The sequence below is a fragment of the Strix aluco genome, chromosome 5 (genome assembly GCF_031877795.1).
Source record: "Strix aluco isolate bStrAlu1 chromosome 5, bStrAlu1.hap1, whole genome shotgun sequence".
Classification (NCBI taxonomy): Eukaryota; Metazoa; Chordata; class Aves; order Strigiformes; family Strigidae; genus Strix; species Strix aluco.
Genome location: NC_133935.1, coordinates 34,355,215 through 34,590,042, shown reverse-complemented (window position 1 = coordinate 34,590,042; position 234,828 = coordinate 34,355,215). Strand labels below are relative to the sequence as shown.

Genomic DNA, 234,828 nt, shown 5'->3' with positions numbered 1-234,828 from the left:
ATTTAATATACACAAGGTAATGTTAACTTGTTTTAGGAAGGAGAATAAGCTATGCCAAAACAATGCACTTTACTGGTAGTGGAATAAGCATATTGTACAAGGCTGTACTAATATAACACTTCAATCTAAGATACAAAAGTAAAGAAAAAAACCATCATGCCAGTAAACTAAATAGTTATGCCAGTGCATTCTGTGATGAACACCTCTCTTTCCTATCAACTGCTGAAATAAGTAAGATTTTCAGGTGGGTATTGGCAAAAGTAGTTATAGCTTGTGTACTGGAGATAACTGATAATTAAACACTCAGGATGGAGCTGCCTGTTTTGAGAGCTAAGGATGCCAGTGCAGGAGAGCTACCGGAGAGCTATAAAGGTGGTGAGTAAAAGCACTCTTCTTGTCTGGTAGCTGAGGTGATGAGGTCCTCTGTGTGGCATGGGGATTACAGCAAAAAGGGAGAGTTACAGTTTCAGTTTTAACAGGCCCAGGGTGTCTGTGGTAGAAAGAGGAGACAGAAGCAATATGGTTTGTGTGAGTTCCTGACACACAAAGATCAAAAAAAGAGAGCCTTTTCAGCAGGGGAGAGATCCCTCTGCTTGAGAATTTGCAGGAAGTTGCTTCTGTCAAAATTACTTACAGCCCTTATGCATGAAAACAGAATTTGCCTGAATTTTGTAAGTGAAGAGAGAAAACGAGGAAAACACTTTTTTTTCTGTGCCTTTGGCTTCTGTTCAAAATGGGGAATGGACCTGGAAAGCCCTAATGATAATAATAACAAAAATCTGTTCAGCAAAGGGACAGCACCGTGCGAGTGCCTGCTGCCATGGGACAGCCGTGCCTGGGCACAGAATGGTGCTGGGCAGGTGGAGGAGGCTTCAGCCACCCTAAGTTGGGCCTGGCGAGACAGCAGCAAGCAGCCTGGGAACGGGGGGACGTGGAAGGAGCCTCCAAATTTTGCAACTTCAGAAACAGATGGCCTTGTTAGCGAAGCCATTCTGTCACACCAGGTCCTCGTGGTTGCAGCCTGTGAGGATGGGGGGGAGAAAAAAAAAAAAAAAAGGAGAAAAAAGGTAAAGAACGGAAGAGGGGAGGTGGCACGGGGGTCCCCTCCTGGAGGATGGGGCTGGCAAGCTGGGGCCATTGACGCCCGCGGGAGAGGGGGACCGGGGCGGCGCAAGGGCCCAGTCCCGCTCAGCCGGCGTGTGAGGGGAAGGGCGCGCTGAGAGAAACCGCCGCCTGCGCTGAATTTAGTGGGAGCCGCATCCAGGCCCGGCCTAAAGGCCGTGACAGCCGCCCCCCGCCAGCCGGCTGCTGGGAGGGCACACCCTGCCCAGACCTTACAGCCAGTAACCGGCCCAGGCTGAGCGGGAGGCAGACGAGGTCGCTCGACCTGGCAGGAGAAAAAGTACCCCAAAGCAACATCAATGAGAAAGAAAAAAAATTAAATCGACCCAAGTACTTTAAACCTGAGCAGGTTTAATGGCCAGCAACAGGTGGCTGCAATTGCAGCAGGTTTACGTCCAGGGACTCCCCGGAGCAGGGCGCCGGGCGGTGGGGCAGCCCTGCCCGGGGAGGAGAGTTGGGGTCCCCGGCCCCGCCCGGGCGGCAGCGCTGGCGGAAGGGGACCGGCCCCGCGGCTCGGGACTGCGCAGCGGCGCCTCCCCCCGTCCGGCGCTGGCCGGCGCCGCCTCCGCCGCCGCCTACTAGTCCCGTCATGCCCAGCGCCGTCGCGGCTGCTGCCGTCGTGCCCCGTGCCCCCCTCCCCGCCATTGCTCCCCGCCCACTGCCCGCGGCGCAAGCGCAGGGGAGGCGGCGACCAGGGCAAGTCTCCCTAATGTAAGATGGTGGCCGGGCTGGCAGCGGAGCGCCCCGAGCTCGGAGATTACTCGTCTCTCGCGTAAAGGTCGTTGGAGCAGCCGCCCAAGCGCTCGGCTGGCTGCCGCCGCAGGTCCCGCCTCAGGAGCGTCGCTGCGGTTTTTCCCCCCCCCCCCCGCTTCTCCTCTCTTTTCTCGCCGCCTCTCTCCTTGTCTCCCCACCCTTCTCCTCCTTCTCCCCTCGCCTCCTTCCCCGCACGCTCACCCACCCACCCGCCTGCCCGCCCGCCCCCACCGGCCCGGCCGCCGCCGCCGCGCCGGGCAGCGTGAGGGAGAGCCGCGCACACGCACCGCGGGCCGGGCAGGGAGGAGGAAGGCGGGTGAGTGCGAGCTGAAGGCTGGGCCGGGGAAGGAAGGAGGGAGGAAAGGAGAGGCGAGGAGGAGCGGGGGGGAGCCGGGCCGCTCTGACTACGAGAGCGCCGAGGCTTCGCTGGGACGGTGCAGGCCTCAGCCCACCCCCCGGTGCCGGCCCCGGCGGCGGGGGGGACGCACCGGGCCGCTGCCGTGCGCGGCGGGCACCGGGCCGTGTGGGGAGGGCGAGGGGGCGAGCGGGTGGCTTCTCCCCGGGGGGCGCCGGGGAAGGGGGCTCCCTCCGTGCTGCTGCACGGGGGAGGCTTTATTTATTTCCTCCTTGCCGCCCCGGCGCGGCGCGGGGGAGCCGTTGGGCCGGGCCGGGCCGCCGGCCGGGGGAGCGGGGGGAGGGTGCCCCCCTCGCCTCTGCTGGGGAAGGCCGGCGCGGCCGGGCGCGGACATCGCGGCGTGATTCACTTAAAATTTGCGTGGAAATTTCCTCTCTCCCCTTCTTCCTCCTCCCCGGAGCCAGGCTCCATTTGTTCTTGTGATCTGCACTTTTTTTTCCTGAGAGAGAGGCAAACAGATGGTAAATGGCAGCCTCTTATTTTTGATGTTATTTTGGACTGTCCGTGTAACTGCCTGAGATTTGTCTGTCAGCAAAATAACCGGTACCTAACTTTCCGTCTCCCACTTGCAAAATACTAGAAGCTCTTTCTATTTTGTGCGTTAGCAGAAGCAAATGACAAGGCTGCGTACGGGCTCTCATCCTACTTCGAGTGACGGTCGCACAGCTCTACCTGCCAGTCTGAAAGTGAGCTGCCGGTGCCTTCATCTGTACAGTAAAAGGGGAGGGAAAATATGCTAGATAATTATCTTAAAATGCTTTGTTAGTGTACCTGAAAGGATTTAATTGTCCATGGCTTATATATTTGTGTCAGTATGGTATTATCAAGTACATAGTTCATAGGAGAAGCAATTCTCTCTACAGCATATGTTAATGTAAGCAGAACCCATCAGCTAGTTAAAGCTGTGGAAACTCTAGGCCTGCAGATGTTAGCTTACTCCTGCCCAAAAGTTTTAGAAGTTAATGCTGGCCTATTGCATGTTTACTGAGCCTGTACGGATTTCTAGCTCACTGTGGTTTAACTGTTTTTTTTGTTCTAGTTTTAAAATGTTTCGGCTCGAGTATCCCATATTCTTCTAAACGTGATGACTGGCACTGACAGAAGAGAAACTCATGCCAAAAGACGAATATATAGAAGAATGAAATTCCTTCTAGACCCTTTCTCCCCCTGCTTTAAAAAAAAAAAAAAAGGAAAGAGGAAAAAGTAAAATACAGGCTAAAATAGCAGTTTGGCTAGAGAGGGTGAATTATGGCCTACAAATACTTAAATATATTTCTAGTTTCTTAACATATCTCTAATAATGAACTAGCGTGTGGTCTAGGATTCAGATGTGTTGTATCTTAGGCTTTTGGGATTCTGTGGTAGTTTCCTTTTCATAAACAAGACGAACACATGCAAGTGTTTAGAAATGCTTGGCAGTTGAACTTGGCTTAATTGCAAACGAAGTTCATTCTAGGAGAAAGGATTGTTTTGGAAAGGGGGGATATAATGATAAAATGATCTCTGCTTTTAACTTGTGTGTTTCTTCAGGTGCCTCTTTATTAGCTTTTAAAATGATGATTCTTGGAGGATCCTAACAGCTTTTCTCTTTACAGGGAAAAGGTGGTGAGTGTCTATCAGGAATAGTGCTCTACTAATTTCTTGGTACCTTTTCTTCAGAAAGTTTAAGAACAGCTATACAGTGCCCACTTAAAAGGCTTGGGTTAAAAAAGCTGGTGAGAGAATATACACAAGTGTGTGGCTTTTTTGTTTAATAATATTAATGATAAACAGATACATACTGTCCTTCATGGCTGTTCAGGAAAGTTAGGAAGTTCTTTGTGAGTGAAATGTTTTGTAATTACTCTGACCAAGGTCTTAAGTATGGGCCCCGAAGGCTTAACTCTGGCAGTGATTTCTCAAAATTTTGCCTACCTCTTTGGAATAAATGAGATTATTTCAAATAGACAATGTTTTGTAAGCACAGGTAGCTGCTAAGTGGCTGATCATAGATTGCATCTTAGACCTTGGACAACTAAGTTCGTTGTTCTGGTAAGATGAGGCTGATCTATAGGCCTTACCACATGTTGGAAGGAAATTACTTGCTCAGCAAGACTGCTAGGATCAAGGGTTTTTAAACTTTCACATGGTGAGTGGTGTCTTAGGTTGTACAAACCACCTTTTGTCCCACTTGTGGTTGTGTAGTATTGCTGAGCTAACTTGAGTAAGTGCGTATGTTAAAGACTGCGTAATTTACCTTACTTTAATGTCCTGAGTGTTTCAGCTCTTTAAAGATGTTGATGTTTCTTTTGCTTTCCAGTGTGTATCTTTCTACCTGCTTTGTCCCATTTTTATTGGATGGAGACAGTGTGAGGAGTCAGAGCTCTATGAACAAATAGAGCCCCCCATCTTTCTGGGCCCCGCCTCATCTGGTTCTTGGAGAATAGTCCAGGAATTTATTCCTTTGAGAAGATTGGTTAACATTTTAACAACTAAACACTTAATAGACTTGGAAAATGAAGTATAGGAGCAAATGGTTTGGCATTACTTGAGTTGCTGCTCAGACCTTCTGGTTCTTCCTGTAGGCAAACTGGGAGGACAATATAAGTATCTAGTAGGAAATATGAATATAACATCTGTAAGCAAAAGCATGTATGCATTTTTACACTGACCTATTTGGATCAGTTAGGTGCATGTTTTCATTAAACTGGGTTTTGTTATGTTTTATCAGAAACTTTGATGGTATGCTTGGTTTTGTCAGATGGCATTTTTCTTCTGTGAGCTTTAAAAAGGAATCCTCATTGTCTTCTTACTTCAAAATTGTATCAAAGATTCTACTAATTTAGTGAACATTCAGAATACATGTTCTTGACTTCTGGCTAGCTGTTATTAGACTGGCTGCAGCAGCTTAAAGGAAAGAATTAGTGTTTAAAATAGTGATTTCCACATAGTACTAAAGATCAGGTAGGTTTTGTGGTGTTTTTGTTTCTTTTTTTCTCCTTTCCTTCCCCTTGGCTGTTCTGGGAACATGACAGCTCCAAGGTATTTCTTATAGGAGTCTATCATTTAAATGGAGCTTACAAGTGTTTTCTAAACATGTATGTACAAAATAATGCATTCATAAACTATCTTAAGCACATGCTTTAACAATTTGAGGAAGCCTGAATCCAAAGCCATCAGGAGAGTACAGGCTGAGAGAATGATGCTCATTATACCCTGAAAGCTACGTACTGTGTTTTTATTCTGGAGCAGAATATGTTAGTGTTAATTTCATTATGATTAATCAATAATTTGTGTATTTTTATTAGGTACTTCATCTGTTGCTGCTTTTCAGACAGGGGAAAGGTGGGTTGGGGTCAGCATAAGGGGAGTTTTTTATCTTTTAGTTGTCAAGTTAAAAATAAAGGAGGATGTAGAGATCAAGCAAACATGCCATTGAACTTGGTAGAAAGGGAGCTTAGTTCTTGGCTGAGGTGTATGCCCTGAGCAGTGCTGTCTGCTTTTGATCAGGTTCTGTTTTCTTGCAAGGGAAGAAAGGAAAACTTCAGCTGTTTGAGTGGCTTTCTAACATACTGTGATCCCAGCATCAGTTTCTTCTATCTTGCTTCTATCTCAAGGAGAATAGATGCCTAATATGAAGTGGGTACCAATTGACTGCAATATCTGATATAAAGTAACTGTACTTCTACATGTCTTGGTTGTGAGATGGAGGGTCCCCTGTTGTAGTGCAAATGCTTGGACTCTTCCCTTCTGGGCTTTGGGGGTTTTACTCATCACAGCTTAGCAGTCCTTGATTGCTGGAAGGTAACCTTGCAATTTCTTCTTTTTGATTGCAAGTATTAATTATTAGCACTAGGAGTTTGGGGTGGTATTTTTGTGGCTTTTTTTTCTTTTTCAAAAGAGATGAAGTGGATAGAGAAAGAAACTGTAAAAATGGCAGCACACTTCCCTTTTTTGACTTTGAGCTTCTTCAAATTATGAGCAGAATCACAGGAGCTTTGTAGGAATGACCCAAAAGAGTGACAGGAGTAAGTGAGAGTGTACTATGGTTTTCAAAGAGTGCTTCGTCCCTGGTTTTACTTTGGCACATTTTTAGACCTTGTTTGTGGTGGACTGCAACCTAATCTTGCGTTTCAAACTATTGAGCTCTAATCTCTTCCTTGCTTAACAGAAGGGGCGTTTACTTTTCCCAGTGTGAGTGTTCTTAAATGGTTTCTTCCATGTAAGATTTGATTCAGTAGTAACTAAAAGGGTAGCAATCTCGCTCGTTGTAGGACAAAATATGCTGCATAGGAAGACTTGCTACCAGTTTCCCAGCTTAATGCAGTGGAGAAGTGAGAAGCTGGGCAATTTTTTTCAGGAACACTGAATTCAACAGATGAGATTTACTTGAAAGCAGGCTACATGTTGTGTTTTGGTTTATAGTTTCTATCACCAGTGCAGATTTAATGTGAATCCCGTTCGAATGGTGTATATTAATTTTAAATTGCAAGATCCATGGACTAAGACACCTACAGTGCGAAATACTGTACTTTCAAGTGGAGTAACTTTATTATTTCCAAACCCATGTCCTATTACATGTTACAGTAACTTACCATCTTAAAAAAATTAACAGAATTTGAGTGCAGGAATAGGAGGAAGTAATTAAAGTATATTTATATGTGCTTTGGAACTGCCTACCTGAGGGAGTTCAAGTAATAGAAGTTTTGATGTAGGTAATGTCCCAGATAGGTGAGCATGTGGTGGTGGTTGTTCAGAGTTTGTTTTGCAACACAGCCTAGAAATTTAGAAAAATGGGCTGGGAAAGAAGTACATAGCAGTAATCACTGTGCATGTGGAGAAAGTGTTCAGCTACCTTTTTTTTCTTTCTCTACTTTCTCTCCAAATATAATGAATGAAGATGGGTATATGTAGCTGTAGCATGCCTGTTAGTTAAAGACCTAAATCTTCTCTATGATCTGTAGAAGTTACCTTAGGCTGTTGGACGTTGAAAAAATAGAAGCTATTCGCTCTCTTTGAATAGCTACTGCTTCATTACATGGGACTTCTTTCGTTTTTTATTGAATGAAATCTAGAATTAGTCTTCAGTATCTCATTCATAAAAAGTATCCTCTGAGAGCTCCTAAAGTAGCATAAAATGAAAGGCCAAAACTTGCTAGATCACAATTAGTGTTTATAGGTCAACCTGCCTGATAGCTAATTTAAATGTATTTCCCCCCAATCAGTGTGAACTGTAGGGACCCCCAAAACTGCTAGAGTTATGTTAAAAGCACTGATCTGAATGAGAGAGGCCCAGTAGCATTAATCCAATTTGTTCAGGACTTAATCTTACTGCCATTTATCATATAACTGCTGTTCCTCTGAAGGAGCCTGCTTGCATGTACTTCTATTGGTTGTTTATGAAGTTGAATCCCTTTTCCTAAGAAGGTAAGCTTTCCTTTTACGATACTTCATCCTAGGTTAAGGGTCAAGGAAGTTCTAACTGAGGAACCATGTTTGAGAAATTATAGCTTCTTTCCATCTTTGAAAGCTGCTTTGCTGATCCTTTCATTTAGTGCAGTATATATTTAACATATTAATGTTGTGGTTTCACAGTTAGTGGCAAACTGGTTCTAGAACATCAGGTGGTAAGCCTGAAACTAGAGGATGATCGCTGATTTTCTTTTACATAACTGTTAGTATACATCAAAAATATGGAAGAACAGCTGGGGAATTTAAGGAAATATCAGTTCTTATACTCATCAAGCTGTCTTCTGCACATGGGTAGTGTCATCTTCTGGCTGCATGACAGCTTCATTTTTGTCTTGAATAGTAGTGATAATTGTAAGCATACTTAAAGGTAGGTCTATTCTCATGTTTTCACCAGTGTAGTGACTTCCTGCTCTAATTGAGCCCTTTGAGCCATTCATTTCTTAATTCTTTTGCTCATAGTCTCATTCTGATTTAACCTTGAGGTTCATGATTCCCTGGGGGTGGGGGAGCGTCATACCTTGTATGAAAACTATTGCTCTGGTTACTACTATGTAAATACATAGCACAGTGAAACTTGGTAAGAACCACCTGTGTTGGGTGACCATAAGTCTCTGACAGTGTTAAGAAAACACTGTATCTCGGGCAGAAACTCCTTAGAATTGGTTCTGTAGACAACCGCCTGTTTTTCTGGGAAACCAGCTAACTGCTTTCAGGTTTGGTGACCAGAAAGAGAAAACCAATACAGCCATCTTTATAAGGAAGCCTGCACTGGCGTGGCTTTTATTTCTTGAGCTTAGTTATATAGAGTATAATTAAAGTGAAGATTCAGAAAGCAGGCACTTAGAAGTAAAATGCTTGTTCTGTCTCTACTGATAGTTAATACTAGTTACCATGAGTCTTTTTAGATTCTTTGCACATACATATATAAACTACTGAGTAGAGGTGAAGCAAAATTTGTTTTGAAACAATTGTAATTTGGTAGGACGAGGTGAGAGAGGCAGGTTCCTTTTGGCAGTTGCAGTTCTGTAGTCATCCATGCTTAATAAATGAGCTACTTGCTGCTTGAGAGGAGCAACCAGCTGCTATTTCTGCTGTATTCAGTGTATGCCAACTCTGGAAGCGTGGTGAAGGTAACTTCCATAGAGGTGCAGTGCAGCATCTTTTGATGGTACCAATTTTTTCTGAGACTTATAATGAACTCAGGAAAGACCTTAGTGTATGTGAGTACAAGAAAGAAGATGGACTCAAGTGTCACACTCCGTGTTTTGTTTTTTTTTTTTTACTAAATATAAAACCAGATATTAGAGAGCATCCCCTCAAACAGAGCTGACATCAGCATAAATGTGTTTGAGGCCTCCTCTTAATTTTGTATTTTTTTCCTTCTGTTTTTTAAAGAAACTTAAATCTCATAGCCAGTTCTTCATTTTCCTAAGGCAGTTATTTGAATTTCATATGGGTTCTGGTTAGTTTGTATCTTACATGGGTTTAGGCTTCTCCAAAGGAATCACATTTGGCAGCTCTTGATCAGTAAAAACTCAGAACTGTCTCTGGTATTAAAAGGTCACAGCATTTAAAGGATATGCTGGGCAAGTGCATTTGCAGTCAACTTGAATTTTTGTGCTTTTTATAGCATATATTTGTCATAGTCTGACATTATTTGTCTGGTATTTAATTCAGTGCTTTGTGCATATCAAATGACTCCTTAACTTCACCTGTTTGAGTTAATGCAGCTCCTTATAGTTGAGGTAGAAGTAGAAGGAATGTATCTAAAACCAGTACTATACATCCTACTTAAGTTTGTGGAAGCTGATGCTCTGCTTCTGGGTATTTTACTAGATTTTTTCTTTAGAATACTAAATTAGTTTTCCCTTTCTCCCCAGCCCATTCTCTTCCCCAGAATACTTCTTAATGCTCTCCCTTTCTTTTTTTCTTTTAAGCCACTTCCTTTTTTTTTTAAGATAATTGCTTTGTATGTGACTGTCTAGAATTTTACTACAGCATACGAGTGATCTTCAAGCAGTTATACATTCTGTTCCCCATTGAGATTAAGGTACGTCCCTGAATGCAGGTCCTGATCTTTCTCAACTTCTAGTAACCAATATGTATTTCCCTGAAAAGTAGAAGCAGATTGTAGCTTGTGTACCAGATATGTGGGAATCGGGATTTATGATGTGAGTAAATATTACATGAAACTACTACCTTTCTGGATTTCTAGCAGATATGTGGAGTGATATAAAGATTCTTCCATCTTCTGAAGTTCTCCTGTGCTTCTAGATTAAACATTTGAACTCTCATTTGCTCTTTGAAATAAAACTCAATTTTTTTCAAATACAAAATAGATGTCTACAGTAATGCTGCAGCTTATTTGGACCTTTTAGACTTGAGTATGTGTAAGTGGTTATATCTTCTTGTTAATTTGTGAATCCTTAAAACTTTCTAGTTTTTATCCCATTGGGGAATGCAGCCTTCACTTGAAGGCAGATTCTTAACTGGAGTCTTTAAACTCCTGTGTTTAGCTATAATAAATATCAACTTTTGAGTAGTTTAATGTCATCCCTAATTTCTGCCCCAAAGGAATGGAGTTTAGTTCCTTGTAATGTAATTTTTACCCTTGGGACAGCCTTGTGATTGTAGTTTCTGCCTTTATCTTAATTTGCATAGATTTTTAGAATTTCTTATCCTTATTTCTGTCTGACAAAAGTGAACCATAATTTGAGAGTTGTTGCCTGAAATACTTAGGCTTGTGGGTCTGAGCTCTGCTTTGTACTGATTTTTATGGTGGCCATCTTGTTGGCTAAAGAATGCTGAATTAAGTGTAATCTTTCACCCTCTTAAAAGTAAATTTTATAAAAAAACCACAATGTATGCTGAAGAAGTAGAAAAGCTGGGAATGGAGTGGCTACTTCCAAAGTGAATTTCACCCTGCAATTCCTAGTAATTCCTAGCAATGTCTTCAGGGTGTGTAAGACTGTAAAGTATAACCCAGAAAAAAGTGAGCATGGGGGAGAGATTGGGGTGGGGTTTTTTGTTCTGTTTTCCAGTTCTATATTTGTGGGCTGATGTTTTCATTTTATGTGTGTGTTTTGTTCTTTTTCCCCACAAAGTAAAATTCTAAGTGTTCTCTTTAGAAGCCAACAATAATCCCAAAGTGTGATTGAGTGTGACTGTGACATGGTAGACAATTTGTACTATTTTCTGTTGACTCAGATGTCAGTGAATCTTTTTTTAAGCAGCATCCTGCTCTTGTCTGTCCCAAGCAGATGATGTCCTAAGCACAGTATTCTTGTTTTTCCATACTTAAACTGAACTCGGAGTTTTTTCTTCAGCCAATAGAACTGATAGATTATTGGGTTTATTTGATATTGCATTTTAATTATGTCCTTTGTGTTTTATCCAACTGTTTTCTAAATTGCTAAAAGAGATACTTTATGGTCTTGAATTATGTGTTAAAAAATTCCAGATTTTAGAGAAGCTTCACCCTTTATCATTTTTAGTGTAAAACAAGAAATAAGCCAGAGGCCTAATTTCCACCTACTTCCTGATAGTGCCACAAGTTTGGACACGGGATGTGTGCTGTATTTGCAATCACCTTTACATCAGGCACATTCTATAATTTCATTATTGTCAGTAGATCTGTTCCACTGGATAAAGTTTACTGCTTTAATGTTTGTAGAATCAAGGCCTTAATTTCTAGTATTTTGGTTTTCTACCTTGAGCACTGCCTAAATGCAGTTAAGTTCTAATGCATTGCTGTGTTGCCTTAGGTTTAAAATGTGAAGTACAGGCAAGTTGATTGAATCACAGAATGGTTTGAGTTGGAAGGGGCCATAAAGATCATCTAGTTCCAACCCCCTGCCATGGGCAGGGACACCTTCCACTAGACCAGGTTGCTCGAAGCCCTTTCCAACCCGGCCTTGAACATTTCCAGGGAGGGGGCAGCTACAGCTCCTCTGGGTAACCTGTTCCAGTGCCTCACCACCCTCACAGTGAAGAATTTCTTCCTAGTTAGCATCTAATCTAAATCTACCTTCTTTCAGTTGAAAGTCATTACCGTTCATTCTATCTCTGCACTCCCTGATAGAGTGTCCCTCTCCACCTTTCCTGTAGGCCCCCTTTAAGTACTGGAAGGCCACTATGAGGTCTTCCCAGAGCCTTCAGGCTGAACAACCCCAGTTCTCTCAGCTTGTCCTCATAAGGGAGGTGCACCAGCCCCCTGATCATCTTCGTGGCCCTCCTCTGGACCCGCTTGAGCAGTTCCATGTCTGTCTTATGCTGGGGGCCCCAGTTAGTTATTCAACAAATATTCTATCTTCAAATTGTTAAGTGTTCATTTGCATGTGGCTTAAACTGACTTGACTGCTCCTCTGTGGTGAGAGACAAGTGTTGTCACTTCTTGCAAAAGTCAAGTTTGCTTTCTTTTGCTTTTGTGTGGCTGTAAAGGTATTAAGAGTATGAATGGCTAAGGGTGAATTTGGGGGTAGTAGCTGTGCTTTTTCCCAAGTTTTAGGATGAGGTTAAAGAGGCTCACCAAATCCTCCTCCTGCTGTGCAATTCTTTGTAGCTTCTCAAGGATTCTGAAAAACCTTTTTAAGCAGGTGCAAGGATTTAATTTATTTGTAAGGATTATTTTTTTTAAACGAGGTTGGATGAGGAGTACAGACCTTTCCTGATATATTTGCTCCCCTTCAACTAGGAATGAAGGAAAGGATATGAGTTTTCCAGAGAGATGTGAAGGTCTGCAGAGAAGATTCCTTTTTTCTGTTAAGGAAGCATCATTACTTCTTTCAGTAACTGTAGCCCCTCCCACCCTGCCACCTTTCTTTTGAGAAAAAAGGGCTGGCACACATCTCAATTACTGATAGGAGGTCTGAAGCAAATATTTGGATAGATCCCTTCTCCTTCACTCCTTCCCCTCCTGTCACTGCGATTCATTCAGTAGTTGCGATGTGGATTTTTCCAGTAGTTAACAATTCCTGATGTTGCTTGCTTTACCGAAGAGTGAGTGTGTCTAAAGAGTTGATGCTGTCCTGAAATATCTTGCCATTAGGCTGATAAGTAACTCTGTAGGACTGGATGGAGGATTGCAAAAACTGATATGGGAACTTTTGCTTGCAATTATCAGTAGAGCACTGTACCTTACCAGAAATTTATTTCAGATGCTGAAGTGCTTCTGGCTTCTTTGTTAATGTCTTTCACTTTTTTTTTGGTAACAACTTAATGGTTTAGACAGCAGCCCTAGTAATGTACTCTTATTCTCCTTCCTGATATATTTCTGATCTACATACTTTGAGGGTAGTTTCCCCCCTGCCTTCAGTTCTGGGCATCTTTGCTTCTTCCTGTGTATCCAAGTCTGTGTATATATGTAAGCCTATAAAACAACTGCTCTACTCAGCAGAACTGTCATTTGACTGTGTGGCTTTTTTTGAGGTTCTTCCATAACTCTTAATTCTAGTTTAGAAACAGAGTTACAGGCTGAACAGGAGATGCTCTCTCTTTAGAGTTGATGTATGTCCTAGACAGGGATTATAGTGAGCCTAGAAAGGCAGTGTACAACACATTCTAGCTTGTACTAGAAAGGATTTTAGTGTGAGGTCTTAGCTCCTGCTGTTGTATCTGGGGAAGTGCAGGGATGAAGATCAAAAGCCACTCTGAATCAAAACTTTACATTGTAATGGAAGACTTTAAGTCTAACAGATGCATATGAGAAGTAAGAGTTTGCTAAAATCTATTTTTTGATAGGGAAATGGGACTTCAGCCTGCAGAAGAGAAGGCTTTGGGAAGCAGGCAGAACTGATAGTAACCTATGAGAATATCAAGTCAGGCTCCTTATAGCTGTGGAAGAAAGGCAGGAGGCAGCAGGCGTGCATTAAAATAACTCCATTTAGGAAGAACTTGTTTCACCATGGAGTGGGACAATCATTGGGGCAGGTGAAAGAGGTTCTGCAGTGTCCACCCTTGGATGTTTTGATGCCCAACTGGATAAAGCCCTGAGTAATCTAGACTGATGTTGCTGACATTGCTTTGAGCATGAGGTTGAGTAAAGAACCCTAGAGATCCTTTCTAACTGGGGTTATTCTATGATTCTGTAGCAAAAAATGTAAAAATCCTGCACTTCGTGAATATAAAGTTGCCCGTGTTAGAGCTTGAAACCAAGTATGAGTAGTGAGCCTATGTTAAAAGCCTTAATGTAGATAGTGTGGCTTCAGTGGAAATGCAAGAAGGTTTTTAAATTTAAAGGTACTCTTTGCTGTAAACATTGAAGCTTGTGGATGTAATACAGAAGATCACTGAATCTCTTGCACTGTCAAAGGGTGTTTGTTTTCTTAAAGTTTGAGCTGGTTGCTTAAAAACTTGGTGATGAAATTCTCAGAAGTAAAAGAACTTTTCCATACACTGTCCATGGTACTGCAGGTGCAGGTGTTGCCCTTACACAGTGGTGGTCAGTCTGAGAATGTGTTGGAACAGAAGTGGTTTAGTATTGAAGTTGGGGTAAATTGTGTGTGATGGGCTTTTTGTGAGTGGTTTTCTTCTCTCTCCTGTAAGGTTTTTCTTTTTGTTTGTCCTTCAGGCTAGATACTTCTGTTCAAAGCCTCAGGAATAGTAACAGCGTTGTATGTGGCTAAGTGCTCATTTCTGTAGTTGTGGCTCTGCAAAAAGCAGGAGAAACAGACTTCACTTCTGTTGGCTAAAAACCATAATTTTATAGTAGATAATCCAGAATAATTCCTACAATTTGTAACTGCAAGTATGGTATAATTTGTCTTACAGCAGAATTTAGTCTCAATTTTCTGCTTAAATTAAGACCTTTAGGTAGCTTCCTATATGAATAGAGTCCTGATTGAAAGGTAAAATTAGGTGTTGAACATCATTAATGGTGGTTCATAGTTTATGCTGCATCTCCTGGGAGAATGCAGGCAGTGAAGGGAATATGGTCCTCGCACCCAAAACTTATTTTCTTCATCTTTGCACTGTACTTACAGAAAGTGTCCTTTACACTAGTTATCTAGATTTTGCAGGTATTCTTTCTCAAGCTTGGGAATTTTGTTTGGGAAATTAGAAAAGTGTTTTTAAACTAACCCTTTGTTATGCTGATACTGCTTTTAGATGAAAGCTGAAGGACACAATTCTTCAGTACCTTAGTGCTTATATTTCCTTTAAAAACAAAACACTAGCCAATAATTCTCACTCTTGACTTTTCTATACTAAGACTTGTGATGGGTGAATGGCACTTGCAAACTGAAACTAATTAGGGATTGATGAACTCATAGGCGTTTGTAAACTATCCAGTATCTTTATAGAATGCTGTAAAGAATAAGAGTCTGTTTGAGAGTGCTTTTTGTGTGTCCAGTAATATTCTTCAGCTCTTTGTCAGTCAAACAAGTTTAGCAGGAGTAATATATTCACAAAAATGTACCTTAATTCTGTCCTGGAAGAATGCAAAGGTAGCTCATTCTTTGGGTTGACCTTTTTCTGGCTTCTCCCCACAACTCGTAACTTAGTGTGGTATGGGCAAACTGGGGTGCTGGAGACCTGGACCCTAGCTGACAGATATAGTAAGTAATTTACATGTTGTGGTCACCACTAACCCTGAACTAAATCAAGGTGTCAGCTAAAAGGTCAGAGTTTGAAAATATTCAGTGACTACTGGAGAAGTAGTGCTCTGCAAACAATACAATTTTGGTGTTCTAATCTAAAAAGAGCAGAGATGATGGACAGGCTCTTCACTTAAATGTATGATTTTTTTTTTCTTTTTCTTGGAAATGTTGAACATAACAGTACCTTTTCTCTTATGGGTTGTTGCAGTTTGCTTCCTATATAATTTATCAGTGAATTATATTGGGTACTTTGACTGTTTCTAGATGTATTAAAAATAAAACTTAGATAACATTGCTGTTCTCCATTTTAAGACTGCAAGTGTAACATTTATCTTTAAGATTTTTTTGAAGGGTAGAGGGGTAAAGCTACATATACTGTATAAGCAATTCTGCATCATAGTCCTTTTATAGATAATTAGTATAAGAGAACCATTCTGAAAGACAGAATCCCTTCTAAAGATTCAAAAAAGTTGAGAAGCAGACCCAGTATATTTTGTGGAGCAGTAAATTCCTAAGCTTTTTTCAGTTTAAGCTTGTGCCAGTTAATATTTTTTTAGTTCTGTGCAAAGTGTGTTGTGATAAATTCTAGCAGTACATGACTGCAGTTTCACCTAAAATACTTGACATTATTTACATACCTGCATGTAATAGATTTTGCCACCTATACCCCACATTTGTGTTGAACTGTGAGAAAAGAGTAAATGCAAGATTTGTAAACATGTTTAAATGTAGTTGGAATGTTCAGCAACCGTGATGCTGCCTATTACAGACACTGTGTGATGGCTGTATAACAGGTACTTGAGGGATTTTTTTCATCCCTTTTAAACTGATGCAAGAAGCTTATTTTACTGCTCAGATACAGTATGCTGAAGGCTCTGTTTTTCTTCCACCTTGTCTGAAAAGACTTTGATATAGTGGGTAACTTAGAACGTGTTTTGTTCTAAGAATTATCATAAAGTCCTCTTCTACCCCTCCCACTGCCCAAGTGTAGCTACTGGTTTTCTCTGGTATGCCATAGCTGACCTTAATCAATTTACTTTCAAAATGACCGTGATTATCTTGCTGTTCACTCAGAATAACAAGGTAAATGACTATTAATTTTATGCACACCCTAAGAAAAATTTTAAAATTAATTTAATAAACTTTTCTTTAATGGAAATTTGGGACATCAGAATTTGGGATTGAGTGCTGAATATGTGAAGGAGCCTATTTATAACTTAGATCAGTCAATAATTACTGAATTTTGGAAGTGTCATGTTTTGTCATCCTGTCCCCTGGTGCAAGGTGGGGCACACAGAAGTAGTATCTTGTTGGAGGCAGAGATAGTATCTTGTGTTAGACCAGTATACCAGTTCATTATATATATTGGTCTAATAAAAGATGCAATCTCAGCCTGCAAACCTTGTGGCTGCTTTGGAGTAGGATGAATGCAGCAGTGTATGAGAGGCACAAGGATGTGGCTCCATCTTTGGCAGCTTCAGGACTCCACAGAGGTGTGCAGTGCTAGAAGGGAGACAAGTTCTTTTTCCCTCCGTACTTGCTCTCATCTTCTCTTGTGGCCATCCTTGATTGGTGTCCTGCTGTTTAAGAAAAGCTGCTGTGGGCATGTGCTGTGGCTTTGGTATTGATACCTGTGTGTTCAGCTGTAACAAAGTGACTTGTGACTTCATGCTGAAAACCTTAATTCTGCGTAGTGATATCTTATGCTATTTAATATGCTGTCTATGGTCTTAATCTAGAGAGAATGTTCTATGTGTTCTAGTATTAGTCTTAGGTATAGCCATGTGTCTTAAGGAATTAAAAAACTCTGGGGCTATAAAAGTTCCCTTAAGGTGTTTAGAACAGTTTTCAGGCTTTCATTGAAGTTATTTTCATGTGAAAGTTGAAAAACTAAACTGGATTTTTTTAATTGAAAGATGATTTCTGGGAAGTAGTACTTTACCTTGGGACTCCTTGCAGGGGAGAAATAATGTGAATTAAGTGCCTGGTCAGTTTGGAGCTCTTGGCTTGCAGAGAAGGCAGCCAACCTGGCAGCTGCTGTAATCTGTAACCCTAAGGAATGGGGCAGTGGGAAGCACGTCCGGGCTGCTGACGTCGCCACACTTTCTTTATCCTGGGAGAGGATGTTACTTTTCTGTTACTCTCTGACTTTGGATTTGTTCTCTGCATTACCTACTCCACCCAATGAGCATTTCCTTCCAGAGGGTCTGGGAATTGAGTTGCTGATGTTCCAGCAGCAGCAAGGATACTTTATCCCTTTTCAAAGGTTTGCTGTTTGTAGGAGAGCTGGGAATTTATCTGACTGATGTTCCAGCGTAAATTTGGGAATGATGATGTAGTTGAGACATACGTACATAACCAAGTGTTAATAAACAGAATGGGGAAAAAAAACAGGGAGGGAGGAAAAACCACCACAAAACTGAAGGTGCCATTTATTCACTCTGATTATTCATTGTTGGCTAACTGTTGCCATGTTAATGCTTTATGGGCTATCTGAACTACATGTGTCTGTGTGCATTATGTTGTCAGCTGAATCTCTTGATAACATCTGATTTACCTATCTGTATGCACAATACTGATCACAAGCCTTTTCTATTGCAGTAGCTAAGGAGAAAACACTAACCTGCTTTTCAGAGACAAATGTACCTTCTTAAGAAGCAGATAAAATCTGTCTGTTATTTTACTGAGTCAGAGGAGCAAAGATACTGTGTGTGGTGGTGTGATCTGTACAGATTATTTTACCCTCTTCATTACTGTATGGATCTGGCCCTTATGCAGATGGGTATTAAAGGAACTTGGAATGTGTAGCCTGTTCCCTGTGAGGTGGCTACAGTGCTTGTCAGGAAGCAGATAACTGGGTGCCATGTCCCTGAATAATATGATACCCCCCTCCCTCTCCAAGTCTCCAGAAAAGATGCTTCTATAATTATGCTGTTTACTAGATAAATGTTGAGAAATATTTTTTTAAAACCCAGGGAATAAGTCTTCGGTGTGGTGACTTAGCATTATTTTGAAAGTGGACATTTCTATTACACTCCACTCTGATGTAGGAATGCTAATAAGGGTTTTCTGGTTGCTCTTTAAAACTCTTATTTACTATTCAGCACCTTGTAGATGAAGACTAAACCACACTGTAAAGTTTCTATTATAGGTTTGTAATCACACGCTAGCCCACACAAAAGTGGCAGTGCAATATGACCCATTGTTTTATTTTCTTATTCCTTCACATACATTTCAAATGGAGCTTCTGTGGTTTTAAGACTAATTTTGGAAGACTTTTTCTCATCAAATTAAGCTTCATGCTTAACTGTTCTAAAGCAAATACAGCATGTAAAGATACCAGCTAGTGCTGTCTGTCCTGTAGTTAATACACACAGTAAGCATAAATGTAAAAAGTACACATTGGTACTTTTTCTGATTCATTATTACTCAGCCTCCTGATGCCAAGACCCTAGAAATTCTGAACACTAAAATAATAGACTGCACAGATTATTTTCTTGTTGAATGCAACTGCTGAGCTTATTTAGGTTTAGTTGCATATTAATATTTCATATATCTTGATTAGTGGGGGTATGTGGCTGTTTATAGTAGCAACGTGTGCTAGCCATTTTCCTTTTTAAAACTGGATTTGCAAATGATTTTTCTCTAAACTAGAAGTGTCAGTTGTTTTTTTGAGAATCAGTTTTAGGATATGTGCGAGTATTGTTGTAGTTATGTCTAAGACTCAAATATCATAAAGCTTACTAAGTAGAATGTCCTAATGAAAAGAGAATGATGTTGTCAGAAGAGTAGTCATAAATGCTTAAGCTCTGAAAACTGAAGGGCAAGAGTCAGTAACAACACAGCTCATACATTACTGTAACAAGGGAAAAGGATGATGTTCTGATGCTTGCTGGATTCTGTTCCCAGGGGTCTTGTACGTGAGTCTGGACATGCTGAACAGCTCTGTCCTGAGGAGCTGCTGTGCTTGTCCTAGGCTGTTAAAAGAATAAGGATAAGTAAGGGTGCAGTGGTTCTGAATTTGGGAATTACTGTTAAGATATGTGTGATAAATTACATGTCTGCTTTTACTGTGAGGCTTGTTTGGACTATATTGCTCATTCAGACTGCTGTTTGGTGCTAGTGACTTTCAGGAGAAAGCACCTGATACTTTTTTTAAAGAAATCCCTGCAGCTTGTAACCTTACTGCTTGATGGCCTGCTTTGATACATTTTTGTATGGGTTCAGCTTCTCTGGAAGGAATACTAGGAAAGCCTCCCTGAGTGTGTAGAGGCTTCTCTTTTATGACCTGTGTGTTGAAAGAGAAAGGAGCATTCTGCTCAGAGGCTTACAATGGATTGCCCTACTGATCAAGAAACTAAGATGTTCTTCCTGCATTTAGTCTTCTAGACCTACTACTTGAGACCTCTCTTGAATCTCTGTTTCTGACTTTTTATCTAGAGAGGACCATGATGCTTCTGGCACTGTTTTGTACAGACGACATTGGTGATTATCGCTGTGCTGGCCATGCAGAGTCTGTCACTGGAACAGATCACAATAAACAGCTTTTTAATTGTCTCTGAGAGTGGAGGAACTTGGAGCCAGTATAAGGGTATACAGTCTGAGAAATTCCTTTCCTAATTTGATCCACTAACATATCTGGCCTCAAACAAAAAGTCCTCACACTGTTACTAGTGGAAAGCAGCTGTATATCTTCTTGTGCTTCTTCCCATAGGGTGAAAAAGGGCAGTGATAATCAAGCCAAGGATTTTCAGAGGGAGCTATAGCCTTTCAGAAAAGTCATGATGGCATACTAGGTTTTTGGTTTGTGGGTGAGTTGGGGTTTTTTCCCCCCCTACCCCCGCTTGCTTTTTTTTGATGCTTCCAATTTGCTTGGATTGTACAAAACCTTAGTGCAGTAAACTACCTTTTGCAAAGGCAAGGATCTCAACTTCTAGGGAAGGCTACAAGGCAAACTCATACAGCTTAATTTGTAGAAAGGTAAGAGATATTTTACAAGTGCATTCAGATTTTACTGAGATGTAAACATTCAACCTCCTAAGTCTATTTGCATCAGTCTCTAATACAATTAAGAAATGAGTTACAGATTTTCCAGGAGTGGAACATATTTGCTAATATATTATGAAAGTGAATGCTGAATGTAAGGACTATGGCATCTGTCATTGGTATGAGATTTCTATTGTAGTTGCAAATATTAATTGCTTCAGTAGCAGCCTAGTCATTAAATGACTATAGAGAATATGTTCTCCTCACAAGCAAATGTTTTTCCTCCTTTGCTCTTGACATCTTGTGTAGCCCTATCTCAAGGAAAACCTGTGGTGTTCTTTTGTGAGGTGGAGTGTTAATGCAGTCATCTCAGCTTTGTGGTTAGCACCAGCCCTCTGAATTCCCATTCTGCAAGACAGGGTCTGTAGATATAATGTATGAGGCCTCCTTTATGTCTAATGCAATGGTTGAGCATGATGGACTTGTTTAGAAGTGACTGATTCTTCTGTAAAACAAACTGTGCAAACAGCCTACAACTCTGGGAAATATGCCTGACTTGCAAGGTTTAATGTTGCTATTTCACAGTATAGGTGCCTTGTGGGAAGGCAAGCAAAAGACCTCACCTTGATGCAAGGTGCCATTTAGCTGGTGGGGCTAACTGGAGCCTCTTGTATGTTAAAACACAATTCTTGTATACTGACTTCCCTTTTTGGAGAAATTCTGTGATACTTCTCTACAGGATTTTCTTGTAAATGAAAAGTTTTGGAATGCCTTGAATTAGTTCTTAGTTGAGGCTCTGGGCTATGATTGGTGGTTTTTCTTCCCAAGGAACTGATTTAGGCTTTTCTCAAATGCCTGTGATATGATCAGATGCTTGTGTGCTGCATGTGTGGATGTCTTCCTAGAGACTTATCTCTAATTTCTGGTTGTTATTGTTGTATGTTTGACCATCATCAGAAGAAGGGAAGAATTTCTTTACGCTTCATTGTGATACTGACCTCTCCGGGATGCTTGCCCTTGCTGAGGAGATACGAACTTTCTCTGAACCAGCTCAGGCTGCATGTGGTGATTGTTTATGCCTACTCATGCTGGTTGGAGGATGTACTCTGTGTTTCTGCCATCCTTCCTATTACAGCAGAACTCCTATGAAGTCTTTTCCATGGCTTTTTGATCCATCGTGGAGTCTTCTACACACATTGGATCCTAAAGATTCAGATAGTCTATCTTAATCCATGGCAGCTTGCTTCCTCTATGTTATACCTATGAGGGCAGAATACAATGAGGACAAGCTTACTCTAACAGTTAACCAGAGAGATCGCTGGGATACAGGCTCTTGTAACTTGACTGTGATTTACTTAATTGTAAGTACAGCTTTACTGTAAATTTAGCCCTAGATTATTGGCAGAATTGGGCTTGAACTCTTAATCTGAACAAATACATGATTAACTAATTTTCTTCCCAGAAACCTTATCCAAGGCAAAGTGAGGATTTGAATTCTTGATTATGTTGTATCCTCTCAGCTAGACAAGCAGAAAATGTTTGAGGTTGAATGTTTGAGGGTGATCTTTCTTTACCTACTGGGAGTTTTGATGTGATAAGGTTTGCTACCAGATGATAAACAGGGGCCCTCCTGGAGACTGCTCAGACTGGGTTTATGTACCCTCTCTTGTTTTTGCCTTCATGTTTCCCATGTAGCATACCTGTAATTCTTTGCAACTCTGAGCTCTATGCATTTTGATGCTACTTTTTTCCAGAATTGATTTCAGTCACTCTTTAGATACAACAGCAGAGAATATACAATTTTAAAACCATCTGTTAATGAGAAGGGACAGCACCAGTGTGAAAAACATTAGGAGAGAGTCCTTCTAATCAGGCAATATGAGGCTATGAAATCTACTGACTCTAGATGTGTTGCTTCTTTTTTCTTGACATGGTTAAGATTTCAGTTGTGGCTGCCACTATAGGTTATGTATGAAGTTGCGATACATTAGGAGGTCTGAGGTGCTTGGATGTGGTTATTCTAGATACTGCTGTGTCAAGAAACAATGTTTTGACTATAATAACAAACAAACAAAAATAGTATGGTTGCAAACAACTTGTTCCAAGTAATACAGGCAGTAGGTAAGTTAGTCTCTTCTGTGAATGCTGAAGCTTTGGAGCTGGGTTACAGCAGTTTTTTGTGTAGTGTTGTTCAGGTAATACTACAGAAATAGCTCTGTACTGCCACTTTACTAGTAGATTAAACCAATTTTGATCTAATTAATGTCTTCCTCAAATTTTTATCGGTTGCAAGGGTCTACAAAAGCCTACTTATGAACAGTATCTCAATGCTATGACTAAGTGCTTCTCCATCATAGTGCCTGGTATTGCTGGACACAGAAATGCTTTTCGCTGTAGGTTTGCTCATGATGCCTTTTAAAGGCTTGTAACTGGAAGCATCACCAGACAGCAGTGAATTCTGGGAACTTCAGGTAGTGTACCTATAGTGTTAAAATAAAAGTGGTGTAGCTGTGATTCTGCTCATGTAGTATATGTGTGGTTACCTGTCAGATACAGAGATTTGTAACATTAAATTTGCTTCTCATAGGTTTTGTGGATCAAAATTGGGGAATATTTCTCAGCAGTTCAACATAATTTCCCAATGTACTTCTGTGAAGAACTGTGAAATTTCACAGTGTGTTTATCTGTTGCCTGGTTAACTGCTGGTAACGAGCTTCAGAACTTCTAATGAAGTTACAGAGGGAGAACTTTTTGTGATTTAAGCTGAGCATGAAAGTCTTTATACTTGTTCTGTCCTTTCTGTATGGTGCATTTATTTCACTTGTGTTTAGTAGATGCTGGGTAAATAACTGCTTATGCTTCTAATTGCTTTGTCAAGTTGTAGTTGTTGTAAAAGCGTGTTTATAAAAATGCTAAAGTCAGCTCTAGGGATAGGAAATAAGAAGTTGTGGAAGGAATCCAGTCTCCAAAACCAGTCAAACAGTGGTATGTATTAATGGTACTTTGCCGTTTTCCTTTATGTTTCTAAAAGTACAGAACTTCATAATAAATTAGACCAATACCATGTGCAAGAACTGCTGTACTGGATCAGAATGAAATTATCTAGCCTTGTATCTTGCTCTGGTTAGTGGCTAGCAGCAGATGCTCTAGGGAAGACTCTAAAATCAGCGTGAACATAGTGATACTTCCTAGGATGCTTTCTGATAGTGGTGCCTAAGTCTGTGGACTTCTCCAGCCCAGGAAGTGTCTAGCCCAGCCACTTCTTGGCAGTATATCTTCTGTTTAATACTGTTTAAGCTACTTGCCTTACCCTGCATCTTCCACCCCTGTCATTTTGTCTGATTATTTTTAAACTATTTAAATTGTCATCTTCAACCTTTGATAGCAAGGAGTTTCATGGTTTAACCAAGCACAATGTTATATTCATATATATATATAAAAAATATGTAACGCATATAAAGGGCAATATATACATATTCTCTGTTTGTCTCTTCCATTCTACTTGTGTACCCACAGTACCCTTTTTCCAGTGGGTCAGTTTTCAACCTTATGATATGTTTGGTAATTCTTGTTATTCCATCTGTACTTGCTAGTTCTTTCTGCGTGTGGGAGAGGAAAGCAGAGTTGTTCTGAGTACAGGATGTAAGGGCACTGTAGATTTCTACAGTGACATTGTTTGGTGCTTTTTTCCTAATAATTCCTTATATTTAGTTTGGCTTTTGACTGTGACTGATTACTGAGCTGATGTTACAGGAGATACTTATGACAGCTCAGACAGCTTGTTCCTTAAAATTACTAGGTAGATTGGTGCATCATTGTGCTCATTTAGAAGCTGTTTTTCCCTGGTTGCATCATTTCACTTTTAGCAACATTATATTTCATACTATTTTATCACTCTGCAATCTCCTGAGATCCTTCAGATTTCTGTGCTGGTCTTAAATGATAAGTCCTTTGTTGAAGTAACTTTTGTCCACTTCCTCCTCACTTTCTTTTTCAAATTGCTAATAAATAGAATGACTTATGTCTGTGATACCAGAGAATTGTGTGGAGCTCCCATGGTAGACTTCCCTTGGTCCTTCTTTTGTTTCCAAGTTTTAAAAATCAATTCTTAATCTATGAGAGGACAGACACTTCTGATGCAGCTTAGTTTCTTTAGAGAGCTCAGCAGGACCCTGTTGAAAGCCTTTTTGAAATTTAAGGAGAAAACAGAATTGTTCTGGTCCACATGATCAAAAAAATTATTTATGGGGGTAACTTGTCGCTCCATGAACAGTTGTGTATTTTTTTCTTTGTTTTGACTTCCTGCTAATTCTAGCTCTAACTAGTGTGATCATTGGACTTGATTACAGACTGAATCTTAAAAGCTGCAGGCTTTGTGATATTTGTTCACACCTGAAGAATCTGATATGTTTCTGTTTATGAATGGATACTTTCTGGGTGGTTAATACCTGGCTGGAAGCTAAAATAATGTGCGGTACCGGAAGTACCATTTTTGCCTCTGATTCTCTAAACCCAAAGGGAGGAGAGGAAATTCCGTCTACTTATTTTCTCTGACTTAGCCTAACACTTTTCTAAGCAAAACATTGCACACTTGTCCTTTTACTAAAAGGAAAAGTCCCTTCTAAAATGTTTTTACTGTCAATTCCTGCTCTTAAAAATCTGCTACTGCAGCTACCTGTTAAAAAGCATCTGTGTAAACTCATTAGCAAAAGTCTTGAAGTACTGGCTCAGCAGGTAGGAACTGTGCTCCTCCCCAGCTGTATGATCAACATGTATGACTGATCAGACTCTGTGAAAGTAAACCTGCAAATAACTTCTAAACTAAAATTGTGGAGACAGACCCAGTCCAACTCTTAAGCAAAATGGCTTTAAAAATAAATGTGGACTAGAATTTATAGCTCTCTTGCATAAAATGTTTGTGAAGAGATTTATCCTTTACCCCACTGAAGTTTGATTCAAAATTGCCTGATCAAGCATTAATTACATTTGATTTTATAAATTTGCACTCTGCATTTGTAGCAAGTAGAGCTTGTGTTAAAACATTATTAGATAAAGACCCAATGTGCAAATATTAAAGGGTGTTTTGCCAATTTTTCAGGCCATGTATATTAACACATTGGGGCTTTCACAATCATATTCTAATAAATGAAGGCAAGAAATCCCAGTTCTAGACTGCTGCTTAATATAGTCGAAATTTTTGTGTTATTTAATAGCTGGGAATGGCAATTCATGTGTCAGCATTCTGTGACTGGTTGCTCTTTCCCAAACTGCGTGTTTTCCTTGAAAATTCAAAATGCAACTTCATTAACTTTGGCTTGATGCTCCTAAAGAGAAAATTCTAGCTTTGTTCTTCCTGTGCTGAGTCAGGAACACTTTGAACCAGGGGATCTGTTTGATTTCCCCTGCCCCCCCAGCCCCATTTCAAGAAATGACTGGATGAAATGTAATGGCTTATTTTCACATCAGACCTGAATTTGGAAATTCATGTTGTCATGTATTGCAGTTGTCTGCATTATGTCTGCTCTGGACAACTGAACTCTAGACCACAGCATATTCAAAAAAATGTGATGTACATGAAAATAAACTACTGCTGAGTTACCTGTTTTGGTTTTTTTTAAATAAAAAGCTATTCATCTTTGGTTTGAGTATATGTAATGAGAGTCATTAAAAGGCTAAGTACTTGAATCAGACTTGGAAATATTTTAAATGGTATAGTGCAAAAACGCTGATAAACAACAAACTGTCAGAAGCTGTTACTACTCCACCAGTTTTCCTTGCACTTTCTCCTGTACAGAGGAATGGCAGCAGCTGTGCTATTGCTCCTACACCATTATCTCTGGGTCCAGCAATATGAAGTGTTTAATAGTTTTAAAATTTAACTTTTACTGTGTCTGTTCTATTTCTGACCTTTTCAAGAATGGCTTGTGTGGTGATAAGCAGTTGGTTTTTGATCATATCATCACTTTTTTACCTTCTTGCTGCTTCTTCAGTTAAAGCTAAGAGGTCTAGTTGGTAGCCACCTGCTGAGGTTCCTGCTCATAGGTCTGACCTCAGTGTGGAAACTTCTGCCTTGAGAAGAGAGAGGTGAAGTGTGGTTCCTGCTAGCTTTCCAGGGGAGCAGTTTCAGCTCTGGATGAGAGGTATCTCTGGAGTTCTCTCCATTGTTTTCTGACTCTTTTTAAAGAATGTAGATTTTCTTATATTCACATTAGGTCTCTTTTCCTTTACTTTTTTTTTCTTTTGAGGTCTATAGAAATTTTCAGGAGTGAGGCATGCTTCCTGCTGATACTGAATCTGTACCATTCAGACTATTCTGTTTATCGCAGTTCTGACAAGTTCTGTGAAGGCTTCATTGCTTCATGGCATCCAGTAGGACACTTTGAATTATCAGCAATAAAACTACAGCCTGGAGAATCAGAGGATGATTTGAGATCTTTGTAAAGTAACCACGTAATTCCAGAGCGAAATGAAGATCAAGAATTACTGTGGTCTATTTTTTTCATAAGTTAAGGTTAGACTTTAAGGTACAAACTATTGCTAGAACTGAGGGGAGGCATTGACAGGTGCTTCACAGTTTCTGACCAGGGGAGTGAAGTAGCTTGTGTTTTACTTGTGTAAGAATAAGCAGACATGTTCAATCTAGTGCTGTATGTGACTGTTGATTTGTTAATCAGTGTGTCATACAGCATACTTCATGCCAGTCCTCTAATCTCTGGCATCAGCTGCCAGTGAGTTTCAGGATAGAGTTGTGGGCACTGAGGAGTGCATGGACTTTGACAAAGAGTTTTTATTCTCTGAGCTCAATGCTTTGCATTATTACTTGATTAGCAGAAGCACTCAAGCTGGAATTACTGCTCATCCAGAACCTATAGATGAGCTGTATAAGGATTTCTCTGTGCAGATTTCTCAGTCTTAGACTTGTTTCGGTGCTTCTCTTGCCTCCAACCCAACTAAAAAGTCTTAGTCTTTCTGGATTATGAAAAAACATGGGAGACCTAATACTGTTTTTGCTAAGAAAACAATAATTAGGCTGATACTATGTTCATGTTTGCTGTTTAAAATTACTTGAAAAGCATGTAATAGGTCTGTCACTGTGTAATACTTAAAGGTCAGGTTATCCTTTTGTTCTCATTTGAGAACGTTGAACAACTGCAGGAGTTGAAGCCTAGAATAAATACACCTTAATTGAGGTGGGAAGAAAACATCAACATTAAGTAGTTGATCATTCATTTTCCAAAGGTTGTTTTAAACAAATTTTAAACACCTACATAAATTTTAAAATGTGTTCTCTCTCAGATTTTATGGTGTCTTAGTTTTTGCTTTCCTGATTTCAAGGATGCTACTGAAGGGAATGAAGGAGATGTTGCTAACACTGGCTGGATCTCCCGTTCCCTAGATCTGAAGTGCATTCAACTGTATTATTAAGCTTCAGAGTGAATAATTGTTAGTTTTACTCATGTCTTGGTAATATGGAAAAAGGGGTACCTAGTACATTCACTAACACCCTTTCTGTTCAAGAAAAGCATCTCAAGCAGTCTGTGGAATTAAGAACAATGTTCAAGGGGGCTCTTGGCTAGGCCAGGCAAGTGGAGTGCTAAATCAATCCCCCCTGCTTATGCATAAACAGAAAATTTACTACTTGCCATGTGTGTTGTGTGAGGGTTTTTAATAATACTAGTATGTGGCTGATACACTTTTCTGGTTTGTTACCACTTAATATTGCTGTGACAACTCAGCAATTCATAAGGGAGAGTTAAGGAATTTGGAAAGTTCTTGAGATACGTAGCAGGTAGAGCCAAGAAGCCATGACCTGTGATCATCTGGTCTTCTATTTTATGCTTAGTTTTCTACAAGTCAATTGGGATTTTTTTATGAGCTAAAGGAATATGTATGTGTCTTTATAATGCATGGCGCTGCAAGTAAGAATGTGTGTACCTTTGGTGTGATCAGCTTTTATCCCCCTTTCCTGTGCTGTTTCTCACCTGCCCTCAGCAGCTCTAACTTTTTGTAGTATTCCCAAGATAATTTCAGAAGTGTGTGTGTTAACTACTGGATACTCTTTCCCTAAGAGCTAAAGATAGTGCTGCATTTTTAACAATTGAAGATCCTTGAATTTTCATAAAATAAGAAATTTCTTTATTTGGATTTTTTTAAGGTGGTACGCCTTAGCACCAATTGCATTTTCCTTAGTTATGCTTTCTGTGGAAGATATGGTTTCTGTAACTGCTGTTTCAGGGGCAGATAACAGATAAGCTATAGAGGAATGTATTTATCTAATAGGTAATAAAAAAGCTATCTGGAGATCTGTTGGCAGGAGGTTTAACTGAGTATTATTTTTTCCTTCATTTGGATAACATAAATATCCAGGAATTAATAAGAAAAGTAGTTACACGGTTTTTGCACTGTGTGGGGTCAACTGTTGTAATTACTGAGTATAGCTGGACAAGCAGGCTAGGAGTTAAAGATGTTGTGGCAGTCTTGTTTGTGCTGCACCATGAAAATGCAAATAAGAGGGTATTTAATGTAAAAACTTAGCTGCTTTTTAATGCAAGCTTAAAAAAAATTGCATATGCTTCTTTCTGAGCATACTGCATTGATGGTGCTCTGTGCTAGGTTGTATTGAAGTGATGGTGTGACTCTTGTTCTTCAGGCATCCTTTCAGATCAGGGGAGTAGTAATATTAAGTGTATGTGAACTAATGCAGATGGAGCAGCAGGTCAAAAATAAGCCCTTCTGGTAAATTATCCAGAAGGTGAGAGCTGCTGGCAGGATGTTGCAAAATGGGTTATATTCAAATACAGTCTTGCAACCTCAAGTGGGGTGATTTTTTTTGTGTTGTGTGAGAATTTCTGGGTCGTCTCCCTTTCAAAGGCTGTGGAGTTCTTCAGAGCTGAGCTTTTCTTTATAATTGGATCTGGGATACTGAGTATTATTATTAAGTATGCAATCTAATACAAGCTAGCACAAGAAGTTTTCATTACAGAATGGCATGTTCTTACCTCTTCTTCAGGGAAGAAACAGTCTGATAAAAACTCCAGTAGCCGGAAGACTGGAGCAATCGCTGGTTTTCTCATCTTTTGGATGAAGGCATTCTAGGAAAATATGAATAGGCTGAATGGTGCTGGGGAGACTGATTAAAAAGTGGGAGATGGTGAGAGGGCTGCCTAGACAGGCTGAGAGCTGAGCTGAGAGGGCAGAGAAGGGCCTGAATTGCTGTGCAAAGGGAAAGGGTAGTGCTGGTGTGGTGACTTACACAGCATGTTGTGTGTTTTGGGTTGTGGGTTTCATTTTTTTAAATTTTAAATTAGTCTGTAGATAATGTCTCTTAAAATAAGTTTGCATAACTCCCCCATCAAAAACAGTTTGACATGTGTTACAATGTAAGTCGTCTTCTTAGTGACCTTTGTCACTTAAATTAGCGTTTTCCCTAGTAGTCAACGTATTCAACATACAATTAATACCCATTGAGTGATACTAGTACTGAGTTCTAGTATTAATTATACTAGTAGAGTTCACTAGCTAAAGAACTGAAATCTGTTTATCTGCTCTACCAACTTTTGTTAAAGGCACAGTCAGGCCATGTCACTTTAATTTACTAGTTCAATGATGTGCTCACTTTCACTGGAGGAATCAGTTCTTTTAAGGTAAAAAAGCTTTTTTCTTTTTACCCTCAGGAAAGGAAAAGAGGATATGCTATACTAGTTCTGAAATCTTGAAGGATTTGGAGACATAACCTACTGTTAACATTACTACTTTTCGATAATCAGTTTCAAGTTTTGTGAACATACTGTCTTGCATTGCAAGCATGTCTAAGTTTGTATGACTTGGACACTGCTAGTTTAAAAATTCCATGTAAATGTTTTTTAAAAGAAGTTAAGTGCACCAATGATACTGGATTAAGAAACAAACTCAAAAATCAGAGCAACATACTAAATACTGAAACAGCAACAACTTAAGTGTGGGTAATGAAGACTTTCTCCTGAGTTAGTTTTTAAAAAAAAGCTTTGTTTAATTGTAGATCAACATATATAGTAGTTACCAAAAACAACTTTGTAGTTGTTTTTGTAGTTGATTTAGAATCAGTTTAAATTGAGGGGAGGGTTAACTTGCAGTTTGTCTTGAAGTTGGTGATTTTAAGTCATAGTGAGCAAAAGGCAGCAGAAGGATAAGAAATTCATAGGTATGTGAGATGCTTCAGTTGCACAAAGTCATGGTTCAGTGTGTTGCAACATTGGATAAGTTGAAGCTTAAAGCTGTTCCAGCCAGTATCCCCAAATTTACACAGGATTGCACCACTGAAACACCTGTGTCTAGGGCTTTTAATCTGCAGACGTAAAAGCACTGGAAAAAATGGATGTGGGAAACTGTGAAACAGATGGAAGAGCAGGTCAGTGAGGTTGATCTGCCATCACCCACCCAGCCTCTGTGCCTTGCTGTAGGGAGTTTGAGTGAGTGAACAGTGTTAGCCTGTTATGCTATACATTACAAAACCCTCAGTCTGCAGGGGTACTCTGCACTGGTGCTGAATATGTTTTATTATGTTTGTGACTACCTTTACAATTAAATATAGTCGTATCACAAATTACTGAATTTGTATGCATTAACAAAGCTTTTAATTTGAGTCTCCTGTCTTTTATAAAACACTTTGTTTTTCCAAAGTACTGTTGCAACTGTCCAGTAGTGCTTCTGTGCTAGAATATGAGTCTTCTGCCATGAAATCAATATGCTAGTCTTCAAACACAGAGAAAACTGGTATACTAGGATGTGGAAAGAATAGTTTTCCAGTGCTAGTAGTGCTTTACTGATTTACAAGAACAGGTGTCTCTCTGTATGTATCACCTTACTAAGGACTGAATAGAACACAGCATTATGAAAAACTTGAACTGTGGTATGTTCATGTATAGGTACCCTGACTGTAGAATGTGTTCTGTGCTAGGGTGCTTGTGAAAAAAATAAAGACTCTCCATTCCCCAAATAGCCTTTTTAATATCTGCCTGTGGTTGCTGCATGATTGGCAAGCTAATATATCTAGATCCTCTTTCTGGTGGTGACTGGTAGCAGATGCTCTGAAGACAAAGTACAAGAAATGGAGTAGCACCCTTTTTTCCCAGTAACAAGAGACTTAGGAAATTCAGGATAGTTCATATAGAACATATTTCATGTGTACCAGGAGCTCATGTATCTATTTTTTGACAGATTTTTTTGCATGATATGTTATGGTCTCTGCAACATTCTTTGACAACAGTTTGTGATGTATAATCTGCTGTATATAAATCTATATAGGTATGGCTATTTTGTTTTACCTTTTGCTTAAGCTTCTCCTGCTTGTGTCCTGAGGAGTTGAGAATAATTGTGCTGGAATATGTATACCAGGATTAGATGATCACTGTCTGTGAAATAGGCTTTTAAAATATTTAAACTAATAATTGTATAGCTCACTTCTAATTCATTATCCAAATGTTTTTGACATCTCATGTCTATGTATAGTGGTGCAATAGGTACAAAAATGAAATGGGGGCATGCAAAAAGAGAAAATAATGAAAACTAGCATTCAAGTTCTAACACGAATGAATGTGGGAAACTAATTTAGACAATTACAGAGCAATATTATGCTTTTAATTTCATTGAATGAGTTGACCTAGATGCTAGGATAGTGTTGTCATCTTGGATGATTGTGTCCAAAGCTCTATGTGCTTGTGGATGAATTTGTCAGTCTTATTTGGCCTATTTTCTTTCTAAATAAAGTTTAACACCTTGATTCTGCTCATGATTTGTAAGAAAGTAATTTGAGTAAATGATCTCTTACTTGGCATTCGTGTGTCACTGATAGTATGTAGCCCTTTATGCATAAAAGTTGAGTGCTATAACAATAAGCTGATAGTGACTAATACTTGGTTCAGTTTAAATGAGAGAAAAGCATCTTTGTGGTATATAACTTTTTTTGACACATAATTGTCTTGAAATAGTTTATGTTCACTCTGGGTTTATAAAGAATGATTAGTTTCCCTTGCATTTAGCAGGTGGCATCTGACTTTTCTGTTTTTGTTATTAGGGTGCCATGAGGGCATTAGGTTGAAACTTATCTAGTGAATTGTTTGGCTGATTTTTTGCGTTGTTGCTGAGTATGCTGCTCAAGCAGCTGCTACGCCTAGGTGCTCATTCCTATAGCTTCACCATGCTGGTGCAAGCTCCCTGCATGGCTGTATGATGAACTGGATGGAGGATTGATTTAGGTAAACTATGACCCAGCAAAAATAGTTATGTTTCAGTCTTGTTGGTTCAAGTGACAGTACAACTGCTTATGCTGGTAGAATTCAAAGTCTGAAACCGTGAGAGTGAACTCCATAAGCACCTGCAGGGAGGCTTAAAGCAGAGGAGTCTCTAGACTTCAGTTTTGTCCTCTTTGAGCTAAACAACTTGGGGATAATCCTAGTTAGTGTAATGCGCGTTTTAGAAATACTGAGATGGCTACCTGATTCCTGGTCATACTTTCTAAACATTTGGGACTTTGTCTACCTCTTAACTCTTCTTGCGTATTTCGTACTGTGATCCAAATACAGCTGCAGACCACAGATAGAATAATAAACATTATTGCAGAGAAGAGATGAGAGAAAATGGACTGTGCAGTTACTGAGCATGATTTTGCAACGAGTAGTACAGTTCGCTTTAAATCTTCAGCATGGTCAGGAAAAAGAAATAGGAAGTGAACTTTCCCTCTGTCTCAAATGAAAATTAACTTGGATGAATTCAAGAGCCTACTTGCTTGCCACTGAGGTGTCTTTGTTCTCAGTCAGTAACAGTGCCACAAAACTTAGAAAAGCACAGCCTGTTTTCAGTGCTCCTGCCGTCTCCTATATCAGTGTTGCTAAACAGGTGACTGTAAAATATCACTATTTTAATGTGAGTGAAGCGCTGGTGAGAGAAAGGGATCACTCTCCTTGTGTAGTGCTCCAAAAAATGACAGGCAAGTAGAGGGTAGTATGTCAAAGAGGTGGCCTGGGGAGGTTCCTCAGATTTCTTCTGAATTGTGCAGGTGACTTAAGACACAAGACTAGATGTTTTGATGACTAGAACATCCATCCATGATTTGGGACATGCATATGTGAACTTCTTCCCATATGAGTTCTCTGTGGGGCCCTGAATGACTTAACTCGCTGGACATCCTGCAGGTCTGCGTGCTCAGAAAAGTAAAAATGGGCTTTTTTCTGCAGCCTGCCTATGAAAGGTTTGATGTAAACCTTCCACTGGTCACTGCAATGCAATGAAGTGATAGTCTTAGGTTCAGAGACTGAAGGAGATCAGGATTGCTTTCCTTTCAGCAGAGTCACTCGCAGGAGGAGGTAGTCCAAAATGTGAGTCTCAGGCCACTGTGCTTCCACCCGCCCTGCCCCCGAACTGGCCTGGAGGAAGGCAGTGTGCTGACAGAACTGCTGCTGCTCCCCTGATTCAAGACAGGAATAAAACCATTCAGCTGCTTGTAGTCTGCTTGCTTTTCTGCCTCCAGCTTGTATGTGGGATCACCACAGAGGTTAAGTGTGGAAAGGGAACTGATCCTTCGTCGGGGGGGGGCGGGGCGGCTGCCTTCCCTGTGGCGTTACACAGGCAGCATCTGCAGCACGTTTTTGAGAATTCTCAGTGCTGATGAGTTTCAAAAGATACAAGGCCATGAAGTTTAAATTGTTTGTAAGTTTAATGAGCCCTTACTAAAGGTTGGGTGTGTAGACTCCGACCTGTTTCACTTCAAGTGTCAGGTATGTTTGAACTTTAAGTGAAACATTAGCTAACACATGTCTGGATTTTTTTCCTTCGAGAGGCCTTAAGTCTCAAAATATTTTCTGGGATGTGAGTCCTTTACTTAGTTTTTTCATGAGTAGATTTTGCAAACTTTTGGCTGTGACACTTCTAGTCTCTTAAAGCAAGTAGCAAGGCTGTATTCAACCCATTGTGTGGGGGATTGCTCCCCTGGAGCTAGCTGCCCTCCTGGGGTTGGACTTAAAGTTTAAGGGACCAGTTTACTTAAATGAACTGCTAGCAAGTGGAGATGTTCTGGTGTCTACTGTGGGGAGGGGGGAATGTGTGTCAAGTCTCAAATTGGCTCACTTGAGCAAAAAGAATGCATAACAAGATTTTTCCCCTGCACCCCCCTTTTTTTAATGACCCCTTCTAAAATTAAATAGGGAAGATAAACTGCTGGAAGCTAAACTTGCTCACCTCAAGTGAAAAAGGGAAAGGCAACATCTTCATCCTAAATGGACTGAAATCACTAGCTGTATTAGAAGTAAAATTGTGTTTAGGTTAGTACCCTCAAATAGTAGGATCTCTTTTTCCGAACTGCAAAATTTGGAGGATTTCATCAAGAGAAACAATTGTACAGTGGAGCTGATTAGACACAGCTGTCAAATCCACTAAGTAAGCACTTTTAAAAATTAATGAAAAATATTTTATTTCATTTTGCATGTGTTTGGAAAAGAAAGGAGCTTATTACTTGGTATGATGGAAGGGATAAGACACACAACTATATCCTTCTATATTTTGGTTATTACCTATTACAAATTCACTAAATCTAAAAGATGCTGCTAGACACTGTCCACCTCTGCTCCATCCCTGCATGCATGAATGTTTTGGCAGAGTCTCCTGTAAACAGGATGTGGAGCTGTCGGAGCCCTGTTTGACTGCAGTTGTCGGTGTTTTGGAAAGTGTATGGACAAATTCTAGCTGCTTGTATTGTGTGTTTACACGTGTGCAACCTTCCTTCTTTTTTCTTGAGGTGCTATTAACTTAATCTCTTTGAATATGATACCAAAGACCAAATACTCTGGGTTAAACACAACATGTAATACTGTCTTTTGTTTTTTGTAATTGCTGTGTTACTTTTCCTGTGATGTTAATCTTGAATTGTTTGGAATAGCCTTAGTGCTGATTAGTTACTCTGTGTTTCTTGGTAGTGCTATATGAACAATTCATTAATGATCCCTTACTATGCATGTTATTCCAGTTTTGAAAAAACAAGCATTGTTCTGATGCAGAGTTGAGATGCAGACCCTGGTATAATAAACCCTCCTGAAATGGAGACACACTTCAGTGGAGAATCTCTAAATGGGATGCTTGAATGGTCTTTTCCCAAGTAAATAAATATTGCTTTTTACTTAGTTTCAAGAAACATGGCACACAGCTGCTCTTTACTCCTTGTTGTAAAATAATGGGCCGTTTGCTGACTGAAGCAAGCTATTGGCATTATTGCTAGCAGCTGCTGAACTCTTAGTGTTAACTTAAACAGCTCATAAATGTTAATCGTGTTGCAGTTTTGTTAGAGCTTGTCTGCATATCCCAGAGGCACTAGCTAATATGTCACACTTTTTTCACATGAACTGATGACAGTTCTTAGCAGAGATTCCAAATAGTAACTTCATAATTCAGTAGTTTTGCTGTGGTGGCTGAAGTTTCTTCAAAATTGCACTTTTAACTACAGCTTCACTCGTAGTAGTATAGCTTTATTTAGACATGTTTCAGTAGGCTCAAAGCTGCTGAGCATGCGGCAGAATGAGTACACAGTCGAAGGGAATATGCTGTCTGCTTACTGACCTGTTGTTTGGAGATCTGTGACAAAGTCAAATCCAAATCTAAACTGAACAAAATCCATTCAGTTTATCCCATGGTTCAGTTTAAAGTTACTTTCATATTGTAATTTTTTTGCTGCTATACAAGTGTGAAAAGTTTGCAGAAAATGTAAGGGTTGATGTAGAAATGTGTGTAAGTTATCTGCATAATAAGCAATTAAATATTGTGTTGTGGCCTTTTAACAGCAGTCCCTCCCACTCTTCAGCCAGTGGGAATGAGTTCTTAAAAAACAAGACAAAGCTCCCAAACAAACTGATCCTTTCCTTCAAGTCAGATTTTGCTAGTGTTCTCTGTAGAAAACACTGGTAAGGTCCCAGAACCTGGTTTTGAGCCTGTCAAAATGATTGTAAATATAGAACTAATGAAAACATAGATAATGAAGTAAAAGCTGCAGTATTACTGTAGGAGGTTAACTTTTTTATTTTAATCATTGTGAAAGTCAGAAAGAGGACAGTGTTGTTGCTTCTGCATGCCATATAGAGAAATTGTGCTACCAGTTCTAAAATCTGTTCTCTTGTCCTTACTTCTGTGTGAGAATACAGTGGAACTTCTCTCTAGGGCAGTGGTGTATGTTTACCAGAACTGCACCTCGTGCCTAGAGGCTATACTCCCTACCAAGCTACTGGAAATTGCATAGTCTAGGCTTCTCGTATCAGCCTGTGAGCACAGGTTAACCTAAGTATAATGTGCTTGTTCCTGTACAAAGCTATATACTCTCTGCTGTGTATCTGGGTGATGCTTTGGTTGTCTGTGTGTCTGTGTATGCTGTTCTTCTTCAGGGTTCTCTCCTGTCTGCTTGCAGAGGAATTTTTGTCCCTGAAGAGATGTACAGGAGAGGGACAGGTATTGCAGACTGATGCTAAATGGATCCTATCGTGTAAGGTGGGAGGTCCCAACTTGAGCTGGAACCTCTCAGGCTTTGCAAGATAGACTTCATGCAAGGAAGTATGGTTTAGAGTGTGGAAGATCATAAAGAGGACTGGCTCTTTGTAGTTGTTACAGTTTCAAACCAAAGATACATAAGGCTAACACTACAATGTACAGAAATTTGTGAGCAAGGGTTTGATCACAAAACATTCAGTCATCTTGTTTCCAGAACAGGAGTAAATGTCACTCTTCTTCGAGTAGGTGGATGTGAGACTTTATTTCTGGACTTCCTCCTAAAAGCCTGGAGAAAGATTGGATAGTACGTGATCTAGTAGTTTTTGGTTAGAAATGAAACAAAACTCTCTGGGAAAGTAGTGGTGACTCCGGATTGTGCGTGTGGTTAAATTATAATTGCATGACTGATGTTTTGGGAAAGGCATAATTGTAAAAAGAATTTGGTAATGTTTGAGAACTTTTGAGCTCAGTTATTTGTAAAGAAGTGGTGTAGTTTATTACAGAAAGTATGACCATCCAACTATCAGTTCTGGTCACATCTTTTTCAGTACTTTTCAGTGGGATTCTAGGTTGTGGTGGGGTGGTTTTTCCTCCAAAAGGTCCACTTAAAAATTCTACTGTTGCCCTTTAATTTTGTCCCATCTACATGCATGTTTCATGCAGCAGATTGAGACAGCTTGCTGAGATTAGATACAACTTCAAATATCTGGAGTGGTACTTAAACAAAGAAAGAAAGAAGAAAAAGCCCTAACTGATTGCTTGTACAGTGATAATTGCATATGCCCTGTTTTGAGTCTGAAAGTAACTTTTTTGTACTGCATTCTTAAATGGGCAGAATTGAAGCATACTCAAATGACTGAGTTCAAGAAATGAGTTAAGAAAATGGTGACCTGAATTTTGGTTCTCTTCAAAATTCTGATCCAGAAATGCCATACTGGGGCTGCAGTGTAAGTTAAAACTTAGGGTTTTTTTGACCACATGTATTTATTTGGACTTTGGTGTGAATTGGATGCTGATGAAAAGCATAAATGACTTGATGAAAGTTGTCCAACACATGTAGAAAACTGTGTACCTGACAAGTCTTAGTTAATGCTATAGTCCTAAGGCTGATCTCGGAGATCAGTCTCTGGACCAAAAAATGTGATGGACAAAGAAATGAATCCTCCTGAGTAAGAAGACTTCCTTGTTTTTGTTTAGTAATTCGGTAACCCTACTGAAAAGTCTGAATGGATGACCTAAATGTTGTTCTAAATCTCTGATTGTTCCAAGTCGCTGAGCAAAGGAATTAATTGATCTTAAACATGAAGTTCTGCATTCAAGGATTTGACTTTGGATTTGTAGATTTCAAGAAAGCAATAGTTAAAGGAACTAACAGCACTTAGAATCAATGTATGGTGTACACTGTTGAGCATTTTTTTGCAGCTGTACAGTTTGAAATCCAAATAGGCTAGTGAACTGCCAAAGAAGTGCTTGCCTATCCACCTAGAGAGGTACATCACCAGTACCATCTTTCATATTACTCGTGTGACTCATAAGTAGGAAGAGACCCCCCAAGTTTATTAGGGAGTAACTTGTGTGTTGCTAGATAACTTGTTGGGGAGAAGGAAAGCGGTGAAGAATGAAAGTATTAAAAGGTGCAAAAGAAAGATTGTCAAAAGTATTAATCACCTTTTTTTCCCCTCTTGCAGACCTTCAAGTGCTGACCTTCTCCTCTGTCTATTAAGTTATTATAAACTTTTGCTGCTCTGCGAACATATAAAGATGTCTCGCAGCCCTGATGCTAAGGAAGACCCTGTGGAATGCCCCCTTTGCATGGAGCCTCTGGAAATTGATGACATCAACTTCTTCCCTTGCACCTGTGGCTACCAAATCTGTCGTTTCTGTTGGCATCGTATCCGCACTGATGAGAATGGACTTTGTCCTGCTTGCAGAAAGGTAAATATCCTGGAACAGCGGCTTGTCTTGCACATATCACAAGGCTCTTGCATTGTGTTGGTACCAAAGACATCCTTTTCCTTCGGGGAAGCATTCTTCTAGTCATGGCCTAGATCAAGGGTGAGGTGTTGGATCTTTCAGATTCAATCTGCATATGTGTCGAAGCTGTTGTGCAGCAACAGCTAGTCTTGGTTTGTTACATTGAGAACTGGATTAATAGGGGAAGCTGTGGATCAGAACCAAGGCATGCTGATGCTGGGAGAACTTCCAAAAAAAAAAAAAAATCCTTTGAGTTGGGGTGCTCATGCATTGACGAACTTTTTTCAGGAAGGACAGTGAGGATTCCAGCATCAGGGGTTTGCTGAGGGCCAAGGTTCGTCTAAACTAGCAGACCTGTCTGAGGCAAGCTTATAAAACACCTGCTTGTTTTGTTTGTGGCACTGGAGCTTTTAATCCATATTTTTCTGGACACTGAACATGTAAAATCTTTGGAAAATAAATCAAATGGTGTTAAATTTTAAAGCATTTCAAAATCTGGTCTATTTGTCTAGTATATTCTGGTCTTGTTGCCAAATGCTTAAAGGTAGTGCTTTGAGAGTCACAATTTCTCCCTGTCTTAATTGATATCTGACTGATACTTTGGCCACAACCATAAACTTCAGCTTCACTAACTTGTCTGCTTTTTCCTTTGAATTATTTCCCTCTTCCTTCTAGTGTTTTACTTAACCTCATTATTTCCTTGTTTAATAAAATTCTTTCTCAATATCTTCTTCTCTTTAATGACTTCCCTTGATTGTAACTTTCTTGCCTGGCCTTCCTTTTTTTGTAATCACAGCTACTTAAGTCCCCTCTTTCTCCTGCAACTTAATTGTGATCCCATCCTCAGTTTATGCCTTTGTTGGCTTCCTGTCTCATATTACAGCTCCCTTTTCAGACCCCAAGTAATCTTAGTTGGTCTCACTATTCACTGCCACAGCTTTCTATAAGCACTTCCAGTCATTATTTTCTTGCTGCTCTTTTGGACTTTGGTTACACCAGACCTATCACTGCTAAACTGTGTTTGGATGCCTCTGCAAGCGTGAAGGCTATTGCACAACAACATGTGTTTGTTAACAAATAGCACAAATTGCTGTAGTATTTGAGCTGTGGAAGATCCACCTGTCATCGACCAAAACAGTCTCCACATGTGATACCTGCTGTAGATGACATATGCTGTATAGTAATTTTCATAGTACAAGCAAATTTCTACTCTTCTGGTACAACATGAGATTGCTGGGTTTTCCTTGTCTAAATTGCTTCATTTGTCTGGATTTATTACACAACTTTTTGCCAACAACTATTTGATTCATCTCTGCCTGTTCGTTATTAGAAGTTTGTGGAATATATCTGAAAAATCACAGAAGCAACATGCTGTTCACTGCCTCTGGGTATCTGAATTCTTTGAAATATGGATGCTGCTACAGCTGAATTTCTTAATGTGGAATAATCTGGCGTATGATTGGATGTGTAAATATTTTGCTGAGTTGGATACAGTTTGCTCAGAAGTTGTTTTGGGAGGAAAGCTAGGATGAGTGCTACAATGGAAGTGAAGCACACCGACCATTCCAGGGGAGGAAGGAGGCCTCTTCTTCAACAATGGATGAGGATTATGCTCTTGGTACTTTCTTCATCCATGGACTGCAAGATGTTCTTGAGTAGAGTTGCAGCTATATCACTGGATTGTAGGAGATTTGCATGGAGGCAGCTGAGGAGTACACTCCTTTCATGGCATAGACAAAGACATTGTGGTGCAGAGGCCACATCACGATCTTGGGAATAAATCACTTCAAGCTATGTTGTTGATGGCAGCATCAAATAAGTCTGAAGAAGCCGTGGTTTGAAGTGTGCTGGACTTTCTGAACCAGGTATGTGTTTTTGTGTGCAGTGTGTCTAAATAGTTCCTGTCTGTGTGTAGTAAGGTTTCTGGGGGAAAGATCTAAGCAGTTTTCAAATTCATATCTACTATGGAGTGTATTGGTTGTGATCACTTAAAATGCTGAAGTACTGAAAATGGTAAAGCAACAAAATTTTTGCAGGAAAGTTTGTGGTAGGTACTATAATTTCAACAGGTACATCATGTTTGTAATATGTATACCAGTGAAAGATACAGCCAAATGGACTGTGAATAAACATATATTAAAGCAAGGCTGAGTATGTTATGCACAATTACATCATAGAAAACTGCTATTTGTGCCGATGGTATTGAATGCAGTGCGAGTTTCAGTGGTTTTATCACTAGTCTGTGTAGAGGAGGAATGAAGAAGTTTCCTATCCAGGGATTTTGGTTGAAGGGGTTGGGGGAGATTTTGGAAAAGTCTGTGATAAAGTAGTTTGGCTGCATAATATAGTGGTGCCTGTGCCATAAGTTTGATAGATCCTAACTGTGCATTGCATATATACCGTTATTTTCCTAAGCTTCTCTAATCTACTTCTAACTGAAAAGATGTTAGCTTGCAGCTTTTTCTACAAAGGAGAAGATGCTTCTACATGCTTAAAATGTTATAAACATTTGCATGTGCAGACTGTGTTCATGTGGTTGAAGTCAATTGAGTTAGTGTCTCAAGTTTCCTCCTGTTAGTAACAGTAGTGGACAAACATTTACTTTGTTTTGATTTGTGAAAGTAAGGTGCTAGTATGAATTTAGCTTGAATGCTGGTTGGAAACTCGTACTTGTTAGTCTTAACACATTAAGAGCTTTCTAAACTTCATCTCAATCTCCTGAAATAGACTCAGAAAAAAACTGTTTAATTCATTAACTATAAAAAGTACTTCCTTAAAAAATAGAACTGACCTGCTTTGAGTTCCTGATGCCCTCCAGAATTGTAGATGTAGTCAATTGTAAGATACTAAGCAAGCCTTCCTGTTTTTTCCAGTTGATTTCTTAACTGTGAATGAAATAGCAGCTAACTTGTCAAATTAAAATGAAAATATGCTGTCCTCAAAAGAGACTTCTGTAGCCAAAAGCTGGTTTACAGGTTGCCAGACTTGCTCCTTGTCAAGACAGTGATTTTTCTTTGCAGTGATTTTTCTTTTTTTCTTTAAAATTCAGCAGCCTAGGTACTGTTTGTCATATGAATAACAAATTCCACTTCTGTTGCTTGTGTTGCTTTAATAGAGCATAGCACCCTCAGACCTTAGTGTCGGTTGGTGCAATTTTTAAATCTAACAAAAAGAAGCCTAGCTCCTTCACATTTCTTAATTGCTTTGCCCTTCCACCAAATACCCTTAACTTGATACACAACTGCTGTTGCAGTGTGGCTTTGCCTTGTTCTTCAGTTCTTTGATTTAGCGAACTTAATTCCTGCTAGCACCTTGTGTTAGAGATGGGGAGAAGTAGTAAACTGCTACATTTGTCACCAGAAAAACTAACGTGTTTTAGGCATGCTTTTGTCCATGTTTCTCCTCCTGCTTCTATGTAAAAGAAACACCTGGTCTTAATGCACAGTTTCCAAATACCAGTTGTTTCTTCTGGTGTTTTTAATCCCAGAACTGAGTAGTTTGGTGCAACAATTGATATTTAGAAATTACTATTTTTTTTTCTTGATGTAAGTAGTATGGTGTATACTATGCATAATAAACATTATTGACTTTCTCTTGTATTTCTCATTTCAGAACCTATTCTGTAGCAAGGCAACAACTGGGAAATGTTGGTACATCCATTGTGTGGAAGGAATGTGACCCATCTGGGAATGACAAAAGCCAAGTGCTTGATAAATCCCAGCTCAGCTTTCAACAATTGGGAAAATGTGGGGAAAAAAGTCAGAAAGAAAACAAAACTTAAATGACAAGACAAACTTAGGAAGACTGAGAATTCTTCAAGGGCCATCTCTGATTAAAGAAATGAGACTACAGAAGAGACATTTGAACTTTTGATGAAGTTTTTAGGACTATCAGCCACTTGCAGTTAGTGTAAACCAAATCTGGTCTTTTTCTGTGTTGGCACATCTTGTTGAGGAGGCTTCCATGCTTTTTGCTGAAGAGGATTTGCATAACTTAAGTGGAGGGTATCAGCTAAACTCAGTGAATCAGTGATGTTGATATCTTTGTCTTGCATCTGAACATACATAAATGCTGATAACACTTGATATAGCTACTTTGCTTGGATCTCAAATCTTCTACCAGCTAAGAATTGGTGACAGTAGGTTAAACAGAGATCTTGCATTTCGGGGGGGTGTGGAGGGTGTGGAAGTGGTCATGTCAATAGCATTGCCACTTTAGGTGTTCCTTCTGGTACGTGTGGTCCTCTCCCTACCCCTATGTTGTAGGGTTAGACAGAGTAAACAGATGAAATGGTACTGTGAGATACCCCAGCAGTCAATCCACCTTGCTTGGCTTTCAGAGCCATGTTCCTCCAGCCTTTCCCGCATGCGTTCTGTCTGTAGTTGAACTATTATCTGAGTTCATGAACTTCAGCGCTGTGGGAAGCAATCACTCTGAAGATGAAATTATTCATTGTCCTATTTGTAGACTGACTTTATGTCCTTATTAGAAATCCTGTTCTTTTCAAATAGTACTGCTTAGAATTAGCTTCTGAAATGTTGGAGTTGTGCTTACTTGCCTTGCTCCCTCCTTAAATGCACAGTATCTCTTACCTGTCATTATGCAACACATATAGGTAGGAAAATCCATCTATCACTTCTTAGGATTGGGTTTCCGATTTATTCTTGGGATTCAGGATGTGCACAGAGATTTATTTACAAGTCCTCCAAGTCAGGATATCCAACTACTCATATTCCGTAGAAGCATAAAACATGTCATAAGTGATAAACATACATATGAAGCATTTTGTATATAATACACCTCTACAGTATCTAGTGAGAACTTTTGGTGATTCTGTTGCTCAAACAAGTGCTGTTATCCATGGTGGCAAACTGCTGCTACTTCTTAATTGTTGAAGTCTTTATTTAGGCAGCCTCATAATTTCTGCTGAGATGAAGACATTTCTCTTCCTTGATTCCTTGATTCTGAAGTTGCTGTTTAGTTGTGTGCCTCCCAGCAGTTCTTGTGCTCTCCTGTACAAATACAAACTACTAGTTTTACTATGGACAAATAAATATTCTGCTCAGGGTTATTCTTGAGCTACCTGGGATGTTTCCTGCCTAATGTTCAGGACCTCCAGTAGCAAGTAGCAATGCAGAGGAGGAACATACTGTCTGACTTGGTTCTCATTTGATGGCTATACTTGGCAAGAAAGAAGCTGATGAACTTTGTCACTGTTTGCTCTAGTATTCTTGGACCTTCAGGAACCTTACTGAACCTAATGAAAACCATGAATTCGTTTCTTGCGCAGTACCGGAGAGCAGCACGGTTGCACGCCTTGTTTTGTGTAGCATGGGATGCGGAGAAGGAATTAATCTGTGAAAGGGTGGATTGTGGGTATAATACCACATAACTTGATGTAGGGCGAGCCATTTTATTTTTGGAACAATATCTACCTTATACTGGTGCACTTATTTTCTTCCCATTCCGACCTGAACTCGACTGTGATAACTGAATTAACTCTCTATTTGTCGAGCAGTATTCCTCTTCCCTGAAACAAAACAATATCTATTCTTTGTTCTACGTGATTGACTACACAGACTTTGAGAAGCTCTTTAAATAAGTGAAATGCCTTGCAGAATTATTCTGCATCTTCGAAGTCTTCATGTGTACATGTGTTAAAACACAAGATAATCATTGTCTATAGTTAATCTCAAATGACTTTACTATCCGGTCATTGCTGTTCATCAAGTACACTGTGAAATCTGTATAAGGTATTCAGTGTTACTTGCGAATAACATAACTTTTTAAGAAATGGTACAGCTTTAACTCTTCTTCAAGGGTAATATGAGTCCTCATTGTGTTTTCATGTTAAGGACTTAGTTGTGTACCTTTGGCTACTGCTAAAGCATCTTACAAGTTTACATTCCTTTGTGATACTAAAAACATGTACTAGAGGACTTGGTGTTAAACCACAAGATGCCGTCTGCTGAAGTCGTCTGCAGCATACTTTCAGAAGATGTCTCAAGTATAGCCTAATGGTGGTGAACTTTAAACTCTTTAAACTGTAAAATGGGCCTTGTTTTGTTTGGGGATGTACTCAGAAGACTATCAGGTCTGAGCACTTGGTGGCTCTTTCAGTAGAATCATGCAAGTATGAGGAATATATGCTTTTAACCTAAACCTTATTTTCACCTGCTGCTGTAGATTTTTCTCATGTCATTTAGTATGACAACTAGTTTTGTATTCTGCCATTAACAGTGGACAGTCAGGGAAAAGTCACATACACTTTTTGTTGGACTTGCACACTGAAACCTTTGGTTATGGTAGCACAAGCAAAGAACTTAGGTCAACATATTGGTGACCTTAGCTTCCTTATCTTAAGTCTTTATCTTAATACACATCTGTACTCTTCTCATTTTCTACTTCATTTCGCTGTTTAGAAACACTTCTTTTTGTTTGAGATACAATTTTACATGTTTCTTTCTGTGCTTATTGTTGCTTTGTATATAAAGTGTGAAATTTAACTTTTAAGTCTGAGAAAACTGGGACAGCTAAGGAATATGGGACTGCTTTGAGGGGTAATCTGGGGCAGAGGACAGTGCACTGTGATCTACAACACCAGGCTAAAATAGTGCCTTTATAGTGAAGCTCTGCATGAATAGAGCAATCTTTCCAGGTAACTCTGAGGACATTTGTACTTCTGCTAGATACTTTCAAGATTAAAATCTACAGTGTTAAGTCTGTGTTTGAGGAGTTATCTGTAGATGATAATCTTGAGGTTAAAAATCCACCATTGTCCAGGGAAGACAAAGCCCAAGTTTCAAAGTGGTACCTAAGCACGGCAAGAATACTCTGAAATCAGTATGCAGTAACTGTATTGAAATCTGTCTCTTTGCTAGGAGAAGTTAACCATGCAAAGATTGAGATGTGTAATGGTGTTACTGGCTTGAACTTGGTGGGGCACTGAAATTACATTTGTATTTTGATTTCTTATCCTGTAGACTTTAATACGCTTAAGTATCCAAATCTGTATCAGACAACTAAATGTAAAGTGAATATGCAGGACACGCTTTCACCCTGCTTACTACGCTACGTTAGTGAAGTCTTAACAGAGTGTGTTGGCTGTCACGTTGCGGCTGCTTGCAGTGTTACCAAACTGAGTAGGCAGCTGGGTTAGAATGTGGTTATTGTCCAAATCAGTATCATGTCTATAAATAGGAGAATTCCATGAAAATATGCAAGATGTTCATCTTTCCCAAAGGACTGAATAAGCTGCTTCTATAATGTGACTGGCCATAACAATCCGAACAGTATAACAGAAGAAATTTGTGTGTTAGAACATCAAAATTAATGATTTTCAAATATGTTGTTTCTTATGGGTTGTTTTAATGGTATTTGTTATATTTAGCCATATCCAGAAGATCCAGCAGTGTACAAACCACTCTCCCAGGAAGAGCTGCAAAGGATAAAAAATGAAAAGAAACAGAAACAAAACGAGAGGAAACAGAAGATATCAGAGAATCGTAAACATTTGGCCAGTGTACGGGTTGTACAGAAGAACCTTGTTTTCGTGGTAGGGCTATCTCAACGCCTAGCAGATCCAGAGGTGAGAGGTTCACACTTACAGATCTTGCTCTTAACTTACTGTCAAGAACCATTAGAATACCCTTGTGCCTGCCCTTGTCTGTTTCCCTGGTGGGTATAAAATGAAGTAGCATTGAAAAGGTTCACTACTGCTGAGGCCCCTTCTTCTTAAGGGAACCTACTCATCTTCCTCCTCCAAAACAGCCTCAATATGTGTTCATGTCTTGGTTTTGGGAATACAGATGCTGTTTTTTTTGTTGAGGAAATTGTTCTCTGTATTTGTTTAAAAATGGCTTGTTAAACTAAAAATAAGCTTAAGGGGGTTTTTTTAGGTACTCATTTTCCTAGGCTGGATCTGCTTGTACTATACAGCTGTGTCGTACACCACCAGTTCTAAAATGGTGGCTTGGTTGGATTAAAGAACAAATATAAAGGGTAGCACAAACCTGTAGGGATAGAAGAAGAAAGCCAATTCTTGAATTGTAACTAGGAAGGAGCATAATGGTGATGTCAGTTGAGGGGGAAAAAAAATTAGTAAGAGGAAGACCCAGGAAAGAGTTGGCTTCCTACTCTGCATCATCAAAAAGAAGCTTTTTCATTTGACAAAACTGATTGCGTTTAAAAGGTTTTATCTGCTTCCATCATCAGTCAGCTGCAGCTGGCTAGTGGTATTAGCTCTAATGAGTAAAAGTACCTTGAATTAAAATATGGAGGGAGTGTAATATGGGTTAAGATGGATGGCTTCAAAGCTATTGTGCCTAGTTAAATTCACCTGATTTGACTAAATTGTCTGAAGAAATCTCAGATAGAAGTGGCTCTTTTTGAGGACTTGCAGAGTATGGGCTACATTTTGGTAGAGTGGGAAAGAACAAATGTAAAAAGCTGCTTTTAGTGGAGAGGGAAAAAAGGAAGGGAAGAGAAAAATCCAAGTTAAACAGATCTGGCATATAACACTTCAGTTCCTACAAGAATATAGTAACAAGTGTTTGCAAGCAACTGTCAGCACTGGCTTGGTGCTATTTATTACCAAAAAATGTATTTGGTTTCTTTGACCAGATAGAGGATTTGTGAGTAAGAGAAATAGTATATACAGCTAAATTTTTTTTTAACCTCAGATAATTCTGTGCTGAGTACTTTGAGTAATTAGAAGTGGATTTGTTGGTGTAGTAAGGGGTGGTAGCAGTGTTGTACTAGGTTTGGTGGTAGCAGTATTCTCACTAACGTACCAGAAGATAATGTGTACTTACTGGATACTGCATATAGCACCAAAATTACTTGATTTTGAAGAAACCTAGCCTGAAAGAGAGAGATGGGCTAAAAAAAATTACTCAATATATTCAATTTAAGTTTTCCACTTAAGCAAGTGAAAAACTGAGCACAAAGATAGATGATTCGGAAGGGGAGATTGGCTGCTATTTCTGGAACTAGATCTGTGGATCATGATGGAGTACAGGTGGATCCACTTCTGGTGACATGCTCTTGCAAAAAATTGTGAAGGCCATGCTGCCATATCTTATCGGGAGTATAGTCTGCAAGACACTTGAAGAAACTCTTCCGCTTTACTCAAGAATGTTAGTCTCCTCTGGAATGATGCAGAAGGGTGGGTGTAGGATCTTTCAGAAGGGTGTAGATCAAGTGAAGAGCAGTCAGAAGAGACCAGTGAGTGACTGGTTGTCTATATACAATGTGTCCTGCAGTTCTACAGGATGTTCCAAATGTGATTTATGCTGATCTTGAAGACCTTGATGCTCCCTTGAGAAGGGAGAGGAGGTGTTTAAGTAAAGAAGTTCTTGGATAAGTACTGTGCTGATGTTAGAGAACACTGTAAGACTGTACAGTGTTAATATGAAGATGAAGCTGGGGAAACAAATCTTCCTTTTTAACCTCTTGGGTTATCGTCTAGAGCTAGAAATACCCTTGGCTTATCTAGCTTCAGTCTGAATAGTCCTTACTTGTGTACCTCCTTCCAGCGCAGAGATAGATAAAGAAAGGCTTTTGGTACCAAAAGCGTCAGATACAGTGCCAATTCTACTGGCACACAGGTAACTGTTATTCAATATAATAATATGCTAGAGATGTTCCTGCTTTGCACAGGATCCCTAAATGGTGTGTTATTACTAACTGATGCAGGGAAGGGCAAGGCAGGAGACTTTATTTTTTCTTCAGGTGTGTGATATTCACTCATTCATTTTAGCATGATGTTGATTCTGAAATGTTTTTTCTTGCCCCAGGGAGGTGTCATGTATTGTTGTCTTGTACTTAGTCTGGTCTTCTGAAAACTTGAGGCTATCTTGAGCTAATTGCTTGACTCTCTTTCTATATGGAGTGGCACAAGTGAGTCAGGATTCAGCATTTTGTTCCTAGCAATTAATATATCTGAACGCAAATTTAAGGTGGTTATTTTAAAACTGAATGAATGTGATTTTTATTTTTTCCTCAAATTATAAAATAGATATATACAGGAATATTTCATGCTGAATGGGATGTATCTTCCCAGGGTAGGATTTGGGTAATCTGAGCGCCAAAAGAAATTTTAAAAAAATACAACACAAAATGTGGAATATCTCTCATTTAAGTTCTTCACTGCAGTGGCAACGTACTCTGTATTGCAAGTAACTATGTTTTACATTGGAAAACAAATCTACATCTACATGCTTTGTAGGAATCTACAAATCTACATCCTCCATTCTTTGTAGGAAGTCTTTTTTATTAGTTTTTTTATTAAAGGCTTTACTTGCACAGTTATACAGAAAAAATAAGTACAGCCCTGTATGTACTAACTTTCCATTGTACGACTTAAACTTTTTTTTCTTGTAGGTTTTGAAACGACCAGAATATTTTGGGAAATTTGGTAAAATACATAAAGTTGTCATTAATAACAGCACATCATATGCAGGCTCACAGGTAAGTCAGAGGCCTCGTGATTTTTTTTATTCCTTTAGAGAAAATACATGTGTGCTGAGTGAATCTGGGGCTCCCTATTTCTGATTAAGCAATAGGTTAAAGTAAAAAGAAGAAAACCAGCAGCATTGCAAAAATCAAATTAGCATTAAGTTACTGAGGCATTATCCAACCAGACTCAACGTTGGTTGCAAGATGCAATGTAGAAAGATTAAAGACTGGAAGACAGGATGAGAACCTTCAAAGAAGCAGCAGTGTGGCATTTATTCACTAATCTGCATTTCAGGGATAAAATACCTCTAAGTATTTTTAGAACTTTCAAGCAACATTTTGATGCATTTCTTCTTTTCCCCATTCTTTATGTATTGCATCTAAATTTTTATGAATTCTACCATTTTTGTCAGTTTTTCTGTTAAAACATCTAGCTGTGAATATACCAGTTTATGAAGTGAGCTGCTTAAAAAGCAGATCTGTGTAGGGGAAGGAAGAAATAAAAAAATATGGTATGTTTTCTTTCTAGGGTCCAAGTGCCAGTGCATATGTAACCTACATCCGGTCAGAAGATGCTCTCAGAGCCATACAGTGCGTCAATAATGTGGTGGTAGACGGCAGAACACTTAAGGTGGTAATATGTATATGTGCTAGGACACGTAATACTAGTGCATAGTATAAACTTTTGTTTGTATGGATATGTTTGTGTTGATGAACAAAAATGTCCAGTTTCTTGGGTATTGGGTTTTGACCTACTTTCCTAGCATTAATCACAACATGGCATTTCAACGAGCTTCCAGCAGGCAATGTTTTAGGGGGTTAGCAGTTAACTTCCTAAAACAAAAGTTTGAGACAAAGAGATGCACCACATCCCCCTTGTCACAGTGGCTTTTTTGCTGTACAGCTTAATAGGACAGTGTGAAAACCTGATTATTTGCTTTTACAGACAATTTCTGTAATCCAAACACCACATCTCTCAAAAGCTTCCTATCAAATGCAGGTTTTTTTCTTTGGTATATGTATAAACTGGTGGCTATAGAAAATCAGCTAGTTAATATTCATTTCCTGACCCTGCTACAAAACAGTAACCTGTTTCATGTAATACAAACTTATAATGACTTATATGGCTTCTCATGATTGTGAATGCAAAAATTTACAGAGGCTATTATTTTGGCGTTTATTTAGATTGGATGAAAATAGATATACATTCTAATTAACTAATCTTCAAGTATATAGATTCCTTACAAATGGAATTCCTAGTCTATCTGCATCAAAAAGTGCACTATGATGGAACTTCAAACCTTGGGAAGGATTTTTTTGCAAATACAGGTTTTTTTTTCCTTATGCTGTAAAAGGCATTCTTAACATCCAGTACTTAAGTATTTGTTTTCTTTTTTTCCTTCAGGCATCATTAGGTACAACAAAATACTGCAGTTATTTTCTAAAAAATATGCAGTGTCCAAAACCAGACTGCATGTATCTACATGAGCTGGGGGATGAAGCAGCCAGTTTCACAAAAGAGGAAATGCAGGTAAGTGTAATGAATGGAAATATATGAAATGTGGCATGTATCTATTGTATATACTTTAGTCTAATGTGTGTATAATGTAGCCTTTTGCTGAATGTTATGGCAGAGATGAATTTTGAAGTCCAAAAGGTGATTAACGAGTTGGATAGTGGAAATGAACAGTTAGTTAAATCTTTTTCATTGCATGCTGCTTTTAAAGGCTGAAAAGTCCCCCTGAGTGTTCATGAGTCAAAAAGATGGAGATAAACTCTTAGCCAAGAATTCAAATAACCTTGAGTTATCTACTTGCTCTTTGTTCACACCAATGCAAGGTAATGTATGTTATTTTAAATCTCTGGAAGAAGTTAGTGCAGATCTGGGTTTTCCTGTAGGTTTTGTGTATGTGGCCAGTTATTGTGGGTTAACTATTGTACTGTGATTTGACTATGCTGTCTGAATTCTGATATCCCTTTTATGAAGGGTGTAGAAACTGTTTGGAAATAAACATTGAAGGTAACTGTAATAGAGCATAAATACTGATGCAGGGACATCTCAATATCAAAATCCTTGTTATCTAGGATAGGGAAGCAAGTAAATGGATACCTTTACTTTCTCAAAGGTGGTGCATTCTGAGGTCTGTCTGGGTCTGTCCCTCTACATGAAGTACAGTAAAGCTTTTAAACACAGTCTCAAGTATGCCAGCCTTGCATCCATACTGTAATTTTTGCACGTGGTCTGTCTGAAGCAGGGTGGTCCCCACCCCTAGTGCTAGCATAAATGTCATACAAGTAAATTTTATTTCATGTGTTAAGCTGCTGTAAGCCAGAGGATAAGGAAGAATGCCCATATCTATTATACATTTTTTTTCCCACAAATTAGCAGTTATTTCTGAGGATTTCAGCTGCATTTTCATAAATTTAAAAAATACCCTGCTGGTTCAGATGAATAGTCCCTATAGTATATATTTTTTCACGGATAAGGGCAATAGGAGGTGAAATTCAAGGAGAACTTGCAAACCAGGCCACCTTTCCTGTTCATTTCCCTGTATTTCTCCCACCACCTAGATCTGTTATATTATACATGTTTGAGGGTATGTTCCTCCTGTCTAGACTTTTTACTTTTTTTATAGAGCTGTCAGCCATGACTCTTTAAAAATTTAAGTGCCCTTCCTAATGATGCCCAGCACATTTTTTTGTTTGGTTGGCAGTGCATAATTAACTAACAGTTTCAGAGATCTGTTGGCAGTAGCCTCAGTATCTCTTCACTGAGCTGTAACAGCCAGTTCACAGATCAGTAGAGCATTAGTATGGTTTTAGGCTACTTTTCCCTTGGTGTGTTACCTGACATGTCTCTGGTGAAACTTATTTGCTACCTTTTTGCCTGTTTGCTGAGTTCTCTGTGGTTCTTTTGGAGTTCCTCATTATCAGCATGGCATTTTACTACCAAAAGAGCTTGGTATTGTCAGCAAAAAAACTTGGTCTTTACTCCTTTCTCATGCATGCTGATGGTGTTGCATAAAATTGATATCAGTCATTAGTCCTCATCACTTGCTTCTACACCCTGAAAGAGTGACCAGTAAGTCTTCGCTTTGCCTTTCTATCTTCATACCAGCTTCAATCCACACAAGAACCTTTCCTCTATCTCAGGTCACTTCTGTAAATAATTTCTGGTCTGAAACATTATCAAACACTTTTTGAAAGTTTTGAGGATCCTCTTTATGCTTATTGACACTATAATAAAATTCCATCATGTTAGTGAAGTAGGATTCCCTTTACAGAAGATGTTCAGATTCATTCTCAGCAGATTGTGTTTATTCATGAACTTCTATTTTTTTCTTTTTTTTCTTTTTTGAGATAGACTTTATAATCTTAGGAGGAATGGAGGTTGAAAACAGTCTGTAGTTCACAGGATCTCTTCTACAGCCATTTCTGTAGGAGACAGTGGCAGTCTGTCAGTCCTCTGGCCTATCTGCCAGTTAAAATTGATAGGTTACAAACCTTGGCCAAGAATCAGTTTCACATAGGAGTTTCTTCAGAAGTCTTGAGTGGCTTATACTTGATCTTGGTGATTTAAATGAATCTTCCTTTTCGGTTCCTTGTTACATTCCTTAAACTTTCTTCTTCATTTCATGCAGAAGTGCATTATGCTTTCAGTGTACCAGCTTTCTGGAGTTTGGGTTAGTGTCAATGAATTTACAGGTCCCTTTCATGAGATTGAATGATCATTGTCACAGACTCTGATGCTCTGTTTTAAAAAAAAAAAAGGTCAATGGATGAACTTACATTCTAGATTCAATAATTGTTAATAGAGGTAAACATTGTAACAAGCCGAAAAGAACTGGTAGAACTCCAGGAAGCCTCTGAAAATGAAGTTGGCAAGTTAGGTAAGGTAGATTGGAGATGCTAAGTTTGGCCTCTGGATTGCTTGTTATAAAGCACATTTACTGCAAGATCCTAATATAGGATTTTAGTCTTGTTTCTTTCTTACGTTTATGTGACAGGTAAGTGAGCTTAGGACTGACTTGGTGTTCCTGGCCATGACATTCAGTCTCTTGCCATTGAAGCCTTAAGCAAGATGAGATATCCAGAGAGGTTTCTTCTTACTCAGCTGCTTAATGTTTCCAGGGCAGATCTGTGTATCTGAGCTAGTTGTTTATATTCTATTCATAGTGGATGGCAAAAGAAGCATTTCCAGGGTGCAGTTTATCTCAAAGTTTGCATTTAGGTGAACCACACTTCTTTCTACGGTAGGTAGTAGCTTGGCTGTAGACACTGACAAAGTTGGGTAAGATGATGCATCCACCAGATGTTTCAGTGTCCTTTTTTGAGGGTTGTGTAGTTGACTGCATAGAGAAAGAAACATTGAGAATCAACCAGTAATGGAGAACTGGAGAAATAAGTAGCAAAAAACTGGAGATATTTACAGTGTTTGACTGACTTGGAGCATTGAAATGGGATAATGCAGGTGTCCTTCTGAGGGAGCCCATAAGGGAATTTAGTTTCTCAGCAGTACTGTTTTCTGAATTTTGTCAAATATTCCTGCTTAATTTTTTTTTTAAAAAAGAAAAACAAGTAAAGAGTTTTCTTTTAGGTTGTAATATTTTTCTAGGAGGATGTCTACATTGCCTGTGCATCAATTCCGTTCCTGTTCCAACAAAACATTTATAAAGAGAATGAATTAAGTAATGTACAAATGTTAATTTTTAGGTGTGCCAGTGGCATGAGAGCTTTTAAATCAATACTGTAGATGTGGTAGATAATAACATGTATGTTCCAGACTTAAGATGCAGAAGGCCTGGCTGTAAATCTTGGTGCTTGCTTGCTTTGCTGAAGGACATCTCTTAGTATCTGGAAACTGTAGATAAAAGCTATTGACAACTTCAGATTCACTGTTCTATTTTTCATCTTGATTCAACTCAACTTACAACACTTAACTTACAAATAGTAATTCTTAGGTTGGAATGGTATAACAACCTACAAAAAATGTGAATGCTTATCTTGGAACTTGTTTCAGATGTTGCTTTAAATGTTGCATGAGGGGTGGATCTTGCTGGTTTTAAGTGTTTAGCCACAGAATGTTATAGATAAGCTAGACTGAAAAATACTTTCTTCTTTCATTCACCAGATGAAATATTCTGGAGTTGGATTGGGCCTCCTCAATTTCTGAAAGCAAGAAATTGTTCTCAATTAATTCAGTTAGTTAAAAGAATTTCATTTTTTCAGTTATTAAAGAATGATTTACTAGTTATTGCTCAGAATATCTTGCTTGTCGCATGATAGTTAACACTCAGACCACCTCAGCTATTTTTATTAAGCCAATATAAAATTACTTCCAATTTGGAACTTTTGGTTTAAAAGAGAGACTCTTTACTCCTTCCCATCTTATGAAAAGCTTAGTATGGTTGACATATCAAATGCAGACTGTCTTGGAGATTTAGCTGTTGGCGATTTAGAAAGTATATTATGAAGCTCTTGATCAGAACTGAACAGCAAGTCTAATAAGGTTGTAACTATCTACCTTCTTTAGAAGTCTCCAAAAAAATTATGAACTGGTAAACACGTGCAAGTGATTTCTAGGCAAGCTTTAGATTTGTCGAGATCATGTCTGTGCTGAGATTGAGAAGCACTGTTTTGAGTTTGTCAGGAGTGACCTATTAAATTGTTAAAGCTCAGTTACTGAGCTTTGGGACATACATATGTACATTTATATATTAAAAATGGTTTATATCTATAAAAATATATATTAAAGCAGTATTTGTTCATTGTGATTTTCTGTTTCCTTAGGCGGGTAAGCACCAGGAATATGAACAGAAACTACTGCAAGAATTATACAAACTAAACCCCAACTTTCTCCAATTATCTACGGGTACAGTTGACAAGAACAAGAACAAAGTGACAGCACTGCAGAGGTATGATGTGTAAGTACTGATGCTGGGACTGCCTGACTATGCTCTCTTTCTGGTTATTCCCAGAGAAAACCTCCTTATTCCTATTGCATCCCTTCAGTTGTCTGCTCTTTTTAGTGGCTATTACATGATAAACTCTGATACTAGTTTTCTCTGTGCAGAGAGACATATGCACCACTTTGTTCTAATACAAAGTGAGTGTGAATCTTACTTAGTAAATAAGTGTTTTTCTGCTGTGTGCATGTGGATCAGAACGAGGTATTCTTAGTCTGAAAGATGACCTTGTATTTTATATTTGCATGAACACATAATATTTATTGAAGACCAGATGTCAGCTTTCTTGATATGATGTCATGATGAATGAAGTCTATTCTCTCACCACTGAGGCACCTTATAGTCTTGATATGTATGTTTTACATAATGATTTATAGTGCAGTCCTTGCATTAGGTGTAAGGACCTTGGAAATTGAAAGTAAAATCAGTTTCTTTTGTATGAGTGAGAATTCACAAGATGTGAATAAAATTTCTTTCTTTCATCTAGTAAACTTAAATGATATGTTTTTCACTATGTTGTCATTTCAGTTATCACTTATTACTGTTTGTTAATATTCTGTTGAAGTAGTTTGTTCAGTAAGTTATGAAAATATTTCTGTCTATATGAGTACATAGTCATACAAAGATAAATGAAAACCTAAGGTCATCAGTCCTTAGGTGAATTAGCCACTCAAATGTCATATTTAAGATAAATAAAAACTGTTAACAACTTCCTCCACTCCTTTTTGTAGGATTTTCATGATGAGATGGGCAGAGTGGAATGTAAAAGTTAAATTGCACTTCGTATGCACCTTGGCCTTGTAATCAGAGTTTGTGTTGTGTGCCAGTTTATCCACTACTGAATTTTTCAGACAATAATTTGCCACTGGCAGCATCACTGCACAACAGTTTAAGCAAGGAAGTGGGTATTGTCTAAAATATTGCCAATGGAGCTTGAATAAGCAGAATACAATTTTGAGAACAGGTATCCCAGGTGGTGTACTGAGATTATTTTCTTTAACTTCTGGAGGAAGTGTTGTCTGCTCTTTGCAAGTGGTCAGGACTCCAGGTGGATCTTTTCTTAAGGACTGTGCCACTTCTTATTTCTTGGGCACTGGTTCAGCATTGACTTAGAAGGTAGAGTGCAGTGAGTAAAGCAAATACACCACTTCCTGCATTTGGGTATTGATTATTTTTATGTTCAAAGTCTTGAGCTAATCTTAATTTGAAACCTAATTAGATCCGTGCAAAACAAACGATACCAGTGAGGAAAGAATGCTCTGTCTGAAACTGCAGCAAACTTTTAAACCTTCAGAAAGCAATTATGAACTGGAGCTTGGCCAATCTGTGGTGCTAACATTTTGGCACTTGTGGAAAAAATGGCTCCAAAGGCAACAAGTGGTCTGGAGTTAACTTCTCTTGTCAGCTGAACAGCATCATCATAACACAGACTCTGTTCTTTGCTAAAGGCTAGGCAACACCTTTTGGGTTGCAAAGTGAGTTTCTTCTTGCAGCTGGGATTTTGAAATGTTTCTTCAAGTCCCATCTCATTAGTACAAAATGTAGCTTGTGAGCCGGTGAATGCATGTTGTTCTCCTTCACAGCTTTCACACCCCAATTGGGTTCTCATTTTTGTCAGATTCATTGATATGATGCTTCTGACAGTCTGTCAGAGCCTCTGACAATTTTGTGGTTGTTCTTGTGTTTTTGGGGTGCAGGATTTCTGTTTCACTCTGGAATTGAACAGAAGTTGTGTTCTAAATAGTAAATGTTTAATTATAAATATCCAGTAGTAGAAAACAGTTTCTTAAACTGTACATAAATGCTTTTTCACAATTGTGTTCTAATTTGAAAGGTCCTATTTGCAGACCTTTTTTCTTGCTGCTAAAGACAAATGTTAAAATAACCCAGTGCCACTTTGTGTATGTGGGTACTCATCTCTTGGTATGTCACTTGATAGTCAATAGTGACTGCATTCTCTTGCAATTAGAGGTATATTCCACATTGAAAACAAGCTTTTTTTTTCCTGCTGACATTTTCCTGAAGAACTGAAATGAATGCTTTCTTATGCTACAAGTGGAAACACTTGTTAAGCACTTGCTGGTCTTGGAGAATAGCCCTTTAGAAGCATGCAGCTTTGAACTTAAACAGAACAAAAAAACCCACATGCACAAAAGCCCACCCCAAACCAAACCAGTTTGTTTCTCTTTACCTTTCTCCTTGGGTGAAAAACTGACTTTTAACTGTGCCATTTTAAAGTTCGTTTTGGCGTAGACTTTGCACTGCAGCAGACATAAATTTTGATATTTAAAATAAATCTGTTAATGGATTGAAAGCCTTGTTATATCTAGATGACAGCTCACTTTTGTAGGACTGAGAATGTTTAATGACTGACATAGTGCTGATGATGTGTCTTCATTCCTTGATGTTCAATATCTGATCAGCTCACTATCTCTTATTTTAAATGTGTACAAAGCAAAGATGAGATCTGTAAATCAGGTCGAGGCTCTCATCTGTGTACATATTCTATAGGTATATGAGAAATGTGGAGGTAGAATAGCAAATCTACAATACTAACTGAGATTTGAGGGTAGCTAATGCCAATTTTATCTGAATAGGAGCAGGAAACACTAGAGGAAACTGCTTGCTATAAGTAGCTATAGGAATTTCCAGATTCTGACTGTGAACTTACTAAATTGACCTAGAGATGTAGAGTAAATGTTGGACCGTGTAATAAGAACATATTAATGAAAGGAGACATCAGGAGGAACTTAAGTACTGAAAAAAATTTTTTAAAAGCTTCTTCCTTATGAAGACAGCACTTGGACAGTAAAAACAGCATCCTAATTAAAGCAAAGGAAAAGCTAAAGTTAATAGAAAAACTGGAGAACACAAAGGCAATTATAGTAGAATTGTAGGGTTAGTGGATGACACTGTATTTGAATGCATTCAGTTACAGATGATACTTCAGCTCGCTTCAAGTTGTATAAAAAGTAACTATTTTCAGCAAAAACTTGGGCTTTGAGTCCTCTCTTGAACTTTCAGATCTAATGTACACTCTGAAATTAAATTTAATGCTACTTTATAAAAAGGAAGTAATTATGGCTTTAAAATAGAAATGAAGGGAGCAGTAACTTGAATGAACAGTGTGTTGACTGGTCTCATGGTCTGTTAGTAAAACTGTGGACTCTGGTGTAGGCGTTAAACACAAACTGCATCTGTTGGGGCCAGTCTTGATAGGGCCTGGAATATAAAACATGTATTTAATAAAAAAAGTTTAGTTCATGATTTACAAAACTTACAAATACTTATGGGATAAAGCAAATAATTCTAAATGAGAATGAGGTTTGTGTAGGTCTGGATAATTGAAGCTTTTTATTTTTTTGGTTTTTTTCTCTCCCCCAAATGGACAAGTTTGGACTTCAGCATTGGCAGAGCAGCTATCTATTCAGTGAAGAAAACAGAATTCCCCTGGTTTTCTCTCCACTCCCTATCCCACTAATTCTTTTTTTAAGTCATCACCATTTAAAATCTGAGAAATAATATCCAGATAAATCTATTCTTATAGATTGTCTGGCACAAGGATTCATTTCCCCAGTGCTTACGATTTTTTAAAACACTTTCTTCATAACTTGAACTCTTCTTTTTTGTTTTGTGTTTTTTTTTTTTTTACTCTTGCCTTTTTCCAGACCCAACAGTAATAACAAAGATGCCTGGCCATCATTACAGAGTTCAAGTAAATCAGCCAACGGTTTAACAATGGAACACAGGAAAACGCCTCCTATATTAGAAAATGGCACAGACCCAGAACATATGACTCCAGATGGTGCAGACTCAGATTTCGGGTAATTGTGCTGCCTTTTATACTTCAGATAGCTTGCTTTCTCTCTCACTATTTGGTGTGGAGGGAATGATTCTCCAGTCTCTCTCTCTGGTTGGAGAGCTGGATTCAAATCCTGACCAGGTCACAAAAAGCTGGACTTAGCCTAGCCCCTGTGAAAAAGACTGAATGGCAGATTGTGCAGCAGAACCCTAACATGAAGGTAGTAAGTGATGCTACAGGTAAGGTCTGAGGGGAGCTGAATAACTAGGGGATCAACAGCTTATATAGCTGCATGGTCCCAGCCAGAGCTGAGCCCTTCATTTCTATACAGAAGCTTCCACAAAAGTAACACGCTAGTTGCTATACATCAGGAGGCTTGTCACTTGGAAAAGCTTCAACAGAGGCAAGCTCAATGTTAGGGCTGAATATTTGTCATCTCTTTACAGTGGTATGTTCCAGAAAAACAACTGCAGAGGTAAGGGTTCCCTGATTATCGCTCAGTAACAGGAACAACAGGGCAGCAGATTCATCTGAGGCTTTTTTGTGCAGAGGAAGTAATTCATCTGCTTGCAATAACTTCCTTATTACTAACCAACATTTTTTCCTCTTGGTGCTCTCCTTGAATAGAATTGGTGTCCTCTTCCATCATAGCATCACTTGCAGTTCTGATTATAGTCTGTAGTCATGCTGATTTGTTTTTCATGGACCCCCTCAGGTAACATTGGTTGGGCTCATTCGGAGGTTGGATGGGGAAATAACAAGGTAAATCCTAATATTTTAAGAAGTGGTGTTGCCAGTTAGGTAGTTGATCTTCATTTTAAATCTATATTGAACCAATGCATTAACATTGTGAGTGCTGTTGAAAGTGGTACCTTCCTGTTAGATTTAATAGCAGTCCTGTTGAGCTGTGATCAGAGATCCTATGGTTGCATTTTTGGTAGTGACATGCAGCTTCCTTCTTATCTTTTCTGAGAAGAATGTACTAAACGTAGGTAAAAATATGGTAGTCAGTAGATAATGACTCTTGTTCATTCTTGTGGGCTGGAAGTCTGTCTTACAATTAAAGACTTCTTAGGTTCAAGTATAATAAACATTTTCAGTATTTAGATTGTCATTAAAAGTTGTCTTACACGTAGCTTTTTAAACTGCATCATTGTGACTTTCTGTCAGCAGCTTTCAGAAAAGAATTTGGCTGTAATATCAGCTCTACAATTAGAATGATTGTGTAGTGAAGAGTCAAAAGCAAACTTTTGTGCTATATGTATTCAGAAATTACTAACCCAAGACACTTTGTTCCAAATGGAAGAACTTTATTCATGCTGTTTGACCACTGAGTAGAAAGTATTTGTAAATCTTAACTGGAGTAATGCTTGTTTGCAAGTACATTCCTCTGATTTTTCCTTTATAGTCATAAATACTTCAGCTTCAGTTATCTGTTTGAGATGCCAACTCAATCAGTGTCCTTTTGCACAGAAATTGTTTTTATTAATGGATTACTCTTACACAGTTTCTTTAGAATGGAGGAGAATTAATTCTGCTGGGTTTTGATCCTAGTTATTCTGGGATGGGGAGAACGAATACAGGGGGAAGCAATCTTATGAATTTTTGACCTTGATATGTGGCTCTATGCAATATTCAAACTTTGCAGTAGCAAGGGGTGTTTGAAAACAATGTGTAGCTAGAATCTGAAGTCTGCACCTAGTTAAAATAATTACTACGTATTTTTGTCTTGTGCTAACATATCATGCCTGTAATTTGACTTGTATCACATTCTGGCCTCTTAACAAGATGAATTTCAGTTCCATTACTTCTGGTCCTTGTTTGTAGGACCTGTGTTTTGGGCTGTGCAGCCTGATGGTTGTGCATCTTCTCTTATGGGTAGATAAAAATGAAAGTACCTTGAAGTTATAAAGCAGAGATTTTAATCTAAACTTGAACTAACACTGTTTCACTGGTGTGGTATTTAGCATAATTAAGGCGACTCAAGTATGTCTGTCAGAATCTTGAATCCTGAGATGTGCCATTTCAGTAAAGTCATGTTAATTCCCAGTGAATAGCTTTGAGGTGGTTTTCTGCTGTATCTTATCTGTTGGCAGTTTTATGCTATGTCTCGTCTTGCATTTTTCCCCTTCTGTCATCTCAAAACTCAGTTTTCTTGGAACTAATTTCAGCTAGTTAAAGCTTGAAGGCTGGTGGGAAGCTTAACTTGCCACCAGGACTAAATAGTTAATTTAATCTTATCTCTCCCCAGATTTATTTAGAACTTGTATGGGAACTGACAATTTAGGTATTTGGAAAACAAATCTGTTCTCATGTTGCTTTCCAGTAGTAGCATAGACTACTATGGAATACTGCCATAGTATAAGAGTCCTGGGGTTTTTTGAATGGTATAGAGTTACTATGAACATGTTTAAAACTTTCCTTTTGATCCTTAACAGGGCGGTCAACAAGTGGAGTGGAGAGTGGTGGGAAGAAGTATTACAGTATATGGCAAAGATTGGGATGCTTATTATTAAAAAAAGTCTCATAAATAATAAGTGGACTTTTTTCCTTCTTAATTCCTCCTAATTAATTTTGCTTTGTCTTTATTTCAAGGCTTTTCTCCCACTACGAAAATAAATGTTGGTTTTCACATTAAATACTTAAGTGTCTTACTGTCTTTTTTTCCCCTCTCAATTTTGCAGCCCTATCGACAAACCTTCAGATTCCCTCAGTATAGGAAATGGTGACAGCTCCCAGCAGGTAAGACACAAAAATAAATGCTGTGAAAGTAAGAATTGAGTTTGAGGGCTTGGTGCAACTTGTAGTTGAAGAAGCAATTACTTTCTGAAGTATATAATAATTCTAAACAAAACTAAAAAATGCTACTGCTAAGATGATTTTTATGTTTGACCTTGTACTGAGCTATATATATATTAACTAACCTAGTTGCGACCAAAAGTTTTGAGGAAATTTTTTGACTGTATTAGTGAAAAATATTTTATATATAAACACTTGTGTCCTAATTGTTTCTCTTCCTGTCTTGCCTGTAGATAACAAACAGTGACACACCTTCACCACCGCCTGGTTTAACAAAACCCAATCCAGTCATACCCATCAGTTCATCTAATCACAGTGCACGGTCTCCTTTTGAAGGGGCTGTAACAGAATCACAGTCGCTCTTCTCTGACAACTTTCGGCACCCTAACCCCATTCCTAGTGGGCTTCCTCCATTCCCCAGCTCTCCACAGACTTCAAATGAGTGGCCCACAGCACCAGAACCACAGAGCCTCTTCACATCAGGTACGTACACAGGTTATGTGGCTGGGTATTGCTTGCTTTTGCAATGGATGTCTAACTGTGTAGAACCAAAAACTCTAGGACTTGCTCCATACTGTTTTTCCCCCTTCACAACTGATTAAAATTTGTTACTTAAGTACAAACAAATTGCACTGACAAAGGGTTTTCTTTTAAAAGAAACTTCACAGAATTTTCCAGCTGCATGGCTAAATTATTAGAGTGCTTATTTTAGTTCTTCTTAGCCATGTGCCTGTCTAAATAATAGGCTGTGACATGTATCATTAATATTTAATGTTACAGGTTTTTGTTGAGAGCGGGAAAATACATGGTGTCAATGTATGTTGGTGTAATAATCTGTTATAATCTGTAATTCTGACATCGGAAGCTGTGCAGTGAAATTCAGAATGTTCTTTAGTATCCTGCATAGTTATCTGAAGGTGCCTAATCTTTCTCTTTCTGAAATGAGATTATGTACATTCAGAAAAGATAAAAATATGGTTAATTGCATCAACTGAAAGATACTTGTATTTTCCAGGTACTTTCTATGAAATACCACTTCATATGAATGAAACATCATTTTAGGTGTATTTATATAGTCTCAGGAATGGTTAACAGTGTTTAAGAGCTCACAAATTATAAATGAGGGAGTTGTTAAAAAATTAAATGAAACTGTCAGTATTAAATAGATTGTAAATGACGCTTCAGGACAAAGTTAATTTACTTAGTGATTAGACTTCTCTCGATGTTTATCTGCCTCCTGGATGTCGTAATCCTGTTTGTAAACAATATTTATTACCAAGGTCATTGCCTGCTGTTTAAGGTACTATACGCACCAATTTTGTAAGGATTAAGTAGCAGTAAGAGCCAATTTCCAGGTAGTAGAGATCTTGTTCCATTTCATGATAGCAACCATACATTTTACATTAATTTAAATAAGACTACAAAGGACAAGTTTTTGTCTGTCTAGCAACTCTTTTTATCTATTGCCATGTATTTTTAGAGTGAAAATAGAAGTGTAGATTTCCTAGAGGATACTGAGCTTAATTTTAACTACTTAAGGCAGTAGACCAGGTTCCCTACCAGCAGAGGGAGTTAACGTTGTGAGTGATACTACCTTGTACTCATCAGCTTGTGCTACCACAGTTATGAGGAAAAATACTGTGAAACTAGACCCAGCATTCCCTGAACCTGAATAAGAAACTTAAAAACAGTGTAATGAAATGTAGTAATTGAAAATGCAGGGAAATTCTGTTAAGCCTTTTTTGCAACACTGCCTCAAAATATTTAACAGTTACCTTGCAATGCAGTTCCTTATTTCCTCTTGTTTTATCAAGGTGTCTACTCAAGAATTTGACTTGTTTTTCTTCATAATGGTAGACAGTGGGGTTTGTTTGGGGGATTTTTTTAACCACTGGTCAGAGGTTCCCTCTTTGAGAGGGATCGTCTCCGCACCTTTCTTGCACAGCGGAGCTGAAGCATAGCATTAATACTGAAAGCAAAATACTGAACTGAATAACAACCTTATTTAAACTCTGCTTGATCACACTTCCATCATGTGATATGGGTATAAAGAAGGTTCTAAGCGGGTGTTTATTGGTCTCTTTCTACTTGCTGCTATTACTGAAAATACTTATTTGATAAGGCTTTTCTGTAGTTCAGGAACAGAGCAATTCTGCAGTAAAAACATGATTTGCTAGTTCTACCACTTCACCTTAAGTAGAAATCTGTGACAGTTTGATCTGAAAATGGCATCCTAAGCTGACATATAAGGTGTCTTTGGGGAATGTATAAAGTAGTATTATATGAAAGATAACTGGCAACATAGATTCAGATACACTGAGGCTGAAATTTTTGTATGGATAAATGGTTACTAATTCTTGTTTTAAATCCTGTTCCTCTCCTCTCTGACAGAAACTATACCAGTATCCTCCTCCACAGACTGGCAAGCGGCTTTTGGGTTTGGTTCCTCCAAACAGCAAGAGGACGACTTAGGATTTGACCCTTTTGACATCACCCGCAAAGCCTTAGCAGACCTGATTGAGAAGGAACTGTCAGTTCAAGACCAACCTTCCCTCTCGCCCACATCTCTTCAGAACCCTACCCCACACACTACAACTGCCAAAGGGCCAGGCTCTGGATTCCTGCATCCTGCTGCACCCACAAATGCCAACTCTCTCAGTAGCACCTTTCCAGTCATGCCACAGAGGTTCCCACAGTTTCAACAGCATCGAGCAGTTTACAACTCCTTCAGTTTTCCAGGCCAAGCAGCTCGCTATCCTTGGATGGCCTTCCCACGCAATAGCATCATGCACTTGAACCACACAGCAAATCCCACCTCAAATAGTAATTTCTTGGACTTGAATCTCCCACCACAACACAGCACAGGTCTGGGAGGGATCCCTATATCAGGTAGGTGAATCGGGACAGCTGTGAATATGATTTAATTCATGCTTTCAGCTTCTCTGAGCCAGGAAAGGAAAGGGGAATAGCCAGCTACAAGTGGTAGAGTGGTATCTCTTGACTGTCATACTAGGTTTATGAACAGAGGGAGGAATATTGTTTTAAATAGGCCCTTTCCATTTAAAAAAAAAAAGGTATCTGGATGTTTAGCCTTGTAATACTGAGCTTTATAAGGAAGGTGGAGTATTCTGTGCCCGCTTAATTTTGTGCCAAAGCAAATTGGTATTTTGGTTCTTCAGTCTTGCCAGACTGGCTTTCCTTAGGAGTAGGCCCTGGAAGTGCATTGCGACTTCCATGTTGACATGCAGGTGCTGACCAGAGTTCTTAAAATTGTGCAGAAAATTGTAATGATGGTAATTTGTGCCAGATGTCTTGGCTGGGTTGTTCCCTCTTGTGCATAACCAAATGGCTGCACAATAAAACATTCAGTGCTGCTCATTTCTGTACTTCAGATGGCCTTAATATTATGCTAATCTTTCACTGAATGGATGCTTGTGATGTGTGTAAGAGGATTCATCCTGATTGTGAGGGTTATGATGTTGGAGGAAAATAAATGTGCAGTCAGGCCAGTTCAGGCTGCCATGAATGGATTGATAGGCTCTTGCAGCAAATGTTAGAACTAAGCAGATGATTGTAACAATTATTGTCTTGATTAAAAATTCACTTTGGAATTTGAAGTTTGAAGGAGTTTGAAGTCCTTACATGCTTCCAATTTAGCTTGGCCCAAACAGGTTCTCTTTTCCTAACAGGGAAAAAGATTGTATTAGGTATATAATGAACTGCAGGTAGAAAGTCTGTAAGCTCTTTGTAGCCTTGAGATGGAGAAAACTGCTTCTTGAGATGTTGCCAGTGTTTTCTTTTCATGGGTTTTGAGAAGTACTAGCTATGCTATAAGAAAGTGAGCTAGAAAAAGTACTGTGTGTTTTTGATGCTCTAGTACAAGAGCTGTTACTTCCCTGTACTTGGTCACCTTTGAAGGCTTGTTGAAGCTACAGTACTGCTGTAGGGTCCTTAAGCTGATTCATAGTATAAACACTTGGTCCAGACTACAAATGCAAGTAGTTCAAAACTCTTTATGCTGACAGTGGCAAAGTTTTTAGTCTAAAAATGACTGATACTGGTTACTCTGAAATGTTAAAAAAACAGAGAGAAATAACAAATTGTTTTTGACATGGAGTCAGAAATGCAGTATCCATGGCACTGCAAATCGTTGCTCGCTTTCCCCAAAACTACACAGAATTTCAAGGAACTTTGCAAGACATTGAGTTTCAACTTTACCAATCAGTTCTAAAAATTGCTAGTTCGAGAGGCTAGTAACAAGACTATCTTGTGGACTAGTGGGACCAGAAAATTCCTTGTGTGTTGTAAAAAATCTGTAGTACAGGTTGATTATAGCTTTGCAAAAGTATTCTTTAAATTGTGTTACTTGAATTGCCTTTGGCAGTTTGAAAGTGGACCTCTTTGTGTTTGTAGAAGACTTCGTAGATCCTTAGTACAACTCCTGAAGAGCCAGTTGTGTGGTATTGGTTGATGCACAGCCCGTGCCCTGTATTTCCCCCATATATTTTAAGGAAACAGAGTTGATATTTAAGTATATTCTTTTTTGTATGCAACTGCTAGAACCAATTAATCTCAAAATTTTTTTGGCAGATACAGTGCTAAAAACAGAAAATAAACATCTGCTGTGGTCTCTACTGAAAGTTCCTTTGAGTTGGTCTTAATCTCTTGTAATAGAAAACATTGTTAGTTGCCTGGCTGACAATTAGATAGCGACAGTTGCTGCAGTGCACATTTCTCAGCTGATCTACATGTCAGCTTTCATGTATCTTGAAAACAGAATCACTTGCACAAACAGTTTACTCCTTTTTCTTTTCCTGTTGTCAGAAATCAGCTGAAGTCCCAGATAGTTCTGGGTTTGTTTGCTGGGTTATGGATTTGTATTATTTGTATGGTATTTAGTGCCTAAGGCTTTCTTTAGTGATCTGTTTCAGAAGTAAAAGTAGCTTGAAAGTCAGGAGGTGCCCTCATAACTCTTTTTCTGTGTGTTTACTTAATAGTTTCCAATTTATTTATTATTGTGTTTTTTCAAATCTGTATCTAGTGTATAGGTGTCTCAACTAATTTCTTTTATGTTCTTCTTGAAAGAATAATTCCTGTTCTTTGTGCTTGCTTTTAATCTATCCGTAGCAGGTATATAATTATATATTTTCCTAGTTTTCTCATTAGATTTACAGCTATAGCTGTCTGGGGTTGGGGGAGGAAAGTGGTATACAAGTACAGAGAAATCATGTTGATGGGACTTCATTACAGTGCTTTATAACACACTCTAGCTGACCTGCTAAAAAAGTGGTGTGTATCATAATAGCCATTTAGCAGTATGGAGAGATTAGTTGTAGTATACATGAAGCTCCTTTTTGTTCATTCTTTTGTTAGTCTGTATTCAGGTGTTTTAGAAAATGTCATCAACTCAGCTGTTTCAGCTGTAACAGCAACGGAAACCTAGTGCAGGTGAAACTTCACATTCTATCTTCTAGCAGAGACCCTCAACTACTGTCGAAGTTGCGTGTGTCCTAAGGTTTTTGATCACAATATTTTACAGGACTATAAATTCCTGAAGCAGATAGTATTGGACCAGTCATTAAAAAAAAAAAAAATCAAAATCAAACAAAAAACCCACCAAAAACCCCCCAAACACACTAAAATTCCTTTATTTTGTGAGTTTGCCTGCCGTATTTAATCAGTGCTTTTCAACTTCTCTATTTCATTTATGTGAAAGCAAGCAGATCTAAAAACTTTTACAACTTCATAGGGAGTTAAAAAGCCTAGAAAATAGTATACTAAATCCAATTTTATTTGATCTCACTAAGCGTATTTGTGGTTTGGAAGCTTGTATGAAGAAAACAGCATCTTTTAAACTGCTGCTGCTTCTGCTTTAGGTATGCATTAGTATCCACATGAATTTCTAATGCTTGTGTGACATGTTAAATGTAATGTTTTGAAGCTACCTTTTTGTTTAGTTGAGAATCAATCTGTGCTGTATTCATAATCCCACAGCTTCAGGTCAGGCTGCTTTGTGATGTGCACCAGATTTAAATGGACACAGGCGCTACCTAAATTATTTTTTTAAGCTCTCATTTAAAAATAATTTCTATATGGAATTTGGTAGCCTATATCTCAGAGAAAGTAGTATTTATTAAACTCATTCTGCGGTTTCTAGAGAAATGACACAATGACACATGATTGACTTCATAATTTTATTATGCATATACTTGAAATGTGTCATATTCATCAGGCATACATCTGTCCCCAACCCATATTTAAATGAACTTTTTGATTGACTGATTCCCAAACTAGCATTTTTTTCTGCCCCCACCATATGATTTTGCAAACTGTAGCAGATGTTACATACTCTCATTATAAGGGACAATTTAGGCTTGTTGCTGTTCTCTGGTGTGGGATGGATTACATGATTTACTGTGCAGTTATAACTGTGTAACTGCTTTGGGAGAAAAGTTCAGCGACTTCTTATTCGTGGACAGTATGATTATTGCTAAAAGCAATCTTACCCTAGATTGTGTGCAAACTATCCTAAGAATATAGGACAGTAGCTATCCTTTATTCTGCAGATAATGCCAAAGAAAGATCTGCTGACAGCAGTATGGGTGGGTGTGTGCCTTTATTTTTATCTTACTTTAGGATAACAGGACGCTCTTTGTAACTTGATAGGTAATACGCTATCATCTTTGCTACCCTGCTGCCTGGTGGTGTGTTCTAAAATAACAGATATAGTATTGAATCATAAAATAGGTCTCAGATTAACAGTGTGTTTTGAGACACATGCTTATAAAATGCATGCATATTAATAATAGGGAAAATAAAAATAGATAGTTTTATTTCTTGAGTTTACTGAGTGGTTGGTAGTCGTTGATTTTATTACATAGAAAAAGTATAAGGACAAATTCATACTGAAAGTACGAGGAAAAGGTTGTAAATGGTTAGTCTGTCTTTCCTGTCAGTTCTGTGCAAGATGAAGTACTTGACATTTTGAAACACTAGCTGTTATTTATTAATTTCATAATTACCCTGAACATAACTCTAAATGAGAAAAAACTTAATTGTGGGAACTTATCCATTCAATAATAATGAGATTGTTTGGAATTTGAACTCTTCCAAGACTAATGCTACAGTGTTGTGTGTATATTCTTCCCACATAAATCACTGAAACCCCTTGAGTTGGAAGGGATCAACGCAGATTGAGTCCAACTCCTGACTCCACACAGGGCAGCCTAAAAATTAAATCATACATCTCGGAGCATTGTCAAAATGCTTCCTGAACCCAGGCATTTTATGTATATCATGCATATATTAGAAATCTAAGACAGAGGAAATGGTTAAGTGGACACAGAGGCAGATAGGAAGCACGAAGAATGAAACCCTGTTTAGGGTAGGGGAAGAAAAAAGTTTTACCCATTGCCCTTGAAGATAACCACTGTAAAATCCATCAAGTTATTTTAGCCATGAAGCATACTGATGTGGAGATTACAGTAGACTTCTGTGAACTGTGTCTGAAACTTCAAAACAGGGGGCTTGAATGCCTTAAGCCTTTGTAGATGAATATAATTGACAAATCAAAATTTTGTTCTCTCAAAACCTTTTGTTTGGATGTTGTGGCTTATCTCTTGAATATGCAGAGCCTAATTGATGGGGTTATGTATATTTAAAGATGAGATTGAGACCAATAGGTAGACAGTTCAAATAAATTTGGGTGCCATCTAGCAGTCTTTGTGGGAGTGGTGTTGTATTCCTTATCAAGACACTGATTAGCGTACACATTTTTTGAGTCTTGCCTGCATTTATTTTTTTGTGAAGCAATAGCTGGTAGGAGGGAGGGCGCAGCAATAAAGGTTATATTAAGAAGGTCCAATTTCTTCCCACTTTGAGTCCTAAGCTCTTCCATATCTGAACAACTTACGGTGTTGTATCTTCTCCCACTTTAAATTTTCTGGCCTCTGTTCCTCCAGCTGTTGAACTTGTCTTGAACATCAAATACTTTCTTCCCTAATGCTACCTTTTGGACAACATTTTAGTAAAACAAGGAAAGATCCCTATATGTTGGCTATGATCATATTGAAGGGTGAGATACTGGAATTGGCTTTGACATACTCTGCCTTTAATACCAAGTTCTTCTCTGACTTGATGTTTTCTCAAAATGTAACCTCATTGCCATTTGGGGCATGCATTTCTTACTTGGCCTTTGTCCTTTTGACTTTGTCTCCTTTCTCTGGGTTGATTCTTAATAGTTGATTCTGTCTCCCAACAAAGAAAAACACAGCTTGTTTTAGACAGTTGTGAAACCAAAAAAATTGAATTTGCAGCATAGCAGCTGACTCTCTTCTGTGGTCTCTGGATAATCATTTGGTATGGAGTTTTGAGGGGGTTCTGCTTCTGCTACTGTACCTTTTTAGAAGAGGGTCTGGTCTGTGTGGTATGGGTCTTGAATTCAGCATGTTGTAAAACTTTAAATTCTCCAAATACTGTGTACAAAACGAATTTAATCCCATACCCTGGCAACAGGCAATATGACTTAACAGTGCTGCCTCACATCTCTTTATGTGGATGCAGTGGTTGGAAGAGCATTTTGCTACACTTTTCCTCTTGATCTCACAGTATCTGAAAGGTTTAATGCCAGTTTTAAGTGTGGATGGCCTTACTCTTAATGGTAAGAGATGCATGAGTCCATTAATTTTCTGTCCTAATTCTTTAAAGAAGACAGCTTGCTCACTTCATGGTTTTCATTGACGTTTGGCTTTCCAACAGCAGCGTGGCAGAAAGCATGGCAGGTGAACATCATCTTTTCTGTGTCACTGGTTAGATCTGTGGCTGTCTATAGCTGAAGCTTTCTCTGATTAGGTATAAATATTAAAAATAAGAAATCTGATAAAAATCCTGGCTGATACAACTTAGTTGTAGGTGCCACATGTGGCACCTCCAAAGGCCTGTATCTTTCCGGAGGGCTTCCTCTCAGAAGTGGATGTGTTACCCTGATATCAAGGTCACTCCTCATTTGAAAATAAAGGCCTGAACACTGCTTTGAAATTGTAAAATGAAAAGTACTGTTTGTAAATGACCTGACCTCAGCTGTTTCCAGCATTGCTTTTACTGACCCTTGCACAAACCCTGCGTGTCCTGTTTTCCTCAGCAAAGATGACTGTTCTTAGTGCAGCCTTCACCACTGAATGTTTTGTTCTTCTCATCAGTCCTTATGCCCACTGCATCCCACTTCTTTCCATGGAGGTTCTCAGGCCTCCACCCTGCTTCTTCAAGAGCTGCTTTGTGTTTATGTGTATCCCCCACCCCCAAAATTAATTCTCCTTTTATTTCCCATCATAACTAATTTTCTGTTTCACTGGTGAAGAGTTTGAAGTGTTTAGCACAATATGAAACAAACTCAATTTGAAAATAAACTTTTGGCTTGCTTGCTTCTGTTGCTCTGGAAGTGTGGGGATTTTTCTAATGCACCCAGGGTGGTGCTGCTAGGTTTAAAATGAAGTAAATAGAAGTGGAATTTTGCTTTAATTTCCAAAGTATTAAATCAGTGTCAAGATTGAAGTCACACTGTTTGAAACTTGCTATTGGATATTCCTTGTCCTACCTCTGGTGTCTTGTCCCTTAACTCCCGTATACTTTCTATGTAGTAATCTTGTCATGATCTCCGAGAACTTCATCCACAGCACCTGTCCTTTAAGTCCTGTTACTTCTCCATCTGTTCCAAAATCTCGTCTTGCACACCCACCCTCCCTTCCCAGTGCTTTTTCAGTACTAATATTGTGTTTTTAAAACCCTATAGAATTTTTTCTTATGATTGTAGGGGAGATACTGTTCCAAGTAAAGCTCAATATATAAATATCTGTGCTCTCATCTCTGGGAGCTTGGTTTTAAACTCTTATGAATTTCTTAATCTTTGATGGTAAGATTATTAGGGATGGCAGTGAAAGACAGACATCCTGCTTTATTGAGTAGCAAGATGCCTATTTTTAAAGGTATAATTTTATTTTGGAAGAAGAAAATGTGACAAAAAATAAAGTGTAAAAAAAAAAAAACCACACCACAAAAAACAAACAACCCACCAAACCCCCAAACAAAAAAGAAAAACCCTGAACAACCTCTAACTTCTCTTGGCTGCAATACATCAGAGGAATGATTACTCACATTAACACTGCCAGATTTGAAATAAATGTGGTATTGGCTGAAATAGGTGGCCTGAGTGGCTGACCCAGTTTGCATCCTGGACCATCAGTCCTCACAGCTTTTTGGGTAACTCTTCCCCAGAAAAAGGGGAAAAACAAGTACATGAGAGGTATTTCACATCAAATTTCCTGACTGTTGGTGTCTGTAGTAGTGTCACCAAATAAGCTTCAGCTGCATTAAATGTTGGGCGTTTGTGTTTTAGAGATGAAAGACTGCACTTATTGCTTATAGAACAAGAACTTTCCCTTCCTCTTTAAGGCTGGTTCACCAAAAATTAGAAAGGCTGTTTCCTTTCATAAGTAACCCGTGAGATCTTGGGATGGCTCTGCAGTAGTGTAAGAAGCAGCTCTGTTGGCTGGTATAGCATGTGTCTCCCTCCTCCAGGAGACAGATGCTAGCCTCAGGATGCTATGTTCTCTTGAATACTTTTCTAAAATACAAACTGCTACTTCAAAGTATAAAGTAAACCACTAGCATGAGTTAAAAGATGTAATTGTCTTAGTGATGTTAAAAACCTGACATTTTCCCTTTAAAGACTGGAAATTAGTAGAATTGGCAGTGCTACCTGTTAGTAGCAGTGTCTAATAAGACTCTTGAGCGTGGACCTGAAACTTTGACTTCTGAGTCAAGTCCATCTCACAAAAATATCAATTATGACTGAATTTTAGCAAAAAGCACAGTTCATAGGCTTTCTATATAAACACATTTTGAAATGCACCAACTTAAACCATTGAGGAAGGGCAAACAATCTTTTTAAAAATTGTATTGGAGGAGGAGTGTAAATAAATATCCTGAAGGACTAACAGCAGTTGAAAGAGCAGCTTTACAAAAAGTGTTTCTCTTTCCCAGGATACCAAATCACAGTTTTGAGGGGTGGGGTGAGGTGGTAAAATCTGATCTTACATCCTTTGCCATGTCTTGGTTCCTTCTACATCACAACCTCACTTGAACTTCAGCTTGTTTCCAAAAGAATTGTATTTAAAAAAAACCCCATGTATTTAAAAAGTGGGTCACCTCTTTTAGAAGACAGCATTAAGTAATCAGAATGAATTTCATGTCATGGAAGGTTTGTTTTTCTTCTCAGCTTTCTTGAAGTTTATCTAATGGTTGAAGTATCTACAAATATACAGTTATCTGTTGTTTGTATACAAATATTAGTTGTTTGTTACGATTTGGAAAAATTAAAAATGAGTTTATCATTTCTCAGAGTATGCATTCACTGTGCTAATGCTGGTCGCACAGCCTTGGTCAGAGGATTGATTGGGTACTCCTGGAATCCAGAACCTTGATAACTAGATAGACTCTTGCTAATTATTGATATAGCTCTGAAGGTCTGATTTTTTGCCAATTCTAGTTATTGCGTTGGCCATAGGGCAAATTCCATATACTTAGCTTTTATTTATGCATGCATCTATGTATGTACACTTCTGCACACATGAGTTTCATTTGAGGTCAAAGGGTTTTTTTATTGACAGATAGGGTCAATCTGGTGAGATTAAACCCTGATGCGGGATCTAAGAGTAAGCAGCAGGTGTGCTTGGGTTAAAATGAACTTTGTTTTCTCAGATGAATGGAATTGCATGTCCTGAGTTTTTTAATCGGTGTGTTCTGTATGTAGGCTTCAGGTATCTATTTCCTTTGTTTCAGTATCTTAAGACTTTGTGTGCTCAGTTTAGGTTTATGTTAATATTTACGATTATCAGTGGTGAGAACTGGTTATTTTCTTATGGGGTCCTTTTTGTTGGATGAAAAGCATCTTGTTATCTCCCATGAAAAAGAGGTTATTTATTGACTAAGGTGGAAGCATTACAGAATATATTGTCTTTTGTATGCAGGACAGTGGGCCTCAACTCGATTTAAGTCCTGCAGTTGACCAGCTACACATTTTTAGCAAGAAATGATTTAAAAGTCAGTAATAAAAAATGGTGGAATACTGTGGAAACATCTGATATGAAGTCAAGCATGTTTTTCAAAGCAAATTAGAATCTCAATTTGAAATCTACTTGCAGCTTAAAATTGGGTGGCTGGCTGCTATAATTACTTATTAGGTTTGGACTCTTGATCCATGGTAAGTATAAATCAATCACAAGAACTCCCCAGAATACTTAAAGTAAAATTTCTTTTGTCAAACCTAATAAAAATCTGACATTGTACATACCAACAAATATGAATCTTCCTACTGAGTATCTGAGATGAACTGTCCCCTCACTGATGTCATAGAAGGGATTTCCCCTGAAAATAAATTTTCAGACTCCTAACACTTTAGTCACAGCAAGCTTAAGTTGTACTGTCAGATCTTCATTAAAAAGGAAAATTGTTGAGAAAAACTTACTTCCCCTTTAAAGTAAACTTTAGAATTAAATATATTCCTCTTCTACTTGATAGTTTGACTTACTAGCATGATAAGTTGCACTTGATTTATCTTAAATTGAAAAATAGTGCTTTTTTGATGTACATGGCTATCTTTTAAATTGGGTACATGTGGAATTAATATAGCCATGGAAATAAATGTGGAATCCAGATAAAAGCTGCCTTACTTGCATTATTTTAAAGCTGAGGGCTGACAGGTGTTTCTTGAGTACTGAAGCCAATTTTGTAGGTGTGTGTATGTACAGATATGTGTGTGTATGTATGTATACTTCTTTTGTTTCCCCAACTTTCATGACCATAAGACTTTCATTTGAAATCTATGCTGTGGATGACACTTAGAATGCTGTTTTTGTGGATTGCCAAGTTGCTTCCTGTGTGTAAAGAATGTCAGTGAGGCTTTTAAATATTCCCTTCAAACAGCTTTATCTTGTAGTGCTCCTGTCATTTGATATCTCCCTAATATGAAGTGGCTACTTGTATTCCTGATGGGCAGTGCTGCTGTTTAAATGTGAAAAGATTCAATCTTTAATCTGCTAGTGATGTTCTCAGGCCTTAGTGAATGGGTGAAACCTCTTTCTTTGGTTTAAGCGTTGTGGGATTCCTAGAAATCATAGATACACAGAATCAATGAGGTGTGAGAGTGAAGTCCTTAGGACTGTAGTGGTTTAAATGCGATTTTACTCATGGTTTTAAATTCCATGAGGAAACAAGCTTATTACTCGTATAAAGTGACACAGGTACAGTTTTATCATAACTGTTTTGTTGATGGTTAAGTGTATAAACTTTGAATGAAAGGCTTTTGAGTTGATCTAATGTGATGGGCATAATTTCATTTTAGGATGTGACAAATCATCCTCTCCTCTTCCCCCCTCAGAGTGAAATATTGGACAACTTTTTGCAAAATAGAAATACTAATAGTGGAAAGTCATTTTGAGGTGAAAACAGAGAAGCCCCAGTCACTTCTTGGAATAGGCTGTTTCATGGGAAGCACAGACTATCTGTGGTATCTGTGAAGATGGTAGCACAAAGTGCAGGCTGGGACTAACAGGGGTGTCACTGCAAAGGGTATGCTTTTCTGGTGGCCTCATTTGTTTCTAATCAAATTGAAAGACTACCAGTGAACTCTTTCTTGTAGTATTTCCTGTTCCTTTTATTTTCTCTTTCTTTTTTTTTCCTCCCTCCTGGGCCCAACTTTGTCATTCTGGTTGTCTTGCCAAGGCTTCAAAACTGTTACTGTACAGTGTCTTTGAAGATTTCACAAAGGCCTTCTTACAAGGAGGTCATTGCAATAGCCATTCTATTACCGAATACCCCTTGATACCCTCTTCACTTCTTTTGTTGCTACTCTGTTCAGTCAGGTATGTGACATTGCTTATAAGTTTATTTTTCTCTCATATGATGATTTTCCTCTGAATTTCTTTTGCTTATTTGAAGCTTTTCTGTAGCACTGTTGTGTGCCTTGGTCACACACATGGCATACTGATGGGTTCTTAAAAAAGAATTAAATAACTGCAGCCTAGATTTGCAGGACTGCTTGCTTTTCAGCAGGACTAGAATATTTAGGACTCTTGGCATAAAGATATTTAATGGTTTTACACAATTAGTATGAAACTGGTCTCTTGTAATAGCTTGGAATGTAATTTTGGCAGAGCAAAGAAATACACTTTCTTTACACTTACTGTGATGGTTGTGTGATCTTTGCTATTAGTTGTATTTATTTAAGCATATACTGTGTGAATTTTGATATGGATTTGACCATAGACTTGTATCAGAATTGGGGCAAGTCTCTGTAGGACATTGATTTTAGTGAGCTTGTGTCCCACCAAGTAAACTGTAAGACATGCTCTCTTATTACCCTCAGTATAAAAGATCAAGTGTGTCAACATCACAAATGTGGTGTGGCCAAGTCTGAAACACTTTTGGGTCTAGATTGTGGTGTCATTTGTCAGAATTTATGAAGTCACGGAACAGCCTGTATCAGTGCAGCTGCTGCTCCTGCAAATGTCTTCTAAAATACTGATGATGTCAACAGAACAATGTTTCTGGCTTGGCCATCATCCTCTTTGCTGTCTCTCCCCCAAATAATACACACTGCTTTGCCTGATTTGAAGGAATAATGTTAAGACATTGCAGGTAGAGGATATTGAAGTAACACTGCCAGACTGTCTGGTAGGACGTCATGATGGGGCAATTATTTTATTTAGAAATTCATTAAACAACTGGCTTTAATACAGATGAATGTTCAGGCTTCTCAATCATATTCTATTTTAAGCTAAATTTAAGTATTTTTTAATTTAAATTGGGTGGATAGCCTAAGTTTGTGATGAAGCTTCTTTTTTCTTCCCTTTGCTTGCTTTCAGACAGTGGTTGACTTTGAAAATTTTGCATACAAGTGCTTTTCTTTCATGTTGGCATACTACCTCAGACACATGAAAAAGTTCAGTGCTAGAACTGTGGGACCTGTTCACCTCTGAAAGCACAAGTTTCCACTAGTCCACATAGGGTTATGAAATGCATATCAGGGGAAGACTGGAGTCCAGAACGTGTGCTTGAGTCTGTTTTTCATGTGAACACTGGTGTTTTCAGTGACGCTTCACCAGGTTATTCTCTCCTCTTGGAGACAAAGACGAAGCATGTGGGGAGGAATCTACAATTTATCTTGGTGTGTAAAATTGTTTTATTGCAGTCAGCTGTGTCATAACATGTTTTCTTCTGTGTTTTCCCACTGTCCGTGGACATACTGTTTTAAATTAGGATGAGGCTAAGGAAGGAGACATGTTTCCACTCCTTGAGAGAGGGGAAACAGTGGTGCATTGGTTCTCATGCCCTGGGGTTACGATGTCCAACTGAGAAGTCTGCTAGCTAGTTAAAAAATTACTCTCTTCTACCAATTAAGTTTAGAAGTATGGAAAGATAACAGACAGGTGCTGTTTCAGTAGATGTGTATTAACTGAGAGCTAACCTTTTCTCATTTTAAACTATGGTACTAGCTTCATGGTGAAGCATAAACTTAATTAACAAAAAGGACAAACTAGCCGAGGGATGAGCAGTAATTTCTTCTGAAGATACTTGACTTTCTTCAGGTGGTGGAAGTAACTCCTGCCTCTGGGGCTGACTTGCATTTTCATTTAGGCTCTTGTTTAAAACTTGTCAGACTCCAGCGAAGACATGCTGGTTTAATTGTTTGGTTTGGGTATTGCTGTATGGTGCTTGGAGATTTCTCATGTACTTGGGTTGCATCAGGAGTTTTTTAACTGGGTGTTTTACTTGTCATAGCCAGTAACTGAGGCCTCAGAGGGCAGTCCAGGGAATGTTGTAGAGCATTCTCTATTGATCCCATCTACTTTAACACCTTAATGCATTTTAATCCCTTACCAGATCCCATATTACAAGATTAATTGCAGTGTTTCTCCTTGGAGGCTGGGAGTCTGACAAGGCTGTGAAACTTTAGTCATGTTTGTTTTGTTGTTTGGGGTTTTTTTCTATTCTGTGCATTTATTAGCCAAGCTGGAAAACCCTTTTACATACACCTGAATAATGTGTTGCTTGCTTTTTCTTTGGTGTCAGAGGGCAATGTTTTTGTCATAGCTTGCCTTTCAGCTCCACAAACCCAGCTATCTGGGAAGGACCATAAATCTTTTGGAATTCTTTGTTTTGTCACTTTTGTACCCAGGAGCACAAGATTTTAATAAATAAACTTCCTTATTGCTAGCAAATAATACAGTTTTAATAGATATTGAATAGTTCTAGGCCTTTCTTTTTTTGACTTCTGTGATTCCAAGTGGATTTTGTACTGACAGTTGAGATAAAGGACAGTCTTCCTTAGTTTCTTATTTTCTTTTGTTCTGTGTTAGAGAGAGCACACACCAATGGTGCACTATGCCTGTGTCAGATTAATTTCTCCTCACCAGACAGCGCCAGCCTTTTCAGTTCCATGAAAATCTTGTGCATCACCTGCTTGCTATCTTTCTGGACTGTTATGTATGCTGTATTATGTCTTTGTTAAATGGAGAATAATTGACAAAAATATGTGTATTTTCTTAGGCCAAGGTGGCCTAATGCCCTACTACATTTATTTTCCTATCCCATTCCTTATGACCTCTTCCTGGCTTTGTCTTCATTAGACTTCCTCAATAACACGTTGCAGATGTGTAGTTCGCTACACGGTTTTTTTGCACATGAACTTTGAAGGCGTGTTGGGGGTTAGTAATGTCCATGATTAAGATCACCATGAGCTTGCAGATCCTCCGATCACAGTTACTGTGCTTAGTATGTTCACTCATGCGTGGTCCTGGTAAGCATCTTGTGTGTGCTTTTTACCTTGTAGTAGAAGATAGTAGTTAAACTGAGCTGTATGTCTTTGCACAAGCTGTTGGAAGCAGCGGTGAGAAGATAAAGTGGAAACTAATGGTGTACCATGCAGAATCCGTTGCACAGTTTTCTGTGATGGTGAGCTGGCTACTTCTGTCCCAAGAAGTGAATTTAGAATTTGTCTCAAATAGGCTTATGGATGTTCAAGACGGTTGTGAGCAAATATCTGTTGCGGATATTTCTAATACTTTTTAAAATTTCTTTTCTTAAGCCCCAGGATCACAGGTTTGAATGAAAAATGTGTTGCACCAAACTCTTTAAAACTGCTTATTGTGTGCATTAGTATTGCAGAGAAAAAAGTGAGAGCTCTAGAGGGAGGAGTAGATTTGATTTACATCAGGAGAAATGAAAGTACAAATGGAAGCCAGTTGTATGCACTATGGCTCATTAAAGAACAAATTGCTGATAGGCCTGGGTGTTTTTTTTTCACCCAAAGTGACTTGTACACCAGGCCCCACAGAGCACAGAGTGTGGGTACAGCCACACTTACATTTGGAGGCTTATTGCATCTGTGTGCTAAGGTGTTACTAAAAAGCTGGTCTTAGGTTACTTGCTTGGGGCAGAGCTGCAGTTCTGTTACTACTATTTTTTTCTCCTGTAGCACTTAAAATTTTAGTCTTTAGATGTAACACGATGCATGTAGTAACAGGCAGGCTTTTGGTTTACTTCCACTACCTAATTTTTGACTTGTCTTTTCTTTGTTTATGGGAATACTTTAGGAGTTGTCTGTCTTCCCCATGGAGGTACCTCACACTGTAACCTCTGAGGAAGAGTGATTTCCGAGCCTCAGCCAGTGAGTGGAGATAACAGCAGTCAACTGTAAACCTTCCAGAGTCTGTGGTCAAACATATTCTGCAAACTTGCCCAGGCACAGAGGATGATTTTCGTAGTACACTCTTTACACCTGTGCTTTTATCCCTGCCCAGGCTCCATACACAGCATCAAGTCTGTCTGGCCATGGACATTCTAGGTTTCTGTCAGCTGCTGTCCTGCTATGTGGGGACACTTATGCATGTGCTAGAACAGCTACATTAGGTGTGCATAGGGTTAGAAATGAATGCATTGCTCGGACAGTTGTCTTAGGCAAAGTTGATATAACAGATTTGCATAGTAATTTGTTTTGAAGTTCAGCTGGTGATGTGGACTGAGGTATGACTTGCCGTGATTTGTGATTGAAGTTGCTTGCTGTAATTCTGTACAGAAGCAGAATCTTATATAAAGTTTATTCTAAAGAACTTGCTTTTTCTAGTTACAACAAGTTAATCACTCGAGACATTAGTGCTTTCTGAGCATTCAGCTTTGCAAAAATTGCCAAGGTAGGTTTTGTTAGCAAGTGAGACTGCTTTCTTTAGTCTCCACAGTACAGAGTTGCAAGTTAGTGATACCCTCTATGTTTCATTGAAGATAAATCTCTTCCATTGTTGATGAAGTAGCAGTATTACATAAGTGTCATCAAGGTCCTTTCTTCAGTTATGACAGGCAGAGATAGTTGGGAAAAAAAAAAGTAAAAAAGCTGTATTCTGTGACAAAAAGTGCATACTGCCATTGTACTACCCAACACTTTCTTTTCAAATATATTTGACCACAAGTTGATGAAGCATGACTTTCTGTATTGGCTGATAAATACTAGGATGATTGTGTCTGGTTGGTTTGGTTTGCTTTGAGATACCTAAAGCAGGAGATAGATTGTAGAACCTGATAGTCTGTTCTAGATAGCATGCTTTAATGTTTGTGTTCAGGGATCATTTGTTGTAGTGCTCATAGCCATGTTATCCTGTTGTCCTTTTCAATACATGCCCTGAAACATTTAGGCAAACAGTTGAGACTTGTCTGTTTTGGTGTCCAGCTGGTTTGCTTCTAACCAAAGTTTTGAGGATGTTGCTGTGTCGGGAATTATTCTGAAAGGTCTCTAAAGAATTTTCGCTACTGTTCTTCAACTGCAAGAGGAAATTGCACTCCCTCCAACTTCATGAAAATCTAGTTACCATTTCCTTCAGAAGAACATCTGTAGGGCTGTGAATGAGCGAGCTGTAACAAACAACTTCTATGATATTCCTCCGCCTCCCTGGTTCATCGTGTTCGGTTTCTATTGCAAAGCCCTACCTAGCCTTTCTTCACTTTAAAATACTTCAAAGAAAACAACCCTTTCGAGCCTGCTGCCCATTAAAGCAGCCAAATTGGGTTATCTAGCTTGCAACAGAGGTATTCTCATAAAGAATCTGGTAGGTTTTCCCCTTTTACTAATAGAGGGAGAGCGCTGTGCCCTTGAATAATCAAGTCTCTGAACTGACAAAAATGGGGAAATATGAATTGGGGAAGGAGTTAAATCTTTCTCCCACTCCCTTACACTTGGTTTAAAACCTGCCAGCCTCTCTGAATAATTCATCAGTCATATAAACTTTGACCCTAGTTTTTGGACAGGGAAAGTATTAAATGCTTAGCTTAAAAAGTAAAAACAAAATCCCATACCCCACCAAAGAAGGACATCTGTTTCTAACTTCAGCTTTTTATTTTTTTATCTTTCATTTTTTTTGTTGGTAAATCTCCCAGACAACAGCAGTTCTGTAGAGAGTTTAAATATGAAGGAATGGCAGGACGGGCTAAGGGCACTTCTACCGAACATTAACATCAACTTTGGTGGACTGCCCAATGCTTCTTCCCCCTCCAACGCCAACCACAGTGTACCAACGTCCAACACTGCCACCACCGACAGCCTGAATTGGGACAGCCCTGGCAGCTGGATGGACCCCGCAATCATCACAGGTAACCGTTTCTCACTCCTTCAGCTCTGCTGGCAAACCATCAAATGGGTATTTGGCACAAACTGATTTACATCTGGAAAAAAAAGAAAAAGTCAGTATGCGGTGGTCTCTTCCAGCTTCCATCCACAAAACCTCAAGGATCCAGGAATTTTTGTGGAACTGCTAGGTATAACAGTGTCGCTTAGGTCTTTGCAATGCATGCCCAGGACCTTTGCAGGCAGTCAGGCTGATCAGCCCTTATCTGTAGGGTCAACGTAGGTGTCCCTTCTGCTGGATGGCATGTCCGGTATGTGCGCCGCTGGTCCTGAGGCACTGAAGGCATTCACTGGACTTTGTTATTTAAAAAGGGACATACTCCACTTGTTTATAAAGCTCTCTTTTATAAGGCTGTCTGGTTGTGTTTCCCTGTTAGAGAGGCTGAAGCGTGATTCAAGTAGGCAGAGTAGGAGGTGAAGCATGTAGTGTACTGGTGGTTTGGTGTTGTAAGGTCACGTCAACAGGGATGCAGTGCTTGTGCAGGATGTTTGATAGAAAAATGTGTGTTTTATGAAGTGCTCTGAGGGGGAACTTTCTCCTATCTGGATTTAATGTTAAATGTTTTGCGGGCAGGGTAATTATAATATAAAATGTGTTCTCTGTTCAAACTAATCCTGTTTTCTCACTGTTGCTTTTTGTTAGGTTAAATTGACCTCCTTCATGCTCAGCTTATTGCTTCTGCTCTGACTTGTCTGTATCCCTGTTTTTTTTTCTTCTCTTCATAGGTATCCCAGCCTCCACAGGAAACAGTTTAGACACCCTTCAAGATGACAATCCTCCACATTGGCTAAAATCTCTTCAGGCCCTCACAGAGGTAGACGGCCCCAGTGCAGCACCATCACAGACGCACCACAGTAACCCCTTCGGCACACAGATCCCTCTGCACAGAGCCAGTTGGAATCCCTACTCTCCTCCTTCAAACCCCACCAGCTTCCATTCCCCACCTCCAGGCTTTCAGACAGCCTTCAGACCCCCCAGTAAAACCCCCACAGATCTACTACAGAGCTCAGCGCTGGATCGTCACTAGGAAAGAAGGAAAAAGAAAAAAAGAAAAATAAAACCCAAAACGTTAGAAGTGCAGGAAGTGTCCCACCCTGACTCCTCCCCATGCCCACCTACTGTTCCCTGTCATATCTTTCTTTCTGAAGAATCCAGTTCCTGATCAAACTTCCCCCCCAAATGCAATGCCATCACAGGGTCATGACCGTATCTTTTCGTTAAGTTTCTGCTGAGCCAGTGTTTGAAATACACTGTTTGAAATATTTTCTAACCATTCTAAGGTTAAAAAAAAAAGAGAGAGAGAAATCAAAATGCAGTCTCAATGCTTAAGGAGAATATTACTGTCTTATGTCTTTTGCACATGAGTATTTCTGCCTAGTGGAAAAGTGTCAATCTGCAGTAGGGGAAAAATGCAATGCAGAATCAAATGCAGAAACATGAAAAAGTTATTTAATTTAAATGAAGTTACTGAACATGTGGGGCAAGCAGTGGCCTAGCATTTATTTTGCATTCAGTGTGGCACTACACAGAGAAATGCTATGTTGGGGTTTTTTTTGAGAAGGAGATTTCATTGTGTCAGTCAGAGTTTGACATGAAGTGTGTTGAAAGACGAAACACTTATAGCTATGAGTAACTGGCATGTTGCTAAAGAGTGGTTTAAAGAGGAGAGAATAAGATTTTTCTTTAATTTTGGCTTTAGATTTAAAGTAAACTTTAATGTTTTAAAAGTATTCACAGATTTAATACCTAGCGTATACATAATATAAGCAGCTGAAACATGAGTGGTATTTACTTCAGTCTTTCTGTCTCCTCTGTCAGTCTCTCTTTCTTTTTTTTAAAAAAACAAAGATTCACCTGATTAGGGCACTCTGGGATAGCACTGCATTGGGGCCACATGATCACCATCAGGAGCAACCTCTGACCTCCTCTGCCTGCAGCTTTTACTTAACCCTGTAGTTTCTGGACGTTTGTGCAGTACTGAAAAGACAGGAAAAAAACAGATAAATAAACATGGTTATAACCTGATGCTAAAACTAAAACCAAGGAAATGTACCTCTTTCTTCAGAATTAAAACTAAAATCTTAAATAAAACAGAAAACTTGATGATGACTTTGTGTTTGCTTTTTGTTTTTTTAAACTTGGATTTTTAATTACCGTGTCTGATAAAACCTTATGTCATTGCATGTGGGATTTTTTTTCTGTTCATCTAAACTGGAGCTACTCTTTCATGGAAATACTACTTTGCATGGTGACTTCTGTATTGAAGGGTGGAAAAAGCATACACACTTTAAATTGTTCAAGGGATTCTGTTGTCTGTACTCATGTCAATAGCTGGAGGCTCTTGTCTCTAACCTTTATAGGTGGTATCCTTTTAAATCTGAAAAACTTGTTTATACTTTCTGAATCAAATGCCATATCACTTGGGACAGATAGCATGCAGTAATGTGTCTGAAGGTGTGGCAGAGAATTCTAATTAAAACTCCCTGTGTCCGTTGGCATCCTTGCTTAAAGGTGTGAAATATTGCTGCACAGCAGGGGATAAAGAGCTCTTATCATACAGAATGCATCCAACAAGCTCTTATACTTGCAGTGAGAGATATTTAAAACCAGCAACCTTGTGATTGGGGTGCTCACGAGGATAGCAGAGAGCCTAAAATCCTAGAGATGCCTGTGCAGAAGGATTTCTTACCTGGTGTGAGTTGTATAGTTCAGGCTGGCTGCCCTGCTAAAATGTTTGCTGCAGGCAGGGGTGAGGGAGGGAATTCCCACTGCTGAACTGTGGGCACCTAATGGGGGTCGGGGGACTGGCCTTTCAAGGTCCAGGGAGTGGGAGCAAGTTCTGAATTGATTGCTGGACAGGGGAACCAGGCATTGAATCTGCATAAAGTGACTCTACATATCTTGCTTTATACAACATCACTTGTTAGCAATTGCCAGCTTTTGCTCTTCTCTCACCTGTGTTGCCGTTTAGCGGTGTATTTATCTGTGTTAAGGAACTGCACGTACTGTTTCTGGACGGGCATCAGTGCTGCAGGTCACTTGTATGCCCTGGTTGCTTGGGAGAATGTGCACATCCTTTGTCAACACTCCCCTGCAAAGCAAACAATGTTTTTGTCACTCAGCCCCTGCACAATCCCCTGCTCTAACTGATGGTGGTGGAAGGAGAAGTAGGCTGGGAATGTCCTCTCCTGTGGCACTGTCTGCTGCTGGCACTGGGGATGCAACCCAGTGGGAACAGTCTGCTGGAGGTGCTGGTGAAGATGCAATGGGCTTTTTTTTTTTCCTCTCTCCTCCCCCAGTTGTTAGACACAAACATTTTTGCCCTTTAGCATTTCTCTTTCAGAAGGGTACCCTTCCTGACCCTGACAATAAGCAAGCTTCACAAAGCAGTTGTAACTGCTTCCTATGTACCACAGCAATTCCTGAAGCTATGGCCTTCTTCAGTTCTTGATTTGTCTTTGTCACAGTTTAGGATGTGCTGAGGTAGATCTGTGCCTGTAGTCTGCTACCACTAGAAAATAGGCTTTGGTGGTTCAGGAGAGCGCTTATTCCCTGCTGCCATACAACAGCTTGTGTGACTGGCCTACTGACAAACAGCCTTCAGCAAAAGGTTTGTAACTAGAATGATTTTTCTCTTTATGGTGCTGCTTCCCCCCGCAAGAAAGACTTCTTCGTGGGTAACATTGGTGTTATTAGCATTAGAATATATTTAGGTTGATGTGTGGGGGTGCTGCTTCTGCCTCTTTTAGCCTAGTTTTATCTACTGTCTGATGCTGATTCCTGCATTCCCTCCAGTTTTTCACTCTGTTCAACCGTGTGGAGCTCAGTTAGTTTCTCCTGAGGTTTTTGTTGTTGATGGACTCTTCCTGTGACAAGAAGTTCTGTACAGGAACCTTTATTGAAAGGAGACCATCCATGTTTCTGCTTGTCCGTGAGATCATCCCAGTGCATGGTCTGTTGTTGTTCTATATATTGTATGGATGCTTGCAACTCTTCCTTGCATTAAGCAAAGAGCAGTGCTTGACCAAAAGGCTGGTGACCCAGGACGAGCAACACATTTGGTAGATGGTGTCTGGTGGAAATGAAATTTGAGAAAGAGGATGGACCGGACTCCTCATCCAAAATGGATGTGAACGTGTGTTGAGGGAAAGAAGAGTTGTTAGCCATGAATGTGTTGGTAGTTGTACTGATTTTTCAAAGAATTCTCAATTCAAGCATAGTAATTTGGGACTCAGCAGTGCTGGACTGATACTAAGGGTTTCTGGCTGCTTGCTTTTTTTTCTTTTTAATAGCTAATAAGGGAACGATGTTTCTCTGAATTAAGCAAGGGAGTATAATGCCACCTTCTAGATAAGGTGAAGAGCCATTGCATAAATTCCTTTTCCTTCCTTTTATAAACTTCCATTCCTGTTTGCAAGTCAAGCGTAAGCAGGTATTTGCCCTTATAAATGCAGCATCTTGACAGGGCTGCTCTAACCATACTTAAAACACCATTGCCTGCTTTCATGACAGTTTTTTAATTACGAGATTGAGTTGCATTCTACTTCCTGAACTCCAAACTTTTGTTTTCCTTCCCCTCTATCATAGACTCTGTTGTCCAAAAGGTTTTTTTCTCCCTGAGATGCTCATTTAATCATAGGCATACAAAATGTTGGATTTTAGGGAAAATGCAGTGTTTGGTTGCTTTTGTGGGGGGTGGTTTGGTTTTGTTTGGGTTTTTTTAGTGTTGGTTTTGGTTTTTTTGGCTTTGTGTTTTTGTTCTGTTTTGCTTTGGGTTTTTTACAGTTCAGTAGAGCTGGCCATGCTGCTCTGGAGAGTTTTGGGTTGAACACCTTTTTTTCTTCTGGGGGGAGAAGGGGTCATGCACCAATTTCCTCCCTCACCCTTGCAAAGGAGCTTAGAAGAATACACTTGAAAAGACTGCAGAACAATTGCCTGGGTGCTTCTTGTTCATCCCTCTCCTTGGGGTACATGGAATTTGCCCTAAGTTGCAAAGGAGCTTAGGTTTGGTGTTGGTCTCCAGCATATGTAAATCCACTGTGTGGCAGGTGCTGTATTGTCTGGGACCAAATCCCTCTGGGGAAAGCTGTAGTGCTAGAATAAAACTTGATGCCCAGAACTGAGGTGTGTTAAGAAATGCTGAGCGGTGGCACAGAGCTTGAAGGGCCAGGGGACTGGAGTTGTCACCAGCCCTAGTCGAAGGGGGTTGTAGGTACTTGTAACTTCTTGAAGGGAATGAACTCTCCAGTCCAGCTGCCAGTGATGTGGATTTTAGCATACACAGAGCAAATAATGTGAAGTGTCATTTGACATGAATCCATACATTAAAAGTAGTTGTTGCTTTAAATATTCCAGCAGTGTGTGACTGTAAGGCTAGCTATAGAAGTGCTTTCCACTTCACTGGTTTATTATCATCTGTTCAAGCTGAATGTGGGTGTAGTAACTGTAAGAACTTGTGCTCCTTCCTCTTCACCCAGCGTATCTTTTTCCCTACTTTGGGACATTACACAGATGAGAAACAGCTCTCAGGTCCTCTTCTGTTTATGGCTGTGACTGTAAACAAAGCTCCTAAGAAGGAATAAAGTGAAGTATCATCATAGCTTTGGGTGACAGTGTAAGAAATGGTGTAGCTTCAATATGCTCTGATCTACATGTGAGAACACTGTATATGACCAAGATCTTCATCTTCCCTTCTTTATGGCGTTTGCCTTTGCCATAGGCTTACTGCTGTTACGTTTGTGGTGAAGTGAAGGCTCCTGAGATGAAAAGGACCAAATGAGGTTCTTGCCATACAGGGAGCTAGAGCAGCTTGTGGGGATGCAGGAGTCTGAACTGCTGCGTTGTGTAGAGGTTTGAGGTGAGTTGGGTGATCCTGGCAGCAACAGATTTGTTACTGGATTTGCTGATGAAAAGCACTGGTTTAGAGTGCTCTGATGCAGTGATAGTAGGTGTGGAAGTCATTTGAGTGGAGGTGGTGTCATTGTGGAGGAAAACAGTATAGAAAAGTCCTTGTTAATCTAAAGTAGTTGGGAAACTGATCTGCCTGACCTGTGGTGGTCACAAGGAGTCCATCTCCTGCAACACAGACAAGGTGGAATCTCAGTGGGATACTGTCATCACAGTTACTGTTGCTTTCTCCTGTGAAATCTTACTAGATTACTATTTCTTTAAGCCCAGCCCTCAGAATTACAAATTTGACAAATACCTCTCCATTTCAGAGATGCTTGAAGAAGAGGATGGGATTTGCTCAGCTGTCTCCTCATTTTACCAGCACAGCAACACTTAAAATGGTAGTCTGGAAAGCTTGTATTGGCAGAGGATGGTCATTCTTTTCAAAATCACAATTAATATCTTTTTGGAGTTTCATGGCTTTAGTATTTGAATGTTACAGGTCCCAGCATTAACTTTGCCCAGATCTTCAGAGAGGGGCTGAAACCTCTTCTGTCAGGGCCAACAGTCGTAGGAGGCTGGTACCCTGAGCTTCACTGAAGAGTAAAGTTGTGACCAAAACTTGTTTAGCTCTTTCTAGATAAGCCCGCAGGCTGAAGTTTCCAGTATGGTGTCTGAAACTTAAAAACCTGTTGTAAAAAAAACTGAGGGTGCTTTCTCCCTTTGTCCAGACACTGAGCAGAAAGCAACTGCTTGTGAGGCTTGCCTGGGACAGAATCAGCAATGAGCTGGCCTTGCAGCTATCTCTGTCCCTCTTCTGATGGTTTCCTCCAGTTCCAGGGCCCACCTTTCTGTACACTATACATTGCATGTGTGTAATTAAAATAAAAAATAAATAGAAATGTGATAGATAATGTTTCACATAATTGGATATTGCATTTGATGTTGCATAAAACATTGCAACTAAACCTCTTGGAGCGTCAGCTTTCCTGTAAGGAGGCCAGGATCTTAGACAGCTGGAAACCCACTTCCCTAGCATGGAGAAAGGTGAAGTCTCTCTGCTGGTCTGCAGGGGGGGGAATAGTGGGGAGGGCAGCAACCTCATGTATTGCTCTGCTGAAGAAATGTTGGATAGATGGTGGCTCCAACAAACCACTGAGTAATGTGTCAATGTGTGGGATTATAGGCTTGTGAGGTTTGTTTCTTCCCATTTACAAACTACTTAAAGCTTCCGCGTAGTTACCTTCCTTCTCCTTCCTCTTTTGGCAAATAAATGCAAATGGTGCTTCTTGTTGCCTTACTGATGCTGCCTTCCTAGGGTGAAGCTGAGTGTGGCTCTTTACAGCTTTAACTGGTCTCTTTGCCAAGCTGGTCCAAGGTGAGAAGGAACTGAGGCAAAGCTAAGGGATTGGGAGGGAAACTTGTGGTAGAGTTGGGCTTCCTGCCCTTAACCCATCTTTCTTCTGTTGGTTTCAGTCCTCTGCAAGCTTGAAGAAGATCTGGCTGTGCTCCTCCAGGCTGGAGGAACTTAGGGCTAAGTCTGCCAAGGTTTTCGGATCAAATTTGTGTGGTGGAAAGCTTAACTTTGCACACAAGTCAGGAAAACGTTACCCCAAGGAAATTTTTCAATTTTGTCAAGTAAATTTTTTTAAATATCAATTGTATAAAATGCTTGTTTCAAGTTGACAGTTTCCTCTCTGTGAAAAACTGTCAGTTTTTTATTGAAAATTCTAACTTTTTGTTATGATGCTTCAAAATCAGCACTTTTCTGGACATGTTTGGCAAGAAGATTATATCTAAAATGTGTGTCATTTCAGTTTGCAGTGAAAGCAGGTGTCAATCTTTAACGTTATGTAGCAAAAAATCCCACTCTTGCTTTTAAAACCTAGCTCAGATCCAAGGAACAGCAAACTGTCTCACAAATGTATTTTTTTTTTTTTTAAATAAGAATATCCTTGGAAAGAGGGGAAGCTGTAGTGAGGCTTTATTTATTTCTTAAAACATGACAAGGGAGAGGAACAAAGAAGGAAACTGATAGGAAAAGCCTCATTCCCATCCTCTTCAGTTTCCCTTCTGTTTTTTTCCTGATTTCATTTCTTAGCAAGACAAATCCTTCTTACATGAACAAGAAATTGGGCAGGGCTGTCCCAGGGCAGATCGAGGTCTGAATTCCTGGCCATGAAGCCTATTTTGGTGAGACAGAAGGGACGCATAGTCCGTGGGTACGGTGTCACCGACTGTACTCATGAGAGCCCAAAACACCCATAGCATTGTATTTGAATTCATGGCTGGTGTGTGCATGCAGAGCACATTTTCCACAAGTAGTCTGGGCAATCTCATGAGCATCCAGGAGGGGACTGAAGAACAATTTACCTTGAAGTAAGATTATTCCCCTTCCCTGTGTTTAGACTTGTCTGGAAAAAGAGGGAGGAGAAAAAGGTAAGGTTAGGACCTGAGCTGAAGGGAAGCACAGAGCAGGTCCTGTTTTTCCTGTCCTTTCTACAGCTTCAGTTGTCTTAGGAGAATTAAAGATTTGTTCCTTCTCATGGTGCAGTTGCTGGTAAATGGTCACTGCAGGCATTGTCATCTTTTGCAAAGGATCTATAAAAGCTTTACCCCCTGCTCCCTCCCCCTTCAAACCCAGACAACCAACCAGACTTCCCATAGCTTGGTTATGTGAAAAGAAGACATAGAAGGTGGAATGGGAACAGATTAATTTTTTATTATTAGGAAAAACAGTGTCCCTATCCCTCTTTCCAGGGAGAAGCAGCAGTGGTTCCCAGATGTCTGATATTAGGTCTTGCCTCATCACAAAATGTGCTACCTTGCATCTTTCCTTGAAATGTGATGCAAATGTTGATAGAAATGAAGTCAGCTGACTAAAACTCCTAGACTTTGTAGCAGGATTGTTTGAATATCACAGTTTGCTTCCTCGAGCACTGGATGGCAGGTGATGCTGGGGGTGCTTGTTGTTATTCTCACCCCCATGCATGCAGCAGCTCTTGGGGCTGCCAGCACCTCTTCTTATGCTGTAATACCTCCTGAGAGAAAACAACTTTTCTGTGCACACACATACTCAACAAGCCCTGTGTGCCCAGGCTGTGTTGGGCAGTCTGTCCTGCAGTGCAAATAGATGCTGAGGTGTCCTGAAGCTGCTTGGCCAGGCTCTGCGTGTGTTGCCTGGAACATGCCCCTGTACTTTCACCCAGGAAATCCTGGACAGAAATAGGGGAGTCATTGCTTTCTGAATGCAAATGATGGCACTTAACCTAGCTCTTGGATGCTGCTGTAGGTCCTGATACTCCTGATGTGAATTTCTAATGTAGGAGAGAAGGGATGGAAAACCCCAAGTGTGTGCTGGATTTTTTTTTTTCAAATGTACTAGGTCCTTTGTGTTAAAGATAAATTCATGTTTTCCTCTTGACTGGCTGTCTTTGCACACTTGTCATTGCATCTTGCAAGTCTAAGATTGTCTGTAGAAATGGGAGGATATGGGGAGTTCTGAACAACCACAAAAAAACCCCTTTAAATCTCAGCCTACATTCAAGTGCAATGAATTGTAAATGCTTCCAATTATCTAATGACATAGATTCCTTTTTCCTGGTAACTGGCAGTCTTCACTTTCAGCCTTTAAAAGAGCCCTAAACAGAAAATCAGACTCTTGTGTTTAAAACCTGAAAGTCTGCACATGCTCAGCCTGTAGGTTAAGCTGGAGCTGCTCAGACTTGGCTTTATGCATCTCAGCAAAATGATCAATTAAGAAGCTTGTAACCCAGGAACTCTTGTTTGAAATGTGCACTTCTGGACATGGGGGGGAAATAAAAGGATTATATCAGAAAAGCCTTTCAACATGAAGTGTCAAATTTTCTCCATTTGAAAACCCAGGTGCAGTAATTGGCTCTTGTGAAATTCTTTCCTGAGTTCTGCAGAGCTTCAAGGAATTGATGGCGTTAAAAGAAAAAAGGAAAAAAAAAAGTTGAATGGCACTTTAAATTTTCAAACCGGCTTCCTGAACTTGTTGAAGAGCTTATGTTCCTCATAGAGGGGGAGCAGGTGGCTGGGGAGGTCGGCATGGCAGGGCATGGCAGGCAGCGGTATGTTGCGGGGTGTCTGGCTGGGCAGGGCGTTGATCGGTGGTGTGCTGGGTTGTAACACCAGCTGGGGCAAGACCTGTGCTTTAGGATAGCAGCTCTGCAGGGGCAGCTTTGGCAGGTTTTCGGGGCTCCTGGTAAAGGCAAGAGGGAGAAGGGGGGTAGTAAGATGGGGCTGCAGCACCAATGGGAGCCTGTAGCCCACCCAGGTGATGCTGAGGCAGGGCGAAGGGGAGCCCTGGTCCTCTGGCTCACCTCCCCCTTGGAAAAGAGCGGGTGCAAGGGTTTCATTGCTGTTAGGGGCTAGGTGGGGAGTGGGTGACAGGATGAAGCAGGGGATTGAATGCCCAAGCAGTGTGGGCTTTTATATCTGGCTGCTCCTGCCCCCAGGTGGTCTAGGAACAGCTCTTGCCCCTGCGTGAGGAGCTCTGGGGGTAGTGCCAGCACAGGGGCTGAGCGGTACCTTTGAAAAGCCAGGTTATTACAGCCTGCAAATGCCCCTGGGAACACGGAGCTGGAGAGGGCTGAGAGGTGGTAATCACGCCGGTGGTAGTGTTTCAGTCTCCCAAAAGCATTCCTCCCCATTTCAGGGGTGGAGGGGTCATGTTTCCATCCTCCTCTGACTTTCCTCCTATGCTGCTGCCTGCAAGGTAGAGAGAGGCGTGCCCATGAAGATGCTTTCTTTGCACTTTGTGGGCTGGCTGTTTTCATTTCCCACCCCTCCCACCCCCCCTGAGAAAGATTTGGTGGTTTTGAACCCCTTCTCCCACTCCCAGAGGAAAGCACCGAAGCTGTTTCAGCCCTGCAGAAAAGGGGTGCTGGCGAGGGACCAGCTAGCCCAGGGAAGAGTAGGCCAGTGGGGAGAAGTATGGGTGGTGCCTGCTGAGAGCCTGAGCTATTCTTTCTTGCAGGCTTTTTTACTCCCTGTCCTTGTGCACTTCTGATCATAAGGAATTGGGCTCTCGGTTAAAGCTGTGTCCCGAGGTAGGCTGCTGCACCGTCCCCGTTGCTGCGATCCCTTGTTCGGGATACCGCTGCTGGCAAAACCAAACAGGTCCTGCTGGACCATAAGCTGGGAAAACAGCGAAGTGCTGCTGCAGCGCTGCCCCTCTGCAAGTGTGGTCCAGCCCTGCTCCCCACCATGACTTCTCTCCCCATCCTTCCCAGCGGAGGATGCTCCTCCCTTCCCCCTCCCTGGGCTGTGCACACGCAGTTGCACTGAATTTATCCTCAGAAGAGGGGTATTCCTACCGGCCATCCTCCACGTGGTGCCTGTTCTTCGTCTATTATGGGAGTATTTTGTACATCACCAAGCTCACAGCTTTGCAGGGGCCGTGGGTTTCCTTGCAGGAGCCCCCTCTGCAATCCCCAGCAGCCTCCCCACGGCCGAGACCCCTTGCAAAGCCCGGTCTCCATCATCCTTCCCTTGGGAGCAGCGGTTTAGCTTTTTTTTATGCGCGATCGTGCCAAGCTCCAGGTGGTTTCTGATGCAGGAACGGGAGGGTCGCGCAAGGGGAGAGGTGGGTCGCAAGAGGCCGTGCCCCGAGTGGGTGTCTCGGCAGATGGCAGCAGCGACTCTCCTTCAGCTCCGGCTGCCCCCTCCAAACCCACCTCCCCCAGCCTCCACACTCACCCCTCGCGGCTCCTCCTCGTCCTGTCCCGCCAGCAGCAGACGGCGAAGGAGACGGAGAGCACCAGGATAACGGCTCCGCTGAGCAGCGAGGCGGCCACCGCAGCACGGGAGCCGCTGCCCGAGGGCTGCGGGGCGGCTGCGGGGCAGAGCGGGGAGGCGGTGAGCGGAGCCCGGCCGGGGCCGGGGCGGGGGGGGCTGGGGTGTGGGTGTGTGTGTGTGTGTGTGTGTGTGTGTGCTCCCCCGGCCCCGCTCCCCCGTGCGGGTGAGCTCAAGTTGTGCTTCAGGGCGTCTTTTTTCTTAATAACCATTTTAAAAAAAATGGTGACCGTGGGTGACGCCACACCGGCTTAATAAAGAAGGAAGCGAATGGAAGAAAAATCGTATTAAAAACGAATGTTTTCTTCAGATAATTAAAGTAAAATAATCACCTGGCACAGAAAGCATAACATGTTCGATGTGTCTTGCATAAAGCACAAAAGTAGCAGGAATTAAGCCCTGAATAAAACAAAAAAAATGGTGGTAACTTGTTTGGAATTTTTTTGGTTTTCGTGTTTGGTTTGTTTTGTTTTTACCTGGAACGTGTATTTTTACTTAACTGTTCGCTGGGGGTAAAAAAAAAAAAAATTAAAACGAGGGGGAAAAAAGTTAAAACGGGGGAAAAATAGTTTTAAAAGTTTAAAAGGTGGGGAAAAAAAGTTTAAAAAGAGAGTTAAAAGGGTGAAAAAATAAGTTTAATTAAGGAAGCATGAGTATTTGAAAGAAAAATGGACTTGTAAAATTTTTAAAAAGTAAATTAAAAATTAATTGGAAAGTTCAATGGATGTAATCATTGAATCACAGAATGTTTTGGGTTGGAAGGGACTTTTAAAGGTCATCTAGTCCAACCCCCCTCCTACGGGCAGAGACATCTTCAATGAGATCAGGTTGCTCAGAGCCCCGTCCAACCTGACCTTGAATGTTTCCAGGGATGGGGCATCTGCCACCTCTCTGGGCAACCTGTTCCAGCACTTCACTACCCTCATAAAAAATAGCAACTTCCTTCAGAATTTTCTTGGATGGGTGTACAGTCCATCTGAGTGTGTGATCCCTACCTGCTGTAAGACCAATGTCCAGAAATAGCAGATGAATTACATCCTGATCAAACCATAAAGGGAACCTAAATGATGTTTGCGTAAGTTGGGGAAGTGGCTCCCATCCCAAGGGCAAAATAATATGAAAGAACTTGCTAACGTCTGCAAAAATGGTATGTTGAGGTTTTCAAAGTAATAAAATACACAAATACAAAAACCCCCAATCTTATGGCACTTGCAAAATAACGAAACTAAGACTTCTGGAAGTACAGAGATTTGGGTTTTGTTTCAAAGAGAACAAGTGCATGGGGACTTTTTTTCTTAAAACTGTCTTAAACCCTTTTTATTTTGGAGAACCTAAGGTGTGATTTGAAGTTTGAAGGTTTTTGTTTTATTCACCCAAGTTGTTTCTTCAATTAAGCAGTGCACAAACTGCAGCCTCCATGTAGGGTTGAGAAGACAAGATTTGCTAATGAACTTTATGAATGTTTTACTACAGGAGTACCTGTAACCTATTGCAACAAAGTTCATTGCTTTTATTTTGCTGTGTTTACTTTTATGAAACAGAGACAGTGACTCTGTGTAACCAGGTTTTACAGCTCTGAACTGAGGTGAATTGCCTTATTTCTGGTTTTATTTTTAAAGGGAAAGATGCCTGGGGTGCTTCTGAGTTTAAGCACCTGCAGGGATATCCTATGGTTGAAGCACTTTGGTTTCTAATTTGACCTTCGTGAGATACTGCCTTTTTAAAATGGATTTGCTTATCTTGAGCAAGAGAAGAGGCAAAAGTGAATGTGGCAGACCTTTTCATTTCAAATTTTGTTTTCTAGCCAGCTACTGCACCACAGGTTTACCCATAAACTGTTTCTGAAAGGGCCTTGGATCTTTGGTTCTCAGTGTCTAGCATGAGCAATATATTTCACGCATAAGCTATACAGCATTTATAACTACTGTGGTTTTGCTTGCCACTGCAAAAATATGTAACTTTCTTGAGGGCAATTTTCCTGAAATTATTGTTATGTACGCACACAACGCACAGTGCATGAGAGAAAGCTTTTAAAGCAATAAACTTTGTTCCTTCGACATTAAGCCATTTGTTCTCGATGAGCTTGTACCACAAAAAACGTGAGGGCCATTTGCAACTGGCACGTGCTCTGCATGTGCTTTCATGAACAGCATGTGCTGGGTTATTACAAAGTTCAGCTTTCCTCTTGCTGAAAGCTTTTAGCTGTGCCCTGGAGTCCCTGTGCCCGGCACCCAGAGTTGAGCATCAGCCGGTACCAGGTTTTGACCCAACTTGATGACTTGTCAGTTACTGGGAGTGAGAGAAGGCCTGGTTGTCTGCTGAGCTGATGCCAGGTAAATTCACCCTTGGGCAACCCCCTGCCTTATGCAGCTCATGAAATGCTGCTGCAGGGACCCCGCTGAAGCATGACATTTTACCTGTGCTGACGTCCACTGACTGAGTCAAGCTGGACCTCCACTGTCCCCTTTTGGGGTGGCTGGGGCACCCTACCTCCTCCTCCTGCCCTCACCGGCTTGGCCAGAGTGAGGAAACTCCCATGCAAGGGTGGGTGGCTGTTCCTTCCATCCTGAGTTAGCACTCAGGTGGTGATCACCTACACCCCACTGAGACCCTGTAAGTGGGCACAGGGGCTGGGTCACATCAGGGGTCTCCTTACCCTGGCAGTGGGGTGGGGGGTGGCTCCAGGACAAAGCGGTCTTCCAGCAGAGGCAGGAGAGCTTCTCACTGCCCACCAGATGGGACCCCTCCTGGCACCAGTACACGAGGATAGAGCCCAGGAAGATGCCCGAGCCTCTGTCCACATAGTAGTATCCGTAGCACGGTGGGGGCAGAGCGGTACATGGTGCTGAGGGAGAAGGGGAGACATAAAGTGCAGCTGGTGACAAAGCCCCTGCTGGTGATGCTTTTGAAAAGGTTGCCTGGCCCGTGTCACTCCTGAGAGTGCTGCAAATCTCTGAATTTTTTTTGCGTAATCCTAAAGGAGAGATGTAGGGAAGTCTAGTGGCTTTATCTGGAAAAAAAGTCTTCTCATAACTCTGCAATGTGAGCAGCTACTGAACAGCAGAAGTGGGACTGGAAAGGTACAGGATGGGGACAGCATGCAGAGAGCAACCCTTAGGAGGGAAAGGAGAAGGAGGACAGGCATTTTTTAATACCCCAGTATTCCAGGAGAATATCGTTGGCTGGAACTCAAAGCAATAAAAATACTACCCTATGCTATAAAGAGATACTTTTTCCATCCCAGCCTTTTTTTTTTTTTTTTCTATTTTGTTACCCACAACTATTCTGAGCTACTCAGTTATCCTGCTTAGATCATCCTTTATGCTTTGCACCCTTTATATCTTTAGTGCTGTCCTTTTTCCAGCTTCCTAGTACCTGGTGAGAGCCAGGAGTGAGTCAGGCTCCAAAAGGGATGCTAGTCTGTGTGCTTGCAAAAAAACCCTGGGTAACACAAGGGCAAGAATATGTGGATGAGTAGATTCTTGTGTAACAGGTATCACAGGTACCGATATCCTGAATTAAAGGAAAATACTCTGATCAACTCTAGTTACGCCAAGCTTAAAACCTACAGGAAGAAGTGTGTTTTATCTAGCTTAGGGGGAACTTTTGAGGGAAATTCTGAGTGCAGCAGTAAAACTAATGCAAGAGAGAGGTTTGTTTTGCCTCTGCTTTTGCTGAGATGATGCAGGCTTCTCCTCCAGGGGGGCTGATATCAAACAAATCAGGTTAAGTAAGCCCAGACTTTCTCCAGGTCCAAGCACTATTGTTAACAGGTAGTGGAGATGTCTATATGAGTAAATTCAGCAGTGCCAGGGAGGCTGCCTGGATGCCTGGTCTGAATCTGTTGTATGGTTAAATTTTCCAGCACTGGCTAGCACCTTCCCCAACAATCCTTCACTGTGATTTGGAGATAAGGTGGTCCAGTGACTGTTCGCAACAGGCATTTTGGAAACAACATATAGTTCATAAAGGTTTGGGAAGGTAAAGGGTTCAATAGTATGACATGGGCTGCCCTGAGCCACTGCCTGCACACAGAAGTGGGCAGGCTGCCTGCACTGGGCGGGCAGTCAGCCCACGGCAGCCCTGAGCCATGTCCCACTTATTGGGGAACAGTGTGTGCTCTGCTCTAGGGAGTGGATTAAAAAAAAGTAATCACTCTCAGCAGTTGGAGATCATTTGAGCTTTTAAAAAATCTCCATCCTCATTTCTTCCCAAGGGTCCCAGCTCAGCCCCTGGGGACAGAGATGTGTTCAGTGCACCCGTCCCCTGGGCAGGGAGCTGGTCCATCATGATATGCATAGAGGTTAACATGGAGGATGACTTTACTCTCAGAGGAAGATAGTCAAGTGTTAAATTTTCTCCCTATGCCTAGCGACTTTGCCTTTGATATGACACATCTCTCCCACATCACAGAACCTGCTGTGGCTGAAAAGCCCCGCAGCCACGGCATGCCCTAGGCATGCCTCCGAACCTGCAAGGAGAAGCACCGTCAAGCCATCATCAACACGTCCCCATGCCCCTCACCCTGTGTGCCTGCACAGTGGGGCCCCAAGCAGCCCCACAGAGGGAGAGGCAGGTGATCGCTCGCTCAAGTACCTGAGATGTTGCTGTGCATGTAGGTCCCATTGGCAATGTCTCTGGCCAGCCCCTTTCTGATGTGTCCTGACCCAGGTGAGGCGGTCCCGGGCCCAGCAGCATCATCACTCCAGGCAAAGCTCAGGCAGCTCCAGGGCAGCAGGCAAAGGGCGATGCATTTCCCGAATCTTTGTCCCATCATGGTTTGGGGAAACACAGCATCGTTGGGTGCCTGGCCGTCCTGAGTGCCTGCTGTTTCCCTTTGCTTCTGAGCAGGAGTCAGCTGGGCTCTTAGGGCATTAAGCCTTGAGCAGCAAAGCTAGCAGCCGCTCTCCCCCCAGGGCTTGCCTCTCCTCCACATCGGCACAAACCCCACATCCTTGCTCCTAGCACTGCCAGCCCTGCTCTGGCCGCTTGGCTGAGCTGCTCTGAAGCCCTGCAGAGAGACCAGGCATGGGAAAGGGAGTGAGAAGCAGCAAGTGCTCGGGATCCATCTTTAACAGCTCCCTCCTACAAGGACTGGCTGTCACCATCTCTCTGGGTGCTGGAGCTGCACATTGGGCACCCTCCTCCTCATCCTGCTCTACCTGCCAAAATCCATGCTTGAGCTCACTGCTGAGACTCCTGAGCTGCAGACTCTCCTGTGCTTGTCTCTTCCCTCCCGTCAGACCCTAAGGCTGATTTTCTGTAAACAGCAGTGGAATGGGATATGAGCCATGGGAATCAAAAGGGTTTCATAGCAGCAACTTTGTCAGCTTTGCTGCTGCAGGAACTGCAGAGAAATCTGTTTTCCCTTTTCCTTGGGGTTCCCTCTGCGTGGCATCTCTCTGCCCGTCTGGCCCTGATGTTTTGTAGCTGGAGGGGCTGTAGTAGCAACTAGCTCTTGCCTCCTGGGATGTAGGTTGCTCTTACCTGCCCCTACCCACCTCATGCACCCAGGAAGAGACAAGGTGCCCCATGTTGCCTGAGCTCTTGAGACCAAGATGTTTTGGAGCAGGCAATGCCTCTGTGCCAGTGCACCAGCTGTGTGACCAGCAGAGCTTTGTGGTGGTTTTTGGAGTGTCCCCTCCTGTGGCTATCTTCTCCCCTCGCACCTCCTGAAGCTCTCCTCACCCTGCGGGTCTCCTTTGCCCCTCCTGTCCTGCATCCTTGCCTGTCCTGGGGCAACCTGGGACTTACTGCAGGAATAAGGGTTAAAACCCAGGCAGTTATTCATTAATAGCATTAGCACAAATACAGCAGCCTCAGAGGCTGGATGTGAGGACATTTGCAAGCGCTTACAGCTTGGCAGGGAGATGTTCTGGCTCTGTCAGTCGGTTTTTGTTCACCTCTCTTTTGTCTGTGGCCTGTAGCTGCAGCCAACATGCTTGGCTAAGCATGGCTGCCTGAGTGGGTCTCGGAGGCCAAAATGTTGCCCTGGATGTGTGGGCAGCTTCTGTTCGTAAAACCAAACAGGTGTCTTATGGTCTTAGTGTGATTTACTGCAGTGCATAAGGGGGAAATAAAAATGTTAGATGGAATGAAACCCCTGTCCCATCCCATCCCATCCCGGGGATGCCGTCAAGGGGGTCTGCAGCAAGGAGAGTTGCTGCGGGGCTGGGCAGTGGCTGTACCTTTCTTGAGGTCCCTCCCTGGCACTGGGACCACTTCTCACTCACACCCAGGGCGGCTCAGCAGTCCTCTGGCCCCTCCTTGCAGTTACAGAGAGGTTTCTTGTCACGTCTGTGGGCCTTTGGACCTGGGAATGCCTTAATCCTACTCTGTTTCTCTGTCTGTCCATCTCTCAGACACTCCTTTTTGGTTTTGGCTGTGCTGGTACCTCTCTGGGCTTCTCTCCAGGGGATTTACTTGCTTTCTCAGGAAATCCTGTTTCAGTCTCCCATGACTCATAATGGTCTTGCTCAGAAACTACTTTAATTTCTTCTCTTTCCTGGTTAATCCTTCTTAACAGGTAAGCTTTCCTTGGCTCCCCTTGGAGAACGGACTGAGGAGGAGGGGGGGGGGTCCTCCCCAGCTCATATTGCTGGTTTCTTGTTTTGTTGTTTGGTTTTTTTTTTTTTCCTTTCCCCTTCTGATTGCAGGGATTTTGTCATTTGTGCAATGAAGGTAAGCTTTGAAGCCGGGGCTGGGCTGTGTGAGAGTATAACACTGACAGCAGAGGAGCCAGCCTCAGGGCATGCCCTGGGTACAGAGTCATCTCCTGGCAGCTGGGAGCTGGGGTACCAGCAACCCCGTGGGCAAGGGGGATGCACCTGTCCAGTTGGATGGGACCAAACCTGAACTGGCCCTTCTGCTGAGCTGGAGCCCAGTGCCCATGTACCTTCTGCTGGGGCTTATGAGCTGGCCCCACCACTGCCAACGGCTGGAGGACAGTGAGAAGAGCCAAAGGAAGTGCCCTCTGTCCCCCTCCCCACTGCTGGATGTGTCCTGGTGCTAAATAGCTGGAGACCAAGCACGTGCCACAAGCGTGGCCTTCAGCACGGGGCTGGCAGTGGTAAGTCTTGTCACATGTGCCAGGGAATGAACGGGCTCAGCAAAACCCCAGGGACACAATAACCATGCTTGAGCTTGTGCTCAAAATGCTGAGTAGATGACATGGATTATTCCTTTGCTAATGCTCTTAAGAACTGTTCCTGGGGCCGAGAGAGATAAAGGGGCTTATTATTGCAAAATCAATATCCTGCTGGGATGGGATTTCAACATTGTTCCCTGCTCCCTGCTTTCCAGTGGAGGCTGTCTGAGCAGAGCTGGGAAGCTGGGCACTGGGCTGTGCATGCAGGGGGTGACCCTGGGCTCAGGGGAACCTGGTGCCCCGGCTCAGCGAGGCATCTTTCCTTGTGCGGAAGGCAAGAAGGAAGAGAGAGCTAGCAGGGAAGCTGGTGTGGCCAAGGGGCTGCAGCTCTCCTAGCTCCAGGGTCTTGACTGGGGGCTTCCACCTTCCTGGCAGATCATTTGTGGGTGATCTCCTTCAAGGGCTGCTCCTCCACCACAGCAGCCTGCAAGGCAAAGCTCAGCTGACAGATTTCAAAGCTGGCTCAAAGATCTCTCACGCCTGCACTCAGATCTCCCTGCTGGCTGATGGGGATCCACTTAGGGATAAAGCTTTGCTGAGCCACGGCGGCATTTCCCTCTACCTTCTCCTGTGCCCTTTTGAACCTTTTAAATACCCCCTCTGTAAAAGCGCCTCTCTCACCTGCTCCCACCTGCATGAGTGTCACCTTGCCCTGGATAATTTTCTACTCCAGCCCCTGCTCTACAGCTTCAAAGCTGGCACCTTGGCTCAGATCAGCTGCTGGGGCTCTTTTGTCCCACAGCTTCACCATCCCACGACCTCACCAGGCCAGGATGCCCCCAGCCCTGGGGATGGTGCGTGGCCACCCTCCACCTCATCCCATCCCTATGCCCTGCCTCCCCTCATGCTAGTGTCCCTGGCCAGAGAAAGCAGCATCCCCCTTCCTGTGGCACAGGCAGCCAAGCAGGGACATGTTGGCATCAACATGACACCATGAGACTTATGAAATTCCTCCTTTAATCTCCTGTAGGTGTTTTTTCCATCCTGTCATGGCCCACACCCTCATACCATTCTGCTGGTTTTGGCACAGCCCCTGTCAGCTCTGCCATTTGTTATTGTGCTGCTTTGACACCAAAAAGCATCAGCCCCAGAGAAGAACAAGCACTTTTCTTCCACCTTGTGATGTGAGGATGTCTGGAGGAGGGTCCCCAGAGAAGCACAGGTAGATGAACTGCAAGGGTAACCAGAAAAGGTCTACATGGTGCTCTGCCTTATGGTAACAATTGCAGTGCACCCCATGTTTTGGCCCACACAAGGGCTGGGCACGGTAGGCCGGAGCAGCCTTTCATGGAGAAGTGCTCATCCCCTGGGACTGACATGCTTCCCTGGCAGCAGTGGGATCCAGGACCTGTACCCAGGGCAGGGCTGTGGTGCAGCCGGATGAACAGTGACAGGAGGAAAGAAGAAGAGGGGACTGGGTGAGGGGACACTTGCTGGGAGAGCTGGGCAGCTGCAGAGGTCTTGCCAGAAAAGCGCCATGGAAACTTATGTGTTGCACCCAGCTGGGTGGGTGTTGCTGTTTGACTGCAGCCTGTGCAATTTCCCTGTGACACCTGCTTTTGCTTACATGGGGAACTGGCAGCAGGAATGTGGGTGTGTGCCTCAGTGCCTCAGTTGTCTTTGTATGTGAGGTCCTTTGGAGGAGAAAAGGCAACTAAGAGATGTGGGAGGGGGAGGGTGAAGCACACAGGTAATTGTCTGTTTTAGGACTCTCTACTCAATTTCTTGCTGTGCCATAGAGATCCTGGTGCAAAACCACAAAGCAATGATCCCTGACTATTCAAGGGAATTTATTTTGGTCGTATTATTCCCTTGTTGTGTTTTAACATTCTTGCAGGTAAACTTCTTTGTATATCCCCAGTACATTGCAGTGTGTTGCATTGATTGCACTTAAATGATGAGATCCAATTTTTCATGGGAAATAGTGTTTGTGCACTTTGGCAGGCCAAGACTAAAAGCACTGGGCTCACCCAGGTCCACTAGTGAGCAGTGCAGAACTTTTCTGCAGAAGCCAGATTTCCATTACTGAACACACAAGTATTAATTTCAAGTCAGTGACCATAGATGATCCTCTTTGCTTGCAGAAGGTTCTGCAGACAGGAGATAGAGGTATTCTGTGACTAAATTACTCATAACAAGTCACTTGCTTAGCTCTCTTGCTAGTCTGTCCTTCATGCAAACCAACCAGGGCTAGCTCTGTGGAAGAACAAACCATTCTCCAGAAAGATTATACCTTTTTTTTTTTTGGTGCAAGGTCTCCATGTTATGCCTCTTCTATACTGCACTGATTTTATTTCATAGCCCTGAGTTCCCTCTAAACCCACCTTTTCCCAGCTCCAGTAGCTGGGACTCAGTGCCACAGGTTTGTGAGAGCACTGTGGATGAACCTGCTCTTCCAGCAAGGGGCTTGGTGTGACTCACAGGGTCTGCACCTCCCTGGGTTATGCATGTACACATGGAGGGACTCCTTTCACTCAGCTTTAGACATCTTCATCTGTGCCAGTTATTCTTGGTTGTTTCATAGTTCAGGAAAGAATACGGACTTGCTTTATCAAGCCCATTTGGGACTCCTATTTTAAGATGCACTGGAAGTTTTAGAGATGCCCACTGAATGCAAAGGAAGCTCATCTATCAGTGCCTGTGTTGCAGGTGGGTAAAGTTGGTGCGAGGACTCTCAGCCACCAAACCTGCCTGGAGCCACTGGCAGTGGATCAGCACGTTCAGATTTGTCACTATCCAGATTTTTGGGGGATTGTATGTGGCAGGAACTTGCCACATCTATATCAAGCAGTAGGGCCTTGGAAGTTGCCATGCTGATGTCACCCCAACTGCAATTAGGTGAGGACACCTAAAGAGTTCAGGAAGCTCCTTGGTCATGGAGGCATAATCAGGGGCAGTTCAGGTTTGCATCTCAGAGTGACATTAATGAGTTGATCCATTATGAAACGTGCCCTGGGAAAGACTGAGTTTCAGGGAGGCACGTAGTGTAAGAGAGAAAATGACTCTGTCAGGAGAGTCAGGATACAGATGATCCAGGCTCTCCTTGTGGGTCCAGGAGTTTGGGGTCAAGCCTGAATACTTGAACTTGGTCTCCCATGTCCCCAAGCTTTTCTCTGATTAGTTGCTTTTAACAGTCAGTTGGCTGCTTCTGCCCCCTGAGACATAAACTGAGGCAGCCTTTGATGACATGAGCACCTGGCCAGGTAGCTTGACTGATAGCAGGAGATATGCCAGACACACAAGTCTAAAGGGAATCCCTATCATCATATTGTTTTTTGTTTTCTTTCCTAACACATCTTGGAATAACATGAACAGGTAGATACCAACCCATTTATTCCTAAAAGCCATTCATACAGCAATTAGGGTGTTGTCAATAATTGCACTTAATTGCACAGTAATTGACAACATGACCACTTAAGCATGCATCTTTGCTAATTGAATAAGTCCTTGCTCTGAAAAAACCTCACAATTCAGTAATTTCTTGCCAATCCTGTTCTATAGACACAAATATACACATGTACATATATGTATGATGCACACAGACATTTGCATGCACATAGAGACTTCCTACTTGCTTTGCTAATTTCCATAGGCAGGATGTTCCAGACTGGGACATTTCACATGGACTCCATAAATTTCTACTTTGACATGTACATTGTGCTATTTCGTAACCTTGTTCTAGATTCCAGATTACAGCATTAACCTTTTGTTGGCCAGAGGCTGGTACTGTTAAACTCTTAATTCCTAACAGGCCTACTCTGATGTCCAGGCTTTTGGCTACAAAGGACTTATTTCCTGTGTTTTTCATGAAAACCTACAATCTCTTGGTATTTTTAAAGTGGATTTTTTGCACTGCAGATTTTCTCAGAATGGAAAAATTGTTTTCTGCTTAGCTTTTTTGAGAAAAGGGATTGTTGTTGTTACTGGTGGGTTTTTTATTATTACTTATTTTTCTTCATCTCATCCTATTCACTTAATACTCTTTGCATGGGCAGTTTCACGTGCTAGTCTAGATGACACAGGCCTTGTTATGCACCTGTGCCTTTGAGTTGCTACACAATTTTATACCACCAAAGAGAAGAAGAAACCCTGGTTACTGAATGCCTAGCTGTCATAGTTTAGCCCCAGCCAGCAACTAAGCCCCACACAGCTGCTCGCTCACTCCCCCACAGTGGCATGAGGGAGAGAATCGGAAGGGTAAAAGTGACAAAACTTTAATAGAAGTAGTGAATGAATTCCTTATTTTGCTTTGCCATGCATGCAAGCAAAGCAAAATAAGGAATTCATTCACTACTTCCCATCAGCAGGTAGGTGCTCAACCATGTCCAGGAAAGCAGGGCTCCATCATGTCTAATGGTTACTTGGGAAGACAAATGCCACCACTCCAAACGTCCCCCCTTCCTTCTTCTTCCCCCATCTTTATATGCTGAGCATGATGTCATGTGGTATGGAATATCCCTTTGGTCAGTTGGGGTCACCTGTCCTGGCTATGTCCCTTCCCAACCTCTTGTGCCCCCTCAGCCTACTTGCTGGTGGGGCAGTATGAGGACCAGAAGAGGCCTTGACTCTGTGGAAGCACTGCTCAGCAGTAACTAAAACATCCCTGAATTATCAACACTGTTTTCAGTACAAATCCAAAACATAGCCCTATACTAGCTACTATGAAGAAAATTAACTCTACCCCAGCCAAAACCAGCACATTCTCCACCCCTTATTCCATACTATTTGTGTCATGCTCAAGTCCCATGCTATCCAATACATCCTTATTGAGCACCTCCCCCACTTCGCATCATTTGATAAAATACACTGATATCATTCCCTTAGTCTCTGGACCACCCCAGTGAAATGTCTGTAAATGTCCATAAATGTCCACAAAATGTCCACTGAGTTCATTTAGTCCATGACTTTAGGCTCCATCTGTTATGGTGGTCACTCAGAACAGGAGAGGTAGTGTGTTGCATGGAGTTATTGGGCACCAAAGCCAGCTCAGGTCAGGTCACTGCTGTACTTGCGCTGCTTCTTGTAAGGCTTGTCCTCCATTGGTTCAGGTGGTTCCTGCTATAGCAATACATATAACAGGCAAATCAAATCATGGGTTACAACAATTTAAAGGTATTTCCATGCCAATCTCCACTTCTGGTCCCTTTGGGCCAGGGTATAGGGTTTAACATTGCAATGTACTCCTCCCCTTGCCTCCGCTCTGGCTTGGATTTACCCACAGACTGCAGTCCCTGAGGGTTGTACCTGCTCCAAGTGGGGCCTCACCTATGAGCCACAGTCTGTTCAGGGGTACACCTGCTGTGCCATAGACTTATCCACAGCCACAGTCGCTTTGAGGTGCACCTGTTCCAGCATGGCCTCATCCATGGGTGACAGTGCCTTCAGAGATATAACTGCTCCAGCGTGGCCTTACCCACAGCCACAGTCCCTTCAGAAGTGAACCTGCTCCAACATGGCCTTACCCATGGCTGCAGTCCCTCCAGGGAACCTGCTCAGTCATGGGCTTATCCATGGCCACAGCCATGCTCCAGCATGACCTCACACACAGCCACTGATGCTTCGAGGTGTACCTGCTGCAGCATGGACTTATCCACAGCCACAGATGCTTTGAGGTGTACCTTCTCCAGTGTGGACTTACCCTTGGGCCACAATCCCTTCAGAGGTATACCTGCTGTGGCACAGACGTAACCACGGCCACAGATGCTTCGAGATGTATGTGCTCTGATGTGGACTCAGTCATGGCCACAGACGCTTTGGGGTGTCCTGCTCCCATGTGGGCTCATCCACAGGTCACAGTCCCTTCGACTCGAGTTCACACTGGAGTTCCAGCCTGTCCAGTGCAGGAGCACAGAAACAGCAGCGATGTCCTGGCCATCTGCCAGCCCAGGTGCATGGCCATTGATGTTATCAAAATGTTCCCAGGCACAGCAGAGTAATGATAAGCAGTACAGCAGTACAGCAAGCAGCGTAAGCAAAAAGCAGCCACTAACAAGCGCTAGACTCTAATACACAGTAAGGCAAGCAAGCCTTAAGGCAAGCACAGGAGCCTGCCAACTAATAGCTAAACAGTAATAACGGCTATAAATTCAATCTGGCACATTCAAATTAAACCTATCATTATCTCAAACCCTTTGTGCCCCACATTGCGTGCCGAAAAGGACTGTTGTGGTTTAACCCCAGCCGGCAACTAAGCTCCACACAGCTGCTCGCTCACTCTTCCACAGTGGCACGGGAGAGAGAATAGGAAGGGTAAAAGTGAGACTCATGGGTTGAGATAAAGACCGTGTCCCCACCCAAATTCTTCTGCACCCCCAGCCTATTTGCTGATGGGGTGGCATGAGGAACAAGAAAGGCCTTGACTCTCTGTAAGCACTGCTCAGCAATAACTAAAACATCCCCAAATTATCAACACTGTTTCCAGCACAAATACAAAACATAGCCTCATACTAGCTGCTATGAAGAATATTAACTCTACCCCAGCCAAAACCAGCACATTAGGTCTCATCTGAAAACAAGGTTATGGCAGGACTGAGGAGTCATTGAACACATGCTGGGCTGAAATTAGAGATGGACAATTTTTTTGATGGGAGGTCTCATAAAAGTCTGTTGGGAAGACTGAGTAGCCTCAGAGGAATATTGTGCCATGGCTTGACAAAAAAAATTCACAATGAGAGAGATTGTGAGGCACAGAGTAGCTGATTCATGCAGTGGAGTAGGGTTAATGAAGGATAAGGATATCAGAATGGACAGATTTAGATGGCTGCTTGGAGAACTGGACTGTATCAATCAAGAAATGCAAGCAGGAATGTACCTTCAAAAAAGGAATAGAAAAATCCAATTCTCCTTTTCTTAGAGCCTTGCAATGGTGCATCCTCACTGGTATTGTATCCTCTCTGGTATTGTTTAATGGACACTGCTGATATATACACTGAAACAGTAAATATGCCATGAACTGCAACCATACAATGTACTGGATAGCAAGAGATCAGTAAGTCTGTGTAACAGGGGTTTTGTGCTACTCCCTCTGTACTGGGAATTGGTAGAGTTGAGGGTGAAAGTATCCAGGGTAGTTTGATCAGGAAAAGAGTTCTTGTTTAGAGTTTGAAGAAAATAAGTGGCCTTGTGGCAAGATCAGTGGGGCTGGAAATGCACCCCCTGCAGTTAAAAATATGGAGAGATTCTTATATAATGGGACTTCAGAGAAGAGATCTGGTAAAGCCGTGAACATCTGATGATTTTGATGCCTTAAGATTTAGATGTCCAGCAGCTCATAGCTTCACTGATGGTGTTTAGGGTGAGGTTGTCCCATCCTGTAATGCAGTCCTTGTCTGAAGAGAAGGTCTTAGAATACCAAAGCTCTACATGAGAAATAGGGTAGGAGAAAGAGTTTATTTCAGTTATGTTGCTTCCTGTGTAGAAACCAGATGTTTCTAATGGGCGCTCACTGAGTGTAGGCGATAGCATGCCCCTTGCTCCAGGAGCTCTCTGCAGTTGGTCTGGGAAATTCACTGCCTCAGGAAACCATTAAATTAAATAGATACTTCATCTGAGGAGGGCTGGGTGGGGTGGCTAGAACAGCTTGATGGAGCATTAACACCATTTGCTACTTTTTAAGAGAAAGTAACTATGCTTCCGGCTATCCAATGATCACCATTCAGATAGAATCCTGGCTGAATGGAGATAATCAGATGACCTGAAGTAGTCTTTTTTCAATCTTATGTCTTTTATACCTCCCTGGTGTCATGTTCTGATGACTTGATTATTGGTTGCTCCCTTAAATAGGTTCCCAGTAAAATCCTCATTCTTTTCATGTTGTAAATAGGATTATCATACAAAATGACTGTTTGTAACTAAGATAATACACAGTAGTTTACATACCGAATAAGTTAAACAATCTAGAAGTTGAATTTTCTAAATATCAGCACAAAGGTCTTCAAACAGGCCCAACCCACAGGGAAAATGCAAGTTGCTGTTGAATCAATAATGAAGGCTGTGCTAGGAAAACAGGGAAATGTCTCGCCTCTCTGATACCTCCTTGCATCCTTACCTACAGAGGAAGTTTTTTCTGCTGTCAGTTACTGATTCACTCAGTCCAGGGAAGGGCTGCTTTCCAGTTTGGTTTGAATGCTGGTCCTCTAATCAGCTGGAGAAAAGGAGTCACTTATATAAGCCAAGGGAAAGGAAATGCTTCTGCGATACAGCTCACATGAATAGCTAGGACTGAGTACTGGTTGACTCCTGAGTCCAGCTTCTGCATCTTCTCACCCTGTTTCTTTAGGGGTTTGTTGACTGTGAGAAGTGACAGTCTGGAAGGCTCTTCCTCTTCTTACTGGTCTTTCTTTTTCAAGGCAGTTGGTGAAGTCAAGTGGAAGGCATGACCCCCTCCTCAGACAAAGACCTCAACGGGCTAGACAACCCCGGCTTCGTGGTGAGTCTGCTCGTCTCTGAAGGGTAATTCTTGCATGAATGGGTGCGAGCCCTGCAAAAGGAGGAGAAAGGGAAAGTCAGAGGGCTTGGACTGGCTGCAAGGATGCTGGTGTGTGGTAAGTGTCTGTCTCTTTATCGGCAGGAATCCGAGGAATGATTTCCTCACTACAGCCTGCTGTTGCTGCTGCTGCCGCTGAAGACTCAGCATACTTTCTACTCTCTGGCACCCTTTTAACTTTTTTTCTCTCTGTTATTTCTAAAATGATAGCATAGATGAATGGCAGCACAAGTGTATATGTACTGTAAAGCAAGTGAGCTTGTGGTTCCTTATGGCTGTGTCCCTGGGTAGAGCATTTTATATATTAATTAGTAAAATTGCAGTAGAAATTTAGCTTAGTGAAGAATGTGTTTCTTTGTTTTCTGCATCTATTTCTAGTGAGATGAACTGTCAGAGAGGTGGGTGAAAAAGGAATTTGGGAGTCAGCAGGGGAAGGCACCCTGTAGAGTTACAGCAGGATAATAAAAGCTCTAAATGATGTGTCAGTTCAGGGGTGTGCGGTGCACTGGAAATGCTGTGGGCTCTAACAGCCATAGGGCAAGGACCTGGGGCACAGCAGCCGCCTCCCTATCTCACAGCAGGGGTAACCTCCATTAGAAACTAAAAGAGCTGCTTATGTTCTGACATCAGGTGTGAAGGAGTGGGGTCCTGCAACCATCTGGCTACCTTGGTTACAGATGACCTACCTGGGGGTCCTTGGAGGAGACATTTAACCTCCTGATGTACAAGTCTCCCATTTTGGGGATCAATCTTGGTGAGCTTGCTGTGAGCCGGGGAGGTGGGGGTGCTGTGCCAGCTGTGGGCAAAGCCTTAGGGAGGTGCTCAGAGGAAGTCAGAGGTTTTCTTTCACTATTGTTAATGGGTTCTTCGTTTCTACTTCTGCCATAGCACAGATCAGGCCTGAGGTCTTTTACCTGTGGTTAGAGCAGTTCAGTTTTTGACTGCTCTCCTGATGCACTTATTTAAGATGATGTTGAGGGCTCTGTTGCTGTGCATGGAGCCTGAGGCACATGGAGGGTGAGGGTGTCCTGGTCCCCTGGGTTCATGGGAGCAGCTGGGCTGAGAACTGTCAGCAGTGGTTCCCCTTCCCCGCTCCAGACTGCTCCTGTCTTACCCTCCTGCCAGCATCTCAGCATCACAGACTGGCTGAGGTTGTAAGGGACCTCTGCAAGTCAACTCCTCCACCCCCCCTGCTCAAGCAGGGTCAACTAGACCCAGTTGCCCAGGACTGTGTCTAGACAGCTTTTTAATATCTCTAAGGATGGAGACTCCACAGCCTCTATGGGCAACCTGTGCAGTACTTGGTCACCCTCACAGTGAAAAAGTGTTTCCTGATGTTAAAACAGGACCTCCTGTGTTACTGTAAAAGCTGGCAGAGGACCTAATTTATTCTCAGTAAAAAAAAATGTTTAGCAAGAGGAAAAAGCAAGACAAAAAAAAATGTTACCAAGACGTTTTGGCTTACACCTGTGTTTCAGTTTGAGCCATTGCCTCTGGTCCTGTCTCATCCTGTTATCTCTGCTCCATCCTTCTCCTGCTGAACCCTGCTCACTTGCTCCCCTCCAGCTCCTGGGGAAGGTCAGGCCTTCATGTGATGATCGTGCGGGGCTGTTACTGGCACAGGCTCTGCCTCACTGGAATACGCCTCCTGGTTAACGTGGGAAAAGTTGAAATGCAAGGAAAGGAGCTTACTGCTGTCTGCCTAGCTTAGGATTCATCTACCCGTGGTGTTATTCAGGAGTAGCTGTCCCCAAATAACTCCGTGCATGGGCAGTCTTAAGTACCTTGCTGTACATTTGTTAATCCATGGCTCAGGCTCTCTTGTGAAATGAAAATGTCTCCACAGGGAGTTATTCAGGAACTCCTTTTGCTCTTGAAGTTCATGCCTGAGTTCAATTTGAATTAACTCTGTCTTCACCTATCTGTTTTGAAGTATTTGTAATGCTCCCAGCCTGCCCAGGCTGGATAATACACTGTGTTTAAAAGGTATTACATAGCACAGCAACAGTGTCATCTAAAATGGGACTTTGGAGACTCAGCCATGAGAATGGAAATCTGGAGGTTTCAGGCAAATGATGAAGTCCTTCAGGATTAATCTGCCACACCTGCAAAATTTGTGACTGAACATAATAATAATTTTACATCCCTATTCCCTGACCATGGCATTACCTGTTTGCCTCCATCGGTAGGTAGGCAGTATTACTGCAGCCACCTCTCTTTGCCGGACATTTTGGTGTCTTCAGGTTCCAGCAGGACTTGAAGGATAAAAAAAAAAAAGAAATTTGGTGCTGACAAACTAGCTGAGCTTCTCCTGACAGCAGGTTTCGGTCCCTGCCTGACAGCGCAGGGCATCCCAGCCCAGAAAAGCCCTCTGCTGCCGGCTTGCTGAGGACTCGCTGGCTGGAGACGGTCATCCGTGTGCATGCAGGAGTGTGTGTATGCACAAGTGGGCTGTGCATGTGTGTGTGTGCATGTGCACGGGGTGTCTGTGTGCCCAGGCAATGTGTGTATGTGTACACGTGTATGCACAGGGGTCAGGGTGGGTTGGAAGGAGGAGCGGGCAGCCAGGGACATTTACTTAGCTTAAAAGTTGTGGCAACTGAAGCAAAGCAATATCCTGCTTTCCTTGGCAAAACGCATCTTTGTATAAATAAACTCTGCAAGGCGTACAGCTCCCTGGGGAGCCCTGGGGCTTCTGGCTGCCTGGGAAGGGATCTGAGCCTTCCTGGGGAGCTATTTCAGATACTGCCACCTCCCTGAGGACCCACGTCCCCAGGCTATTTCCTGGTCTCCGGTGCTGCCCCTGCCCTGGGGCATCCCTTTGGGTGCCGTTTCCCATAGCAGGCAGCCAAGCTGGGGCAGCACCCTGGTAGCCCTGCTTTGAGTTGGCTCCTTTGAAACAGATGCTGGGACTCCCTGTCCACTGTTGTCCCTGTGTTTCACCTGGTTCCTCTGTAGGAGTGAGGTTTTCTAGTAAGACAAAGGGCAGGCACGTTTATCGAGGCAGAACATTTGTCAGGGTGAGTGTAAGGAGACTGGAAAGAGAAGACTTATTTAAATGAAATATAAAACATGCTTCTACTCTGTAATTAGTGACGGGCAAGTTGTTCTGGCATATTTTATCAAAAGCGCTGTTTGGGTGGGACAGCGAGGAGAGACGGAGACCAGGGGACAGTGCAGCTTTCACTGATTAACCTACTGCAGTCTTTCTTGCTTCTGGTTGCAGTTTCTCCACCCTTAGCTAGACATTAATGATACTAATGCATTTTGTCCAGATGTCCCTTTGAGGTCAAAACACCCTCTAATGTTTCTTCTGGTCTAGACACACATGTGCATATAAAAATTTTCCATAGGTGTTTGTACCTCTGTTTTAATTTTCCCCCTTGCTCTTCTTTTTTATCCTGACATTGTTGAAAGCTACACAGGAGGTGTGCCTGCAAGATGTGGAGAGTGGCTGCAAGAGAGGTGGCTGCTGGTTGCCTGCAGGGCCGGGCCGTGGCTAACAAAGGGTCTCTCCTGTTGTCCAGGGTGAAGATGGGAGCCACTACTGCTCCTCTCTGGATCGAGCTGCCCGGGGCCCAGAGGAAAGTGGGGGCATGGGCCATGGCAGCAGCAAGCTTGCCTACACTGTCACGGATGTGCCCCCCTGGTACCTGTGCATCCTGCTGGGCATTCAGGTGTGACGGGGAGGAGGTGGAGGCTGGGAGTGGGTGGAAGTTTAATGGCTGTTCAGCCAGTTAATGAGAGTGAAACCTGAATGTGGGAGTGCTTTACCTTCACTGGGCATGACTGGAGCTGTGGGGCTGCATCTCAGTGAACTCAAGTCTTTCCCACCGCCTCCTGAACGCTGACTGTTATCTTTGTGCCCACAGCTACACTTTGCCCTTGAAGTGCAAATGCCCCAGTCCAGAGGCTAGGGCCAAACAGTTAATAAGAACAGGTCAGATACCTTGGCTGAAGGTAGCCAAATGTGTAAGGGCTGCTGAATTTCTGCCTTCCCATGGCAATAAAAACTAAGCAGAAGGGCCCACACTGCTTTGGCTGGTGTCCGTTCCCAGGCGTGTTAAGTGACCCAATGCCACTCGGTACAGAGCCTCAGGGAAGAGAGACCTCAAAGTGATAAAGTTAATGAGGGACTGTGCTTCGAGCTTGGTGGGCATTTTGTACTTTGTTTCCTTAAATGTTAATCTCAAATTTAGAGTGTATTAAACCAAGTTTTTCTGAACACATCTACATCATAATTTTAATAAAACGTGCCAGTAATGAACACAGTGAGCTTGAGTGCCACCAGTTCCACCACTGCAGTCCTATGTTCCAAGGTAAGAACTAACAACTAAGGTCAATATTTAAAGCAAAAATAAGTTTGAAAAATTATTTTCACATTTAGTAATTAACTCAAGGTCATTGAAGAAATATGTCTGTGACTCTTCTGAAAAATGCAATGCCTGATTTTTCCATTCTTTGGCATACATTTTTTATGATTAGCAATAATTGCACTGAGTGAGGAAAGCTGCTGATAGCAAAGAATGGGTAACTCCAATTTGCCAACTTTTTATGTTATCCTTTGTGGTGCAAATGAGATGGACTGAAACATTTGCATTCATTTTGCCTGATTGTTCTCTCTCCCTACCTTGGGATGTTCCTGCCTTCCTGGAAGAGTAACCCCCACAACTTTGTCTGCAGGTGCTGGGGATAAACTGGTTGTGTCTGACAGTGGTCTGGAGAGTCCAGAGCACTACCAAAGATCTTTTGTCATGGAAAGCAGGAGAAGTTTGTGGGTGTGCACTGCAGTTCTTGTAGGTGCTATGAAGCAGCCCCTAACAGACCATTAAAGTTGCCAAAAAAGAGAATGGGTAATACTAGTATCACCCAAACATAAATCTGTGATCTTTAGATTTCCCCCTACAACACAGTAATAATATACAGCCAGTTCTGTGTCCTTCTTCACCCAGTCTTTCTCTGTGGCTCCTAGCATTTCCTGACAGCCATGGGAGGTCTCGTAGCCATCCCGCTGATCCTCTCCAAAGAGCTTTGTCTCCAGCATGACCTCCTCACCCAGAGCCACCTGATCAGCACCATCTTCTTTGTCTCAGGGATTTGCACCCTGCTGCAAGTCCTCTTTGGAGTCAGGTAGGCCAAATACAAGAAATGGGACATGTGACAAAACAGTTTGTAGATGAAATTGCTACGTACTCAGCCACCAGTCAGCTGTAGAGTTTATCTATCAGTGAGGGTCATCAGGGTGCATGCCAAAGCACCCTGAAATCAATGTACGTGATAGCTTTGCTACCTCATTGTCAGAACAGCTACCGAGTAGCAAGGCTACCTGGCTGTTCTGACTTTTACATCTCCTGGTACTTGATACACCTTTTGTGGGGCTTGTAAGGAATCTGTCCTGCAAAATAATAAAGCACTGAAACATGCAGTAAACAGTATCTGCTTGCTCCTTACCCCAGGGATCCTCCAGCTGAGGCAGGACCCTTCTGATCTGGGCCCGGGGTCAAGGGAGCACAGATCCTGTAGGATACTCTAAGGCAGGGGATAACTGGGAGAAATTGAAGCCCATCTGCCACCGCTTGGGGACTCAGGGAGGAGCTCTGCAGCACATCCTGTTAAGTGGTGCCACTTCCCGTGCTCAGGTATTCCTGGCACAATCTGAATGTAAGCAAGGTAAATCCTCTTTGCTGCTGAGCTGTTGAAGAGCCGGTGGTGAGGAGATGAGCATGGACTTGCCATTTACTACCCAGAAAATGAAGTACTTAATAAGAGACATGACTGCAAGCACTCCTCCTTTGCTGTCCTCGCAAAATTTCTTTTATTCCCCATGTCATATCTCTAGGCTGCTGCTTTCTTTCCACAGGCTGTTTTTCCCTTCCAATATGGTGGGAACCTGTGTTTCTTGTTTCAAAGGAAAAAAATCACACATTCTTTGCCTTCTGAATCTGAGGGACCTGGTTAAAACTCTTCTACCATTAAATCACTGGTCAACTGCCAGCTCCACAAAATGTTTTTACTCCCCCTGTTTCTTTCCCCAGTGCAACTTTTCCGTCTCTGTCTGTCTTAAGAAGTGGCTGTAGGCAAACCTCTCTCTGGAGGGTGCTCCCCTTCTCCTACATTGCTATGGGATTAGTGGAGGAGGGGGGACACCCCCGCCACAGAAAAGAGAAAATCCGCTTCTTCTCAGTTCAATTAAATTCAGGCTGGGGGGCATGACCATGGCTGTGACTGCTGGTGCAATTCAGGCTTGAGTCCTCCCAGGCAACCCCCAATGCCTTGGTGAATACCTGAGAGCTGTGATGTCCCCTGCTCACTGTTAGCCAAGGATGAAAGAGTAGCAGGGAGCTTCTCCCGTGGCTGAACAGCTAAATGAGGAACAACAGATCAAATTAAGTGGTAGGGAGCTGATCCTGTAGGATAAGCTTGAACAGCTTTTGTTGTGCTGAGGACGCAATTGCCTTGTTGCTGATCCCAACTTTAAGGCATGAGGACATTCCTGCTGGAAAGGTGGGACTCAGCCTGCAGTGTGGTCAGAGGCAAACCAAGCCTGAGGAGACAGTTAGAAGCAGATTTTTTTTTTTCTCCTTTTACTGTTTTCTGAAATCCTGTAGTAGTTGATAACCATAAGTCAGCCAACAAGACAAACAGAAAAATGGTAAATAATGAGTTGGAGGGGACTCTTTTTCCTGGAAAACATCCATGCCATTCTCTGAGGCCCTGGGGAGCCCTCAGCTAAGTGCTCTGCACAGTTTCCAGTGTCCGTATTTAAGAAAGGCTAATCCAGAGAAGAGGTATGGAGATGATCTGTTAATGTGGCATGGGGAAGGAAGACCATTCATCTTACAGAGGCTGGCCTGGTTAACATGGCAAAGTGGTGGCTCAGAGGGGTATGGCTGTAGCCTGCAACTAGTCTGTGAGAGAAATGGGGCAGGGAGAAATGATTCTGGCTAAAAGACAATGCTCATACATGAATGAACAGATGGGAACTGGCCATGAAGATGGGGAAGTTCCCACCACGAGCGAGTGCCATTCAGAAGCAGCCCTCCAGAAGCAATAGCCGAGGGAAAAGCCCAACCCACTGCAACCTGCAGCTCAGTCATGTTACATAGCATGAAAAAGCAGTGACAGGTCCCAACAGTCACTGGAGACACTATCCAAGAGGCTCCTGAGAGGAGGCATGGGTTGCTTGCCATTATGGTGAGCCTCCCTTAGCAGATGCTTGGACATTGTATAGTGATGATCAGAGCATAACATTTCCTTCCCTAAACCTGCAGCTTTCCCTCTTGCAAACCCTTCTAGAAAGAGCTCAGTGTGTCCCGTATGCATCGCCTTGGCACCCCAGTTTGCTCTGAGTCCACCCAGGCCAGCACTGGCTGTGAAATAGCTTGAGGGCCAATGCAGCAGGAGCTATAAATCTATTGTTAATTCAACAGTGGTGGCACTGGGCCTTCTCTGTTTCTTTTTGTTTGGTTTTTTTTTTTGCCTTGTCCAGCAAAATCCTTTGAAGGCTGCAACATATTTGGCCAAATGCCATAAATAAGTAACTCCACGGATGACTGATACTCAAATATAGCTTACTGGCAAAGCTTTGACAGTGCTTTGGTTGTGCATGGCATGATTAATATTTGTAGTGATGGAGACGTGGTGCTATTACAGCTATGCTGTCTCTTTATTTTCCAGTGCTTTCCAGAGAATGGTGGAAATGCCTCTGGCTCAGGGAAATCTGTGCCCTGCAAAAGCGCCCACCCGGCTTTCTGCTCTGCTGCTTTTCTGTCCAGGTGCCATGAGAGCTCCTGGCACTAGGAGAGGTTGCTTTGAGGGCTGCTCCCAGGGGCACTTCCTAAATGGAGGAAGCAGAGGCACCTCAGAGGTTTCCCTCAGCTGGTTCAGAGTTGTGCCAGCCTGAGCCCTCGGGCAGCTTAGGGTTTTTCAAGCACTCTAGAGAAACAGCCACAACAACTTGCACTGCAATGGGGGATTAATGCCTGTGGGGCTTTGAAGAGCCAGTCAGGCCTTTTAGGTCTCTGTCTCCATTCCTCCATGCGTGGAAAGAGAAGAGGCTGGTGTAGCTCACATAAGCACTGGCTCGGCTGTACAAAGCTCTGTAGGAAGCCAGTGCTGACTGCCTCTAGAGGTGTGAGCGCCTTGCACGTGGGGGGAGAGCCAAGGTCTCACCCAGCCAGCACGCTCAAACCCGTCCACGCAGGTCTCCATTCCAGTGTCAGTGGAAACAGAGCAGAGGAATTAGCTTTAAAACCCAAGTGTACTAGAAGCCAAGTCACATTTTCTACTGCCTTCAGTCTGAGGATGATTGTGATGTGGGGAGTAGCCAGTGCTTGTCCTTGTGTTCATGAGCAGGTTGTGAAGAAAACTGAGGCAGCTGAAGGGGACAGAGGAAGCAACTGGATATTGGAAAGATTTGGGCCTAGGTCGATGCTGAGCTTTTCTCTAGAGTCTCATCATCTTACTTTCTTGGTCTTCTTCCTTCCTCCAGCTTTTTCCTTTGGTTGTTGTTTTATTCTGTGCAGCTCTTGGTCTCATCACACCTTAGGAGGACTACTTTTTCCTTAATGTAGCGTAGCAGACTTTGGCTACAGCACCAATGTGCTCCTCCACTGCTGATGTTTGAACCTGAGCTCTTCCCCCCAGGTCATTGCTCTTGAGTGCAATGGGCAGCAATTCCCACCTGTGGTCAGTGATGGAGGCCTGCCAGAACATTTCAAAAGATACTGCCAGAGGCCATAGGCGGAGTGCTTTTTAAATTTATTTTGCTTTCCTTTCTCTCACCCCTATATAGCTGAGTTTCTAGCATTCTCACTTGTCATCTTTTCCCTCTGCTCTCCTTCCAGGTTGCCTATTATTCAAGGAGGTACTTTTGCGTTTCTGACCCCCACCCTGGCCATGCTGTCTCTCCCCAAGTGGAAGTGCCCTGCCTGGACGCAGAATGCCACCCTGGTGAATGCCACTTCACCAGAGTTCATTGAAGTCTGGCAGACCCGGATGCGAGAGGTATACTACATTTTCAGTGGCACCTGCTCTGTGTCAGGGCTGTTTGCTTTCACAAAAGCACCTGACCATGGCAGGGCCATCACTGCTGGAGAACTCTCGATCCCCAATGGACCTTGGCCCCCACCCTGTTGCAGATTCCAAAACATCTATTCTCTGGAAAAAAAGCAGGTGCTTCACAGCTGCTGAACAGGGGACATGCAGACCTTAGATGATTTATGGTTCCTGCAAAGACTCCACTGGTTCAGTGAGATCCCTTCTCCATGAAGCATGGTTAGCCTTGAGGAAGGATGGGAGGGAAGATGTATCCAAGCAAGGAACCCTGTCTAAGCACAGGAAACATGGTAAAAAGAAATGCAAGGGCAGAACTTACTGTAAATATTAAGGAAAAGTGCATTCTTATGTAGTCAAAAGAGAGGAGGAGAGGTCAGGGATCTCACTGTCTTGTTCTACGTCTATTGCCTTATCAGAGCAAGTGTCTAAATTTGCCTTTGTCGATCCATTTGTTGGGGTGCTTTGCAAAGCACTTGGGAAGTGTTGCGAGCTCACAAAGGATTTGCTGTGTAGCACAGGCTGCCCTCCCTATTGATACATGTAAATCTACCACAAGGGCACTGCTGCCTTCTCCTTTCAGGCTGGGTGCTTCACCCCAGCTCGTGTGTTTCTCTTCCCTTTGGAGCCAGGGGAAGGAAGTTGCTCAGCATGACAGAGGACCCAGCCTGAGTTTATCACCAAATCTGTGAAGGCAGAGAACAGCCTCACCCCTGAGTCCCTGCTGACATGAGCAGCAAACAGCATTTCAGGATGCAATTGCTGGCTACTTAAGAGTGATTGTAAAACACAGGAAAGTTCAGTTCAGGGTGATAAATGTGTCCCTGAAGGGAAACTGATTTTAAGAAAAAAACAGGGGCTGTAATGACCCACCTGCCCTACCAGTGTGCTGAGGTGCTGAAAGCCCTTCCAAGATGGGAGATGAGTGGAGACCATGTCCCTACTCCCATTTTCAGGGCAAGAGCTTTTCCGCTGCATTTTGAGGGAGCAGGAAGAGAGAGTGCAGGGAAGCTGATGCATGCTTGGGTGGCCCAAGAGGACAGGGAGGAAGGGGTGTCTGGAACAAAATTAGCCCTGGTGAGAACTAAATCCACCAGCCAAAGGGGGAGTTGGTGTGCTGATACTTTGGTGGTCCTTCCTCACACATAATGTTCAGCCAGGCTTTGATGTAGTCAGTGGGAGGCCTCTGTGCTGGTCTGTCACTAGAGGCTGAACCTGGCTCTCACACTGGATTTGCACTGACTTCTGAAGTAAAGGCTAAGAGCTGGAGCTCCTTCCAACCTCTGCTCTCTTCCTCCATTTTTCCAGGTGCAAGGAGCTATCATTGTAGCTTCCTGCTTTCAAATCTTTGTCGGATTTTCTGGCCTGATCGGATTTCTGATGAGGTTCATCGGCCCCCTGACAATTGCCCCCACCATCACCTTGGTTGCGCTACCTCTCTTTGACTCGGCTGGGGATGAGGCTGGGCAGCACTGGGGCATAGCATTCATGTAAGTCTCACTTCCCCGTGGGAAAGATGAGCGTTCACAAAACATCTACCTCTAATATGAAACCAAGCGTCGCAGTCTGTAGCAGGGTTCCCCTGGGTTTGAGGTTTATTTGTTGAGCACTAACATGCGGCAGGCTTGTGCAAGGCAGCAGTGTTGCGTGGTTTCCCCCCCGCAGGAGGTTAGAGCCCTCAGCAGCAAAGCAAAACCCAAAAAGTTAAAAAAATCTGATTTTTGTGAAAATTTAAAGTGCATAGGTCAGTAGAGAAACAAGTCTTTCCTGTGTGTGGTTTCTGGGAGTAGTCTTCATCACAGTTGTCTGTGCAGTCTTACACACCCATTATTTAAGTTAAAAAGACATGCCTAAAATGACAAAGTTGAGCACTCAGAGTTAGGTGTTCCTCGAGTTAAAATAGCTGGTGCTTTATGTATTGTTTTCACATGATGAGAAGGAAATGTTTTCTCCACAGAAGGTCTGGGGGGGGCTCTGGAAATGTCTGCACATGTGGCTTTGCAGCACTGAGTGCTCTTTCAGGGATACTTGTGTGCATGCCCTTTACATGAGTGTCCAAGTGTGCTTGGTGGCAGAATTTTCTTGGTATTTCAGAAATTAATTCTAATTAAAAAATTAGAAATGCCACTGCATGGTTCCCCTGCAGATTTGGCACCTTCAGATCCCTAATGCAGTTTTCAGCTTGGGATACCATGCAACAGGAGTAGGTTGTTATCCTCTCTATGGACTCCCATCCGTTTGCTAGTGCTTTCAGAGCTGCCTTTGGAGACTGAGGGGCCAGGCTTCACTACAGCCCCAGGAAGGCATCATGCTGTTATGGGGACATGCTCCAGTCCACTTCCTCTCATTCTCTTCTCCTCCCTGCACTTGCCCTCCCAGACCCCAAAAGCCGTCCGTCCCCAGTTTCTCACCTAACTGGTCTCTTTCACCAGCACCCCAAACCCTGCCTGCAACCCAGCTTTTCTTTCACCATTGTTTCTCCCACCACACCTCTGGCTTATTGTCCTGTCCTCCAGCTCTGAACATTTGTCCTAGCCCCTTTGCTCAGCTGGTCTGAATTTTCCCTTCAAACTGTATATCCTTGTCTGGACTGTCTCCTTTTTCTGCCTTCCTTCTCCAGCTACTGGATCTCAGCCTAACCTCAGTCTCTTGCTTGACCTCTTTGCCCAACTGTGCTGCTCCATTATCGGGGTCCCAGTCCTCCAGCCCATGTCCCTGCTCTCAACCTGTGTCACTCTTTCTGTCTGGTTCATTTCTGTCCTATCTTCTACCAGTGCTAATCCCAGTCCTTTCTTTCCTGACTCAGACACGTTAGCCCCAACATGATCATTGTGCTCTGAGCTGTCTCAGTTGTGTCCTCTTTTGCTGTCTTCTCCATGCTCCATGGGTGTCATTAGGGAAGGAGGGAGAGCAGCAGTGGAGAAGGTGGAAGACATGAGCCATGTGGTCTCAGACCTTCTGTTCAGACCCACCACGTCCCAGAGCCCCCATGATGGGTGATACCCACTGTTGCCTCAAGAAACTGGTCTAGTGCATGCTCACTCGCTCCCTGGTGATAGTGCATACACAGTTCATTGCTGGGCAAGGCCTGGATGTACTCAGAAGGCTCAGAATCTTTATGGGCTGCAAATGTTAAAGCCTGAGAAATTTCTGCTGACTGCTTGGGACCTGGGATGAATGATCATTGTTATAGGCTGAGCATACCTGAGCCGACTAATGTGAGACAGAGCAACATCCTTTACCCCAAAGAACAGGTTCTACTAAATCTCAGATTTCTGCTCCAGGTCATAAGCAGACCCTGCTACTGGTCAAGGGAAAATGACCTTCTCAGTGAGGCTATATACCGTGTCTATTTCCTGAACATCACTCTTTGAAATAGGCCAAATATTTCTGGAAAAATATATCCCAAACCTGAGGCAGACATTTTCCATGGAAATTTTTATCCTGAATGGGTAAAGTTAGGCAGAATTATAAGCAGCTGAAAATAGTGTTTGTTAATAGAATGTGTCAGGCAACCTTAATAATAAGCAGTGACACCTACGTCTATCTCGGATAGAGAGGGCTCTGCAGTGATTCATAAGGCTGCCAAACACCTTTGTTAATGCAAATGTACAAAATGTGCACTGGCTCTGTAGCTTTAGAAACCATGAATGGAAACCAGTTCCTCCTCAGACTTTCTGCCTCCAGTCATTCAGTGCTTTGAATTGTGATTGATAGATAACCTTTGGCTGTATGTCATGGCATGTCTTTGAAGAGAGGTGAGGTCAGCATTTCCTTTGCACTGCTGGTTTTCTGCCTGCCCATGAATATTCTACCTATAGCTCAGTTTTCCCTGCACTGTCAGTGCACTTCAGCTGGTGCAATTGATTTCTCACCAAATCCTATCTGGATTAATTCACTCAATGTATACAATTTAGACTTGTTATAAAAAAATGAGGCCTTCAGAGGCCTGGTTAAGATAGGAGGAGAATGTCTAAGGTCCTCTACCAGGTCAGCAGTCAGGGTGGGGTGCCCAGTCCCTGCCCTCTTGCCACATACAATAGCCTCCAGCTTCATCTGGTTGCCCTTTCTGGGGGGAAGACACAGGAGGGCAGACAGGGCTTGCTGTGAGCGCACTCAGCTGTGCTGCCATTCACAGGAGATGTGTCCTACCACAAGGGATGGGAGAGGAGCTGCACCTCATGGTCGCTTCCACCAGAACAAGCCCCAGGTGCTGCCAGGACAATGTGAGCACCCCTGCCTTGGAGGTCCCCTCCGCCGCGCAGCCCTCTCGGACCGGAGGGCTGTGCTCTCCCCTTCTCAGCTGGCTGGGAGGGCTCTGTGGGTGCCACGTGCAGCCCCACAGTCCCACTGTGTTTTTTTCTTTCAAAACAGGGTCTTGCACATCCAAATCAAATCCTCTTTTTTTTTTTTTACTCTGTGCCACTTAGGAGCTTTTTTGCCACTTGCAGAGCAGCATAGATAAACCTGAAATCAGGAAACCAAGAAATCCTGTATATCTGAATTACACAGAGCTTTGGAGACAGTTTCCTACATAGCCTGCTTGGACCTTGCACATCTCTCAGGTCTTTCTTTTACTGAAGTGTCATTTTTAAGCTTCCTGCAGCTGTGTCATACTGATGCACTATCTAGGGGGTCAGTCTTGAAATAAAAGGGGGAAAAGAAGATATTTGCAAATGCAGAGGAGTTATCAGTAGAGTATGATGGAAAGTTTGTTCCACCTCAGGCTTGCTGAAGTGGGGAGCCACCCTCTAGTGCTGAGAACCTGTTTTTTGGGGTCCTCCGGAGTCCTCAGTCCTTGGGTATCAGGTCTTCAGTTAAAGTGGCAAGAGGTGGGCAGCTTGGCACCCACTTTGTCTCATGGTCTGGTTTTCCCTTCTCCTAGGACTATTTCTTTCATAGTTCTGTTCTCTCAGTACTTGAAAGATGTCCCTGTGCCGGTGCCATCTTACCAGAGAGGCAAGAAGTGCCACCTGTCCCCAGTCTACCTCTTCCAGATCTTCCCGGTACGTTGGGGTTCCCGGAGACACGGTGATCATGGCGGAGGGACTGGCCTCACCTGCCCCGGGCTGCCTGGGCTCTTTCCACTCGCGTCCAGCCGAGTTAGTGCCTCCCAGCCCAGTTTGTGCAGCAGAGGGGCAGAGGGGAAGAGTTCCCAATGGCCCTGACTATGAGGAGGTAGGGAAGGAGGGAGGGCCACTAGGACCTCCTGTTGTCCCTCTGCCTCCATTTCATGTGCAGAGGAAAGGGTTCATCCCCCACGACCGTGCTGGAGACACAGCCATACCCTAACCAGACCTCACTGCTGCATGTGATGGGCAGGTGCTGCTGGGGCTCTCCCTGAGCTGGCTGCTCTGCTACGTACTGACGGTGACCGATGTCCTCCCTGCGGACCCCACTGCGTACGGCCACCTGGCCCGGACAGACACTCGTGGGGATGTTTTGTCCCAGGCCCCCTGGTTTCGGCTGCCTTACCCAGGTACCACTACCCTCCCTGTCCTGATCCTGCCGTGCTGCTCTCTGCTCTGGCTTGCACCTCCATTTATGGCTAGCAGGGGGAGATGAAATGCCAAAAATCAGGCAAACACCCACAAGCATCCCTGCTGTTTTCCTCCCCTCCCCGCAACAGATTTCAGGGTAAATGTGTCCCACCAACCTAAACTGAGCTCTTTACTTGCAGGCCAGTGGGGAGTGCCAACTGTCAGCCTGGCTGGGATATTCGGCATCTTAGCTGGGGTGATATCCTCCATGCTGGAGTCCGTGGGAGATTACTACGCCTGTGCTCGCCTGTCCGGAGCCCCACCACCACCAAAGCATGCCATCAGCCGTGGGATCGGGGTGGAAGGCATTGGCTGCCTCCTGGCTGGGGCCTGGGGGACAGGAAATGGCACCACATCGTACAGTGAGAACGTGGGGGCCCTGGGCATCACCAAGGTGAGCCTCGCTGCAGCAGGGTGGCTGCAGTGCCCTGGCCCTCCTGGAGGTTTCCCCTAGGGGTGTATGTACAAAGGAGTAGTGCACATGGGTATGTGCTGGACCTGGGATGTGATCTTAGCCCACCTCCTGCAAGGCACACTGGAAAAATGTGCCCTGTCACATTGGTGACCACCTCAGCAGCACTAGGAATCACCCAACAGAGGTGGCCAGTCCCTCTCTTTCTCTGCTTATGGTTTGCATACGGGATGAGTGCACACTGCTGTTACTTGTGGCACTTGGCTTAGGTGAGACTAAAGAGAGCATGTTACATCTGAGCATGTTACATCTGAGCTAACCTGGAAACTTCCTAAGGACTGACTTTATCAAAACTTATCTGTCTGTCTGTCTCTCTGTCTATCTGTCTTCCTAAATATATTTGAGGAGAGGAGCAAAAGAGAAAAAGAAAAAGAAAAAAATTAACAGGGCTTCAAATTCCAGAATTTTTATAACCTAAGGATGGCAGTCATGTGGAAGGTAGATTATTTCTTTGGGTTTATAAAATGGGATGGTGAAGGTTTATGTTTTTACCTCTCTATAAAGTTTTTTGAATCACTTGAGTGTCTTATTGGTCTTTATAAGGGAAAGAAATTTCCAGAAATAAACTTGACAATCAAATCGTAGATTTTCACTAAGCTTTACAGCCAGGGGATGGGTACATCCAGCAGCCAACCGGAGAACATTTTTAAATCATTGTCAAATAATCAATGTCATGTCAGCAGAGCTAGGAGTCAGTGAATAAATGCAGAATTTGACTTATGGCTCCCACTCCATAATATTGTTTATTTCACTGGATTTTATAAACCACACTCACAATAATCATTTTTCACAGACTGAAGCATTAGTGTTTTACCAAAGTGGCTGCTTCCAGCAGCAAGGGCTGTCTGGATATCTACATGGAGTCTAGTTTAGTCTGTCACCAGATGTACCTTGTCACTGTGAAATCTATGCATACTGACCATATACCTGAGCCTGTTCCAACTGTATCCTGGGCTGCATCAAGAGAATTGTGGCCAGCAGGTCGAGAGAGGTGATTCTTCCCCTCTACTCTGCTCTTGTTGACACCCCACCTGCAGTGCTGTGTTCAGCTCTGGGGCCTCCAACATAAGAAGGACATGGACCTGTTGGAGCGAGTCCAGAGGAGGCCACAAAGATGATCAGAGGGCTGGAGCACCACTCCTGACGACAGGCTGAGAGAGTTGGTGTTGTTCAGCCTGGAGAAGAGAAGGCTCCAGGAAGACCTTATAGTGGCCTTCCAGTACCTAAGAGGGGCCTACAGGACAGCCAGAGAGGGACTTTTTATAAGGGCATATAGTGACAGGACAAGGGGTAATACCTTTAAACTGAAAGAGGGTAGATTTAGATTAAATATAAGGAAGAAATTCTTTACTGTGAGGGTGGTGAGACACTGGAACAGGTTGCCCAGAGAGGTTGTGGATGCTCCCTCATTGGAAGTGTTCAAGGCCAGGTTGGATGGGGCTCTGAGCCATCTGGTCTAGTGGAAGGTGTCCCTGCCCATGGCAGGGGGGATGGAACTAGATGATTTTTAAGGTCCCTTCCAATGCAAACCATTCTGATTCTATGATTCTATGACATGTAGTTTGCTGCATACATTGTGCATATGGGATGTAACATAGTGCAGAAGTGCCCAAACTCATAATTATTAGATTACAGGACATGTTCTCCCTATGTACACTAAGTCCTTCAGGTAGACATGCCATCCTTTCTGATTCAGGAGAGATGTTTCCCTTAGATCCCACCTCTGCTCACTTTGTTCACACTTAAGAGAGCAGAAAATACAGTCCCATCTCAGTCAGCCTTAAATCAGTGTAAAGACTCTGGCTGGGATAGAAGGTGATGCTGAGAACACAAGGCAGATTTCATTTCATTTTTTATGTGGGAAACATTTTCCCATAACAAATGGAAATGCAAGGGACTTGTTTCCTCTCCTTAAACAGAGGTGTCCAACACCACCTGAAATATCTTTGGAGCTCTCGGATATCCACAGGGGCTGTCAGATAAGGCAAGGAGAAGCTGCTGGAAGCTGCTAAGATGCAACATCTTAAATGGCTTGATCAAGCCCAGCATGCCAGTACTGAGTTCTCATTTCCAAGAAAAGAAGAGGAGGATTTTAAGGGGAGATAAAGACCTCAGAGTCACCATATAGATAGTAGGGAATGGTGCAGTTTCTTCAATCCTAAGAAAGACAACTGATTTTCTTGTTTTCCTGACATAATCAAAACAAACTCTAAACTAGAAGCTTTAGCAGCATATGCTTACAGTTGTGGTATCACTGGATTAGGTAATTTGTCTTTAAGGCCAACTCCATATACTGGGTAATTCAACATTCTGGCAAATTAAGAATCTGAAGCTTTGTTCTAATCCTGGAACAAATAGATCTGTTGGCTTTTATTAAATTACAGTTTTGATGGTAAAGGTGTCCCAAGATTTTAATCCAAAGAATATAAAAAGCCCACCTGAATGCATGGTTTTATTTTGAAACTCCCCACAAAATCTTTTTCATTTATCTTTCATGACCAAGTAAGACTTAAAATATTTTAAAGGGACATGTTTAAGAAATACTTAAAAAGAGACACTACTAGTTACTGGGAATGTTTTTATTGAAAATATTCACAAAAAGCCCTTCCTGTAAATATGACATTCTTCAGATATTTAAAGGGAGGTATTAAAATATTTAATTGATTTATAAAATCTTTGCAGAAGATTACAGAGTTTCCCTGCCTAAGACACGAACTTTGTAAATTTTAGCATGATTCCTTAAGCTGTCCAAGTTTTGGTGTATCAAGGCATATCTTGAATTGAAAGTCTAGTAAATATTGCTGCTTTTCTTTTTAGTTTCAATAGTCTGTAAATGTCTCCTTCATCCCTTTGTTTGGCAGATACTTTTTTTCTTTCCTATGTTCATGCTCTAACAGATCTGAATGAAAGGCATGGCTTGGTGCTTCATCCTGTCTTTGTTGTAGTGCCCAAACAAGAAAAGGTTCTTCCTAGGGGAAAAATTGTTTTTACTGAAGCTACGTGGGTGATAAGTGATAGGGACAGACCAAGACACTTCCCCGCTTCTTATTAGCCATTTGTTGACCATGGAAAGGATATATCAGATTCCAGAGCTTGGGACTGGAGCAGCCAGCCAGCTCTGGTTTCCCAAATGTTGGTCTCCAGGGAATGGAGGGATCACTCTGGGACACCTCATTTGAAAGCCATTTTTAGACGGCAATCCAAACCCTGGTGGAAGGATTGTCCATTGAATTGGCTGGGTGGTTGCCACCCAGCCTGTAGGTAAGCCAAGACATTTCTAGATTGAAGCAAGAACAAAGCTGTGTGTGGGGATTACTGTGCTCTTAATTTAATAATAAATTTTTTTGGTTAATAGCAAACCATTAAAAGTTCTGACAACAGTAGGAAAGAGGATAACACCAGGTAAATAGGTGTATATCCATGATTGTTCTCGGAGTGCCTTTCTTGATAAATATTTACTAGTGTGCAAATACTGATGCTTCCCATGCAGTGTGACCATCCCAGCTCACCAGTGGCTGCATCTGAACCTGTGACTGAATGTGCCATTGAGTGCTTCAGCCAGAGGTGCAACCCCTGCCCAGCAGGTTGGTGCTGGAGCCTGCCATCCCTTGTCTCTCTGTGCTGATCGGTGCATGACTGCCTCCTCTTCCTCTTGCCTCAGGTAGGGAGTCGAATGGTGATCATTGCCGGTGCCTGCGCCATGCTCCTGAGTGGCATCTTTGGGAAAGTTGGGGCAATGCTTGCCAGCATACCCACCCCCGTGATTGGAGGCATGTTCCTTGTGATGTTTGGAGTTATCACAGCAGTGGGGATTTCCAATTTGCAGGTAACAGCTGTGTGAGTGCTGTTTCATCCCTAGGGAAGGGGACTTTGGTTTCAGGTCAGGTTCTTACCAGGCTGAGTCAGATATAACTGTGCTGCAGCAAATGCAAACATTTATCTTGGCAGTTCCTTGGATGAAGATGAGGGGATGTACCCAGAGGGGCTAAATTGCAGAGGGCTCCCTGGTTGGGGTAGGGCTTGCTGGCACCGGGGGCAGCAGGATCATTAACGCCCCAGCAGCACCAGGGCTGCTGCCTGGGTCCCACTCCTGCACGCAGTGTTTACATCCAAGCATGTCTCATGAACGCAATGGTAATCCACAGATTTGGATAATTTGAAATGTAATGTATACAATTTCTCTGTGCAGTACACAGATATGAACTCCTCCAGAAACATCTTTATCTTTGGATTTTCTGTATTTGCTGGCCTCACGGTTCCCAACTGGGCAAGCAAAAATAGTACACTGCTGGAAACAGGTAAGAAGTGACATCAGAAGCATTTTCTGTAGCATAAAACTGAATCAAAGGCTGATCCAGAGAAATATTTTAAAATGCAGTTTTTCCTGATAAAACCCTAAAACCTGTGCTTTGACTGTTTCCTGTATCTTTCTGGGAGGGCTGTTCTTGCCCTTTGCTCTGATGCACAGATCTGGTGCGGAAATCTCCACTCTTGATTAGTGAATGACTGCACCTTACCAGATTCCTATTGGGCTAAGGGTTGCAGAGCACTTCCCTGGGACATGTTCCTGGGACAGGGCAAGAAAATACTTCAGGGCTGAATCTTGATCCAGATCTCAATGAATGAAGCTTTCTTACGTGCTCATACACAATAAAACTTTGTGCTTCCAAAATGCAATAGCAGACTCCTCTACTAAATTCCATCAAGTTCACTTCATTGAAATTTCCAGTCCTCCAACAGTTATCCCTTCATTGTGTCTCATGTGACTAACGTGTTCGTCACAAAGACTGTAGTGTCCTCTCATAAGGTATATACGGCATGCTGGGTGGGCTGTTGAAAGAGCTGGGCCCACAAAACGCACACTCTATAGACGGTCTATTAGATGCTCAGTGCCACTGGGCTTTCCTCATGTCTATTAGCCCTCACAGAGAAACATCACAGCTGTTTAACTTGCGGTGAGATCCCATGCTAAATATACCTGTACTTCTTTCGAACAGAAGCTTGTGCTTTTGTAGGGAACTGCTTGGTGTTATGCCGTGGAGGTGCAGAACGTGTTTGGAGCAGAAGGCTTTTTTTTCTGAGACAGTACTGTGATCTGCACTCTTAATAGGCTATTAATGTATTTATGAGACATCTCCTGCCCACCAGCAGCTGGGTCAATGAATAATTATGCAGAATAAAAGTGTAGGTCTGAAACTGGCAGTGAGATCAAGCTCCCTTGCATTGCCAAATTTTAAACTCTGCTTTGGGATTTGCAAGTCTTGTCTAAACAAGCATGCAGCTTGCAGCCTCTTGGCACTGGGCATGTTGCTGGTCAAACACATGTCTCTGCACCACCATCCAAAGCTTTGTTTTTCTGCTAGGAATCATCCAGCTGGACCAGGTGATCCAGGTGCTTCTCACCACTGGCATGTTTGTGGGCGGACTCCTGGGGTTTATCCTTGATAACACCATTCCAGGTAGGATTTGCTGAAATGAGCTAAGCTACTAGTTTGTGCCTGCCCTAGGGTTTGTTTCCTAGTATTTTTTGTCTTCATGACTACTGCTTTATGGGTAGGAGTTGTGCTAACAACCATGAAACACCCTGTGACTGAACCCCTCCCAGAGAGTGGTGAGGAAGAGGGGACATCACTGAAATAGTCTCTGGCTGGAGAACAGCAGCTTATCAGAAACTAACTAACTCATTTTTCAGGAACAACCCAGTCTGAGGAAAAGGTTTATTTGGGAAAAATGTCTTTTAGGGAAAGTGCCAGCCTAGAGCCATGTGACTGATTGAAAGGATAGAGAAAGGCAACTACAAGAAGTGGAAGGAGACAATACGTGCCTCCTTATGAGAGCTGCTAAAACTGAGGGTGAACTGGTGCCATATCAGTGGAAAGCAGCAGGAAAGGCTGGTGACCAAAGATAGGATATAGTACCTGCAGCTGGCCCTCACACCCAGCAAAGAGGCTCTGGTTTTCACTGAGCCTGGGGAGGGATGGCATAAGAATAGGAGAGGAAACTCTCTTTTCTGCTACAGAAAAAGAGTAGGAGGGACACTCTGTTAACCAGATTCTTCTACTGTCTCAGGTTTCTTGGAAAGCTAATCTCCTTTTGGCTCATTAATTTTCTTGTAGCCCTTGATCTTCAGCTCTTCGGGGCATAATTTACAGATGTGCTTGCTCCCTTTCCCGAGAGGGACTCAGCCTCTGCAACAACTACAGGCACTTAGCAATTCCTTGGCTAGGGTAAACACCTGTGACTGACTAGTAATTGCTAGCTAAACCTTATTACCCCACTCCGCAGTATCTGGGCTGTTAACATCCTGCCTTGCTTTCCTAGCACTGTATAAACTCCTCCTTTGAACAGATCTTGGACCCCCCATGGCTTGTGAAAACCTGTCTTAGCGTGCTTGATTCCCAGGGAAAGCAGTGGGGAAGACTGCTTGTCTGGAAGCTGTTGCAGGAAGATGGATATTGTCTAGAAGGTCATGAATGAATTTTTGTAAAGAGCTTTGGAGCTAGAAGGGTTTAAGTGCAAAGATCTGTACATTGTGCTGGGTCTGCTGGGATTTGAGAAGGGGGTGTGAGGCACATTAGTCCTATGCTTGGAACACCCACTGTTTTAAACACAACAATCTCATTTTTGCTGTTGCAGGAACATTGGAGGAGCGGGGGCTCCTGGCATGGAAGCATAGCCACAAGGGAGAGGCGGACAACTCTCACCTTGTTTCCAAGGTCTATGATCTTCCGTTTGGCATAGGCACCAAATACTGCACTGTCTCTTGGTTTCGGTATCTTCCTGCTTGCCCCAAAAGACTACCTGGTGGCAAGAGAATGAATGAACTGAAGGCTGCTGGACAGGAAAACAGTGTTAAAGCAAGCTCAGAAAGAGACTCTGAGGTAGGCGCTGATACAAGGATATAAGCACCTGGCCTGCAGGTGAACTCATCTCAGAAGAAGAGGTCTGAAAAGCAAGTTGGCAGCCCCCATTGTTTGAACATGAGCTGGCAGCTGTTAGAGGCTGGAGCAGGAGAATGATAATGTCTTTCTCTTCCCAGTTCTGCCCCCTGCACCACTGGTGACCTTGAGGGAGAAATTTTTCTTCTCTCTGCTCCTGCCTGCCCACCTCTAGGAAGAACATAATCCCTCTCTGGGGAACACCAAATCCCAAGAAATGCCTGGGAAAGATGTTCAGTTTTCTTCTTTGCACTGAGCCTTGGGGAACTCCAAGGAGCAGCCTTTTAGCTGAGGCAAAGCTTTTCCTGTCCCCTGTCCTGGCTGCTCAAGTGGCCACAGGAGAAGGCACCCCTGATGTAGGCCCTGTACCGCTCTCAGGCATCCCTTGGGCTGAGGCTAATCCCACCACCTTAAAGATCTGTAATGGCAACTCTCACCTCTCAGCTTGTGGTTTACACCTCATCCTGGCCAAGGGGAAGGAGCAGGCACCTCTATGTCATGATGCATCTCATTCCATATTCCCATAATTTAAAGTTAGTCAAATGAATGCTGTTGTAAAAGAGGTGCCTAAGGTTAGTGGGATGGATTGCCTTCTGAACATGACTCTCCCACCTTAGGCTGCAGAGGGAATCTAGAGACCTTACTTAGGTTCTTTACCTAATAGAAAAACCCACTTTCACTGAAATGAATCCCACCTGGGGTGCTGGGAGCAGTCTCAGGGGAGCCAGCTTCCCCAGGGCTCCAAACCCTACAAAGATGAAGGAATTGTCATCAAAGATGAATCTGATGCATCCCTGCTACTGCTGCATCCACCGTACCTGTTTGGTCTGGTGTGGTGCTTGTGCAGTGACCACCACTCCTCTAGAAAATGGTTTGCAGACTCTTGCTCCTGTCCACAACCAGCAGAAACAGTCTTAACCTATATGGCCATATATAATGTGATTGCACTTGGTGCTCATTGCCAGTGGTGTGTAATAATAATTGTTGGTGTAGCATAAGCTTGTGTCTCTTGCACTGAGATTTATACTTAGATTTTTTTTTTGAAAAATAAATAAAATGTACAATGTAATGATATTTCTCAGGGTGATTGCCATAGTGAGTGGCAGGTAGTATTCAAAGAATCACAGAGTAATTCAGGTTGGCAGGAACCTCTGGAGGTCATCTGGGCCAGACCCTGCACAGAGCTGGTCCTGTTTGACCAGCTTGCAGAGAACTGTGTCCAGCTGAGCTATGGATGGAGAGCCATAGCCTCTTTGGGCAGCCTGTACCAGTGTCTGACCACCCTTATGATGAAAAGCATTTTCCCTTGTGTCTAACGGGAATTTCTAATGCTTCATCTTGTGTCTGTTGCCTCTTGTTCTGTCACTGTTCTCCTCTGAGAAAAGACTGACCCCATCTTCTCTGTACCCTCCATCGGACAGCTGAAGGCCACAATATGATGCCCCCTTCACCCTCTCGTCTCAAGACTGAACAAAACCTGAGTGGTTTTAATGAAAAGCCTTTATTCCTCAGGCCTGTTACAGTCCTGTTCTTTAGTCCCATCCTGCAGCTGTAGTGGTACGTGGCTTGTTTCATTAGTAAGGGATACATTGGGTTTTTTTTGCTTTGCAAGTGAATGAAGCCTGAATACATCAGTTGTGTGAGTACTGGGATCTTAAAGAAGGAAACATTATGGTATAAATAGTTTGCTGTTATAGGCAGGTTGGAGTGCCTCTGTTGAAGACTGTGGTTGTTATGTCTTTGGGAGAAAAAATGATTTGCACATTTAAGTATTTCTGATCCCCCGTACCATCACAGATTTTACAGAGATGACTAGTCCCAGGCATCTCAGCTCTGGTATCTTCTTCATCCTCCACAACCTTGACTACGTCTCTAAGCTCATTTAGAGCCTGCCTATGCTCCCAGGGGACCTAGCAGACAAACCCATGGTCTTACTCATCATCACTCTTGAATTTACTTGTGCTGTAGCACATGTGTGAAAGCGAGCTGTTAGTCTACATCACTGTGTTCTCATGTCCTGTACTGAAGCTGCCAGGCTGCTGCTGGCCAGACCCGCCACACACTGCAGGAGAGGTTTAGGTGCGAACAGGATGTGCAGCTAATGAACGAGGTACACAAGCCGAAACCTGCCCTACTATGCAGCACTTCAGATGCTCCATGTTCCATGAGAGACTTTTCCCTTCAGTGTTACAGTTGGGAAGCACAAATGGGGAACCCTCAGTAATTTTACTGGCTCTGTGTCAGCTCTGTGGAGGCTGCAGCCATATCTTTTTGCTTCTCCTCATAAGATATGCTAGAATGCTGACAAGTGACAGAGGTTTATACTTGCTTTAGCTCTGTTCAAAAAAAAAAAAATTTCACAGGTTTCCTACAAAAAACAGTATTCAACTGGCTTTTTGTTCCCCAGCCCAAGGATGGAGACCACTGCCTGTCTGTTATGCCATCACCCTGCGTTTCCAGCCTGCTGCTGTGTCTGTGTGTCTCCATCCTGTATTTGGCTTGCAAGCTCCCTGGAGCAGAGCTGGGCATGACTATACAGCTCCTAGCATGAGGGGTCCCCAATCCCCAGTGGAGGCTTATTTGTTACCCCTGCACATCCTATGGCCCAGGAGGTGCAGACTGCTGGGGGGGTGGGCACGCTGCTCTGGGGCAGCTGTGTCTGCTGTTGCTAAGGCTTAGAAACCATTTTTTTCAGAAGCTGTTTATGTCCTTATTTCAAGCTCAGGCTCCTAAAGGTCCTTTAATATTCCCTCTTTGGTGTGTTTGTTATATATGCATAAAATATACTTTTATTTGCCTCAAGGGGACACTTCCAACTTTTAAAACGAAGTAGACACAAAACGAAATGGGTTAGGCTGCAAGGCCACCACTCCTCCCAGCTGTGTGTTGCCACTTGAGGTTTGGAAACAGCTTTGGCTTTGCACCGCAGCAACACAGCTTCTGTTTATTTGCTGCTTGATGAAAATAAATGAAAATCAGAGGATCCTCAAGTGTAAAACTGAACACTTGAGGGCTGTTCCACATTGCTTGGAGAACAGCTAGCTACCTGTCAACTATATTACCCTTTGTGCTACTGTTGAGTCCTGAGTGCAGCAAGACTTACTGATTTCAACCAGGTGTGGGGTCACCCTGCTTGCAGCTTTGCAGAGAGGCAGGCAGCTAATTGGCAAGTCCAGGCAGATGCTCCTACTGTTTTGGCCGAGGAGACCTGGTGATGGGTATTTGCTTGAACCTAGGTGACTGGCTCTAGAACAGCTGATCAGAGGCTCATTTTCACAGCTTTCTCACAAGAAGACATGACCTGGGCAGTAGGTCTGCCCTACGTTATGCTCAATGTGTTGTAAAGTGAGGGGCTGCCATGCTGTAGTGTACTAGGTTCCGCTCTACCCTGTTCAGCTTGGTCTGTCCAAACCCCTGCAGCAGCCGCACATCCCCTGCCGCGTTCGTGTTTCCCACTCCTCCCTCCCTGCCTTTCTGCCTCCAATTCCTTCCCATCACACTGCCCCAGTAGCCTGATAGCCTACATTTTCCAGATCTTTTCATGAAAAGTTTCCATCAGACCAACTACTGAGCGCTGAACAATGTGGTACCCGCGCACACGCAGCAATAATGCACTCGGAATTAAGACTGCTTCCTTGCCCAGGCAGAGCGGACCTCACGCACGCCAGGGCAGAACAGATATTGTCTGTGTAGTGTTGGCTCTGCAGGAGAGGAAACTGCCTTCCCACATTACATGCAGACCTGCACTCTTGCAAATTGTGATCATGTGACAGGAGGAACCAAAGTAATGTGTTCTCCATCTTCTCCTTAATGTTGTAACACCCCTCACAAAAACCTGATACTGTTTGGAGGAGTTATTGTTTTCACATTACCTGAACACACCTGTTGTTTCACATTAATGTTCAGGCCAGTCAACCTAAAATTCTCCTGGTGAAGCTTCAGAAGCTCTCATGTGTGATGACCAAGGGAATGCATCTACATAGTATACGGTGTCCATTTAAAACTGTCTCCTCTGGTAGGTGGTAGGGTGAAAGTCATTTGGAAATAAAATATTCTACTGTTTAACTTCTCTCCTGAACTGGCCTTCAAAAGGGTGGGGATGAAGGGCTAATAAGAAAAGGTTGTTAACCCTTGAACATTATCTACTCACATGGCTGTCCTACGGCACATGACAGTATTGCCAAGTTTGACCTCAGCTGATGCAGTAATTAAGATGGATGTGGTGAAAGAATTGTTAGTGTAACAAACCCGACCAAATATTGTGTGGCAAATGGAACTGGAGATGAGAGAAGCCTGTATGATCCCTACAGATAAAAGCTTGTAGAAAAAGTACCCTCAATACTGAGAAAAACTAACCTATTTCCCCCCACAACTACATAAAGATAAGAAACCACAGGGAGAACAGTTAATGTAAACACTTATTACTGTAGGTACATATGTATGTTTCCTGTACTAGCTAAAGGGAAGAATGATTTTACCTTGGATCCCCTGAAAAGTCTACATGTATTTCAACCAGCGTGTGTCCCAAAACCCAGACTGCCCAGGGGATGCACGTGCTTGGCATTTTGGAATGAGAGGGAGAGGAGGAACAGGGAGAGCCAGCATTGCTTATAGCCTCAAAGCAATGACAGCCTGTACACATGAAGCACACTAGAAAGGCCGGGGAAAGACATGGCTGCACCCTGGAGAACTCAGAGGGGGTCTTAAACCCAAACAGGATCTGCAGTTAGGACCCCCCACCCCCACTTCCAAACACAGCAGCCTGGCAAACATCCACCTGGGAGTGCTACCACAGCCTCAACCACAGGGACAGAAGGTGCTCCGGAAAAATTACTTTCCCCTTGTAATTCAGTACTAGGCTCCACATGTGTTTGCTTAATACAGCTGCATGTATAATGCTCTTATGCACCAAGGCACAGCCCAGCCCTCTTGGATTCAGCCTAAAAACCTTATTGCTGAAGACTGAATACCTGGCCAGCTTTAGTTTAGATTTTAAAATAAAACTTTAGCCTTTCTGTTTGTGATGGCTGTTAGCATGACCTCAGCATAACCACTGTCAGAACACAACTTGTCCAAGTCTGCAGAGAGCCTTTAATGATAGCTCCGAGATATGAAGGATTTTATTCATCTTCACAGCATTTTTAATTCCAAGACACTATCTGAGCAGCACTACTCATCAAAGAATGAGATGTGGCAGAAAAGCACAGGGCTGATCACTCAGCTTTACACACTTTGCAAAAGTAAATAATCTAAGGTGTATTATTGTGCCCGCACCTCTCTGGGTGATTGGGGAGTGGGCCTCTGCTGCGGTCCTCATAAAGAGATGGAAGAGCCTCATCTTGCTCTCTGTGAGGAAATCCCTCTTTCCTTGTCAGCCCAAGCTGAAAAATTGCACCAGAAAAGTAATCACTGACAGGGTGCAGGGCACTTTGTGATTTTTGCAGGTTGAGACCTGCAGATACTGCACACTTGGGGGTGCGCAGGCTGTCACTGATGTGACCTCTGCAGCTCTCCCACAGCTTATGCTAGGCAAGGTCACTTAACTGTACCTGCCTCAGTTTACTTGTGAACAGAGGTTAAACATTAAAAAGCAATAGACAAAAGTATTTCTTATGATTTCATAAATATCTAAAAGCTGGAACTTTTAAAGGTATAAATTACTCAACTAATATATCAAGAAGCACTGCTGAGGGAATGGGAAGTCAACAGTAACAAACCACTTTAACACAGTGTCTCCAAACTCTGCTCAGAGAGGTGCTTCACTGAAAGAGATGCAGTCTCTTCACATGCCTGGTGTGCCTGGCAATGCTTGGCAAAACATTAGCAAAGAGAGATACTGTTTAGAAATCTTCATCATCGAAGGTCTCAGTGCACCTCAGCATCACAGTCTCATAATCAAACTGAAGATCTTCTTCCTGAAAGCCCCCCCAAAGTCAAGCAGAATTAAAAACCACAGGAGTTGATTGTGTTTCAAACATACAGTGGGTTGGTCAAGTGCTGACACGTGTCAGCTAATGCCCCATGAGCCCTCCTTCCTCTCTGAATCAGCAACCAGCACTTGTGAAGTGCCTGAGGTGCACGAAGAATGGCTCAAATTTTCAACTAATTTCTTTCTAAAATCACAGGGCTTCACCCTGTGTCTATTTACATCATGTAGACAGCTGTTACTGACTGTGGTAGCAAGTGGGTCACAGGCTTTGAAGATATGAGAGCTTCCTTGAGCCCTTAACTGACTTCAGGCTTCGCTGCTCTTTTAGGAACAGAAGGAAATGGTCTTCTCTTTCACCAGCTTACAGAGAATAAGTGGCTCTTGAGAAATCAAAGTCTAGGAGATAAAAGTGTTCATCTAGCCCACCTTCTGCATTGATGCAAGACTCTAGGGCAAGACTGCTTTTAAAAATAGGTGCTGTTTAAAAAATGTATAGCTTAAGGAGTACTAAATCCCACTTGCTTGTCAAGTGACTCATCTAAAATCCATAATTTTAGCAGAAAGTGTGCCTTTGAAGATGCAAAGGTGCTCAGTGCTATTTAGAAAAAAAAACCACTTTGGACCTCAATCTAAATTAATTTCTTACTGCCTTTGATGCTAAGCATCTCTTATGATGTGACCTTAAGACAACAGCTCTTGGAAAATGACGAGATTGCTTAAATAATCTCATGCTCAGAAATATATCTCTATCATGTACCATGGAAGCATGTTCCTGTTCTCATTTTTGGGTCACTGTCCTTGCAAGAGCCCTTTCTTTCTTTGTCCAAACGATTTCCTCCCTCCTCTTGTGTGAGTCTTTCTCAAGCATATTACACCAGTGGGGTGTATGCCGTTGGCAGCCTTGAGAGCCAGGGCAGCAGCTCAAGAGGAGTGGCACTCAGTGGATCTGTGACTACGAAACAGTGAACATACACAATCCAACAACAGTACTTTGTACCTGGACAGTTAACCAGAAATGGCATAACAGAGCACTGGCATGCAATGACCAGCAATAAAAGCTGTCACCTCATCAGCTCTGCAGATGAAAGGAAAGGAGACCATAGGCTGCCTTTTGTATTTCAGTCAGGTGTACATCTCATGCCTCGCCTTGGTACTGTACCCGCTACCCACCTTTGTATCTTCTACAAGGTGTGTGCACAGTGCACCAGGACATCACTGTACCCTTGGGATAATTTATCCCAGCACTGCCCAAACTCCTGGGCTAGTATAGTACCAGTACAGGTTCCACATCAAGGGAAGGGGAATGGTCTGCAGGGGTTCAGTCACACCCATAAGATAAGCAGGAAGGGCTCCTTTCCCTGTCAAGCCCAGGAGTCTCCAATGCTCTGAGCAGCCCAGTTTCTGGGGTAAGGTACGTAGCTCTCTGCTGCTGCCGCCTGAGTTGGTGTGTTTCAAGCTAGCTGGAATATCTCCTATCCCTGCTATGCAACCGCTTCTATAACTGCCTCAATCTGTTTGCTTTGAGATGGAGCCGAATTTCTGCTCTCAAAACAAAAAATTCTTGTCAGTCATTTTTTTTTTTTTTTTTCCTCTTGGCAGGATTCTCTAGATGTGCTGTACTGCAGTTATTTAAACCAAAACAGATTGTGACCTTCACATTATCAGTACTCTAGCCTGGGTGATTTCTGGGCAAACTCCCTTTTTATTGTCTTATCACAGACAACTCAAAGTTCCTGCACAAAAGAAGTGCGTGCAGCCTTTTATTTCCTTTTGGATCCACAGAGCTCAGTCGACTGCCAATTTGCAGTACTTCAGCTTCTTTTGCTGCCTGTCTTCCCATCACTTCCGTTTTCCTAGTCTTATTTCAAATGTCCCACTTTAAAGCTTGAAAGAGACACTACCTCTTCTCATACCGCCTCATCTGGGAGCTGTGAGATGGATTTGGGCTCACATATAACAATGCAGCACCAAGCAGAAGGACAAAATGAGACCACCTAATGCTGCCAGGCATGACATTCACAGAAGAAATTTAAAACCGGAAAATACCGTATCTTGCCTAAGACTTTTCTTTCTTTTCTAGGTGTGCTCAGTTCATGGTCATTTACGTAAACACAAGAAGAGCTCTGCTGTTACACAGAGCGTAGCTATTCACAGACCAAAGGGCTGTGTAGATTAGTGCCTGGTCTTTGGCAACAGCCAGGAGTGAACGTTTAGACAAAAAGTGTAAGAATTGTGCATGCAGTGTGCTCTGTTCCACAATATGCTCCCACGTTATGGCAAACTGTGTGCTGCGAGGACCTTCTGAGCTGGAAATTCTATGTGGACCTTCACATTTAGTAATTGTCAATGGATTGATGCCCCAGGAGTTAAATCTGTTAATCTGCACGTGCAGATATTTTTTAATATGTTGTTTGTTCATTTCATTGAGTGCTTTCTAGTTCTTCTGGTGTTAGACAATGAATAATCATTCTGTGTACCAAATCCACACCATTTAGGATCAAAATTCTCTCACAGTACCTCTCAGTCTTTTTTTGTGGAAGACTCCTACTCTAGTAGCTCCTGTTTAATGCTTTTTGCTGTGCCTGATGCCATTCTCTGCACCTCCTCTAGTGCAACTGTCTCCCTGAGATTGGGGAACCAAATGGCACGCAGCAGTCACTATGTGATAGATTCAGATAGTGGTGCAACACTAGTTTCTGCTTTGTTTTCTGTCCCAATTACCCCTCATCATAAACACTCTATTTCCTTCAAAGGAGAAACTGCTCAAGTAACAGAGACTAGGTGGAAGCTAGGCGATAGAAAATAGCAAAACAGTGGCTACTTGGAGGTACAATTGACTCTGAGCTCAGACAAGCATGTTCTGGCTGAGGGGCATCTCTCTTTCGGCCCTCCACTTACGTGCAAGCTCTGAGCCACCTCCTTGGCAGAAGGGGAAGAAGAACACTGCAAACACAACAACTTCTGGCTCAGTGAACCTGCACCTGTAGGCTGAGGTTAAGAGGCAGCTCAGCAGCTGTTCAAGAACATGAATACCCTACTCCTGAGGTCTGCCAGTGGAGGGCTGAGGGTAGGGAACCTGGCACCCAGACAGCAGAAGGTGGTCCTACTGAGCTCAGAATGAAGTGGCTGGGGATTAATGGAAAACTGCGAAATGGGCTTCGCCTGCTCACATAAGATCATTCATGCTTTTCCACAAGCAACTTTCACGCAAACAATAAAAAAAAAAATAATTCCTCATGTCACTTGCCATTTTGAATAATATTCTAAGCAATAACAACCCCTCATGCTTTGCCTCTTACAAAGGCAATCCTACTGACCTTTTGGAATGACACATCTGAACTGATGAACCCCAAGTGCTTATTTGTAATGATATTTGTAATATGATGAGAAGCACAGAAACAGAAATCCCTTTCTGACAATGACAGAAGTATATTGCTCCTTCTATAAGGAATCCTTTGGCAAAGCTTACCTGGCAAAACTGTGTATTAGCAAAGAAGAGGCATTTTAAGAAGTCAGTGATCTGCAGATAGAGTCTGTGGTGATCCTCTGGATTTTTAGAAGCACAGCTTGCAAATGCTGAACTGAAAATGGAATCAGATACTATATTTAATTTCCTGTTCCCTTATTTCTCCTACTTGCTTTCTCTCCTCTACATTTTACTTATAAATTAAAAAAGACCCAAACTGTTTCCAAGAGGATTCTGATATTGAAGACAAAAGCCAAGCAAGGCAGGGAGGAGCAGAGGTGGATGTATTGACAAGATATTGTCTAACAAATGTAAAGAAGATACATATGAACAGAGAACAGCAATACAAGAAACCAGTATCACAACAAAGAGATCCACTGATACGTGACAACTATAGTAACACTGTTTTGGGGAAGAGTATATATCTATTATAACAGAGAATGACAATGGTTATTTGGTATTGTATTTTGCAGGGTTGTTCAGAGGAACAGCTCTGACTTCTTCTGTAAAGTTTTTGAGTGAATGCAGTAACACGTGGTCATGAAATGACATATTAGCTATCACTGGCAGGTTTGTACTCAGGTAACAGGTAACTCTGGCAAAAAGCTAAGATATTCATTTTGGACCTCACCTCTATATTCTCCCTGGGATTTTACAAAGTTCTGCCATCATCCCTCTGTCCAGAATTACAAGTCATGGAGTGATAGGGAAATAAGGGAGCAGGATAAATGTTGACTACTGAAATATTAATCTAATTTGGGACCTAAAATAGATTCCAAAGATGATGGCAATACGTTGCACTATTAAGGAATAGTTAATTTTATTTGAAAAGCAAACAGCAATTGTGACCCAATAAATGTTATTTAGTGGATATTCTGATCAACAGTCAAAACAACCTTATTTCCATTCATGCTGTTCTGGAAGTGCAAAGGTGGAATGGTGGTGAAAGAGGGAAAGAGATTCACACTAAATAACTCTCTATGGAAAAATAAGTAGAAAATGGGATTAAAAAAACAGATTAAAAACATTATTTGCAAAGAGAAACAATCCTAACAAAGACTAAATAGCAAGAATGCATAAAAGATAAGTCATAATGTGATTTTCCTCTTGAGAAAAGCAACCCTTTTCTTTGTTTTGTCTACTGGGAAAAATCAAAGCCAGTACCAGCTTTGTATCTGACATGTTCTCTTTTAGGTAACTCATCTGACCTTCAGAGGAAAGAGATGTTATTATTTAATAGGTCTTGTGTTTCTTTGATGTTACTGTTCAGGTCAACCACACTTTAGCTTGATCATCTGTCAGAACGGCTGAGGGAACTGTGGTTGTTTAGTCTGGAGAAGAGGAGGCTGAGGGGAGACCTCATCGCCCTCTACAACTACCTGAAAGGAGGTTGCAGAGAGCTGGGGATGAGTCTCTTTAACCAAGTAATAAGCGATAGGACAAGAGGGAATGGCCTCAAGTTGCGCCAGGGAAGGTTTAGACTGGATATTAGGAAGTATTTCTTTACACACCAGGTTGTTAGGTGTTGGAATGGGCTGCCCAGGGAGGTGGTGGAGTCCCCATCCCTAGAGGTGTTTAAGAGTACAGTCGACATAGCGCTGAGGGATATGGTGTAGTTGGGAACTGTCAGTGTTAGGTTAATGGTTGGACTGGATGATCTTCAAGGTCATTTCCAACCTAGATGATTCTGTGATTCTGTGATCTCCTTGTGACTGATTTAGGGTACTTGAAAAAGGTAAGGGGAACAATGTTAAAAAATGAACAATTGTTTTCTCATTAAATGAGAGTACAGTTTATGATTAACTGACTTATCCAGGGAATGCCTTATGGTCCTCACAGACCTGGTAAGTGAGAGAGAGAAAAGGAAAACATTACAAACATGGAATTTGAAAAGACGGAAAGCTATGCATAGCGGTGAAGAAAATCAGGACCCCAGTTACCCTGAAGTGATGGGGTGCTCTTAATAAGTGATTCTTAGTGATTCTGCCATAAATGCCTATTAATCGTTTCACTTTTGCACCTTAAAAGACAGTATTACTGTGAGCACAATTGCTGGAGGCTGTGCTAAAAACTAGGCACAAAAAAAAGGAAGCTAGCCTATTGCCTTACTCCACAGAAAACTTGCTGTGGAGTATTGACAGTGGACTATTAGCTTACTCTGTCTAGCAAAAGGGGAGAGTTTGTAATTTACCTCTGGCTAGTCATTCCCTGAGTCTCGCTTCTATCAAGGAAACCAGCAGCAACATCAAACGCATCTTCAAACATTACCTATCAGAAAAAGCATTTCAGATGTCAACATATCCAGCCACCTAAAAGTTTTACCTAGGGCATAATTTTTAATAATGAAGTCTTTAAAAGCATGATATTCTTTCTTTCTGTTTAACAGATATGTTTACAGCTAGAGTAAACCATGAGGGTTTTGTGAAGGCAGGAATAATAAGGAATAACTGTACTTCATGACTAGGAACACGAGGTTAGTCCAATCCCTTAGGCCTGTGCTTCAACCTCTAGGAATTAGACTTAACATTACCTTTCCCCCCAAATCAGTAAAAAACCATGAATCATACCAGTGCTTTAGAGACTTGACTGTGGGCTGCTGCTTATGGCTGGAGCTGTACCAGCCAGTCTCCCCCAAATCTGATTCCGGTGTGCAACCTGGCTTACAAAGGGGTTTAGATGCTCCGTGTGACAGTCTGATAAACTCATTAATTCACTCTGCCATAATGCAGTCCACACATTTTCTGTGCCAGAAAGTACTGTATATGCGACATCCCCATGACATTTCCTGAGGAGGTCAGTGATGTGAGTTGCGCCCTGTGACTCAAAAAGGACTTGTCAATGCAATTTACTTATATGCTAGGGGTGAACATCTGTACCTCCCTTGCAGCTAATAAAATTACACACATGTCTTTGAGCAGCTAGTTGCTTAAGTAATCAGTGCTCCAGGAACAGTTTACAAATGGCTGGCTATTATTTCATCTCTTTTTAACAAATACCCTGGCCTACTCAGTCACTGACTTCTTGGCTCTGCCAAGGTGCATGACACAGGCAGTCATTACCCCTGTACCACTGGAACTGGTCTACAAATACTTTCTCTTTGCTACTAAGTATTTCTCTTTGCTACTACGTTCTTTGATGAAAAAAACCCCACCCAACCCAAAACACAGCAGGCCTTGGTAAACTGGGTATTCTTTCTGGATTTAGATCATCTGTGCCCCTGGAAGAGTTTGCAGAGCACAGTAACTGTATAATTCTTGTTCTTGCTCCCTCCCCCTGGAGCAAGTTAGAGCAAATTTAACGGTTACTTAGCACAGAAACTCTACAGGTCAGTGGAAACTAGCAGGACTACTACTACTGCACTCCTATAGCATGCTGTGTATCTTACCAAGAGAGAATTTGGTGCAGACATTTATTAAAAGACTGCTTATTTTCTCCACTTATGCATTCAAGTGGTCTTGGGCAAGCTCAATTACAACTACTGTATGTTTCCAATTAAAAGATGCAGAGACAATTAGCATCTGAAGGCCTGGAGTTTCAGGACAGACATGTATGTTACTGAGCACTTACTTCATCTGGTGTGGAGACTGAGGAACCACGGGCTTCCTCACTGTTACCTCGGCTGTCCCTCACACTACCTTGAGTGCATGCAGGCTCTTGGCAAGCAGCCTTAGGATCCATAAGTAAATCTCTCTGGCTACAGTACTGCAAGATGCTGTCTCTCCTTTCTTCAGAAAGCTCTTGCCAGAGGTGGGAAATAGTTGTGGAGACCTCAGGAAGAGGCACCTCTTCAGTGCAAACAATTCCATGCTCTATCAGCAGGTCCACTGTGTGCTTATAAAAATACAGGTATCTGTAATGAAGGGAAAGGGAGCATCTCTTAAGAGCAGGCTATGAGGCAGCCATCTACTGTAAATCAGCTGGAGACTGGGGAGTAGCTCTGATTCATAACTACTTCACTGACTCCCCCCTCTAAGACTTCATACAATTACTGAAGGTTGCCCAACACTGTTTGAAGATTTTAACAACTCTGTTCTGCCAAGATTTCATCTGCAAAAGGCAGGCTCCAGCCACAGCCTCAGCAGGACTGCCTCACAACAGAAGCTCCAAGCGCTGCAGGCTGTACTTGTTGCACAGGCAAACCTCATTCTGGCATTTAATAAATTTTAAGTTACTTGCCTTTGTATCCTGAGGCTTTTACACTGTAAGTCACTTTTTATACTTTTACTGGCATTGCACTACACTTAAAAGCCTTGGCTGAAGTCATATCCTGACATATTAGGTACTATATAGGCAGACAGAAAGAGTCTACCCCAGGCCTGGATGATCTGACTTAAATAAGCATCGGAGCTCAATTTCCTCCATTTTACATCTGAAGAAACACATCCCTAAGACTGTCTGCTTTGCAGTCTGTAGTGAAACTGGTAATGGAACATAAGTGTTGTAATTTCAACGCAGTGACTAAATCTCAGAACGAGCCCACTTCTTCTGTTAGCACTGTGTGGCACAGTGAACTAGGGATAATAATGTCTACTTTGAAAAGCAGCACTAAAGGTTATTTTACGTTAATTAAATGCTTGGAGCTTCTCAGATGAAAATTACAAGATCAAAGGAGTACAAACCAAGAGTTCTATAAACAGCAGTCATTGTTACTAAGTTTGGGCTTAAAATCATTCCTTGGAAGATGTCCCAAATGAGCACATTTCCTGATTAACTGAACAGTATTGCATGAGAAAGTAACTCAAGAGTTCAGTCTTTCTTGTTTTGCTTTTTTAAATACTTGTTCCAGCAAACCAATACTGAAAATCTTAAGATAATTCTGCATGCAAGCATAAACATGTTTAAACTCCAGTTTCCATACTCTGGAATATTTTCCACAATTGCTGGAGACAAAATACCAGAAGGGGAGTAAGTATTCTCATGTAAGGTATTGCGCTTACTAAGGATTCTGGATGTCCAGCTCCAAACAAAGGATCTGGAGTTTCTCAAACAGAAGAATATGAATCACCATTAGACTGCTTTGCTAAAGAAATTAAGCTTGAACCATGACTCAACTATTTCCTTCCCGGCTGGAAGAAGACAACCACATTGTGCACTGGGCAGAGTACTGTGTAGTCCTACCAATGTAGCTCCTACTGCTGGACATGGAAAAAAATAACAGTCCGTTGAAGCTCAAAGCATTTCTGATGTTGCCCAAATAATGTGATTAGACGATCACCAAAAGGCTGTTATTTTCTTTGCTGAAGAGTCCCTATTGTTTTATGCCTGTTATAAAAGATCATTTTTTGAGAAGAATTAGGTATGAACCAACTGCAGTCTGCCATAAGACTGTAGGGTAAGTGCTAGAGTCTGCACAGTACAGGCCCTGGTCTACCTTGCCAGTGAAGAAGGGGAAAGTCAGGTGTTCACAGCTCTGTCGTGCAGTCTTTGATCAAGTAGAGTTTACTTCCCCCCGAAAAATCTTGATTCAGCACATTTCAAGGTCTTGTAAATGATACCTTACTACAGCCACCTTGATTCTCACAGGATCAAAAGCCAGAACGGTAGCGGGAGGCTGGTGCCATCTGCTGGCACAGCTGCAGTCTCATTTTGATGAAAAACTCAATAATCCAAGGGAATTTTATAAATAAACACCAGTTCAAAGCAAAAGAGAAGAAGGAAGTTCAGAAGTTTTTGCTCATGGTGGTGACGCTGTGGAAGAGGATGCCAGCTGCAGCTGTGGATTCTCTTACACTGGTTATTCTTAACTCTGGAATGGTTAGGGTGAAATGGACTCTGCTTGATGGTACAGGATAGATTAGACATCCATCTGTTCCTCAAATCTTTAAAATGAAATGATCCTTTACCCTTTTGGAAAAGCACCCATGACCTCTAAATACCTTCTAGTGCTGTCTGACAGCAAGGGGAAGAATGTGATGAATAATGTACTCAGTCTTAAGATACTAATAACTTGGAAAAAACAGTAATTTTACCATTACAACCCCAGAATAAAATACACGGTCCAATGACATGAGAACAGCGGTCTTCGATTTTTAGGTCCTGCATCAGGTACTTAGGAGCCAATCCCTAAAGGGGGCTACACACTCACACCCACTAGCTGTAAGTGTAACACATATGTAAGTGTTTATGTTCCTCTCCTCCTGCTTCTCCATGTTGCAGACATTTTGAGGAGTGCTGATATCTTCTAGACCACCATTATTCTGCAGCCCGCAAGCTGAGGACTACATGATCTTCCCTGGTTGCATCCAGCCTTACCCTGCTCTGATCTCTCAAAAAAAGTACTCCAAGCTGCGAGAAGCTAAGGGTCCATTTCTGGAAGGGGCAACAGTGTTCATGTCCTCATAACAATGCCATTAGAGGCAGGATGAACATACCTGTGGAGGAAAGTATCTGCCTACTTCTGGTTCCTGCATCTCCGCAGAACACATACAGCTGGACTCTTGAGAATTTCATCTGGTACATCAATTTCTACATTCCTAAAATCTAGCCCCGTTGAAGGGATACAACTTGATAGTGGTACTGATTCTGCAAACACACAGTGACACACACCTGCATAAATCAAACCTACTCCATCCGAGCTTGACTGTTAAAGCACTACTATTAGCAGGTATGTTGCATCTTACTCTGCAAGCCATATGGACAGCAGTAAAGCATGGCCAAACAAGGACTGACACACTTGAAAGAAATTTTTTTTTCTTTCTTGAAGATGGGTGGAAAATTCTCAGGGATTTTCCAAGGCCTGCAGAGCTGGGGGCTGCTACAACGCTGGGAGTCCATTCAGATGCAAGTTGCAGGTAAGGGACTTGGGAGGTGCTCAACTTCATCACCAGCATGGCCAAAATTGCTGGCACAAGGCTTCTGCAAGGCAGATGCATGCTCCAGCAGGGCTGCATGAACGGCAGCGACTAAATGCACAGTGTTAATGCAAATAAGTTAAAAAAATGAAAGCAACGTGGGGTGCACCTACCGATCAAATTCCACCAGATCTGGGGATGAAGTGTCTGAAGGCTGGACCAATTCTGGCTTCCCATCCTCTTCCAATGTTTGTTTTTCACATTCTTCTATCAAATACCAGATGGTAGAGTCACTCTCACTCACAGCTTCCGAGGCTGATGCAGTGCTGGAAAGAACACACAGGAAAAAAAGCCACATGAACAACTTCTTAACTAGATTAATAAAGCCTTGTCATGGTCACTCCAGAGTACAGGGTCATTCTTCCCAAGCCAGCTTTCTCCTCCCTTTGCTTTGCAGGTGAATAAGAAGTCCTTGGTGAAGATCAGCTACATAGAAGGGAAAAGAAATACAAGTGCTGACTGGAAATAAGACCTGCTTAGAGTGTTCGTGCACTATACGGGATTACAGGGGTCCAGGTGAAATCTCTTAATCTCTTCGTCATGATGAAAGGCCTCTGCTTGGAAATTCAGCAATAATGACAAAGAGATTCAGAAATGCTGGGATGGAAGCAAGTGCAAAGTATTATCACCTTTCCTTGATTGGTATAAGCCCTTACCTGTGATTGCTGAAGTGCCTCTTGACATATTCCTCCCTGACTTCCTCTAAGCTGGACGGGTTTCCATCCTCCAGACTGAAGGACTCTGTTGTCAGCATAAAGGTTACTGTCACATCAGTGGCACTTTTGGCTTTCCTCTCACCCTCAGCCCCAATCAAACAGAATAATTTCACAACTAGTTCTTCACAAGTCAGAGCTTTTCATTAGGCAAAAATGATGCAAAAGGAGAAACTTCTACCCCTCCAACTATTGGGAGTTTATGATCATTGAGGAACTTAGAATCAATGCCTTCCTTCTAATGTTGGTCTGACAGAACTGATGGTGAAAACAACCAGCAAATCAAACAAGCACTAGTCAATACAGTATTTTGTGATTGCCATATAATGAGCAAATTGCATGTAAAACCCCAACAACCAACCTGTGATTCACAAGCAGTATGAATTGCCGATATATGCAAGTAAATACAAGGGGCAGTTTACCTCCAAACTCTCCTCAACCAGCCTCAGTGCTTGTGATCCCTTCCATTTTGCTCTGTCAGACTATTCCTTCTACCTATGACTGACTTTTATAGGTTATCCAAAGATGTGAGGTCCAAGTTGCATGAATAGAAATGTTTTTTTCTATCTGACGTAATTTGGACACTTGAAGGGACATAAAAATATGTCTCTACCTCATCAGCCCCTAGTCCTACTTGCTGCCACTGGAATCAGTGGCCAGCATCAGTGAACACAAGGCGTGTTGGTGAGGGCGTGAAGCCCTGCAGCGGGAGCTGCAACTGCTGACAGCACATGCTAGACCGGCATGACGCATGGTGTCACAGGTGGTAACAGAGGAGTGCATGAAGACGACTCGCCGAGCTGAAAGAAAACAGAACTGCAGCATCTCTCTTACCCATTTCTGTTGGAGTAAATTCTTAACTAAAGGCTTCCACTTCCTATACTAGAAAATCCTCAACAGCTTCTCTATCCTTCTCTTTTACCTCACACCAGAGCCTGCTGTTCTGAAGTCTAAGCTCTGGCTGTGCTTTACTCACAACACTGGGTGCTCGTGACTTGCACTGCACCATGTCGCTGCAGCCAGGAGCACACGTGCTCCTGCAGCCTCTCAGTGGAAGCCCAAACATGCAGCCTGGGGACCCACACCAGCCCCACACCTGCAGGGGGTGAATTGGAAGCAGGGTGACAAGGGCACTCTGCCTGAACCGCCTGCTGCCATGGGACAGCAGGAATTACTTTTTTCCTTCTTTCCCTCACGTAGGCTGGGGAAGGGGTAGGAACAACTGAGAGAGAGGGATTTCTGAGGTGCATTGCTTTGTGGATTGACACTTTTCACTATCCCTTGCTTATTGCTACAACTAAAGCCACAGTTGGCTCTAAGGCTTTAATGGGCTCAGCCACATACCTATCTGTTTCTATTTAACAAATAAATAAAAAACAAGCCCAGACACTCTGTCCAAGGCAAATACTTGCATACAGTTACCTTTCATCTTCAGCAAAGAACCCAAGGTTCGCTCCAGCTTCTGGATAGATTTCTTAGTCTTACGCAAAACCTGATACTAAACATAAGAAGAAATCAGAACTGATTGCTCTCTGCTCTGACTAGATTCATGTTTTAACATGCCTTGGTTGCTTTCTTCACTTTTCCTTCACTTTGACCTTCAGTTATCTTGCTGTCTCTGAGAAAACAACTGCATTGTTTCACCAGCTACCCTTATCCATATGAAAAAGGGAAAGAACTAATACCAGAGCAAACTTAAATACAGAATATAAATATTTGGGTATATGATATGCAATACATACACATAACACCCAGTCACATAGACATTTGCTACTTAACTCTGATCTTTCATCAGCAAATGGTCTTGTTTGGATCGTTCTCTTCTTGGAGCATGTCCAGAAATACGATGCTGTGAAGTCTTGTTGGATGTCTACCAACTTTAGGCATAAGACTTTACTAATCATTTCCCATGGGAATTTTGCTAGGAGAAGCCTTTGCCGTAATCTACTCTCAGCTACACTGATGTAAACTGAAATAACTTCAGTGCTGTATATCACTCTTTCATCATTTATAGCACACATAACTGAGAACATATGGCAAATGAATTTAAACATACACATCTCAAAAATATTTCAAGATTTATGTGATTGGTGAGACGATCCACAATCACCTTAGACAGGATGAATACCTTGCAAAGCTTTCACGCAGGATATTTTAGCCAGACACTAAACACTAGGATTACAAGTGAACTTCTGTATTTGGGTTCTTGGAAAATATCGAACTTCCTCGGCCCCCAAAAGTCACACAAGGGGTACATGATACTATGAAAAAGCAATTTTAAGAACTGGTATGTGAAGATAGTCCCCTTAGACTAGACAAAACAAGTATCTGTTTAGTCTTGGCTTCCGAGATCATGGTGACTTCAGCTGAATTGGCATCTTGTTCAGAACATGGCAAACTGACTCTTAACCTCAACCTGCATGAGAGGTAAAGGGCTCAGCAGGCACAAGCCCCAGATACAACAGTTTGCATGTTCAGAGACTCCCTCTACAAGGACAATTGCTGTCCTAAACAGTCATTACCCTCTCCATTTTAAACTGGAAAACTGAAAGTAACCAATCTAACTAAATGAACTGGTGGCAGAGTTGAGGATAAAAGAAGTCCTGATGTTTATTCCTCTGCCATGAGCATGGTAATATCCATCTTTTTGGTAGCATTTTGGGTCAATTTCATCTTTAGAAACAATTTTGTTTCGATTAAACATCTTCTTAGTTTAGAAGAGACCAATAACCAGTACTGGTGGTTGTTTTTTTCCTGACTTATTTTTCCAGTGTCTTGAAGATAGAGTGTACCTCATAAGGCTGAATGAACTACTCCCTCCCCTATAACTTCTTCTGTCCCTAAACTTACTAGCCCAATTTCACAGCAAAATGCAGTGAAATCAAGGTAATTTCATCATGGGATCCCTTGGTTTGTTTCCAAAACACTATAAAGAAGCTGCAAAGCTATAGGCTGCAAAAACCCCGTAAGAAAAGTGCACATAAGGCACATGATAAACCCATGACCCAGAGACTATAAAGTGAACAATCTGCTTATGTTGAGCTGGCAGTTTTAAAGTAAAAGAGATCCAGGAAAGCTGCACGCAGTGAAATTAGACACACACTGGCGTGTGTAAAGATACAGTGGTCATCCTAATAAACCTGGTTAAATTTAAACATACCCATGTACAATAGCGATGCATAGAGAAATAGTCACTGCTTCGCACCTTTGAGGCCGAGGTGTCTGACTGGGATAAAACAGCTCCCCGCAAGCTGCCTAAGAGTCTTGCCAGTGTAGCCCGGTGGCATGCCTGTGACAAGCGCCGCTTTGCCACACAGGGTTCTACCTCTTGCAGGTGTGTCAGGGGATTGGGACTCACTCTCGCATCTGTCTTCCTACAGTCTCCAGCTGTCTCCATCAAAAGCTACAATGCAATATTTATTTATACTGAATAAATATGTAAGTGAAGAAAAATCTTACAGCTTGTGTAGGGGACAGACAAAAAAGGAAATGTCAGGGTGACTGGCAGAGCACTCCAGCTCATTTTTCCATAGGAAGTCATGGAGTTTGAAATCTCTTTGCCTTGAGAGATGGTACCTCTAAGTACTAAAACCTAATTTACCACTAACGATAAACTGAATGGCATGAAACACTGCTGAAACAAGCTCCCATCTCCTGCACACTTCCCTGCAATGATTTAATGCTTCATTTCCATGGGATATCCAGGGCTCAGCTTCACGAAGTGCTGAGGCTCCTCAGCTCCCACTGCTGTTATTAAAAGACAGACTTCTTCACAGCATTGGAATTTTTTTCTCAATTAACTGTGACATCGGAGCAGGCAATGATTGATACCTGACATACACATGTGCGAGAGGGCTAGATCCACAGCCAGTCGGGCCCGCTGCAGCCACCCCACCGGCCTGACAGAGCCCTGGGTGCCTGCCTGGGGAAGCCCCTCCCGGCCACCCGACTGATGCCTCCCGCCCCGTTACCGACCGCAAGTACTGCCTAGAGGCAAGAAAGCCTGGCCCTACTGTTTCTTCTGCAGCCGGGAGGGGAAAGGCCGGCCCAGGGAAGCCCGTGGGGGCCCACGCCGGACGTCTCCGGGGATCGCACGATCGCTCCCCACCCTGCCCGGTCCAGTTCAGTCCAGTCCGGCCCGGCCCGGCCCAGCCCAGCCCAGCCCAGCCCAGCCCAGCCTCGCCCCGCCCCGCCCCCTCCCATAGCCCCCGCCGCCGCGCTCCTGCCCGCGAGCGCCCAGCAACATGAGCCGCACGTGGCGGAGGACCAATCAGAACGCAGCCAGCGCCCGGCGGCGGCCAATAAAAAAGCGGAAAAAAGGCGGGCTTTAGGCGCCGGCGGGGAGGGGGGAGACGGGGTGATACGAAGAGGCGGGAAAAGGAGGGCAAAGACGGGCGGGGCCGGCCGTGCGCATGTGCAACGGCGGGGACTACAAGCCCCGGCGTGCCTTGCGCTGGGTGGGCGCGGCAAGGCATGCTGGGAGCTGTAGTCCCCATGGCGCTGGGCCGGGCCATTTCGCTCGGGGCCGGGCTCCCCCCTCCCCGCCCGTGGGCGGGCGGAGCCGGCAGCGCCGCGGGGCCCCATGGCGGCGGCGGCGGAGCGAACGGATGAGCTGGTGCGGGAGTATCTGCTCTTCCGCGGCTTTACCGCCGCCCTGAAGCAGCTGGACGCGGAGATCAAGGCGGACCGGGAGAAGGGCTTCCGGGTGAGCGGCGGCCGTGTACCCCCTCTCGGCGGGGCGCTGGGTGCGGGTGCCTCCTGGGGAGGACGCGGTCCCCGGGCAGGCCGCGGGCGCCCCTCCGCACACCCGCTCCCTGGGCCGGGCGAGGGGAGTGAGCTGGGTGGCGGCGGGGCACCTCTCGGAGCCCCCGCGCTTCCTTGCGGGGGCAGCTCGCCTCCGGGGCGGCCGCTCTCGCCCCGCCCTCCCTGGGTCGGGCGCCGGGGCCCGGCCGGCCGCGCAGGCGGGACCCCCCGCATCCCGGTGGCGGGGGCCGCCGCCCGGCCCTGCCGCCGTTTGTGTAGGCGCAGCCTCCCGGCGCGGGGGTATTGGCCGGGCGAAGGCTTTCCTCCCACTTGGCTCCGAAGCGGCGTTAGCGTAGGGCAGCAGCGGTGGACGACGGGCTCCAGCCCCTCGCCTGGCTCCCTCCGCAGCCAGCGGCTGCCGTTCCCGGCGCGGCGGTCTGCTCGGCCTGTCCGAAACCGCCGTCTATTGACCCTACGCCCGACCTGTAAACCACCAGAGAACTCTCAGCTTCGTGCCGAAAGGAACGGAGAAGACGTGTCTGCGAGAGGGCAGCGGCTGGAGGACATCTATTTGTGTGGTCGTGAGATTTTTATCCAGTGGCTTTACAGCTCCACTCCTTAGTTGGGATGTCTTAAGCACCAGCTACCTTGCTAGATGTGTGGATGTTGGTGCAGCATTTGCCAGCCTCGAAAATACAGTTTCAGCCCGTCGAGCTTTCTGTTCCTGTAGCAGCAGTTCTGGGCACTGAAGTAGTGTTTTGAACGGTCAGATTTTTCTTTAACCAGCAGTGTAACCACTCCTTTATCACTCATAAAGCATGTTGCTTTTATTTTTAAAACATAAGCACTTTGCTAATGTTTAGAGGTCAGCAAACAGTTGATTTAATTGGAATTATGTTGTCCAAGAAGGGACTCTACTGGGGTCACAGACTTCCATTGCCTATATCTGTAGGAAACCATAGAGTTAGAGGATGGGTGATGTCCTAAGACATTAACTGATGAGGGACGATCAAACCACATATTCAAACAACTTTGGTAGTTGAGTTTTGTGTAGAGTGTAGATTTTTTTTTTCCTTGATGCTCGTCTTGTCCATCAGAAATCACTGAACTAAAGTTCTATTCCCACACCACTACTCTGCCTTATTCATATTGCAGAAATTACTTTCAAAGAGGCCTAATGACAAAAAAAACCAATCTGTTGCAAACTTCTATGCTTGCCTTGTTAGTAAATGATGTTATTAAAGATAAAGGTACTTCAAAAATTGCAATACAATGGGTCTTTCTTCCTCTTTCTGTTGGCTAAATACAGTTTTTTCCTTTTAGTTTAAAAATAATACTATTTTCCAGATGCTGCCATTGAGTTTTCAACATTTAATCGAGTTGTTCCTGTTTCTTCATTATCATCTGACTTTTAAAAGAAGTGGAAAGTTTTGCTTACTTGCAAAAAACCCCCACCAACTGTGTTTAACAAAATGTGATCTTTTTGTCAAAATCTATGTGCTTTCATGTTTCTTTCTTTTTTTATTTGAAAGGTGCCGCAGAGTGGGAGAATGCTAATACAAAACGCAGAGTGTTTCCAGGACTAGGCAAATAGCTAATGCATAAGTGCTGGATTGTAGTCTTATTTGCGCAGTTAAAGCTTCTCAGCATTAAGTTACAGAAAGTCTCTTGTGCTGGAAGAGCCCTCATGTGACTGCAGTCTTCCCTGTTCTGCCCTCTTTAGGTGGATAAGATAGTGGACCAGCTGCAGCAGTTTGTTCAGAGCTATGATCTGCCTGCCCTGAGGGATTACTGGAGTTATCTGGACCGACGCCTTTTCAGCCGTCTGGAGGATGTGTACCGGCCAACAGTGAACAAACTGAAGACCAGCTTATTCCGATACTACCTTGTCCATGCTGTTCAGGTAGTGTTTGATTTTTTAGGCTTCTGTTTTGAAAAGATCCTGATCTCTGAAACCAGAGCAATAAAATACCCTTGTGAGCCTCTGACAGGCCTGGTGGGTAAGGGACAAGCAATTTGTGTGTCATGTATCAGGAGTGTAGTAAGGAGTTTGATGCAGACTCACATGACAAGATTGTAATCAGGATAGGAAGCTCAGGTGAGAGGAAGTACAGTTAACTGGGAGCAAGATATTCACACTTGGACATGAAGGCAGGTCTCACTCAGGATGGTTGTGCTGCTAGCTCAGCCTGTGTTAGTAACCTGCATACTGGGAGAGATCACAAGGTTTGTAAAGATCTCCTCATGGGGCACTGCCATGAGAACAGAGGAGGACAAGAGCAGTGCTCAGAGCGATCTTCCTAAATTGAAGAAACTGGCAGAAGAACGCCTCAAGCACCTGTACGTAGGTAGTGGTAGTCAACTGCTCCAGTGTAGAATAAGGAACAATTGAGCAGGCAGCAGCAGTTCAAGGAAGGACCTTACTGCAGTACTGGCGATCAACAGGCAGGATTGTCTGTATTCTTTCCACTCTAACCTGCTGGCAGGGCTCAGGCAGTCCTTCAGGCACCACAGTTCTTAAAGCATCAAGGGAGTTGGAGAGTCCAGAAGAAAAAAAGGTGGCTTGAAGTTGGTAGAGCTGAGGTTTAGTTTATGAAAGACGGGAGAAGTGGGCTTCAAATCTGTACAAGGTGACGTGGGAGAGAAAATGAATGAATGTTTTTTGTTTGCTTTGAATAAAACAGAAAATAATGAGCTTAAAATGGAGGAGACATCTTGTTGAAACCCTAAGAAAGTCAATGGAATGTGTTACACAGGGTAGGCTTTGGCAAACAGACAATACCTGTCAGGAATTCATGTTTCATTTCTTACCATTTAGAAGCAATGTTTCCTCCTTGACTCCATTCCCTGACTGAAAATCTTTAATGATGGGCGTTAGTGGAGGAGTCAAAATCTAATGCACACTTCTGCAAGTGCATTTTTTTCATGTTTTGTTTTGCCCAGTGCTTACCCTGAGGTGTGACTGTCCTGTCTGGATCAGGTGGAAACGTTTTCAGGCTACATCTGCTGTAGACTTGAGTAATTTGAAGTATACTTTGGTCCTGTGTATGAATGCTCATGTCTTGAGTCAGTGCACAAACTACACTGGTTTAGCTGGAAATCAGTGTAAGTGAATAGTTCAATTTGCCTCAGCCTTTAAACAAGACTGTGGTAACTAGAAAGAAGGCTGTGTTAAGTGCCTTTGTGAGCTTCTCCTAGTGTATTTGAGATTTTTTTGCTCTCTGAATCTGTTAACTCTAACCACTTGCTCTGTTGGGTGGTGAAAGTAGTTGTTAGTATGTTAATAACATAGAGTGAATATTCCTAGAACCCATGTGGTGGCATTAATGGAAGTGTGAGCCCTGTTCTTGCTGTGTTTCAGACCTGCCGCAATGACAAGGCACAGGAGTTTTTCCTCAAGCAGGCTTCCGAGCTCCAGAACCAGGCGGAGTGGAAAGATTGGTTTGTCCTGCCCTTCCTCCCTGCCCCAGACTCCAACCCCACCTTTGCCACCTATTTCTCACGCCAGTGGACAGATACGTTTATTGTGTCTCTGCACAACTTCCTGAGCGTCTTATTTCAGTGCATGCATATCCTTTTGGCAACTAATAGTTAAATCTCCCTTGCCCTGTTATGCTTACTATTATTAACAGTGGTGCCAAGAATACAGTATTACATAACTTGCTGCTTTCAGGTGATTGCTTAGGGCCAAGACTTAATAGGAAGCTGGTGTTTACCAGAGGATGTTGGAATAGTTATTGTTCAATTATCTGACAATATGTTATATTCCCTGAGCACAAACGATTGTGGTTGTTGCTAATGCTGAACTCATCCCTACACTAGTGACTAGAAATCTTGTGCAGATCTCATTCTGAACTGTTTCTTCAGTGTACACCAATGCAGTAACATAACCTGTCTTGTCCTCCACTTCTGACATGTAAAAAGGATGAATCTAAAAATCCTTGCAAAACTCATGTGAAATAGTTTGTGCAACAGTAAAGTACAAAGCAAGTACAAAGTTGGCTTAGGTAACTAAGCTGTTGCTAGCCTTCTGGCCTTGCACATACTTCTTGCTGGTAATATGGACTGCACAGCTTTGCTGTCTTACAGGCAAATGGCTGGTATGGAGTGCTGGCTTTTAGAATTAAGCCAGGTGCATAGAAATTCTTGCCTTGGTTTTCTTTAACATTCTTCACCAGTTCCAGTCATTTTGAACTTTGAAGCTGAATGTCTCAGGAGCAGTCTCATACAAGAAGAAAATGAATCATTGCGGCATAAGGTCAGAACTGAAGTCACTCTTTAATTGCTGACTGTATGAGGCTGTGAGTTTTTTAAAATTGGTTCCATCCATTCAAGAAAATTGTAACTGTTCAGTTCAGTGCATTTATTCCGATGCAGATTCTTCTATAAGTCCTTTAACTGTCTCCAGCAAATTTAGGGTTGTGACGATATCGTCAAATGTCTGTTCAGGGTATTACTGTCCCTTTGCTGGAGGTGACTGTCCCTCTCCCTGTGCTATCTGACAGGTGGCTGGATACTGTGCAGAATCCTTTCCTGCTGCACTTCAAAGTCAAGACAAGCTGAAACTAGTGGCAGGTTAAGGGCATATATGGCTGACTTTGCGTGGAAACTTGTGAATAGTGTTTAGTCACTTCCAAATTTTACCTGATGGAGTAATAGAAATGGGCAATAACTTCTGGCAAAGAAGCAGAAACTGATACTTCTGAAATGGCCGCCTCACCGTGGTTGAAGTGCACTTAAAGCAATTTAGATCAACTAATGGAAATGTTGTAAATGTTGTGTTTCCCAACTCTAGACCTTACAGTAAACTGTAAGAAGGGCTGACTGGTTCAGACAAAATGACACCCAGCTCCATGTCTTGTTTTTGACAGTATCAGCAGCAGATGCATAGAGAGAGGGTGTAAGAATATATAACATGGGTTGGTCCTTTCCCAGTGTAATTTCCTATTAGAGAGATTTGGGAAATCTACAGTTTAAGAACTTTCTAAACTACAGATCACATGTGGATGATAACATACAAGTGGGAAGCCTTATTCATGTAAGCAGGACTTTAGTTTCACTTCCTCAAACACACCGAGTAAAAGCTCTCTGTATGAATACTTCAGTAAAGTAAGTTTTGTGCTTTACCTCCTGTGTTACAAAATACTATGTTGTATGTTGTGCTCAGTTTCAACTGTTTTGGTAGCTGATCAACACTGTTAATTTGTCATAAAAATGTCGAAGTAAAATAGAATAATTGATTTCAAAAAGGAGGTTTTTTTCCAAAAGAAAAGTGAGGTTTGTCACTGTGTACTGTATGGAGTCAGTAGATTAGGCAGACTTTGACAGGAGGGTTCTGCAAAGATGGTCCGTGAATTGGGACAACAGCATAAGGTACGTTTTGAAAGAGAGCTCTTTTATTTCCTCCGATTTTTGTATTCTGTACTTTTAGTCAAAGCTGGTTTTGTTTGTGGTATGTTGATTGATGTCACTTACAGACTGGATAAGCGTTCTGTGGCAACTAGGCAGAGGTAAAACTTTCCTTTTTGGAGAACTGGTCAGAAAAGGAAGCAGCTACCTATAGAATACCGTTTTAAAAATTGGTGTGGATAAATACTGAATTTGATGCTAGTTGAAATTAAGTAGTGATTCTGATTTCACTGTTGAAACAATGCAAATACATGAATAACAAGCTGGATTTCTAAAGCTCCCTTTTCTTGTAATTTCTTTACTTAAACGCTGTGATAAAAGGAAAAAGAAGAATTATATCTGAAAAACGAATGTACGGAAACAGAAAAGCCTGAATAACTCTTCGTGTGAAAAAGAGTCCCAGGCATGAACCACAGCTGTCACAGAAAGCTGCATCCTGAGGTTCCTCTCTGCTAAGGGCGGAAAAGAAAATTGTCTCTTTCTTCATAACATGGAGATAAATCTCACTGTCGTGTTTGGGAGAGAGCTGGACAGGGTGTGGAGCTGGATTTCAGGGTGACCTGATGGCATTGGCCTCAGTGTGCCCTGCCAGCTCACCAAACCCTTGGCTGTGGGAAGAGGGGACCTACAGGAAAACTGGAGAGGGACTTTTTACAAGGGCATGTAGTGACAGGACAAGGGGTAATACCTTTAAACTGAAAGAGGGTAGATTTAGGTTGGATATAAGGAAGAAATTCTTCCCTGTGAGGGTGGTGAGGCACTGGAACAGGTTGCCCAGAGAGGTTGTGGATGCCCCCTCCCTGGAAGTGTTCAAGGCCAGGTTGGACAGGGCTTCAAGCAACCTTGTCTAGTGGAAGGTGTCCCTGCCCATGGCAGGGAACTAGATGGTCTTTAAGGTCCCTCCTAACCCAAACCATTCTATGATTCTGTGAAGATTACCTTCTGGGCTCAGTGCCCATACATGCCTACTGCCAGTCACATGCATTGACTTGGCCTTGAACTGCCTGCATGGAGTGGCTGATCAGCTCTGTCCTGGCTGGCTCTTGTTTCCCAGCACCATTAATGTCCCTACAGCTCAAGGAGAGGAGTGAAGGGTTTTAAGTAGGCTCCAGTTTCATGCATGTAAAGTACTGATTGTTTTGACTAATTGGACTAATGTGGTGCTCAGGCAGTAGGAGACTTTCTTCCCTCCCCTCCCTTCTAGGGCTGTTGAAATAAAAGGAGTAAACAACTTCAGCAAGTGGGAAGGAGGTGAATCTCAGTGACCCTCTGTTTACTTGGCTGTTTTCTCTTGTAGCTGTTTGCTTTGCAGGCAGAATCCTCCCGCATGAAGAAAGAGGAACTGGAGGTGGAACAAGCAGCTGTGCATCACAAGTTGCCTGCATATGTGGCCAACATGGATCGACTAGGGGACTCTGAGCTGTGAGTGCCTGCAGGGGAAGAGCTGGGGACAGGCTCTGCTGCTTTTATTGGTTCAGGAAGGCTCCTGGAGGGTCATTACCTTGTTCCCTGCCCTGAGAATCAAGGCAGAAGTTCTGGTGACCTAAGTGGGTTTAATGGGAGAATTCATGATGAGCATCACTCCCACCATTTGGGAGAGAGATTCTTGCCAATTGGTGAGGGCTCAAGCACACATGGAAGTGATTCTGCTCTGCTCTCAGCACTATACCAAAGTGTTCTGGGCAGCCTGGGCACTGGTAGCAGTGCAGTATCCTGCAGCATTACTCAAATTAAATGGATTGCCTCTTGACTCCTATTTGCTTTAGTGCCTTTGGTGCAGTAGGGGAGTGCCTCGTGTTGTTTTGTAGACACTGTTACTGTATGACCCAAAGGGGTTGTTGTTGCGGAGAGATGCTTGCTTTCTTTTGCAAAGTCAAGGGTAAAGGAGTTTCTCTTCTGCGAGGCTCAGTTTTGCACAGAATTCCCCATAAACTTGCTGCAGTTAGTGTTTTATGGCTACATCTATTGTATTCCTATCTGTGGAAATTAGGCAACGTCCACAGTGATACAGCTTGTGTAACTGTTATTTAAACTTTTATTTTTCCCCCAGTACACAATCATACAAAGCAAGTCTGTGTGTTTGAATTATTGAGATTTTTTTTTTTCTTGCTTTAAAAGGATCTGAAAGCAGACATAGCTTAGCCACAAGGTATTAATAGTGCTGCTGGGGCTTTGACTTTCTCATGTGCTTCTTTCACTTCTATTCAGACAGGAGGGGGAATTGATCAAATTATCCTGTTGACAGTGACAAATAGAAGTTCTAGCAGACATCACACAAAGTCTTTCTTTTAGTCTAAAAGCTGTCTGATTAAATAGACTTGTGTGTCTGGTGAGCTATCTTGATAACTGCTCTGTACTCTGCACAGGGCAGGCTACAGAGTTTAATTTGAGGTTTTGTTTTGTTTAACTGCTCTGTGGAAAGCCCTGATGTTCATCTGTCCACGTGGAGGAGAGTGACATGGGGTAACTTATTCCTATATTAATTTTTTTCCATTTGCCTTAGAAGTGGCATTTCTTGTGTGTGCAACTTGACTCTTAGTTTGGAGGCCAGCCTGGTTGCTTTTTTCATGTCTCTGCTCAACCCAAAGCCCAACTTTGGTAGAACAGTTCCTTTCTAGAAGAGAGGATAGGCACAGTGAAGATAATTGTATTCCTCTTCCCCGGGGGTGCTGCTCTGCTGTAAGAGGAAGCTGTAGTGGCATGAGGTCAGACAGTTATGTTCTGGGAAGCAACTGGTGCTTTTGGCATTGTGGGCTGAGAAGGGAGGTGTGTGTAGTCATAGAAATGGATCTAAACTTTATTTCCTTCGGGTCCAGTTTTCAAGATAGAAGGTCTGTACTTTAAAATTGCTGAACATGACTTGCTGAATATCTAAGGGTGTTCAGTGAAACACGGGATAGTGAATGCCTCTCGAAGTAGGTCTGTTTTATGCCTTGAATTGGGAATTGCAGCTGAATAGGTTTTTTTGAAAATCTGGATTCCCTTGCCTTTCCCTTGGGGTCTTCCTAAACTAACCAGACAGAGTAGAAGGAGTTTGAGGTGGCCCTCCAGGGGATTCAGCAACAGTTGAGCCCACTGTCTCGGTGGCACCTCTGAGAAGTGAGCTTTCATTACAGTCTTTATAATGATCTGCTCCAGGCACTAACAGGATGTTTTAAAACAGTTTTAGTGGGTAGTGGTCCATTGGCTTGGAAGGGAATATCTGTCCTCCAGTGGTTCAAACAGCTGGCACTTTGCTTGTTGGGTGGTCTTTGATCAGGTTGTCTGGCTACACTTTTGTATTCTGTTTGTTTTTGGTTTGTTGGTTTTGTTGGTTATTTTTTTTTATTAGTGATATGACCTGCAGCCAGAGGAGTACTGCACATTCTCTTCAGTCCCGGGGAGGCTTTCTGTCCTCTTTTCTCTCCCAAAGTAAAAAAGGCCCTTCCAGACCAGCCCATCCAAGTGGGGCTTCTCCAACACAGACTGGCAGTATGCTGCTAGGGAAGAAAGAACCAACAAATCACCAGGTAATTCTCAACTGTGTGTGTTTGAAAGGTGCTCAGTATCCAAGAAGTTAACTTGCAGCACAGCACTGCTCCAAGCTTTTGCTTTCACCTGAAAAAATGAAACGTCCTTTCCTTCCTTGCACGTGTATGCTGGGCCTGAATGTAGTAGCACAAGGGACTTGTGGAGCCCTTGCAGGTGCTTGGGTTCTTTGCTGCGTCTTTTGCTCTTTGTTCTGCAGCCCAGCACAAATGTAACTTTGCCAAATCATTCCTCTGCCTTCCAGAGTGCCAAAGGAAAAGAAGGAACAGTCAGCTGTAAGGATGGGAAGAGCCACTTCAGTGGGTTTGTAGCAGGCGAGTCAAGTTCCCTGCAGCAGCGGCAGAAGCGCCTACAGGAGCATGGGAAGGAAAGGAAGGAACTGCTGTCAAAAGGGACCTTCCAGGTACCAGGCAACACTGAAAGGCTGGGAAGTGGAGGGCTGGTGTTTCTGGAGTTGGTTGGTTTTTGGTAAAACAAGTGCAAGTATTCCTGTTAAGCTTCTGAATTGCTACTCAGATATAACTGTATCAAAGATTAATCTTTGTAGTTAATCAACTCCTTCCACACTCAGTTTATTTCTGTGCCCCTGTTGATGTTTCAAATGGAAGAAGAGTCGTCTTTTGTCATGATCTTTTCAACAGTCTGGTCCTGGATGTGTTTCATCCACCTTAATAGTTATATTTACGTACCTTGTTATAGTCCCCATTCCTTAGTGGCAATTGGCTCACCCATCCTGTCCAAGTGAGTTCTCTCCTGTGGATTCTTATGCTGGTTTGTGCAGGCTCTGTGTGGAACAGATTAAAAATTCCTAGAAAGTTTTCCTGGATAGGAGTGGAAATATCCTTTGCAGCAATGTTTGCTTTTTGGAGTTGTTTTGCACTGTATGTTGCAGTTTTGCCTGGGGGTGTGCCCTGCTTTCTGATCTAATGAAATAATAAAACTGTGTTCTGGATTTTAACTGCTGAATGTCAGCAGACTACTTCTGCTCACCTGTGTATTGTCTGGCTTTAAGCAGCCATGTGGTCAAAGGATGCAGAGCACAGGAGGAATGATGGCAGCATCTCAGCCATGTTTATTTTGGCTGTATGAGACACTACCTTGGGGGAGAGACACTGATGAGGGACTGTTGCCTATCAGCCAGTATGTGTGCCTGTTCTGTTTGTGGGAGTACTGCTTTAGAGAGATGTTACTCCCCCACTGAGCATTCAAGGCTATAAGAGAACTTCTTTTCTTCATGGTTTATCTAAAACATTTTAATTAAACATTGGTCAGAAAATTGCAAAGTCAGTTTCCAGTAAGTATCCTTTGACTTTCTTTTTCTGTGATGTTCCAGGTTAAGGCAGTGCTTTCCTGGCTTTATATAAGTTGCTTCTGGTGCTCTTGGGGAAGCTGATATTATTTAGCTTTCTGTTCTCAATGCATGTGAGCAAAAAGGAAACTGAAAGGCAGCACCGTTTCTTTCACATGAGTGTCATTCATTGGCTATCTCCCCACATTAACCAACACCATCAATACCATTTTGGGGCATTTCATCTTCAGAGGATAGTTTAGCAAAGGAATGCTTGCAGATGTTTTACTGACAACAAAAAAAACTATAACAACTATAACAAGTATCTGCATCTTGTTCAGCTTCTGGCAGCAGGGGAAGACTAAGCTGCTTTCAAACACTTCTGTTGCTGCAGTGCAGATAATTGTCTTATTCAGATACCTTCACTTCCTAAAACTCCTTTTGTTCTGTTGGCCTTGTCAAATTTGGTTTTAAGCTTTTGGACATGTGTCGACTCTAGCGTTGTCATCAGTCAGTTGGCTGCAGTGGTTGCTTCAGCGTGTGCAAAGTCTGTGGCAGACGAGGATAACCCGTCCACTGGGGCTCACCATCCAACGAGAGTTTTTGTGCAGTTTTACTGAACTGCATATTATGCAGGCTTAATTTATATTGCTGAATGCAAGAATTCCTTGAAATATGTTGATTTGCTTGTGAGTCTGTGCTCTAATGGCATCAAAATGAGCCTCTGATACCAGCCAAAGGTATGCCAAACAGATGTTGTTGTTCCTTTAATTCTTACAGGAAAGTTTATGGCTGGGCACATGGAGGGGTATATAAGGGACTCTACAACCAAGGAGGCCATGTTAAATGGTGCAGTTGTGCAACACTATTCTTGTGCTCAGAAAGGTCCCTGGCAGAAGGGGTGTTGAGCTGACAACTCAGCTTCTGTTTCAGTGCAGCTTCTTGGTTTTTAATCCCAGCAGGCTGGGGTGGCTGAAGAGCTTGATCTGGAGCTGCTGCTTCCTTGTATTTCACACAGGATTTCTTCCTTCAGGGCCAAAGTGCTGAGAAGAAAACAGATATTAGCACAGCTGAGACAGAGCCATGCTCAGAGCTGCATGCTGAGCAAACAGAGACTTCAACCAAAATGCCTGCCAGCAGTGCAGAGGCTGTGGCGGTCCGGCAGGAGCAGCCTTTCATTGTCCTGAGCCAGGAGGAGTACGGGGAGCACCATTCATCCATCATGTACTGCAGGTAATGGACTGGCAGAAGAGGGCTCTCTCATAGAAGCCTCGGTAGAGGATCAACTGTGTCTGACTTCTTTCTCCCAGCCTCTCTTCTGTCCAGCACTTTGTGCATGTTCTCTCGGTTGTAGGGCAGTCAGGTTGGTGTGACTGAAAATAGCCTGTAGCTTGTGTGGTGAGAATGGACAGATTTTTGTGAATGGGAGATGCCAGCCAGGAAGAACCATCCTGCTTTCCCAGGGAGTTATTGCCTTGCAGGTGAAGCTTGCTGTGCTTCGTTGGGCCGGTTACTGTGGACTGAACAGGAAGTGGTGCAAGGAAGTTCTGATTCCTGCAGAAGGAATTGGTGTGTGCCCAGGAGAGGAAGGATTACTGGGCTATCTACTTGCATCTAAGAACTTCAGGGAGAAAAACCTCTAATCAGTTTCCTCTGCACATAGGGTTGATTGTTCTGGACGGAGGGTGGCCAGCTTGGATGTGGACGGGGTCATCAAAGTCTGGTCTTTTAACCCCATAATGCAAACTAAAGCTTCATCCATTTCCAAATCTCCGTTGCTGTCTCTGGAATGGGCGACCAAGCGTGATCGGCTGGTGAGTGCTCTGTGTGTGGAGGACTGAGAGTCACGGCAGATGATGTGGGGCTGTGTTGCACACGAATTTCTAGACAGCTGCACTGTGGATGAGATCAGGGCAACAGTTTCCACTTCAGTGGGAAATGGGGAACTAAAGCCTGTAGGGTCTAAGCAACTAGAGCAGGGAGTGTGCTCTGTGTGTTATTTCCATTATTTCCGTTTTTTGCTTAGAAAGGCAGTTATTTTTAAAAATATAAATTTTTTTAAAAAATAAAACGTTGTTTCCGTTGTTGTTTCCGTTGTTGTTTCCGTTGTTGTTTCCGTTGTTGTTTCCGTTGTTGTTTCCGTTGTTGTTTCCGTTGTTGTTTCCGTTGTTGTTTCCGTTGTTGTTTCCGTTGTTGTTTCCGTTGTTGTTTCCGTTGTTGTTTCCGTTGTTGTTTCCGTTGTTGTTTCCGTTGTTGTTTCCGTTGTTGTTTCCGTTGTTGTTTCCGTTGTTGTTTCCGTTGTTGTTTCCGTTGTTGTTTCCGTTGTTGTTTCCGTTGTTGTTTCCGTTGTTGTTTCCGTTGTTGTTTCCGTTGTTGTTTCCGTTGTTGTTTCCGTTGTTGTTTCCGTTGTTGTTTCCGTTGTTGTTTCCGTTGTTGTTTCCGTTGTTGTTTCCGTTGTTGTTTCCGTTGTTGTTTCCGTTGTTGTTTCCGTTGTTGTTTCCGTTGTTGTTTCCGTTGTTGTTTCCGTTGTTGTTTCCGTTGTTGTTTCCGTTGTTGTTTCCGTTGTTGTTTCCGTTGTTGTTTCCGTTGTTGTTTCCGTTGTTGTTTCCGTTGTTGTTTCCGTTGTTGTTTCCGTTGTTGTTTCCGTTGTTGTTTCCGTTGTTGTTTCCGTTGTTGTTTCCGTTGTTGTTTCCGTTGTTGTTTCCGTTGTTGTTTCCGTTGTTGTTTCCGTTGTTGTTTCCGTTGTTGTTTCCGTTGTTGTTTCCGTTGTTGTTTCCGTTGTTGTTTCCGTTGTTGTTTCCGTTGTTGTTTCCGTTGTTGTTTCCGTTGTTGTTTCCGTTGTTGTTTCCGTTGTTGTTTCCGTTGTTGTTTCCGTTGTTGTTTCCGTTGTTGTTTCCGTTGTTGTTTCCGTTGTTGTTTCCGTTGTTGTTTCCGTTGTTGTTTCCGTTGTTGTTTCCGTTGTTGTTTCCGTTGTTGTTTCCGTTGTTGTTTCCGTTGTTGTTTCCGTTGTTGTTTCCGTTGTTGTTTCCGTTGTTGTTTCCGTTGTTGTTTCCGTTGTTGTTTCCGTTGTTGTTTCCGTTGTTGTTTCCGTTGTTGTTTCCGTTGTTGTTTCCGTTGTTGTTTCCGTTGTTGTTTCCGTTGTTGTTTCCGTTGTTGTTTCCGTTGTTGTTTCCGTTGTTGTTTCCGTTGTTGTTTCCGTTGTTGTTTCCGTTGTTGTTTCCGTTGTTGTTTCCGTTGTTGTTTCCGTTGTTGTTTCCGTTGTTGTTTCCGTTGTTGTTTCCGTTGTTGTTTCCGTTGTTGTTTCCGTTGTTGTTTCCGTTGTTGTTTCCGTTGTTGTTTCCGTTGTTGTTTCCGTTGTTGTTTCCGTTGTTGTTTCCGTTGTTGTTTCCGTTGTTGTTTCCGTTGTTGTTTCCGTTGTTGTTTCCGTTGTTGTTTCCGTTGTTGTTTCCGTTGTTGTTTCCGTTGTTGTTTCCGTTGTTGTTTCCGTTGTTGTTTCCGTTGTTGTTTCCGTTGTTGTTTCCGTTGTTGTTTCCGTTGTTGTTTCCGTTGTTGTTTCCGTTGTTGTTTCCGTTGTTGTTTCCGTTGTTGTTTCCGTTGTTGTTTCCGTTGTTGTTTCCGTTGTTGTTTCCGTTGTTGTTTCCGTTGTTGTTTCCGTTGTTGTTTCCGTTGTTGTTTCCGTTGTTGTTTCCGTTGTTGTTTCCGTTGTTGTTTCCGTTGTTGTTTCCGTTGTTGTTTCCGTTGTTGTTTCCGTTGTTGTTTCCGTTGTTGTTTCCGTTGTTGTTTCCGTTGTTGTTTCCGTTGTTGTTTCCGTTGTTGTTTCCGTTGTTGTTTCCGTTGTTGTTTCCGTTGTTGTTTCCGTTGTTGTTTCCGTTGTTGTTTCCGTTGTTGTTTCCGTTGTTGTTTCCGTTGTTGTTTCCGTTGTTGTTTCCGTTGTTGTTTCCGTTGTTGTTTCCGTTGTTGTTTCCGTTGTTGTTTCCGTTGTTGTTTCCGTTGTTGTTTCCGTTGTTGTTTCCGTTGTTGTTTCCGTTGTTGTTTCCGTTGTTGTTTCCGTTGTTGTTTCCGTTGTTGTTTCCGTTGTTGTTTCCGTTGTTGTTTCCGTTGTTGTTTCCGTTGTTGTTTCCGTTGTTGTTTCCGTTGTTGTTTCCGTTGTTGTTTCCGTTGTTGTTTCCGTTGTTGTTTCCGTTGTTGTTTCCGTTGTTGTTTCCGTTGTTGTTTCCGTTGTTGTTTCCGTTGTTGTTTCCGTTGTTGTTTCCGTTGTTGTTTCCGTTGTTGTTTCCGTTGTTGTTTCCGTTGTTGTTTCCGTTGTTGTTTCCGTTGTTGTTTCCGTTGTTGTTTCCGTTGTTGTTTCCGTTGTTGTTTCCGTTGTTGTTTCCGTTGTTGTTTCCGTTGTTGTTTCCGTTGTTGTTTCCGTTGTTGTTTCCGTTGTTGTTTCCGTTGTTGTTTCCGTTGTTGTTTCCGTTGTTGTTTCCGTTGTTGTTTCCGTTGTTGTTTCCGTTGTTGTTTCCGTTGTTGTTTCCGTTGTTGTTTCCGTTGTTGTTTCCGTTGTTGTTTCCGTTGTTGTTTCCGTTGTTGTTTCCGTTGTTGTTTCCGTTGTTGTTTCCGTTGTTGTTTCCGTTGTTGTTTCCGTTGTTGTTTCCGTTGTTGTTTCCGTTGTTGTTTCCGTTGTTGTTTCCGTTGTTGTTTCCGTTGTTGTTTCCGTTGTTGTTTCCGTTGTTGTTTCCGTTGTTGTTTCCGTTGTTGTTTCCGTTGTTGTTTCCGTTGTTGTTTCCGTTGTTGTTTCCGTTGTTGTTTCCGTTGTTGTTTCCGTTGTTGTTTCCGTTGTTGTTTCCGTTGTTGTTTCCGTTGTTGTTTCCGTTGTTGTTTCCGTTGTTGTTTCCGTTGTTGTTTCCGTTGTTGTTTCCGTTGTTGTTTCCGTTGTTGTTTCCGTTGTTGTTTCCGTTGTTGTTTCCGTTGTTGTTTCCGTTGTTGTTTCCGTTGTTGTTTCCGTTGTTGTTTCCGTTGTTGTTTCCGTTGTTGTTTCCGTTGTTGTTTCCGTTGTTGTTTCCGTTGTTGTTTCCGTTGTTGTTTCCGTTGTTGTTTCCGTTGTTGTTTCCGTTGTTGTTTCCGTTGTTGTTTCCGTTGTTGTTTCCGTTGTTGTTTCCGTTGTTGTTTCCGTTGTTGTTTCCGTTGTTGTTTCCGTTGTTGTTTCCGTTGTTGTTTCCGTTGTTGTTTCCGTTGTTGTTTCCGTTGTTGTTTCCGTTGTTGTTTCCGTTGTTGTTTCCGTTGTTGTTTCCGTTGTTGTTTCCGTTGTTGTTTCCGTTGTTGTTTCCGTTGTTGTTTCCGTTGTTGTTTCCGTTGTTGTTTCCGTTGTTGTTTCCGTTGTTGTTTCCGTTGTTGTTTCCGTTGTTGTTTCCGTTGTTGTTTCCGTTGTTGTTTCCGTTGTTGTTTCCGTTGTTGTTTCCGTTGTTGTTTCCGTTGTTGTTTCCGTTGTTGTTTCCGTTGTTGTTTCCGTTGTTGTTTCCGTTGTTGTTTCCGTTGTTGTTTCCGTTGTTGTTTCCGTTGTTGTTTCCGTTGTTGTTTCCGTTGTTGTTTCCGTTGTTGTTTCCGTTGTTGTTTCCGTTGTTGTTTCCGTTGTTGTTTCCGTTGTTGTTTCCGTTGTTGTTTCCGTTGTTGTTTCCGTTGTTGTTTCCGTTGTTGTTTCCGTTGTTGTTTCCGTTGTTGTTTCCGTTGTTGTTTCCGTTGTTGTTTCCGTTGTTGTTTCCGTTGTTGTTTCCGTTGTTGTTTCCGTTGTTGTTTCCGTTGTTGTTTCCGTTGTTGTTTCCGTTGTTGTTTCCGTTGTTGTTTCCGTTGTTGTTTCCGTTGTTGTTTCCGTTGTTGTTTCCGTTGTTGTTTCCGTTGTTGTTTCCGTTGTTGTTTCCGTTGTTGTTTCCGTTGTTGTTTCCGTTGTTGTTTCCGTTGTTGTTTCCGTTGTTGTTTCCGTTGTTGTTTCCGTTGTTGTTTCCGTTGTTGTTTCCGTTGTTGTTTCCGTTGTTGTTTCCGTTGTTGTTTCCGTTGTTGTTTCCGTTGTTGTTTCCGTTGTTGTTTCACATTTTTTTAAAAAAATAAAATGTTTTTTTCAGGGTTTTTTCTGTTTTTTCCCATTTTTCCTGTTTCCTCTCAGAAAGGCAGCTGTCCATGCAGTTGTTCTGACGTCTCTTCTGCTCTGTAGAGTTTATTTTCTGCTTGCTGATAGAAAGATTCTTCTTTCTGAAGTCCATGGGTGTTCAGCAGCAAATCAGGCTCTGAAGTTCATTTTCTTTGATATGAAATAATGGAGATAACACAGAGCACACTCTTAATTTTAATTTATAATGTAGCATCACTGAGAAAGTGGGTGTGAGCCCTTCTGGATGATTTAATTCTCCCCTGGAGGTGGCTTCTACTTGGTTTTCTCTTAAACTTAGGTTCAGCGTTACTCTCTTTGCTCCTCTAGATGTTGAGACTCCAGATATGTTTTGCATTCTATAGTGTTGAGCCATACTCTGGAAGGTGGCTTTTACTTCACTTTGGTGCCTGTCAGATCTTTTTCTCACTGAAAAGCAGTGCTTTTTCTCTGACTTGTGTGGTTCTGGGGTAGCCCCACTCAATGTGATACCTGCAGAAAGGCAGGATGTACCCTAATGGAGTGGTGTTTAATCCAAATGCATAAATGGGAAAAATTTACTCTGTGTTGTTGGTGGTTGTTGGATGGCATCACTCACACTCCTTTTATCTCCTCCTTGTTGGTTTCAAGCTGTTGCTTGGCAGTGGGGTCGGGACAGTTCGTCTTTATGACACAGAAGCGAAGAAGAATCTCTGTGAAATCAGCATTGATGAAGACATGCCCAGGTAACTTAACTCTGGAATACTGTTTTTTAGATATAAGTGGTGTTGGTTTTGACTGAGGGAAGGTAGGTGAAGGCTCAGCTGCTTTCCTGCAACTGCGGGACTATCTAGACCTTCATCCAGAGGATAGTCCCTGTCTGAGCAGTGCAGAGCTGCTCAGTTAAACGGGAGACACTCAAAATCTGTCGAAGCACACAAATCCTGCTCTCCTTTACAGTGCACGCTGTCCTGCAGGGTCTCAGTGGGAGAGCTCGCAGTTGAATGGTGTGCTCGAGGCAGCTGCTGGAGAGGGGCAATTCAGACTGTTTGCTCTGTTTCAGGATCCTCTCGCTTGCCTGCAGCCCAAGTGGTGCCTCCTTTGTCTGTTCTGCGGCAGCCCAGAGCCCCATCTCCCACATGGACTTCTCAGCAGTCAGCTACGGGGGCAAAAGCATGAACCAAGTTCCTGGGAAGCTGCTACTGTGGGACACTAAAACGATGAAGCAGCAGGTACTTGCTGGGTTTCGTTCCTTTCTCGTTCTGCTTGCTGAGAATGAGTGTCTTCTGTTTCAATGTGTAGGAGCCCTCTTTCTAAATTATGCTGACTTTCTTTTCAATACCCTTCTTTTTCCCCCTTCCTACTTTCCCCTCTATCACATGTGGGATAAAAATGAATAGTGTAAGTAGCTGCTGGGTTTGGGTGGGGTGGTTTCTGTTTTGTTGGTGTGTTGGGTTTTTTGAGGGATTCTTCAAAATAGTCCATAGTCTTGTTTCTATCGTGCCTGTACAGTCTGTGACTGGAAATGTCCCAAGTGGATTGAATGATGCTTTGCTCAGGCTTTCTTCAGCTGAGCTATATCAAAGGGTTTTCTTTGCTGCTATTTTCCTTGCCCTCCCTGTTTTTAAGTGAAGTGCTTCTTTCAGAGGTTTCATCCCACATCATCTTCTCCATTGTTTCAATTCAGGTGGGTCGGATTCTGGCAGGGAATCCTCATCTCACCCCTCGCATTTTCCCTTAAGAAATGCTGTCCCTGATGTGTAGGAGAAAGCAATATACTTAAGCTAATGTCTGCCAGAAGCTGGTTTTGCAGCCTTGAGGCCATGTCCAAGAAAGCTGTGGCTTGGCTGAGGTGAATTTTTGGTTTAGTGTCACAGTAAAATGCAGCTGCCAACCTTGAAGTATGTTGTCATGAGAGGTGTAGGGCTCCAAACTGGAGGATTTCTGGCTACTAGATACCATCTGTCGTCCCTCTCCTGGAGATCAGCTCCTCGGCCCTCCCGGCTCCGTTTCTCTGCATTAATGCAGGCTTTCCCTTCCAGCTGCAGTTCTCCCTGGAGCCTGAGCCCATTGCTATTAACTGCACAGCCTTCAATCACAATGGCAACCTGCTGGTCACCGGGGCTGCAGATGGGATTGTTCGTCTCTTTGGTATGTTGAAATTGGGTGGTGAGGTGGCCCCTTGGTGGCCCCAGCTGGCTCTCCCTAGCACCCTTCTTCTGCCAGCAGGGAGGCAGCTGTGGGATGTGCCTGAACACCAAGATGGAAGCTATTTTCTGTCCTCCACAATAGCTGTCAGGAGTGAATTGACATAAACTTTCTCTGGGGGGTGTTGGCTGGAGACCCTCGTAATGCTGCTGGATTTATTGTTTCCTTCCTGCTGAAAAGCAGAGTTAACTTGCCCTTGATCCATGTGGTCTTGGCTGTGCTATATAGCAGTACCATTGCCAGAGGCTGAGTCTTGAGGAATTAATGAGGGATCTTCCAGTTGAAGGCAGGGGCTTGACATTGGTCCTTCTTCCCTGAGGAATTCCTGTTTCTCAGGTTTCGTCCTCTTCAGCCTGTCCTTGTGATAAAGGCAGTTTGGGCCTCCCTCTTCTGTGAATTGAGGGATCTGCTTCTGACCTGGGTGCTGAGCTGGAGGCTGCAGTCCCAGATCTGTGGGAGGACAGAGCTGGCAGCAGCTGTGAGGGTGGACAGGATAGCAAGGGGAGGAGAAGGGTGGCAGTGGGGCTTAGATGCAAAATGCTTGCAGTTGACAGTGAGCATGTGAGCAGCCCTGTAAAGCTGGAGGAAGAGGTGACTAGCTATAGGCAATGATTTTTGTGGACAGTGTAAAAGCTGGAGAATAAGCACAGGGTGTTGGAATTGGATTGGACTGGATTGGATCATGCTGGTTTAGAGGCCTGGGACAGAGACCTAATGAATGTAAAAGGGCCTCTCTACACCTCAGTTCTGTGCGAGTACAAGGAGTGTTGAGTACTGGTTCTCCCCTCAGATATGCAGCAGCATGAGTGCGCCATGAGCTGGAAGGCACACGATGGGGAAGTCTACTCCGTTGAATTCAGCTATGATGAGAACACAGTCTACAGCATAGGCGAGGATGGCAAGGTAGGCTCTGGGTGACCTTCTACTAGTCAGCTGGCAGTGAGATCCCTTCTGGAGTCTTCTCCATATGGTGGGGATAGCAGTAAAAATACCCTCAGAATCTGGAGGATCTGTGGACTGCTAACTGTAATCTTAGATGTGCAGCACCACCCTGCTGCATGCAGTCTCTACAGAGAGAGTGATTGGAAGGTGTATTAACAGCTGGAGCTGTCTTGGACCTTGTGTGCAAATCCTGCTGTTGGTGACATCCCCTTCCTAGGGAATCCATGTGAAGATGACCTTTCTGTGCCCCTGAGATCACCACATTTGAGATCTGGGTTCACCAGAGAGCAGATCCTTGACCACTTTGCATAAATGTTCTTGTCAGCAGCTCCCTGTTGCTTATAATATAGGCTTCAATTTCTGCAGTTCCAGAGTCTTCAGCAGTAGAGGTGTGGCTCAGGGAGAGAGCCACCCGCATAAAAGTGTGGATCCTTGGCTGGTGAGAGTTAAGTGAATTCCCACCAGGATCCTGCATGCAGTGTGGAAGGACACATAGGCAGCAATGCTCATGGAAGGTAGGGCATATGTTTGCTTGGATAGAAGGCACTCTTAAACTTTGCAGCCTGTGCTTTATAAATACAGCCACTTAGATATAGGTGTCAAAATGCCGTCTTCTGTTTGGGAGGAATAGCTGATTAGCTTAAAAATGACAAATGGTCCCTCTACTTTCATCCCAGTCAATTTAATTGTGGGCTTTTGTCATCTCTTTTTGTCATTCTAGTTTATTCAGTGGAATATTCACAAAAGTGGCTTGAAGGTCTCTGAGTATGATCTTCCCAGCGAAGCTACAGGTCCTTTTATTCTGTCTGGATACAGTGGCTACAAGCAAGTCCAATTCCCACGAGGAAGGCTTTTTGCTTTTGACTCTGAGGGCAACTATATGTTGACGTGTTCTTCTACTGGGGGAGTAATTTTTAAGGTAAGTCTGAGAAGTGTTGGGGAGTACTTTTATGCATCCATAGAAGCTCTAAATGTTACAAGGCTGCAACAGCAGCCACTGGAAGTTCTCAAACACCACATACCCCTCCGTGCTCTGTGAAAGTTGGTGCTCAGTTTCATACAGTGTGCATTTTAGCAGTATGTGGTGTTTAGCAAGAGTTCGAACCCTCTGTAAGCGTTTGGCCATCTGAATGTAGCTTGTTCTTAAAGCTTAGCTGCAGCAGTTTTCCTTAGTGCCCAAGTGTCTAGGACAGTTTTATTTTTTTTAAATATATTAATGCATGCCAGTTCAATGCAAAATGTGTGATTGTTGATTGATGCTCATCTTTAATCTGTCTTGTGTGCTTGCTGATGCCATGTTAGTCCCAGCCTGATTCTCTCCTCTTACTGTGTACTGAAATTAAATGAATGGTAAGACTGAATGGTTCCAAGCACCCAAATTTCTGTGCTGCAGGAACAAGCGGTTACGGATTGCGTGCCCCTTGCCTGCCTCCTCTCAAGTCAATACCTGTCAGTAGAAGCCACTGCAAGGCAGATTAGATGGAATTTTTCCTTTGCATCTGGGACATTCAGAGTGCCTGCACTAACAGGAGCCTATAGGCTTGTGTGCTTCTCATCAGTGTTTGCTCTTAGCCTGCCTTGTTCAATTACTGCAGCTCGGCTGGTGTCAGAAGCTGAGCTGCCTGAGAACATGTGCTTCTCTCGTGAGACTGGAAATTTACTTCCTCATGTATGCATTTCAACATCTCTCTGCTTAATTATGTATGCTGATAGGGATATGGAGTCTGGAGCAGAAGTTGACTTCTCCTGTGGGTGTACTGCCCCCACTGTAGAAATGTGTCTCCTTAAAATCTTATGCTTTCTTTCTTTTAGTTAAATGGTGAGGAAAAGGTTCTGGAGAGCTGCCTTTCCCTGGGAGGACACCGAGCTCCTGTTGTCACAGTGGATTGGAGCACAGCCATGGACTGTGGGACCTGCCTCACTGCTTCTATGGATGGGAAGATTAAATTAACAACCTTACTGGCTCAAAAGTCTTAACCTGGACAGTACTGAAGCGAAAGATCAACAGACTTGACAAAAACAGTGTTAACTCCACAGGAACAAACTGCATAGGAGAGAAGGCAAACCACAGTCCCTCTTCTCACTGTAGCTTTTGCCTCTTGACAAACGTTAAAAACATTTGCCAAACCACTGTGTAATAGAATGCCGGTATGAGACCGGATCAGTGGCAGCACTGAAAAATAAGTCTCCACTGACCCACTGTGGCAGCTGGACTCCTTCTGTTAGGGAGTCTTGAGTAGCACGTGGCTACGGGGCTGCTAGGATCATGTCAGGGGTTCTGCAGAAGGTGAGGCTGGAGGAGGCATGCATGAGGCAGCACAGTGCATGGTGATAAGATGGCTCAAACTGGAAAGGCAGGTGCGAAACTAGAGTATTCTTTCAGTATAGTATTTCTTGTGGTTTTTGTTGTGGTTTTTTTGTTGTTGATTTTAGTTTGGATTTTTTTGTTTGTGTTTTCTGTAAAAAGAAAATATTCCCTTGCACTTGATTCCTGTGCTCAGTTCAGTTTTTGCTACAAAACATGGAGGGTGGCTGGGGCAGTGATGTGCCAAGAAAGTCTCCTGCATGGAGATGCCTGTGCTTTCACCAGGTACTTCTAGCACTGACACCCGCATGCTGGTAGGAACCAGTGCAAGACATCCAGGAAGAAAAAGAACTGGCGTTTGTTCAGATGTATTGTTTCCTTGTGATAGATATCTACTACCAATTAGAGGAGAGATCATGAGCCAGACTTTTTGAAATGCTTGTGTTGGGGTTCAGAGGCTACATAATGCCTAGCAGCTACCTGATGGCAGACAGGAGGGAGGGCCAGAACCAGTCTGGTCCTGTCACTGGAGCTGTCTCTCCCCCTGCACCCCCTGCCAACGTCAGGGCAAGTGTGCTCAGGGATTGCATAGTCTTTGAATGTACTACTACACAATCAGATTTCATCTGTTTACACATCGCCACAGAGCTTACTGCTGCGTATGTCCTTGGCCTTTATTGGGAGTTTACACTAATGTTGTTCCTTGGCAGAGCCCTCATTCTCAATTATGGGAAGAGTGGGTCCAGTTTACTGTTTGAAGACACCTTTGGTGTTTTCCAAAGGCCATTTTGGTTTTAGAGCCTGGACATCTGTTAACATTCACCAATGTGAAGGGAGAGGTGGTGGAACATTTCAGTTGGGTTTTGCCAAGTGTGCTTTGGTGTGTTTGTGAAGAGTGGCTTGTCAAAGTTGTAATGCCTTGCATTTGAAGAGATGAGGACTGGGCCAGGTGGAACTCCATAGCTGGCAGCTTCCCCTGCTGCCCAGCCAGACCTGGAGCGTGATGGTTCTTCTCCACCTCCAGGTCTCAAACTGGGGGTTGGAAATGAAGATTTGCTTGGCTAACTCAACAGCCATTCTTCACTGGTGGCATTGCACCTCACAACATGACTTGGGGTCTGAGAAGGCTGTTGCCATCTTTGTGCCTGGACATGTTGGCTACAGTCTGCAGTTGTTTGGTCTGTTGCATGTAGCCCAAGGAAGACTACAGGTACAGTTAAGATGAAGTCAGCCTTGGGCAAAAAGCTCGTTAAAGCAGGCAGGAGGTCTTGCTGAACAAAACTGGGCCTGCAGCCTGAAATTTCCAGATCACTGGAGATGTTTGTGTCTTCAAAGTGCAGCATCATTGAGACTGGAAGGGGCCTCGTGTGGTCCATCTCATCTGTCCCTGCCCCACTCAAAGCAGGGTCAGCCAGGGCAGCTTGTACAGGGCCATGGTCAGTTTGGAGCATCTTCAAACATCTCTGTGGCACCAATAAGACACCAGCAGGCTGAGCTGGGGCCTGCAGCCCATTGGCCCAAGAGGCCCACTGAGGCATAGGCAGAGGCCTCCAGGCCCTGCCTGAGCTCTGTCACGGTGTCCCTGTCTCCAGCTCTGGCTCAGCTGTGCCTGTGCTTGGCCACAGACCTTGCTGCTCCAGACCCCAGCCTGCAGGCTGCCTTCCCAGCCTACCCTTGGCCTCCCTGTAGCCCTGCTTGGCCATCACTGGGCTGCGTCTGACCCAGCTTGTCACCACCGGGCCTGAACCCCAGCCTGGCCTGGCCTGAGATCCTGGCTTGCCCTCAGAGCTGCTGCCTCACTAGACACTTGTTTGTCCCTCTGGGCTTGGGGCTGCCCTGCTCCCCTTGCTTGTGTAGGCCAAGGCTGGGCCCTGCCCTGCTGTCCATGGAACCCCCTTTGCCTTCCTGTCCCCTGACACTGGCCTCTCATCACCCTCACAAGAGAAAAGGTTTTTCCTTAGGTGAGGTGGGACTTGCCCTGTTCCAGTTCATGCCCACTTCTTCACACTTGCCCCCCAGCAGGCTGCGAGTCCATCAGAGTCCTGTGGGATCTGCAAAGCTTCCATGGCTACCAGAAGCTTGCCCACCACCTTCTGCCCAGACCCCCAGGAGGATTGCTCTAAAAAGGAAGTCTGGTAACTGATTATTAGCAGTAGCTCAGCACTAGTCCCTGATCTGACCACAGTCATGGTTCAAGCCTCGCCAGAGGAAAAGGACACAGATGCCTGCTCCCTCTGAGATGTCTACAAGACTGATTTTCATTCAGAGTAAGGGCAGAGAGAGATGCACTAACTGCCTTCATAGGAAGAGAGCCCGATTGAACCTTCAACAATAGGAGTCTCTTCATCCAAACCTGCTAGTCTGAATCACTCCAGTTGTGCAGCAAAACTACGACATGTACTAGATGACACTGTTTATTAAATACCAAGCTGCAACAAGAACACTTGGAATTAGATGCAGGGTCATGGCTGCACAAGGTGGAAGGTAAATGCTACCAGGCTTCATTCATCTCCCTGTGAGCAGTCTTTCTTTTCTGGCATTGGCACTTTCTCTGCTCCAGCATCTTCTCATCGCTGTGTTGAAAGTTCAGCTGTGAGTGGGGAAGAGCAGGAAAGGAAAAGGCTGTGTTACTTTCACAGCAGGCACTGAAAGTGAGTCCTGTAAGTACAGCTCCATATATCAAAAACCAAACACTCAAACTTGTCAACAACAAAGTTACACCCTATATCTGCAAAACTGTGTTATGTGGAGATACAGATCAACTCCTTGTGGTTTTTGCCTGCCTTCTTGTCCAGCACTTTCTCCCATCTCTTTTAAACTTCTCCATTTGGCTGTGACCATGCTAGTTGCCCAACGACTTCTGAGGTTAAGCCCTGGATCTGCCCCAGTTCCTCCTCAGTCTCACACAAAGTGGACAACTTTTCTCACAGGTCTTGGTTTTGTCTTGCCTGCTGCATGCATCTTTTTTGACTGCATCTCCAGCTGTTGGGGAAAAGTCATCAACTTGTAGGCAGCAAAACAGAAGGAACTCAAAGAGCAAGCTCTAAAGTTACTTCTGTGGAAGTCTGTCAGGACATGGACAAAAAGTATAGGAAAAGAATCATACAGGTTCCAGCAGAAAAAAATAATCACCACAAATCCACCAGACAATCCAGAGCTCTTATTTTACCAACTTCATTGCCCACCTCAAAAGAGCTGTTCTTCACCTCTCCCTAGAAACCGAGCTGGGACTCTCCCTGCACATGCCTCGGCTTTGTCCAAGTTCTCTCCAGAAGAGTCTTCAAACTGCCCAGCAAATTAGTAAGGAAAGCATGAAGCAAAGCAATAATTGGCCTTTTTCACATACCCTTACATAAGCAGCACAGCCATGGCTTGCTTCATCTGTAACATGCTTAACAGGCCAGGAGTTACTGAGAGCAGCCAGCACTCCAGTGCTGGACAGGATTTAGAGGGCCCTCAGTTTACCTGAACAGAGCAAGGATGGACTTCCTCCACTCCCAGGAGAACTGCAGGCAGCCTGCGTTTGCAAGGCCTTTTGCAGCTTTTTAAAACCATAGGCTCATGCACAGAAGCATCTTGCAAAATTGAATGCAGGGCTTGAATTCCCTCACAAACAATGTTATGTAGATGCTTTTACAGTAGAGTTCAGTTAAGCTTGACTTCTACTCAATGTGATACTTCTTTAAAGCCCTAAAAAGCCATGCCTGGTACGTTCTCTCTCCAGTGTGGCATTTTTTCCCTGCATTTCGACCAGAAGCGCTTCTGTGTGGCGTTTCATCTTGGCCAGCTTCTTCACTTCCTTGCTTTCACTTCCATGCTTTCAAAATAGAAAAGATACATCACACACATGACTTGCGGAAACACGATTCCACAACCTATAAGGTTATAAAGTAGGTATGTTTATTCAGTGCTGAGACACACGGGGGATCGCTCCACCACAAACGTGCGCACCTCTCGTGGCACCTTGTCTCGGCTTTATGCTACAAAGTATCACATATTCATAATACGCCTATACATATGCATCACCTATCCCCGCTTCGTATTATTATGAGCCTGAAAGTCTTTTTCATATGTTCCGCCTCGGTCTCCTAGTTGCGTCTGCGCAGTGTGTCCGGGTGGTCGTGGGCTGGGGTCGCAGAGATGAAGTAGCTCCTCTTCCTCACTGTTGAACTTTTTACCTCCATTCCTTGCGCAGTCTCTGTAGCCTCCTGGACTCAGGACAGACCATAGGGTTGGTTTTGACCAGTTTTTAGGGCTGTCTTCCTATTCCATCAGGAAGTGTTCCCTCACAGCTTCCATTAATCAAGGTTTCCATATTGTTCTGCTCTCTGGCCCATCGACTATGATCTATTATCCTATTTAATCTTAGTTATGTCTTAACTAATGGGCCTCTAGCCCCTAGCCTGATCTCTAAGTCTTCCATCTTCATCTCTAAACTAAGTTATACCTTCATTTCTTGAGTGCCTAATTTCTATATCCTATTTTAATTTCCTAGTTCCTCATCTCACACAGAGCACAGGAACGGGATCCTTATGCAGAACATGCATACAGTTTTCCACAATGAAGATAATGTGGATACCCCAACTCCAGTGTCCTCTTGCGGCTCTCAACCACAGATCTCTCTCCCGTCCACAGGAATCATGCTGATGAAAGCAAGTGCCCACATACTGTCCTCCAAGCAGATTCAAAATACAGTAGTACTAGGAGAATGAGGAAATGTATAGATTTTTCCCCTGAGGGTGCCCTGCCCAAAAACCTGGGGGGTTCCCCACAGCCTTCCTGAGCTTTTCATAAATTACCTGCCCACAAGAAATTCCAAGACTAAAACCAGTCATTCCTGAAGCTGCTTGGGTACCTGCTGATGTTGCTGTTCCTTTGCAGATGGTGTTGTCTGAAAACCAAGTCCTCTGGGCCATGACAAGCCTACAGCAGTGTTACAAGAAGGAAAAACAAAGTCACGCTAGGACTTTCCCAACTGAAGATCACACCTCACAGCCTTTCTTCTTCTCTTGCCATCATCGGTACAACACAGTGTTTGCCTCTCCTGCAACGCCACCCAAGCACACAAAATACTGCCTATGGAGGTGTTGTTCCCTTATTAGTTATGAATTTTCATCTTGGGAGGTCTTCCCATTGCATTATAGTCCCAACCCTTCTGGCCAAGGAATCTGAAGTCACTAAACCGGGAAGATGACCAGAGTACAGGCAACTGAAGAATTCCTGTCATAGTCTCATGATGCCAGCCAGGCCTCCAGGATGAAGTGCTTGGCAGCACTAGAGCCCAAGGAAAGTCCGCAACTGGAGGTACCAAATCCCTCTACTGCATGAGTGTCTGAAGTGCTGCCTAAGATCTCAACCTCATGACTGGTCTAAAGCAGAAACTACTTAAGCCAGTGCATTGCTGTCAACTCCTTAAAGATGTAGGACTTGCTGTAGCCTTGTGGGACAACTCTCAAAGCTGGAAAGCTGTGGAATGAGTCAGCAGGACTTTCAGAGCAGCCTACAGTCAGGAGAACAGAGGAATGGATCTGTCCCAGGCTCTCCAGGAAAACCTCCTCTTAAAATTTCCCCACATGAATACGGAACTAGGCTCTGTAGCTCATGAAAAGGGAAGGCTCTGACTAGCTTACTGAGGCAAAGGCCTGCAGGTCTTTTTGAAGGGCTTCAATGGTTTTGACTTGTTGCTGGACTGTGCCTTTCAGCTTGGCCTTTCCAACTTGGAGCCTGGAAAAGAAGTACAGGCCTTATCATAGAAGTCCACAAGAGCACAAATCCTAAAAGAAGAGTGTGAGAGAACCTCATCTAAAACAAAAGCATCTTTGAAAATTGTGATTATCTTGCTGGGATGCAAGAAGACAGTCCTTTTGTTTTCACACACTCGCAGAAAGTGAAGCCTGGCTCCGCTATGTTCCTTCCTTACCGTTTAATGTGTTCTTCCAGCTCTGTGATAGTCATAGTTGCAGAAGACACATCCAGAAGAAGGCCCTGCAGGTTCCTTGAAGTTGTTAGTTCCCTCTCCTTTATGGCATTCTTTAGGTACACAGCATAATACTCAGTCCAGGTATTGCGTGCTTTCAATTCCTGCAGCTGTCAAACCACAAGAAGAATCCTTGGTAGTCAGTTTAGGCTTGGTAAAAAGGAGTGGACTGCTTTGACTCTCATGTTGACTCTCAAACCCCATGTTACTTTTTCATCTTTTATACTGGCCCCTCTCCTACGCCTACATTGAGTTCCTAGAGTTTCCTAAACACTGCCACAACACTCTACTCCCAGGGACTCCAGATGCTCTTTGTAGCCACTGATTGGCTCCTCCAGCACGGTTAGAAGCTCCTACTGCTCCTAAAGTGACTTTGCAACTCTCTAACAAGGATGAGGTGGGGAGGGAATACAAAAACACACCTGGCAACACTCCAGCATGCCTGCACTTTCCCTGTCACCACACATTCTGCTTTGCCAAACCCAAAAGCAGCACCAAATACACATGCTCTGTGAAACCTGAGAAGCAGCTTTTGGAAAGGAATACACACACCCTTCTCTAATTAAGGACAAAGTGACTTCGTGGTTAGTGACCTTTCTAATCGTGGGCATCAGGCTTATAAAACAAGGCGAGTAACTTACATGTCACTCGATCTACTCCTGTTGTGAAGTTGTCTAGTGTACTTAGCGCAGCCCTCCACTGTTACTTCAAGTGGTGCAAACAGGCAGGCACCAAAGGCAGCAGGGCTGTTCCCTCCCAGCTCCCCCATTACAGCTAGTTGCACACTGAACCACCCTGGGTTACAGAAAACCTCCAAGAAAGGGTCAGTTCCCCACTCTGCTTTGCTACAAAAAAGGCCTGGGCCCCTGCCAAGAGACTGGCTTTCTCCATACCTTAGCTTTAGACCTGTCAAGTTCCTTCTGCAACTGTAGTTTCTGTTCCTGCAGGTCCCTGGTGTAGTGCTTCTTAGCTTTGAGTGAAGTTTCTGTCAGGGAGTTCTTCTTGGGGGTGTCGGCAAGCTCCTGCTGCAGCTGCCTGATCCGTTTCTAAAGAAATGGTGTTCCATGAGCATGGAGAAATCAGTAAGTAGATGGCAAGACGAGGGATGCTTTTACTCATGGGATTATATCGTTAGATCAGTCGTCACGGTGGCCAGCAGGTTGAAGGAGGTGGTTCTCCCCTCCTACTATGCTCCCTGCAGAGACCCCACCTGCAGAACCACATCCAGCTCTGGGATCCCCAGCACAAGGAAGACATGGACCTGTTGGAGTGGGTCCAGAGGAAGGCCACAAAAATGACCAGAGGGATGGAACACCTCTCCCATGAAGAAAGGCTGAGAGAGTTGGGGTGGTTCAGCCTGGGGAAAAGCAGGCTCTGGGGAGACTTTATTGCAGCCTTTCAATACAGGAAGATGGAGAGAGACTTTACCAAGGCCTGTAGTGACAGGACAAGGGGCAACAGTTTTTAACTAAAAGGGGGTAGAATTAGATTGGACATAAGGAAGACATTTTTGCAACGAAGGTGGTGGGACACTGGACTGGGTTGCCCAGAGAAGTTGGAGAATGCCCCATCCCTGGAAGTGTTCAAGGTCAGGTTGGATGGGGCTTTGAGCAACCTCTTTCTGCAGCCCTTCTGCTTCAGAATGGGAATGAAATCAGGTCCAAAATACAGTTCAGGTCCAGATTCAATCACCTCCTCTCAGCAGCACTCCAAAACAAACTCAGTAGCAAGAACAGCTCTCATTATACTGGTTCTATTTATGGATATCTGCATCAGTCTCTAATAGAGTCACCTGTCTGTTGCTGCAACAATCTGTTTGAGTTGAAGCATCCTTCTTTGGCATGCTGGCCAACACTTTCCCTGGGCCTTCAGAATCTGTCTGTGTAATTTCAAAGACACGTGTGAGAACTGGCACAGACTCCTCCTCCACCCTTTTCCACACACAAAGCTCCTGCTTCAGCCAACACGTGTAACGGGTGACTGAAAGAACAAAAAGGGCAAACAGAGCCAGTGTGTTAGGCATCTCTGAACAGGGCTTTCAAAAGGGGATGAAGTACACCTGCCCGAGATAGAGAGGACTGAGGCAGAAGCAGCTAAGTGTGTAGACTGTAGGCCCTACGGGCAACCATTTGATGTTGACTGGATCCGAAGAAGAGCGCTGTGTGGTGGAAAACCAGCAATCTTCACCAGCCTTCTAGGATTTCAGGGGATTGTAACAGGTGGGAATTTTTACTGCTTCAATCCTGTACTAGAAATCCAGCTCAGAGGCCAGCTGCTAGGAGAGCCAGGTCATTAGCTTGACCTCACTTTGTCTCAGACCTCACTGAACAGCTTGCCTTCAGCAGCAGCATGTCAAGATCCCAGTTACGAGCGGGTGGCCGAAGCGGCAGCAGAGTGAAACGAGCCCAAAAGCAAGTGAGTCAAGTGAGGCCCCGCTGCCTCCTCCAGGGAAGGTACCTCAGAATCCCATGGGGAATCAACATCTTTCTCTTGCTCTGCTCCTGCTGCTGGCAAGACACCTAGAAAGGAGGCAAGAAGCGCAATGCTGCTGTGAGTGCTTATTTCACTCCACTCTTCCACATCCACTTCACTCCAGAGAAGCTTACAAAGGTAACCATTTACCACAGCAGGAAATTACCATTGCTGCGCTCCTCTGCAACGGACTGGGCGCGCAGTCTGCATCCATCTCCAGGTAGAAGCAGCACGCTGGCCGACACTTTCCCTGGACCTTCAGAATCTGTCTGTGTAATTTCAAAGACATGTGTGAGAACTGGCACAGACTCCTCCTCCACCCGTTTCCACACACAAAGCTCCTGCTTCAGCCAACACGTGTAATGGGTGACTGAAAGAACAAAAAGGGCAAACAGAGCCAGTGTGTTAGGCATCTCTGAACAGGGCTTTCAAAAGGGGATGAAGTACACCTGCCCGAGATAGAGAGGACTGAGGCAGAAGCAGCTAAGTGTGTAGACTGTAGGCCCTACGGGCAACCATTTGATGTTGACTGGATCCGAAGAAGAGCGCTGTGTGGTGGAAAACCAGCAATCTTCACAGCACCAGCCTTCTAGGATTTCAGGGGATTGTAACAGGTGGGAAGTTTTACCGCTTCAATCCTGTACTAGAAATCCAGCTCAGAGGCCAGCTGCTAGGAGAGCCAGGTCATTAGCTTGACCTCACTTTGTCCCAGACCTCACTGAACAGCTTGCCTTCAGCAGCAGCATGTCAAGATCCCAGTTACGAGCGGGTGGCCGAAGCGGCAGCAGAATGAAACAAGCCTAAAAGCAAGTGAGCCAAGTGAGGCCCCGCTGCCTCCTCCAGGGAAGGTACCTCAGAATCCCATGGGGAATCAACTTCTTTCTCTTGCTCTGCTCCTGCTGCTGGCAAGACACCTAGAAAGGAGGCAAGAAGCGCAATGCTTCTGTGAGTGCTTATTTCACTCTGCCTTTCCCCATCCCTCAAGCCCTGCATCCAATCGACAGGCTATCATTCTCATACAGGCCACAGTGATTTGTCCTCATCACCTCCTCCACGCTGAAGGATCCTACCTGCTCCAGTCCGTGAAGCTGTGCCCAATGGAAAGTCAGCAGTCGTCCCAGAGCAAGAGCTGTCAAGTGCTGCTGGGCCTTCTGTGCCTCCTGCAGAACGTTCTCCCATCCTTTCACAGCGCATGTATTCCTCCAGTTGGTTAGCAATACTGTGTACAGAAAGGAAGGAAATGCATTGTGTAAAAATACCCCCACACTTGCATACACTCTCTACTGGAAGAGCAACAGCCATTCATGAGCCATACTACCCATATTCATAGCCAGCTGGTAAAAGCTAACACACACACACAACTTACTGCACTAGTAGAGTGGTGGAGACTGAAATACTCACTGCAGGCACGTTCATGCTACAGGTGCCTATTCTTGTCTATGGAGTAACTCACACCTGCTGGCTACAGTCTCATCTGATAAACCTGCTCTCCATTTTGAGGGCCAGCAGGATTAACAAGCACCCTGGCAGGCTGACATCTAAGTACAAGAATTCTACCTTAGTGGGATGGGTAACATCTCCTCAAACCCAGTCCTGACTTTGAAGGGCTTCAGAAATTCCCATGGTTAGCCTGAGGACCTGAGCATTTAGAGCTCCTAAGTGGGATATCAAGAGGCCAACAAAGATTGCAGTTACTTTCCAAGCATCGCACAGGTGTTATTTTTTAACAACCCTGGCAGAGGGTCAGCTGGGGCTCCAGAGAGAGACCACTCTCAGGCTTGCTTCATAAGCAGAACTAAAAACAAAACAAAAAACCCCAGAAGGAGAGAAAATATTAAAAATGTGCTCCAGACCAAGACTGCTATGCAAAATGGTGCATTAGCACAACACTGATACTGTGCCAGAAGCCTGGAGGGAAGGAATGAAAATCTTGCTTTGCTAGAGCAATCCTGTATTCCTAAAGGGGTTTTTACCCAGGCACCCTTCTCTCCTGCTTTCCATCGAGACAGGCTGACAGCAGGGGTAGGGGGAGAAGAAATGAAGTCGAGACCCAGTGAAAAGAGGTCATGGGCAGTTGTTTATGGCTAGACAAGGCCTGCTCGTAGGCATAATGCAGTTCATTCACCCATCACTAGGGAAGAGGGCTATTTCCTTCAGCCTAGCTGTGAAGCATGCATAGCCACCTTAGCGAAGAAACGGCCAAGGGTGCAAAGCTACCCACAAGAGGAAAACCGATGAAGAGTTTAGCTTGGGAGATATCAGTTAGATCCCCTCTGAAACAAAAGGCAGGTAGTAATAGAGATATTAAATAGGAATAGAGATATTAAAAGCAAAATCACTAGTCTGGTGCGGCCCTCTGATTACTACCCCTTATTGGTTATCCAGGCAGGTAACAATGAGGTGGTAGAAAGAAGTCTTAAGTCACTCAAAAAGGACTTCAAAGCACTGGGGTGGCTAATTGAAGGCTCGGGAGCTCAGGTCATGTTTTCGTCAATCGCTCAAGTGGAAGGGAAAACTACTGATAGAGGGTGGAAAACGTATCTGATTAACACGTGGCTCAGAGACTGGTGCCACCGTCGGAATTTTGGGTTCTTTGACCATGGCGAGGTTTATAAGGCACCTGGTCTGCTGGTGACAAATGGGACAGGTGGGATGCAGCTGTACCTGAGGGGGAAAAGAATTCTGGGGCAGGAGTTGGCAGGGCTTATTGACAGGGCTTTAAACTAGATATGAGGGGGGACGGGGAGATAACTGGGACTGTTAGGAACAAGTTTAAGGGAAGCATGCCAAAGCTTGAAGGATGGTGGACCGGTGAGGGCTCTCCCTCTGCCACTTCATTTGAGAGAAGGGAAAGATGTTCAGGAATCGTGGAAGCACCTGAGAGGGTCTGGTAGGAAATGGGGCCCATGCTCACAAGAGGGTGTTGGATTCATTAGCTCATCTCAAGTGCATCTACACCAATGTATGCAGTATGAGCAACAAACAGGGGGAGCTTGAAGCCATGATGCAGCACGAGAACTGTGACATAGTAGCTATAACAGAAACGTGGTGGGATGCCTCACACGACTGGAGTGCAGCAATTGATGGCTACAAGCTCTTCAGGAGGGATAGACAGGGAAGGAGAGATGGTGGAGAGGCCCTGTATGTTAGAGAATGCTATGAGAGCTCAGAAATCTAGTATAGCGATAACGGGGTTGAGAGTGTGTGGATTAGGTTAAGGGCCAATAAAGCAGATCTTGCTGTGGGAGTCTGCTATAGACTCCCAACCAAAGCAGTGAGGTGGATGAAGCTTTCTACAAACAGTTGGGAGAAATCTCACCGTCACTTGCCATTGTTCTTGTGGGGAACTTTAACCTCCCGGGTATCTGCTGGGATCACAACACAGCAGAGGGGGAATAATCCAGGAGGTTCCTGGAATGTGTGGAGGATAACTTCCTCACGCAGCTGGTGAGTGAACCGACCAGGGAAGGTGCCCTCTTGGACCTGCTTCTTGTGAACAGGGAAGAGCTTGTGGGGGAGGTAAAGGTTGGAGGCTGTCTAGGGTGCAGTGATCATGAGATGATCAAATTTTTGATCCTTGGAGAAACAAAGAGAGGGGTTAGTAAAACTGCCACCTTAGACTTCTGGAGGGCTAACTTCGACCTGTTCAAGAGACTGGTTAACAAAATCCCTTGGGAGGCTGCCTTGAAGGAAATGGGAGTCCAGGAAGGCTGGTCATACTTCAAGAGCGAAGTCTTAAAGGCACAGGAGCAGGCTGTTCCCGCGTGCTGAAAAACAAGCAGGAGGGGAAGGAGTCCGGCCTGGCTAAACAGGGACCTTTGGCGGGATCTCAAGAACAAAAGGAGAATCTATGGCCTTTGGAAGAGGGGGCAGGTCTCTCATGAAGACTATAAAGTCGTAGTGAAGTTATGCAGGGAGAACATTAGGAGAGCCAAAGCGCAGCTAGAGCTCAACTTAGCTGCAGCTGTTAAGGATAACAAAAAAATCTTTCTATAAACTCGTTAACAGCAAGAGGAGGATTAGAGAAAATCTCCCTCCCCTACTGGATGCAGAGGGAAACATGGTAACTAAGGATGAGGAAAAGGCTGAGGTGCCCAACGCCAACTTTGCCTCAGTCTTTAGCAGTGGAACTGGCTGTTCCCTGGACACCCAGCCTCGTGAGCTGGGAGATGGGGAGGGGAAGCAGATTGAGGTCAGCACAGTTGAAGAGGAGGTGGTCAGAGACCTGCTACACCACTTGGATGCACACAAGTCTGTGGGACCGGATGGGTTACACCCAAGGGTGCTGAGGGAGTTGGCAGATGTGCTCGACAAGCTGCTTTCCATGATTTATCTGAAGTCATGGCTAACTGGGGAGGTCCCATTGGACTGGAGGGTGGCAAATGTGACACCCATCTACAAGAGAGGCAGAAAGGACGATCCAGGAAACTCTAGAGCTGTCAGTCTGACCTTGGTGCCAGGGAAGGTCATGGAGCAGGTCATCTCAAGTGCCATTAAATGTCATATAATGGACAACCAGGGGATCAGGCCTAGTCAGCATGGGTTTATGAAAGGCAGGTCCTGCCTGACAAACCTGATCTCCTTCTATGACTGGGCAACCTGCTTATTGGATGAGGGAAAGGCTGTGGATGTTGTCTACCTTGACTTTAGTAAGGCCTTTGACACTGTTTCCACAGCATTCTCCTGGCGAAACTGACTACTTGCAGCTTGGATGGGCACACGCTTTGCTGGGTAAAAAACTGTCTGGATGGCCCGGACCCAAAGAGTTGTGGTGAACGGAGTTAAATCTGGTTGGCAGCCAGTCACAAGTGGTGTCCCCCAGGGCTCGGTTGTGGGGCCACTCCTGTTTAACATCTTTATTGATGATCTAGACGAGGGGATCGAGTGCACCCTCAGTAAGTTTGCAGACGACACCAAGTTGGGTGGGAGTGTTGATCGGCTCGAGAGTAGGGAGGCTCTGCAGAGAGATCTGGACAGGCTGGAGCGATGGGCTGAGGGCAACTGTATGAGCTTCAATAAGGCCAAATGCCGGGTGCTGCACTTGGGCCACAACAACCCCCAGCAGCGCTACAGGCTTGGGGAGGAGTGGCTGGAGAGCTGCCAGTCAGAGAGGGACCTGGGGGTGTTGATGGATAGCTGGCTGAACATGAGCCAGCAGTGTGCCCAGGTGGCCAAGAAGGCCAATGGTATCCTGGCTTGCATCAGAACTAGCGTGGCCAGCAGGGACAGGGAAGGGATCTTGCCCCTGTACTCGGCACTGGTGAGGCCGCACCTCGATTACTGTGTTCAGTTTTGGGCCCCTCACTACAAAAAGGACATTGAATGACTCGAGCGTGTCCAGAGAAGGGCAACGAAGCTGGTGGAGGGTCTGGAGCACATGTCGTACGAGGAGCGGCTGAGGGAACTGGGGTTGTTTAGTCTGGAGAAGAGGAGGCTGAGGGGAGACCTCATTGCCCTCTACAGCTACCTGAAAGGAGGTTGCAGAGAGCTGGGGATGAGTCTCTTTAACCAAGTAACAAGTGATAGAACAAGAGGTAATGGCCTCAGGTTGCACCAGGGAAGGTTTAGACTGGATATTAGGAAGTATTTCTTTACAGAAGGGGTTGTTAGGCGTTGGAATGGGCTGCCCGGGGAGGTGGTGGAGTCCCCATCCCTGGAGGTGTTTAAGAGTAGGGTTGACTTAGCGCTTAGGGATATGGTGTAGTTGGGAACTGTCAGTGTTGGGTCAATGGTTGGACTGGATGATCTTCAAGGTCTTTTCCAACCTAGACGATTCTGCAATTCTGTAGTTGCTAGTCAGTTGAGTTGAGCAGATCTTGGCAGCACACAGGTGAATTCTCAAAGAGAACTGTGGGGGGAAGTTTTTCTCAACTTCCAAATCCCCTCTTGCAACAGAAAGAGATGCATCAGAAGATGTCGCTGAGCCCAGCTTCAACAAAGGTCTCAACACCTCATTAAACCCCAGTGATGTTACCAAAAAGGGCTGTACATCAGCATGGACATTCTGAGAATGCGGCTGCTCTAACGAGGATGTGAAACACTTACTCGTCATGTTGAAACACCCTGGCATAATACACAGCTGTGTAGCCAAATGGGTCTTCATGAGAAAGATCAGCACCATGCCAAAGAAGTAGTTGTATTACATTCATATCCCCAGCAGCAGCAGCTACCATAAGAGGGGTCCTAAAGCATTGAAGAGATGACAGGAAATACATCAGCTTCTGCAGACATTGCATTGCCATTCCTTCAGTCCCTCTTTGCTCCCCAAACAGTTTATTTCCCCTCTCCTACAGGCAGAGTGAAGGCACAGCCAAACACGTGGTAGTGTCAGAGAATTCAGGTTCGTGGGACCTCAGGGGGTCTCCAGGCCAACCAACTGCCCAGAGCAGACTTGGGGCGTGCGTGTGCGTGCGTGGCAGCACAGCCAACGCTTTCTTGCAGTCATCAGTGCAGAAATTGTCCCCTGAGGTAAGAGAGCAGCTGAGTGGGTCTGCTTTCACAAGTCACACAGAAGGAGCTCCTTCTGGGCAGCTCCTGGTTCTTTTTCAAAGCTCATTCCTATGCCTCCCATCAATCCAACCTGAACAATGCTAAGGAGCCCCATAGCGCACTTTTGACAAACCCTTCACCTTCTATGCTTATCTCGAGCATGCACGTCAGCTCCTTTTTGAAGAAGGAACTCGACCATCTCTTCACAGTGCTTGGTGATCGCAAGAGTAAGCGGAGTGTATCCCAACTGAAAGGGGAAATGATCTCCCTTAGAATAACACAGTAAATTCAAGCAATTTTGGGGAAGAGGAGCCTTACCCAGAGTCCAAGCTCACCTCATTTTGAGCATTGATATGGGCCTTGTGCTCGAGTAACAGCTCCACTAGAGATTTGCTAGGAATGGCGACAGCCAGGTGAAGGGCAGTGTTGCCACCAGCACCTTTGAGGTCAGGGCTGGCACCGTGCTCCAGTAAAATAGCCACACAGTCTTTGTGCTGGTGCTCTACTGTCTGGAAACAAGACACAAAGGAGGAGTAACTTCCAATAGCTACAGTTCTCTCTGCCAAAACACCCGCATCTTCCCAACACTGCTAAGTATGAGCGTCTTCAAGGATTAGGCTGCATGTGCCCCTTCCCTGCTGACCACAACACACCTGTTTCTATGCAGGCCTACATGTAAAGAACTGTGCAAGGTATATATCGCTCAGTGCATCATTGATAAGCCCAATGTACAGCAGCATAAACTATTCCATGTACCTTGATTAGCGGCGTTTTCTGAAAATTGTCACGAGGGTTTAGGTGGCACTTCCTTCCTGCTAGAAATTGAACATCTGCATGGTCGTTCTCACAAGCACGATGCAGAGGCATCCTAGAAATTAAACATATTCAGTTAACACAGACAGACAGCTGAAGACATTGTTTCAGGCTGTGGTACCCACCGCAACCGGTGAAAGCCCCAACTGGCAAAAAACAAGCTGATGGCAAGCTTTCTGCTTCTGGAGCCGGTGGCAGCAGTTGCACACCCAAAGCCTGGGACTGACTAGGGAAAATCCCCAACACATCTGTTGAGTCAGTTCCTCAGCTGCATCAATGAACCTGCACAGGCTCCTGTGCCTGGGCACTGGTCCCTGCCTCCAGTACAACTGTCGAGCCACTGGCACAGCAACGGAGACCGCATCTCGGCAGCCTGGAGTCTCTGGAGGCTATGTAAGTCTACGGAACCTGCAGAGTCTGTGTAAGGCCCAGGGTTTTCCCCCGATCAGACCCGCATGTGTCCCAGAGACAGAAGGGTCAGGATTTCTACCAGCAACAGGGAGGCTGGGCTGTGTCCTGTGAACCCATGCCCTGCTCAAGCAAGCCTCTCCGTCTTGGGCGACGGCTGCTGAGCTCTACAGAAGAGTCACTACAGGGACCCGGCGGGCAGGGCAGGGCAGGAGAGGGCCGGGCAGGGCGGAGCGTAGCATCCACCGCCTCCTGTCCCAGCTCGGGCCGGCATCCGGTAGGGCCAGCGCTGTGGAGCCGGCCCGGCGCCGCGGGCGCTTGCGACCCTGCTGGGCTTTGCCGGCTCCTCCCGCCAGGGTGGGTGGAGGCTTCGCGCCGGGCCCTGTCCGCCCCTTACTGCGGCTTCGCGTCCTGCTCGTCCATGCGGAGCCTCTTCCGCCACCAGCGCCGCCACAGCCGGGCCAGGTCGCCGCTAGCGGCCGTGCTGTGCAGCCCGCCCCGGCCCTCCTCCCGGAGCTCGGAGGCCCCGGCGGCGCAGGGAGCGGAGGCGGTGCCGGGCGGCGGCCGCTCCCGCAGCCTCCTGAGGAGCGCGATGAGCCTCTGCATGTAGCGGCGGGGACGAGGGCACGGCCCGCCCCAAGTCCAGGAGGCGCCCGGCGGGCTCTGCCGAGCCCCGGGCGGGGAAGGGGAAGGGGCGAGAAGGGCCGAGCTGCGAACCCCGAGCTGCGCCTCGCAGCCCCCAACGCGCCTGACCGGAGACGCGCTGCCGTTCCCGCCGCGGCGGCGACAACACAGGGGTGGTGTCGGCAGGGGGCGGCCTAACGGCGGCGAGCGCGCGGGGGGCGTCACAAAGGGGCGGTGTGACGTCGGGGCGGGGCCGGAGCGTGCCCTTGGGAGTGCGCCATTGGCTGCCTTGCTGGAGGCGGGGCGTCGGGCGGGGTGTCGGCGTGGCTGTGGCGGCCGCGGCCGCGGCCGCTGACAAAGCTCCGACCTAAGCATCGCCCTGTCCCGGCCCCGCACTGGCGCTGCGAGGGCGGCGGGAGCTGGGTCTGCTCGGGCGCAGCCCGCTGAATCTGCCGGTCCTTCCCGGCTGCCGGCCCCGGGGGGGGCCCGCCCGCACCGCCTCCTGCCGCGCCTCATCTAGCGCCGGCTTCGGCCGGGACTGGGGGTTTGGAGGGGCGGCGGGGCGGGGGTTACCTCGCTGCTCGCCTGCGCTGGCCGTTCAAGCCGATGGAGAGCTCAGAGTGCCGGGGGAAAACTGTCCCGGCGATGGCAGCCCGGGGCTTCCCGCCGGGGGCGTGTCACGTCCCGCTCAGAGGAGGGAGATGAGTGACTTAAACTCGTAAATCCCTGAGGGAGTGGACAACGGGGAGACAAGTCTCAAAGTCCAGACATGTATTAATTTCCTACAATGTACTAACTGGACACGTGATAATTGGCTAAATATATAACGAATTATGGCAGGTGATATAGTATGCCTTGCATTAACTAATGATAATAAGGAAAAAAGGAAAGGAGAGAGGTAGGCAGAAATGGAAGTCACCACTCCGCGTTCCTGCATGATCTCGTTAATCTTCATGAGCATATTCAGGGGTGTCAACTTTTAACATGCATTTCGCGGATAAGGAAGCAAAGGTCCACCACCGGACAGATGGCCCTTGAAACTTGACAAGATGCACCAGAGCAGAGCCGTCCCGCCTTCACGGGGCTGCCCTCCCCCCTCCAGCTGCACCCTGTGCTCTCGGGCAGCCTTATCGGCTCCAAGCTCCGCACCCTCCGCCCCTGGGCTGCGGTTTCGTTACTTGTGCGCGTTTGAGACGTTCCTCGGCTCGGAGGGCCTCCGCTCCCCCCACCCCTTCTCTCTTTCTCAGGCTGTTCCTCTCAGGCCCGTTTCGGGGAGTTACAAGTCGCCTCTTTGATCGGAGTGTGGGGGCGGAGTCTCCCGGGGCCGCACCGCCCCACCGTGCCCGCCGTGCGGAGGATGGCGGCAGGCGCCCGGAGGCGGCGGCTCCTCCCGGCCTGGATGGGGGCGGCGGGGGACGAGCGGGCGGCGGCAGTGCCCCCCAAGGCCGGGCGGCGGCAGGCGGCGGCAAGGCCCAGGTAGCGCCGCTGGGGCGGGGGGAGCGGCGGGGGCGGCGGGCGAGGCCTGGCCGGGCCCCCCTCGCGCTGAGTGTCTGCCCGTGCTGTGCCAGGGCGGCGGCGGCGGCGGTGCAGCACTGCATGAACGAGGCGGAGCTGGTGGACGTGGCCCTGGCAGTCCTGGCCGAGGTGAGCCCGGACCCCCGGGGGTGGGGACGCGGCCCTGGCCGTGCCCGAGCGGGGCCGGGCGGGCAGGAGCTCCCTGGGGGTCCCTCTCCGAGCACCGGGCCTGGGGGCGCTGCCGAGCGCCACCCGGGTGTTCTGGTCCCCTCCTCCCCTTCCCGGAGGCTGCCGGGGCCGGCGCAGCTGCTTTTGTCCCGCCCGGCCGCCCCACCGGGCCCTGCGGGACAAAAGCAGCTCCCACCGCGGACCTGGGGATTGGCGAGGGGTGTCCCGAGGACCTGGCTGCGCCCCCCGGCCTTGAGGTGCTGTCGGGGTGAAGTCGCGCACAGCCGGGTCTGGTTGTTTTCCCTTTGGTCAGAATCTACGGTGCAAGGAAGGCGAGGAGAAGGCCCGGTCCGGGAGCGAAGAGGAGCAGGAGCTCCAGCCAAGGCCAAAGGAGGCTCCTGGAAACACAGACAACGCGGGAGGAGGCACCGACCGCAGTCCAGCTCTCCCACAGCGCTCTGAGGCTGGTGCTGGTGAGGATGCAGAGAGGAGGACAGGCTGGGAGGACTCTGAGGACGATGCTCTGAAATACGTCAGGGAGATCTTTTTCAGCTAACGTTGCCTCCTCTGCCGTTCCCCAGGAGCAAAGGGGACGGTGAGGAGGGTGGCCCCTCCCACAGCACTCAGGATGGTGGGAATTGGTCCTGGAGTGGGCTGTGTATCTGCCGTGTTGGTGGCCTTCGGAGCTGGTAGGAGGCCCATGAAGGCCATGGGGAAAAAGGAGGGGGGCACTCACTTCTCCTGGTGTGTGCTGGGTTCAGTGGGATTTGGCTCCAGATTAGGTTATGTTCATTTCTGTTTGGCATCTCAGAGCATGGACAGATTAAAGAGGACACCTGGGTTCCTGTGAGTGTCCCTTTGGTGGGTCGGTGTTGGGACTGGAGGGGAGCTGGGAGTTGCTGGCCCTGAAAGGCCTTTGCTGGCTCTGCAGAGCCAGATAGTCATGGTTCAGCCTTGGGGCTCCCTTGTCCTTGCTGTTCCTCTGTACCAGCTGCAGCGGGGCCTGGCCCGCTGTCCCCATTGGACCTGATGCTGAATTTGCCTCCAGGCTCGGGCAGGCCTCCCATAGAAGAGGAAGACATGGGTGGGAGCAGACTAGCAAGGGGCAGGGACCGTCCTGAGGGGGCTGACCCCATGGCAGTGTGCATGGTGGTCTAGGATGGGATGAGGATGGCTCAGTGTCCTCTTCCCAATCCAAAGGTGGGGGGATGAACAAACCATGTGAGACTGGAGCAGGTTTGAAAGCTTTTACTGAAATAAAGAATTGGTCAAATGAGCGTCCACAGCCACATCCACACCAAGACTGCAGCAGGAGAGTAAATAGACCCTCATGTCCCCGAAGGGGATGGAGGGGAAAGGAAGCACTTCTTTGTGTGAGGTTACAGACATGCCATGGAGCGGTGCTGTGTGCTGCTGCAGCAGAGAGACCCCCTCCAGTGCTCTGGCTGTGATGGCCCAGCTGGGGCACTGCACCTGGCCTTTGGCAGCCCTGGCCCACCTCCCCGAGTGCACCCTTGTGTGGGGCATGTGTTGGTCTGAGTTAGCTTTGTGGAGAGCTGCCCTTGCACAGAACCAGTTCTGGAGTCTCAAAGGCTGCTGGAGTGCTGGGCTCAGCTCCATAATATCAGTGGGGACAAACCTCGGGCCAAAACCAAACCAGAATCCTCTGCTTCCTCATGGAAACTATCCTCATTAGGGCTGTGTTCAGCAAGTTGTTAGGCTGCCCCTCCAGGTGCTCTGTTGCTGCTGGGGTTGGATGTGGGCCACTTCACCCAAATGGACTAAAGCAGAGTCACTCCAGATATTATTCCAGCAGGTGAAGTACAGGGGCTCCTGCTGAAGAGAGTATTTCCACTTCCAGGGCCACCACTGTAGTGATCATCACTATAGTGATGGCAGTGTGAAGCCACAGCTCCTCAAGTCACAATTGCCTCAAAGGCATCCCTGCTTAGTCCAGGAGGTGGAGAAGAAGCAGGGTCTCTTTGGGCAACTCCAAGAAAGGAAGCCTGTTAGCATCTCTGCCTGCTTATACTTAGGTTAGATCTGGCCAGAGGGCTGTGTCCACTGTGTGCTAGTTCTGATCTGTCCCCTTCACTGTCCTCTGAGTCAGGACAAGAAATATTGTGGCTTTGCTGCTGTGCCCCAGGCTGAGGGGTGCATTACATGCTGCTGTTGCTAGAAAGCTTCCACGCTGTGCTGTGGGTGTTGGTGTCTGCCGCCTGCTCGCTGCAGGAGTGCTGCACGCAGCTGTGTGCCAGAGCATGGCTGGACGGGGGCCTTTGGACTAAGGATCAGGTTTGTGCCAGTGACTAAAGCTGTAGCGGGATTACTGTTTTAAATCAGGTTATCAATAGCTCTTGCATCTTGCATCTTCTTCATTGCCAAACTCAATGGGCAGGGCCTCCTCAGTAAAAGGGGTTTGACATGAGGTGTGTGCTTGGCCCAGCTGAGGTACATAGTGGCAGTGAGAATCTGGAGCAGTAGCAGAGCCTGAGACCCAAGCAGTGACAGGAAGCCCCCAGTGAAATCAGAGGGCTGAATCCACTGTGTGGTTTGGAAAAGAAATATACCCAGGCCTCCAGACAGGATTATCGTCTTGATGATGAGTATGACGATGATCACCTTCCAGCCCGCTGTCTCCTCTGTGCACTTCACATGTGCAACAAAAATGGGGTAGAAGATGCTGAAGACCAGGCAGGCATACACACAAACCCTGGCTATCGCTATTCCTGGTAGGCTGATGCCCATCATCTGCAGATGCTCGTACTCCAGGCACTGTAGCCGGCCGGCTGTCTCATTCCACAGGCAGAAGTTGTAAAAGCCAATGCGTTTGTCAGGGAGGTCAACCAGGTTCCCAGCTTCCCACAGCAGTGCATAGAGCATCAAGGCCAAGGTCCCGGCAGACTTGAGTAGGGTCAGTGCATAGAGCAGGTGCCCAGTGTACCTCTGTTGCAGCAAACCCATCCTGGTACCTGCATGCTCTCTTGATAGCATGGTAAAGTCTGCTTTGGGGATGCCTGCTGCAAAACATGAAGGGGGGGACTCCTTGGTTGTTGCGTGTTATGGCACCCTTCCCAGGATGTACTTTGAGCCTGTGTCACTGAGGTCTCAGGACTCCCCTTGCAACTAGAGCAGGAGCATCTGAGTCCTACCTCTGACTGTGCTGCACTTGTGTTACTGGGTCGAGGGGGGTGCATTTTTGGTCACAGCAAAGGTGGCTTAATGATGTCCTGAGCATGGAACAGAACTGGGAGGACAGTATGGCTCCCTTAGCCCCACACGTGCCCTTTGCACCGTGATCTCATGTTGGACAAGAGATACATTTGTCAGCAAACTGCAATGATGGGAGGGGAGCAAAACACTTCTGTCTGGTAAGGAGGGGGTTAAAAGCTATTCTGGGGAAATGCTTTTCTTTCAGGTCTGCTCAGACAAGGACATCCCTTGTGATCTTTGGACTACAGAGTAAAATGCAGGCATGACAGGGTCTGAAGTGCAGGGCTCCCCCTGCCTCCCTGTGGGCCCCCTTCTCCCCCCATAGCTCTAGGACACCTGATGCCACTGATGACATGCGTTTCCAGCATCCATGTACCCCTGAGGCCCTTGCATGCCCATACATTTCTGGGCACAGCAGGGCTGATCACCTGCAGCTCTGCTCCCCACTGAGGCTGGCAGACATGGTGCTCCTCTGTCCCTGTTGCGTGAGGACCGATGCCCCATGCAGACAGGCAGTTGTCCACCACAGAGAGGCACCCCGGACCCACCTGCAGCCACTCACCCTCCTTCGAGGCCTGGGGAAATGGGTGCTACAGTGACAGACCTGTGATTGTCATCCTCGCTCCTCTCTCAGACTGCCTGGCAAACCCGACTCCCTGCTCCTCTCCCAGAAACGTGGACTGTCCTCAGTGCCCTCTTGCAGGCTTCTGGTTCGTGCTGAAAAACAGGGAAGTGGCATCAGGAAGGGGTATCACTGGCTGCAGAGCCACATGGCATTGCAGCACTAGCCACCCAGATCTGCACAGAGGAACAAACACAGGGCAAGGAGTTCAGAGACATTGGCTTCAAGCTCAGCCTCCAGCTTGAGGCTCTGCAAATAACCCCTTTCCTGCCTTTGCCAAGCATTCTCTCCTGTGAATCATTTACTACCTTTCCTCAAGAATTTCATGACGTTGGTCCTGCTGTCTCCCTTCCACTGCCCATTGCCTGGTGATATATCATCCTGATGTCCTGGGTGTCATAGGCCATCACCCCACAGCCACTTGTGGATTTGGTACAGCCTCTGTGTTTTTAGAGTGCCAGGAGAGACCCCACTCAATCTGTACCCGGTGCCTGGCTACAGTGCTGGTGACTAGAGACCCTTCACCAACCCCTTCCCACTCCCTGTCTCCCTGGATATTTGGGAGTGGGTCACTTATGTTTAATTTGCACAGGGATAAAGCTTCTCTGTCCCAAACTTCTCGTCCACATAGTCATAGCCAGAAGGAGCACACACCAACATGGAAGGGTGTCACAGCATCCAGACACTGACCTGTCTCCTTCCCCTGGTCAATACCTCACTTCTTCTTGTAGCTTCCCTTGGAGGTCTTCTTCACAACAGGCTTCTGGAAAGACTGGAAGGTCACGTGGAGAATGCCCATTGTTCTGAATCTACAGTGAAGACACAAATGACCAGGAAAATATCTGTGCTCAGGCCCAGAACATGCTGCAGAATGAGACCTTGTGCACACGTAATTTCTCTAGGGTTTGTCTTGACCCTGGTATTGCCTCTTGTTTTGTCTGTACACGTGCTCTCCTGCAGCCAGGCATTGCTGCTCCTCCTCTCCTTGTCCTGCAAGGGCTCACACCTGCCCACTGTTCTCCCTGCCATCCTGCCTCACAGCCCTCAGAGGGAGAACAAGCTGTGCTTGGAGGGGGCTCTTGGTTAGCTGACCACCTCCCCCAGGATTTTTGTCAGAACTCAGAGCTGGGACCGGTACAGCCCAGCCAGCTCCTGGTTCTGCCCACGCACCAGCCCTTTCTGCGGAATTTCTGTAGACTGGTTTCCTAGAGAAGGCAGGCTTGTAGAAACAGGCTTTTGTTCAATCATCTCACATTACCTTTTATTTACCCCCACCTCCATAAAATATAAGAGCAATTAAAAATTGTCCTAGTTGCACATGTTTACCAGAGAGGGGATAGAGAATTAAATTGCTAGAAGGTTCATGGAAATATATGGCAGGGGTGGAGTAGAGCCACCTCAGTGACACTGTGCTGCTATGTGATCTCTGCGTGTGTGAGGGCTCAGAAAAATCCCATGGTATCTCTGCCCTCTCCTCTGTTTTGAGGTTTATATCTGTAAAAACCTAGTTTCTCTTCACAGGGATGCTCCTCTGTTCACTCTGCTAAATTGCAGGCAGCTTTGCCCCTCAGTCTCCTGCTGCCTCCCCAGCCCAGCCCACCAGGTAAATCCCTGTCCCCAGGTGTGACTATGACAGAGACAGAAACATGCCTGGAGTGGGTGCCCTGCGCCAGCTGGGGCAGAGAGTGCATGGCAGGAGGTAACATACAGTTTGGCAATGAAAGCTGAGACCTGGTACCCTGACACCAGCACAACTGCAGACGCAGCTTTTGTGAGCTCAGCAGCTTGGTTCCGGGGGTGTTTTGGAGGCAGCCTGGCTGAGAAGCAGGAGATAAACAGGAAACAGCTGTCACTCAATGTTCAGCTGGGGCTTTTCCCAGACATCTGCAGCCCCTCGGCCTCTAAGGAGGTGCCTGTGCCTTTGGATGGGAGAGTCTGCAGCTGTACCACAAAGGTGCGAGAAAGAGGAACCCAAGCATGGCACAGTGAGCCCCAGCCTGGCTTCAGCCCGCTTGTTTCTGGGCAGGCATCACTGGAAGCACTGAACTTCACCATGGGAGAGCTCTGTGTCTCAGCTTCCCAGGCTCCTTGTGCACAGGTCAGGAGGTCCTTGGGGTGTCTGTGTGAGATGGGGCTTGTAGGGACCCTCTGTACTGCTGGGACTGCACGGCCCTTCCCTCTGCTGGCTCGTACGCAGGTGAGCACCTTCCCAGGCTGAGGCTGTGCCTTCTGCTCAGTGAGCTGCTGACTGAGTGCCTGGGCCCCTCTGCACAGGGGACAGATCCCTGTGGAGCTGCCAGACCCCACTGCGGTGAACAGGCTGAATGCAAAGGGGTGAGGGAATGGGCATTTTCTCTTGCACTGAAGAGCCCCCAGAAGACTTTGCTTTCCTGCATCCCCTCTCCCCAGCTGCTGAGTAATACCGTGAAAGAGCAGTGAGAAAGGAAGGCAGCTTTGGAGTTGGCACCTTTCCTTCAAGCTACCCGCCTCTCCCCCCCCGCCCCAGGATCCCTCTTTCCCCGCCTCAGACAGGATCGGCTGTGGGGAAACCACAGGTTAAGAAAGGCCACTGACAAGAAGGATTGCTGGCAAACAGAAACCAGCCAGCAGCACACAGATCACACTACAGATGAACTGCCCCAAAAGTGTGCCACAGCTGGGGAAGGACCTGTTCCCCCCCAGACATTTGTACCCTGCAGCACCACTTCTTTTCCTGGCAGCTCTCCCCAGATGTTAGCGGCATTAGAAAGGTGAGGGACCCAGTGGAGGATACTTACGGGCTGCCCATCTGGCTGGGTGTAGAGCTGAAACAACGCTGGAAAGTGCTGAGGTACTGCCCCAGTGAGCTGAGCTGGTCTGTGACTGCTGTCTGGTCCCGTGCTGGATGGGTTCTGACACCACAGCCCCTGCTGTGTCACTGGCATCCGCCTCTGCTTTCTGTTTCAGTTTTCAGGGTCATGAGAGCCTCATGTAGTTCTCTGATACTGCGTCATCTAAATATGAGTGAAAAAAACAAGCTGAGCCTAGCCACTAGCATTTGAGCCGGGGGTAGGCTTTCTTCTCCTGGCTGTGGTAAGCGACATGATAACTGACCAGGCTAAGCTCACCCAGGAAAGCTGGACTACTAGGGTGGCTTGAGTGTCCGTGGGGGCTAAGACAAGTTTGTTTTGTTTGGACACTTCTGTAGAGGTGACTGACTGTCCCGGTGCTGACCCCAGTACCGCAGCACTGTCAGAGTTCACTGACCACTTTGACGTCTTGCACTTTGAACGCTGCTCCCAGACCCAGCTTTGCCCGAGCTCCCCCTCACCCACCGACACTGCCTGTGTAGGTGCAGCGCAAAGTGGCAAGCTGCCTGCTGCAACAGGAAACCTGTGAAACCTCGAGTGATTTGAAGGGCAAAACTCTCCTTCCTTTAGTCCTCCTGGCCAGGTCCAGAATCATTTGTCCTGTCCTATAAACAGCTTTGGTGGTGGGTCTGTTAGGTGTGTGTTGGGGGGTGATACATGTGGGACACCTAGCCATGAAGCTGTTCACAGAGTCCCACCTACTAATTCTACATTTAGGCACGGTCTGGAAACCTTCAGGTGGTACATATATTGTGAGCCTTTAATATTGGCACTCACATCCAAGAACACAAGAGGCAGGTGAAAGGAAATATAGGAGGAAGCCCTGAGAAGCTCAATGGATAGAGCCATCAGGCAGGTGGCAGTGGGGAGGTGCCTTACTATCTGGCCTGTGTGCATGGAATAATTTTAGCATTAAGAAGGACAAGAATCTGGATTGAGGTGATTCAGATCACAGATGGCTTGGGCAGGGGTTGTGGTGGGAGAACAGGGACGGGGGCAGAAGGCTTGCAGCAAATAAAGCCTAGCATGCCATAGCTGCTGAGCTGAATGTGGTGAATGGCAGGGACACAGAAGGAAGCCTTGGGGCTGAATATGGCCATCATCTAAAATTGGGGCTGCTGGCTGGAAAATGAGGTATGAGCTGAGACCACCAAGGCCGGGCCTGTGTTCCAGAGAGGAAACATGCATTGGCATGAGGCATGTTTGTGCTCTCAAGAGGGGCAGTCACGCAGTTTCGCTTCACACCACTCACTCTTTTTGTCATTCAGAATGGAAAAATGTATATGATTTGGATCTGGTGATCAGCCAGCTCCTTAGCTGACCTCAGCACCACGGTGGAGGTTGCCGTTTTGCTGCCACATGTGGGCAGGAGGCACAAGCAGCTCCTTCACAAAGATCCTCACTTTGCGTTGAGGTCCTGTTTGCTACAGTGTGTCTGCTCCATCATGCCACTGCACTTCTCTCTCGAGCCACTGTCCTCCTAGATAGGTGTCTGATCCCCTTCCCATCTCCTACGCTTCAGCTTTCATGAGTGTTACAGATGGCCACACATCCTGACTTTAGCCTTTGCACACACCTCCATCTCCCCAGACTTCTCTGCACTGCTCAGAGCAATAAATACAACATTTAGGGTTGTAGCATCTTCCTGGCCAGAACTGGTTGCCTGATTGAGCACCTGTGGCAAAAGTCTCCTTAGTGTTTCCTGAGTGTTTCCTGCAGAGCCTTGTGTCTCCTCCCCTGCAGGGTCTCAGTCTCTGCTGCTAGTAATGCCTCCTGGGATGCCAAAGCTGCCAGCAGGAAGAGGTACAGTCAACCTCTGGCTCAAGACTGGCCCTTGGTACCACTGACCTTATTCTGGAAGCCTCCTTCCACATCTTTGGCTGCCTTTCTGCCAGGTAGTTCCCTTGCCTTCTCCTTCAAGGCATTTGGGCAGGGGAGGTTGTGCTTGAAGGATGAGCAGGATGCAATATGCCCTGCTGTTCTCCTTCCTAGGGACATTTTACAGGTGTCCCCTGGCTGCCCCTATGGCTTGCTTGAAGTCTATCTGATGATGGAGCAGTTGGGGAGGATAGGTGTGATGGGTGAGGGGGTGGGGTAAGCAGGGGGATGATCATCAACATGTCTCATGGAGGAAGAATGGGAAGTGAGAGGAGAAAGAGAGCAGGGCTTCTACGTGTGTGTGCCTGGAGGTAGGAGAGATGGGATGGACTGTTTGGGCTGCTGGACCCTGGTGTCTGTGAGTGGGAAAGCAGAGCTCTTCCCAGGAGCCAGCTTCCACTAAATTCCTGTGCAATTTTCCTTCCTGGAATTGTTTCCTGAAATAGAAATGTAATACATTGTGTGCGTTAAGGAGATGTTCACTTGGCTTTACAGTGGAATGAACTACTCTGCAGCACTTGGTCTCTTGTGGTGCAGTTGAAGCACACACAGCAACACTGTCAGCAGTCCTAGTAATATTAGCAATCACAAGTAAAGCGTGAGATGAGCTGGGACTTTCAAAAGTGTATTGGTTATTTTAGCCTGCTGTTTTAAAAGCTACTATACTTGCTTCCCAGAAGTTGGTCGTGACCCAGTTCCCCATTCCTGAGGGAATCTCCACAGCAGAACTCTGTTTCCTCTAGTTACTCAAAAACCCTCTCAGCTGTAGCTAGTTCTGCCCCATTGTACCAGATTTAAGGGATTTCTGTGGGAGTCCTTAGAGTGGTGAGAAGAGAGGTTGGAGTTCATATTCTTCTACACTGTTTAGAAATCACTTCTGTTCAGAAGAAATTGTAAAATGACTATTTTTTTCTCATCTGTAATCTGCTGACAACTGAAAATATATCTCAGTGAAACAGAACCAACTCTGCTTTTCTTCTTGTAGCTGTCATGAAGAGGTTGCTGGCAACCTAAAAGCCAGAGTCCAAGGCAGTGCAAAGCTAAATGGCTTTGTGCTGTCAGCGTGTGTGCTTCCATGAGACTGAACCCTAATCCCACAGAGTATCAGATGTAAGGTTCCCAGAACTCATTCCCCAGGACTGGTGCCCGGCTGGCTGCAGCCTTTAGCTTGGAAGGTGCCCTTCTTCACCATACCTGGATGTAGTTTTAGCCCTGACAGAAAGCTGACCCACTTGTCTCTGGGAGGACTTGTAATGATGACTTGTGCCTATCTGTCTAATTTTTGTCTTTATTACTACATTTGTCTTGCTGTAATATGGTATGATTTTTCCTCATTTCTTATACAGTGCACAACAGTGGGGCTGTATGGGATATTTCCTTCCAGCTACACATTTTAAGTATTTGGCCAATTGTTTCTTCTTGCAGATACAAATAATTTAGATTTTATTTATTATTGGCAATACTAGCTCAGCCCCTCTCAAATGCTCAAAACTTGATGGCCCTGATTTTGCAGCAATAGGTTCCAGTGTACAGATTAAAATGGAGCATGCTGTAGAGACAGAGACAAGGTAGAAAAAGGAAGCTCACTGACTTGCTTACTGGGCAATCCCAAGTGCTAGGAAATTTAAAGGAGACAAAACTCGTACCTGTCTTAAGCAGTGTATTTTTCATCTCTTCTCCCAAATGTCTGTACAATGCTATACACATTAAGAAAATGCAAACCATGCAGGTATATGACTGTAATAAATAAAATATTACTGAGATATGTAAGAACACATGAATGGCAATACTGGTTTAGGCTAAGGGACCATCTATCACAGCGCCCTGCCTCCAACATGACCATGCGTGGATGGCCAGGAGAGAGCAGGAAGAGGACAACCATATCCAATAGTTTTCCCAAGCGCTATCCTAGATTCTCTTTTCAGCTGAGGAGATTTCCCAAGCAGTATGTGTCTATTCAAAAACTCCCAGTGGTCTAGCTACAAGGTACATATTCACCTGAATCCATGTACGTGTTTTGCATCCGTGACATCCTTTAGCAAAGAGTTCCACAGACTGACTATTTGTGTACAGATTTTATGTCAAATGTTTTTGAGTGTAACATGTATTTTATTTGTTGGGGGGAATGATTTTTGTGGCTTATGATTATCCAGTTTTTCTACTATGATCAAGGAATGGTGGCTTCAGCTGCTTGGTGAATAATTCCTCTCCTTGAGAATCTTAGTGAAACTTCCAAATAGAGTGAAGAAGAAAAAAAAAATCACAATGAAACATCCAAATTTTGTCTTGGCCAGTTCAGACTCAGTAACTGGCTGAGGCTGATACAGTTACTTACTGTTACAGTAAGTAGAGTTACAGAAAGCAGACATTGCTGGACATCAAGCCATTTACTCAGATGACTAGTTGTGGGCATTAAGACTTTCTTCATATTGAGCAGATTCCAACTCACATGCCCACCTCCCCTTCTTCATCTATTTCCTAATAAAGGCATAAAGGGATAAAGACACTCTAGGTAGCTCCCACTGAAACTGCTTCACTATGCATAAAACTGTAAATCAGGAAGTGAATGTGCCAAAGGCAACATGATTTTTTTGTTTTGGTAAGCATGCAGCTCAGCTGAAGAACACGTCCTCACTCCTAGAGTTGGCTCCCAGGAAAGCAAGTTTTTGACATTCAAATGACACTGGACTAGAGTCATACCAGACATCTCCAGAGCATGAATACTATGTTGAGCCCCACTGGTCAAGCAACATGAGTGGGAGAGGAAGAGAAGAGCTGGTGCCACCCAACTGATCTTGACAGGCGATATGTGTTCTTGAGCTGCTCAGCTGCTAGTGCTCACTGGAGGGGGCTGGCTGTGTCAGAACAAGGTGCCCTGGGACACGAGCAGTGCTAGCACCCAGGAAAGCTAGAAGTTAAGTAGTGTGGCAGCCTCCTGAGTGGTGGTGCCACTGCATTCAGGCAGAAGCTGAACAGGGGTCCAGTGCAGGTGAGATGAAAGTACCTGAGTGACAGCAACCTTTGGTCTAGAAATTGTTTCCTCTCAGGTACATATCTAGCACCTGCCTTCACTACGCACCCTGCTGATAAGACACCTCCCAAAGAGCAGTAGGAGGGAGGAAAAGCTGATATCAAGTGTTTTACAGGCTGTGAGATAGTACTCCAGTTGGACCTAAAAAACACAGTAATAAAGTATTAAGAGTCAGGGTTTTGAACTTTTTTCCCCCCCTTCCTCTAAGCAATGTCAATGTCAGGAAAGCCTAGAAGAACATGATCTGTTACACTTTTACCCTCGGTACACAGTAACTAGGCACAAACAGCTGCAGCTGGGGAAGTAAGTGCTTTAATGTCACCCAAGATTACAAAAGCATTTACAAATGCATCCTTTATTAATCTCGTCTTTGGCAGGCAAGCTCTTAGCAGACATAACACTTAAATGTACTCAACTGTACCGTTACTTAAACTGTACTTAAACTGTATTTAACTGGACTGCCTGTCCCACAGAAGCTAATTACAGCTGTAATGATTTGTGCCCAGACTCAGGTTGGCAGAGGGAGAGTCACTTTTAACTTCACCTCTCCCTCCATACTGCAGGTGGCTCATGTATCTTCTTTCTAAAGACTTGGGTCTCCAGCGTGTTGGCTGGTGTGACAGGCACTGACAGCAGGTGAAGACCACATCTCCTCAAGTGGCAAAATCACTGCTGCAGCCCAGGCCCTGCCCATCCTCTCAGCATGACCTGACCCGGCAGATGCATCTTGCCAGCTGGCCGTGGACCAGGTTAGCTGCAGCTAGCTTTAGTGCTGCACTGCAGATTCCTCATCTGCAGGGTACAGTGAGGCAGCAAACTACCGGGTAGGGCCCATGATCAACGGGTGAGATGAACCAGGTCTGACAGTGTGTGGGGAGGCATGTCCCTCGGACACAAATAATATTTACAACATTTTGAAGCTCCTTTTATTCTCAACAAAGAGGTACTTTATATAGTTGATGCTGAACATCATTAATAATATTTAACCCACCTGGCCAAAATAAAGTAGGGAAGGCAAAACACAGGAAAACCTTCCAGTTATATTTGCATAGTTTCAAAAAATAGACTAAGAAAACAGGATCCCCTCCTGCGAATCAATGAATCCAGTCCTCTCCTATCACAGGCACATCCTTCCTACAAACCCTTTCACAAACCAGATACTCATCTGTTAGTTTTCTAGCTACCATGATACTTTATTTTTTTCTGGTTAAGTTCTCCAAGACAAAACCAAAGTAGTCATAAGGTAGAATAGCTCTGGGTGCATGTCTGAGAAAAACAAGACAGGAATTCAGAACCAAACACAATGTCATTACTAAAACGTATCTCTACAGCATGACATTGTTAGATTTTTCAGCACCCAAAGTGTGAAAATCACATGAATAAGGATGTCCTGAGAATAAATTCCAGTATCCTTAATGTAGACAGAGAATATGTTCTCACATTCCACTGTTTAACTGATCTGTGATAGCTCCCTATGAATCTGTAAAACTCACAGATCTATATTAAAACACAGATAATATGTATGACTACTTTAATATTTCCCATCCAGTCCTTACTCAGGAATTCTAGATCTCTGCTCATGAAAACAATGGCTGAAGTACTGTTCTATATAATTTGCTGACATCACACCTGGAAAAGATTTTAAAGCACTTATATCAATGAGAAGATCCCTTTTTTTTTTTTACTTTTTGCAATTCTCACACTATTTCATGAGGCTTGTTTAACTGTCTAGGAGACGTCAAAACTGAAGAGAAATGTACTATTAGCTTTGCAAAATTTGCCAATAATATATGCTGTAAGAATCTAAGAAAAGTGACACGATGTTGTAATTAACACTGCTCGAAGGTGTTTATTGGAATAAATAAAAATTATAATAATGGCTAAAATCAATGAATGCTGACTTATGGTACTGTGGGATGAGGGCAGGTAGCTTTCTATTCAGGACATTTCTACTTTGATACTTTCTTCACAGATTAACTTGTTGATTTTGTATGCTTGATAGTGGGCTGTTTCATGGCTTTGTGGGTATCTGTGAAGCCCCAAAGTCTGACACTAAGCATAACAAATCCCATTGCTTTTCAGTACTCAGTCCACAGCAATGTTTTCTATTAAAACTCTACCAAAAACTCTACCAAACCCTAACCTTAAACTCCTGGATGGAATAAACTCTACATTATTGTAAAAAGCCTATTCTGTTTTAATGTGAAACATCAAAATTGTAAGTTTATGAAAACCAGATTTTTAAGGCCTGAAAGAACCACAGATCATTTCATAACTGTTTCACCTACCATGAAAAATAGGCTAGCAGTTTCATTCAGTTTTCTGTGGGCCCTGTTGTAGACTGTGTGTTTTACTGAAGCAGGACAGAGAACCCCCTACATCTCCTGGAGTTTGCAGTAATGGGTGTTCTGACTCCCTGCCAAAACATGCATGTCTTATTTCTAATGCAAGTTTGTCTGTCATCAATTCCAGTCACAGCTTCTCATGCTTTCTTTTCATGGACTGAAGCTATCTCTGCTACTTTCAGATACTCTACTGAAGAATATCCTTGTATTTTAGGAGACAATTTTCATCCCATAAAGTTTCATTTCATCATAAAGTGGCTGAATTCTCTTAAGTGTCACAACAAGAGGTTGTCTCCAGTTCTCACATACTTTGATGGGTTCTCTTTTGCAGTCTTCTTTTTTTAAACATTCTTTAAAATAATGATGACACCAGAAGTAGTCAGAGTAATTCAGTGTCAGTCTGAAGTCAAGATGGCTTTTCTCTCCTATTTTCACACAGGCAAAAACTCTGTTTGTCCTTGTGGCACAGTATGAAGATAACTCATGTTGAGCTACTTGTTCACTTTGACACCTAAATCTTTCCCAGATTTCCTTGTGCTTGCAATGACACAAGTCCTCTTGTTCTGCTTCCTTAGCCTCCATATTGCTTCTTTCATTTTGTCTGTACTGAAACCAAAAAGTTCCATTTGATCCAAATTTTCCATAGGATTTGGGCTGCATTGTTTGACTTCAGTGAATGTTTTCTCCTCTAGTCTCTCTGTACCAAATAACCACATTATTACAAATGTGTGTGCCCTACTGCCAATAGGAACAAATATTTTTTCACCTCTCTGGAATTTGCCTCAGGTTCAGTTTTTCTCCAGTGAGACTGTTCCCAATCAGTAAACAGAGTGTAATAATGTGAAGACAGTTTAAACTAAAGAAAAATGAGCTCTTCCAAATGCTGGGACTGACTGAAATCCCAGCCAAAGGACTCTTTAATGAGGTTTGAGATTATAGAAAAAAAATGGCTTATTACAATTTTAAGAATTAAAGAAACATATAAAGTTTACCTTTTTTCACTGGGTCAAGTACCTGAAATATCTTATGTTGAGTTTCGATGCCTTGAGTCTGTGAAACAGAATAGAAACATGAACAAATTATTTATATTATTAAGTTCCAAAAGATACAATGACAAAAAGAAGGTATTATCATCTTTATGATAAGGCACTTCATGGCTTGTTCAAGGAGTGTACACCAGATTAGGACAGGGGAAGCTTGGTAAGGGTTCAGTAACTAGTGGGAAAACAGTTAACATGTAAAGATCAGGCTTTTTTTTTTTTTTTTTTTTTTTTTAACCAGAAGGCAAGCTAGACATTTGGTATTTGGCCAGATTTTCAAAAACTCAGAAAACTCATCAACTTGTATTCACTTTGCAAGCTGTTGGGTGCTCAGCATTATAAAAAATACTTGTTAAATTCCTTTTCATGGAAATAGGAACATAACATTAGACTCCACCATTTTCATCTAGGATTTTTAAGTGTTTGTCAACTACAATGAGGCTCACATTTTCCGAATAGTTATGTAGGATGCCGAACAGCAATAATGGAGAAGTCATGTTTTTAAAAAAGATTAGATCTTATACCAACTGTTCTGACAATGACGCTTTAGTAAACTTAATCACACGGTAATTGCTAGGCCAGCTAATGGTGAGTACTGAATCATACACTCTGAATGGTAGGAAGGAGCATGATGCAGCTTTACAAATATTGTCAGCACAAGTATTTCAGAGCTGGGGCTTGGTCATGACCCCAAGTTAATTAAAAAATTTATTGCCTGTTTCCCTAGAACGTCCTGTGACCTTTCCCTTTCTCACAGTTCTTCACAGCACTACTGGACTGGAAAACTCAACAGAAAATGTTTTAATGGACTTGGTAAAAATCTTATTCAATGAAACTAGAAGTGAAACAGGTCCAGCTGAGGGAGTGAGGTGTTAGTAGTTTCGGATACTGAAGAACAGCTGGTATAATCTCCAGCTCCAAGGCATATTCCTTGACAGAAAGATCTAAATGTATCAAAAAATATTTTCATGAGACATAATTTTAGTATTTTTTCCTGCCCCAGACATGTTGGTGTTGATTCATAGATGAAACAGACAATAAAGAGCAATGGGCATTCTAGGTCACAAGCTTTTGGTGACAAAATTTTTTGTCTAAAGTTACAGTGGTTGAATTAAGTTGTCATATATCAGTTTTTAGTCAGAAAAAAAGAGGACAACATGTTTCTACTGGGATGAAAAATACTCACGTTTTTGCTTTTATGACTTCTGTTCTTAGCAATGCTGTGAAAATGTTTTCCTGATGTTTTGGTTTTTTTCTGCACAGAAAATAGTATGTAACCATTTTGATTCATGAGGGAATATTAGAGTTACAAAATAAAAAAAAAAAACCAAAACAGTTGCAAATAAACATGATCATCACAATGCCAGAAGGAACACATGCAAGCAAGCTGCTCAAGATTGAATTCCTTATGCTGTTCTGTTCAGCAAATATTTATGAACCTGGACACAAACATATCCTATTGACAAGGGACCTCACTTCCTACTCAACATGGCTTGTTTATTTTTAGTCTGGGAACCTGGACAGCCATGCTTTCTCAGTAGTATTAATTGCCACTGCTCTGTTTTTCCGCTGTTGGGGCTTCTGAAAGAAAGACTGGCATAAAATGCAAAAAGTTTGGGAAGTACTGTTCTACCTATTGAACCAATGAAAAATTAATAAAGCAGCCAGCATTATAATGTTTATGTACATAAAAAGAATATTACCCATCACAATATTAATGTGACTTCTTTCCGAATGACAGTTTGCTTTCTCTAGGCAACAACAACAGTGTTCTTATTTTACACCTGAGGGCCATATAGTTTTCTAGGCTGAACATCAGCAAAATGCCGTTGGGGGGTACATACAGCTCCAGCATGAATTTCTGTCAAAAACTCTACTGAACCTGTGATATTCCTTGCTATTCAGCTTCTTCAAATGCCCTTAAGAACTTCCACTGAGAACAACCACAGAAATTTGGTAAGTCTTTTGATCTAATAACCTTAATTAGTCACTGAAGTAGATCCACTTGGGAAAAGAACAAAAGAAACTTCTTGCAGGAGATGTGATGTACTGTTCTTTCAAACTCATTTGATAAACTGTTGTTATTTTCTTTCTTTACACAGCAACGGTATCACTCTGACGTGTTTTGCTCCTAGTATACACTCAGCAAAAGCACTTTAATTCATTGCATGAAAGATGTATCGATGCAATTCATACATTTTCATTGCATGAAAGATATCTTTGTTTATGTTTCAGCACAGAAATTACACAACAGGACCTAGTGAAGCTCCACTTACCTAATAGTTTTGCAATGTGTGTTTATAGGTATTGGCAGGCATAGCCTTACAGAATCAGGCTCTTAGGTGGCCAAAGCTGTGTTCAATCCTGAACATGCTCATCCTCTCCTAAGACAGGCAGGTGATGGGACAGGCTCAGTACCCAGAGGGATCTCTGCTTGCAGAAGACTCCTCTTTATTAAATTAGTGACTAATTTCTAAAGTGTAGTTACTTTTAAAATAGAGAGGTTCGACTAATCACCTAAAGCTGTGGTTTCACAGACTGCTGAGATCTCCTAAGGGCTTCCTGCTACTGAAGGAGAAAGTCTCTTTTCCTTTGTCCTTGGTCCAGCCTCTCCCACTCTAAACTCTGCCACTTTGGTCCCTGCTCCTAGCTAGTATTTTTCTCCATTGCTTAAACTGACTCTGATGCTCAAAAAAAAAAAAATTCCTGTGTGACCTGATTTAGCTCATTAACCCAGCAGAGAACCATGTAATTCTTTTTGCTGGGTTTCCTTCCTATCAGATTAGTGTGTTAAACCAGGTCACAGCAGGGACTGAACATCAGAGGTATACAAGTGGAAGGAATACACAGCAAGGAATGTGGCAGGAGGAGACAAGGGAGGACAGAAAGTGATTGTTAAATGGCTCATCACATCGTGTGAAAAGTCTGTTGGGATGAGGAATATGCTAATGCATTATTTAGTAGAGACCCTGAAGTAATTAAGCTTTAACAAATGCTCTTGTGTGGATAGTGTATTCTCAAGTGTTTCTAGGAATGCACCCCTGCCGTTCTTGGCTCTTGGATGTTTCTTTTTTGTATATTACCAAGCCAGTCTACCAGTTTTAAAGACTAAACTAAAAGGATGAGAAACAATACCCTAACTTTCTCCAGTAGTCTTCTGTGTTTGTTTGGACTTCAGTTATCTAAAGCAGTGTTACACCCCTCCAATTCTTTTTCTGAGCTTGAAAGTCCCCTGAAATCACAATTATTCAACAGGTTTCCACATTTCTCATGTCATCTAGATAAATCTCATTACATGGCCTTTAATCCCAGTCCCTGGGATGAATACCATGCACAGATGTTTTGCAATAAGCAGTTATGAGAGTTATGTGGCAGCCTGCTCAATCTACAGCTTAGTCACACACATCAGGCAAACCTGCCTGCCTTGCTTCTATGTACCATTTATGGACCACACTGAAACAGTGCTTATGGACATCAGAAAAAAAATGGAATCAATCCCACTGACTGGCATGGTGAGTGTTTAGACACAAACAAGGCTATTTTTAGCAAATGACGTGGAAAGGATCAGAGTTTTAGATGAATTTTTCTCAAGTTGCCAGTCCTCAGAGCTGTCAGTCCCATCTCACACCCCCATGCACTGGCATACTACCAGCTAGATGAGAGAAGGTGGGGCAAGAAAGCATGAAGGGCTGAGAAGTACTAAAAGGTCCAGGATACTTGGTGTTAACCAGAAAATGCTACTAACTTTAGGATCCATTTGCCATTTTCATTCTAAAGTTTTCAGGAATATTTTTTTTTAAATCCAGTGCCAGGAAATGTGCCCATGTGGATTTATCAATCACATATAAATAAACTCAATCCCAAAGGCAGCATTATAAGAACAAACATGACAGAGGGTACATTACGGAAAAAATATCTCAATATTCATCCCTCCCCTGCGTACTTTCACCAACCCTCTGCTGCCAGTCCTTGTACCGTGCAAAAGAGATTTTTCATGCAGCTATGGTTGACCTTCTGTAACAACATGGTCCTGGAAATACCACAGCATCAGTTGTGGAAATTCCTGCTTGGTTCTTTAGCACTGAACAGAATAGGGGAAGAAATTTCAAGCTGTGGATAAACATTAAAAGCCAATACCACCCTGACAGCCCTTCCATCAGAACTACTACTCCCCGAGTGGGTTGGGTGAGTGGAAAGTCTGTCTGGACTTCACCTTCCCGAAATACAAAACCCAGTAGCTTTGCTTAAACTCTGGGTGACAGTGGGACTAAGTGGAACTGTAGGACTTTGCACAAACATGTGTTCTCCATATAACTCCTCCAGGGACAAATGCCTCCAGGGAGGGACAGAGCACATGAAGGGATCTGTGGCAGCTTCCCTCACCACAAGTGCACTCACCAGAGTTTATCTGACTGCATCATGTTTCAAACTGTCATCTCTGAAACTAGATCTAAAACGCCAAATCATGCAATTTGTCAATCAGCCCAGTCATCTGAAATGCCTATCTGCATGTTTTGCAAAGTGTTACAGGGGCCACTTCAGTTCTACACACTCTTAGTACACAGTCCTGGTACTAGTTTCCCCTTTTGTTGTTGGTTATTTACTGTATTTATGTCACAAACAGGAAGTGACAAATTACAGGAACTATTATTGTTGGCTAAAATTCATCCACAAGCTTTCTAAAAGTAATACACTCAAAAAAGTCTGTTTTGCTTATCTACAGGAAATATCTTAAGTAATATGGCAATCACAGGCATCAAAAAAATAAACACCAGGTAAACAAGGACAAAACCCATGTTTGAACCCATTCTTTTCCACAAAACATGTAAATACAGGTTTCAGGAAAATAAAATGTCTCATTGCCCTCCAGTGAGAGCACTTTCTTAAATCTGGGGCTACATTTGCCTATGAGCTTAGAAGTAGGCAATGGGGTAGTCTGATGCTGACAGCACTTAACAGCAGTGTGATGACTTGCCCGTGTCCATGAGGGGAGAATACAACCCCTGAACACCCCGAACTGGGTCTCTGCAAAGTATGGCTGACGCCAGTGCACATGGGCATCATACTTCTTGAGCTTAAAGCTGGTGCCCTCCTCCTGCTCACCCTGACCCTAGGTCTGCTTACTCAGCTGTACTGCAGAACCTGACTGGTAGAAAGCCACCTTCTTCTGGAACAAAACCACCACCTTCTGGACAATCTGGGTTAAGCTACAGGGAAAATTAATAGTATTGCTCTGCACTGTTCATTTGGACTGTATCTCTATAGACTATTGATTTGTTAGTTACTATTCTGATTGACTTAATCCTAAGGTTCTTCAAAATGGAGCCTGTTAAACTCTGGTGATTCTTTCCCAGTGGAATTCAGGACAGAGATGTAAACAGACAAGAAAAAGTCACGGCATACCTTGGTGCATAGTTTTATCTGGTGTGCAACAAGATCACAGGAGATCGGGCTGTCAGAAGTTTGGCTGCTGTGAAAGATGAGAATTGTTTTGTTTAATTTCTGAATTTGGTGACTGCAAACAGTATTTTGCAATATTCATTCCAACCATTAGCAGGTGTTTTCTGTAGTAGCCCTAGTTGTAGAGATATAAATGTGTTTTCCACATGCCTGTCTTCCAGATCCACATTTTAATTGTACAGACCTACACCTAACCTGCAAAAAGTGGGCATCATCATTTTAGAGAAAGCTTGATTATTGAAAGAGATGTGATCTATCCAGATGGCACCTCCTGCTTCTACCTAGGTTTCTTTTAGTTCTGCTTCACACACCTTCTCACTCTCCTCCTAAATCCTCTCACATAACATCATTCTCTTTGTTCCCAGCAAGCCTTCTCCTAGTTCTCTGATAATGCATCAGGATCTTGTGTCTCTTTTTATTTTCTTGCAGTTCAGCATCAGTTGTGAAGCTCAGCTCTTGATTTCTATACTCTGGGCATAGTTTGATGAGATAGATCCAACCTACTGGTTTCCCCAAAAAAGAAATGTACAAAAGTTTTATTCCCTAATGAATGACCATAGGGCCACAGCTGTTCATAACACATAAATGCCCACCTCTCCCAAATCACCTGCACAACTGATCTTGCAGTCACTCCAGTCAGCACTGGCACAGAAGGAGCTGATCATGTTTAACAGGTGTATTGTTTGGTCAGCGTACAGGTTCTTGCACTGCTACCAGTTACCCTGAACTTAGCCCCTTTGGCTGAATGGAATCAGACTGGCATCTTCCATGGTTAACGAAATTAGATTTACACAAAACCATTCAATATAACTTATATTGTGGCTAGATTGCTCTGCAAAAGGTAAGGCTGAAAAAAAGCATATTGATTTAAGTGATGCAGTAGACCAAGCTCTGTACCAACTCAGTTTCATTTCTCCCCAGGAAGGCCACCTGGGGTAGATACAGAGCTCTACTTCTAATGAACTGGCTATTAAGGCTTGGATGTAAGATTTGTATGCAATCTTTTAAGGACTGTTAAATCAAAGAGTGTGACAATTAAAAGTCTAATTTTAGTAATATTTCTAACATTTACTTTGGCAGTATTTATGAGGTGCAGAAAACATGTAATAAATTATGGCATATCTGAATAGTTCTAAGTTACCTGGAATCCCAGTCTAACACATCAGAATTGAGGACCTTGGAGTTCACCCTGGCTTGCTGTTTCACTACTTTCTCATGTTCCTTCAGGCACAGATAATAATAACAAACACCACAAATTTAGTTTACTGCTTAAAGAAAGCCATTATCAGTTTTATTATTGCTACAACCCTATAGAGTATATGCTTTGTCACAGTAGGATGAACTGAGGCAGGAGAAAAGCCTAGGGGGGACTTCCCTTACCTCCTTCTTATGAACACAGCAGCTCAAAAGAGCACCACAGAAATGCTGTCCTATTGACTCCAAGTCTTTCACATTGAAATGGGTGCTTTGTCTGCAGCCTGCAGTATCAGTAGGAGCAAGACAGAAATAAAAATGTCAGTCATCTTGCTGACTGATAGGTATCTGTGATATTTCAGGATTGTGGCTGACTGCAAACTAACATACCTTTCACTGACAGATGCTAGAAGGTCTATGACTGTCAGAATTTTATACAGATGATTACAGATCATTATTCTGCCTATATGAACACATCTATCCACTCAGAGGACGTTAACTATAACCTATTACAAAATTTCCTAAAAATACAACTGGCTTTAGTTACTGCTTTTAATTTGCCATCCACTAATGTTGTACATATGCAATAATGCTAGAGGTGGCCTGAAAGGTTCCTAGGTGAATGCCATAGTTTTAGTGGTTTTTTCAACTCTTATCTTAAATCATCATTCATTTCTACCCAAAAAGACAGAACACCAACAAGGGGATGGTAGCTCAAGCTACCATTTTCCATGAAAAAATAAAAGTAAAGGTCTTGTTTGATGACTCCTACTACATAGCTACAGGGAATTGTCTCACCCAACTTAGACCTACAGATAGAGGCTTCCAAAGTGTAGCTGTTGTTGATGCCCATCTTCCACATTTCCACTCGACCTATGCCTTTTTTGCTCTTTTGGACCCTGAAATGGCAGTCTGGGAATGAGAACTTAAAAGACAGGTACAGCATTAGATTTTGAAGTAAATAGGAAGATGCAATAATTTAATTTTAACCCTGCATGTTTGTTTAAATCTTATGTACGAGGTAAACAATTGTGAGTTTTCACTACTTAAATATTGCATAACATAGTTCAGAGCATACTTTCATTACTGATATAATGGAGATATAGGTGAAATGAGGCCTTTGATTAAAAGCTTATTTTACTCTAAGGATTTCTGAGACGTCTGCAAATAATTTTTTATGTGGCTGTACTTACTGGTTCTGAATGATCCTATATAGAGAGATGACCAGCTGAGTTACCATAAATCCTGTTATATACAAACATGCATATTTACTAAAAAGTTGGACTAACTCTTCTCTCATGAGTTAATAGACCAACAGTTTGATACATATGGATCTGGAGCTCACAACCACCTCATTATTGATGTTGGAGGAAAACGGCATTAGCTGCAAGTATGCAATGACATCTAGTAGTTTAGGTTGTGTGTTGTTTTATTCCTGAGCCTTTGCAACCTCTCTGGTTCAAAAGAAGTTTATTGCAGTCAGATTTTGCTGGAAAATGACATATGTTAAAAACCGTCATTTCCTACTAAACCTTTTTTTTTTTTCCAAACTGAAATATCTTACACAAACATGGTGATTTTGACACAATTTTCAAAATAAGTTTTCAAAAGGATTCAACACGGAGAAATATTTTTCTTCTTTAGTTTCTTATTTGTTTACTTGTTTGTTTTTAATTCTACAATATTGTATTTTAAAACTGCATTTAATATAGGAGTACACAATATTTAATGTTAGTTTTTGACATTGTTAAAATAATGTTACTTTGATATTCTTTTTTCTTCATTCTTTTAAAAAATCTTCAAAAAATGCTAACTTTATGTCCCAATTCAGCAGGATACTCTTTGGAGTACTGGAATTTCAAAGGAGTTAAAATTTCATATTTGTACCATTTCTAGTTTTAGGCAATTGAAGATTATTTTACGGGATGAAGTGTAGTCTTTTAGTAAATGTGATAGCTTAACAAAAAATTAGGGATCCCAGACAGTGCTTGAATTTTCAGGTGAGTACATTTCTAGCTAGACATTTGCATACCTTATCTGGGCAGCTCTTGCTCAGCAGGAGTGGGAAGACACGTGGATGCATGTATGGTGCTTTTGCCTGCTGCTTTCTATCACAACCATACATGAAGACATTTTGTTTCCTGTTGTGACCATGGATATCACAATACAGGAAAACATCATGTTCCCCCATCACTCTGTAATATGGATGACATAGACTTTATTAAAAGTGGGGTTTTTTTCTCCACCTCAGAAACTAGTCTAATACATTACACTGAAGCTCATGTGTAACCTAAAGAACAAGAAATCGATAACAGTTTTATATTCTGAGCTCTAAGTTAAACCTTTAGTGTGCTAGATGAAAGCCAAACTGCTCAGTTCCCTCCAGAATAAAACACTTGTTACTGCACAGAAATAAGATATGAGTGTATGCATCATTAGCCTTTGTCCATGTGTTTGTTCTAACTCTCAGGCTCAGTTATATATATCCAGCTCTGTAGATGTATACATGAGCATGTTGTACAGCTGGAACCCACTATTCTTATCTGCTGCTCTTTCACTATTGTATGTGTTGAATAATAGATGCTATAAAATTACGAGACTGAAGCATAAATGGCAGTGATTATTCTTTCCTTTATCAAACTGGAGACATCAATTTTTATGATGTGACAAGATTCTGCAATGTATTATTGCTTAATTAACTTTTTAAAGAAAATTTGCAGGTAGACACATTGGTGTTTAGCAACCCACACCCCCACTGCCCAATTCATGTCAAAGCAGAGCTCTACAGGGAAGATGCAATGGCACCACAGCATGTCACCTGGGGCTTTACTCTGGGCAGAAGTTGGAAATGCATGGTGGAATGAAGAAGGAAGCAGTAATAAACGTATCTGTCTCAGCTGACAGTAGCTGAATATGAGACTGAAGGTCAATAGCACATCAGCAGACATAATTAGTATTAATTACAAGGCACTCACAAGTGCGGGCTGTCTCTATATAGTAAGACAGAGAGAGGAATTCTCATGGAAAAGAAGAGGCACAGTGGTCATCCTCTGTAAGCTAGGGATCTACATGCCAAAACATTCATTTGAAAAAACACAGATCTTTTAAAAAAATAGGCTGTAACTAGATGAAAAACATTAAATGTACTAATTCTGACACTGGCTTTCTGCACAAGAATCTTGTTTGTATTAGTTTGTTACAGAAGTTAAACCAGAGGGATTTAGTTTACTAGCTGAAGGTTTAGTTTTAAATCCAGAGTATCAATGTGTCTGTGACTGGAAGTCTGCATAAGAAATCAAATATATTTGTAGCAAAACATGGAGCAAACTTGACAATCTTGTCAAATAGACATCTGGGATCTATTCTGAACCCAACTTCATTCTGGGATGTGGTTGTATGCCAGAAAAGAAGAAAATGACAGAAATAAGGAATTTGACAAGTATATTTTGGCAGAGGATAGTGGGGAGAAACATGCTGAAAGCATTTTGATGAAAACTCTTTTACTTTGGAAATACAAGTTATTACCAGAAATGGAGAAAGTATATTAAAGGAAAACCTGCACAATACTGAAGAAAAAAATAACCCACTCTGAAATGCAACTGAATGTAAACAAAATGGTCAGAAAGGGTTGGGTACAGGGCAAAGATGTAAACAATACCGAAACAGTAAGGGACATAGAGAAGTCACACTAACAAAGAGACAGTGGAAAGGAAAATCATCTATTCTAAAGGGAAAGAAAATGAGGTTACCTTTTGATCATGTTTCGGGTATACCAAAAGGAAGGATAAAATTTTTTCATGTTGGATCCATATTTGCGATTCAGGTCCTGACCAGTTAAAGAGCAGCGGTGATTTCCCACAATCACCCCATCTGGATTCAACATGGGTACCACTTTGAAGACAAAATTTTCCTGCAGGAGTTGAGCTTTGTCTGAATCACCAAGAATGTAATCCAGAAAGCCCTTCATTATCCAGGAACTGTAGTTTCTCCCGGATGCACCCTTACGGTTAGTGTCACAGCCTTCTTCTTGGTGCCCTTGCCACTTCTGGGGGGGCTGGTGATAGTTAAAACATACACTATGTTTCCTGCCAGTGAATGGCACAAGATGTGAATCTTGCAGAATTTGAACTTCACTGGATCTTTAGAGATGGCCACCAGGTGCTCCTGCAGGTTGGAGTAGGTGTAAGGATAGCAGTGGGCAAAGTAGCAGGTGTCCTGGTCATGAGGGAACTGGAACGTCCAAGTGAGTGAGAAGTACTGACGTCTACCTTGGCCTGCATTGTTTTTGTAATACTTGATTTCATTTCCAGTCCTTCGCCAGCCAACCTTGTGTTTCTTAGCATCGGCTTCTGACAAGCCTCATTTATATAGGCTGTTGTGCTTGGTAAAGTTGACAATAGTGAAGTGATATGGCATCCCTGCCTGCATATTGTTTACTTGGAAGTAGTACCACTGCGTGTGTCTGCTTGTGTAGAGGTCGGTGCGCAAGGTCAGCTGGTATTCAAATTCATTGCTGTAGGCAGAAAGAAGACAAAGAGTTGTGATGCTGGTTAGCACTGTCGTGTGATGCAGTATCAAATAATGTGGACTATCATGACAAAGCATCCCACAGAGAATCAGGTGGAAATCTGATTTACACTGTCATAAATCAAAGTCTACACAGCTGCCAGGAAAAGATGCCTAATCTCACTGAGGGTGTCAATAATGCAACTGCTGTCTTCTTTAGGACTTTTAATAATAACTAGGACTTCTAAAAACATTCTCCACATTATGCTTTAAATGGAAGTGCTTAAGAAAAAGTGTTGAGTTTGTGTGGGTGATTATCACCTATAGAAGATATTCAGTGCTATGGAATGGCTATCACACCATTTCAAGTGAAGGCTACCTGAAACTACTCTTGAAGCTTACTCAACTAATGTAAAACAAGTTACAAACCCAGAGTAACACATCCTGCTCAGAAACTGATAGCAGGCTGCTGATAATAAGAATTCTGATAACTCCACCTTAATAAAAGAAAAAAAGATTAGAAACTTACACTTTGACCACCTTCTGCAAATTCCCACTCTCAAACCATGCTTCGAAGATCAGTGTGTTGTCCCCTTTCTGATGGATGATCTGCATCGGGGGGTAGAGATCTCTCATTTCGGAATACATAAAGTAGGAGTTTTTGTTAGCTAGGGGAAGGAGCAGAACAGATCTCTTTCATTTCAGTCTGAGTCATTTTAGAGAATGCCTGTATCCTTTTGAATATTTCTTCTAGAAACAGGCAGCTGCATGGAGCTGAACTTCAAAGCATATCTTAGGTAAGCGTAAAAGAAATTATATGAAGATTTTGCTGATCGTTCCCACTTAATCTTACAGATTTCAGCCAGCCTAAGATCTGACTCTGTCTTGGAGGTGCCTGTGTCTCTCTGCATGAACAATGGACAATTCATACTCTGTACTTAGGCAAAGCAACCGAGTTAGGTGGAAAGACTCTAGGACTCAGCTCCCCCAGGTTTCTTCACCAGTCAGATGGGCAACTTCTCTACTCAGAAATCATATGTAGCTGACAACTCTTGCCATCAGTTTGTTTGTAAGGAACAAAATCTGTATATGCAAGTTTTAAAGCAGCTATTGAAGGCTGCCCAATGTTCAGTAACAGACGGTCAACCGCATGAGTTACTGCGATATATCTTTAAGTATTGTACATGGTTCCCAGTCAATGGAAGTTTTGATTTAGCATTATGGTAGAAGGTCAGACAGGAGTTTAAAACTAAAAAAGAGCTGGGGATTGTAGTTCCGACCTCTGTCTTGCTTACATGGCAATTGATTTACATGGCTTTACAACCGCTGGCAGGAGAAACAGTAGAACCTGCTGGTACCCTGTCCCAACAGGAGAAAGAAGTAACTCCCAGTGCTCCCCCGGGGGAAACAAGTGGGGGTTAAAGGGTAAAGATGAAGAACTAGAATCTGTACCTCCAGATTTTCCACCTCCCCCACCGGAGGCATTCCCAGTAGACATTCAGGGAAAAGGGTCTAGGCTAGAAACATGTTTTAGAGAGACACTAAATAATGGGGACCCTGTGGCATCTCTGGTAATTTTAAGATCCAACCAGCAGCCACAGCATGAGTCCCTGCCATAGTCAGTTTTTAAAGAACTGCAGAAAAGCATCGATGAGAACGGGCTTCAAAGCTCCTTTACAACAGGTATATTGGAGGCAATCTCCCATGGGTATCAACTGGTCCCATAGGATTGGCAAGCACTTATAAAAACAGTATTAACGCCAGCACAGTATTCCACCTGGAAAGCCGAGTATGGAGATCTCTGTACTGTGCAATCCGTGAAAAATTTGGCTGACGGTACACCGATAGGCTACGACATGCTGGTCGGTGAAGGGCAGTATATGGACACCCTCGTTCAAGCCCAGCAAGATCAGCGCTTGTTTACTGAGGCCTCCCGAGCTGCTTTAATAGAGTGGGAAAAGGTAGCTGATGGGGAACGCAGAATCGGTTCCTTTGCGACCATCCAACAAGGGTCCCGGGAGTCATATTGGCAATTTATAGATCATTTACAGGTGGTGATCTCTCAATTGGTAGATAACCCTGAGGCAGCCAAAGCCCTAATATTACAGCTGGCATGTGACAGGGCTAATAGTGACTGTCAAACCCAGGATCTTGGCGAGTATCTGAAAGCTTGCCAACACGTAGGTACCCAGAGCCACAAGGCGCAGCCGTGCCGGTAGTGCGAGGGCGACAGCAAGTGGCACCCAGGGGAACTTGCTTCTCACGTGGAAAGCCTGGGCATTTTGAAAAAGATTGTAAACAAGGAAAGGAGCAAAGCCCATCGCCTTCTAAACATTGTTCCAGATGTGGGAAAGGATTTCACTGGCCTAATCAATGTTGGTCAAAATTTGATAAGAATGGTATGCCTCTTTCTGGAAACTGGAGGAGGGGGGGCGCGAGGCCTGGTGCCCCGACAAATGCCTGGGCGTCTCTGGAGCAATCCCCAAGAATTCCACAGCCACGCCGAAGGGTTCGTGAGCTCCAAGCGGCAACAGCTGGCAGCGCAGGGTTGGACCTTGTCATTATCACAGAATTGATCCTTAAAGAGCCAGACGTAACATATCTGGCTTCAACCGGAGTTCACGGGCAATTACCCTCAGGAATGGTAGGTTTAGTTTTGGGTCGATCTAGCACGTCCATGCAAGGACTGAGGATAATTCTCAGGGTAATTGATGCAGACTATCAGGATGAGATGAAAGTAATGTTGCAGACATCAGGATTTCGTGTACTTTCCCCAGGAACAAAAACAGCTCAGCTGATACAGGCCAATGGTATCCTGGCCTGTATCAGAAATAGCATGGCCAGCAGGGACAGGGAAGTGATCTTACCCCTGTACTCGGCACTGGTGAGGCCGCACCTCGATTACTGTGTTCAGTTCTGGGCCCCTCACTACAAAAAGGACATTGAATTACTCGAGCATGTCCAGAGAAGGGCAACGAAGCTGGTGCAGGGTCTGGAGCACATGTCGTACGAGGAGCGGCTGAGGGAACTGGGGGTGTTTAGTCTGGAGAAGAGGAGGCTGAGGGGAGACCTCATTGCCCTCTACAACTACCTGAAAGGAGGTTGCAGAGAGCTGGGGATGAGCCTCTTTAACCAAGTAACAAGCGATAGGACAAGAGGGAATGGCCTCAAGTTGTGCCAGGGAAGGTTTAGACTGGATATCAGGAATTATTTCTTTACAGAACGGGTTATTAGGCAGTGGAATGGATTGCCCAGGGACGTGGTGGAGTCCCCATCCCTGGAGGTGTTTAAGAGTAGGGTTGACATAGCGCTGAGAGATATGGTGTAGATGGGAACTGGTAGTGTTAGGTTAATGGTTGGACTAGATGATCTTCAAGGTCCTTTCCAACCTAGTTGATTCTGTGATTCTGATATTGCCGTATTGGGTACCCCAGGCAGCATCAGCTCAGACGGGTAGTGCTGGATTTGGTAGTACAGGAGTTAAAGACATTCTATGGGCCACTGCAATTCAGACAAATAAACCCATTGTGACAATAAAAATTCAGGGCAGAACTTTTGAAGGTCTTATAGACACAGGAGCAGATGTTTCTATTCTCACACAACGTGACTGGCCATCAGATTGGGAACAGCAAAATGTTCCATCATTGGTTACTGGCATAGGTGGCACATCTGCCCCACAACAAAGTAAGAGGGTCTTGCCAAGTGAGGGTCCGGATGGACAGAAAGGATGGGTACAGGTGTACATAATGGATTGTCCCTTGAACCTATGGGGGAGAGATTTGTTGGCACAATGGAATGTAACCATTCAGACCCAGCCTTTTGGCAAGGGACCACGATCATAATCCCTGGCCTACAACTGACTTGGAAAGTACAAAAGCTGGTGTGGGTTGATCAGTGGCCCCTAAAAGGGGAGAAATTACAACATGCCCAATGCTTAGTTCAAGAACAGCTAGAAGCAGGACACATTAAACACTCTAATAGTCCATGGAACATACCTATTTTTGTAATACTGAAGAAAGGTGGAAAGTGGCAACTTTTGCAGGACCTCAGGGCAGTAAACAAAGTAATAGAACCTATGGGAGCTTTAAAACCAGGTGTGCCAAACCTTACCATGATACCTCAGAACTGGTTTTTAATTGCAATAGATCTTAAAGATTGCTTCTTTACAATCCCACTACATCCAAATGATAGGGGTAAATTTGCCTTTTCAGTACCCATAATAAATAATGCACAGCCCAAGAAACATTATCAATTGAAAGTGTTACAAGGGATGAAAAACAGCCCTACTATTTGTCAGCATTATGTCCACTCAGTGCTCAATCCAATTAGACAACAAAACCCTCATCTTTTAATACATCATTATATGGATGACATTCTATTAGCAGCAAAGGAGCAGGAAGCCCTTTACAGAAGGGGTATCAGCATTTGCAAAATTGGCTTGTTCAGTCAGGGCTTCAAATTGCCCCCCAAAAGATACAACAAGTAGAGCCATGGAAGTACTTGGGACATATATTGACCTACCGTACTGTTAGGCCACAAAGGCTATGCCTTAATATAGAAGTCACGACATTGAATGACCTCCAGAAACTGTTGGGAACAATCAACTAGGTATGACTGTACCTCAGTATAGCTGCCCAACAATTAAAAAATCTTTTTGATTTGTTAAAGGGAGACCCAGATTTAACATCCCTGCGTCAAATAATCCCTGAGGCAAGGAGGGAAATGATAACAGTGTGTGAGCATATTGAACAACTCCAGGCAGACCACCGGTGGGTCAATGTACCTGTTAGGTTGTTTGTATATCCTACTGCCACTTATCCCTTGGCTCTTGTCAGACAGTTAGCACCTGAATTATTATATTTGGAGTGGATTTTTTTAACCTGCCACCCCGGAAAAAACAATAACACCATTTGTGGATCAGTGTGCTACCTTGGTAAAGAAAGGACGAGAGCGATGTCAAGCATTGACAGGGCTTCATCTGCAGATCATACATCTGCCCTGTACTAAAGAACAGCTTAACTATTTGCTTATGCAATCTATTACCTTTCAGACAGCCTTTGTGGATTTTATAGGTGAAATATCTTTCATGTTACCAGCAAACAGGATATTACAAAGCATACCGATTTCACCACTAAAATTGTGCAGAAGATCAGCCATACCCCACATTCCACCGTGTTAACGGTTTTTTTAGATGGTTCTGACAAGACTGGTAAGGCAGGCATTGCATGGAAACAAGCCGGAAGATGGCAGACTTGTGCATGTTATCAAGCAGGTTCCACACAGAGAACTGAATTATGAGCAGCCATCCTAGCTGTGCAAACATTTCTGAAGCAGGAAATAAATATGGTTGCTGGCTCAGCGTATGTAGTTAAGGTCGTACAGTGATTCGAGATGGCATTAGTAAAAGAAATCGATGATAGGAAACTGTTGTCTATGTTTTTAGCAGTGCAAGCATTAATCGACAAGCGTCGGCACCCTCTGTTTATCACCCATATTCGTCACACACTGATTTGCCTGGACTGCTGACAGAAGGGAATGCCTGGGCAGATGCAGTTGTAGCAGCCATACTAGCCTTTCAAAAAGCTCAGGCTTCTCACGATTTTTTTCACCAAAATGCACGGAGCCTGCAGAAGACATTTGACCTCACTAAATCCCAGGCTTTGGACATCATCTGAGCTTGTCCGGACTGCCTGCAGACCAGGGGAACCCCCTCTGCTGATGCAGTGAATCCCAGAGGCCTGGAAGCCAATGAAATCTGGCAAACATCGTTTGGTTGCTTATGGTGGGTTCACGTAACTGTTGACACATTTTCTGGGATGATACATGCCACTACAGCGTCTGGGGAAAAGGCCATACACATACAGAGTCATTGGTTGAGCTGTTTTGCAAACATGGAAGTGCCGAAAGAAATTAAAACCAATAACAGGCCCGGCTACACAGCTTGAAAAATACAACTATTTTTGCAGCATTGGGGGATTTGGCATAAGACAGGTGTTCCTCATAACCCCACAGGACAGGCAATAGTTGAAAGTGCACATGTCACACTAAAAGCCTTGATTTTAAAACAAAGGGGGAATTCTCTGGACACACCATATAATCAGCTACCAATGGTTTTATATACTCTTAATTTTTTAAGCAGAAATCGGTTTGCCTTGACAGCAGCAGAACATCATTTTAGCACCACAATGGACTCTATAATTAAACCACAGGTCTTGTATAAGGATCCTGAAGGAGACCCAACCTGGAGAGGGCCAGTAGATCTGCTGGTATGGGGGGCAGGGGTATGCTTGTGTTTTGTCACCCACAGGTCCTCGGTGGATACCTGCAAAGAAAGTCAAGCCATATCGTGAGCTGGAAGGGTCAACCCTCCAACCCAATACCCCAGATCTCTCAACCGACGATGCAGGAATTGACGTGCAGGATAGGTTCCTCTAGGAACTCGGCACCTGCAGCTATGGTTTGGGGAAGTCTAAAACGACTACAACAGAAAGCAGAAGACATGATGGCATGGGTAGGAGTGATGCCAATGCCAGAAAATACCTTTCTTGACTATTTGGCCCTCATTTCAACCAACTCGGCGGTAAGTATAGGTTTGTTATTTTTGCCGGGAGCAGCTGGTTATGTATCTTGGACACACATCATCGACCCACCATTTTTTGCCCTGGTAAGCTGGTGGGATCCCAATGTACTGGTAGCCAATAATGACACACAGTGGACTGGAGGGGCTTGGCTTCCTCCTCGAGACACAGAATCAGTCATATCGTTTGAACGTTGCCAGTATAATATTGTATGCGGATGCTCCCGTGTGTGTATGTCCACAGGAGGAGGAGGTGCATGTGTGCCTCTGCAGCCACAACAGCACCTGTATTTTAGACTGTCTGTGCAACTCATTCATATATTTTGTTGGCCGGAAAAGAGGCATGAATAAGCAATAGTAGTGGTTGATTATCAGATCATCATTACAGATCCTCAATATTTTAGTTGTCTATCTATGGACAACGTATCTAGCCATAAGCTTACAGTAATTTTTCCTTTGAGATGTGGATCTGAATTTGTAGTGCTAGGGCCTGAATAATAGGCTTGAAACAAGTTGACCTCTAGATGAACCTTATAACTAAACATTATCCATTATTAGTATTTGTTAATTAGTTAAATCTGTATTACCATTAGCATTATTAGTATCTGATCAATAACGAAATATGTATGCTCACTAGTGAAGGATGTAGCTTAGACAAAATGTAATTAGTAATTAGAATGTATATCCAACTTTCCTTGTTTAGCCATGTTCAAGGCTGAGAACTCAAGTGTTTGACCTTGTTAGAAACTCCCTTGGTTCTCCCGCCCCGAGCCCTGGCCAGGCTTCGGGTGGAATCCAACAGGAGGATGAAACCAGATGTTTCCACTCAAAGAAAAGTGCAAGTTATTCTGGCTTGCTGATTTTTTGTATATAAGGCTGGACCCTCTTGCTGCGACTTTGGATGCCTCACCTACGGATGGACGCACCACATAGGACTTCCCACTTGCAGGGAAAGGTACTCCAAATCCTCGCTGCAACCGGGGCTCCCCAGCAACCGTGGGTCTGCATGTTAGTAACGTATGCAAGTGGTGATGTATCTTTCTTAATCACTGTTGTCCCCATCGTCTAGTAATGATTAGGTGCATTGCCTTGCTTAACTATATGTAGTAATAATTAAGTGTACTATTCTGTATTTTTCATACTGCTTATTTTTGGTAGTACTTAGTTATATCCTTTAATTATTAACAGTAAAATCAGCCTACTCTTTTCACTCTGGTGTCTGAGTTTAATTGGCATTCTCGATCAGCAGAACAGAATTATGGCTACCAGTCAATCTTACTCGCCCTTAGGAGGGTGACTCTGAATTGTCTCAAGTAAACAAGCTGTTGAGACAAGTTACAGAAAAATGACAAAAGTGATTCATTGGATTGTTGATAGCCTTTATTATCTTGGCTATTATAATTGTGGCCACAGCTGTGGTAGCCTCTATGGCCCTTGTACATTCTGTTCAAAGAGCCCACACAGTGGCATAGGTTATGAATAATGTTACTGAAGGATACAACATGGGAACTGGTTAACATGCATCTACAAGGAGCCTTTTCTAGCAATCTGCAATAACAAGTTACCAAACTACGTAATTCATTACAGCATGAATTAATTGACATTCAGAAATGAACGCATGATGACATCATGAGAGAGTTAGGTGGAAGTTTATCCTGGCTCAACCCTAGCCATTGGGTTGCAGGTCTGAACCTACGGATATGGGTTTTAGCAGGCCTTGGATGTTTGATTTGTTTTACAGCATTTGCCATCCTACGACATATATGACACCTCCTGTCCACAGTGCGGAAGGCTGAACCGCGACTGATTGCAATGATTGCCACGGAAACGAAGCTACAAAACAAAGAAGGGGGAGATGTGGGAATTAAGAATTGGTAGTTAGCAAAATGTAAACGGACCTTGAGGTTAGAAGAATGATTGTGGATAACTGAGGCAACATTATGGAACACTGTGTTGCGAGCATGAGAAACAGCAGGTTGGAACACCACCTGCAGAGTGCATGGTCAGCAGTAAGCAGACAAAACCTGAAGGTCAGTAGGATGTAGAAGTAAAAATGAACCTATGTAAACAAGTTGTAATAAATTGGGAGCTTGCATACGGTGTGGTGGCATTTTGCTCTTGGCAATGCTCCCCCTTCAACAAACTTGAGTGAGTTTGTCATGATTCAGCGTGCCGCCCCGATCCCAGCTGGTCTGAGATCGGTATACTATTAACAGAATGTAAGATTTGTAATGAATTTGCAAGACCTCAGGACTGAGGCTTGTCAAGTTTGCTTTGTCTGAACTTTTCTTTATCTGCCTGTAGCTTTGTTTCACTTAATTTAGCTGTGACAGCATTTGCTCTAATTGAGCAGGTATGTATAGCTAATTTGGTTTACTTTTGACTATTTTTATGTGGTATGACAACAAACATTCGAACAGCAATAACAAGCAGTTGTTCTGTGTAGAAATGCACGCCTAGAGCTGGACAAAACTCATTTGAGGGGTAATAAAGAGAAGAGGGAAATAATATCTAACATATGTAAAGAACACTGTATGTGGTAAATTCAGATGTAACATGGAGCTGCAGACCAATGAAGAAAGAGAAAGGTGTAAGAGTAACCTAGAAAACATATGAAAATTACCCCGGAGTTGTTCGGAACCTAGAATGAGGAAGAAGATATCAATATGAACATTGCATTTCTCCCAGCAAAGGACTCCAGAGGCTGACAATTAGCAACAAACAACTCCCTCCCCTCCACCAGGACGAAACCTCTACAGTGAAACTGCTGACCTTAGGACCTAGAGGAGCAGTGGAAAGGGAAGCCAGGAAAAGGGTGTGAATAAAGCATATGTATAACAAATTTAACTGCATTATTTATTTTTTTTTTCTGTAGCAACTAGTTCTAGACTAATAATGATTTGTCTCTTAAGATTTCACTCACACTAAAAGTAAATTCTTGGCTTTATTTATATATAAGGTGTGCTTCCTCTTTGCCCATACACAAGATTTTAAGCATAAGACAATAATTTACCAATGTGCTCAATTCTGTCCCTAATGACTTCACATGGGTGTGGCCAGTACAGCACAGAAAACTGACCAGCAGGTGATGACCCATCCAGATTCTGAGGCTCCTGAGGTCAGGGTACCACTGCCTCTGAGTCAGATGATAACAGATTCTGTTTTGCCCTTGGAAAAAGATGGGCACAAATGGAATCTGTAAGAAAGTGAAAGAACCTGCACATGAGTCTTTCTTGCTCTTCCCATTGGGAACAGTCTGTGGAGATTATCTACGTGAAATCAACATAATTAAGCACAGCACAAAAAAATTTCATCCCACTGAAATGAAAATTTAATGCTCCATCCTATAAATCACACTGAATTTAAAAGTAGCGTTGAATGAACAGTTAATTCATTAAACCACAAAGCACATCAAGTATTCAGCTTTATTTACTGCTCCTACTTACACTCACCACATTTGCAAATATAATGCAGGGTTTCTAAAAACCTGCTGGTCCAGTAGCTGATCAGGAGCTTGATTTTTACAGGTCAGGAACTGAAAGCAGTTCACAAACCAAAGCACAGATAAAATCATAATGTAGAGGATTTTACTTTGCTCACTAAGGCAGAGCTGTACTGCTCTCGGTAACATTGAGCTAGGGACAAGCTCTCAGGACAGGGATTTGTGTCGGGCCATATACAGCAAAGTCCCAAAACTTAGTTTACAGACAAGGGTGCTCTGCAATGTACTGCAGGTGCCTACAAAAATGGTTTGTTACTGGGGGTGCTCACTGATTTTTGTTATGAGAATATCACAGGATCACAGAATCATCTAGGTTGGAAGGGACCTTGAAGATCATCTAGTCCAACCGTTAACCGAACACTGACAGTTCCCAACTACACCATATCCCTCAGCGCTATGTCAACCCACCTCTTGAACACCTCCAGGGATGGGGACTCCACCACCTCCCCGGGTAGCCCATTCCAACACCTAATAACCCGTTCTGTAAAGAAATACTTCCTGATATCCAGTCTAAACCTTCCCTGGCACAACTTGAGGCCATTCCCTCTTGTCCTATCACTTGTTACTTGGTTAAAGAGGCTCATCCCCAGCTCTCTGCAACCTCCTTTCAGGTAGTTGTAGAGGGCGATGAGGTCTCCCCTCAGCCTCCTCTTCTCCAGACTAAACAACCCCAGTTCCCTCAGCCGCTCCTCGTACGACATGTGCTCCAGACCCTCCACCAGCTTCGTTGCCCTTCTCTGGACACGCTCGAGTAACTCAATGTCCTTTTTGTAGTGAGGGGCCCAAAACTGAACACAGTAATCGAGGTGCGGCCTCACCAGTGCCGAGTACAGGGGTAAGATCACTTCCCTGTCCCTGCTGGCCACGCTATTTCTGATACAAGCCAGGATACCATTGGCCTTCTTGGCCACCTGGGCACACTGCTGGCTCATGTTCAGCCGGCTGTCAATCAACACCCCCAGGTCCCTCTCTGACTGGCAGCTCTCCAGCCACTCCTCCCCAAGCCTGTAGCGCTGCTGGGGGTTGTTGTGGCCAAAGTGCAGCACCCGGCATTTGGCCTTATTGAAACTCCTACAGTTGGCCTTAGCCCATCGCTCCAGCCTGTCCAGGTCTCTCTGCAGACCCTCCCTACCCTCGAGCAGATCAACACTCCCACCCAACTTGGTGTCATCTGCAAACTTACTGAGGGTGCACTCGATCCCCTCGTCTAGATCATCAATAAAGATGTTAAACAGGAGTGGCCCCAAAACCGAGCCCTGGGGGACACCACTCGTGACCGGCTGCCAACTGGATTTAACTCCGTTCACCACAACTCTTCGGGCCCGGCCATCCAGCCAGTTTTTTACCAGCAATATGATGCAACTGCTTCTAACGAATTACCGCCGATTTCCCCACGATCTCCGACCACCTCGGACGGGGAGCAGGCGCCGCCGGGACTTCCAGAGTTGCCTTCCTCCCTGACGGCGAGGGTCTCCCTGTCCCGTCCCGTCCCGTCCCGTCCCGTCCCGCTGCCTGGGGTCGCCGAGGGGCGCGGCCGGCGGGACAGGGCATCCGGGCCAGGCGGCGGTACCGCCGCGATCCCGTCCGCCGAGGGGCGGCTGCCCCGCTCCGCACCTGCAACCGCCCGCCGCGCCCCAGCGGGGACCCCCCGCGCCGCCCGCGGCACCACCGGCCACCGCGCCCGCCCCAACCGCCCCCGCCCCGCTCTCGCGAGAGTTCGGGGCGGGCGCCGCCCGCGGCCGTCGGAGGGGGCGAGGGGGGCCCCTCCGCGTCCTGCAGGCCCGAGGCCGCGGGGAGGGGCGGCCGCGCTGGAAGCGGTGCCCGCGGGCTTGTGTTAGCCACCGTCGCTGGCCGCCCGGGCAGCAGGGGCCGAGTCAGGGGTTTGTGCCGCAGCGTCCCCGCCTGGCGAGCGCAGGGTGGGGGCGCAGCCGCCCCGAAGGGGCCTGATGTGCGGGAGCTGCGCCGCGGCTTCCCTGCGCCCGCTGGTGCTTCTGCGGGGTGGGCTGCGCGGGGGGAGCAGGCGTTTTCCTTCCCTTGGGTGCAAGCCGTAGACCGGTAAGGCAGGGAACGCAAGCAGCATAAAGCGTTGCCGTAAAGTACACAGAATGTTGACAAACCCTGAGCATTGACAACAAGGCAACACCACCTCCTGTCCCACTCTGTTACCTGGCAATACCTACAGCCTGGCCCGTGAAAGAGTAGCCACTCTAGATAACGCTCGCCCCCTGTGCAGCTGGCGCAGGAGGCGTGAGCAGGCGGCTGTAACACGACAGGGGGATACATCTCTGGGGTCTCTGTGCCTGGGAGAGAGAAGGATACATTTCCTTGTGTTCCCATTCTTACTGCACAGTATCATAGGTGCCTTCTGTAGAGTTTTACTAGCCCTTTCATGGACAGATGATACTCTGCTGTAGTAATCTGTTTTGTAGTTGTTCCATTCTGGCAATTACCCTATCACTCCAATCTCATGGCTAAAATAATTAATATCCTATTTTTTTCAGAGCATTCCTTTTGTCTAAAATAGGTAGAAGGGGATGTAGGAGGTTGCACTGAGTTTTAGGTGTCATTGCCAGCACCAGAGCAAGGCTGCAAACACCCCAAGTCCCATGCAGTGCCTTCTTCCTTGGTGTCATCTCTAAGAGCAGGCTACCTTCTTAATTTCTAGCTTCCTTGCCTATGGTTCTTCACCTTTTGTAGTGCCTGGATGGCTGATTACCAAACGAGCTAGCTTCCAGAGCAATGCCTCTGCACAAGGCCCAGAGAAGTGCCTGGAGTCCAGAGCCTGGGCAGAGACCATCCAGGGCCCAGGGGAGGAAGGGTTAACCTCTTAGTTGACCAGTGTCAAATTCGTTTTGCAGCCCTGCAGCTCACTTGCTGGTGCCAGCCCCAGCTCCTGATATGTCAGTGCCTGTGGTTCACCATCCCAGGCTGAGGGGATCAGAGAGTGAAGGAAGGCAGAGAGTGAAAAGAGTAGACCTGTGCGTTGCTTTCCTAGGACAAGGTCAGGGGTTAAAGAGAGGAACGAAGGCCGAACAGAAAGGAGAATTTAGACAGGAGTTCAGAAATAACTGTGATGTTGGAGGTCACAGTCACCTAAGTGAACTATCTGGATGCCCTCAGTTTGCTCTGTTGTCCATGAAGGCAGGTTCTCCCAAAGAACAATTCATAGCACTAAATTTTGGATCTGCTGGATTTGCTCTCTGGAAGACCTGTTTTTCCTCCAGTGGTTATAGGGACACCGGTGGAGAGTTCCTTGGCTAAAACAGGAGTCCAAGTTGGTCAAGTGTAAATATCCACTCTCAGGATTTCTGTGAATTATGGGCAGGCATGACTGCCCAGCATCCTGAACCTTGCCCAAAGCAAGACACAAAGGTGACATGCGATCACAGAAGGGACTGTGTGTGGTAAGTGTACTCTTTTACTGAACAGAAGACAGAGAAGTTGAATCTGCTTCTTAACAGCAATGACATGTTACTATGCACTTGTGATCTGTATAATCACAGAACACCTAATAGCTCCACAAATACTCTCCAGGACTAAACAGTCATGGGAATTTTGCTGTTTGCCGCCACAAGATGAATGCTGTGACCTCTATATCAGCAATATGTATAACAGTTGTATCAGTTTGTATATGAAATGGAGGATCACTGCTTCTTAACACATGTAGGAAAGTTACTTCCTCCCTGCAATAATCACATATGATTATACAACCCCCTCTAGAGTCAGACCCTGCATCTTCAGCTCTGGAAAGGGATGTATATGTTTCTCTGTGTAGTGAAGATGGTCCTGAGATGCATGCAGGTGTGGAACATCTGTCTCATGCTGATGCCTGCTAGCTGATGCCTGCGAGCAGTTAGTGCCTGCAAGTTGAGGCCTGTAACAATTAGTGATAAGAGAAGCATTCCATTATACCTTATGTGGTCATGTTGCACCTAGTTGTGTATACCTGGAAGTCTCAGAGAGTGGAATATTAAGAAATTCTTTTACCAAACAATGCTTAACTTTGTATTTAACAAGACCTGGGTGATTAAAAGGTACAGAGGAGATATCCTAACCTTGAGAATAGATGCATCCTGGCAGAAATGCTCAAACAAGGTGGATAAGAAAGAACAGCCGGTCTGGACAACAGAGTTGGGAAACATCCAAGGAGAAGAAATTGTTCTCAAAAGACTCGTGACCATAAAAGAGAAAAAGGACTAGGGGGCTAACTCCCCAAGCAACCACTGACGACCAACCGAGACCCCCGCGCATGCATAGTGTAGTTTTGAAATGCCAGCATTATGTAAATGTAGTAGATAGGCAGAAAGGTGGAGACTTCTTGGAAAATGTATGAATATTCATGTCATTAAGGTATATAAAGAATGAACTTTTGTTTTAGTGTATGGACATTAGGTGGAATGATCCCCCATGCATCCAGTGCTGCAATAAAGAATGGCTGCTTTCTAAAACTCCAAAATGAGTCTTAGAGAATTCCTCTGCTGGCTTTTACAGCAACAATGCTATTAAAATGTTTGAAAGAAATTAAGTCTCTGAGAAAAGAGATTTGAACCGTAATGTTTCCTTACTTATGATGAGTGAAAATTGTGTGTTTAATATAACTATGTTTAGAGTGCTACTGTGTGCCGCAAGAAAACCTTTGTGCTATGAGCAAATAGTAGGAAACCTCCTGAAACAGGCCTTAAAAATTATTCTGTTTTGTAGGCTGAAAAGTGATATTAACTGATCAATATCCTGATATTTCCAGAATTTCTTTTTTGGTTTCCCAAAATGCCAGTTGAATGATCAGATTTGCTTCCCTTCTATAAACAATAATCTCTGTAATCTAATCACAAAACAAATACAATCAATCATATGCTCTTATTTCAATTATTCACTTTGATTTCTATCGTTACGGTACTTAAAAATCATCATCTCAATCAGAATCATGTTGCACTAGGTGCTGTATTTTGCTGAGTCCATCCTTCCTTTAGAGAGGTGAACAGGAGAAGCGGGGAGGACAGGGATAGGAGGCAGGAGTGACTTTGCCCAGAGGATGGAGTGGCAGAACTGCGAATGGAAACTGTGTCATAAATCTGTCCTGCCCACTGGGCAGCATTGTCCCTTACAGGAGCTTGAAAGTGAGATGCTGAGCTGGCAGGGGAAAGTTCGCAGCTGAAAATTTAGTCTGGGGTCTCCAGGAAACTTTGGGTACCTCTGGTGAGAAGTTATATATTGCTATATGCTTTCTTGGGAAAAAATGTTTGTGTGGGTAGCAGCTGCATTTAAAATGTTTTCTTTAAGCTGTATATTACTGTTTCTCCCTCTCAGTCTTAATTTGTTCCTGAATGAATCAAGGATGGCAGGATTTCAGAATGAGTGCACTAAAGCTTTGTTTGATATTAGAGAATCGTTCTTCACAAATTATTCATTTGTTCTTAAAGCATCTGTGCTATCTTTCCTTAAAAGAGTTTTATTTGCATTTGCAAAATGGAGTGATAGGTGCTATTTTGAGATCCTTGTGTAAACTTTACAAAAAAAGTTTTTGACATGTTTTTCTTTAATGTTACTTTTTCTACAGTGACACGGTTCTCCCACAGTGCTTTGGGTTTGCTACGTCTTTCCCTAAAAATAATTTATCTCCAGCGGAGCAGCTAAGAGAGCAGAGGAAAACGAATTAACTTTTAAAGGTTTCGGCTGCTGTTGACAACGTAGGGAACAGAAAGGCCACAAGGTGGTAGCAGTCTGTAAGGCAGAGCCAGGAGATGGCTCTGAGCCTTGCTTCTTGATCCAG

The 234,828-nt window shown here is 43.7% G+C and overlaps 9 protein-coding genes across 28 annotated transcripts; 4 read left to right on the top strand and 5 right to left on the bottom strand.

The window, feature by feature from the left end:
- Positions 1 to 1,798: 1,798 nt before the first annotated feature.
- CNOT4 (CCR4-NOT transcription complex subunit 4) lies at positions 1,799 to 83,657 on the top strand. 15 transcript variants are annotated; one of them, XM_074826936.1, is made up of 13 exons: positions 1,799 to 1,945; positions 38,511 to 38,757; positions 46,187 to 46,384; positions 49,180 to 49,266; positions 49,784 to 49,885; positions 50,660 to 50,785; positions 55,045 to 55,178; positions 58,889 to 59,044; positions 61,707 to 61,764; positions 62,055 to 62,304; positions 64,213 to 64,710; positions 81,301 to 81,513; positions 82,274 to 83,657. In XM_074826936.1, the coding sequence occupies exons 2-13, from the start codon at positions 38,584 to 38,586 to the stop codon at positions 82,573 to 82,575; spliced, it is 2,298 nt and encodes a 765-aa protein (XP_074683037.1). In that variant the 5' UTR covers positions 1,799 to 1,945; positions 38,511 to 38,583; the 3' UTR covers positions 82,576 to 83,657. The 15 variants fall into 15 exon arrangements, with proteins under 15 accessions (XP_074683037.1, XP_074683043.1, XP_074683035.1 ...); XM_074826942.1 differs by having other exon boundaries at positions 1,799 to 2,191; positions 55,045 to 55,169; XM_074826934.1 differs by having other exon boundaries at positions 1,799 to 2,191.
- Positions 83,658 to 90,136: 6,479 nt separating this feature from the next.
- On the bottom strand, positions 90,137 to 98,080 carry LOC141923776 (uncharacterized). The gene is made up of 4 exons (XM_074825408.1): positions 97,854 to 98,080; positions 93,162 to 93,297; positions 91,992 to 92,171; positions 90,137 to 91,662 (listed from the first exon to the last, which is right to left on the bottom strand). Exons 1-4 carry the CDS (start codon positions 98,032 to 98,034, stop codon positions 91,434 to 91,436), a joined length of 726 nt encoding a protein of 241 aa, XP_074681509.1. The 5' UTR covers positions 98,035 to 98,080; the 3' UTR covers positions 90,137 to 91,433.
- A 10,520-nt stretch (positions 98,081 to 108,600) lies between these two features.
- LOC141923775 (solute carrier family 23 member 1-like) lies at positions 108,601 to 131,930 on the top strand. Its single transcript, XM_074825407.1, has 12 exons — positions 108,601 to 108,832; positions 112,417 to 112,566; positions 113,862 to 114,019; positions 117,736 to 117,895; positions 119,252 to 119,433; positions 122,829 to 122,949; positions 123,266 to 123,422; positions 123,624 to 123,877; positions 127,617 to 127,781; positions 128,145 to 128,253; positions 129,319 to 129,414; positions 130,592 to 131,930. The coding sequence occupies exons 1-12, from the start codon at positions 108,779 to 108,781 to the stop codon at positions 130,858 to 130,860; spliced, it is 1,875 nt and encodes a 624-aa protein (XP_074681508.1). The 5' UTR covers positions 108,601 to 108,778; the 3' UTR covers positions 130,861 to 131,930.
- A 4,649-nt stretch (positions 131,931 to 136,579) lies between these two features.
- STRA8 (stimulated by retinoic acid 8) lies at positions 136,580 to 151,441 on the bottom strand. Its single transcript, XM_074825406.1, has 8 exons — positions 151,058 to 151,441; positions 149,275 to 149,350; positions 147,796 to 147,880; positions 147,253 to 147,405; positions 143,856 to 144,138; positions 142,480 to 142,556; positions 140,292 to 140,403; positions 136,580 to 136,808 (listed from the first exon to the last, which is right to left on the bottom strand). The coding sequence occupies exons 1-8, from the start codon at positions 151,247 to 151,249 to the stop codon at positions 136,734 to 136,736; spliced, it is 1,053 nt and encodes a 350-aa protein (XP_074681507.1). The 5' UTR covers positions 151,250 to 151,441; the 3' UTR covers positions 136,580 to 136,733.
- Positions 151,442 to 152,374: 933 nt separating this feature from the next.
- Positions 152,375 to 174,558, top strand: WDR91 (WD repeat domain 91). 6 transcript variants are annotated; one of them, XM_074826922.1, is made up of 15 exons: positions 152,377 to 152,557; positions 154,319 to 154,498; positions 155,957 to 156,164; positions 156,771 to 156,853; positions 159,317 to 159,426; positions 161,336 to 161,513; positions 161,777 to 161,935; positions 163,839 to 164,053; positions 164,484 to 164,634; positions 169,572 to 169,666; positions 169,984 to 170,152; positions 170,963 to 171,071; positions 171,919 to 172,031; positions 172,792 to 172,989; positions 173,883 to 174,558. In XM_074826922.1, exons 1-15 carry the CDS (start codon positions 152,435 to 152,437, stop codon positions 174,045 to 174,047), a joined length of 2,256 nt encoding a protein of 751 aa, XP_074683023.1. In that variant the 5' UTR covers positions 152,377 to 152,434; the 3' UTR covers positions 174,048 to 174,558. The 6 variants fall into 6 exon arrangements, with proteins under 6 accessions (XP_074683024.1, XP_074683023.1, XP_074683021.1 ...); XM_074826920.1 differs by having other exon boundaries at positions 159,302 to 159,426; XM_074826921.1 differs by having other exon boundaries at positions 152,378 to 152,557; positions 159,302 to 159,426; positions 163,854 to 164,053.
- A 5,258-nt stretch (positions 174,559 to 179,816) lies between these two features.
- LOC141924448 (uncharacterized) lies at positions 179,817 to 192,410 on the bottom strand. The gene is made up of 13 exons (XM_074826918.1): positions 192,337 to 192,410; positions 190,070 to 190,181; positions 189,649 to 189,822; positions 189,454 to 189,560; positions 188,870 to 189,007; positions 183,895 to 184,043; positions 183,677 to 183,738; positions 182,991 to 183,093; positions 182,810 to 182,871; positions 182,145 to 182,231; positions 181,246 to 181,398; positions 180,296 to 180,462; positions 179,817 to 180,099 (listed from the first exon to the last, which is right to left on the bottom strand). The coding sequence occupies exons 2-13, from the start codon at positions 190,178 to 190,180 to the stop codon at positions 179,997 to 179,999; spliced, it is 1,416 nt and encodes a 471-aa protein (XP_074683019.1). The 5' UTR covers position 190,181; positions 192,337 to 192,410; the 3' UTR covers positions 179,817 to 179,996.
- Positions 192,399 to 193,682, top strand: CYREN (cell cycle regulator of NHEJ). The gene is made up of 3 exons (XM_074826919.1): positions 192,399 to 192,634; positions 192,727 to 192,802; positions 193,155 to 193,682. The coding sequence occupies exons 1-3, from the start codon at positions 192,516 to 192,518 to the stop codon at positions 193,395 to 193,397; spliced, it is 438 nt and encodes a 145-aa protein (XP_074683020.1). The 5' UTR covers positions 192,399 to 192,515; the 3' UTR covers positions 193,398 to 193,682.
- A 1,506-nt stretch (positions 193,683 to 195,188) lies between these two features.
- Positions 195,189 to 199,586, bottom strand: TMEM140 (transmembrane protein 140). Its single transcript, XM_074825876.1, is given in 5 exon segments — positions 195,189 to 195,263; positions 195,266 to 195,861; positions 196,659 to 196,771; positions 197,367 to 197,485; positions 199,454 to 199,586. Coding segments are annotated over 3 exon segments (684 nt in total). The 5' UTR covers positions 196,672 to 196,771; positions 197,367 to 197,485; positions 199,454 to 199,586.
- Positions 199,587 to 206,279: 6,693 nt separating this feature from the next.
- On the bottom strand, positions 206,280 to 230,301 carry LOC141924447 (cytosolic carboxypeptidase 3-like). The gene is given in 14 exon segments (XM_074826917.1): positions 206,280 to 206,846; positions 207,772 to 207,829; positions 209,006 to 209,074; positions 213,223 to 213,289; positions 214,421 to 214,500; positions 214,660 to 214,757; positions 215,272 to 215,398; positions 216,506 to 216,668; positions 218,223 to 218,454; positions 218,457 to 218,986; positions 219,509 to 219,647; positions 225,221 to 225,301; positions 228,570 to 228,752; positions 230,242 to 230,301. Coding segments are annotated over 11 exon segments (1,605 nt in total). The 5' UTR covers positions 219,628 to 219,647; positions 225,221 to 225,301; positions 228,570 to 228,752; positions 230,242 to 230,301; the 3' UTR covers positions 206,280 to 206,784.
- Between the last annotated feature and the right edge of the window lie 4,527 nt (positions 230,302 to 234,828).

Coding starts and splice junctions, on each gene's coding strand:
- LOC141924448 (XM_074826918.1), bottom strand. CDS start 190,180: ATGCCTCTGCATCGTGCTTGTGAGAACGACCATGCAGATGTTCAATTT. Junction 184,044..188,869: donor AGGGTGTTTCAACATGACGA/GTAAGTGTTTCA, acceptor TTCTGTACACAG/TATTGCTAACCAACTGGAGG. Junction 182,872..182,990: donor TGCAGAGGAGCGCAGCAATG/GTAATTTCCTGC, acceptor CCTCCTTTCTAG/GTGTCTTGCCAGCAGCAGGA.
- CNOT4 (XM_074826936.1), top strand. CDS start 38,584: ATGTCTCGCAGCCCTGATGCTAAGGAAGACCCTGTGGAATGCCCCCTT. Junction 50,786..55,044: donor TCACAAAAGAGGAAATGCAG/GTAAGTGTAATG, acceptor CTGTTTCCTTAG/GCGGGTAAGCACCAGGAATA. Junction 81,514..82,273: donor GGACCCCGCAATCATCACAG/GTAACCGTTTCT, acceptor TTCTCTTCATAG/GTATCCCAGCCTCCACAGGA.
- WDR91 (XM_074826920.1), top strand. CDS start 152,435: ATGGCGGCGGCGGCGGAGCGAACGGATGAGCTGGTGCGGGAGTATCTG. Junction 156,854..159,301: donor ATGAATCATTGCGGCATAAG/GTCAGAACTGAA, acceptor TTTCTCTTGTAG/CTGTTTGCTTTGCAGGCAGA. Junction 159,427..161,335: donor CGACTAGGGGACTCTGAGCT/GTGAGTGCCTGC, acceptor TTTTTTTATTAG/TGATATGACCTGCAGCCAGA.
- LOC141923776 (XM_074825408.1), bottom strand. CDS start 98,034: ATGATGGGACAAAGATTCGGGAAATGCATCGCCCTTTGCCTGCTGCCC. Junction 93,298..97,853: donor CATGCACAGCAACATCTCAG/GTACTTGAGCGA, acceptor TCTGCCCCGCAG/CCGCCCCGCAGCCCTCGGGC. Junction 92,172..93,161: donor ACGAGGAGGAGCCGCGAGGG/GTGAGTGTGGAG, acceptor TCTACCTTGCAG/GCAGCAGCATAGGAGGAAAG.
- CYREN (XM_074826919.1), top strand. CDS start 192,516: ATGGCGGCAGGCGCCCGGAGGCGGCGGCTCCTCCCGGCCTGGATGGGG. Junction 192,635..192,726: donor CAGGCGGCGGCAAGGCCCAG/GTAGCGCCGCTG, acceptor GTGCTGTGCCAG/GGCGGCGGCGGCGGCGGTGC. Junction 192,803..193,154: donor CCCTGGCAGTCCTGGCCGAG/GTGAGCCCGGAC, acceptor CCCTTTGGTCAG/AATCTACGGTGCAAGGAAGG.
- LOC141923775 (XM_074825407.1), top strand. CDS start 108,779: ATGACCCCCTCCTCAGACAAAGACCTCAACGGGCTAGACAACCCCGGC. Junction 117,896..119,251: donor GGCAGACCCGGATGCGAGAG/GTATACTACATT, acceptor CCATTTTTCCAG/GTGCAAGGAGCTATCATTGT. Junction 122,950..123,265: donor ACCTCTTCCAGATCTTCCCG/GTACGTTGGGGT, acceptor TGTGATGGGCAG/GTGCTGCTGGGGCTCTCCCT.
- STRA8 (XM_074825406.1), bottom strand. CDS start 151,249: ATGGAGACAGCTGGAGACTGTAGGAAGACAGATGCGAGAGTGAGTCCC. Junction 142,557..143,855: donor CAGTCTCCACACCAGATGAA/GTAAGTGCTCAG, acceptor TTTTTCTGATAG/GTAATGTTTGAAGATGCGTT. Junction 136,809..140,291: donor CTAATACACAGTTTTGCCAG/GTAAGCTTTGCC, acceptor GGGGGCTTTCAG/GAAGAAGATCTTCAGTTTGA.